The sequence below is a fragment of the Microtus oregoni genome, unplaced genomic scaffold, assembly GCF_018167655.1.
Source record: "Microtus oregoni isolate MIOR12 unplaced genomic scaffold, Mior012 000035F_ref0000213, whole genome shotgun sequence".
Lineage (NCBI taxonomy): Eukaryota > Metazoa > Chordata > Mammalia > Rodentia > Cricetidae > Microtus > Microtus oregoni.
Window position 1 is genome coordinate 13,930,880 of NW_024543094.1, and position 288,358 is coordinate 14,219,237.

The 288,358-nt window shown below is 42.4% G+C and overlaps 1 protein-coding gene and 1 non-coding gene across 5 annotated transcripts; one reads left to right on the plus strand and one right to left on the minus strand.

Moving 5' to 3' along the window:
- Nucleotides 1-45,121: 45,121 nt before the first annotated feature.
- Nucleotides 45,122-176,292, minus strand: Prkcq (protein kinase C theta). Of its 4 annotated transcripts, none has more exons than XM_041630709.1 (18): nucleotides 176,037-176,292; nucleotides 124,745-124,871; nucleotides 120,294-120,493; nucleotides 114,996-115,056; nucleotides 107,444-107,606; nucleotides 105,641-105,672; nucleotides 105,465-105,550; nucleotides 104,108-104,237; nucleotides 99,754-99,863; nucleotides 98,911-99,028; nucleotides 97,860-98,032; nucleotides 93,396-93,569; nucleotides 72,235-72,326; nucleotides 70,150-70,212; nucleotides 63,273-63,411; nucleotides 57,039-57,227; nucleotides 46,838-46,966; nucleotides 45,122-46,348 (listed from the first exon to the last, which is right to left on the minus strand). In XM_041630709.1, the coding sequence occupies exons 2-18, from the start codon at nucleotides 124,860-124,862 to the stop codon at nucleotides 46,190-46,192; spliced, it is 2,136 nt and encodes a 711-aa protein (XP_041486643.1). In that variant the 5' UTR covers nucleotides 124,863-124,871; nucleotides 176,037-176,292; the 3' UTR covers nucleotides 45,122-46,189. The 4 variants fall into 4 exon arrangements, with proteins under 4 accessions (XP_041486643.1, XP_041486644.1, XP_041486642.1 ...); XM_041630710.1 differs by lacking the exon at nucleotides 176,037-176,292 and adding an exon at nucleotides 167,061-167,115; XM_041630708.1 differs by lacking the exon at nucleotides 176,037-176,292 and adding an exon at nucleotides 127,800-127,851.
- Nucleotides 176,293-284,688: 108,396 nt separating this feature from the next.
- LOC121432776 lies at nucleotides 284,689-284,818 on the plus strand. Its single transcript, XR_005972228.1, has one exon. It is a non-coding gene; the product is annotated as a small nucleolar RNA SNORA68 (small nucleolar RNA).
- Nucleotides 284,819-288,358: the final 3,540 nt, after the last annotated feature.

The window sequence follows — 288,358 nt, forward strand, 5'->3', positions numbered from 1 at the left end:
TCATGATGCTGTCAGTTTATAACAGGAATTTTGTGATTTTAGTCTGTTATAAAGACATCTGATGAGTGTTCTTTTGTTTTAAATACCTATAGAGAATAGAGAGAAATTCATTCATAGCTTCCTGTTAGGAAATAGTAAGTGCCATTTAAGGTAGGTGTCTCTTTTATTCAAGTTTGGGTGAGTCATTCATAGCTAATACTATATTTAGCATTTGCCCCAGTATTACACGGAAGCAAATAACACTGTAGTCAGCCCGCCTCCCACACTGGATGTCCCAGATGGGTTTCAGGAGGCCTTGATGGGTTTGCACATCTCAGGTTTAGCCTTCTAACCCTCCCCAGCAGCTCCTGCCCCAAGGAGATAGGGTAGTCTTCTTACCCATGTACACGTCACATCCTCCCACACGGCTCTGGAGTCTGCTGGCCCTTTTTGAGATCCAATTTAAAAATGCCCTACAGGCTTGTCTACAGCAGTCTTATGGAAGCATTTTCTCACTTGAGGTTCCCTCCTCTTAGATGACTCTAGCTTGCATCAAATTGGCATAAAGACTAGCCAGCCTAATAATACTCTAAATATCCACCGTGTTGTGACAAATGACAAAATTCATGCATAAAAATAAACCAACCAGAAATAGAACGCCGACATCAGGGAATAAAATCAGCATGTCAAAAGGACGCCTGCCCCTAGTTTATTACAATATGTCCCAGTGTGCTTTTCTGTCACTGCGATAGACACCATGACCAAAAGCAACTTGGAGAAAGAAAGGGTATATCTCATCTTACAGCTTATAGACTACGATGAAGGGAAGCCAAGGCAGGAACTCAAGCAGAAACCTGGAAGTCAGAACTGAAGCAGAGGCCCCAGAGGAGGCATGGCTTGTCAGTCATGCCTTGCTCAGCCTAATTTTTCATGCAATCCAGGACCACTTGTAATGGACTGGACCCTCCCAGAAATATGCACTAATATTATAGGCTAATCTGATGAACGCATTTTCTCAGTTGGAGCTCCCTCTTTCTAGATGACTCTAGCTTGTGTCAAAGAAACAAAAATTAACCAGCACACAGTACTATTCCCAAGAACCAATATCATCCTATGGAGAAATACATAAAGAAAACACTCTCCATAGGTACAGTGTATGTGCCGTTTGGGGGCTAAGTGGTGAAGTCCCCCTGAAGGGTTCCAAGAGGTACCACCCAGCTTGTTTATTGACAGCCTGATTTCTGGAGGGAGGCCACTGGGGCATCACCCAGGTGGTCAGATTTCCAACTACTTATCCCATGGCCTCATGAGTCAATGAATTACAAGAAACTGGGAAGCTTGTTATGGTTGTGATGAGTAAGCCATCTGTGGTCTACTCTCCATCAGCTTATGATGTGGGATTCCCCTCTGTATGCTGTGAATATCATTGGTTAATAAAGGAACTGCTAGGCGGGGAAAACTAAACAGAATGCCGGGAGAAAGGAGGAGGAGTCAGAGAGAAGTCATGGAGCCCTACTGGAAGCCAGACAGAACTTTAGCTGGTAAGCCACAGCCACGTGGCGATACACGGATTAATAGAAATGGGTTAAATTAATATATAAGAGTCAGCCAATAAGAAGCTAGAGCTAATGGACCAAGCAGTGATTTAATTAATATGGTTTCTGTGTGATTATTTTGGTTCTGGGGAGTGGGGACAAACAAGCAACTCCCTCCTCCAACAAACAAAAAGATATGGCAACATCTCTCTCTCTCTCTCTCTCTCTCTCTCTCTCACACACACACACACACACACACGCCCTTAGTGTGTCTACACTTCCTCGAGATATTAACATTTTCTTATGAGATCTCAAGTCTTGCCATGGCTCCTCTGCACTCCTATGTATACGTAGGGTTCTCAGTTTTGAATCCCAAGAACTCAAAATTTCTGAAAGATGGATTAACAATCTTTGAAAGTTGAGAGCTTTCTTCTGCCTACTCATGGTGAAATAGAATTGCAGTCTGCAGGCATTACAGGGATCCAGCCCTCATTTTATGGGAGTTACTAAGACCTCTTAGAGGTCGGCTACTGCCCTTGATATAACGGATAGCTATTGCCCAAGCAGGCTCTGGAAGCCAGTTTTACCAGATTATCCATCATACACCACTTCACTTAATCCAAATCCTCATGTGTCCTCATATCAGAAAGCACAATGAACTCACGTCCTGATCTATGAACACTGAAATACTGCAAGAAGAAGCATAATGAAGTTTTGTCAACATGCCCATGTTACTCGGCCTTCTGTTGATGTAACGAGTCAGGAGACTGCCAGCTGACAAAGAGAAACACTTTGCTTTGCTTTACAGTTCTGAAGGTTTCAGTCCATGGTGGGTTGGCCCTGTTGCTCTCAGTGTGATGGAGAAAGTACCACATCATGGTGTAAGTGTCTGTGGTGGAGGAAAACTTCACCTGCCTCACAGCCAAAGTGAAAGGGGGGTGAGGGAGAGAGAGAAGGAGAGAAGAAGAAGAAGAAGAAGAAGAAGAAGAAGAAGAAGAAGAAGAAGAGAGAATGTTCTGCAATCCCTTCAAGAGTGTTCTGTCAGACCCACATTGAAGCACCAGACTGAAATCTCAAGGTCCAAATCAGGAGCAGAAGGAGAGAGAGCACGAGCAAGGAACTCAGGACCACGAGGGGTGCACCCACACACTGAGACAATGGGGATGTTCTATCGGGAACTCACCAAGGCCAGCTGGCCTGGGTCTGAAAAAGCATGGGATAAAACCGGACTTGCTGAACATAGCAGACAATGAGGACTACTGAGAACTCAAGAACAATGGCAATGGGTTTTTGATCCTACTGCACATACTGGCTTTGTGGGAGCCTTGGCTGTTTGGATGCTCACCTTACTAGACCTGGATGGAGGTGGGTGGTCCTTGGACTTCCCACAGGGCAGGGAACCCTGATTGCTCTTTGGGCTGACGAGGGAGGGGGATTTGATTGGGGGAGGGGGAGGGAAATGGGAGGCAGTGGCGGGGAGGAGGCAGAAATCTTTAATAAATAAATAAATAATTTAAAAAAAGAGTGCTCTGTCAATGACTTAAAACCTCTCAGCAGGCTCCATATGGTAGAGCAGACTCTACCTCCTATGGTGTCTACTGTAGGAGGAGTCATGTGCCAGAGAGTAAGTCCCTTCCAGATTCCATCTCTAGCATTTCCCTAGCGGAATGTAAGACTTTGGGACAAGCCTAGGGATCACCTGCCTCAGACATGCACTGGGCCTATGAAGATAGCGAGCACAATTTAATGTTATTGGGCACACGACCCGAGAGCCCACTGCCTCTGAATGGAATACACAGCATCTGGATATGGAAATGTGGGCTGAGTGATGCACACATGGCTGATGGAGGATGTTGTAGTGAGACAACAGGAGGGATGTAGCTGCCATGGGAACTGACTCTGGGAGTGACTTTATCTGGCATTGAAAGTCGAGGTGAGACGGGAGTGAGGAGAACTCAGCATGAATCACGAATTGGCTTTATTTTCCTTTGAGACTGGGAAAAGATATATTTATTATTACAAGTGCAAGTTTAGTCCTCGCATTGAAACTATGTCTATTTCATTAAGCTTAAAAATCACCTTTACACATACACTTAACTAGAGAGTGGCATATTGACTGTGTGTGATGCCATTCATCTGCAATCCCAGCACTCTAGGGGCTGAGACAGGAGTATCATGAGTTCCAACAGAGACTTCCTAGCGAGACCCTGTCTAAATAACAACCAACCAACCAACAACAACAACAAAACAGGGTGTATTGGCCACATCAGACCTGTGCTCCCCACCGTTACTTGGTTCCATGTACTTGGCATCCACTTTGTGGCTGGGACCCATAGCGACTCTGTTGCCTAATTCCTTTCTCTGCTCAATCACACCTTGAGAGCTTTGGCTGCTCTGGCCACTGCGATGCTTCCAGGAAAGGCTAATCTCCCCACAATCCCGCTTTAAGCAGTTCCTGGAGCTCCCACCCAACAGTGCAAGGATGGAGAGTCCCAGGAAGCTCGCTGGAGGAGGGCTTTGTACGATTGTGCTGAATTCAAAGGGAGAGGAAGCTTCATATACTGCTAGTAAGTGTGGTTCCCCGTGCTGCAGAGACTTCAGACCCCAGAGCTGTTCCCATAACCAGTTTGTTTCTATTGTTCAGATGGAGCTTTTTTTTCCAAAGCCTCCCCTTGAAGAAAAGGCTACAAGTTAAGAAAACAGATTCAGAGGGGGGAAGATAGGACCACGAGTCCCAGACGATAGACTTGATAGGAATCTAGGTTCTAGGTGGTTTAAGCAGCCGCACTGCCTACCTTCTCTTGTTTTGCCTCAGCTCCCCTCCTACCAAGTCTTCAAACATGGGACACTCTGTCTACAGGGATAAGAATGCCAAGGTCAATATAGAGCATGTTTTTAATAAACAGTTTACTGTTGGTGCTGAAGCCTGTGACCTTTCTGATAGGTGTCCAACAGCACAATGGCACAATTGCCGGTTCCTTGGATAGGCCGCCGTGAATGAGTCTCAGAGACCAGTCTCGCAAACGTTATCAGAGTTTAAAAGGTTAACTATGTATTTGGACATCCATTCATTTATCTCTCCACCCACCCATTCATCTGTTACTCATCCATCAATCCATTTATTCACCCATCCAGCCATCTAGCCATCATCCATACATCCACCCATACATCAAAGTAACCATCCATTCGTCCATCCAACTACCTATCTTTCCACCCACCATGTACCACTTTCTATCATCTCATCATCTGGCACACACCTGCTGGGCTTCTTCTGTGTAGTCTGTAGAAAAGGTGATACCCTGAGGTGACAACAGTGAACAGGACAGGGTACTTGAAGTTTGAATGTAATTGGCCCCCGCAATCTCATCGAGAATGGTCCTATTAGGAGGTGTGGCTTTGTTGGAGGGAGTGTGGCCTTCTTGGAGGAAGTGTGTCACTGTGAAGGTGGGCTTTGAGGTTTCCTATGCTGAGGATACCACCCAGTGTCTCAGGGGACTTCCTGTCTGTCACCTGCAAGATGTGGACCTTTCAGTTACCTCTCCTGCACCATGTCTACCAACATACCACCATGCTCTTCACCATGATGATAATTGGACTGTCAGAGAGCCCCCTCAATTAAAGGTTTTCATTTAGAAGAGTTACCATGGTCATGGTGTCTTTTCATAGCAATAAAACCCCTAACTAGAAGGCTCTTAGATTTGTACCGGCAGAGCCACCAGTGTATGGAACACTTGATTCGTGGGAGGTCCTTCCTGTGGGAAACTTAAAGTATAAAAGAGACACTAGGTTTCACAGGCTTGCTATACATACACAATCACGTACAATATTTCATTGATTATTTGTAATATCAACTATGTTTTGAACTCATAATATTTTGAATGTATTGGGGTAACATGTTATTAAATTAACTTCATTATTTACTTTTTAAGGTGCATTTTGCATTATGTAGTTTAATGTGCTATATTTCCAGAATGATGCAGATCTGGAAAGAAAGCTGTATTCTGCATAGATTAGTTCTGAGTGATTCTAGAGGCAGATAAAAGATGCCACTGGGTCAAGAGGTTAGGACATACCTAAGTCTTCCTTACAGAACTGGGAAGAATGTGTGGAAAGAAGTGCATTTTCCAGTAAGTGTCTGATTTTGTCTTTGTGTGTGTGTGTGTGCAATTTTAATGAGCAATGATTTAAATTGTGGTACTATTTTAGGGTACACACATTCATTCATTTTCATTGGTCCTGGTTAATTATTACATTAGTTTTGATGGTGAGGATGCCAGTCCTGCTGTTAATTAATGAGGCTTGGATTGCATTTTGTGGAGAAGTTATAAATGGTGTGTGTGTATGTAGTGCATGTGTGTGAGACCACGTGCACATGCAGACCTGAGGACGAGGCCGTGTATCTTCCTCTAGTGCTCCCTACCTTGTTCCTTGAGACAGAGTCTTACCTGAGAGAAGCTTTTACCTGGCTCGCTGGCCACCAAGTTCCCAGGAACTCTCTGACTTGGCCTCCAAATGCTGGGATTACAGTAGCCATGCCTGGTTTGTTTGTTTTTTTGTTTTTTTTTGTTTTTGTTTTTTTTTTTGGATTTTCGAGACAGGGTTTCTCCGTAGCTTTTGGTTCCTGTCCTGGAACTAGCTCTTTTAGACCAGGCTGGCCTCGAACTCACAGAGATCCACCTGTCTCTGCCTCTCGAGTGCTGGGATTAAAGGCATGCACCACCACCGCCCGGCTGTTTTTTTTTTTTTTGATGCTATATAATAATAATCATTAAGAACTTGAGTTTGAAACTCCCAGAACCCACAAAAAATCCAGGTACAATGTGTTTGGAATTCTAGCAATGAAGTAGAGCAGAGGCAGGCAAATCATAGGGGCTTACTGGTAAGCTAGTTTACATGAAAGAGCAAACTCCAGGTTCAGTGAGAGACCTCACCTCAAAACAAGGTGGAGAGTGATAGAGGCACAGATCATAAACACCATGTGGCTACCTCTGGCTTCTCCATGTACACATACGGGTGATCAAACCTGTACACAGATGCACACACATGTTGCCCACACCCTTACACACTCTTACACACTCTTACACACTCTTACACACTCTTACACACACACACACACACACACACACACACACACACACACACCTCTCAAAGGATGTAGCTAGGATCCATCCTTCTTTCATATCACTTGAAAGCCTTTGGCTACACAGAGAACTTCTAAGGTCCCTTGTGACTCTCTGAACTTAAATATTTCTTTTTTTGTCTGATGTTTGTAACTGTCAAAGAGACTCATCAGTTCCTGGCACCCAAGGGCCCAGAGCAGCAGGAATTTGCTGGTCAGGCTATGGCGAGTGTCCCTGTCTGCCTGGCTTTGGTCCACAATGCCGCCGCCTGAAGCAGAAGTCACTCTGGGATCCTGGCCTCCCACCTTCTCCTCACGGCCCTCCTCCCCTCTCCGCCCTCGTCCCCTCACCGCCCTTGTCCCCTCACACTGGTTTTGTGGTTACTGCGTGCCACTTTCTGCCCATTGAGCGTCCACTAAGCTTGCCTGTGCTGAACTGGATTTCTCTTGGCTCCGGTCCTGGCCTCTTCTCTGAACTTTCTGGCTATCAGCCTGGAGTTGACCAGTGCTAGTCTCAGAGGGTTTGATGCAGCCCCCCCCCCAGAATAGCTGAAATGAGCTTCTTGACTAGGCCCACTCCTCCCTGCCTTCTCTTTCACCCTCACCTCCTGTGGCACAGTCAGGGCCTCTGCAATGGAAGGTCTGCCCAGCCTTAGGGTCCACTCATTTACTCGGTATCAAACAAGTGGCATCTGTGTGCCTGACATTAACTAGAGGTTGAGACCGCAGTCACAACCACAGAACACCCTACTTTATTAGGGAGAAAAGTGGCAAGGACAGTCCACACCAGACAGCCTCCCCGTATCTGTTGAGACAATCGAAAGGGAGGAAAGACTGATTTTAGCTCATGGTTTTAGAAGTTTCAGTCCTTAGCTGCTTGGCCTGTTGCCTCTGTGGTGGGGTCCAGACATCGTGATATGCTAGATCCACCATCCTTACCTAAACTTTGCTAATAATATTAAGTAATCCATACTTTTCTTCCAACATAAAACACAACCTTTCTCATCCACTAAATTCTTACATACACTGGGCGGTAGTTTGCAATTCTTTGTCTAGTAGTCTAACTCAATCAAGGTCATGTTTGTTGTATTATAACACCTTTTTCAAAGCCATTTTTATTTATCTTAAAACATCCTTTTTGAGACTTGTAGAATACCTCACCCTTCTCACTTTAAATATTTCTATGTAAATTATTCTTAAAAGTATATTTTTCATAAAACTGTCAAGTGATACTAGAAACTAAAAATCAAACAGCAGCCAATCTAATTAAACAACAACAACAACAATAAAAGTCCCAAGGTTCTTTGACTCCCTTGAGATGCTCACTGGAGACAGGGACTTTGTATTAGTAAATGGAGAATTGGTGTGTATTTGTGCCAATATCTTTTTATCATTCACTGTGCTTCCAAATACTTAAGACACATTAGTTGATTCAATCAGGTTTTATAGTTTTATTTTTCTGAAACCTTTGCTGTTACATCTTTTGAAAGTTTTTTTGTGACTGGGTGGAGTTTTTGGTGTTGTTTGTATTTTGAGACAGGATCCTTGGATGGAAAGATGGTTCAGCTGTTAAAGGCTAGGCTCACAACCACGAGTGTAAGAGACAGGATCTTATTATGTAGCCCTGGCTAGCCTGGAACCAGCTAAGCAGACCAGACTGTCTAACTCAGAGACATGCCTCCCAAAGGCCACCACACCTTGCCTAATTTCTATTCTTTGTATAGATTTTGACACTGTTTTTCTGTAATGGGCTTTATTGTCAAGATTTTCACCTTTGTGGGCATACACTTTACTGAACTCTGGTGCTGTAGTGCAAATTCAGCCACGGACAAAACCTGCATGAATGAAAGTGGCCGTGTTTCAACCAAACTTTATTTATAAAAACAACTAGAGGACTGGGTTGGTGTACCTGGGCAGCAATTTGTTGATTCATAGAAAAAGCAATCTATGGGAGAGTGATATGGCTCAGGGGGGAAAGGCACCTGCAGAGAAGCCTGTCGACTTGGGTCCAGTTCCTGGGATCCATGTGGTGGAGGAGGATGCTGATTCCTGAAGTTGTCTCTGACCTGCGCAGTTGCACTATGTCAGGTCTGTACACACAGAACACACATGCATACACACACACACACACACACACAGAATACCTGTACACATGCACAGTTAAACACACATACACATACAGGGACACACATGTTGACACACACACAGACATACACACAGAAACACATATGCACACACAAAGACACACGGATACACACTAAAAAATGTAATAATTCTTAAAAAGTAAAACAATCCATTAATATAAAAATGAAGGAGGGAGTGCAGGTCTTCAGTCGGTTGCCATAGGGAAGCATCCCAGAGAGAGCCTAGGAGCTGTCTTCCCTCAGGACTTTATGCAGCACATTCAACTTGCGTCAGGCATCCGATCCCACCCTATCCACTTGTGTTCAAATCTCTCCCTTACATTGTAGAACTTGTGAAGAGCCTATGCTTTGCCTGTCCCTGAAACCTTCTCAGCATACTCGTGTAATGCAGACAATCAGTATACGTCATGTAATGAGCCCATGAAGTTGTGGGGAGAGACTTCTTTAAAGACACACACGAGGAGAAACCTGTTCTGGTTCCTTAGCCGTAGCTGCTGAGTTCTGATTAGTGTGTTGACGGCCTAGCTCTTATCTTTGCTGATAAGTGAGGTTTAGCCCGAGTCTCCACTTTTACTCTGGGGTGCTCTGAGCTTTCCTTGTCTGCAGCATGGTCTGTGTTTGTGAGGTTGGACTGTGTTTCTGTGGTTTGCATGCTGACTTGCTGATTCACGGCTCATGCATTGCACCATGAATGAGTCTTTGACTTGGGTCAGTCATTTTTCTACTCTTCCATTTCTCTCCTAAAATAAAGGAGAAGGTTTAAAATATTTTTAAAAAAATGTGGGTCAGTCTCCTTACCTTTTAATTATCAGATTTTTCATTGTCAGCATCAGCCAGCAGCACCTTGCTTCCTTCTGAGTGTGAACACAACATGGGGACTAGCAGTGCTATGGCCATGGGAATCTGTTTGCCCATATACATACTGTGAATACGGGTACCCACCTGCTGGGTCAGGAATACCCACAGAGCCATCTGCAGAACTGGATAAACACAGGAACATGTGAAAGAAAAGTTACAGTTGCAAAACTAGGGAGTGTAATTGAAACTGTCTGAGCCACCAGAAAGCAGGGCGGTTTTAAAATCTATTTGCTCAAAACCAAGTGCTGACTGTGTTGGAATAAGTGTGGTCGAGAGGCACAGAGTTGTGCTCTTTGTTCCAAATGCTCGTCTGCTCTTTCTCCTTCCTTTTTCCAGTGGAATGTTCTTCCCCCAGAAGCCACCAACTGTCAATAGCTCCTCAGATAGAGGTGGGAGCCCATGAGCGCCTCCTCACTCTATATCAGAATGTTGATTGGCTGGATCTTGTGGAGACCATCACAGGGGCCGTGAATTCCTGGATGCCACAGCTCTGTCATGTCCAGAAGACACTGTCTAGCTCTGGTCCTCCCCAGTCTGTGGCTCTTGTAATCTTTCCACCTCTTCTTCCACGATGGCCCCTGGACTCGGGGGTGATGGTTTATGTGATATGAATGTTTCACTTGTAGCTGAACACTCCCACACTGGGCTTATCCTCTATACTTTGACCAGTTGTGATTTTTTTGCCCACTGGCCACTGATTCTAATTCTTTCCAGGAATACTTCCTGAAGATCTCCCACGTGTTAAGATAGTGCAGCTCTTGCTAATATTCACCTCATGGAGACCCTTTCTCAATGCATTAGGCTCTCCCTGCTTTCAGAACTATTCCTGTGGTATCCCCTGCTCCCATGCTTTAAGCTGCCACAATTGGTCTAGCAAAACTCCTTAGTGGTTTTCCAATTTTCTTTATCAACAAGATACAGGTCGACACAATGTAACCTTAAATGCTAAGAACGCCTAGCCCAAGGGAAACAATTATCAGATATTAGAACACCTCAGGGATCTTAAATCCAGCCAGAAAGCAATAGATTACACCCATGACGGCCATGCCGCTACTGCGCGAGTGTGTACCACATGGTGCTCACAGCCAAGTAAGAGTGTTAGTGACAGCTCTCTCTCAGATGGCTGCACAGCGCCTTTAGATACATAAAAACCAGTCAATAGGGAGCAAAGCTATCTGCCAGTCTCAGCCTATTTCTCTGAGTCCTAAATGAAATCAAAGAGCATGGCTCAGCAATGGCGCATTGCTACCCATTCAGCAGCAGCAGCAGCAGCAGCAGCAGCAGCAGCAGCATGCTGCATTGTTCGGAGACCTCAGGAACCTCCTTGGCCAGCAAGGAACTGATAGGCTTTTATAAACAAGTTTTATTGAGCTATAATCCTCATAAAAACAATCATTTTAAAGTACATAATTTGCTGTTCTCCATGTTTTCAGAGTTGTGTAGCTATCATGATAATCTGATTTCAGAATGTTCTCATCAGCCACCCCCCCCCAAGTGTCTCTGCTCATTTTCTCATGCCCAGAGCTAGCAAATGCTAACACATGTCTTGTCTCATGTGGTACTGGGGATTCCATGGAAATGGAATTCTAGACTGTGTACTCTTCCGTGCTTTTCTTCTCCTACATAGGTTAGTGTATCTAAGGATTTTTAATATTACATCATGGATTAGCCCTTCATCCCTTTTAGTGATGAACAGTATTCTGTTGTACAGGCATACCATATCTGCCTTTCAGTTGATGACCATTGATGTTTCCTTTTTGGCTCTAATGAATAAAGTTGCAATGAAACTTTGTGTATACCTTTTTGTGCAGACATGTTTTCATATAGTTATTTGAGTAAATTACTATAAGAATACTGGTAGCTCACATGCTAAGTGTATTTTTAATATTTAACCGCTAGGCTATTTTTTTTTTAAAAAAACACATTGAGTAATTTTACAAAATTATCTGCTGTGTAATGACTTATGATATTGAACATCTTTTTTCATTTTGTTACCAGACATCTGCACATATTTTTAGGAAAATATCTATTCAATTACTCTATCTTTAGTTTGGGCTTTTGTTATTTTCTTGCTGAGTCATAAGAGTCATTATGTATTCTACAGTGTCCACACAAGTGAAGGGCTGTGAATACAGTGTCCTGCACATAGTAGTTCCCCAACAAATATCTATTTATTAGATGGTATGACCGTGAGTAGCTGGAACTTTTGGCTATGTATGTACAGAATCATAATATTAACAATAAGCTCAATCTTTTTTTCTCAAGATATTCTTTGAATTTAAGTGTTAGTTTGTGCTGACTGCCTCCAGCAGTCTTGGGCTGCATCATCTTGGCTTAGCCCAGCAGCCAGGAGCCTGCCCAGAGGCCTTTCATTCTCTTTCTTTTACTTTGGCACAGAGTGCGTCTTGCGACAGGTTGAATAGGCAGCCTTAAGTTTTGCCAGAGTCATGAGATGAGGAAGCACAAGCAAGAGAAAGAGCAGCTGGGGAGGCTGGGCAGTAGAGGAGGGCCAGAGGAAGCTCACCATCATGTGGTTTAGATGCTTCAAACAGGCTTAAATGCCAGAATTAGTTCAAGCCCTTTAGACTTTCGGGAAGCCTGGCCCTTCCCCCAGTCATTAGTTTAGTACAGTCTGGCAGGCTTGTTTAGTCACTTCCCCAAAACTCAGGAGCAAAGAGTTGTCTAGGTAGAACAGGAATGTGGTCATTAAGGAGACAAGCGATGCTATGGGACCGGCACCTGACGTGAACTTAAACTCTAGCTCCAATCAAATTGTCACTGTGAAGAATGCCTGGCACAGAGGGGACCATACTGAGTAGAGCTCATGGGAAAAGTGCCAGATTTTTTTTGTGCCGCTAGTAGGGAGGAAATAAATTTGAATGCATACCTATTTAGGTTCACATGGGGACTGAATGAGAAAGAAAGCAGTGTTGAAGTTACCAGGTCAACAGTAGGAACTAAGGCTAGATTGCTGGGTTAGAGTTGAGGCTGTATTAGGGAACACATGGAGATGCTGACAGTGTCTACCTAAGTTTTCTCATTTGACACTCGAATCCTGTATGCCTTGGCTTTCCTTTATTTACAACACTATTGCCTTTTAGTGTACGATGCAATTACCTTATTTATTATGTTTACTGTCTATGTTTCTCAGCCCCTGGTCTTAGGGGGAAGACACCTTCATTGTGTGTTGGTTGGTTCTAGATGCCCTGAGATACTCAGCAGGTGGCTGCTAAGGAATTGGGGGTGGTGATAAATATTACAGGGTCACCCTCAGGGAATTGTCAGGAACTGGAAATGGTGTGGTGTTGTAGACAGCTTGTGTTACAACACAGGAAGGTGAGGCTGACCTCAGGTGAATGACAATGTCTTAGGTGGCCGTGAACAATGCCACTCCTCACCTGCTCCTGGAAAATGGTGAGAGCGGAGCTCATTTCAGTTGGTGAGTTTATGGGTCTCCCTCATGAGAGTGTTTCTCTTCTTCATTTAAGAAACTCAGCAAGCGTTATTTCCTGGTTGCCAAACATCTTTGACACCAAAGGCAATGACCTACCATTTGCGGGCTCTTATTGGAGAACTGTAAGAAGAGAACGAGGCAGACAAGCTTGTGACCCAAATGCACAGTCGCCACAGTACTTGTATTGTCATCTGCAGGGCCATCTGCTTGCCTGGGGGAGGTTTGCACTGGTCAGTTTATGTGACCTGAGTGTTTACCCAATGAACAGAATCAACACAATCCTTTCACTGATGAAGAGACGGGGCTCAGGAGGACAGATACCTCTGCAAAAATGCCTGTCTACTAAGAGTCCTCAATCACGTGACCTAAGATGCTTCCTGACTTGAGCTCAAAGTCCTGCATTACTTTATGACAAGCAGGCTTTTTCATTAGTTCCTACACTCAATGCATTAATATACACTAATTGTACAAAATAACAATGGACTTCATTGTGACATTCTTTTTACTTGCATCATACCATACTTTGATCATATTCCTCTTCCTCATTATTCTTGCTGATCCCCTTCTCTTTCTTTCTTTGAAGGATACCCACTGTGAAGGAAGGAAGGAAGGAAGGCTGAAGAATTGCATCCCGTTCTAATTTTGTCTGGTGCAGTATCATTTCTTGTCATGTTCCTTTGCTTCCCTCTAGTGGTGATCTAGCCTCAGATCACCTGTGGTGTGTGTGTGTGTGTGTGTGTGTGTGTGTGGTGTATACAGTATGTATAGTGTGTGGTGTGTGTGTTGAGTATGGTGTTTGCATAAGTGTGGTATGTAGAGCGGGGGTATGGGGTGTGTGTGTGTGAGCATGTGCGTGTGATTGCTAGTCTTATTGTCAACCTGAGATTATTTAGAATCAGAATGGAAACACATCCCTGGGCTTATCTATGAAGGATTACCTAGACTATATTAACTGAGGTAGGACACACACTAAATGTAGATGGTACCATAGCCTGGGCTGGCATCCTAGATTGAACAGAGGAGAAAAGGAGCTGAGGAGCAGCATCCATTACATCCTGAATGCGGATGCCGTGGGACCAGCTGCCTCACTTCCTTGTTGCTGTGTTTTTTCCACCGTAGTGGAATGTGTCCCTTGGAATTGTGTGCCCAAAACAACCCTTCCTTTTCTAAGATGCTTTGCTCAGGTATCTTCTCGGCTGTGCCACAAGTAACTAATCCAATCTGTATACACATGCATGGAAGTAAATGTTCATAACGTGTCTGTACGATATAAAGCACGTGTGCTGTACTGCTGCTGTTAATTGCAAAAAGAACCCAGAAGCTACAAAGAAGCTGAGCTTTATTGACTCTCTCCCTCCCTCCTTCCCTCCCTCCCTCCTTCCTTCCTTCCTTCTTTTCCTCCCTTCCTTCCCTCCCTGACACCTAATGTGTGGGCAACATTGTATTCAATATCAAGGACGTGTAGATAAGAATTTGAGCTTGTGTTTCCTCATCCAGAATGTTTTGACTTTTTTTCTGAATCAAAAGAAGCAGCAAGGAGGGCTGATGAGAGGCAGTAGCTATTCTTGGGATAGTTGTCTCTTTAGTGCCAGGTTAAATAAACTCTGTGATCCCGAGCCACCAATCCAGGAAATCCACCGCTTTTAACACAACCTTAGTCCCCGCCCCCTCTCTCCTTCTGTTCCTCTATCAATCCTCTTTCACTTTATATTTTATTCCTCTGTTCCCCACTATGCAGGGTAAGGATGCCAAGCACAGACTGAACAGCTCCCCATCTGTCCTGTGGCTTGTCCTTGTCTCCCAGTCTCTCCCATGCCTGGAGAGAGTGTTCCCCTCTGAGCCACAGTATTTAACTTCTAGCACATAGTAAACACTCAGAGGTGGGGTGGAGGGGGAGTCACACTTTTCATGACCCTAAGGGATTTATGAAGAGCATCCTAGTCCAGACAAGGCCAGGCTCAGTGTAGGTGGACCACTGTTTGGAATCTGGGCAGAGGGAAGGGAGGTCTCTGCCTGTTCTCATGCCAAGGCCCTCGTGGCTCCTTTTGAACTTCAGATAACTCTGGAGCATAGCTCAGGGTCCAGGGCCTTATCACTGCCATTCTGATCCGGAATCTCCTGCTCCCTCCCAGGTTACTGCTGGCCTTGTTGGCTATCACAGGAGATTACTGATAACCATAGAAATGACTCTGAGTACTGTGATAGCAGCCTGGAGGTCCTGGGGTGTCTGACACTCTGTCTCAGATGGCGCTGATCTAGGCAAACCTTAGTCTTTTACCTGAGTGAAAGTCTCTGCTTCTCCTGCTAGAGTGGAGATAGCTAAGGGCTGCTACTTGATTTTTCTTTTCCCAATATCTGGAACATGGTTGGGGACCAATAATTTCTCATTTCATAAACAAAGAAAAGAAGGAATGAGTTTGGCATGGTAGTATAGACCTATAATCCCAGCCCTCTGGAGGCTGAGGCAGGAAGACTGAAGGTTTCAAAGTGAGCTCAAGTCAGGGCTATATAGCCAGCCCCTCCACCCCCTGACCAAAGTAAGCACAAATAATGACCTCAGCAATACTTTCTTCTCTCACACAATTATTTTCTCCTAAGTAGAGTTGCTAGGTCAACAGGTGTGTGCAGCGTGAGTATTTGACGCCAGGCCTCTGTAACCTGATAAATCTCCATGACAAGGTTTATAAGAGAACATTTGAAGAAGAGGCAAAAGATACCAGACTGCGAAAATCAAAAAGGGCAGGAGATTGATTGATTAAAAAAAAAAAGTGCCCATAGATTCTGATGACCGAGAAACAGTTTTCAGATCTAATTTTACCAATAGGAATAAAAAAAATTCTAAATTTCACATCAAGTTAGAAGGGAAACACATTGTGGGTGTGGGGTGTTGGAAGGAGAGAATTGTGGTAGAAATAAGACACATCATACATATTTATGCAATTTTCAAAGAATATATATATATATATATTTTTTTAAATACTGACCTCAACCCTTTTGAGATACACACACACACACACACACACACACACACACACACTAACCAAACCCTTTTGATTGCCACACTCAATTAAAAGCAGAAGTCTAATGGAATTAAAGAGAGAAATATTCAGGAAAGAAGAGCGTATGCACACAGTTCTTGTCAAAAGCAGCATAAGGGGTTATTTATTTCGATCCCATTTTAAGAAGGGAAGAAGCCCATCACAGTGGGAAAGGCGTGGAAGGCCCTGCATGAGGTGACTTGCTACATCATGTATCATGTCACACTAGGAAGCAGGGCAAGGCTGTGGAACCGCAAGGCCCACCTGAGGTGCCCTGCTTTCTTTAGAGAGGCTACGTTCTGAAGGGTCCACAACCTTATCAGACAGTGCCGCCAGCTGCCGCACTGCCATCTTAGATGGCAGCTCGGTCATCCATACTTAACCTTGCCAGCAACCAACTATGCTTTTATTTCTAGAAGTGGAGAAAAGGAGCAACGTTTTTGAGAGAGAACTTCCTCTGAAACTTCCCGAGGTTTGCTCGTGAACGGCATCTAAACCATCACGTAGGTTTAACATGTACAGTGGGGCTTCGGAGAGATGGCTTAGTGGTTCAGAGCACTGGTGGCTCTGGCAGAGGCCCTGGGTTTGACTCCCAGCACCCACATGGAGGTTCACAACTGTCTGTCCCTCCAGGCTCAGTGACTCTGAGTCCTCTTGTTGACCCCAAGGGCACCAGGCATACATACACATGGAGTATAGACATACATACTGGCAAAACACTCATACACATTAACATTTTTAAAGTAATAAAACCAACATAAAATGTATAGTATTTTAGAAAAATCTTTGGCTTGGAATTAATTTGTCCAAATTAGAAGTAGCTTCCCATGTCTATATCAAACTACCCTAACTAAAATTGATTTTTTAAATTCATAAATATGTTCTAAAGTAGTTTGTTAGCAATAAACCAAACCACTAAAACCAACTTTTTTTTCTATCTCTGAAAGGATGAATTTACACACTGTGTGCATGTGTGTTTTACTCTGAGACAATCTCACTCTGCAGCCCTCAGTGGCCCTGACTTCCGACTTCTCTCCTACCTCAGACTCCTGAGTATGGGGACCCATATTTTGACTTGTAGTTACAGAATTTGGCAGTCAAATAATGCTAAGTTGACCCCTGGGAGGGGGGAACCACACTAAAATTAAACTTGCATATTTATTCCCTGGAAGCAGTTGCCCTGGTTGTAATGAAAACCTGGCAATGACATTTTTAAATGAAATAAGGCAAAGAACAGCAATTGCCACACTAGAGCCCAGGAAGTGGGAAGGTGGTTCGTTAGGCTTCCTGCTCTTTCTGTTTTCTCAGAGTAGAAAGAAACTGGTGGTTACTTTTTATTGCAGACTTGTCGCACTCCGCAATCACCTAGAAGGGATCCGCTGGTGCTTAGCTTCCTCTCTCCTAATCACTCACATCAGGTCCTGGCTCTTGAAATGGTTCTGCCTTATTCGGGTATTCAGGGCAGAACTTAACACCTCAGTTAACCCAAGTAAGAAAATCCCTCACAGGAAAGTCCCCAGCCCAGCCTCATCTAGGACACTCCTCATTGCGATTCCCTTCCGGGTGTTTCAGTTAGGGCTTCTCTTGCTGTGAAGAGACACTGTGACCACAGCAACTCTTATAAAGGAGAACATTTAATTGGGGTGCCTTGCTTACAGTTTCAGAGGTTTAGTCCATTATCATCTTGGAGGGACCATGGCGGCATGCAGTAAGATGTGGTACTGGAGCTGAGAGTCCTACATCTTACAGGCAACAGGAAGTCCACTGAGACATTGGGTGTATCCTGAGCATAGGAAACCTCAAAGCCCCGCCCCCCCATGACACACTTCCTCCAACAAGGCCATACCCATTCCAACAAAGTCAGACCTCCTAATAGTGGCACTGTCTATGAAATTATGGGGGACAATTACATCCAAACTACCATACCAAGGGGTTCAATATTGTATCAAATTGTCAGTCCAAATTAACCAGCTTAGTTAGGGCCTGGACATGGATCAACACTTAAGATTGGGTTCTGGGGGCTGGAGAGATGGCTCAGCGGTTAAGAGCATTGCCTGCTCTTCCAAAGGTCCTGAGTTCAATTCCCAGCAACCACATGGTGACTCACAACCATCTATAATTAGGTCTGGTGTCCTCTTCTCGCCTTCAGGCATACACGCAGATAGAATATTGTATACATAATAAAAAAAAAAGATTGGGTTCTGATCTTGCAGAGAATCCCACTTTCCATCACCCAGGCACAGCTCACGATCACATATAACTCCAGTTTCAGGGGTCTGACACCCGCTTCTGGCCTCTGAGGGCAACTCGCATACACACTCTTGCCCCCCAGCATATATTTAGAAATAAATTTAAAATATAACCATCACACTATGCATAATAAGTTTTCAGTGGTCAGACATTATATTCTGGCTGGTCTGTCCTCCCTTTAGAGCTTATTTATTTATTTATATTCTTTAACACGTTCACATACATATAAATTGTATGTTGGCCACACCTCCATTACCCTCTCACCTCCCTACTCCTTCCATCTGTTGAATCCCCTTCTTATCCTAATGAACCCTCTTCCTGGTTTATTATGTTTCTTCAACCCACTGATTTTAATTAATATAGCTTGCATGAACAGGGGTTGTTTATAGCACGATGGCAAATTTCTTAAAAACGACACCTTTTGTCCTATAGAAAATTTGCATTTTGATAGCTCAGTCCGTGAAACATGAGAACCCGAGTTTGATTTCTGGATCTAAGGTAAGAAGAAGCTGGCAATGGTAGTGCTTGTAATCCTAGTGCTTCAGAGGGAGAGAGGGCCAGGTCTCTCTGGTGCTGGCCAGTCAGCCAAATATTGAGCTCTGGGCCAATGAATAATTCTGTCTCAATAAACAAGGTGAACGCTTCTGCAGAATGACACCTGGGATGGACTTCTGGTCTCATAGTTCAGGCACACACTGGCATCCGCATGACCATGCACCCTCAACACACACCAAAAAGGAAATTTGCATTTTATTGCAGAGTTGTGTTTTTCAGATTAAGTGTGTGTGCACATATATGTGTGTGTGTGTGTGTGTGTGTGTGTGTGTGTGATATTGCATGAGATATTGTGTGTGTTAGGATGAAAGGGAGGGGGAGAGTATGAGTAGGGTGGGCTGTGGAGCGGCAGAGTGTGTTTGAATGTGGACGTGAACAGAACAGGTGAGTGTGTAAAAGTATGAGTGTCCTAACCCCACATACCTACACATGCCAGAATTTAGGCTACCTGAGGTCCACATGACAAGAAAATACTGAATGGAAAATTCCAGAAATAAAATAATCTAGGTTTTATATTGTATCCCATTCAAAGAGGCAAGATGAAACCTTTCTTTTCCTTCCTGGGACTTGGGTTATTTTTTACCAGTGTATATGTAGTGTATACGCTACCTCCCTGTTAGTCACTCAGCAGACATCAGCTATCATTTGAGTTACACTCCGCAAGTGCTGATGTTACAGTAACTCTATCTTAACTAATAAAGATCCTCAAGCTCAAACACAATGATGATGGCAATTTAAGCTAACCCTACACCCTAACCTTAACCCTAACCCTGCACACTAACCCTATGCCTTTACCCTAACCCTAGCCCCTATTGTTAACCCTAAACCCCAACCCTAACTCCTAAACCCCTAATTCTAACCGAAGGATATGCCAAAGAATCTGCAAGGTATTCCCTTTAAGCAGAAAGATTGAAGTTCTCAATGAGGAAAGGAAAGATAGTATGTTGAAGTCGCTAAGATCTATAGCTTTTTAATCTCTTACCGTGCCTGATTGTGTGTGCACACTTGTGTGCATGTGCACGCCTGCATGTGTGCAAGGGGGTGGAGGCCAGATCAGGATGTTTTTCTATATCTTCTCTGCCTCACTGCCTCGAGACAGGTCCGTCACTGAATTAGGAGCTCACCGTTTAGACTAGTCTGGCTGTCCAGGAAGTTCTTGGGATCCACCTGTCTCCATCTCTGCTATAGGGGTTACAGGTATGCATCACTGAACTTGCCTTCTGGGGGGGATGTTGTTTGCTTGGTTTTTATCTTTTTAAAACATGTTTTCTGGGGACTCAAACTTGTGTCCTTACGCTTGCAGAGCAAGCACTTTTACCCATTGAGCCATCTCTTCAGTCCCTATATTGATAATTTTTAAATAAGAAATATATAACGAGCCCGGCGGTGGTGGCGCGCGCCTTTATTCCCAGCCTTTAATCGGGAGGCAGAGGCAGGCGGATCTCTGTGAGTTCGAGGCCAGCCTGGACTACAAGAGCTAGTTCCAGGACAGGAACCAAAAGCTACGGAGAAACCCTGTCTCGAAAATCTAAAAAAAAAAAAAAAAAAAAAAAAAAGAAATATATAACGTATTTGTGTGTACAAGAAAAGCAGTCTGCAGAGATCAGAACAACTGGCTAGGCAGTCACTGGGGGATGGAAATGAACTCCTTGCAGATGAAGTTGATGATTGTAAGGGTTACTGAAGACGGACACTTAAATCCCACACTAGCTCAGAACTGAGTATAATAAAGGGTTATTTGTTTAGGGGTAGACTCACAGGTCACAGTCCTCTGCTTGAACAGGGAATAGCAACTGAATCTCGCAGCTGGAGAGAGAGAACACGTACTTTACATGAGCATTTATAGTATAAGAGGCCACGCCCGAGTGGGTGGGTAACTTAAAGGCTACTGGCTGTAGGATTTCCTATAGCAGGTTACAATCCATAAAATAGTATAAGAATCCAAAAGGCCCATACAGGGATACATTTATTAGCTGATAAATATTCATATAACTATAACCAAGAAATATTTGTAGTAGAGAAACCTGGCATATTTCCAATTTGACAAGGGGTCAAAGATCATGGTCAAAATATATCATATGCTGACAGTTGTCTTCTACTCAAGTTTGGTAGAACCTGCTTGGAAAGTAAAGGGACTGCCTAAACAAATCACTGGATGGTGGTGGGGGATTGCAATTGTGTTTAGTCTCTTTTGCGAACACACACACACACACACACACACACACACACACACAAACACACACTGTTTCTTAGTTTAGAGCTGTAAAAATGTCCTTGGCTGTCATTTCTAGTTTCAATTTGTTGCCGTGACAAAACCCTCTGACAGAGTGTCTTAAGCAAGGAAAGGTTTTATTTTGGCTTACACTCCCAGGTCATGGTCCATCATTAAGGGATGTCAAGGTAGGGACTCAAGGCTGGAACTTGAAGGTAGGCCTGCTTGCTACTCTCCACATTATTGACTTGAATTAAGGAACCCATGTCATAGCCAGAGAAAGACAGCAGGAGCCCTGGAGAATGCTGCTTGCTTGCTGGCTCACGGGTTGGCTTGTACTTAATTTTCTTATATAGTTGTCAGCTGCCTAGAGATTGTGCTACCCACAGTGGGATGGGCCCTTCAACATCAATTAACAATCAAGACAATCCCTCACAGACGTGACCCAGGCCAGCTTGATCTAGGCAATTCCTCAGTAAAGGCCATCCTCTCAGATGACTTTAGGTTCCAAGTTGACAGTTAAGTCTAATCAGACAGTATCAACAAAGTCAAGTCAAACAGAACCCTTCTCAGAGTTGGAATTCCCAGTCCTTGGACAAACAGTTGAAGATATATCATCTTATATATTTTTCCCATACACATACAATTCTAAAAAGGTATGCAAACAAATTATGATTTTTCTAAATTCAAATGGATACCTATTGTTTCTGAGGCAGAAAAACATAGGGAATAACTTAGTACCTGGGACTCCACCTGTCTTAGGCTATGTACACATTACTTTCTAACAATACACCTGACAGCCTGAGATTCTTACCTAAATATACTATCCACACCCCTCTTTCTAAACAACGCCCTGGGCAACTTAGCAGCGTAGAACCACCCAGGCTGTAAGCACAGCCCTCTCTGAATGGTGAAATATGTTTCTGCTTCCCTTAATGGCAATAAAAAAAAAACAGGTTCTGTTTAATTATACTTTCCTTATGTCTGGTTGTAAGGGTAGGCGGGACAATCTTGTCTCAGCTGGTTTAGGTTACATGTAAAGTAAGGCAAACCGTGTCTGCAACATGTATTTTTAAGGAGAAACCCCTATTTGCCTTCTCATGCATGTGGGCATACATATGATTAATCCAATGCATTATGGGACAAGACATCCACAGAGAAATGGTTATATAGCTGGAAAACTATCAACCAAAGTGGAGATGCATCCAAATTATACCCCCAGTAGCAAACTCCTCCTTTTCTTAAACCCCATAAGAGACTCTCCAAATAATAATCTGAACTTTTGAGTACCCTCACCCACGGGCTGCTGTCAAACTTCTATTTTTAAATTGCATTTATTTATTCATTTGTTTGTTTATTTCCATTGCGTGTCTCTGTGCGTGGAGGTCATGCCTTGACCCCCAGCAGCTGCTTTTCTCCTTCCACCATGTGGGTGGAACATGGATCCAGTGAAGACCACCGATCTCAGAGGCAAGCACCCTTATCCACCGAGCCCCTGCCTGGGCCCTGCTGTGAACCTTGACAGCACATCTCTTTATTCTTTTCTTTATTCATTTTGAGACAGTCTCACTATACAGCCCTGGCTGTCCTGACACTCGCTATGTAGAGCAGCCTGGCTTTGAACTCACAGAGTTTGTCCTACCTCTGCCTGCTGAGTGCTGGAATTGGGTGGGAGCCCCCAGGCCTGCTAACAGCGCATTTCAGATATGCATTATCACTCTGCTTTGAAGAAAGTAGTCATACTACTTTTCAAGCTGAGTTTCACTTCTGTTTAGTTCTTGAACAAGATGCCAAGAACCTAGATACATCCGACCCAGACTCCCAACACCGACAACAATTACAAACAATAATTAATAATAATGACATTTTAGTATAAAATTGAACTTTATTTGCAAAAGATTACATAAACTACAAACTTCTGAAACAAATAAAATAAAACAGAACACATAATATAAGCCAACAGAAAATGGAATAAATGACATTAATGGGAAAATATCATAGAAGACCAAATCCAAAAGGGTAAGAAAAGCAAGAAAATGTCGTAGCTTACAAGCAATTAGGGAAATGCAAACTGTACCAGCAACACTGAACTAACATGTTTGGTGTGGGAAGTCCTTTGTCTGTGTGTTGCTTTTATTGGATAATGAATAATGAAGCTGCCTTGGCCTGTGATAGGGCAGAATAGAGCTAGGCAGGGAAAACTAAACCGGATGCTGTTTATTATGGGACCGGGTGGGACAGAACCTGCCAACCCAGGTTCTCCCCATCAGACTGGGAAAGATGAAAGGCAACAGACAGCTTGCGGGAACACTCTCTTCATCTCCGTTGTTTGTGTCACAGAGTGCTTCCTGGCAAGCAGCTGGCCGTGCAGCCAGCCCAGACCTTCATCTCCAGAGTGCCCGACTTGTGCAAATCAAAGCAAATATATGAGGCTTTTTATTAGTGCATTGTTAGCAGCGGGCAGGAGTGGGAGAAGAGCTGAATGCCCATTAGTGAGGGAATAGCTGCACAACCGTAATTATTTACTGTAGGCTAGCCAGCCATGAAAATAAACAAATTAAGACATTTACCAGAGGACTTGGAGAGATTTCCATGAGAAACTGAGAAATGCATCATGCATGAGCAGAACAATTTCATGACTGTCAAACAAAGGGAGCCCTAAGCATCGTGTGTGTGTGTGTGTGTGTGTGTGTGTGTATGTGCGCGCATGCACGCGTATAGGCAGAGGTCAGTGCTGAATGGGTGTCTTCCTCAGTTACTCTACACTTTTCATTTTGAGACAGAGTAGCTCAGTGAACCTGGAGCTCACAGATTCAACTAGACTGTCTGACCTTGAGTCCCAGGAATTATCCTGGCTTTACCTCCTGCCCTCCTCCCCGCTCAGTTCCAGGACTACAGATGTGTGTCTCTCTTTCTCTGTGTTTTTTTTTTTTTAATGTAGATCCTAGTGGTTGAACTGAGGTCATTTTGCTCACGTGCCAATCACTTTACCACTTGAGCAATCTCCGCCTCCTAGAATCCTATTGTCAAATAGTTTCTTTCTATGGAACCTAAGCTGGCCTGATATTTCAAGCATCTTTGAAGCTTTGGTCCATTCACATTTTATTCTCCCATATCCTTGTTCACTCTTTGACAGAGTCCAGTTTGGCTTCCATCTCCATCCTCAGAAAAACTTCTGTGGTCAGTCACCGATAATCTCAGAGTCGCCAGAGAGACTCGCCACTTTTCAGTGTTTAGCCCAAAAGCTCTCTAAGCAGTGAAGAAGTCTCTGTCTCTCACTCTGCTGATACCCCATGCACCTCCTGGATTTCCTTGACTCTTCAGTTGTTCACTCTTTGTGTGAGTGTGTGCAAACAGGTGTGCGTGAGCACATGAGTGTGTGTGTGCGCGCGTGGGCGTGCTCACGTGTGCATGTGTGTGGAGGCCCAAGGTATTGTTCCTTTGGTTCCATCTATCTTTAATTCTTTGAGACTGGGTTTCTCAGTAGTCTAGAACTCACCAAATGCTGATTGGCCAGTGAGCCCCAGAGATTGATCTGTCTCTGCCCCTCAGGGCTTGGATTTCATATACACACTATCACACCCAGATGAAAATTTTTTTAAACTTGTGTGGATGTTTTGCCTGCATGTGTCGTGTGTGTTGTGTGCTCTGAGGGGACAAAAGAGGGAATAGGATGCTCTGACGCCGATGCTGTAGACAGCTGCGAGATGCCATGTGGTCCTTTGGAGGAGGAGCGAGGGTTCTGAGATGAACCATTTCTGGGGTTCTGAGATGAACCATTTCTCTTTACCTTGCCCCATCCTTCTAAGCATGCTTTCTCTGGAAGCACACACAAGAGCCTGGGGATCAAACACCCATCCTTGGGTATGCACAGGAAAAGGTTTACCAGCTGAGTTATCCACCTAGCCTTTTGTTAATGTCTTGACTTCTAAACTAAATAATCTTGTGCTTAGTCTTGAGTCTCCTTAGGTCTTATTTTTTTCTGTTAAGAAACGTACTTCCTTAATACTTTGAACAGTATGCAATTCTTTCTTGGAGGAAATACAACTTGCGGACACTAGAGGTCGCCACGGTATCATAAAACACATGGCCTGCCATCATCTTCCCTGACAACAATGGAAGGTGTCTTATTCTGAGGAGTAGGAAGGGAGTGGGCTATGGAGAAAAACTACAGTTTGAGGAGAAAGGTGAGCCGTTTCTGGTTTCTGAGGGTGGCTGTCACCTGCGGGTTTTTTGAAATATCGACTTGAAATCTAAGTAAATACCCGGGGACTTAGAGTTTCCACTTGGTTTTCAGATTTTTATCTTTGGTTGAGCATCCAAACCTTCTCACAGCCTGAAGCCCTGGAAACACAACAAAACAAAATTCAACAAAGACAGAATATGTGGCGGCTGTTACACAAACTGCTGAGAAACCATTGTCCCTCTGGATTTCATTTTGGTAATCCAGTATTAAACTTGAGGTAACGGAGTAACTGATCTCTTATTTAGAATGTATAGAACTTAAGATGATTCTGGGACTGGGGAGCTGGCTCCATTGATGAAGCATTAGGACCCGAGTGTGATCTCCAGAACCCATGTTCAAAGCCAGACATGGTGACAGGTACTTGTCATCCCAGTGATGGTGAGGCAGGAGGTGGGCAGATTAGATCTGGGAACTCCTTGCCTAGCTAGCCTAGGCTGTTTAGTGATGTTCCAGGCCAGCGAGAGACTCCGTGTCAAACAAAAGCTGGCAAATGCCTGGGAAACAGCACCCCACATGCGCACCCCCTCCCCCACGCCATGATTCTAAGGGCATGAATAGATGCTCAGTCTCTTGATCCACCCATGCTGGTCTGGACCTTCTTCTCTGGTGTTGGTTAAGACCTTGAATTTCCCGGTCACCTCAGCTGGACAATCAAGCGATCAGATGAGTGGTCAGGTGGGCAATCAGCAGTCTTGGTGGGGGAAGAGTGTGACGATTTCTGTTACCTGAAGTCCTTCCTGTTTTCACCCTATCCCACTCTCCAGCCCCTACCCTTGCTCACATCATGGAACTTGAAGGCCCTTTATATTATCACTTATGTGCCTGACTTCTTGACGTGGACTGCTTCCTCGCAAGGGTTTCAGGCCCTTCACTGTCTCCCGATAGCTGTTTCTGTGTCTATGAGCCACCATGATTCTCGCAAACGGGTTTGTTCTGAAAGTCTGTGAGGCAGCCGCTTTAGACTGTCATTTTCCAAAGAACAAGGTTCTTTCTTTTTAAATTAATTATGTGCTATTTGCATTTAAAACACGAGAGAAGCTCTGGTTTCAACTAACTATCAAGACGTGCCCACAAGCCAGTCTGAACTGGACAATCCTTCAGTTGATACTGCCTTCTCAGATGACCCAAGGCTGTGTGAAGCTTACAGTTCAAGCTGAATAGGACTCTTAAGACACTGTGGAACCCATTCTCCTCAGTGCCCCAGGACAGCCTGTGGTGTCTCTTGCTCTTCACAGGAGGCGGGAGGCAGAGCCTAGTCTGATTTCTTCTTTGTTTCCATCCTCTCCTTTCTTCTTTCCATCCCTGTCAGCAACTCCCACTGCCAGCCACAGTTTATACAACTCTATCTGCCCTACCCAGCTCCTGGCGTGCAGTTCAGGAAGCCCAGGACTTTCCAGATGTACTCTCACAGAGGTGAAAGGGACAACTGAGAATGAAATAAGTTAATGAATGTATTTGAAAAACTCTCTAACTGCCTCTGATAAAGGAGTTATATTTTTGTGTTTGTTTAGATCCAAGAAATTTTTAGCTTTCCAAGGAGTTGCTTATGTGTAACTTATCTGTCATCTGTTATATATGTATGAAAAATGCATACATATTTTTATATCTATCTGTCTATCTATCATCTATCAATAAATCTATCTATCTATCTGTCTGTCTAGCTATCATCTATCTATCTATCTATCTATCTATCTATCTACTATCTATCTATCAATCATCTATCTCATCTATCATTACCCATATATCTTTATCAGCTATTCACCATTCTACTCATTGATCTATAAAAGAATCTTTCTATATTCTGTTTTATTTATCACCATTTCTTTTTCTACCCGCATGTCTTGTCTTTACATAAGTATGTGTATGAATCTATACGTTATATATGTTTGAAGTCATGAATGCACACAATTTAAAAGCTCCCCAACCCGCAAGATGGGGAAGGCAAAGTCAAGAAAGAAGAAATGATGGGAGACGTCTTCCTGGATTTGCACTCTTGTGAACGGATCCTGGCATTTCTGGGTCTGGTAGGTGATTCAAACTGGTGCTTACTCACCATGGGGTCCTGGATGGGTCCATCTGAGAATGAGAGATATTTTAGCGTTCTTCTTGCTGTGCACAGAGCATCTCTCCAGCGGTGGCTGACAGTTCGGAGTTCTTCCTCTTGCTAGCTGAAAGATGAGTACACCATGGGCAGTGCTCTCTCAATAGTCCACAAATTGTCCACAGGGAGTATCCGTGCCCCTTTGTTTGGATGTGCAGAAGTAGCACAGGCTCAGTGAGGACAGCCACATGCTTGTTCCTTTTTGGCTGTGTCAAGATGAAACTGAGCATCTCCTTACCAGCCACGGCTGTCAGAAACGCAGTGAAGTGAAGGGTGAACCCAAACTTTGCACTTTATCAGAAGCGCACGACCACAGAAGTAGCCGCTGATGCTCTGGATGAAGAACGGAAGAGTTATGTGGTCCGAATCAGTGACGGGAACAACAAACAAATTTCTATGTGAAGCAAACTGTCTTGGCCCACTGCAGAGTGGGCCTGCTGTTGCATGAGGGCTATTCTTTTATAGACCAAGGGGGACCAGAGAGAGGAAGTGCAAGTTTGTTCAGGATCTATTGTGGGTGTCAATCTGAGTGTTCTAATTTGATTATTTAAAGAAAAAAAAAGGGGCTGGGCAGTGGAGGCAGAAGCAGGTGGATCTCTGTGAGTTCGAGGCCTGCCTGGCCTACAAGCACTAGTTACAGGACAGGCTCCAAAGCTACTCAAAGAAATCATGTCTTGAAAAAGAAACAACAAAAAAAAAAAAAAATAAATCAAATAATCAAAAAAAATAAAAAGGAAAAAAGAAAAAAGGATGTTTCTAGACTGACAGGTACTACTCTGTATTCCTTGGGGCCCCAAAGAGCTAGAAAAATCTGGAAGCTTTTCAAGTCTCTCTAAAGAAGATGCTGTCTGTCAACATGTTATCAGAAAGTCCTTAAACAAAGAAGATAGAGAGATTTTCAAGACTAAAGCACCCACCTTGTTTCTCTGCCTGCATTGCTACACAAATGCCCACACATTGCTCTGAAGAAACAACACACCAAGAAAAATGAGGAGGCTGCAGAATGTGCTAGGCTTTTGGCCAAGGGAATGAAGGAAGCCAAAGAAAAAAATCTTTATCCCTTCAAAAGAAGTAAGCACATTTCTATTCCAAAGACCCTTGGCTGGGGTCCAAGGAACAGTCCTCATCTCTGTTGTCAAGATGGAGTCTAGGTGTAAGCATAAGATGGACAGGGACTTGGAGGTGTGCTAAAAGCTCTACCAAGTGTGCGTCAGACTACGTTCCTGACTCGGTTTCCCTAGATGTGGAACCACCTATGACCTAAAGCTGAAAGAGCCCATGTAAAACTCTGTCAACCATAGTCAGTGGTCACTGATGGAAAGATGCATCCGGAAGCCTGTGTATCATAGTGGACTAGAACCTCATGTCCAGAGGTTTGGGTTCAAGTTTCCAGTGTCAACTTTCTGGTATGATCTGAGATTAGTGGCTGTCATCCGCCAACACAGTTCTTCTGCTTTTCAAGTAGATATATTAATAAAATGATTCCAGAGGTTTCTGTGAGAATAAGAGGACATATGTAAGAACACTTTACAGGCTAAAATATGAAACAAGTATTAACATTGTTAATTGTCCAACAAACCATACAGGAAATATCTGTTACAAAACACGAGGAAATGAGGCACTGTTTTCAGTAAAGTAGAGAGGGAATAAAAGGGGGTAGTTATTATTCCCAAGGGCCAACAGTCTTCATACACTTGTCTTTCTCTTGGAGGGACTGGGGGTTTTCTGTGTGGCAGCAGGAGGCTGGGCAGGGGTTGTGAGGGAGAAGAGAGCTGAAAGGAACTGAGAGTGCTGGGGTTAGCCCCACATCTGGAGAGTGGTCTCAGTGGGCACCCATGTGTGGAAAGAATTGCTCACTGACATTTTAGCTCCGTAGGATTTTGATTCACATGAGAACCAGAAAACCTTCCAGTCAGAAGAAACCTCAGATGTGTCTGCGCTGACCCTCTTAGCTATGGTGACAAAATGACTCGCTCGAGATTGCACAGCAAACTCAAGAACAAAGGCCATTCCTCCCCACAGGCTACCCACTCCAGGATATGGATTCTCTTTCTCTCCCGTGTGGGTGGATTTGGTCAACATCCGTGAACATTTTCATCTGGAGCAAGGGAAGCACAAGCGCTTGTTTTTGAACATAGCCAGAGATTCAGTGTTCTAGTTAACCTTGACTGTCAACTTGACACAGCCGGAAGTCCTTCGAAAGAAGTCTCAACTGAGGCACTGGAGAGATCAAATGGGCCTATGGGCTTGTTTGTAGGGAACTGTCTTGCATGGCAGGGAATAGAGAATAGAGATTTGATTGGCAAAAGTGAATAGAAATACAGTGAGAAGTAGGGAGGGATGTGTGCACCTGGAGACAAGCACAGAGTCAGAGTGAAAGCAAAAAATAGGTTCCTTCTCTGTACTCAGCGTGCGTGTGTGTGTGTGTCTGTCTGTGTATATACGTGTATGTGTGTGTGTGTGCACGTGAGTGCATGTGCATGTATGTGTGTGTATGTGGGTCAGTGTGCCAGTGCATGTGCATGTATATGTGTGTATGCAGTGTGAGTGTGTGTGTGTGTGTGTATACGTGTATGTGTGTGTGTATCGTGCATGTGCACGTATGTGTGTGTATGTGGGTCAGTGTGCATGTGCATGTATATGTGTGTATGCAGTGTGAGTGCGTGCGTGCGTGTGTGTGTGTGTGGTGTGTGTGTGGTGTGTGTGTGTGTGTTTGTGGAGGTCAGAGGTAGATGTCAGCTGTCCTATTGCTTTCCACCATATTGTTTGAACCATGGTCCCTCATTGAATCTGGAGCTCACTGACTGGAGAGTCCCAGGGAATTTATGTCTCCTCTCCCCACCACAGTGTCCATTTTTACATGGATCCTGAGGATTCAAACTCAGGTCTTGGCTTACACAGGAAACTCTTTACTCCCTGAGCTATTTCTCTATTCTTCAACTCTATTCTTTTAATCAGTCATTTAGCAGTATGAATTAAAAAAATAGTTACATCCAAAACTAGCATTCAAAAATATGTGATGGAGTAACGTGAACGACTCTACTGCCGCCTAAGGAAGGACATACCCTTCCTCTCACATTGTTGAATGCTCTAGCAGGTTCTTGGTCCAGTGTTGTCTTAGGCACTGTTCTATTGCTGTGAAGAGACACTGTGATCATGGCAACTCTTATAAAAGAAAGCATTTAACTGGGACTGGCTTACGGTTTCAAGGTTTAGTCCGTTATCACCATGGCGGAAGCATGGCAGCACACAGACAGACACTGTGCTGGGGAAGCAGCAGAGAGGTCTACATCTGGATCTGCAGAAAGAGAGAGACACTGGGCCTGGATTGGACTTTTGAAACCTCAAACCCCACTTCCAGTGACAAACTTCTTCCAACAAGACCATAGCTGCTCTAACAAGGCCACACCTATGCCAACAAGGTCAAACTTACTTCAACAAGGCCACACCTCCTAATCCTTCTCAAGTAGTGCCACTTCCTGATGACTAAGCTTTTAAATACATGAGCCTATGGAGGACACTCTTGTTCCAAGCGCTGCAAGTGAACCATCTTTCCGATGTGGGTGTCTTATGTGAGGAGGGTGTCTGGATTGGGGTGGGGGACTCTTTGAGTTGCATAGGGCACTGGTGTTGGAAGAGATCGACAGAGCAGATGTGAGACACACAGAGTTTCTTCCTTGAAGATCTACTGTTCTATTTTGTTTTTGAACAATGTTCCAGAATGAGTATTGCTGGGAACTCAAGGGCAAGTTGCTCCCTGAGGAGTGTCGCAACTGATCATTCTAGATGGAGAAAGGCAGGTAACCTGTCCTTATCTGAATCATCCAAAAGAGGACCAAAGCTCTTACTATGTACCAAGAAACTGTCCTTATACAGTTTGCTGGATTATGGATATTAATGTTAGAAGAAAGGAAACTAAGAACTCTTTTGTTTAGTGGGTATAATTACTCTACATTATTTACCTGCATTCAGGATTGATATTTATATTTCCAACATACCCTCGTAGTCACTAGCTAACAGAATTGTCACCAGTTCATAAACAATGTAGACAGACATACTGTGTGTACCCACTGAATCACATGGTGATCTTCCCACTGTCACAGACATGCTTGACCCAAAAACACCCAAGAAAAAAGGAGAATGGAGATGGGCTGGGTAGACCCAGGGGTTGTCCAAAGCCATCTGTGGGAATACAAATACCATAGCTGTAAATAAACACAGCTAACCTAGCCTTAGAGGACATGGTAGGAGGAATTTTGATGAGTCCTGCCCCTGGAGGGTTTTACTCCTATAGCTCATTACCTCATTGATATTCTTGGTGCCTTAACACAAGACAGAGCCACCCACAGCTTGTTAAATATTTGCAGCAAAATGGTACAGAATATAACAAGGGCATTAGCCAGGTTTCCTGTGAATGTCACAGGAGAACAGTTGGAGTGTGTGTGTGTGTGTGTGTGTGTGTGTGAGCTGTGGACAACATGGCTTCCTTGCACTTCCCTTCCTGACATCTGAGAGGGAAGTCAGAAGATGAACCCCACCTCTGGACACAGACGAAGGCATCCATAGGGCCAGGACCACGCCTGCCAATGTAAGAAACACATTGTCGTTTCCTGTAAGACTCCAGGCCCCCACAGTCCCCTGATATGTCTGGTCACCTGGGACCACTTGTTTAGATTCCAAGTAGCACAGGGGAAAAAGTCCCCTGGCGACTCTCTTGTCAAACCTGTGGAGTAAATGTCAATAAGTCGGTCCCCCCCCTCCCCGTTAAGTCCCTTTTAACTGAGAACTTTGAAAGGGATTAGCTGACACAGTGAAAGGAGTTGAAACTCGGCAAAAAGTATTAGAGCTATGAAATAAATCAGCCTCTGGACTCAGGTTGGACTTGGGATGAAAGGAAATTGAGTGGTTCAGAAATGGATGCCTTTTTCCTTGCAACCCCAGAGAATAGCTAAGCTCATTTCTCACTGCATGGTTAATGGGACGGTGGTGTGTCTGGATTAATCGCAGTGGTTGGAGGTGTTAGTCACCATCTGCACCCAGGCAGAGACCATGCAAATGAGCATGGACTTGCAGGCAAACTCTTTGTTTTAATAGAAAATGTAATCATAATAAATATTTTTTAAAATGTTGACAAAGGAATGTTTCTTTGAAATTTATCTTAAAAACACACATTATAGCCAGGCCTGGTTATCACTGCATTGCCAGATTACTGTAAATGGAATAAATTTCTTAATTTTTCAAATTGTTCATTTTTAGTATATAGAAATGCTGCTAAGGCTTTGAATGCATTTTGGGGGTGAGAACGGGGTGGATAGATGCCTGTAGTGAGCAGAGGCCAGCCTTGGGTATCATTTCTCCAGGACTACCCAGCCCATGCTTTAGAAAGAGGGTCTCTCCCTAACTGGGGTTTGCTGGACAGGCAGTCTAACTAAATCTCTGAGCTTCAGGCTCAGCACGAGACCCTATCTAAAATAAAATAAAGATGGAGACCAACTCATATCAGCTGCTGGACTCCATATGCATGCTCACATGTGTGTGCACACCCTTGTACACCTGTGTACACACACATGGATATGCACACACAAACACAAAACCCATGTGATGAATCAAATCTTAGAAATTCATATTTTCTTTTTTCCTAGGAAACTGTTCATTTTACCTCAGTTTTAGAATATATTGACATGAAATCATAGGTATTTATTCTTCATAATGTATCACTTCCATTTTGTTCCTGTGATTAAGACAATAGTTTCTTGATTATTTTTATGACAAGTAGGTAAGGAGTAGTTTTTCACTGAGAACGTCAAAGCTTGGGTTTATTGGTGCACACTGCTCCATGTTTTCTCAGTATTTGGCCTTAAAATTTTCTGTTTCCCAATTTATATGGTTTCTATATAAGACCTTTTGTGATTTCTTACAAGGTTTGTTCATTTAAAAATATTTTTAATGTAGAAATTTTCCTATTTGCAGAAGATGTGAGCCAAGGCATAAACTACCCATCTCAAACATCTCGGATAATGCTTCTGCTAGATGTCTTATTTTTTATTCTCCAAATTTTCCATCCTTTTTTTCCTCTTTAAGACAAGACTTTCTGTTTTCCAGACAAGTTACTTTCTATGCCTTCCTTCCTTCCTTCCTTCCTTCCTTCCTTCCTTCCTGCCTTCCTTCCTTCCTTCCTTCCTTCCTTCCTTCCTTCCTCCTTTCCTCTCTTCTTCTCACCCTCCTTTGTAGTATTATGAGTGGCAGAGCTGCGTCCCCAGCACCGCAGCCGCCTGGCTAGCTTATGCCCTGAAATAACAACACACAAATTATATTCTTTTAAACACTGCTTGGCCCATTATATCTAGCCTCTTTTCGGCTAACTCTTGCACCTGGACTAGCCCATTTCTAATAATCTGTGTAGCCCACGAGGTAGCTTACCAGGGAGATTCTAGCCTATGTCCATCCTGGGTCGGAGCTTCATCGCGTGTGCCCAGGAGAGGGGAGCATGGCATCTGCTCCAGAGAGCAGAGCTGTCGAGTCTGAGCTCACTTCCTCTTCCTCCCAGCATTCTGTTCTGTTTACTCCACCCACCTATGTTTTAACCTATGAGAGCCAAGCAGTTTCTTTATTATAATTAACCAATGACCTTCCTCCATCATTTCCCCTTTTTCTGTTTAAACAAAAAAAAGGAAGGCTTTAACTTAACATAGCAAAATTACATATAACAAAACAGTTATCAAGTAAAAATTACAATAATCTTTATCATAACTAAGGAAAACTATAACTAACTATTCTTTAACTCCATCAAAGACTCCAGAAAGATACAATATTACCTAAGCAAACAAGAAATAAGCAACTTTCAAACTCTAGAAATGACAGAGACATCTCGCTGCCTGGACAGTCACCCAAAGTTCCTCTGTACTGTTGGGGCATCCATCTTCGGCCTACAGGCCCATAGTTTCCAGGAGACATTTCCATGAAGCAGGAAATTTCAAAGGCAGTCACTATCTGCTTGTCCTGATGAATGTCTTGCAGACGCTTTCATGAATCAGGAACCCCGAACGATCATCTCACCTTTAGGGGAGTTCAGTAGTCCTCTCTCTGCGGGTTCTCTGTGTCCAGTTTATGCAATAGTCCAGGCAAGAGCAGTTTCTTGCCCAAATGACTATCAAATTCCATAAGGTGCCTCTTCGATGCCCATCTTCTTCTTGAAGTACATTGGTGCTGCCAGGAGCAGACATGTCTCATTGTCATGAAAAACCCTAAGTTATTAACACATTAAATGTCCTATTCTATAGTCTTTAAAAGATATGAAGAATATCTATCTAAAATATATCTATGTACATCTAGAATATCTAACATGACTACAAACTTAACTATTATAGATGACTATCCATTAACAACCTATATACATTACATTTTTAAATGAACTATACAATCACAATACCTTAATCAAGATCAGAAACACATATACATATAACAATATTGACCTTAAATTTATATCACTAAAGCAAAATCTATGTCAATGCAAATTATTCATACCTATATCATATCCCCCTTTAAATGTAAAAGAACATTTATAAACCATATTTGGGAACATGGGCACAGTTTTTTCTCTCCAAACTGCTTCCTGCTGAATGGGGGCGCTGTTAATCATATCTTTCATGGGGTAACCTGTGTGCCAGGGTCATCTCAGTTGGCAGTTGGGCGAAGCAATTTTTTGAGGGTGTTCACAGCAACCTTTCAGGAGGGCGTGGTCTATCATACCACATTGGGCAAGAAGCGATCCACAGACTCTCACCCTCTGTGAAAACAAAATAAGAAACTCCTTTCCAAAGCATCATGTCCTTAGATCCAAATTTCAAAGTCAAGGCATTTTCAAAATATCTATGTTGGATTAGTTCAGCAGCATTTATAAACAAATATCTTTTAGCAGCTGTTGCTCCTTCCTCAGCATTCAAACAATTCAAACAGAGCATAATAGCATACAGTATCAAGATTCTCTGTGTATTTTCCATCTTTGTGCGTTTTATTTTAACCTCTATTTTGTTTATTTTTATTTTTTGCTTTTTTGAGACAGGTTCTCTGTATCTTTGACCTGGAATAACTCTGTAGACTAGGCTGTCCTTGAACTCTCAGAGATCTCCCTGTCTCTGCCTCCCAGGCATTGGGATTAAAGGTGTACGCTACTACACCTTGAACTCACAGAGATCTGTTTGTCCCTGCCTTCTAGGCACAGGGATTAAAGGCGTGTACTACCACACCTTGAAGTCACAGAGGTCAATCTCCCTCTGCCTCCCAAGTGTTGGGATTAAAGGTGTGTACTACCACACACAACAACTCTCTTCCTTTTTTTTTTTACTTTTAAGAACTTTAACTTTTAGTTTGCATATATTTTTAATACACTGTAAAACATTTAGAAATTTTCTTTGTCTTTGAATCTCTCTTTACTGTATATCTTTCTTTTTCTGACCACATGAGCCTTTAATTTACCAAGCAATATCAGTAGGACTAAAGCCATGGCTTTGATGGCTGGATTCAGCCCATTCCTTAGCTTTCCAGCCTCATGTTTACTGCCACAACTCTATGGCATTTCAAGGTCCCTGCTAGCAAGCGAGCTTCAGCAGCCTGTGCTTGCAAACTGCACGAACCGCCTGCGTAAAAGAGTCAGAGTTTGCCCTGGCAGGACAGCCCAGAAAGCCGGCATTTTTAAAAGGTGCAGCTTTTTTCCTGCTATGGCTGAAAACCAAAAAGCATGCGTTCAGCTTTTCGTCAACACCGTTTAAGTGTTTCGTGGCAGAACCTCTTAATGAGCTGCAGAGTTTTGCAGCTAAAGCTGAGTCAGGAAGCCTCTCTTAGATGAGAGTGCTTGCTTGCCTCTAGCAAGCAGAGTAGACCCGAGAAATTGTCACTACCAAGAAAACATGCTTTACTCTTTCTCAAGCTTTCTCAGGCTTTCAGTTGATTCAGTTGTCCACACGTCTGAGCGCCATTCTGTAGTATTAAGAGCGGCGGAGCTGCGTCCCCAGCACCCCAGCTGCCTGGCTAGCTTATGCCCTGAAATAACAACACACAAATTGTATTCTTTTAAACACTGCTTGGCCCATTATATCTAGCCTCTTTTCGGCTAACTCTTGCACCTGGACTAGCCCATTTCTAATAATCTGTGTAGCCCACGAGGTAGCTTACCAGGGAGATTCTAGCCTATGTCCATCCTGGGTCGGAGCTTCATCGCGTGTGCCCAGGAGAGGGGAGCATGGCATCTGCTCCAGAGAGCAGAGCTGTCGAGTCTGAGCTCACTTCCTCTTCCTCCCAGCATTCTGTTCTGTTTACTCCACCCACCTATGTTTTAACCTATGAGAGCCAAGCAGTTTCTTTATTATAATTAACCAATGACCTTCCTCCATCACTCCTTCTTTCTTTCTGTAAGTGTATGTACACTTCCAGGGTGAGAAGAAGGCATTGGGTCCTCTGAAACTGGAGTTACGAGTGGTTGTTAACTGCCCAGTGTGGGTGCTGGGAGCCCAACTCCAGTCCTTTGAAAGAGCAGCAAACATTCTTAATCACTGAGTCATCTCTCCAGCCTCTACTTCCTCATTTTGACCTTGAAGATTTAGAATCCCTTAGAACACCTTGGGATGTGTCTGTGATTGTTTCCCGAGAGGATTACCTGGAGCCCAGCCCTTCTTGCTTGTACTAGCATTAGGATTCTGGTTTTCCAATTCCCATTGTAACAGCCACGAAACTGCTTTCTCCAGTCAGAAGGGCCACTCTCTTCACATTCCTCTTCAAAACCAGTTCCAAAGTCACAAGCCACATAGTCAGGTCATCCCAGCAGCCCCCCTTCTCAACACCAGCATTTTTTTTGTATTCATTAGTTTTGTTGTTGTTGTTGTGACACGAGCTTTAAAATAGCAATACAAGGAAAGAAAGGTTTATTTGTCTCACTTCTGAAGAGTGCCGTAATTGCTATCCTATTTCTGTGAAGAGACGCCATGACCAAGGCAAACTATAAAAGAAAACATTTAATTGGGGACTTGCTTACAGTTTCAGAGGTTAAGTTCCTAGTTGCTGCACACCCGCACCCCTGTGTCTGCACTCTGTGCGCTGGCACCCAGTTCGCGAGCTTCGGGCAAGGGGGCTGGAGGTTAAAATACACAGACACACACAGACAGAGAGACAGCGACACGGGTCATCCTTGAATTCCCCAAGAATGCCCCCTTTATTGTGTTCAGGGACAGATTATATAGAGATAGCCACGCCTCAGCCAAACCCACCAGAAACCACTCTCCTGCCATCAGGAACTCCTGAAGGTCTTGTGCTCAGAGCAGCTGTAGGCACTCAGATCAGGGGAAAACAAGTTGTTTACAAAAAATTCAGGATCATGGGTCTCACTGCTCCCAACACCTAGCCATTATGATGGGGAACGTGGTAACAGGAAGCAGGCATGGCCTTGGAGCAATAGCTGAGACTTTACCTATGATTCATCAGCAGGAGGAAGAGAGAGACAGAGAGAGATTGAGAGAGAGAGAGAGGATCAGGAATGGGTTTTTGAAACCCCAAAGCTCCCAGTGACACGGCTCCTCTCATGAGGTTACACCTTCTAATTCTTCTACCCACTTGTGAACCAAGTGTTCACATATATGAGCCTATGGGTAATGTGAAAGTTCCCTCTCTATGCTGTAATTACCATTAATTAATAAAGAAACTGCCTTGACCTGTTGATAGGTCAGAACTTAGGTAGGTGGGGAAGACAGAACTGAATGCTGGGAGAAAGAAGGGCAGAGCCAGAGAGACACCATGGATTTGTCTGAGACAGACACTGGGAATTTTACCCGGTAAGCCACTGCCACATGGCAATACACAGATTAATAGATATCGGTTAAATTAATATAAGAGTTAGCCAATAAGAAGCTAGATCTAACAGGCCAAGCAGTGATTTAATTAATACAATTTCTGTGTGATTATTTCAGTTCTGGGTGGCCAGGATGAACAAGCCAGCCTACTCCTACATATGGGGGCCAGTCTCATCCAAGTCACCCCTGAGCTGATGTGGCTCTAACATGGTAGAGAAGGAACGGAGGTAGGAGTGGCCTTAGTCAGGACTTCCACTGCTGTGATAATGCACCAGGACCAAAAGTGATGTGGGGAGAAAAGGGTGTATCTCAGTTTACAGTTCCATATCACAGTCCACCATCAAAGGAAGGTAGGGCAGAAACTGAAGCCAGTGGCTTGCTGAGCCTGCTGTTTCATACGACCAGGGACCACCTGACCAGGGCTAGCAGCACCCCCAGTAAGTCGGCTGGTCCTCATCAACCATGAAGCAAGGAAACAGCCTGCAGACTTGCCCACAGGCAATCTGATGGATCCATTTTCTCAATTGCGGTTCATCTTCCCAGACAACCCTATCTTGTATCAACAGGCCAGGCAGCTGGTCACATGGCACCGGCAGTCAGGAAGCAGACAGAAATGAATGCTGGTGCTTAGCTTGCTTACCCTACCCCTTTTCTTTCATTCAGTTAGGATTGCGACACCTCTGTTCAGCCACATTCAGGGTATGTCTTCCTTGCTCAATGAAACTCCCTAAAACAGCCTCATAGATACGACAATGCCTCCTAGGTGAAGACCAACCATTTCAGCCATCTATGCCATTCTATTGTTAATCATTTATAAAGAGTGTGTGAATTATGTTTTATTTGCTCTCTAATGCAGCGAGCGCTATTTACGAGTGAGCTTTCACCTTGCCAGTCCCCCTGTTGTTACTTTTTTCTTGTCAGTAGCTGAAGTCTTTTAACTTATGGCTTGTTGAAGGTGTGTTGGTGGTTTTGTTTAGATTTTGAAAATAACAGTGTTCCCCACACTTTCCTCTCTTTACCATGTACCAGACTTATTTTCCATATTTTAACTCAGTAAGCTTTATTAAATCATGTGAGATCAGATACTTTCTTACTCAGGGTATATATATATATATATATATATATATATATATATATATATTTAGCATTTTCTGACTTGAATTTTCTATTAGTTTATGCTTATTAAACTTTTTTAGTTTGCCAGTATTCTTTTCTGACTAATGTTTTGATTTTTGAGGAGGTATTATTATTATTATTTTATTACTTTAAAAAATACCAATCCAAATTCCCACTTCCTCCCCTCCTCCCACTTCCCTCCCACTCTCTCCACACCCTCTTCCCCCACCCCCTCCAATCTTAAGAGAGGGCAAGGCCTATGGGAAGTCCAAGGCCCTCCCTACTACATCCAGGTCAAGCAAGATATACATACAAAGAGAATATGTTCCCAAAAAGTCAGTACAGGCAGTAGAGACAAATCCCAGTGCCACTGTCATTGGCCCCTCAGTCTGCCCCAACTGTCAACTACATTCAGAGGGACTACTCTGATCCCATGCTCGTTCATTCCCAGTCCAGTTGGAGTTGGTGAGCTCCCATTAGCTCAGGCACACTGTCTCAGTGGGTGAACCCTTGCAGAGGTATTTTAATGCCTCTCTCTATGATGATAAATTTACCTGTCTTTAAATCAGTTTAATTTATTATACTTTCAAAAGACTCTACATTTTTATGTATTCTGGATATTTCTACTCAAATTGCAATGTTTGTTTTTTATTTTAACTACATTCTGCCTGGCATTAATATTACTGAGACTGTTATTTTTCTTTTTATTTCTTCCCTGTGTCTTGATGCAGACTCTCCCCTTGGCCAAACTCTTGTCAGGGGAGTTTGGTCTCAAAATTCTCTTCCCAGCTAGTTTAAAAGATTTGGATTTCCATGTTCATTTTTGCACTGTAACTAATACATCGGGGCGAGTTTAGCCAGAATCTGCCACTGTTGGTATCTGATCAGATCTCTCATTTCTTGCCGTCCCTCAGTGAGTGACTCAAGGTTTGGGTTTGGCTCTCCACTAGCCCGTCATCATCACTCAGTGATTCTCCACTCACTGCTCTCACTTTGCTCGTTGGCCACAGATTCCAGCTCAGCCATGTGTGCAGCTGATCCAGACTCACTCTGTGATCTCTGTTTTTGCTGCTTTCCTGGCAGGCTCTGTTTTTTTTTGTTTGTTTGTTTGTTTTTTGTTTTTGTTTTGCTTTTTGACAGGCACACTAATTCTTTACCCCTCTCCCCCATTTCCTTGTTTCCTTTATCTTTCTTTTCTTTTACTTTCAGCTACAAAATCTTTCTTAGCCATTTCTTATCAGAAGTTCTTGTCACCTGATTTGTGTCTGCTGCGGAACAGCACAAAATTAAAAACATCAACGGGAAACTGTTTTTTTTTTTTATCAGAAATTTAACTCACTGACATCCTGATTCATGACATGATTAAAAGTGTGCCTGCTTGTGATTGCTTTTTATATTTTTTTTCCTTTGTTCTATTTGTTCCTCTAATTGTTTGGAAGCAAACTGACCTTTTCCTAATATCTTCATGCTTATGTTTACATTAAAGGAGAATTAGTCTATTGAATTTTCTGGATCTGACTTTCTATAAATGTAGCCAAATGATTGCTGCTTTATAGTTTTCTTATTGCTATCTACTCTCAGGCCACTTCATCTTTATTCCTGTTACAATCAATTTCCCCTGAAGTGATGACTAATGAGCCAATTGCAAAGGCTGCTCTATTGCTTTCATGAAGGCTAATTGCTCCCACGAGTGAACGAGTCTTCGGATTCATGGAGTCTATTGGCATTTCCAGTACGTTACAAATCTCAGAACGGAGGTTTTTGACTTGGTTAATATTTTACCATGTTGACTGACATCTTTAATCAAGTCAGTGGGCCTTTGTTCATTCAGAAAAAAATATAGTAGAATGAAAGACAGCTTTCCTGACTCCCGAATCCACGGCTTGCCTTTTCTTCTTCTAGGGGTCCTCTCTATCACAGTCTGCAGGCTGGCTCCAGAGACTCAGTCTAGACAGCACTAGCCATACGCTCCTGGAAAAATGGTTGACAGGAAAAAAGATCAAAGCAAATGGTTGAAAGGGAATTTTATTTTTATTATAATTGTTAATTCACACCATTTATCCATAGCAGTAGGCTCACTGTCGCAGTTCTATACATGCAAGTAGTGTTTTAATTGCATCCATTTCCCAGCTACCCTCTGTCATTGTTTCCCCTTGACTCTGGTTTCCTTTTTGGTTGCTAGTTAAACCTGCTCCTACTTTCAAGTCGAAGATACTTGAGCACGTGTGTTGTGCATACTTTGTGTGATATATACCTAGAAGTAGTCTACCTGGTTCATTTTAATTTTAGTTTTTGAGGAATCACTATGACTAATTTTCATCCTTATTAACAATATATAAAGTTCCTTTACCCTCCATCCTTTCAGCATTTTTCTTCTTCCTTGTCTTCTCCTCCCCTTCCTTCCTTCCTCCCTTCCTCCCTCTCTTCCTCCGTCCTTCCTTCCTTCTTTCCTCCCTTCCTTTCTTCCTTCCTCCCTTTCTCTCTTTCTCTCTCCCTCCCGCTCTCTTTCCTTCCCTCCCTCCTTCTTTTTTCCTTCCTCTTTCTCTTCCTTTCTTTTAAAAATTCTTTTAACTTTTATTGATTGAATTTTGCATCATATATTCCAATCCCACTCATCTCCCAGTCCCCTCAAATTCTCCCTCCTCCCTTGCAAACTCCCCTAAAACAAAACAAGATTTAAAAGAAAAACCAAAGATCAAACAAACAAACAAACAAACAAACCAAAAAGGAAGAAGAATTTTTGTCATGAAAGCTGTCGCATGGCCTGCTGAGTCCCACAGTTTACCCTTTCGTCCACTCATCTTTACTTGCAAGTGTTCATTGCTGTGAGACATTGGGGTCATTGGTCTGGGTCAAGGCTTATAGCACTGCTAATGGGCTCTGATTGGGTCTCCTCTTCGATATCCTCCTGTCCTATGTCATGGCAAGCCTGCTGGTTTGGATTTACAGATCTGGCCCCTTCTCGTGCTCCAGTAGTTCTAAATGAGGTGGCTGTTGCGTGGGCTAACTCCTAGCCCTGGTTCTGGGCCTGCCAGCTTTCCCTCATTGCCACTCCCTGGGCAAGCTCAGCAGTGCCTTGGCTAGCTCACCCAATACCGCCCGCAGCAAGGAGTCCTAATATCCTGCCCAGCCACACTTACACCACCAGGGCCAGCTCCACTGCCTTGCACAGGCAAGGTGCAGGACTCTCTTTTTTGATTGCTGTAGGGTACATATGAGGGGGAGGTGGGGTCAGCTCTCCTGCTCTTGTGCCCTTAGGGCTGGCTCCCCTGTGCCCCCAACAACAGGATCAGCTCCACTCTGTTACCCAGGCAGGGTGTGCTGCAGTTGATAAGGAGCAGGGCTAGTTCTCTCTTATGACCCCAGGGCCGGCTCTCTCACCTGCCACAGGTAGCAAGGGGCAGAACGGGGAAGGGCATTTTCCCCCACCCATGCTGCATGGCAGACAGACTTGGGGGGGGGGGTTAGCTCTGCTTCTCTCATGACTTCAGAGCCAGTTCACCTGTGTTCCTGACAACAGGGTCAGTCCTCGTGTGTTGCCCAGGTGAGGTGTATGACTGTGGTGAGAGATGGGCTATTTTTCCCTAGTGCAGGTGCCAGCTCTTCCCTGAGGGGTGGCTCCAATTCTCTTATCATCCGCAAGAGGCAGGGCCAGAGAAGCATGGGGCTGGCTCAACGCAGCATGGTTCTAATGACCCCTGTGTTAACACAGACCATGGCCATCATCACAGATCCCAGCTGCAGCGGGACCATAGACCCAGACATGGCCCTCGGTGGCAGCTAGGGCCCGACATCATCATGGTGTAGGGCATTTTCTTAATTAGGGATTGATGTGGGAGGACCCAGCCCCTTGTGAGAATTACAGTGTTTGAAAATTAGGAAGCGAGTGGACAAAGGGTGGAAAATGAAGCCAGAAAGGGAAGGCAGGTCGTGGATGTGGAGGGCACTGCTTCCTTTGCAATTGGAGCTTTAGTCCTGTAGGAAGTGAGAGGCTACAATATAGCCAAATGAGTTGATAGACAGTAGAGATATTTGAACACCCATGGTTATTGCGGCAGCCACAGTAGGCGAGTATGGAGTAAGCCTGGATGCCTATCATCTAGGAATGAAGGGTAAGGGGAAATGTGGTACACATATACACCAGAGCCATAAAACCTATTTGCTTATTCATCCCTTCACCTGGCAGCTCTTTAAGCACTAATGGAAAAGGAGCTATGGAACATGCACAGATAAATTGGACAGAGATCTTTTCCACTGGGGTTTTACAGCTCACCAGAAAAATGATGAATGTACCAAAGGAAGCAGGGGATGATGGGAGAGCTTAGAGAGCTAAGGCGGAGGATACGACGTGGTGGGCCAGCCATTTGATCTCCATCCGAGAGACAAGGGGGATTTGGATAAGCAGGAATGGGGCATGGGAGGCAAATAAAATAGTACCAGGGAGACAGAGTGATGAGAACTCATTCACATGTCTGCACCGTGCCGAGAAACTCGGATGCTGCAATGGGGCTCAAGGTAAAGAGGAAGTCCAGGAACTTTGTCCATGGGGGCTCAGTCAGGGAGCGTTATATAGATTTTCAACATGTGTGCTTGCCATGTCATGTTAATTTTCATTTGGGAAAAGAAACCAGATGTTTGTTTCTGATTTTTCTCCTTTTCAGAGAGTCCAAGAGCCCAACCTAGTGAATGCTGTGCGTTCCCACATCATTTCGCCAAATCAAGAAAACCTGAATTGTAGAAACTCTCAGAGGTACGTGGAGGTTTGTTTCCATGGCGATGCTAAACCCATCAAGTTGACAACGCTAACCATCACACTATACAAAGGATTGTGAAGATAGGATTTGGTCTGAAAGTAAAAATCAAGGAAGTTAGAAGGCGAGAAGGGATTGCTAATGATAATTCCAATTCTGGGTCCAGCTAATAGAGGCTATGGTGTGGGGAGCATCCGTAGAAATAGGAAATACAAGGCAGAACTATTTCCTAATCATGGAACGAATGCGCTCTGGGCATGTTGGGTTAATGCAGTCTGCTAGCAGAGGGGCTTTAGCTGGAGATTATATTTTTTTTTTTTTTTGATTTTTGAGACAGGGTTTCTCCGTAGCTTTTTTTGGTTCCTGTCATGGAACTAGCTCTTGTAGACCAGGCTGGCCTCTGTCTGCATGGAGTGGTGGCAGGAGGGAAAGGAGATTACAAGGGGGCAATCAAGGCAAGGGTGGGGAGGGGTGTTCCGAGGGATTTAGCGTGGGAGGAAGGACAAGAAGCCAACAGAGGGGCAAGCAAGAGAGAATGCAGGAAAATGTCCTCAGAAAATTCCAGAAGGCAGGCTGGATCGGAGCATTGTTCTTATACAAAATGCCACACAAAGGTGAACGAGGAAGGAGAGCACTCCACCAGGGATAGAAGAAGGTGCCGCAGGGGGAAGTGAGGCCCGGCAGGGTTCTGAAGGCAACCTGTGTGGCTCCCTCCATCAGGAAATCTTTCAGGGAGAGGACAGAGGAGCGTATTGCAATGATGGTTTACTTTCCTGAATGTCTCACCCCTCTGAGCACCTCATTTTCTCAGTTCCTCAGTTTTAAAGCAAACCCGACCCTGGCTGCATTCTGATGGTCACCATGGTGGAAGAATGTCTTTGAGGGACATCGTAGAGAATCAAACCATTAAGAGGCATCTTTTTCTTTCTTCTTCTTTTATTCCATTTTACACAACCACTTCTTTGTTATTGTCACAACATCTCATCAAAATATACAAACAGCACAAATACTTTCAGTGTATAGTTAGTACTCTAATCCAGCAGGACGGACTGCTGCTAATAGCATGCACTGGTTGTTTATCTTGCGGGACACCTAGAGAGGGACTTCTTTGTCATCAGGTCCCCGGGAACAGCACGATAAGGGATTGGTTTTCTTTATCTCAGAGGAATCATGCACTTATTTCTTGTCTGATGGGGAGATGGGAATGAATGACTGTGCTGACAAAGAGATCAGCTGAGAACAGAGGGAAGGCAGTTTTGGATGGGCGGCAGCCAACGATCCCTTCTTTGTCACTTGCATTTACGTCTGTGCGGACAAGATGCTCCACACAGGCGACATACCCTTCCCCGAAGCTGGTGACATGAGCTCTGCTCAATGCCACGGACTCTCCTCTGTTTTGTGAATGTCAGGGTTAGCCAGAATGAACAGATTTGTAAATCTCAAGTTCCAAGCTATGTTTATTGGAGAGAATCCCATCACAACCCGCTCAGGGCTTCCCCTTTCCTTCCCTTCTGCCATTTACATTTCTGCAGACGTGCACAGAGCAACGTGGGTAAGTGGCTCCTTCTCTGTGGTCAAGTGGGATCCACTTCTATAAGGGGCGATCTGCTGTTCCAGTCTTGAGAAACGGGTTCCATTTGCACCTTGGTTCATCACCAACCAGCAATTGCTGTCTAGGGCAAGGCAGAATTAGGTTTTGATTCTTTCACATTATCAGGAACCATCTTTCCAGTAAACGACAAGAGTTAACAGCGATCTAACTTCAAGGGCTGCTGGGAAAGATGCCAGGAGCTATAACGGGTGATGTCACTAGTGAAGTAGACTTGGTTTCTGCTACAGGTAACGAGTCATGTGAGGAGATCGATGGTCTCCCCGCCTTTGTTGTCGAGTGTTTCTTTTCTTTTCCAACTTGAAAAAGAGACCCCCAGAAGTGTTATTCAAACCAGTTCCCAGAGAGAAGGCAAATCCCTTCTGGTCTGGGGAGGGGTGAGGTTCAGGAGCAAACGAAAGTCTCCATCCCTGGGTTAATGAAGGAAAAGTTTCTGAACATGTTCTGGTCCATGCTGTTGATGAGAGCTCTGTCGGCAAATGACAGCCGGGGTTTCTCACTTAGGAATTCCTTGTCGAAATTGCTACAGTCGTACGGTGATTTCTTGGTCGCAGTTTAAAGAGGAGAGAACAAAAAAGGGGGGAAGAAAATTAGTCAAGTTCATTATCTTAACTTTGCTTATGTAGGCTGTAGTGTGTGCACCACCCAGTGGGTCTCGAGTCATCCGTTCTTTTATTAGAATAATTAATTTCACATGAAAGAATTACATTGTACAGGTTTCAGTCACCAGGACTGTGATCATTAAGAATATAAGGGCTTCATGTAAAGCCCCATCTCCTGACCGTCCCTGTCAGCAACAGATGTTCAACTTGGGAATGTTCTGCAGTTTATTCCTCCCCTAGGTGAATTCCGATGACACGGTTTAAAAATGATAGGCAACGGGGCCCCCGCCTCCAACCTCTGATCTAGTCAAATGGTGTGGATTGAAGAAGCATGTCCCATGTCCATCCCGAGGGTAGGGTTGGGGCAGGTGACAGCCTGTGACAAAAGGAGATGGGCGGAAGCCACACCGTCCAGTGGGAGAGTCCTTACCACTTTTGGCCTGAAGGGAGGGTCAATCTCCTTCCTTTCAAGTTCTTCCCAGTTGATCTCTCGGAACAAAGGATGCCGGCGGATGTCTCCTCGCACGCCCAGCCTCTTTTCAGGTTCCCTCACGAAAAGCTGCAAGGGAGCAGAGAGGGAGTAGGTTCACTTCTCGAGGAGGCACTGGGTCAGGGGCGTGTTCACTCACTGGGGTATGAGCAGCTGGCTTTTTTTTCACTGACCTCCGTGGAGACAGAGTAGGTTCACACTAACTTGACACCCTCTCTGAACCCTCCACGGTCTGGTTTCTGAGCTTCTTACTCTTCGCCCAGGCAGGCTGTACTGTGACTTCTATAGGCCTGGCATGGAATCAACTTTGCTTTGTTACTTACGTGGTCTCTGACTCTATGTCAGTTTAATAACCTGGGACGTTTGCTGTACTGGTCACCTGGGAAGGGAACCCTTAAGTGGAGAACTGCCTCACTCACCCTGGCCTATGCCAGTGTCTGTGAGGGACTGATGACTGATGTGGGTGGTACCATCCTTGGGCAAATGGTCCTGGGCTATGTAAGAAAGGCAGTTAAGCATGAGTCAGGGAGCAAGCCAGTAAGCAGCATCCCTCCACGGCTTCTGCTTCAGTTCTGTGTGGGTCCCTGCCCCAATTTCCCTCAATAATGGACTGTAACCTTTAAGCTGAAATAAATTTTTTCCTTCCCAAGTTGCTTCTGGTCATACTGTTTATCAGAACAACAGAAAATAAACTAGAACAAATATCAAGTGTCTGTCTCACAGGGATGTCCTTAGGGTTAAATTAAACAGAATCTACACATACACACATACACAAGCTTACACATGTATATATACATATACACCTTTACATAGAGAGGCATGTAAACATGCATACAATCACATACACACATGCATGTCTATGGACATGGGTAAGCATATACGTATGTGTGCATAAGCAAATATACACATACTGCAAAACCCCTCCACACGTATTTGTCCTTTGTAAAGTCTGCTCTGTATTCCCAGCAGCTTAAGCCAGACACAATGGTGTCTGGAAACCCATCACTCAAGAGGCCAGGGAAGGAGGATAATGAGTTTGAGGCCAGTCTGGTCCAGTCTGGATGATGTCAGCCTAGGCTTTACAGTGAGGTGCTGTTTGAAAAAGTCCCAAAGGGGGAAAAAAAAGAACCCTCAGCAAGACAGAATGAGTGACTAACTTATTTGTCTGACTTAGCTGCCCCTCCAAGTGTGACATTTCTTATGAAGATGCCCTATCTTAGGAGTCCAGTGCTGTGGGGCTTGCGTGTAATGTCAGCTAGTCCTTGGCAGTCGGCTGAGGTCTCTGCAAGGCCTCTGGGTACAGAAAGTCACCATCTCCTCCGCAGACCTCTGGCGAATGATATTATTCAAACCATGCTCGTCCCTCCAGCCTTTCAGCCTGTGTTGTGACTTTTCCCTTTCCACCGTCCTCTCTCTTGTCACTTCACCTAACAGTCACAGTGGATACTGGAAAGACAGCAGAGCAACCGGAAGCTTTTTAAACTTTAACCTGTCTGGGACCATGGAGCAGGAGAGTCTAGACATTAACTCAGGAAGTAATAGGCTCCCCAGGTGTCTCAAGCAGTTACTTCTTATTTCTGCACCAGCACAACGTTTGCCTATAACGTCACAGCTCGGGTGTTTTAAGGAGATTATGGCCCTTTAAGATGGAAAATGTGGCAAAATGTAGGGATTTTTCCAAGTGTCTCCCACAAGGGTTTCAGCCCCATTTCTTGCTTTCACTGTTTCTAAGAACAGCCAGGATATGGCTTCTAAAAATGTTTTTAAATGATGTTATCTTGTAACTTGAAAACCTACAGAGCCTCAGCTCTCAGCTCTTCCCTAAATTATAAAGGTGTGCTGAAGAAAACTGCAAAAAAATCTTGAGATTTTTTTTATTAATCAATTAATTAGCTAACTAAATAAGAGAGTCTTAAAGTTCCAGGTGCAGTCAGGTATGGTGGCACACACCTGCAATCCCAATACCTGTGAGGTGGAGGCAGGAGGATCTGAAGGAAAGGGCTAGCCTTGGCTATAGAGTAAGTTGGAGGCCAGATTGAGATACTTGAGGTCCTGTCTTAAAAACAAGTGCCACATATGAGGCTTATGAACCATTGCACACCCACCGATGAGTCCTCAGCATGGTCCCGAGGCTGCTCTCATCAGCCATGGAGGACTCTTACTGAGATCCTGAGAGTCCAAAGTGCTTTATAGAAGTACTACCCAGGGGAAGTAACCCAAGGTTATCATGTATGAAATTGACCACATTTGCATCATGGAATGGGTGACTAATCTGTTTGTCTGACTTAGAGCTCTTGTAGCCTCGGGTTAACTTTCTGAATCTTTACTTCCTATTTCACCATTTTTCCATTACTGTAACAAAATACCCAAGATAATCGATGTTAAAAATAGGAAAGTTTTATCTTGGCACATGGTTTCAGAAGTTTTGCCCTATGGTCAGTTGGCTTCATCCTACATTCAGGTAGGATGTGGGCAACAAAGAGAGAAGGGGTGGGGGCCAGCATCTAACAGTCTCCCCAAACTAACTTCCTTGCCCTATGATCCACCGCCTCACAGTTCCATTACCTCTTGAGCCTCTATCACGTGGGCCTTTGTGGGGTATTTCAGACCCAAACTATAGCAGTTCTGTCTGTAGAATGGAAGGTAAGTTCAGGTGACCTCCAGGACCCAGAGAGTCCTGATGTCCCTGTACTCCTACTAACATTCAAGACTTTATTCTGGTGCCAGCACTCCTGTCCCTTCTTCCGGGACAAATTTGCTCATTGAACAGACCACTTGTCCCTCTCAGCTTCATAATGATAATTCATCTTCTCGGAGGTGGCTCAACCACTCTCCCAGTCCTGAGTCTTTAAATTCTTCTCCAGTCCTCTCTTCCTTGACTAACCCCCCTATAACAGAGCTCACCCTCCTTTTCGAGGCCACCTGATTGGCTACCCCGTTCATCCTGACTCTCTGAGAGTCACGCTCAGTGCTGGCTGTCTCAGACAGGTCCACATGATTTGTTTTGATTATTCCAATGGTATATATTTATGGGGTACAGCAGGATATGTTGATTTATGTGGAATAATAATGAAGGTAATGAGCATCCATCACCTCACTTTTTTAGGAGGAGAATGAGAACATTTAAAATCTGCTCTTCACTTTTCAATCTGCAGCCAGCACGCTGGACAGCAGCATGTTGATTGCAGGCCACACGCTGTACAGTATGTTGACTTTGGCCCACATGCTGGATGCCAGCATCTTGATTGCAGACCCCATGCTGGGCGGCATGTTGACTGTAGCCCACACGCTGGATGGCATGTTTACTGCAGCCTACACGCTGGACGGCATGCTGATTGCAGGCCACACGCTGTACAGTGTGTTGACTTCGGCCCACACGCTGGACAGCATGTTGACTGTGGCCCATACGCTAGACTGCATCTTGATTGCAGGCCACATAGTGAACAGCATGTTGACTGCGGCCAACATGCTGGACAGCACATTAACTACAGCCTACATGCTGGACAACAGATCTGCAGAACTCAAACCTTGCATTTAAGTTGTGTGATGTAACTTCATCCTAATTTTCAAAATACTTTTAAAAACAAGTACTTGGACTAGTGAGTTGGCTCAGCAGGTAAAAACTTCCCATGAGAGCCTGAAGACTTGAGTTTATCCTGGAAACAACAATAGAAGGAGAGAACTGGTTCCCAAAGTTGTCCGCAGAACTACATGCCTGTGTATTAGCACACACACATGCACTCAGGTATATGCATTGTGGACACACACAATAGCCATAAACAAAGTAAAATTTTAAAGAAAAATAGAAACTATCTGTCTTACTTGTTGGTTGAGGAAACTGAGGCTCAGAGTAGCTTTGTCACTTTCTCAAGGTCATGAACCAGCCAGCAGCAGGGTGCCACGGTCAGTGCCTCCCTCCCATTCTCTGCTGGGCCTCACAGAACATTTCCCAGCTGTTTTTGTCTGCTGTCTGTCTTTCAAGTCTGTCTGTCCTGTTCTGTGGACTGTAAGCTCTGGGGACAGGCACCACTTGTATTTCCACTACCCACAGAGTCTAGCACCATTCCCAGTTCTAAGAAGCTGCTAAGCCAATGCCGGATGACTGAAGATGCTGTCTTCCCAGGTTATCTGCAGACCACACACCCTCTGTCCTAGAGAAAAGGCACCAAGTTTGCAGTAAGATGATTTTCTCTGTGGACTCAACAACCAGAGAGTAGACAGATGGAAAAACACATTTATATTTATTTATTTTATTTTTATGTATGTGTGTGTCTGCCTGCCTGCCTGTCTGCCTGTCTGTGTGTGCGTCTCTGTGTGGGTATACATGTGAGTGTAGGTACTTGTGGAGGCCAGTAGAAGGCATCAGACCTTCTCAAGCTGGAGTTACTGAAGCTTGTGAGCTGCCCAACATGGGTACTGGGAGCTGAACTCTGGTTTTCTAGAAGCAAGTGCTCTTAAATCCTGGGCCAACTCTCCAGCCCTGATTAAATTATTATTATTATTATTATTATTATTATTATCATCATCATCATTATCAATATTATTTCTTCATCATCATCATCATCATCATCATCATCATCATCATTATCAATATTATTTTGAAACAGAGGAAATAAGCAGCCTGCCCACTTTTTCTTCCCTCCCCAGATGATCATAATAAACAATTGACCTCTACCTCTCAAGAATATTTTTATGAGACAAGATGAGATGGAAATCGTAAGTGTCTTGAGAATGGACCCAAATCTAGCTGATGCTGGTATAATGAAATGTTTTAGAGAATTAAATTAGAAGTCACTGCCTTGGGCCAACTGTGAACCACACTTGGTTTTCCATTAGATTTTCTTAGCAAACCTGTTACATTTGAACCAAGAAAATCCTAACAAAGAGCCCTCTGAGCTTGGCTTAGGCACCTGTGAAATAAAATAATGCTTTTTTAAAAAGCAAAATGGAAAATAAGAAGATAATCTGGTCTCCAGCCCCCAAGTTCAATATTCTTTCCGTCCTTATCTTTTCTCCCAGGAGCAAACAGGCTCACTAATGTCCCCAGGTGAGACAGGTCCTAAGGACACCAAGGTCAAGCGGCAGGAACGACACCCCAAGGGTGCAAGGACGCTACTGCTTTTGCCAGGAGAAGCTTCCTATATTTACAGGAAACAGACACTCTTACGTAAAAGGCTGGGATATAGCTGGAGTTTGTTTACATTTATTTGACAGCCTGGGTAGGAAGCAGTTCATAGCCACCAGCAGCTGTGCTGGGTTGTACCTGGATCCCATCCTCATTCCTGAGTCCCTCCTCAGGAAAATGATACGGGGGGAAAAGGGAGATGGATTTCTGTTTAAGATCATTACTTTCCCATCATTTTCAAACACAGCGACCGGACATCCTGGATAAATGAACGGGGGAGAAAGGGTGCTTGCTTTTGACTTTGTCACTGGGCAGCTGCACAGCAACAACACCCCAGCTGTAACTCTTGGTGGAGCACAGCTGTGGCCTCTCCCGAAATCGAATTGTTTGGTGGGCTACATGTGCCCGGGTCCGATGAGAGCTCAAGGGGACAGTCTGGTCCCACCACTCTCAGGGGTGCCACACAGCACTGCCTTATTCAGCCTTCATGAAGAACCCCAGACTTCTTGGTTTTATTTCATGGGAAAGTCCCCGCAGGGAATTTCTGAGAAATAGTGTTTTCTTTGGATTTTTGCAGCAGAGGGAGCCCAAGGCTGTGAAGGCGACTGGATTAGGCTTTAAAGTGATCCAGAAGGGAAGATAAACTTCAAATCAGCCACATTAGCAGCAAATTGTGTAGTGGAGATTAATTTTTATCAGCCGAATTGCTGCAGCATGAGCAAGAGGAAGGACAGACATTTTTTTGTTTGTTTGTTAAAATCCATGTCAGGAATTACAAAGACTTCCAAGTGGCTTTAAAGTCTCTTTTGCTTGTAGCCTTTCTCTGTTTTTATCCTTAGTTGTCTTAAATTTTGATCTGTTCAACACGTTTTTGCCTATTTTCATGACACACGTTTCTTCTGCTGCTGATAATCTGCAGAAATGTATATCATATGTTTTGGTATTTACATGGCATTTGGTCTTACTTTTTTTTAAAAAAAATTTATTACCCTCTATCTATTTGTGTGTGTGAGTCGATTCTCTCCTCCCACCATGTGACTCCCTGATGATCAGCCTGCTGAGTCACTTCACCCCTGCTTCTGCTTTTAATTTTTCTGAGTGTGGGTGAGCAGGTAGGTGTGTGCACCTCTGTGGAGACCAGTGGCTAGCCTTGGGTGTTCTTCAGGTGTCTCCTCCTGGCTTTATTTCTCTTAGAAAATATTTTTATCATTAATTTTTATTTAGTATATTTGGGGTTTGGTCTGCAAGTCTGTCTGTGTGCCACGTGTGTGCTTGGTGCCTGTGGAGGTCAGAAGAGGGGGTCAGGTCCCTAGAACTGGAGCTAAGGACAGTTGTGGGTTGCCATGTGGGTGCTAGAAACTGAACCCCAGGTCCTGTGCAAGAGCAGCAGGTCCTCTTAACCCCTGAGCATCTCTCCAGCCTGTTTACCTTGGTTTTTGAGACTTGACCTGGTTTTCATGGGTCCAGCCAGGCTGGCTGGCCAGGAAACCCCAGGTTACCTGGCTGTTTTTAAGTATTTTATTGTTTGAAATGATGGTGAGTTCTGTCCCTCCTGCTATCTTATATAGCCACAGCCATATGCCCGCCCCATACCTGCTCCTTCCCCTGACTGAACAACATGATTCCATCACTTTCAGGACATTGCATTGATTAACTTTCTGCCTTTGGGATCCACGCAGCTTGCATGAGGTATCAATAGTGCTCTTTTCGATGAGATGTGAGTATGGGTTATACAGGCTCTACTTCCTTTCCCAACTAAGTAATGGTTTCCTCTTATCTTGGCAACTAGCTCTCCCCACTTTCCTCTCAAGGTTACTTCTGGTTTTGCTGGCCTGTCCCTACTTCACCTATCCTAGTGGCCTGAAGATGTCCTGATGCTGAGTGGGAACTCTGCATTTGGAAGGTATGATGGGAAGGCTGGCTATGGAGCACACACATGTGTTGGGGGATCGCAACTAATTCTGGGGACTCATCTGACTGGCAGGCTCGCTTTGAAGGTGACTGAATCTCTGATGATGGGAAAAACAAGGCTCTTCCTCATTTTTCTTTTTTCCAGAAAGTTCTGTTGGTCCTGATGCTTCCGTATAGCTGTTATGTTAAAGATTAAGTGACAGACGCCTCCAAACTCATCCAGTGAAGTCCTGACTCCAGTGTGACCGTGGAGAGGAACTTTATGGAAGTGATGAAGGTTAAATGAGGTCACAGGGATGGAGCCCAAATCTCATAGGATTATTGTCCTTAAAAATAAGAGATACAGAGTATTTTTCTGACCTACCTCTTCTCTCAGATACAGCAAGGTGCCTATATACCTCCTATGAAAAAAGGCAGCACCAAGACTGACCCCGATGACCTTTGATCTTGGATGTCTAACTTGGTAAGAAATAAATGTCTGCTATGTGAGACGCATCAATATTTCAGTGTGCAATAAGTAGGGCTTGCTGGGGCAGGGGAGGGGTAAGGACTGATCTGTGTGTATTTACATACTGCCTCTGACACTATGTCAAGCAGTTAAGAGACAATGTGAGGGAAATGTCACCCGATCAGTCTGGGTACATTGTGTTACGGCAGCCGGGGCCGACGTGTTCAATTCACATTGAGCGCTTCATACAGCCACGTGTAAAATACATGTCTTGGTTGTCATGAAAGCTGAACTTGCCTTCCGTAAGTGGGACTTTGCATTGGAATCCCACTAGCTTCTTTTTACTGTCGTCCTTTTTTTTTTTTTAAAAACCTAGCTAATTTTTAAATTAGCTTTCATTATTCATGTGTTTTGTTTGCTCATTAAAAGTGAATTTAATTGGCCATTCAGGGAGTTTTCTAAGCTTGGCGCTTGTTTGGCTCCAAGTCAGAAGGTGTGAGCTGCATGGAACAGGCTCTGGTTTTAAATACCTATTCCATTAACCCCAGGCCGAGTTTCCTATGGGGCTTTGTCAACACCTCTCAGATTCACGATCCCGATTTCCCGAGAGAGCTCTGGAGTCGTCTCAAAATTTCTAATACCTCAGACAAGCTGTCACTTGCCTTAGGGACATGGAAGTATAAAGCCCTTTAGATTTAATCCTAAATAGTTTGTAAGATAAAAATGCTGACTAGAGAAAGATGAGCCTGGAAATCCCTTATTCTCTGTTTCTCTCTCCCTCCCTGCCTTCTCTATTTTTTCCTTCCTTCCTCCCTGTTCTCCTTCCTCCCTCTCTTCCTTCCATTCTTCTCTCCTTCTTCTCTCTCTCTCTCTCTCTCTCTCTCTCTCTCTTTTTGGTATTGGGAAGGAAACCTAGAACTTCTATAAGTGTAGAAGCTGTACCCTGTCCATGGAAATGCTTCCAAACTTTTGGTTGAAAACTCATTAATAGGGGTTGGAGAAATAACTTTTGGTTAATAATGCATAATGGACTCATCAGGCTGCTCTCTCTCTCTCTCTCTCTCTCTCTCTCTCTCTCTCTCTCTCTCTCTCCAGAGGTGTATGTATAACCATAATAATTAAAGAGAGGAAGAGTCTTGAATTCAGGCTCAGTTGGAAACCTTGCCACAAAAAATTAAGATAAATCTCTTATTATTTAATTATTATAAATCTACCATATCTAAATGATTATAATAGAGAATTAATAATATTTAAATATCCTATCATAGCATATTATCTCTACCTACCTATATCTATATCATCTGTATCTATATCTATCCCTATAGGCCTAAGAAGACTCAAGGGTTGGAAAGGAAGAGAACAAGGATGCAGGCAACCTCAGCATGGCTGCGGTCCCATCTCCACGGGCCAGAAGCTAGCTCACCATGACCTCTGAGCAGAGGTGGGCGGTAGTCTTGCATTAACGTTAAGACTGATGCTGACTGGGGCCTAGGGTTGCCTGCTTTCGTTTCTCAATGGAGATGGTAGAGATGGTGTCTGGGACTTTAGAGGTTTGCCTTTCAGCAGCGTGAGTGGGGAAGTCTGCATCCTGCTAGGGATGAGTGGAGAAGTCTGCATCCTGCTAGGGATGGGTGGATTGCTGACTCATAGGGCATTACATACAAGAGACAAAGATTGCTGTAAGTCACATACTGTGACTGCTTAAAGAACCAACTATACCTCCACCCAGATCCTCCAAGGCTTCCTCCACCCAGATCCTCCAAGGCTTCCTCCACCCAGATGCTCCAAGGCTTCCTCCACCCAGATCCACCAAAGTTTTTTTGGGGGAATTTCTTTTATAAATGGTGAAAAGAGGGTTTATTTTACTTCCTCCTTCTTTCTCTTCTTTCCCCTCATCCACCCTCCACCTCTTTTTTGAATCAGGGTCTCATGTAGTCATATAGCCTGGTTGGCCCCCATGAACTCCTGATCCGCCTACCTTGTAAGCCACCATGTTTGCCTATAAATATTAGTTTTTTGTTGGTTTGTTTTGTTTTTTTGATCATGGCTGTTTTAATTTTCAAAGATAAATTTTCTTATTATTTTAATTAGTATAGAAAATAATGGAATCATTGTGACATTTTCAGACATATGTAACATCATGCTTAGTTCATATGTGTGCCCCTAATATCTTTCTTTTCTCACTCTTCCGTCTCTGGTTGGTTTCTTTTCTCCCTTCCAATAGTTTTCCTTTTATTTTTAAACACACACACACACACACACACACACACACGAACACGCACACACACAATCTAGAATCTGCCTATGAGAAACAACATGAGTCTTCCCCCCCCCCCCCTCCGTACCCCTGACTCGATCCCCTGACTTTGATACCAGAGCTCATAGCATCAGTGCTTTAGCTGAAACACAGACAGCAACATCCCATTAAACCCTTCACTGCATGCTATGGTGTTTGGTCATGTCTGAGTCAGGACCTGGAGCAAAGGGACTACTGAGCAGAATCTAGTACCAATTTTATGAATCCTCTCTTAGTGCCGTTTTCTTGTTTCTTTTCCTCTTTTGCTTTTTCAAACTGAGGAGTCAAACTCAGGGTCTTGCCCACTTGAGGCAAGCATTCTCTCAGGGCACTACCCCAGGCTTTGGCTTTAATTTCTTACCTTCACTAAAAGATCCTTGGCCTCCTTTTCCAGCCATCGAGGGTAAAAGGGATTGTCCATACGAATGGAGTGGAAAAGCTCCTCTTCGTCCTGGCCGTGGAAAGGCGACTGGCCAATCAGCATCTCGTAAAGGAGGACCCCGAAGGACCACCAGTCAACGGAATGGTTGTATTTCTGACCCAGCAAGATCTGCATGACCAACAGGCAGAAGCATCATTAATATTTGAGTCTGATGACTGATAACACTTCCGAGTCTAGCGGTGAATGACTGGCTGTGAGAGCCTGTAGTCTAGACTGAGAGCGGTATCTTCTGGCCTGCTGGCGACTGGTAAGTGTTGGCTACATCGTGCCCAAGCTTCTGGTGGAAGTAGAGACTCACTTACACTCATTTTTATTATGTATTTTTCTCCTCTGGCTTTGAGTGTAATGACTGAACCAAGTCTGTAGCTTTCATTTTTCCATCTGTGTTGTGAGGTTCTTGGGGGCCAGGGACTGTATCTTACAGAGCTGGCTTGAGCCTAAATTCTCCATTACCTTTGATGCGGTCAGCTAAATGAAACCTATGTGTTTTACTGGCTTCTGTTCTTCCAACTCTGCATAAAACCACCAGGGTAATGGAGTACACAAAATCCATTCCATCTGGCGACATCTTTAAAACAGCCAGTCATAACAGTGCATGTCAAGAGTCACGTGACTGGCCGCTGGGATGCAGAATCAAGTCATGTGACTATCATGAGAGAGGTCAGCAACACTCTCAAGACTCTTCCAACCCAGAAGTCAGATCAGAGACTCCTCAAACCTACAGCTAAGGATAGATTCTGAGAACAGATTTGGTCTGTCTTCCAGGGCGGAGGATGTAAAAGGAGAAATTCTACCTAACTTAAAACACTAAATCTATCCTTTTATCAGTTTATATTTTGTGGCAATAAATGATGTTGTCCCTTGACTTCCAGCAGCTCCTTCTGCTGCTGGAATGCCAAGGATGTGCAAGTCACCGTGTCACCACACAGCATCCTAACGCCGGCAAGCACTGCAAAGACAGTGCACAGTGGGATCCATGACAGCATGAATGACTGAAGAGGATGCAGCGGTGGATGTATTAACAAAATCAATGAAGCCAGTGAGAGTAAGAGACACGGGCACTCTGTTTAATATAGCACGGTTTATGGTGACTAAGAGAGAGAGCACCAGCCAAAGATCCCATCCATGAGATGAATGCGCAAAGAAACTGTGATACTTAGACACAGCAGGATGCTATCCAACCATGCAAAGCCCCACATGCTCCATGGGCTGGATCCCTCACTGCACAGCTCGAGGAAGCCGCCTTACTCCTCCAGAACCTCCCTTGTTAGAAAGGGTGTTCATGCTTGGCTACCTACTAAGGGTATAGCAGGGTGATTACAGGGTCCTATGAACAGTAGGACCTGGAAATTGCTGTAAGTGCCTTGCTGAACAGCTGCTTGGATAAACTTTATCCCTGTGCATGAAAGCAAAGATCATTTAGCAAACAGAATTTTGCAATCTGCCACCATTTATAAATTGCCACTTGATAGCTGTAATTCAATATGGAAATATAAAAGCTCACATTAAACTTGACAAACAAAAAAGTCAACTACATTTGTCTTAATGACCCAGAGAGAGTGACGAGGAAGAAAAGATGCACCATTTATTTGTACAATCAGTTGGTTCAGCCCTACATAGACACAAAGGGTATTAGGCACCAGGCTTACACGCAATTCCCAAGATGAGCCACAAGGTGGTGACAAAGCAACTAGAACTGTTCCCCGAACGACAAACATCTCCGTAAACAACTTCATTTTGGAGGAACAAATGAAAAGGAATTTGGAGGCCAGGAGACAGCTGTCACAGAAATTAGAGCATTGAGGCTAGGTGATGTTAGTTAAAGTAAACACAGTCTTACGTTAGGAGGGAGGAGCAAACTGCAAATCCACAAAGGGAACAGGCACTTCGAGAAGGAACGCTAACAGCCACCAGGTGTTTTTTTCTTTTCTTTTCTTTTTTTTTCTACATTATGTCTTCATTTCTAAGAATTCCCTGGACCTCTGCTGTTATCCCTCGAGGGTGACGACTGGACTTAGGGGGCTATGGTCCTTATTTAAGGTCTCATAGTGAGTTGAGAGCTGGTTCTGAAGTCCAGTCTCTGAGTATTTCAATCACAGTTAATACTGTCTTCTGGTATTTATCACTTCCCGCATGCTTCTTTGCACACTGTTCTGTGATGGACAGGGCAGTGGAGCTGTGCCAGGTCGAGGGTCTGTCCCCTTTCCTAGCTCTGCCTTACTCCAAGAACTGAGACTCAACAATTTCAAAGTGGAGAAACTAGCCAAGTAATAACGATAATAATAACGGCTTTGTCACTGTCTGACACAGTCCCTCTTTGTCCCTTGTAATGAGTGACAGTAACAGCTCCTTGGAGCAAGCGTGTTAAGGAGTGTACACTTCTGAGATGATGATGAATAGCTTCTGATAACATGTAGCCCAATAGTGAACACAAGGATCTATAGCACACAGGCCATTTGGGCTTAAGTAAATGACAAGACTATACGTGGGCGGTAGGAGATGGTGGTGGCACCGTCCCTTTCAGACAGCTTGTGAACCAATGGCTTCATTAACTGTGCTTTGGGCCAAAAAGAAGCTTGCTTTTAAAAAAAATCTTAAAAACAGTGCTTTGGACAATGGACTTGCATCTGCTATCATCAGCAATAGTCCTTGCTAACTCTTGATTATATATTGTTTCGTTTTGTATTTGCTAGGAGTCTTTACCAGTCGCCACAATACTATGAGAACCAAGAATTTGAAGGAAATTGAAGACCTTTCAATGCCCAGAGACCTAGAGTATTAAACCAAGATTTAAAAAAAAAATTAAAAAAATTACAGTTATTTAGTGAGTGTGTGTGTTGGGGGACATGTGTTTGCCATGGTACACGTGTGCACATCAGAGAGCAACTTTCTAGGAGTCTGTTCCTTCCATCACGTGGGGCCTAGGGGATGACTCTCAGGTTGTGAGCCTTGGTAACAAATGCCTTGACCTGCTGAGTCATCTCATGGATCCTTAAACCAAGACTGTTTTTTTTAAAATTTATCTCCTAAGTATAGTCTTCACCATAAACAAGGAAATTTCTCTTTGTGGCAGATGGAGAGACAATTACAGAAAAACAATCAAACCCGGAGTGTGGAGCCCAGACCCAGCTGAGGCTTCTGTAACTTGACTCCCACACCTAAGGCTCAGGGATCAGGGCCAAGGAGAAGAAGGACCGGAGGAGCCAGAAGAGCGGGGAGTTTGCTGCGACACTGTTTCTCCTTGGAGTGTCAGAAGCTACACCCGTGAAGTTTCGCTAACGTGACTGTCTAAACACAAGCTGGACAACGGCCAAACCAATCGCCATGCTAAAGTGGACAGGGGGAAGCTCATGAGGCCTCAACCTAGGCAACTGAGGAATGCAGAGGGCAGGAGAAATCGTCTGACCCAGGGAAGAGCCACCAACTGGTTATCTGATACCAAATGGTTAGCCCTGAAAACATAAACACAAGTGGTAGTATAAAGACTGAACAGGTTGTACTTATGTATTTAGGAACACACACACACACACACACATGCACACACACACACAAACACACACGTATGCACACCACCACCACCAGCAGCATCAATTACAACAATTAATGGAAAAAGAAAGCAAGGAGGAATATAGGGAAGGTTGGAGGAAAAAGGGAAGGGGATTATGTACATTATATTAAATCTCAAAAAGAAAAGAAATAATTTTAGTAAGGTATTTGGTCTCCTAATTTTCATGACATATACTTACTTTTTACTATTAAGACAGAGGAATTAAGCTACTCAGCACCCGTTTTTGTCTCATTCTTAGTTCACTTTGCTCTTACACATTTTAGACCTATTTTTAACACTTAGACCATATTAGTTGGTAGCAATGCATGACATTCACATGTAATGTAGGCACACACATATCTTCAGGGTGCTTGTTTAACTGCTCAAGAAAGAACAAAACCTTTTTTTTTTTTTGTCAGACAGGGATGGACAAGAACAGACACAAAGATATTTAGACATCCTAAGATGGAGGTAAAAGAATTGGAGGCGTCTCATGTGGTGAGGGTGGGGGTTGATGGAGTCAGGGATGGGCATGGGCGTGGAGGAGGTTGGTGGGGGGCAAGAGGAAGACACAGGAGACCTTTGCTGAGACTAACACGGCATAGCTGAGCGGAGTCCACACAGTTTGGGATAATCACCCGAGGGGCTCAGTGCTGAACGGGCTCCGCTTTGAGGTCTCCTACGCTCGTGCCATGATTAGCTTTGGCTTCCCCTCAAGCTAAAGCTGCTTTATTGCACCCCCACACAGACAGTATCTGTGCTCACACGCAGGTTCTATATCAGAAAGGAATCGCAGCCGTGAACTGGACAGCTAAAATACCCAAATTTCTCGAAGAACAGCCACCATCCGAACCTTTCAATGAGGTTAAATTAAAATGAAAACCATGGTAGAGCAGCGAAAGCAGTTTGGTTCTTAGCCCCAGCTGCCATGGTTAATTGTGGGACTATGGGATCTGCTGCTGACATTGCTTTACCAGGGAAATCAGAGATCTGTCCGTACTAGACAATCGTCCTCCATTCATAAGTTCGTTCATTCATTCATTCATTCCTTCCTTCCTTCATTAATTTATTCCTTCATTAATTTATTTATTCATTCACTTTAAAAGGCTAATTTGGCTCATCTTATTGTGTCAGTCTCCTCACTGAGTAAAAGGGAAGATCACCCAAAATCTATCCATGAGGGGAACTGGCAAGATATCTCTCAGAGTCTCAAGCATTTGAATGCTTTGGGGGCACTGTTTGGTGAGGCTTAGGTGTGGCTTTGCTGAGGAAGTGTGTCCGGAGGGCGGACTTTGAGGTTTCAAAGGTTTTCACCACTCCCTGGGCTTCCTGCTTGTTGTTTAAAATGTGAGCTCTCAGTTGCTGCTCCGCTGCTGTACTTCTTCTCTGGGACGGTGAGGGACTCTTCTCCCTCTGGAACTGCAAGCCCAAATAAACCCTTCCTTCTACTAGTTGCCTTGGGCATGGTGTTTTATCAGAGCAGTAGAAAAGGAACTAATATAATATATATATAGTAGGGGGGGCTTATGTGCAACTTTCCAAAGCTCTGAGGTTATAGGTGTACATGGCCATGCCTAGCTTTTTCGGTGGGTTAGGTGATTTGAACTCAGGTCTAGATGCTCACACAGGAAGATTCTTGGCCATTGTGCCTTCTCTCCAGATCTTGAACAATTTGAGTTATAACAATGGAGGAAGCTGGGTGGCGGGTGCAGGTGTTTCTGTGCTACTTTTGGAACTTCTTACAAACATATCATTATTTCAGAATTTAAAAAATGTCTTAAAAGCGAGCAACAGTACCAGACTGCAGAGCAAACAAGCAGCTGCGCAGGGGTCTGAAAGATAAAAATAAAATACATGCAACGGCGCCAGATATTCCATGCTATGACAAGGACCACACAGTACGGCGGTCTCTAATCTCTCTGGGGTGGCAGCAGGAGGAGAATCCCCCAAAGTGGGAAAGTGAGTTTAACTGAAAGAGCAGACGCCTCCTGAGAAAACGCTGCTCATAAGATCACCAGGAACTCGTACTATTTTATGGGATTAGAACGAGGCATAGTTTTTAGAAGCTCCACTATCCTTTAAAGCTTTTTAAAGCAATGAATAATCATATAGAGTAATAGATTTCATTATGAAATTGTCAGACATGTAGACGCTCCCTCCTTTAACAGCTTCGATAACACCGTGAGTCAGAGTTCTCCTCGCAGTAGAGAAGCACCCACACTCAGTTAGAAACGGGGGTGAGAGGCGCCGACAGCCCTTCCGCCTTCCCCTTCTATCCAGGTGTTCTGACCCCACCTTTAAACATGATTTAGGTGGAGCGCTGCTTCTTCCTGGCTCTTTGCTAGGTGTCCCTTCAGGTGGGTCTGAAGAGATGATTTTTAAGGCTGGGGTGGTTCAGACCCCTAACGCAAAGGGAGTCTAGATCTCTGGCCCATGGAGGGATGTCATTAGTAGGGGTAGCGTTTTCTATAAAACTCAAAAGACCCATATACACATCTACATCTGGAAAACACTCCGCAGACCAAACCACACTGAACCTTAGGGGAGGAATCCTGTGGCCTCAGCACAGAGGCTGGAAGAGGACCGCCCAGGCAGTGTGTCCCTACCTCCGGCGCAATGTAGTCAGGAGTCCCACAGAAAGTATTTGTCTTCGCATCTCCTAGCATGTTCTCCTTGCACATCCCAAAATCTGCTATTTTGATATGTCCATCTCTGTCTAGTAGGATATTATCTAGCTTCAGGTCCCTGGAAAACAAAAGCAAAGTGCAATCTCACTTGAATAAACACAGTTTTGTTAAAATGAAATTCTAGTGGGGGTATGGTAGCTTGTGCCATCATAGCTCATGGGAGAGCTTGGGGAAAGGCTTTGCTGCCACCAAATCCTCTGGACCAGACATGGGTCTTCTAAGTGTCTCATTGCCTGCTGTCAAATGTCCCACCTCCCCATATCCAGTGGCTCATGTTCAGGGCTTCTCTTGAGGCCCTTGCTGCCCTGGCCATCTGGTTTGGGACAGATACCGCAACAGATCATGCTATCTTCCACGACTTCTGAATACTTGTTGCACCTTAGGGGCTCGATCCATATTTCCTGTGTGGATATGTCAGCAGGAGAGTGAGAACATCAATGTCCCATGTGGCTGTCCCAGCTGGAGAGTGGTTATATTAGCGTCCTGAGCCATTGTTCCAGTGGCAGTTCTGACAACACATGAGGCACTCACTGGTATTTATGGAATCACTTCACCATCAACCAATGGTTAATAGCTGTGAAGCACACCTGAGTAACTGTTTTAACTGCTAGCTCCACTTCCTGTGAGAGCAAGCGGACGAGAGAAGCAGAGTGGAACCCAGCTATGCTGCTGCAGCTGAGCCTTAGCCGATGTCCCCCGAGTTGTCGCCCATTTGGTCCAGTTTCGTCATCTCTTCTACCCACATGGCGGCAGTAGTTTCTGTGTGACTGGGAATCCCTAGACACGTCTCAGATTCAGGACAGCACCTGCTTCTCTCTGTCCCCGCCACACCTTCACGGTCAGGGCAGAAGATGCCTGCTGTGTCTGAGCCTTCTCATGGGACAGTGCTGGTCTTCTGTCTTGTGATGTGTCACTGGAGCTAAATACATGACTTACCAGCTTTGTCCGTTCAGTCCAACTACAGGCTGATCTAAATTCACACACAAACAATTCAGGCTTATTAGCTAGTCCATATGCCAAGCCATGTTGGTGTCATTTTAAGTTTGTCATTTATAGATATGTTTATATAGTTCTAAAATTTGGCTGAAGTTGATGCCGTCATCTCCAGAGAGCTAGATCCAGCTGTGATGCTTTAGAAAAGACCGGAACAATGGCCACAGTATCTAATACTTTGCTGGGCTCTTTTGCTTGTACACACACTTATTTCATCATTTGAGTCTGACAGTAGTCCTTTGATATCAAGTTACTATTACTAGTGTTACAGTATGAGTATATGTGAAGTGTGTAGTGTGGTACCTGTGTGGGTGGATGCTCACACGTGGATGTGTATGTGGAGGAGAGGGGAAGACGGTGGTATCCTGTTCTGTCATTCTCTATCCTTCCCCCCCGAGACAGTGTTTCTTACTGGACCTGGAGCTAGGCTGGTACCCAGCAATCTCCATAGAGCCTCCTGCCTCCTCTCCCTCCATCACCGGCATGACAAATGCATGCGGTCATACTTGGATTTTTTTGTGGGGTTGTGTTGGGATTTGAACTCAGGTCTCTAAGCTTGAACAGTAATCGCCCCTTCCTACCCACTGAGACATCTTATCAACCTCATCAAGTTACTACTGATGTAGTTTCTTTCTTTTTTTTTCTTTCTTTTTTTTTTTCCCTAGGTAAAAGTTTCTCATGCATGATGTTATTTATCCAGACCACATAGCTAGTCAGTGGCCTGGGATGCAAACCTAGTCTATCTCTCTTACATTCTTACATTACACCTGGCCTTTCTCATCAAACTGGTCTTATGAAACTATACACGGATGTATTTTAACTGATTCTAAAAATAAATGTTCTCTGTGCCTCTGGCTAGGAAAAATAAGCTTCATGTCCAATTCCCAGTCCATTTTTTAAAGCAGTACAGATGTCTCTGGGATGGTGGGAAAGAAGGTCTGAGAGACCTAAGGGATGGAAAGGCCCTAAAAGACTTCTTCTTTTTCTCAAAGCTAGACCTCCATGGAAGTAAGGATTGGAAGCAGAAGAGTAGCCAGGTTCTTTGGAGTCAACTAGAAATACTGTAGAACCCAAAGATCCAGAACATTCCAGGGCAGTCATTTAACTTAGTCTTCACTCTAGGACATGCAAGGGAAGCATTTGAGAGTCCAAAGCCACTCTTTGTCACCGTGGCACTTGTGTGTCAATCATAATGAAAAATTCAGTGGAATGCTTTGGCGTGTGGTCAGTTCTAGAGAAGATCTTCTATTCAGAAGCCAAGTTACAGTTGTTTCACGGTGGACCTTGCTGAGCCTCTTGTTACTAAGCAATAAACAAGGCCCATGATGCCTCTTGCTTATCTCCTGTGGCATTTACTGATACAGGCTACGTAAAAGCGTTTGGAAATGGCCTCAGATATGGAAGTGAGGTCTAGTTCCTCATTCAGAAGTACAGCCACTCTTTGTCTCTGACATTCTCAGAATTGAGGTTCTGAATTTTCCTGCCACGTCTGTATATTTTCTGAGTCCTTGGTTTTAAATTACATCCAAATTAGCATCTCTTAAGATGCCGCTGTTTCCATGAGAAGGCTCTACTGGATGGTGTTGAAAGATGAACAATATCCCCATCTCATCTCTTCAGTTCTGTGCTGCCCAACCACAGGCTCTGAACCTGTGAATTTAGTTTTGTTCTACAGGAGGCAGTGAGCAGCTCTAAGAGCTAACTAGCCTGTCCCTTTCTGCCTGACTTCCTCCATGTGTGTGGGGTGTGGGTGAGGAAGGGTGGCTTCTCTTTAGTCATTTTCTCTATCTGAAAATTCTCTTCCTCTTAAATACAAAACAAAACAAAACATTACCAAGATAAGAAGTTTTTGCTTTTGGACTGCTAGCAGTCTCACAAGGTCTTCTCTTCTCTCTCTCTTTAAAACTGGAATCCTATTTATTTGAACTTTTTAGTATGCACTGTCTCTATTTTTTTCATGTAATTCTACCCTCCAAGAAAATCTAGAGAGTGCCTTTATTTTGTTATCTTACAGTTTGGAATTCTACATATTTTCTGCCCATCACGGTCTTTAACCATGGACAATGTGTTAGTGGACATTTATCAATTCATGACACAGAGCAGTGAATGGTGCCTACCTCATGCATATATATTCATACACACACGTAAGTGCACACACACACACACACACACACACTCACACACACACCCATGCAGCACATGCATGCATGCATGCAGGAACTCTCTTGTAGCTTAAACTGTCCTTGAGTTTTCATCCTCTTGCCTCCAGCCTGTTGACTGCCAGAATCACAGGCATGTACCACCATGCCTGACTTGGCATGTGCATTTTTAAAATAATAAAACAGAATATAATCCACATCGTACTTTCTATAATGCTGTGAATGTAACCCATTTAAGAAAAGGAGTATTTACTGATATAGTTAAGTTAAAAGTGTCAAGATGAACTCATCCTGAATTGCACGTGTGGTGAAGGCAGGCTAAATTTATCATGCCTTACTCTCATCTCACACGGAAGAGAGACACAGGGAGAGACACAGGGAGAGACACAGGGAGAGAGACACAGGGAGAGACACACAGGGAGAGAGACACACAGGGAGAGACACACAGGGAGAGAGACACACGGGGAGAGAGACACAGGGAGAGACACACAGGGAGAGACACACAGGGAGAGACACACAGGGAGAGACACACAGGGAGAGACACACGGGGAGAGAGACACACAGGGAGAGACACACAGGGAGAGAGACACACAGGGAGAGACACACAGGGAGAGAGACACACAGGGAGAGAGACACACAGGGAGAGAGACACACAGGGAGAGAGACACACAGGGAGAGAGACACACAGGGAGAGACACACAGGGAGAGAGACACACAGGGAGAGAGACACACAGGGAGAGAGACACACAGGGAGAGAGACACACAGGGAGAGAGACACACGGGGAGAGAGACACACAGGGAGAGAGACACACAGGGAGAGAGACACACAGGGAGAGAGACACAGGGAGAGAGACACACAGGGAGAGAGACACACAGGGAGAGAGACACAGGGAGAGAGACACACATGGAGAGACACACAGGGAGAGAGACACACAGGGAGAGACACACAGGGAGAGACACACAGGGAGAGACACACAGGGAGAGAAGGTCCCGGCGGAGACAGAGATTGGAGTGATGTAGCTACAGATGCCTGCAGGCTCTCCGGCTAGGTATGCTGGAGAAGGGTCTTCTCCTAGAACCTTTGATGAAAGGTTCTGCTATACTTTGATTTAAGCCTTCTAGTCTCTAGGACTATGACAGAATGATGTTTTGTTTTTAATGTGCGGCTAGGGTTATGTTAATTTTTTGGGTGGCCTTTCGGAGTTACGAACTGGAGTTTGTAAACAGACCAGTGCAACCCTGTCCCACAGGAGGGAATGAATAGGCTGACTCTGCCATTTCAGCCACCTACCGGTCAAGTTACACCTGAGCACTTGAAATGTTGTTTAAAACAGGCCAACTTCAGTGTCATCAGCAGCTGAAGTTTGGGGTCCAGCAACAACAACTTGCTGTCTTCACCAAGCAGCGTGGGGACAGGACTGATGGCCTCATCTTGATTTTAATTATCTTAGGATGCCTCTCAAAGATCTATAATGACCTCACTCAATGAGTCAAATATTCTTCCCTGATTGGTGCATAAAACTTAAAACCGTGACTCACACGTGTGGATAAAGCCCTAAGATGAGCGTATGCTGTTTGTCATAGGAATACATTTATTGGTCATTTTGTCCTGCACGTCCATCAGCATGCCAAGATGGAAGCCTCATGCTGAGTTGGAAGAGAAGCACTGGGGAATATGGATTTCAGTTTATAGGTCCTTAGCAACTCTGCAATATCCAATTCTTTCTCTTTCCAAAATTCCTGACTTCCCCCCCTTTCACATCCATCAATCCATTCATTTGTTGATCCGTTCACTCATCCACTTATCAAGATATTCATTCACCCCATTCATCCTCTTATCAATCTGTCCACATATCCACATACAAACTGTGCAATATTAAGTGAAAGTGGGCTTTACACATTACAGGCATTATATTAAAACTAAAAAAAATGAAAGTTATTATCCTTAACCTACCACCTTTTAGATAGCTAGAAAAAAAATTCTGAAGAGATAATTCAGTGGCTAATAGTGTTTGCTGCTTATCCAGAGGACCTGCATTCAATTCCTGGCATCCATGCTGAGCATAACTCAACCACTTGTAACTCCAGCTCCAAAGAATCTGACACTTTCTTCTGGCCTCCGTAGTTACTGCATATATATAGCACACACACATACACACCATACATACATACACATCATACAAACACACACCATACACATACATACACACTGCACACATACCCCACACTACATACCCACACACCACACAAGAACAAACACACCTCCCATATACACACACTGCACACATACACATCACACATACACTACAGAGGCACACACCACACTCACACCACACACATACACATACCAATCCCATGCATACACCACACACATACACACACACACACACACCATATAAACACACCATGCACACAATACACACCCCATGCACACAGATACACATACCACACACACTACACCCCCACACCACACACATACACACCACATATATACCACACACATATATATACAACACACCCATGCACACACCACACACTACACACACCACATATGCAAAAATATACCTTGTACACACATTGCACACCCCACACAATACACACACAACACATGCACACACATACGCCTTATACACACATGCACACACCACACAATACACACACCACAATGCATACACACACCTTATACACATACCACACACACACTACACACATCACATATATACACACACATACATACACACACAATAGACTTAAAAGAAGTTTAAGCTTATACTCTAGAGTGTGCATCTCAATAACTTGAGTTTTGCGATGCTGTAGAGAGTACCCTCACCAGGACATATCTGGAAATGGAGTGTTCTTATTATATGATTTTTTTTCTGATAGCAGAACCATATTCTGCAAATACCAAAGCCTCAGTGTTGACCAAGGCTCTATTCAGCCTGCTGTCTGCAAAAAGCCAAGTGTGGGACAATGGAACTTTTAATGGTGACTCCAGGTCATGGCTATTCCAGACCAGGCTCCTGTGTTGGTTACTGGCAGTTTAGCCAACTCCTTCCAGCTCCTTTTCCTCACACCCTCCCCCCCTTCCTCTACAGTGAGTCTGGAAACCGGACATCTGAAAACTAACGTTGAAGATTTTATGTTAAATATGCGTCAACTGTGTTTTGAGTGTAGTATAGTATTACTCTAAGAGCTCTGGCAGCAGAGAATGAATTAACACCATGCAAAAGAGAAATTTTGAATTTTATCGTAGAGGGCAGTGGAGGTGGTCTGTGTGCTTCTGTAGGGTGTAGTCATGAGTTTTCATAGATGTTGAAAGAGCTTCCTTCTCCCACACAAAAGGAAACATTGCATAAACATTTCCAGGTGACCTAAAACAGAAGGAAGAGGTACAAAAGACACAAAGGATAGAGAAAGCAGAAATAAAGCATCAGAGTTGAAGCAATGGCAGGAAGAGAAGAGGTAAAGCCCACGCAAGGGCCAGAAGAAAGAAGGATGAAATAAAACAGAACCTCTGGCTTCTAGGATTAGAATCCCAGAGGGAAGGATTCTGGGTGGGGGCTGTCCTCCCAGGACACTTTTACATCAATCAACTGCATGCTGAAATGAACGGGGCTGTGGAATCAACCCAGAGAATGGCTTACCTGTAGACAATTCCTTTGGAATGAAGAAACTGTAGACCAAGGATGATTTCAGCAGCATAAAACCTGTCAGAAAGACAGTCAGGACACAGCATGAGTATAGGAGGAGCAGGGCAAGAGCTCCAAGCCTTGGGATAGTTTATGTATATTCAACTAAATGGCACACATGCGCTTTTGCTCAACTCCAGACAGGAAGATGTCACCCACTCTGCAGGCAACACAAAGGTTCCAGCTCACCTGGGGTCTGCCCAGAAAGCATCATTTAGGAGCTGGTGAATGTGCTGTTTGCTCTTATCTCCTAAACTGCGATGCCCACACTATCTTAAAACCTATGCAAACGTGAACTATAATAAATAGTACAGTGCAGCAGGAAAAATAGTTTCCTCCTTTACTTTACATTCTGCCTAGAGCCCACAGAGCCCGGTGCCAGGCCGTCTCCAACATATCCAAAATATGCTAGAATATTTTCATATTGATGCTGTTAAGCCTGGGCCAGAGCTATAGACTGAGAGGGGGTAAGAGGATATGAGAAGACAGACGGTGATAAGCTGCTCCTCCTCATCGGTGGTGACAGGCTTAAAGGAAATGAGGTTATGTCTCTCTAGTGGGATTAAGTCAGGCATAAGGGAGAGCTTCTTGGAAGGGAAATTTGCTGGGTCCTAGGAAGAACGCATTTAGGGGACAATAGGGGCAGCAGGTGTTCTAGTTAGCTTCATTCAAGCTCTATAGAACCCTGGGGGACAGAATGACTCGCCCCTCTTTTCGTGCAAGTGTGCAATGCCCAGGGACTTTTGCTCAACGCTGCAGAAACCTGATAAAATAATCACAGGTTTATGGCTGAAGGTGCCTGAAGTCTCTGGGAGTGGCCAGTGCTCCCTTCTAGAGTTGATAAAACAGCCACGGTGTTGTGTTTTGTTTTTTTTTTTTTTTTTTTTTTTTGCAGAAGTTGGTGGACCCAGTCCATCTTTCAACCCAATTCTGCCTAAACCACTTTAAGTGGTCATGAAGAGGTATATGATAGATTGCCAAGCATCAAGGGAAAAAAGCTAGTATGTAGTTATTTATTGTGCATGCATGTATGTATATATTTATTTATTGTGTATCATGGTGCGTGTGTGCAGTTCAGAGGGCAACCTACGTAAGTATGGGATGGGACCAGGTCATGAGGCACCCTTACCTACTGAGCCATCTTGCCAGCCCTAGTTATCATTTGTAAATGATGCTAATTCCACTGCTTATGTTTGCTTGTATGTCGCTGTGGGTTTATCAGGAGGGAAGCAGGACCAAGGCTAAGGGAAAAACAACACCTGGAGGTGAGCTGCAGGACCCAGCTGGTAGGATCCGCCCTCCTACCAGGGAAACAGCTGGCTCCACTAGAATCTCCAGCTGTTTGATGCCAGAGAAGGGGAGGGTTATTTTCAAACACAGGAAAGGCTGAATGCTTTGTAACTTCCCACCGAGTTTCCCGATGACAGGCTGCAGCTCAGTGCCACCCCCAGGGTCACCTGAGACATCTGGGTTCAATTTCACTGCTCTTTCCAAAGCATACATATTTGCATCTATGCTCAATGAGTTAGGAACTTGATGGACTGGAGAGGGTTCCTATGAAATGAATGAACTGTTTGATTTATGTTGATCTATTTCATGAAATAAGACAGGAGTGAATCTCAGTTTTATAAAAATGGGAAATCTTTGGCTTGTTTGACATGATTCCCAAGTATTTACCTTGTTCTGGGATTTATGCATGCCAACCAATAAAGTAAGAAAAATAATCTATGAGGGGGTTGGAGAGATGGCTCAGTGGTTAACAGTATTTGCTACTCTTTCAGAGGACCCGTGTTCGAATCCCAGCACCCACAGCAGGTGGCTCACAACTGCCTGGAACTCCAGTTCCAGGGCATCTGACACCTTCCTTTGGACTCCAAGGGCACTGCATGCACATGTGCACAGACACAAATCCAAGCACACACACAATCACAAAAACTAAATGTAAATGACCACATGAGAAAAGCAATCCGTGGGTGGGTGCTGGGTGCACAGAAACACCACAAATACAAGAACGTCCCAAATACCAAGTGAGGCTCTTACGTGGCTCTGGAAAGATCAAATTTGTGGCAACTTTGGATGTGGTACATTAAATCTCCCCCATTGAGGTATTCCATCACGAAAAAGAGGTTTTCCTAGGGGAAAAAACAACCAAACACCAAGTTTTAGCATTGAAAGAAAGAAAAGAAAGTTGACTTTCCAAAGAAATAGGCAATTTTAGAGAAATCAATTCTAGCATGAAATTTCTCTCAGCTGAACTATATTGTTGAACCCCAGGACATGTGTGGAATACTGCTGGGAGGATGGTAACACACTAAGTGACAGTGTGCTGTGACCCATCTGACAGGGTAGGATCTGTCTGCTGAACTACGGGCAGCGTGGAGCACTTAGTGGATGTGGATCACACACTTGCTACAAGAGACAATGTGGAGGATGGTGTCTGGGTCTCCGACGCCAGGAACAGGGTGGGGACCTCCATGTTATATGGTGCTCAGCCAACACTCAGTAAGCATGCCCTGTGGGTGATATTCCAGGTCTTCCATCAAAGAGTCCTCAGTCTTGCCATCAAGTTAGTGTATTATGCTCACGTCCACGTCACTCGTGGCAGAGGTAGTCACAGTTTTTGAGCATGTAGCTCCTAGCATAGGATGAGGGCCCTGCCTGGCATTAGAAATCCAGTGCTCATAGGCTGTGATCAACAGAAAGCTTGGGAAATCCTCAGGTGACAGCTATCGGAGGTCCCCGATACCAACCAGATCATGTTTCACCAATACCGTGAGACACCATTTCTTCCAGAAAAACAATCACAGCTCTTTGAACACCTGGATGCATAAGAGTTTTTAAGAGCCACAGCGTCACCAACCCATGAAGTGTGGAGGCAGTGTGTTTGTGCACGAATTTGCACTTAACCTCAACTGAGTGACTTTTTAAAGAAGCCAGAGTTAACATTATGTCTGGAACTGAAACTAATTGGGTGTTAAGGTAGACAAGGTAACGGTTCAAAGTATTCTCGCCTCATGCTAACATTCATTGCCTGTCATCTGTATGGAAGCCACATTTCCCCAGAATGATAATATCATGGCAATTATCTTGATAATTCAAGTAATGTATCCATCCTCTTCTTTCAAAGTTGATTAAGATAAAATTTTTAGATTCCACTACTCGAACTGCAACACACAAATATATACTCACATTCTCTCTCTCTCTCTCTCTCTCTCTCTCACACACACACACACACACACACATACACACACACACACACACTTTTTTTTGTTCTGCTGCGCACAAGCCAGAATTGCCAATTCAATCACTGTAATTTAGCCCTGACATTTCAAACAAGTGTAGCCATCTCCCTCATCTGGAGGAACCTGCATTTCCTTGGCACACCTTTTCCCCACTGTGATTAATATTTAAACCACCTCCAGCCTTTACCATTTTCACTCAGAACTTTACTGGCCTTGAACAAGCCATGGCACTGGCATCTTTCTCTCATATGTATGATTAAACTCACATGCCAGGAGCTTGGGGAGACAGCTCAGTGGCTAAAGTCCTTCCATTGCAAGCAAGCACACAAACCTCAGTTCAAATGCCAGCACCTACGTAAAACAGCCAGACTTGGGGGTATGGATTTGTGATACCAGTGCCACAGAAGTGGAGACGTGTGGATTGCTGGGCTTCCCTGGCGAGCCAGTCTAACTTGTCTGGTAAGCCCCAGGCTGAGAGAGAGAGAGACCCTGTCTCAAAAACCAAGGTGGGCAGATCCCAAGGAGTGACACATCTGGTTTACTTCTAGCCTCCACAGGTTGTGCACACTTATGTCCCTATTCACACCTGCGTACACATTCACCCTTATACACCCACCCACACGTAAAACCAGTTGGTAAGATCATCTGAAAAGGCAAAGGTGGTCGGTCATTACTTTTTAGTGGCAGGATATGAACGGGGCCCTGCAATGTTTGTTTGTTTCTATATTTTCCCGTTTTCTTGGGGGAAAAGATGAAACTAACAGGCAGTGCCCTTTCAGCACATTGTACTAAGATCTACGCAACACTTCTGGTGAGTAACTATTAGAGGATGCCAAGCTTATAAACTCCCAGGAGAGATGGATGCCCAGACATAGTGCATATTTGATGTATAATTAAGAAAAAGTGAATATTTTTCTTTTTTGGACGTCCCTCAAGTGAGATGGGACACACAGCTGACTTCCTTAAAGACTACCACGTTCTCCCAAGGAAGAAGGAGCAAAGGGCGGGGCTTCCTCTGCTTAGGTCACATTCTTGGGTCTACTTACAGAGCTTGGCTCTTAGAGGAATGCAGGTGACTGTATCTATTACAGATATGTAGGATATCCAGGGTCCTGGATGAATTATTAAGTTATTGAAGTTAGTTCTTCCATGGGCAAAGGATGGAAAGGCAAAATTAGGTCCAAAAGAAATGTGTCTTGTGATGTTTAGAATAAATAATGGAAGTGGTAGGACAAGGCCATTTTGACTGGTCATTTTACATGGTTTTTAAAATGTGCATCTCTTTGAGAAAAACCATATGAGGTGCTCACTCAGAGGACAGGCCTGAAGCAAGGGAGCCAATTGTGATCCATGGAACTCTGGCCTCAATTAAGCATTCAGGATCTCTTTAAGTAACAAAACATAACACTTAGAGTGACCTCTATATTAGAAAGCTATCTTTGAGTTGATGGATTCAGCCAGTCCAGGTACTTGCTGCCAAGAGTGAAGACCCGAACTGGATCCCAGATCCCGTACTGATGTTGAGCTGTCCAGGGGCCTCCACACACACCCTAATGGCACCTGATACACACACACACACACACACACACAAACACACACACACACAAACACACACACACACACAAACACACATATAGAAAAATCTCTTTGCTCAATTTGCTCCCTACAAGAGGAAAGACACTACAGTTCTCAGCATCACTGTTAGTATTAAACACTGGCTTGCAAAGTGAGCACTCCTCCAGGGCTTTCTCCTAACACCACACTCTTCAGATTGCAACCTCTAAATGTCCTTCCACTGTCCGCTGACTTTATTAACAGAACAGGACAATACCGTGTTGTTCCCAGTTTGTGGTTAGCAAGAGTCAGCCCATTTGAGAGTGAAGGTGTCTCAGAAGCAGGAATTTATTGACTAATGCTGAGGGGTCCTGGCTAACATGAGACGAAGAAGTCCAAGTATCATCATTATTCACAGGTGATATGATAATATACATAACTGACTCAAAATATACTATCAGGGAACTCATGCAGCTGATAAACATGTTCAACAATGTGGCTGGATACAAGATTAACTCCAAAATATCAGTAGCCCTCCTATATACAGAGAATCAACACCTTTTCCAACAGCCACAAATAATATAAAGTATCTTGATATAACTCTAACCAAGCAAGTGAAAGACCTATATGACAGAAAATTCAAATCTTTGAAGAAAGAAATTGAAGAAGATATCATAAGATGGAAAGATCTCTCATGTTTATGGATCGATAGAATTAACATAGTAAAAATGGCCATCTTACCAAAAGCAATACAAAACCCATTAAAATTCCAACACAATAATATTCAACTTTATATGGAAAAACAAAAACCCAGGATAGCTAAAACAATCCTTTACAAAATACAAAATGTGGAGGTATCACTATCCCTGATTTCAAGCACTACTACAAAGCTTTAGTAATAAAAACTGCCTGGTATTGGCATAAAAAAGATAGGTGGATCAATGGAATCTAATTGAAGATTCAGACGTAAATCCATACACCTATGAATACCTGATTTTTGACAAAGAACTCAAAAGTATACAATGCTAAAAAGAAAGCAATCTTCAACAAATGGTGCTGGCCTAACTGGATGTTAGCATGTAGAAGAATGCAAATAGATTTATATCTATCACCCTGCACAAAATTCAAGTGCAAGTGGATCAAAGATCTCAACATAAATCCAGATACACTGAACCTGATGGAAGAGCAAGTGGGGAATAATCTTGAACACATTGCCACAGGAGACAATTTCCTGAACAGAATAACAATAGCATAGGCACTAAGAATGACAATTAATAAATGGGACCTCCTGAAATTGAAAAGTTTCTATAAGGCAAAGGACACCATCAATAGGACAAACCAACAGCCTAAAGAATGGGGAGAGATCTTTGTCAACCCCACATTTGACAGAGGCTTGGCTGATCTCCTAAATATATAAAGAACTCAAGAAACTAGATATCAAAAAACCAAAAAAATCCAATTTAAAAATGGGGTATAGAGCTAAACAGGGAATTCTGAACAGAAGAATCTCAAATGGCCCAGAAACACTTAAGGAGATCCTCACCATCTTTAGCCATCAAGCTAATGAAAATGACTCTGAGATTCCATCTTACATCGTAAGAATGGCTAAGATCAAAATCCCAAGTGACAGCTCATGCTGGAGAGGATGTGGAGCAAGGACAACACTCCATTGTTGGTGGGAGTTCAAACTCGTACAGCTGCTTTAGATGTTAGTGTGGAAGTTTCTCAGATAACTGGGAGCCAATACCACAAGACCCAGCTATACCACTCTTGGATATATACCCAAAGACACTCCATCCTACCACAAGCACACTTGCTCAACTATGTTTATAGCAACTTCATTAGTAATAGCTACAGACAACTTAGAAGTCCCCCAACCGAGGAATGGATAAAGAAATTGTGGTACATCTACACAATGGAGTATTACTCAGATGTTGCAAACAAGGACACTAGGAAATATGAAGACAAATGGATGGAACTAGAAAGAATCATCCTGAGTGAGGTAACCCAGTCTGAGAAAGACAAACATGGTATGTGCTCAATCATAAGAATATATTAACTATAAGATAAATGATAACTATGCTACAACCCACCCACCCAGAGAGACTAGGAGGGTTCATGGAAGGATGCCCAGGTCTCCCTGGAAAGGGGACATAGAAGAGATTTTATGAGTGGACTGAGGGAAGGTGGGGGTGGGAACATGAGCTATCAGGTTGGGGAGAGGGCAGAGGGGGGAAAGTACTGAAAGAGACTACTGGAAAGTGGCAGGGGGGCATTTCTAGGTCAGGTAAAAGAACTTGGTACAAGAGAATCTCCTAGGAATCTACAAAGATGACCCCAGCTAAGATGCCTAGCAATATTGGATACATGGCCTGAACTGGTCATCTCCTGTGACCAGATTGTCATGAGAGAGGCTTTATCCAGCAAATGAAGGAGACAGAGGCAGATCCACAACCAAACATTGGATGGAGTTCAGGGAATCCTACAGAATCCTACAGAATAAGGATTGTAGAAGGCAGAGGACACAAGAAAACTCACAGAATCAACTCACTTTGACTCATAGGGGCGCACAGAGACTGACCTGACAACCAGGGAGCCTGCTTGGGGCTGACCTAGACCCTCTGTATATATGTGACAGTTGTGTAGCTTGGTCTTCTTGTGTGATTCTTAACCGTGGGAACAGGGGCTACCTCTGATTATTTTACTACTCCTCATACTGGGTCACTTTGCCCAGCCTTAATACATGGGGAGGTACCCAGTCTTACTGAACTTGATATGCCATGTTTTATTGATAATCACGGGAGACCTGCCCTTTCCTAAATGGAAATGGAGGGAAAATGGATTAGGGTGGGGTAGGGGGGAGAAGCTGGAAGGAGAGAAGGGAGGGAAAACTACTTCTGGGATATAAAATAAATAACTAAGTTTATTCTGAAAAAGGTAATATTATAAAGATTTGATGCGTTATGAAAATTCTTCTTTTTGCTAAATACTGTGCTGATGGACTTGGGAGACAGATTCAAAAGCATAAGAGCCTGAGTGTGGATCCCCAGGATGTATATAAAATGAGAAGCAGCAATTTTCAATCTCAGTGGAGATGGAGAATTCCTCGAGGCTCACAGGGCAGCTAGCCTGGAGTATGCAGCCACGACAAAGGGGGCCAACATTGGAGATTATCTCCTGACCTCCATCCTGCACACAGCCACACATATGTTCACTATACTCTTACAAAATTACTTCAGTATACAGTTTGAGTATTCTGAAAAAAACTGAAAAACAGCCTAGTGGCTTTGCCAAGACCTGCAGGGGTTTGTGTGTGAAGGATCACGTTACCCACAGCTTCTACAGTTGTCTTCATACTTCGTTGGAGAAAACATATGTTATCATGGGATAATCTAAATTTCTTTGTGTTCATTTTCTTTGTTACATACAGCTAAAATTTTACCTGTGAAAACTCTTTTTTAGGTAATGATGAAAAGGGGCTAAAATATATACAAAAATACAGATTTATAAATCAAAGAACTGAAAAAGTAATTTTTATAAAAAAGTTTTAATAATTTCAGTAGCTTTCCTTTTTGTTCTCTGTCTCCTCAGAGTGGGGATTACAAATGTACGCTACAATGCTGGGTTTTTAAAAAAGTGGGTTCTCGGGGTTGAACTCAGGTCTTCAAGGAAGGTAAACCTCTATTCTGAGCTAATTCTAATTCATTATCTTCAGTATCTTCTTTTGTGACTTCCACTCTTTTTTATTATTTTTCTTATATCTCTTTTATTTTGTTTTTAAAATTACATTGTCAGTACAGTAAGGCTCCATTGGTGTTAGAAGAGCTAAAGATTCTATTCAGCTGTGGACCAACATAGCCAAGGCTCAATTAAGCCTACTTACTAAATGGGACTCTATCACCTTGCAGAGAAAGGTGTGGGGTGAGGAACTGCCTTTCCCACATCCGTACCTCCATGGAGGGAAAAGAGAGGAGCTTCCTGTGTATCTCACTATAGAGCAAGGGCTGCTCAAACACACGCTGGAGGGGACCTGATGTTGAGTGGGAAGAGGTGGAAGGGTGAGACTTTGGTCTCTCTTTAACATACTCCATGCTGTCTTTGGAGGTTCACTCCAAAATTTCTGCTGTGCTTCTCAACCCAGTATTGGTGTCGATAAATCGGAATTTAGATGTTGTGGTATTGTAGGAAATTGGAGCAATTTTGAATGTATTAATATTCTCTTTGAAATAGGTCTTGCTATGTTGTCCAGACTGGCTCCTCACCGGCAATCTTCTTGTCACAGCATCCCTCCCAAGTGCTGGAATTACAGGGCTGTGTCACCTCACCAGGCTCTTTCTTTCATTTTAATTGACTCAAGTACAAATTGAGATGTTCTAAGAAACAAAGCTTATTTCCTTTTCATAAATATATAACACAAAGGATCCAACAAAAAATCCTTTGTACAACTAGATATATAAAGGTGCAGTTTGTGTGTGTGTGGGGGGTGTGTGCATACGCATGCACGAAAGTACGTATTCAAGGGAGGCAGAGATAGGAAAGAGATAAATGGCTCTCTACAAACTAGCAAGCTCATTTATTCTGGCCTGTTTATATTTCTACTGTAAATTTTAATTAGTAAAATTCACTACCTTTGTAGATTCATTAGTGTGAGTCAGAAATATCTGGCCTGAATTTCAAGACATCGGTACCTTGCAGCAGGGACTTGGGCTCAGTTGTATTTACTGGCTTAATTGTTCCATGGGGTCTTCTTGCATTAACTAACCAATTAATTTCCTTTGCAATCAAAGTGCAGCTAAAACTCCCTTTCATGAATTTTAAAGCGCTCTCCCTGGTGTGTTTAGTCTCTGAGGAGAGACGGTGAAGCAACATCCTGGCTCCCTCGCTTCACAGCGATCTGACTTTCAATGGGCTCCTTGTCCCTCCGGGCTCCTCCATTCCCTTGTCTATAAAACATGGGCGTTAATAATGTCTACTTCATAGACTGTTATGAAGAGTAAAGGAGCTCAAATATGTAATGTGTCCATAACACAGAGTGACACATAGTAACGTTCTATAACTGTCAGGTGTTTTCATATTTATAACTGTAGTTGTTAACTATAATCCTCACACATTGAGAACGAATGTCCCAGGAATAGTCTGGGTTTTAACATTAGAGGTGAGTTGTCTGAAACGGGTTTGATGTGAAAATGTCCCTTTTTTGTTGACCATTTAAAGTTATAAAGTTACCACTGGTAGGAAATTACAAAAGCATTGGGTGTGGCACACACCTTACCCTCGGCACTCAGGAGGCTAAGGAAGGAGAACTACGTGACTTCAAGGCCTTACACACCAATCAGTGTCAAGGTCAATAAAGAGGGTTTAGCTGAAGTTGATTCATTGATCAATTCTTGTAACTACTGCCGGTTCTAGAGCTGACAAAGAAACAGACCTGGTGTTTGAAGCCATTGAGATCCTAGTCCCAAAACTCATCTGCGTCAATGATCTTATTACCTTGAAGATGCACAAAAGAAAATGTGGACAGGTGCAAAGTAGTAGAGTGATCTGCTGGATGTCAAAAAACATATCTGTAGGACGTCTGGAGGGCTGGGGATGAGGTTGAGTGTTTGCCTCTTGTTCACGAAGCCCTGGGTTCAAGGCAAGCAAGGAATAACCCAGATGTGTGCTGATAAATGTATAATCACAGCACTTTGGAGATGGAGGCAGGAGAACCAGAAGTGTAAAGTCACCCTAAGTTACCCAGAGTGTTTGAGACTATAGGTGACTGCCACACACATAGAACTTGGGGTTTAAAAAGGCTTAAAAATTGTTTAAATCAAAGTAAGACAAATATAATAGTTTTTCCCAAAAAGAATACAACCCAAAAGTTCTAAAAGGATAAATACCATTAAAATGCAAATCTAAATTTACGGTATAAAGGAGAGATGATTAAAGAGCAACTGAGGTGATCAATCTAACAAAATCAATTGCATAAATATCATAGGACCATGCTGCTTTGATACACATTACTAGAGAAGGTACAGGATCTAGAACTATGGGGATGGATCAGTATTTAAAACACATACTCATTCTTAGAGGAGGCAGAAGGCAGTCTGTGAGCTTTCTATCATTAGCCAATGGGAGACTGTCAAAGTACACACTAAAGCTATTTGATGCTCTCTGGCTTGTATACCGTATTCTCGCTGCAATGATCACATTTTTCCAAGTAAAAAGAGAATGGAAAATGTAGCCAGAGGAACAGTTGTCAAACGTTTGGGATAAATGAGAATTTCACAGCATCAAAGAAATTAGCTAGTGATTTTTTCAAAGCAGGAACAATTAACTTTGAAAATGCATGGGAATTTGACAAATGTCACACAAATGACATCAGAGCACTAACCTTTTTACCAGATAAGCAAGGTGGGAACAAAAGCAAAGAATAAGTATAGTTATTTTTTCCTAGGTATCATTTTTTTTTCAAACACTAGGGAACTCAAATAACAGGGTTTTTTTATTTTGGGAGGGTGTCTTTTTATAAAACTTTATTTACTCTTTGATAATTAAAATTCATAGGAAGAGGACATAAACTGGTGGAGAAGTGATGGGGAGTCCTGCTGAGAGCTGGAGGTGAGTTCAACTGAGATGCATGAGATTTTCAAAGAACAATGTAACACATTTATGTATAAGGTTTTCAGTATCTGAAGAAGAAAAGAAATCAGGACCAGTACTTCCTAAAATAAGATATAAGTAGACATAATTCTTTTCAGGGTATCATGAGTTAAACATGGGTGACGATGTTCTAATTTCAAGATTATAGAAGAAGAAGATGGGTATTGGCGAACAGAAGGCATGTATACTTTGGGAGATAGCCTATGACAGCCGGTGGATAGAGTTGGGAATTCCACTCAGAAAACAGGGAAGTTACAGTTCCCACTCAAACCCTAAACGAAACAGGCTTGGATGTCATTCAGTTAACAGGATGCTTGCAGAGTACCCAGTAAGTCCTGGATTCCATCTCCAGCATCATATAAACCAGGCACAGGAATCTAAGCTTTAGGAAGGTGGAGGCAGGAGGACCAGAGGTTCCTTGGCCAATGTCAAGATCAAGACTGAGACCAGAGCCTGGGCTACTAAGACCCTATCTAAAAAACAAACCAAAATAAAACCAAACCAAACTATACAAATAACAAAGAAAGAATCCACAGACAATTCTTTGACTTGGCTCGTAGAACATGCATATTCATTTTTTTAAAGATTTATTTATTTTTTATTTATTATGTGCACAGTGATCAGCCTCCATGTATGCCCACAGGCCAGAAGAGGGCACCAGATCTCATTACAGATGGTTGTGAGCCACCATGTGGTTGCTGGGAATTGAACTCAGGACCTCTGGAAGATTGCTGTATTATGCACTGAGCTCTGAAGAAATACGACAGTCACATGGAAGTGAGGAAACACCTGCGGGTTTAGAGGTGCAGGGAGCTTATGACATTTCTACTACACTGTTTTTTTTTATGTGCCAAAGAATTCCTGTATATCTCTTCATTATTTCCCCCTATTATCCTGTGACATTGGACAAAACACTTTAAGCAAACTTTCCAAGTATATTAGATTACCATAAATTAACTTTAAAGCTACCAAATTTGATCGCCAGGTGATAGTAGAGCACACCTTTAATGCTAGCACTCAGGAGGCAGAGGCAGGTGGATCTCTGTGAGTTTGAGGCCAGCCTGGCCTAGAAGAGCTAGTTCCAGAACAGGCTCCAAAGCTACCGAGAAACCCTGTCTCGAAAAATAAAAAAAATAGGTACCAAATTTGATAAACTATGAATCTACATCCAAAATCACTGTTTTGTGACATTGGGCATAAGGGTGGTGGAGGGTTGTTTGATGAATATCCAAGTGAGTCACCATTTCTGAAATAATCTACCCAAACACTTAAGGAAAAGAGGCTCATTGGTCAGGTTCAACCAGGCAGTGGCCTGTTGACAGAGACAACTGGCTGCCTGACCAATCACCCAAAGTCTCATTTGCAATGTAGAATCAATCAATGTTGGCTAAGGCCTAGAGTATCTGACAGACCACTTTCAGAGGCAGGAAATTTTTCAAAACTGTTTTACCCTGTCTTGACAAGATTTGGCAGCCTTTTTTCTTGTATCTTGCTTGTCCAGTCCGGACATCATGCACTTTGACAGTGGTCGAGGTATGGGCAGTTTCTTGCTCAAAGGCCAGTTTTACCAAGAAGAAGACAAACTCCAAGTGGAGTGTCTTTGGTGCTCAACATTCTCTCTGGAATAGATCAGGGCTGCCAGGCGCAATCGTGTCTTACGACAACAGAATGGTTGGGGTGCCATTCTGTTGCTGGGGGTTTCTGTCCTGCCCAGTCCTGCAGCTGTTTAGTCCCAAAGAAACACACGGAGGTCTACATTAGTTATAAACTGATTGGCCTAGTATCTCAGGCTTCTTATTAACTCTTATAACTTATATTAGCCCATAATTCTTGTCTGTGTTAGACACATGGCTTGGTACCTTTTCAGCAAGGCAGTCACATCTTGTTTGCTCTGTGTCTGGCTTCCTCTGTGTCTAGATGGAACTTCTAGACAGACTGCAGACTGGAACTTCCCTCTTCCCAGAATTCTCACTGCCCTGCCTCTACTTCCTGCCTGGTTGCCCCACCTATACTTCCAGTCTGGCTACTGACCAATCAGTGTTTATTTAAAATACAAGTGACAGGATACAGGAACATTGTCCCACAGCAGTGGCCAGCATTCATTCAGGCCCAGGGTAGGGACAAATCTCTTTCATGATGTGGTTTATATACAATCATCTATTATTCTAGTCTTTACAATAAAATTGTGACAGCCACCAGGGCTCCAAACTCAACCAGTGGGTATCTAGATTGAAGTGTTCTCAACATATTCAGATGAGGCAGCTCCTGAATAAGAATCTGGGGATTTAACATCCGACAATGTTCCAGCTTGCTTTGAAATCATTGACATGCCAGGACGACACATTTGAAAAAAAAATAAATAAAAAGTTTTCCTCTTACTTCACATAATAATCTTGCAGATCATATGGCATTTTTCTCACAAAAGATTCAAACATCTGCACAAAGTTCTCTCTTTTAGCTTTGTGCCTTTGGAGGCAAGGAGGAAAGCCAAGGCTACCAAACCATGCTAGAAGCTTTCTCAAAAGATGGTGTCTTCTGCCTAGAAGCTGTAACCAGAAGCACAGCTGTGTGTTCTAAAGAAGAAATCAAAATGCAACCTTTCTTTTCCATTTTACTCTAATTTTATTATTATGATTTCTTATGGAAGAGAAATTTCAAAGGAATTGTGCTGATAGTGTTAAAGTTGCTCAGATAAGGGATGAGTGTATAGTTTTGGACACCAGCATTCATCAGGTGGTAGTGGTGATGATGTATCTTCATGGAGACCTCTAACACTCACAGAGGCTGTCCTTCAAATACACTAGCAAGGACCCAGAGCTGTGCTTATAGGATTGAAAGCCTCTTCAAGGTCTGTGGCTGTTAACCTCTCTTTCTTTCTTTAATTTGTATGGATGAATTGCCTTCAGCCACACGGACCCCATGAGTGCAGTACCTGTGGAGGTCAGAAGAGGGCGCTAGATTGATTGAAACTGGCATTACAAACAGCCTCCATGTAGGCACTGGGATTTGAACCTGTGTCCACTGGAAAAAAAGTAACTGATGCTCTTAACCATAAAGCCATCTCTCCAATCCTGTTAATACATCTTAAAGTACAATTGCAGATTTGAATATTGACAGACCTTTCATTAATTAATGTTCCTTTAATTCATAGGAGACTCAAATGAAGCCAGATCATGATTCACTTTAATGTTTAATGAAAAACAATAAAAAGGCAAACAAAGACCTCATTGTATTAGGTGCATCTTTTCAAACTAGTTTTAGCTACATCAGCCTGTTTGACATGGTTTTATGGGAGATAGAGTAGGGAAACTTGGGCTTTCTCAGCTCATTGTTGTTACCATTATTATTATCTGTTGCAATAGGTATGGAACCTTGGGCTTCTTGTGTGCCAGGCAAGCACTCTACCACTAAGCCACACTGTCAGCCCTTTTCTTATTTTTATTTTGAGGCAGGATCTCACAAAGTTGTCGAGACTGGCTTTGAACTCATGCTGTAACCCAGGTTGGTGTTCAACTTGGTGAGGCTCCTGCTTCAGCTTCCTGAGTGCTGAGATTAAAGGGGGTGTGGTACCATACCTGCATGAATGATATCTTAAATTCAAGGAACTTAGGTCTGGAGGGTGGCTCAGCAGAGAAAGCATTCCAGGCCTAAGCCTTATGGCTGAGTTAAAGTCTAGAACCTACAAAAAGCTGGAGGCAGAGACAGGAGAGGTGCTGGGAGGTCGCGGCAGAAATGGAGGAGAGACCCTACCTCAGCAAGGAAAAGGCAGGGGCTCACTCTGAACATTGTCCTCTCTCCCTGCCATGCTCACCCTGGCATGAATGCACCCCCAGAAAAGAAAATGAAATAAAATTTAAACAAGACTTCAATCTAAAAATGAAAGTCAAGAAAGCAGAATATTTTTCTTCCAAATTAGGTAGATCTTTTTATTTTCCTTTCTTACTAATTAAAAAAAAAGTAAAAATAGGCAAAACTTTATAGTTTATAAAGCGTTGAGTTTTGTTTCTTTTGCAGAGAAACACAGAACTCACAGATAGTGGTTCCCTGAGAAGCATTTGTGATTTAATTTAATAGGGACATTTGAGAGAAATTTGTGAGATGGAGTCTTAAAGTTCATATTTAATTTATTCCAGTTGTTTTTAATTCACTTGTGGGTCTCAAAGTGTTCTGTGTTTTCCAGTTATTTTTAATTCATTCATGGGTGAATTCAGCTGAAAGATTCATGGCCATTGTTCTTGTAGATGGTTTTTCTTATATATTTCTAATGTATTTTTTTTAAAAAAGATTAATTTATGAAAATAAATTGTGTTGAGGGGTCCAGAACCTCACCCCCCTCCCCGGCAGCCATGACAGGCTACAGAAAAGACCCAGCAAGATGTAGCCCCTGACTTAGCAGGATGTGCTGAGCCTCCTAGCTTGTCTGACCTTGCCCTAATGACAGGGAAGAGACTGCCAGGTATCCTCCATGTGGTAAGGAACCAATCAGAAGTTAGCTGGTGGGCTCTGAATGTGCTTTACCGAGAATGGTGGAATGCAGAACTGCCCCCAAGATTCCCTCCAGTTTCTACAGCAGCAGCTGATCAACCAGCTCAGGACAGATTCCCCCAACTCAGAGGTGTTCCCCCAACCCAGCGGTGGACCTCTCCTGAGACTGTTACTATGCAACTAGCAGAACCCCAGATGCCCCCCTTGCTCTGCCCCCAATATATGCCCTGCCCCACTGCAACTCAGGGTCTCTCCTCTTCCACCTGTTGTGTTAGACGGATGGAGGACCCAAGTTAACTTGTAATTGAAAAGACTCTGCTTTTGCATTGGATCTGGTCTCTTGGTGGTTTCTTTTTTTTTTTCTTGGTGGGGACACACTCAGGGTACAACAGTGTGTGCATTGGTGTTTTGCTTGCATGCATGTCTGTGTACCATGTGTGTGCTATTACCAACAGAGGCCAGAGGAGGGTGATGGACCCCCTGGAACTGGAGAGCAGGTGGTAATGAATATCATGTGGGTGCTGGGACTCGAACGCCAATCCTGAAAGAGCATTTAGTGCTCTTACCTGCTGAGCCAGCTCTCCAGCCCCCATCTTGTACACTGTAAAAATTAATAATGAAAAGTAGGTATTGATCCTCCTTCTTCTCCTAGTTTCCTCCTTCCTCATTCTTTCCCTCTTTTCTCCTCTCCTTCCCTTCCTTCTTCCTTTATCTTTCCCTCCATTCTTCCCTCCTTCTAGTTCTCCTTTGCATCTTCCTTTATTTTTATTTTTCCCTTTCTGCTAAAGAGAAACCCAGGGCCTTGTGTATGTCAGGCAAGCGCTCTAACATTAACCCACTCAGCTCCACACAGGGTTAAGATCAGAGTCACACGCTTGCACAGATTAAAGAACATACTGAGGAGGGAGTGTGCCTTGTGGACTTCCATATTAGGCACAGGAAATTCCAATATTAAGGAATAATACAGAAATGTAAACAAAAGGTAAATCAGATAATTTAAAAGCCATTTTTTTCTTTACCTCTGTCAGTCACAACCCTCAGCGCTACTGTACTGTGGGGCTTATGTCAGAGGTTGACGGGAATATGATGTCATCCTGATCAAGGGTCAAGAAAATTAGTCTGGAAGATTCTTTTGTGCTTCTTCCAGGTTCAGGTTTGGATTCAATGGAATGCTTTGTGCCTCTTTGGCCTCAGCAGGGCACTTTCCTGTAGGGTACCTGTTTCTACCCAGCAGCCACTGATGTTTCCTTTTTATTCAGAACATGGAAGCAAGAAAATATCAGGACTGAGGCTAAACTTCAGCATCCAAGCCCACAGCTCTTATCCTTTTCTCAGAGGCCTCTCTTTCTTTCTTCTCAAAATTTCAACCACCTAGTCTCATAAAATTGTGTGTGTGCACGTGTACACAAACATGGAAGAGAGAGAGAGAGAGAAAAGGAGAGAGAGAGAGAGAGAAAAGGAGAGAGAGAGAGAGAGAAAAGGAGAGAGAGAGAGAGGAGAGAGGAGAGAGAGAGAGGAGAGAGGAGAGAGAGAGAGAGAGAGAGAGAGGAGAGAGGAGAGAGAGAGACAGAGAGAGAGAAGAGAGAGAGAAGAGAGAGGAGAGAGGAGACAGGAGACAGGAGAGAGGAGAGAGGAGAGAGAGAGAGCAACAAGAGCCCAAGCACAGGCGCATGGTGGAGGTCAGAGGTCAACCTTGGGTGTGGCTCCTCAGGGCACTGCTCTTCTTGTTCTATTGAGATAGCTCTTACTGGTCTGTTTCATTTGGCTAGAATGACTGGCTGGGATGCACCAGGGACCTCCTTGTCTCCACCTCCCCTGTACTGAGATGAGAAGCACACATTCCACACCTGCCTTCTGTCATGCCTGTGTGGTGAGCACTCAATGTACTGAGCCATCTCCCTTGCCTGACATTAAAAATCTTTAAAGATCTGATCCACATGTGCCTGGAAACCACTAGCTGGAACTCAACACCTGTCAACCGCTTTGATGTCCAACAGGAGCACTCCTTGGAAGTAGTGTGAGAGCCAAAGTCACATGTTAAGTTTTGGTTACTGTGCCTTAGAGATCCATGAAACAAAAATGCATCTGATCTGCAAGCCGCTTGCCCAAGGACAGACAGTTCTCAAAATGTGGGAGGCTGTTGTTTATGGAAGACAACAAGCCATGTGTTTTCACTCCCCTAAGCAAGTTTGTATAACCCATCTGCACTGATGGGCTTGACTACATGTGGGCAGGAGGTTCACAGGCAAATACCTTTCTGGGGAGAAAAAAATCCCAATTCCTTAGGAAAGCAGCAGTGGATTCATATTATGTTCTGTTTTGATGGAGTTCATCTGGATCCAGATTTTTTTCTCCCCAGAAAGGTATTTGGCTGCCTCCTACTATTTATCCCACCAATAGAGAATAAGAACCCTATCCCCAATTTCAAGTCAAATTTGAAGCAAGTTTTAATTAAATACTAGCCAGGTGGGTGGGCTCTGGCCAGGTTCCTGGGAAATGGCCCAGAAGCAAGACTTAAGAAGAAAAACCTGTAATTCCCTGCATTTCCTATCAGGTCAATCAGGGGCAAGCATACATCCTGATGACCTCCAGCCTTTTCTTCTTTTCTTTCTTTTATCTTTTTCTTAAAGGACTCAAGTCCTTAAAATCCAAGTGAACCAGGCACATTTACATTTGATGTGCAAATTCTTGGCCACCATTTCCATCTTTTTTTTTTTCTTTGCGGCCAGGGAGATGCTGGTACAATCACTTTTCTCTGGTCTTGTTAATGTGTAGTGATATTTCATTTTGTATTTTAATAAATAAAGTTTGTCTGAAGATCAGAGAGTAAAACAGCTGCACTGATCAGCTGTACAGACCAGGCAGTGGTGACGCACACCTTTATCCCAGTAACCACACTAGTTTGCCATAGAAACCAGGCAGTAGTGGTGAACGCCTTTGATTCCAGCACCGTGACAGGTTTCAGGCTCAGTCTCATTCTGAGGGCTCCTGGAGGCAGGATCACCATTTTTGGACAAGGTAGTGTTAAGAGCCAGTGGCTGGATGCTTTGCTTTTCTGGTCTTCAGGTTGAACCCCAATATCTGTCTCTGGGTTTTTATTAATCATGCTACATTAAAGTATCAAAACTGCATGGAATCTGAAAAATATTGACTTGCGGCTCTGATAGACAAACTGAGTAGTGTCCTTGTGAAAAGGCCAACATTCACACAGGGAATATACATGCATTCCCACAGGAGACTTGATGCATGTGATATATATGCATATAAAAGATGCTAAATTAATCTTGAAGCTCAAGCATCCCTGGAAGGCTGTTTGGAGGGTAACTGGCAGTTTGCCACAGGAAGTATGTGGCACAAATTATATACCCCCATCCTTTATAAAAGGGAGGCCTCAATTTTTATTTCACTCATTTACTACAAATATACTCTTAGAGATAAAAATAAAATCAAGGGGCTGAGGAAAGAGCTCAGCGGATAAGAAGGCTTGTTGCAAAGTCTGAGGACCTGAGTTCAAATCCCCGGCACCTATGTAAAAAGTCAATCCTGTTCTGAGGACTGGTGGGGCAGAGACCAGAGGAGTGCAGAGACAAACTAGCTCCGGATTCAGTGAGAGACCCTGTTCTGAGGAAATAGGGCAGAGGGTGAAAGAACAGTACACCAAACAGCCTCCTCTATCCTCTACACGTACCCAGGAGCACTGGCATCTGCACACACCTACACATACATGTACATAAGCCACACACATGTGCATATGATACACACACGTGCGCGCGCGCACACACACACGCACATTTCAGAAAAAAAACGCAAGAGGAAAATGCAATGACAACACTCCCAGGGTAGACAGCAGTTTGGGGCTTCCCCTGGGAGAGAGGGACAGAGTCTGTGGCTCTGATTTCGGGTAACATACCTACATCACCCAGACAAACAGGAAGATGCTGTTAGGAAATTTCTACCACTCACTGTCAAAAATCTCACCCTCCTTCTTGCTGCATCAAGCAAAGTTACTTTCCCTTAGAGCATAAGTCCTTATCCTCTTTGGGGGCCAAATGACCTTGCACAGGGGCCGCATATTAGAAATCCCGCATAGCAGGTATTTACATTATGTTTCATAAAGGGAGCAAAATTACAGTTGTGAAGTAGCCGCGAAAATAATTTTAAGGTTCGAGGTCGCCACAACACGAGGGACTGTGTTAGAGGTCACCGGCATTAGGAAGGTTGAGAACCATTGCTTTAGAGCCTTATCATTTCCCCTTCAAACTTTCCGCACCCCCATAGCTGCCAGGCCCAACTTCCTGTCCTTTCTGTCTTTCAAGTTCTAATATCCGGTTTCTTCCGGATCTGCCACTTCAGATCTGTATTCTGATTTAGTATTACAAACTTGGAACTGTGGTCAGGTAGCTAGGCTGCATTATCAGCTTTGAGGCATTGAGGATGCCAGTGCTCCTGGGTACGTGTAGAGGATGACTTTGGACTCCACCTCCTGCCTCCCCGGTGCTAGAAAGTAAGGCACCTCCTCAGGATTTAGATCATCATATGAAAAGGTGGAGGCCTGCAGGCTTTATTGGGGTTCACTAAGGGAAAGCTCTTTTCTTCCTGGTCAGAGGATTGGAATCTAGGTCCTATCTCTGGGCCTGGGTGGAGAATTGACCTTCTGACTACCCAAAGCATCATATAATATTGTTTTATTTTTGAGAGTTAATCTGACTGTCTCTGTTATTGATCACCTGATCAGGAGAGAGACCTACACCCCCAGAAGTCTGATTCACCAAGAAGCTAATCTGGGGAGTGGGCAGGGCTGATGACCGCCTTTTCCTTTCAGAGGGGCCCTTCTGGAACAGCCTGCAGGCCTTCTGGCTCCTGTCACTGCTGAGCCTGATCCCTTTCCTTAGTCTTAACTCAGAAAAACATTGTTTCCCTTCTTCCTTCTCTTATTCTTTCAGACCCTGTCATAATGATTTCCCTGGGCATTTCTCACTCATTTCCTGAGGCCTGGCCCCTCCTACCATGTGTCTGCTTGCTGACCTTCACAGCTAAATTACTAACAAACAAAACAACAACAAAAACTTCAGTGGCTATGAAGAGTTTGGCATGTTGCTGATCTGACAGCTTAATTAAAACATCTTTGGGACTGTCTCTAGCTTCCTAAGAACCCTTGCTTCCCCACCTGTGTATCAGACCTAACATTCTACAAATAGATATAAGCCTTTGCAAATGTATTAACTTCACAAAACCCTGTTCTCTACCAATGGGAGGGCAGAGGATGCTGTCTGATAGCATTTGAGGCCTATAGGAGACATTCCACACCCCCTTCCGTTTTGCTGTAATTACCTCTCTATTGTTTCAAGCAATGTATTTTAAAAGAAATGTCTTGATGATTTTCTTTGTTCTGCTACTATAAAGCTCCATGAATTTGCTTCTTTGTTGGGAACATTAACCTGGCTCTTTGTTTCCTGGGCCACAGTCACTCAAATTTGGTTCTAGAATAAACTATCTCTTATTCCTGCATGATTTCCTCTCTTCTTCTCCATCTCCCTTCTACAGGCAACTGCTAAAATTTACAGCTTGCCTGCCTTGTTGTTCTTCTTCCAAAGACGATTAAACTGGTCCTTGGGCTGTTTTCTGAGTCCTTTTAAAATTCTTTTATTAATGAGACTAAGAACTCCAAAAGGAAGGCCCAATTTCCCTGGTAACAGTATCAGCACTGTCTTATAAAGTAGGGGATGCTTTGGGGCCAGTAGGCCCCACAGTGCTTCAGACGTAGGTCTGTTCAGTAAATCTTCATTTTAGTCTGGATATGTTGAACAATATTCACATATGCGAGGGAATGAATACAACAAGATGTTAAAAATGGAGGTTATAGACTGGTGGGTATTTACAGTGGATTGTTACTTCTCTGAAGGAGCTCATGAAGGTGAGGAAAAGTCTAGAATGATAGGCTTTAGAGTGTTAATGGTAAGTCTATCTAGGGTAGGATTATAAATCTTTGAGAGCCTTCCAAATTCTCTAGAGTGCTATGAGTCCAAAAAACACAATTGAGGTTTTGTCCATAAGAGAAAAGGTGATGGGGGCAGAGTTTCCTAGGAATGGGAGCAACTTCTGAGAAAGCCAGCATAAGGGAGGGGCCAGTGTCCACCTTGTTCCACCTCTCTCACCCACAAACTCATACTAACACCCCACCTTTTCTGATAGTCTTTGTGAGATCTGGTGCCCTCTTGAGGAAGAGACCTGGTCGGTTGCCCTCATCAACTTAGATCATGAAACCCAATATGGACAAGTTCAACAGACCCGCCATATAAGGGCTGCTCATGCATGCTTCAGCATTGCCAGGGTGTAAATCTCCTTACTTCATTCAATAGTGATTATTAGTTTTTATCTGTTTTCCCTTCTTTTTGCACCTTTAAATACATGTACAGTAGATTAAAGAGTGGAACATCATGTAGGAGCCTTGTTCTTATAACAGATTAAATCAAAACAAATGATGTGCATAGAGACAGACCTGGCAGCAGGTGTCTCTCCCCACACACAACCTTTATAATTCAAGTCATGCTTCCATGGTGCTTAGAAGCGATGAAACTTTCTGAGACGGACATAAGGAGGCCAGACTGAAAGGTGAGAACAACATGAAGACACTGCCCCATTTTTCTGCATGTGGGAGCCACTCGAGGGGCAGCACTTGTCAAACAAAGGGAGAGAAAGTGAATCTGAGCAGAAAGTGGAGTTATACAGATGCCCTGGTAGGCAGACAGACAGGGAGAGGAGCCATGGCTAGGTACTAAAGGTTGTGACCTTCCAAGATGGCTGGCCTCTTCCTCAACTTCCTGACCTGAGACAAAAGCCCAGAAGTATAAAGCAAAGGTCTTGTGGGCTTTTTCTCCCGCTTGCCGGTACCCTGCTGATGGACTGACTCACCAAGTTCAAGGCTCCATCAAGACGTGTTTGCATAACAGTTTATACAATAAACAAACTAACCCTAAATCTGGGGAGGAAAACCCTTTGGAGACTTAAAAATCTCCAGGCCCTGTGAAGAGTCTGGATTTTCAAGTTCCCAGTCCGCTTCTGCTTTGCGGAGGGTCTTTTTCTCTGTGTGTCTGTGGCATGTCTCTGTTTGATCAACCTCAGGGAAAGCCGTTGTTCAACTGATGATTCTGCGTACAGGGTTTGAGATTCCTCTGCTGCTCCCTGTTTATCTCTGGACTTTCCACACATTTTAATTCTTTAATTGGCAGAGAAAAGGAACCCGATTAGAACCCTTAGAGCATAAGAAAAGCATACCTTGGTCTGGAATGTGCAGAACATGTGTGTGAGAAACGGATGCTCCCAAGCCAAGGACAGAACTCTCTTCTCCACCATGGTACACTCGACGTCATCATCCATTAACACCACATCCTTCTTTAGGGCTTTAATTGCGAAAAATTGATTGGTTCTCTTGAACTCTGCTAGGAAGACCTAGAAGGAAGCGAGACAGCAACTTGGTTTCAGAATATGGATTTCCACATATTAAAAAAGACAAAACAGGGTTTAGGAGAGATCTGTGCCAGGTGGGGAAAAGAAAGGCCTCTGGTCTCTGTCCTGGATAGTGTCTAACTGTTTAGGATAGCACTGCAGAGTTTCAGATCATCTTACCTTTGCAAGGATTTTACAAACTGTAGATGTATTTGGAAGGTTCTTATTAATGCATACTCAGTTCCTGTCCTGGATAGTGTCTAACTGTTTAGGGCATCACTTAAAAGTTTCAGATCATCCTACCTTTCCAAAGGTTTCACAAAACTGCTATGCATTTGGCGGTGATTATTTTTATTATTGTTTTATTTTTTTGAGACAGGGTTTCTCTTTACATAGCCTTGACTGTCCTGGAACTAGCTCTGTAAACTAGCCTGGCCTCGAACACAGAGATCCACCTGTCTCTGCCTTCTAAGTGCTGGGATTAAAAGCATGTACCACCACAGTTCAGCTTGGAAGGTTATTCTAACGCATGAGAATCGTGAAGCTGGGTTGTAGCTCGACCGGTAGAGTGCTTACCTAGCATGCAAGAAGCACTTCAGAGACTAAATATGGTGTGTGTCTTTAATCTTAGCATTTGGGGGGTGAAGGAAGGGTGGAGAAATCGCAAGTTAAAGGTCATCTTTGGCTACGTGGTGAGTTTGAGACTATCCTGAGCTACACAATAGGACTCAGAACAACTCCTAGTTCTGAACACTGCAGGATAGGTATTAATGATATTGATACTAAAGATAATGTAATTGATAAGTATAACTTGATCAAATTCATGGAATTACTTTGGGGACGATCTAACCCCAGAGTTTATTTTCCCATTTGATTTGCTGTCTCAGATGGTACCAGACACCAGATGCCATATAACGGAGAGTGTAAACAATTTTAGACTTGTGAAGCAGACAGGAGAGGACTCTTGGCAGTTGAAAGGACACGCCATTTATATAGCTCTGAGCATATAAGAAAGCCATTGACCTCTTTGGGCTTTTGTTTCCCAGCTTTAAAGGTGTGTAGGGTTGGGTGTGGGGCGTCCTTATTCACTGAATCACAGGATTATGGTAACCCCCAAGTGAGCCATGATGGAGTAGAGTGATTCAGCAGCTGTAAAATGATTTCCAAATAAAAGTCATAAAAGCTTTTGTATTATTTTAAAACTGTGATGTCACATGAACTTGAACTCCTAATCTTTCTGCTTTCACCTCTGCAATGCTGAGATTACAAGGTTGCAGGCCATGCCTGTTTTTTTTTTTTTTTTTTTTTTGCAGTGCTGAGGATCGAACCCGGGACTTTCTGCATGCTAAGTAAGCAATCTTGTTACCAACTGGTCTACATTCCCAGCACTGCACGCATAGTATCATTTTATTAAACCTAGACCCTTGCATTTTCAGTGGCACCATTGCATGTTTGTTTGTTAATGTGTGGTGTGGATGAGTATGGAAAACTGTGATGTTCCTTTTGTTTGTTAATGTGTGGTGTGGATGAGTGTGTGTGTGTGTGTGTGTGTGTTGCAAGTGCCCAAGGAGCCCAGAAGAGGCCTCCAGAGGCTCTGGGGCTGGAGTTACAGGCAGTAGTGAGTGCCACACGTAGGTGCCAGGAACTGAATGCCAATCCTTTGTATGAGCAATACCTGTTCTTAAACACTGCGCCATCTCCCAAGCCCTGGGAGCTACAAAAACTCTTAACATTTTATTTCTTTTAGAAAATGTCAAAATCAATGGTGCCAAACTGAAAATGCAATGGTGCTGAACTGAAAATGCAATGGTGCCACTGAAAATGCAATGGAGCTGAACTGAAAATGCAATGGAGCTGAACTGGATGCAATGGTGCTGAACTGAAAATGCAATGGTGCTGAACTGGATGCAATGGTGCTGAACTGAAAATGCAATGGTGCCACTGAAAATGCAATGGAGCCGAACTGAAAATACAAGAGTCTAGGTTTAATAAAATGATACTATGCGTGCGGTGCTGGGAATGTAGACCAGTTGGTAACATGATTGCTTACTTAGCATGCAGAAAGCCCTGGGTTCAACCCTTAGCACTGCAAAAAACCAGGCATGGCCTGCAATCTTGTAATCTCAGCATTGTAGAGGTGGAAGCAGAAAGATTAGGAGTTCAAGGTCATTCTTCTGCTGTGCGGTGAATTTGAGATCAGCCTGGACAGCATGAAACCTTGGGATTTTTTTGTTTGTTTTGTTTTAAAAAAGAGATGCACAGTTGTCTCTGACCGATCACTTGGTAGAGTGATTGGAGCTTGGATGAGAACTCAGACTCATACATGGTGTTGATATTGCCAGAAAATATGCAATTGGTTAGCACTGGCTTAAAAGCAGATTGGAAACCATAGCAGACTACCGTTTTGGTTAGAAGCCATGTTTTCCACAGAGAGTCAGAAAAATGATGAAATGCGAGCTCTTGAGAACTCTTAGTATTCTAAGAGAGATGGGTCAGCTGGAGTTCTGCCTTCTCAGTGTGCAGGGTCTGGCATCTCAGGGCAAAGTGGCACCATGCATTCCGCAGAGTAGGGAGGTACCTAGAGAGAGCCCAGGATGTCCCCAGGGATACTTGCCAAGACATGTATGTTTAGCTTATTAACTTTGTTCAAATGTAGAGATCCACAAGGGAACAAAAAGAGATAAACATTTCATTAACAGAATTCCTCTGTTGGTAATTGTTTCTTTTAGCACCCTGTCCTAAAACCAGCCATAAACTAAGAGCCAAGAAGGCAATTGTCTTCTACATAAAGCCCTTTCAATTTTTATCAGGTTATAATTGTGCATTAATTGCTGCTAAATGATAATAAAGATAGGCTGTAAAATTGCCTATTGCACTCATATTAACACTGAAAGAACTCTTGTGGTCTGCGTTATTGTGGAACTGAAAAGAGTTCATGGATCCGAGCTACTGCTTGCAGGGCAGAGTAGGTTTTGTGAGAAGAAAACGCATTAGCGTTCAAATGCAAACATGCCGGAACACAGTATGACTCAGCCATGGTGGAGACTCCGGTACACTTGAACCTGTTTACTGTAAAATACACTGGGGAGACGCTGCTGCCAAAATCTGGTCAGCAGGTGCTTAGCTGGCTTTGGATTCCCGCAGTCATGGGAGAGTGGCCCATGGTTAAAATTTTCCTAGGAGTTCTGTCTAATGCTTTAAAAATAGCTAGGAACCATAGTAATAAATTACATATCCGTAATGTCGAAGATACCCCAAAGCCTATATTTTATCATGTCCCCCTTTATAGTCATTAACTTGGAAATTTTCTGTTGTCACCAATGACTGAATTTTCTTTAAGTGTCCACGAGTTTGCATGCACTGCGGAGCATGACAGGGGAGTCTAGAGGTCAGCCTCACACGCTGTTCCTCAGGAGCTGTCTGTCTCCTTTTGTTGAGACAGGGTCTCTTGTTTCCCTGGGGCAGACTAAACTGGCTAGGCTGGCTGGCCAGCAAGCCCAAGGGATCTTCTGGTCTCTCTGCTTCCAGTGCTTGGTTGACAAGCACCTGATGCCAAACCTGATGTTTGCATGTGGGTTCTGGAAACTGAACGCGGGCCCCTCAGCTTGCAACTCAAGTGCTTCACCAAATATCTCTCAGGCCTGAGGATGGCTGCTTTTTCTTCATCTCCTTTCTCTCATTTTTCCTTTCCTCAGTCTGTACTTGCTCTCTATGACTGACAGAGGCAAGTTATTTCCCCTATCCCTGCCCTGTGAGTCGCAAGAAGGGTGGGGAACAGGGACTTTCCCCAAGGTACATTTTCTAAGACTTCCCCTAACTACAGTGTTAGTGCCCGAGCTGTGTCTTCTCCCTTCTCCTCTTTATGAGCCAAGGTGAAATCTTGGCCCTAGCACTTCTGAGTGTGAAAACGTTTGGAGATGGGTCTTTAAATGGGTATTAAGGTCATCTGAAGCTACTGGGCAATACTCTAGGCACAGGGAATAAGCAATAAAAACAACAACAACAGAACCAGCATGAACATGGCCACTTCCTAGATTCTTTGGTGCTCAAAGATGTCAAACTCAAGAGCATGTGATGTATGTGGACTTAAAGCAAATGGCGTTGGGGCCAAATAGCCAGAAAACAGAGGCTGCTATTAACACAGAATCACTCAGCTTCCCAGTTAATGCTGGGTGCTCTCCGTTTGTTCCCAACACATTGGGGGTGCGCTCTTGGCATGCACCCACACCGTCTGGTCCTAGGAATTTAGCATCACCTACTAGGGGATTTAGTCTGGAGTCCTTGAGAGCATACCTTGCCAAAACTCCCTTTCCCCAACATTTTGTGCAGGACAAAGTCATCAATCTTCAGTTTCAGCTGCAGAGAGGCTCTTGGCATGTTCACTTCAGGTTCAGGAGGACGGTCCGGAGGGTGGTCCGTTTTATCCATTCCATCCAAAGGGGACTCCCAGGAAATTCCCTGGGGTTCTGCAAATGGCAAATAGTTGTTAAACAGGAATGGCTACTTTTACTGTAGTCACTTAGGATACCCATACATTTTTTTTTGTTTATTCTCATGTCTCATTCTGAGATTCAGTCTAATTCAGTTGAACTCTTCTCCAGCTGTCTGTAAATCTGCCATTTTGGGTATAGATTATGTCTCTGTTTCTAGTCAATGGCCTGAGAAAGGCTAGACTCAATTAAAGGCTATGTATGAAAAGGGAGAGAGAGAGAGAGAGAGAGAGAGAGAGAGAGAGAGAGAGAGAGATAGAGATAACTTATTTAATATTTTCTAAGTCCAAAGAACATATTTTATAATGTTTGCTGATAGTACTCAGTTCCCAGAATCACACAGGTGCATTTTTCCCTTGCAGTTCTTTTAAGTAGTAGGCACAAGGCAAAGGTTAAGGCTGAGAACCTGACTCTTTTCCTTCCTGTCTTGAAACCTCATAGAAGAGTCTCGAAGGTGTAGAACAACACTGATGCGCCCCCCCCTCTTCATCTTGCTTTACAGAAGATTAATGTCTGTAAAACCATTTAACATGGGTAGGAAGTGACATTCTAGACACACCCTCTCCCACCAGCAACCCCCTCACAATGAACTCTGAGTTCTGAGCATTTTGGTTTTACTCTTAAAGAGAGGAGTAGAAGGAGGAGAAACTGCAATCAGGATGTATTGTATGAGAAATGAATGTATTTTCAGCTGAGAAAAAAAATAGGGACTTCAAAGTTTGTATTGGATCTGTAATCTTAAAATAGAGGAAAAGGACGCTTATCATGAAAAACTCAAATCCAGAGAACACAGGGTCAGGTTGATCAGAACAAGTGACTGGCACTGACTGACAGTCAACCACGGTGATAGCTACCTCTTTTCCCAGGTGTGGGTACGCACGGTGGCCTGGTTTCATTTTTGATGGAGCATGGGAGACCGATTTCAACTGGGCCTTCTCGGAAGATGTGTTCTGAATCTCTTAAGGAGCGAGCCTGAACCATAAAAACAGGGTCAGCGAGCCCAACCACCTGTAGTTGCCACCATCTCCCCCTCACAGAAAGTGTGCTGTGCTTGTCCACAGGACAAAGGACATTGAAGACTTTTAAATGAGCTGGACAGCCAAAGCTTTTCTTCCCTTAGGATTCTTTGTCTTGCAAGCATCTATAGCATTTAATGCATCAGCAGTAGGAACTTAGTTCCTTTTCACCCTTCAAGGGGACTAGCTGGACTCTTCCATACAAGTGAACTCATTCCATAACAAGTAAGGGCAGGAAAGAAGGTCAATGATGAAAAAGCTTCTATAGAAGGTAATTCTAAGCCTCAACGAGAACTGGTTCTAAGAGATGGGAATTTAACCTCTGACAAGGTGTAAATGGCCAGGCAGAAGTCACCTAGACTCAGTGTCCTGGGAGAATTCTGAAGATAATTCCAGGAAGCAGATCCTTTTCCTCCAGCTTTGTAGGTAGTTCTAATATTTAGATATATGGCTGGCAGTAAATCCTCGATAATTTTAATGAATTCTAGGAAGAGTTTAAGATATTGTAAATAGACCCACAGATGCATGAAGGCAGTAAGCATCTCAAAGGTGGCAATATGGGCAGGAAGATGAAAAGAGAGAGGCAAGTGTTCAGAAGGACACCCTGGGACATCCTGTACTTGAGTGGGCCCTTGTTGAGTGGACACAGGGAGGATCTCAACAGCCCCTTGTCTGCTTCACCTGTTGGGTGCTTTCAATCATTGCTAGTGCTTCAGCCATTAGCTTCTGGTTTATACCACAGAGGTTGGCGACCTTTGTCTGGCATCGGTGGTGGACGTTCATGCCACATGCTGAAAGGAAGAACACAGCCGGTGAGGAGGAAGAAAAGAAGGCCCCGGGGGCTACACAGTGACATCTTGAGGGAGCATTACAGTCTCATTTCTAGGCAAGAAAGTCTGTGGTTGGCATTGCATCTGAGATGGACTGTGGATAGAAGCCCTAAGCTGACATTGGTTCTGTTGAACCATCTATGGATGGGTCTATTGACTAGAAAACATTAGGAGAGAAGAGGGTGCCCTTCCATTCCAGTCTGGAGACTAAGTATCCCCTTTCCCAGCTGTACTGGTGGAGTTTCTCTGCTCTTTGGGGTGATGTTTAAGTTTCGGCCTCAGCCTGAAGAAGGGGAATGGATAGGGATGAGGTGGTACTTGTGTAAGTGAGGGGATAGGAGTGGGCATGATCTTCTGGCCTCTTTGTTAATAAACTTCCTGACTAGTGATGATGGGGCCGAGCAATGAGGGCGCAGGTCTGAGCCCTGGCTACTGGGGGGCCATCCAGGATGGCTGAGCCTCCTGTAAACAGAACTCAGAGTCTGAATGGCATTTTAGAAGGGCAACTGTGGACCCAGGAATGAAGGAAGCAATTTGGTGGATTGTGATGCCAGGAGAAGTTATAGTAGTGACTCTAGAGAGACTGGACCTAAGCACTGACCTCAGATTTGATGAAATCAGACCATATTCCACAGAAGCCATCGGAAGGAAGTCACAGACTTCATCACTGGGGTTTTAGATGGTGATGCCAATGTCAACCTGGCAGTTGGATGGAGGTTGTGCCTCAGTTTTCAGGCCCCCAAGAAATGCACCCCCAGATATTGTGCAATTACAGGAAGGGCAGAGGACCTCTACGGTTATTGGAATTGTGCTTCAGTTAAATATTGAGGTCATGAAGAAAAGTGTATTTCTTACATACGAGTTGAAGTCTTAACTTTACATCTGCAGCATAGTTAACAGAAAGAGGCTCAGAGAACAGAGCACACCTTCAACTTTGTACATCTTATAAGATGTAGTTTTTAATTTTTCCACAGAAAAAGAATGACAAGTGGTTAATACATGAGTGGGGAGGACAGTGTTTCCTGGTCACAGCTGACCTTGCATGAGCTTGAACAAAAATCCCCAAGGGTTTCTGAGTAGAATCTCTGGTACTATATATAATCTCCCCCCTCCCTCCCTCTCTGTGTGTGTCCCTCTCTTTCTGATGGCTCTCTCTACAGGGCTAATGCTGTCTACATAGACTATTAGCTCTTACACCCTACAAGCACCCTGCTTCACAAGTCCTGATAACAACACCATCCCGGGACCTTGCAGCCCTTCTTTTGTCCTGTGTGTCCTCGCGAGCCCACGTAAAGACCACTTTTGGAAAAATTTCCTTTTGAAAGATCACCATTATACTTTACACTAGAAAGACTGGCATACGGATTCTAAGCTCCAGCAGACGAAAGGAACTCTAACCTCAGGTGTTACTTGCTTCTACCAAAGTACTTAAAGCACTGCACCAGTAGAATTAGGCAGTTAAGACCCCAAACTTAGTCTCCACTGCTTATTAACAAGTCACGAGCATAGAGTTTCACACAGTGACTGCAGTTCAGCAAGCACAACTTCTCTTTCATCATTATAATGTATTACATCATCATATACTAAAACATCTAGGTGGGACTGGAAGGTGGCTCACTGACTAAGAGCACTTACTGCTCTTGTAAAGGGTCTAGTTTAGTTCCCAGCTCCTATGTCATACAGTTCACAACCTCCTATAACTCCAGCTCCAGGGAATCCAATACCCTCTTCTGACCTCCACGGACACTTGGACTCACATGCACTGACATACACACACACAGACACATATACACAATTTCAGATAAAACTAAATTTTAAAAGAACAAGATGAAATTGTGGCAGCCTTCACCTTTTAGATAGTCCATATTCTTCTAGATAGTTCATCATAAAAATAAATAAAACATTATCTATGCAAATAAATTCCATTTGCTACAAAAATTCATTTAAAGTAAAATCTTTTAGGCATATTTAAAAACTTTAATATTGGCAGTAAAAACTCTGCCTTGTTGATATAACTACATTGGATTTGTTCGTGGGGTTTTAAAGCTTCTATTTTGTTGCTGTTGAGACAGTGTCTTGCAATGCAGGCCAGGCTGGCTTTGAACTAGACATTCTCCTGTCTCAGCTTCCCATGTGATGGGAGTATAGAGATGTAAGTAAGACACCAGTTGAGAATTAGGTACATTGGGATTTTTATTTTACTCTGCTCCTTAAAACTGTAGCCAGATCTAAGCTTGACTCTGATGCTCAGGAAGAGACCTTCCTTCCCTTTATAACACCATGGGTCTTTGTTACTAACCTATCAGGTGGAAACTTGACCTCTGTGATCGCAAATAGTCCCTTCGGATGACTATTTTCATGGGAATTATGGTGGAGAAGGAAAGAAGACAGCGTAGAGGCTGGGGAGGCAGGGCACTCAAGGAGATGACTATGAGGCAAGGAGAGGGTAAGGCAAAGAGAGAGGACTAAAGATAACTCAGGGAAGGATAACTTAGAACAGTCAAGAAGAAAGGGTGAGTCCTGGTGGAGAAAACGGGAATATGACAAACAAAAATGGACCTTGAAATGAGAAAGGGGAGGGAGGGAGGGAAAATGGGGGAAGGAGAGGGAATAAAAGAGAAGAGGGAAGGGGGGTATATGAAATACAGATCTCAGGAGAGGGGGAGGGGATGGAATGGGAAGGAAAGAATGTTAGAGCAAAGCAAAGCATGTCAGTGTGAAACAATGCCAAGGAACCTTCATGGAGGTTCTAAGCTTTGCGATCATGCTGTCAGATCAGTTCTGTCTTAACGAGTAGGCACCGGGGTTCCCGGGAAGTGAGACCTGACTGCGAGATGGTCATTTGCCTTTCTGTTTCTACAGCTAGGATATTTGGACATTATTGTTACCTAAGAATTAATAATATATTCCATAAGCCTGCATGTCAAAGTTTTCTTTATAAGCAGTCATATGAAGGAAATGACACAAACAGGACTTTGGGGCTTATCAAGGGATTCTTAAGGTGAGTTCTGACTGGCCAGTCACTACTGTGGTAATAATCGGTAAACCTAACTCCTCTCCTTGTCTCCGCTAAGATGCCATACTCCCCCAGGTACATGGACAGTACTGAGGCAAGGAAAGGGAGACAGAAGAGGATGATCTACTTTTAAAAGGCCATCTCCAGCTCTTCAAAGAGAAGAGAAATAAGAAATGCTGCAAAGTAAAATAAAAGGCTAATATATTTAATAGTTCGCCATCAGAAAGGTCTTTTTATGTGCTAAGAAACTGTCCCACCTCCTCCTTCTCTTTCACTGGTAAGGCAGGTGCTTTGCTGATCTTTATTAGACACTTTTGCCCTCGTGACCCCCTAGTTGTAGTATTTCGGTTTTTTAAATGTGAGAGTTTTAGATCAAGAATGCCTTGTTTCTCTTTTCAGTGTAGGTCTGAGTACCTCCACATTCAGAGAATGGTAGCAGCATGTATATAGATACAATAAAAAGATAATCTATACTCATTATATCTTAGTTCTGCTCTAATTCAAACCCCAGAGGAAGGCCTAGGGTGGTGACCCTGTCTCATCTGGGCCCTTGGTGTTCACAGACATAGTTGATGATGTACTCTGTAGCTAAAGTCCCAGAGCTCCTCTCACCGGAGCCATTCACTGCTCAAAGGGACACACGTGCTTACTCCTTAATGAGGCAGCAGAAATAATTCACTAACCAATGCTAAAGAGGAGAGCAGGGGCTTCGAACGAGTCAATCTACTAGAATTAAGATGGAGGTAGCACAGAATCTAAGATTGGGGCAGAGTGGAGAGTCCTTGGCAGAGTCAAAAGAGGAAGGCTGTCATTTCACTCCAGGACTACTGAACATAACATTGAAATATGGGGTCATGATCTTTGACCTTGACTCTGAGCTATTGCGCTTTGGCCTTGACCTGTTGAACCCTGATTTTGACCCTAAGCTACTGAGCCTAAACTTTAAATTTGAGCAGTTATGAACTCTCCTTGGATGTGAAGATGGAGTCATGGCAGGATGAAGATGGAGACATGGCAGGGCAGGAGGATGGTAAAGGAAATCTACGGTCTCACGGAGGTGGCATCCATCTTGGTGGGCACACAAAGATGGGGACAGAGGTCATCACTCTCGAGCCTCTCGTCTTCCCTCCATGATGCACGGGCGGCATCAGGCTATGCGCAGGACCCACACCCACCCCTCGGCACTCACCGTCACACTTGAGACCTTGCCTCGCCAGCCCCCACAGCAGGGTCCCGCAATGCTCGCAGAAGGTCGGGCTCTTGTAGTTGTAGACTTTGAATCTGTGCGGCATGTCGATCTTGAATCGCTCCTTGTGGAACTGAAAGAATGATGGAGACCTGACTGCACGTGTGTCCCTAGGTCTCAACTTCCCACAATCTCCTAGATGTACGGCTCACAGCGATGGTAGTGAAAACATGTGTAGCAAGGGGCATTTAGCCATCAGACTGCCTACCACCTTCCTGAGGTACCTGAAGGAGCCTGCAGCTCTTCCAGGTGAGGGCACATGTGGTATCATGTGTCAAAGCATGTACCAAGCACCAGGAGGCTCATAGCTGGTGTCTGAGGCAGCTATCTTGACAGATGGGGCGACCATGTCAGGAAGAGGGGATACGGACCCTTTTTTCAAATAGGAGCTAAGGAAACATGCATTTGCTACTGCACAATGCTGTTAAAGAACATTAGGTCAAAATGGAGGAACACCTGAATGTTGAGAGGTGACCCAATGGCCTCAGATATGACAACTGGAGTCTCCTGATCTGATTTTTGGGCAGGAGAACCAAGTAACCACACAGGGTTAATGAACACCTGTAGGGTGAAGAGCTAGAATTGAGAACCATGAGCAAATTGCACAGTAGGATTTGAGGACTTGGTCAGGACAAGTAGTGAAAAATATTTTATATTGATTACATATTGATTATATATTGAAATAGTAATAGACTTGGCTCAATTAAATATATGATTAAAATGATTTTACTTGTCTATCCTTTAGATGACTTTGTTGATTCTTGTGGCACTGAAGTAAGGGCTTCCTCTCACATGCTAGGCAAGTATGCTACCACTAAGCCATAATGCCAGCCTGTTTTGGACTTTTTATTTCTACACAGAGTCCCATTGAATCACACAGGCTGGCCTTGACCTCAATTTGTTCCTTAGACAGGCCTTGAACTTGTAATCTTCCTGCCTCAGTGTCCTGAACTGGTCCTATGGCACCATACCGTACTGTCTGTTTCTTCTTTACCGTCGCCACTTGGAAGGTTAAAATTTCACACATGGCTCTCATTTGACTTCTATGGGACAGTACTATTCCAGGGTTAGGGGAATAACAGAACACCAATGATAACATCCTCTTGAAGGTGCAAGAAGTAAAGATAACCCGGAGAACAAACTATTAAGGTCTAAAACACATATCCATTTAACTCAGTTTCTTGACAGCTTATTTTCCCCAGAGACTCTGGTAACTATTGAGGTTGAGAGTGAGGTGGGCCATCTGACTTGCTGGAAAAGGTGGAGAGAGTAAGGAAATGGAATCTAATTACGCCAGTACCATGGTTTCTCGGCTGTTGATAGCTGAGCCTGTGCACTTGGCGATCACTTTGTCGATGCACTTCTTGTGAATTGCTGCATTACATTCTGAAAAGAGACAATTGCCACTTGTGATTTCTGGAGGAACAATTCAATGCAAAGAGTACTGAGGATACAGCAGGAATGCCTTGTACTTACGTCGGCACTGGTAGCCCTGCTTGTTCAGCCCCCTGTAACAAAGCAATGTGGGATTTAAATGCATGTTCACATAGACAGTCGCAGCAGAAATGGTCTATAGGTAAATGAGATCTTGACATTCCTAAGACCACAGAGGATTTCCTCTGTGTCCACATGCATCACTTGCTAAGAAGGTAGTTTAAGTTTATGTTGTTTTACTTAAATTTTTAAAATCAATTGAATGAGATTAATTTTCTTATCATCTTTGCATTGTCAAGCAAACGGTTTACAACTCCAGACCAAATGTATTCCAAGATCCTAGCAATAAATTTCTTGCTCTTCGAGCAGATGAGGGGGGGGGGACTTGATCGGGGGAGGGGGAGGGAAATGGGAAGCGGTTGTGGGGACGAGGCAGAAATCCTTAATAAATAAATAAATTTAAAAAAAAATCTTTGACCCTGATATCTCCAAGAACATCTATCTTGCCACACATGCAGACAGCAGATAAGAATATTAAATCTTGCCTATTTTCTAAGTCCAAAGACTATTTTCTTGTTATTAATATTGCAAAGGAGATGTAACTCATTTGTTTTGCCTCTGTGTTTACATGTATTTCTCTAAATATTGAAATACATTTTAGGTTGACCTAAAAAAAAATTTCTATGCTCCTCACTAAAAAGTCAATACCTCGTTTAATTATGAGTGAGTCACTCCCTCACTCATTCTTGGCTTATACACAGATGAACGCACTTATCTGTAAAATATCTATTTCCTCATTCTGAGAGTCTAAGAATATCTGCTATCTAGAAAGCAGCACTGTTGATTAGAAACAAAGGAGGACCGAGTGATTAGAGGAAAAACAATTAATGAAAGTTCATCCTAATCTGCTGGCTTGAGGAGACCCCACGAAGTCTCTCGTGCACTAATGATTCTGCAGGAGCCCGAGGGGACCAGCATCTCTTAGCGGGCACAGATGTTGAGAGCAGAAACAGGCATCATTTCGCTCCCCTCTACCGTAGCTTTTGCTGTGTGGTTACACTGATCTCCGAGATGAAGACAGCCAAGAGCTTCATTGCAGCCATTTGTTACTGCGGGAGAGTGCTGTGCGATGCAGAGAGCAGCAAGGCAGCGGTCAAGGCAGCGGTGGAGCTATTGCAATGATGAAGGTGTTGACTGCAAAATCTCACAGCTCTGCTCGCAATAACAATACACCCTCATCTGCTCCTTCCCTCATAGACCAGCAGCCTCTCATTTAGTCAGAAACAAAACTCCACTGCATGGGAAATGTCCCAAAGCCATGTGCTGTTTTGGAACCAGGAACTGAACCATAAAGAGATGGGATCTGGCAGAAGGAAGTGAGGTCACTGGAGTGTGCCCTTGGAAGGAATGCTGGGACCCTGGTACTTTCTCTCTCCTTTCTTGCTTCTTGGATGCTTTAAGGAGTCATGGGTAGCCCTGTCCTGCCTCAATGTCTTGCCTTGTCTCAGACCTAAAATAAAAGGGGCAGGCAAATTTTATTGAAACTGTCAGCCCAAATGAGCCTTCGCTTCCTAAAAGTGATAGATAGTCTTGGGTGTTTTGTCATAGTCAAGGAAAGCTAACTCATGGAATACTCTCTCTGGAGTGGGTTCCCCTCTTCAAGAGTCACGTTATAAAAACCTTGTGTTGAATCAGGCTCTTTAGACATTTTCAGTGCTGGTGAGCCCATTGACCACCATTCGCCAGTACTCGGCCCTTCACCCTCTCTCACGGTAGAGCTCTTAGTGCTAGGCAGTGACAAAATGCATATCTTGAAGTTCGAGAGGAAAACATCAAGTATTGTACCAGACAAACTCATGGCAGACAGAGCAAAACGTGGGCTGAGGGAAAAACGTGGCTGTGAACTCATGGCACTTCACGTGGTGGACTTTGGCCTGCTTGATGGCTCCTCGGCGATGATGCAAGGCGAAGAATCCTTCGTTCTCAAAGTCGCTCATGTCCTTTGTGTCTGTGGAGAGAGAGAAGGGATGCAGTGATGCAACATGATGGTCACAGCGGGGCAGAGAGGGTGGGCACTTGAGGAGAAGCAGAACAGTAAGTGCTGAGCGCACAGTGGCCTTTCAAGGGCTTGTAGGGATGGGAATGGCCCTAGGCTTCTGTTATTAATTTGGCAGTATGGAATCGCTGCAGGAAGCATTACTAAAGGTTTGGATTGGTCCATTGTTTGCTTCTCTAACTCAGTTAGCCCTCTTGAGTTTTTAAACCAGAATCCTGACATTTCAAGTCTGTACTTCCACAGAGTATTGTGACTGACAGTGACGTGAGGAGAACAGAGAACTCTGGTGCCAGGACGCCTTGCATAGCGTTGGGTTTAGGCAGGGTACCAAAGATGGAAAGGCATTACCTAGCCCTTTGCAAGGGCAAAGAACTTTGGGGAGAAGTTTAATATTCTGGTTCTTGTTGGGTATAGCGATCAGATATACGAGCTACAGCCTCTGTTACTGTAGAAAGTGCCAGAAAATTAATAGTTTAAGTTTTACATGCCTAGCTCATCTTGTGTCATTTACTTCACACTGTCAAGTCAGAATGTTTTTTTTCAGTTAGCCCTGGGCTTGTGGGTCTCATTATCCATAGCATCCTATGTTCAGATGAAATTTTCCCAAAGGGTTGAAGGAATCTAAGATGATAGAACCCTGAGAATACCTATAATGCCTAGGCTAATGCTCAAGATGCACAAGGAACACAAAATGGTAGGTCACTAGGTCGAGTAAGAAACACTTCTGCAAAGGGAGAAGAATCAACATGGTAAATAATAAAGAAACAGTGAGAACTGTAATCTATCACTACAGCAAGGATAATAATGATTATAGTGCTTAGAATCATAATTTGTAATAGTTTGGAGATTGTTGGATCACTTGCTGTTTCTTTTTATCTGCAAAAATGGAAATTTAGAATTAGCACTCATTATATTTCAAATACATAAAGAATCAACAATATGGAACTAAATTGCTTCTATCATGGCTCAGCGGTGAGAGGTCTAATCACACGCTTGAGGTGGGTGTCTCTACCAAGGTTCCTTACTTTCCATTGTCAATAGTGGCTGGTTGGGAATGCAAGAGCTAGACACATGAGATTTTGGGCAGGCAGAGGCCTTTTCCTAGGAACCCATCTGAATCTAGTGATCCACTTTAGGGCTCACGTTTCCTTGGCAGCCATTCCTGGGTCTGTTTTACAGAAATCACAAGCGCCTATGTGCAGGGAATTCCCCATACTTTCCTCATAGTTCCTCAGCTGGGCCACAATACTCTGCCCACTACTTTCAGGATAGACTTCAGGTGACTTTATTTGGAGTTAAAAGGGAAATAAACTGGGCTTGGTAAGTGTGAGTGAGAGACTGTCACTAAGTTAATAATTTTCTCCCTCAATTTATGAAATAACTATACAGATAAAGCTATAAATTATGACATGTATATGTCGATTTTTAATAAAATCAGACATCTCTGTTTTAGTTCAGATGTAATGAAATGGAATGAAGAAAGGTATAAGACATGTGTAATTTGTAGAATAAATGAATATTCTAGAGTCCTATATTATATTATTATAAATATGTATATACACCTCTATTATCTAAATCTATACCTATATCATTTATATCTATGTATATAAATAACCTTATATACATTAGACTACAGTAAACTTAAAAGCATTAGAATACTCCAGAAACTAATTTTTCCTTACTCCTTCTACAGGCTCCCTTTAATCCCTAATCTTTACAGTCACTATAAGGGAATGCCTGAGTATAACACAGACTTTCTTTAAATCTCTTGGTATTGGCTGTGTTTATCTCTGAAATGATTTGCTTGGCCTTTTCTTCTGCACAAACAACTCCAGATCTTTTACTTAATTGACTCGTTTGCAGCCAATCAAGCACTGATAGATCCTGAGCATCTAAATTTCTGAGCTGAGCATTCTGCAGAGTTCAGAGGTTTTATTCCTAACCATTGAGCATCTACAGCTAAGCCAGAGAGACACGAAGAACACACAGACAACAGCGCTAATTATAAGAGGCAGCGTGTGATGGTGTAAAATAGATCCAGATGGTTTGTGGGTCTAGGAAAATAAATTACTAAAGAAACCAAGTAGAAGGCCGGGCAATGGTGGCGCACGCCTTTAATCCCAGCACTTGGGAGGCAGAGGCAGGCGGATCTCTGTGAGTTCGAGACCAGCCTGGTCTACAGAGCTCCAGGACAGGCTCCAAAGCCACAGAGAAACCCTGTCTTGAAAAACAAAAACAAAAACAAAAACAAAAAAAAGAAAAGAAAAAGAAACCAAGTAGAGAAAGCTAAGAATTTAAGGGAAAATATTGAAAACTTACAGATCAGGAAAAAAAAAAAAGAATCTTTGGGCATTGACAACTGTCTAAGAAGTTGAAAAAATAGGAACTTGTTCAGAAGGTTCAGTGTCTCAGAGAAAGCTATGTTAGCAGATTGGTCAAGATACATGCCAGATTTTTAGGGTTTAAGAATCAAAAGAACTGGATATGGATATATGCTCCCATCCCTAGCCCAGAAGCAATCTTGGCTTGCTAATCACTTCCAAATGAACATTTAGTTTCTTCCACAGACGTCTTATCAAGAAACAAGCTGCTCCTGGGGTCCACTGCGTGCCTAGCACTAGAGGGTCAGCAGAAAGCTCAGCGGCATCTTTGCAGGTTCCTTGTCTCATAATGTCATATCAGGGCCCTTCCTTTTTTATTATCTCGTTATTTTTTTTACTTTTATTTTTAATATATATTTTTCTTCTCTGTTTTTACTCTGTAAGTCCTTTGCATACATTTTGGCTTCCACTTTAGCATAATTGTGGGATTCTGAGTGTGTAAATGAGTGGATCTCTGTTTCCTGTGCCTTCTCCTGTGCTCTTTTCCTTCTGTTTTTCCAACTCTGATGTGTTGATTTCTGTTTCAGATTGTATTATATTTTATTTTGCTTTGCTTTATTGCCATCCCATAGAAGCCTGTTTGCTTTCTAGTGAGATATAAAAGGGGTGGAGCTGGATAGGAGGATAGGTGGGGAAGACCAAGGAGGAGTAGAGAGAGGGGAAGCCATAATCAGTATATATTATGTGAGAAAAATAATCTATTTTCAATAAAAGAAAAAAATGGGGAAACACCCAAAGGAGCAATGAAGAAAGAATGACTAACATATATGAACTGTATCTTCAAGAGCTGCCAGTGAGGGCTGGGATATATCTCAGTGGGTAGAGTGCTTGTCTCTCAAGCCTAAAGATCTAGCTTATATTCTCACTGTACATAATACCAGTAGAGTGATGCATGCCTCTGGTCCTGTCCTAGCACTCGGGAGGTGGAGGCAGGAAGATGAGGAGTTGAAGGTCATCTTCAAGTATATATCAAGTCAGTCACGCCATCTGACATTGTGTCTTAAGAAAAGAAAAAAAAAATGAATAGAACAGAAATGTCACAGCAGGGAAAGAGAAAAGAAATACCCAGAAAGGCAAAAGGTTAATATATGTATTTTTCAAGCTAGGAAAAGAACGCTTAATATAGGACCTCTCAGCAATGAGGAGGAAACCACAGAGAATAGGGAAAGTTGACATTAGAGAGGAAGTGTATTGATGGCGCAGAGCTGCCAGGGATGAAGCGTGAGGTCAACAAAGAGAGGGACTGTCTCTGAGACAGAGGAACAGGAAGAGAAAACAGCTGCATCCTAAAGCACACAGACAGAGGTGAAGTTGCCATCAGTTACCCTGGGCCAAGGCCAACCTTCAGGGTGAAAACAAGGGTTAGATACCCCAAGAAAACAAGAGTTACGAGCTTGTTAGAAGGTAAATAGGCCTTTGAAAGAACTAGTATCTAGGAACCAAAAGAAATTGAAAGCTACTGAATGGGGAACCCAACCAAACCATCTAATTATCATGTATTTCTGCTTATATTGCCTAAATTATAATCCAGTCATAAAGTTAAATGCGTAAGAGGTGGTTCAACAAATGCTGCCCCGGGGCTCGTACTGGAATAATGGAAAGATACACACCTCTGCCCCTGCCCAGCTAAACCCCATTAGCTTGTGAAAAATCTAAACTCACTTGAAAGGAGAGAACATGCACAGAGAATGTTGATGAAGGGGTTCTCCATTGGAAAACAACTGCCTCTGCAAGTGTCTTATCAGTTTGGGTTGCAAAAGGTGTGCAGAGACCATAAAAGCTGGAGTAGAAGGAGCCAGATCACATTTCAAATGATAATATTTGTCAGTATCATTGACGTGATGCTGCGTTTGTAGGCACGCAAGAACTATGGGATCATGGAAGATTACTCCAAGGTTCCAGAAAGACCCCAAGGCCTGACAATCAGTGACCAGGTTGGATTCCCTACAAGGAAGCCCCGAGAGCTCATTTGATGAAGCATTGATGATGAATCCTAAGTTGAAACAGAGAGTCCAGGATGTTGGAAATACCAGGATTATGGGATGTCCGCTAAGGAATGCAACAGGCACAGAATAGAATCAGACCAAGACAGATCACATGTGCAGGCAACAGAATGGGAAGGGCTATTTGAGCCCAGATGCTGCTACTTAAAGCCTTAGATGCCAAATATGGAGCTACATGGAAAAATAATTTGTTATTTCTCTTGCTGAGTTTAAGTTTTGTTATTTCTTTGCTATGCCGCTAAATCTCTTTTAGGAAGAGAATGTTTTCTCTATGTAATTGTAAATATTGTAAGTATATAAGTTGCCTTTTGATTTTACAGGGGTTCATAATTAAGAGATTGCTTTGATTCTCAGGAGAGATTTTGGACTTTGGGATTTTTGAACTGCCTTAGAACTATTAAGACTGAGGGGCTCTTGGAGATGAACTAAGTGCATTAAGAGATGGCTATGGGCATTTGGGAAGTCAGGAGCAATGTTCTGGATTAAAGGGATGTTTAGGGTCTTAAGTGGATGGGGGTGAACTTGTTCTAGTTAGTCTTCCCTGGCAATGTGGCTAGATTTGGAGTCATCTAAGAGGCACACCTCTGAGAATGCCCGTGAAGGTGTTTCTGGAGAGCTTTTGCAGAGAAGGGAAGATGGACCACACCATCTCATAGCCTGGGCTCCCAGATGAATGAAAAGAGAAAAAAAATAAGTAGCAAGATGAGCACCAGCATCAAATGGAACACTCGCATTCATCTCTCTGCTTCCTGGCCCAAGGCACGGAGTGATCACCTGTCTGTGTGACAATGCCACACTCTGAAAATACCTCTTACTTTGTAAGAGAATGGAACTTCTGCTGGCCCTCACAGCCAGAGTTAACACACCATGAGGTCACTGAAGACTGCTGTCCTACTGTGCACACAGCCTCTTTGTTTAAACTGCCTTTCAAAGAATAAGCAACAATCAAACTTACCTGCCTCGGATTTCCCACACTATCAACTTTTAGAACCTAATCTAAAGCATAGTTACAATTAAAAGTTACATACTCTTCTTGCCCCAGAACAATATATGTGTATCAGCGCATTGGCTGAAAGCAGCAAATAAAGAAGTGGAAAGCAAATTCCTAAAATCCACCATAAAAGTTGAAAACAACCATTAATGGGTATTGGTTGATAAATAATGATGTTTGCTGTCTGCGCTAGCTGGGATCAGTTGCAGTCAGTGATTTAATCTTCTCTAAAACTGTTGAAGATTTCTGTAAAGTATCCCATTCCTTCCCCATGTGATGATTTCTATGCTGCTCATTAAAGACATAAAGAGGCCTGTTGTTAGAGACAGACAGCACACCACCCAGGCAGGTACCATTCATACATACAGACACGTAAGGCACGTACAGACACAAACAAACACAATGCATACCACACACATGGTCACAGACAGACACACATGGACAGACACAGGGACATATGCACAAGACAGCCTTCAGGTAGGCACAGATTAAGATGGAAGGCGCAGGAAGCATGAAGTATAGAATTCAAATCTGGACCTGCTCTTAATGAAACAACTCCAAGGGGAAGTGCTTTATCTCTTTCCTTAATGGGACACTGATAAGTTATTGGTGACTTGGACTTAGTTACCAATGAGCTAGAATCTGCACAGTGTTGTGGTTTTGCTGCCACGATCCCCCTCCCCCATGGTTGACTGTATCTTTTCAATTTTGAGCCCAAACAAATTCTTCCTTAATTTTTTTTCATAACAATGATAAAAATAAAGCACACGGCTATAATCTCATTAGTAGACCTAAAAAGTCTAATAATCATGCCTCAAGATTTCCAAACACCTGGTAAGTGTGTAAGTTTTCCCTGTTTGTCTCATAATGCTATTTGAGTCTGGGCATATTAGGACTTTTATATGTTAAATAAAGCAGTGTAAATATCTGAACTAAAACTCATTTTGTGTTGCTATAATTTGAGCATCCTGAATCCTAAAGTCCAAAATCCAAAATGCTAAATATATTTTGAGCACAGATAAGATCCACAACTAGAAATTTCTTTGCCATAAAGCATTGCCTCAGGCACAAAATGATTTGAAATAGTGTATAACATTATCTTCAGGTTGGTGTGTAACACTTACATGAAATATAAAAGAATATTCTGTTCAGACTTGGATTTAAATCCCCAAATAACAAATACCCCCAATTCCCTAAATAATTCAAAATCTGAAATCTTTCTGGTCTTAAGCATTTTTGGATAAGTGATACTGAACCTGAAGTAAGAATAATTTACTAAACATAGTTTATTGTTATTCAGCTCACATGCTTATTGTGTGGCCTAGGATTTTATCAAGAGTAGCACTTAATTCAGAGACAGCACTGCCTGACTGTCCCGGGGCCCAGTGTATCCACAGTGCTTCTAAGCTTACCTTCTGCCATTTGGGTTTATGTGAGACACAGAACTGAAACTCTTTGGCCGTGCATTTTTTTTTTCCTTCCTTATTCCTAAGAGGATGTGAGGTGACTAACTTTAGGCCTTTGCATTTGATACTAGCTTTACAGAAGATATTTTCAGTTTCTTATTTCATATTCTAGGCCAGTGGAATGCTGGGTATAGAACACCATTTATAAATAGGCAATGTGTTTACACAAAGCAATGCAGGAGCAGCCTTTTGTATTCAGAGTAAATTCACAAACTAAAATAGAGAGACTGTGAAAGCACCAGGCTCGTGAATTTACACCATTTATAGACCAGCGCTGCGAATGTTTTATGTTTACATTTATACTACGCCCATGTGTTTATGTTTGCTCTACGTTTGTCTGGTCTGGGCAGTTGTTTTCAATTCCTGCCCGAGCACCATTGAGAATTTTAATAGAATGTTTTGCATTTCTCTTTTCTAGGATATTGCAGAAGCAAAACGAGCCTTCGCTGAACAGGCTATCCCCTCCTCACCCCCAAACAGGAAGAAGAAATGTCACTTGCCGCTCATTTCCAGAAAGTATCTTGCATTCATTAGCATTCGGCCTTGAGGTTTCAGCTCTAACTGGGAGAGAGAAGGAGAAAAAACATCGTCAGAATGGGAAGCCAGCCCTGGCTCGAGGACCTCTTAACTAGCTGCATGACTGATGGCAGATTTCCACTAGAGAGGAGATCTTGGCTCTTCTCCATGCAAGTTCATCATCACCGTGCCCGTTATTATCAGAACTGTGCAGCACCTGGGACAGTGGCTGGCCTTTTATGGAATGTCTTGGCAATTTATTTATTTTACTTGAGGTTCAAAATTGACAGAAGAAAGGAGATTCAAAAACGGAATCTGTTTTCCTGCAGGGTGTTTACCTGAAGAGCATAAGAGCTTATCCCCAGATATTAATCACGACAGAAGTATCCTGGATGCCAAGCCTTGCTCACTTGGGAAGAAGTAGGTCCTAGGGAGTAAAGATAAGTCCTGCTCTGAGGGGCTTTCTTTTGCTTACTTTGTGGGCTACAAATCTAGGTGGATCAGGGTATACTCCATGGAGAATCCTTTTTCTATTACAAGCATTTGTAAAATGACTAAAGGAAAATTTAATTAGGTGAGTCTTGAAAGGTTTATATATGTTATATACATTATATATGCATATGTGAATAGTTTTTAAATTACTAAATTATCGACATATATTTTAGAAAAAGTACATGCATGGTACTTATATATTCTATATATATTATTATAATTATTCGAGTACTATATGTACATATACAACTTACGGACAGTATCATACAGAAGAAAGAAGAGCAAAGTGGCATTTTAAGACTTATTCAGAATACCGTGCAATGTAGCATACACAGGAGGGAAATAGATATATCTTTATCTACGTAAATATTTATATACACCTGTGTTTGAATATATGTATGCATGTATATAAACACCTATACATATATGATTCACGTAAAACCATCATACTATGCCATTAGTGGAATAAATAGATTAAGACATGACTTTAAAGTGACTCATTATTGATCATCATAGCAGCGGTTGCCTGTACTAAAGGAGAGACAGCAGGAACTGTTCTGTTGAACCCAGAGTTAAATTTCAAAGCATTGAGGGACCATTTCTCACCAAGTCTTCAATGAACTCTGAAAGACCGACAACTGGCGGTACTCCTGCCATCAGAGTTCTGTGGTGCAATAAAGCTATGTTTTTGGAATAGCTATAAACACTCATGCAAACTTAAACTGATTAATGTAAAGACAAGTGCTTTAGGCCATAAGAATTAACACCATCATTTTCTAATCTCTGGTATAGTAAAAAATGGAGGCAAAAACAGAACAAGGAGGGGGAATTTGAGATCCATTTTCAAAGGAAACTGTGAAACTTGGTTACCACGGAATTATCAACATTCAGAAAGCACTGGTCATGGAGGAAATTAAGTCAGCAAGCCATTGGAAAGTCATGTTTTATAAAGCCCTGGGGAGTGACTGGGAAAAACCTTGCAGATACTCACAACCATGGGAAACACAAAGGAAGCACCAATGTGTCATTTATAGCCAAGATGGGTATGAATGACAATTTTGAGAAAATCTTTTATGCTGTTGTTGTTAAATAAAAAAAATCAGTTTTAAAACAGCTGATAACCTCAGAAGAAAGATAAAACATAAATTCAAAATAGTCTAGGAGCTCTTGAAATGAAAGTAAACCAAGAAATAACCCAAAAAAATAATGCTTAAAAATACAGAAAGCACGCAACTTGGCTATATGAGGATGTGAATGCTGCTATGTACTGACGTCCAACGGTCCTAGGCTGCAGATGAAGTCTCACAAGTGCACACTTGTGTCTAGTGCATGCCTGCAATCCTGACACTTGGGAGATTGAGGCAGGAGGACTGCTGGTAGTTCAAGGCTGGCCTGGACTACATAACATGATTCTGTTTGAACAAAACAAAATGGAAGAGGAGGAAGAGGAGAGAAATTGCCAAAACTCAGGGAGTGAAATTAAAGGCAACTTCAAAAAGATAGAAATAGAAAGGGAAACTGCTAGTGAATGAAGTCTGTACTTTATTACAGAAGGACAAAAAAATCTGATTATCTGTTCCTTCATTGAGAAGAAATCATAGTAAGTTATCATAAAAATTAGAGAGGGGTCTAATTTCAACAAAATAAATTAGGTGGAAAGTAGAAAATCATGGAAACAGGCAGGCACGGGAAAGTGGGGAGGGGGTTCTATAACTTATCTCTTCTGTCTCCTGTGTTTCAGACCCAGCCAGAAGCCCACATCTCCATTAGCTTGAACTGTATAAACTCCTTCACACCAAACCCAACATCTGCAACACCTGCCAGCTCTTTAACCTTTCCTGTTTGTCTAAGCAGCCAGTCTATAGGAGTTGGAATTGCCACAATCTTCTCCCCAAGTGGAGTGAAAGGGTGTACTGTTGAATGACATTGCCTAAACATATGTCATCTTGGGCACCTTAAAAAATCTTGGCGTGTCGTTGTCCTTAAATATTAACTTAGTGACAGAAGGATGAGTTATGTATCTTTCTTAAGAAGACAAAATCAATGTGCGGTCATAAGAACATAAGAATGCCATTTCTAGGTTTCCATCATTTCCGTGTGAAAGTTGTAACTTGAAAGCTTTTAGAAGTCTTGCTAAAATCTGAATTATTAGAGCAGGTAGAGAGGTAAGGAGTTTTACTACTTTGGCATACATGACATAAACATATGGAAATATTTTTCTGGCTTTCAATCTATATAGAAGATTTTTCCGTACAAGGGAGCAACTGCCGGGGAGAAGGCCCAAGTCAGAGACCTCTGTGGGAGTGGGTCCAAGCCAGGGACATCTGCCAGAACAGGCCTGAGCCAGTGACCTCCACTGGAGTAGGCCCAAAGCAGAGACCTCAGCCACAGCAGGTACAAGGGAGTGACTGCCCAGGGAGCCAATGACCTCTACCTGAGCAGGCCTGAGTCAGCGACCTCTACCTGAGCAGGCCCAAGCAAGCAACCTCCATAGGAGTAGGCCCAAACAACCTCCGGGATTGCAGAGTGACACTCATGAGTGCCAAGCAACCTCTGGGAACATTGAGTGACCTCCGGGTGACTGCAACCATGGCCCTGACTGCACTGTGAGGAGCAACCATCTGAGCCTTGGACCCACTGGCAACTGGAAGATTGATCGCCAGAGACACAGCCCTAACTACACCAATCAGAGGAAAAGATGGGTAGACAAGATAAGAACACACTCAACACCACAAAGAGCAACACGACATCAACAAAAACTAGTGGCCCTACAACAGCAAGACTTGAACATCCAAATATAGATGATGCAGAGGAAAATGACCTAAAAAATAACTTTAGGAGAATGTTTGAGGCCCTTAAAGAGAAAATGAAAAATTCCCTCAAAGAAATGGAGGAAAAGACAAATGAAATATTGGAAGAAATCAAAAAATCTCTTAAAGAAAATCAAGAAAAAGCAATCAAACAGATGAAAGAAATGATTCAAGACTTGAAAACAAAATAGAGACAATAAAGAAAACAAAATCCAAGGAAGTTCTAGAAACGGAAAATATGAGAAAATGATCAGGAACCACAAATGCAAGCATAAACAGCAGAATAAAAGAGATGGAAGAGAGAATCTCAAGCACTGAGGGTACAATAGAGGAAATAGACTCATTGGTCAAAGAAAACATTAAATCTAACAAAAGCTTAACATAAAATATCCAGGAAATATAGGATAACATGAAAAGACCAAACTTAAGAATATTGGGGATAGAAGTCCAACTCAAAACACAGAAAATATATTCAACAAAATCATATAAAACTTTCCCAACCTAAAGAAAGATATGCATATGAAGATACAAGAAGCTTACAGAATATCAGACTTGATAAAAAAAAAAGTCCTCTCATCACATAATAATCAAAACACTAAACATACAGAATAAAGAAAGAATATTAAGAGCTGCAAAAAAAAAAGGTCAAATAACATATTAAAGCAGATTTGTCAGAATTACACCTAACTTCTCAGTGGAAACAATGAAAGCCAGAGGTCCTGGTCATGAGTCATGCAGACACTAAGAAAGACCATGGATGCCAGCCCAAACTACTATAACCAGCAAAACTTTCAGTCACCATAGATGGACAAAACAAGATATTCCATGACAGAACCAGATTTAACCAATACCTAGCCACAAACCCAGTCCTACACAAAGTATTAGAAGGAAAACTCCAACCCAAGGACATTAGCTACATCCACAAAAACACAGACAATAAATGATCTCACAGCAGCAAATCCCAAGGAAGGGAAAGAATCACACAGTAACATCACTATCAATGAAAACTAAAAAAACTAGAACTAGTAATTACTGGTCATTAATATCCCTTAATATAAATGGACTCAACTCACCTATAAAAAGATATAGGCTAACAGATTGGGTATAAAAACAGAATCCATCTTTCTTCTGCATCCAAGAAACACACCTCAACCTCAAAGACAGACATTGCCTCAGAATAAAGGGTTGGGAAAAAATTTTCCAATCAAATTGATCTGAGAAACAAGCTGGTGTAGCTATCCTAATATCTAACAAAATAGACTTCAAACTAAATTCAATCAAAAGAGACAAAGAAGGATATTTCACGTTAGTCACAGGAAAAATCCATCAAGAGGAAATCTTAATACTGAATGTCTATGTCCCAAATACAAGGGCAAAAGAAACACTACTAAAGCTTAAATTATGCCCCGGAGCAGTGGTGGTGCTCGCCTTTAATTCCAGCACTCGGGAGGCAGAGGCAGGCGGATCTCTGTGAGTTCAATGCCATCCTTGTCTACAAGAGCTAGGACAGGCTCCAAAACTACAGAGAAACCCTATCTCAACTCCCACCCAAAAAAGCTTAAGTTATACATTAAACCCCACACACTAATAGTGGGAGACTTCAACACTCCCCTCTCACCCCTGGATAAGTCTGTTGGTTCCAGGAGTACCTTAAGAGTAACAGACAAAAACTGTTATTTATAACCTGAGATCCCCCTCTCCATACAAAGAGATCTGAGGTTTTCAATACACCCTTCAGTTTATGAGTACTCATTGTAATTATCAAATTACAAGGAGTATATGATAGGCTGTCTGCTTCTCCATGACTCGTGTCCTCTTGCCTTAAGGACGACAGGGTCATTTCAAGCTACTCAACAGCCAGCATCATGGTGCATACTATCTGTGTGTGGTGGCACACCCCGCTAAACCCAGCACTTGAGAGGTGGATGGAGAAGGGTCAAAAGTTCAAGGTTTGGGTGGGTTCACAGCTCTGATATTTACCCATATTTCCGTCCTTCCGTTGTTCTTCCGGCATCTCTCCGCCAAGGAGTAGAGCTCCACGGTTGTCTCTGATATGAGGTCCACATTTTTGCCCTTCACGATGATCTGCATCACCCTTCCCTTGTTAATGTGGGCATCAAAGGTGCTGTCCCAGGGTGGGTACATGGTCGGTTTTTTCTGGATGTACATCTGCCCATTTTCTATGGAGAGAAAAATACTGTCTCTTTAATTACTCTGCTACAAACTCCAGAGAATAATTCAATTCCATTTAATAGGGGCCGCCATTTCTATTGCTGTCATGAACATAATTCTGAGACAGTCTAGGGCAGAATAAGACAGGTACATGGTTAGATGCAAGGTATCACATTGCATTTTATAAGTCCAATATGGACAGTTTAAGTAGCAACCCTCTTAGAATTACTTAAACTGGAAATTTTCCTTCCCAGTCAATGGTTTTTTCTCTTTTCACGTTGAGAGTGAACATCTGAGAAAATAACCTTTAAAACAGTCCCTTGCCACTAGGCATAGTGGTGAACACCTATAACGCCAACACATGGGAGGCTGAGATAGGAGGATGGAGGGTTCACAGCCAATTTGTGCTTTGTTGCAAGACCACGTCTCAGAAAACCACACACACACAAAGCCAAGAAATATAACCACACTCACATAGCTCCTCTCAACACACCAACCAAGAAAAGAAATCCCCAACCTACGCCTTTTAAAACCTTCCTTTCTTATAATAGCTTGGTTCTATTAATTCCCCATAAAGCTGCTGTATTTATATGAAAGGCTCAATGACATAAGTTGAACTTATAAGGAATGATCTCTTAATATTTTTTTTAAAAAGAATTTTTATTTGCCACAAACACAAGGAAACAACAGCCTTTGAAACAAATGAGTCCTTACTTCCTTCTTCTCACCCCCATATCTTTTAGATAGTGTGTCACTAGACAGCCCAGGTTGGTCTCAAATTCACTGTGTAGCCCATGTTGGCCTTGAGTTCTCTATCTTCCCACATTAGCCTCTCAAGTGCTGTGATCACAAGCCCATGCCTCTTCTCTAATTTTGAAGATATAGCTTACAGTACCGATGCTCCCTAAGCAAAGGCTGGCAAGGGCTGAAAAGGGACCAGCAAAGCCAACAGCAGACTCGCATGTGCAGATGGGCAGGAAAGTGAAGGACCTGGTCACAGGAACAAGAGCTATGACCGGGTTGAGTTCTTTACAAGAATCTTCCCAGAAGCTCCTTGGCAGGGGCAAGAGTTTACAAATGGAATTAAGTCATTTTGTTGCATCTACCCACAAGAGATCTTCTCTAGTTTATAGTCTTTGATCATTTCAATAGCAGAGGACTGCAGAAGTATTTGACTGCTTCTTCTGAGAATAAGCCTAGTAAATGTCATATTTAGCAATTCAGAGACATTGGTGGTGCAAAAGAAAAATCTGCTTGGAGTAGGAATGTGAAGTCATTTTGACATTCTTTTACAACACAGGAGGCTAAATAGAGTGGGCGTTTAGCAGTAATTTCAAGCTTTAGGGAAACATGGCCAGTAGAGGTATAGACTGTGACACTGTGAAGGATTGAATAGGAAGGAGGTGATTAAAATGTTAATGTACATTTTCATTAAGTCTTTGAGACACTCATACAAAAATACAATGTATTACGATATGATAGTTTCCACCTTTGTAATTCCTCCCAGATTCACCTCTGATCCACCCTCCACACCCCATTTCCTCCCAACACAGTTTCCTCAATACTGACTCTCTTTCTTTTCCTCCTCCTTCTCCTCTTTTTTTCCTTCTTCTTCCTCCTTCTTCTCTTTCTCCTCCTCCTCCTCCTCCTTTATCCTCCAGCAAGTTCAATTTTCTGTATTCTCCATATACATTGGTGTAGAGACAACTAATGGGGCCTGGCCAACATACCAGGAGTTACACCTTTAAAGAAACCTGACTCACTCTACCTCAGAAACCACCAACTGGCAATAGCTCTCCTGTTTGGGGTTGGGAACTCATGAGTTTCCGTAAAAGGAGGGGGAGATTTTTATGGTTAGGTTAAAAAAGAATGATAGATTGGGTTCTTTGAAAATCAACAATGATATTATTTATCATATCCTCTAAGCTTCCCTATTAAATTATTCCTTTTCACTATATACATTCTTCATGTTCAGAGAAGGGCAGGCATCCAGGAGTCAGGCACTAGGTTAAGAATGACCCAAAACATAGACCAGAACTCAGAATCTTGTTGTTGTAGTTTCATCTCTGTTGCTGTGATAAAACACCCTGACAGAAAGCAACTTAGGGAAGAAAGATCTTATTTGGGTTAAATCCCAGGCTACAGTCTATCACTAAGAGGGAACTCAAGCAGCTAGTCGTAGCACAATGATCAAGAGCAAGAGAAATACATTCTTGCAAGCCTACTTGTTTGATCGCCTGTTTCTGACTAGCTTTCTCCTGTTTGTGGACCTCTTCCTAGGGAATGGTGCCCCTCAAATGGACTGGGTGTTCCTATATCAATTAACAGTCAAGATAATTCCTCAAAGACTGCACACAGGTCAACATAATCTAGGTAATTCCTCACTAAGGTGCTCTTCCCAGGTGATTCTAGACTGTCAAATTGACAGGTAAAATTAACCAGCATGCCTGTCTATGTGTGTCCAGCAAGGGCTGATGTTTCCAAAGGGTCCCAGGCTGACAGCACTGTTTCCTGTGTGCTCCCGTTCCCCTGACTCATCGTGAAAAATGCAACCTTACACCCTAAATATGGCAAGCTGTTTAAATTCTGGGAAAGGAATCTTAGTTAGGTAATATCTAGAGCGATTTCTTTTCAGAACGTAACCTGAACAAAACTAAAAAATAAATATCCAAATCCCACTGACTAAGCTGTTGGAAAAACAGTTTTGTTTCATTTTTTTTTTTTTCTGACAGGGTCTCTTGGTCCATATGGCTGAGATCAAGTTCAAAAGCAGGCCCAAAGAATAGGAAAGGGAAAAAAAGAAAAGACAAGAAAAAAAAAGAAAGATTGGCAGGAGGCAAATGTCAGTGAGACCTGAGGCTGGAAAGAGGGCCAGATCCACAAGAGCCATTAAGTCAAAAGCAGCTTTGAAAAGACTCAGCCATTTTACACTTCAAAGATGTCTGTGACATTTGCAAGAGTTTAGGTGGAAGCAAGCGGCATTTTCAGTTTTAAGACAGTGGAGGAGTCTGGGTGGAAGAGAAATGAAGAGTACCCAGACAGTCTCCTAGGCTTTGATGCACTAGTGGGAGGAAGGGAGCATGAAGGGAGGTGGGGGTGGAGGACACAGCATGATAAAATTTGGAATCCCAGAACTCGGCATTTTCAGCCTCTAGTGAGAGGCTCTCAATGCATGCCTCAGTTTCTTCTCGTATCCACAGATGTTCCCAGCCTCTGGAAGAGACAATTTTAGGGCCACTCCATTGAGAATAATGTTTGCTTCTCTGCCCCTTTCCCCTCTTGCCTTGCTTTATCTTCTCAGCCCCCATTGCTAGTCATCACACCTCAACTGCTGATCACCTGCCTTCCTCTGTGAGATTGCAAAGTCTGAAGGAAGAGTCCTCTTTGTAGACACTGTGTGTTTTTCTGTCTGCTCTATCCCCGGTGTTCTCACAGTGACTCTCCATCAGTGTGTGTGTGTGTGTGTGTGTGTGTGTGTGTGTGTAACTGAATTGAAATACATCCTAAACAACTATCCTTCTGCATGCAGGAATACAAAACAAGGCAGGAAGGCTGGGAAGGTCTGGGGATAAATAGCTTCCTTCCTTTCCTTTGGAAGAGACTTAAGAATACTGAAATGAAGAGGTTTGGATCAAGTGGGAACCAGAGGGCATAATCACCAAGGGATTCTTTACCCAATGGGATTGTTTTGACAGAGCTGTCTAAACTCACAAAATCAATCTTAGGGACATGACTCCAATTTCCTCCTCCTCATGTATTGCCTGTATATAGTCACAGTTAATAAAACAGAAATATTCTTTTATTTATGTAGAATTCTAGCTGACTCCTTCCTAACTTTCTCAGAGAAGGCACTGACACAACAGTCTTTAGAGTTAATCCCAAGATCTAGGATTAGACAGGCTTTATCTGTCGTCATTGAAAACAAGGAGTTGTTAGCACAGGCAATATATAATCTACTCCACTTTACTAGATTTTTTTCTCTACTAGCCCCTTGTCTAATTTCCCCAACTTGATACTTTCCTTATCTCTATTTATGTGGGAAAAATGATACAGCAAAATAGATCTGGTCAGAATCCATCACTAAACCTGGGTCCTTAAGAAAGTCTTTAGTCTTTGCTGGGTACCAGCATCCTAAACTGTGAAAGTCAGTTCCATCAGATGTCCTGGAAGGACAAGGAAGGTCTTGTCTCCCACAGGCTTGTCTAGCCTAGCCACCACATCCTCTTCTCCCTCCCCCACCCTGACCCCAATTAACTTACCTGATTCCACATACTCTTTGACAAGCACAGCGCAGTAGGGGTTCACGGCCTCACCCTGACAAGACTGGCAGGTACCACAATCAAAGTTGGATAAACCAATTCGAAGAAATGGTGACATGGTTGTTCCCTAGAAAAGTGACAGAAGACAAAGGCTGTATTTACAGGTCCCTGAGACGAATTATTTTTAGTATTCCATCCCCACTTAGTGTCTTATCGCGGATAGCCAGCACTCCCAATGGGCCTGGTATCCATCTGAACGAATGCGTTTATTTCCTCCTCTGAGAAGCACATTGCTGGATCTTTAACTGCAAAGGCTTTGGAGGTCTTTGGAAAGCCTGTGGCTAACCTCAATAGTGAGAAATAAGGGTTCATTCTGCTCAGTCACGGTTGATAGCTGCACAGCAAGGCAAACATTTTCCAACTTTTTCTTTCTTCAAGTAGGTGCCCAAAGCACAGAAAGCAGAAAATGAGTTTGTGAAGACCGAGCCTATTTTAGTCACGCCAGTAAATATGACACCACAACATTCTTACGTAGTCTATTTCTGTGTGTCATGGAATTGGCTCTCAGCAGTTAGCAGCTGATCCGTATTTACTCTGGATATTTTCAATATGGTTTGCTCTTGTCAGAGACAAACACATGCTCATACAGACACAAGCAATTAAACTACTAAATGTTATGAACCACTTTAAAAACCTCCAAGCCATTGATCATTTTCTAGTTGTGCCTCACCCTAAAGGCAAAGGACCTCATAAAGGCCAGAGTTCCTAATATGTTTCCTCAGAGCTTTACATGGAAATCACTACAGTGTTGGCTATAGGTTTTAAGAGTTGGTGTAATTCTTTTTTCAAATTTTATTTTAAAAGATGTATGGTTTTATTTACTTGTGCATCTGTGTGTATGTATGAACGCATGCACATAGCCAAGGAAGCCAGAAGTCATTCCCGACCACCGGAGTTGGAGATACAGGCAGCTATGAGCCATCCCTGTGTGATGCTGGGAGCCATCCTGTGTGATGCTGGGAACCCACCTCTGGTCCTCCGCAAGAGCAGCGTATGCTCTTTACGGCTGCGCCATTTCATTGACACCCTAAGCCTGCATCTTCACCTGCAGCTAGCTCCATTTTGGCTTGCTCTGCCACTTTCCTCAACTAAATACCTTTTCCTTTATGTTTCCCTACATGTATATATGTGTGTGAGCGATGAGCATATATATGTGTGTGTGTGGGGGGTACATGTTCTTGTGTGAGCGTGTGCATGTGGCGGCCTAGAGTTGACATGGGGTGTCTTTCTTGATCACTGGCCACTTTATTTGTTGATGGAGGGTCTCTGGCTCAACCCCGAGCTCGTGAATTCCTACAGTTCTAGCTAACTGGCTTGTCCCAGGATCCCTGCCCCTGCATCTTGAGTGTTAGGATTGCAGGCTATTTCCATGCTTGCCTAGCATCCATGCAGGTGCTGGCGATTTGAGCTCCTGTCTTTGCACTTGTCAGGCAAGTGCTTGATCTATTGAGCCTGTCTCCCCAGCTCTCCCTTTTCTTTTCCCACCTGCTTCTTAAATTCCCGTAGGTCTGAAGCGAACATATAGTGTCAGTAACAAAGCAGCATCCTTGCTTCCACACTTCATGCTCTTGCTCATAGTAAAGGTAAGAAAGTGATTTTGACTTGAGTCTGGAGGGATCCTTGACTCCTCGAGCCCAAGTTACTACCACGCCGACATTTGGTGATTCGTCATAGGCTATTTCTAGGTTAGGCTCCTAACTGGGCAGCAGCAGCTTAACCTGAATCTGTCTTAGGAATAGATGGGAATCTCTAGGTTTGCCAGGGCTCATGTTACCCAGTGGAGGGAAACTCAGTGAAACTTTCTTCTCCTGGAGGTCTAATATAAGTGATGCAGATTTGGGTGTGTTTCCCCAGAATTCTACATCCTTACCCAGAGTATTTTGACAGTTTACTCAATGCTAGTGTCTGTTTTCCAAACTAGTGAAGGGTTCCCTTTCCAAAGGTCTGGCCACAGTGACATGACAAGACACACATGTTGACATCTAGAAAATAGAACAGGCATCGCATGGACATTTATGTCAAGAATAAAGATCTATGATCAACACTGAAGGGATGACATTAACATAGAGAAGTTCTGTGAGCTTATTTTAGGGGCTCAGAACTCATGGAGAGAAGAGGAGAAATTTCCTTGGGTATTAAGCTAGAAAGGGGAGTGTCTTGTGTACAAACAAATGTCCATGTGGCACATGGTGTCCGAGAACTGGGGTTGCCACATTTTGTCTGGTGAATTGTAAACAATCAATTTCGCCTTTCCTCACCACCTACAACAGTCCTACACGTCACAATACGTGTGTGTGGAAGATGACAGATGCTTACTATATAGCCCCAACTGACCTGGAACTCCCTCTGCAAACCTGGTTGGCCTAGAACCTAGAGAACGTCCTGCCTCTGCCCCCAAATACTGGGGTTAAAAGCCTGTCCACTGCCCCCCATCTCATCTATAGTGGATATTCAATACATTTTTGCCAAAGAAGTTACTTCTTAAAAGTAACAGTGCACATTGTTTCTTCTTGTGCATTTCTGGTACCTGCAAAGACATCTGACGTTCAAACTGAGCTGAGCCCAGACAGCTGTGGAGGAAGTGCACCCCTAAGAAAACTTCCCAGCACCTGTCCCAGGCAGAAGACGGATGCTCTCTGGAGCTCGGCTGCTGGCGTTACATCACCCCTCTAAGCCTGTTTTCTCCTTTGAAAGCACTGCTGTTACCATTAGCACTCTCAAAGGGCTGTGAGAATTAAATGGGCAGACACATGAAAGGTGCTTAGAATGGGATTGGCACCCAGTAAACTCTCAGTTGATGTTAGTTATTAGTATTAAAACCCTGATACATTTTCTAATGGTCTGTTTCCTCTTTATTGATTTGTACCAAGTAGGGCAGGAGGAGCAGATAAACAGTCTTCTAGGGGCACATATTGGTTGAATTATGTGACCAGTGTCTGCGTTTTGCTAGCATGTCCTCATAAAACCCCACATATATCTCTCTTACACTACTTACTACCATCTGATGCAATAATCTTGCTTTAACACTCATCATGATGGGTAGCAGTCCACCCAGGCAATCTTCCACGCTTTTGCTATCGACGGTGAAAAATACTATCATTACATATACTCGAAATTTCTGAAGGATCTTCGCTCTTCTAAGCTCAACGTTTTCATGCTGGGTGGGATCAAAGTTATCTTTGGCTAATAGATTTGATGCTGTACAGATCAGATATAATTGGCAGTAGATGTGAGTCTAGGCCACAGGAAATGAAAATCCTGGTGCTTAGTTCATGAAGTTCTCTTACCTGTAAAGACATACAGTGTATCAAATGGGGTGGCAGAGTTGTAGAGAAAGTGGACAGTAAAGGAAGCTTCCCAGCAGTTGTCGTAGGCAGAAGATCGATGTTCTCATGAGCTCAATGACTGGAATGACATCATCCCCATCACCACCCCCCAGTGTGTGTGTGAGTGTGTGTGTGTGTGTGTGTGTGTGAGCGTGCGCGCTCGCAAGAAGTTGATGTTGATTGTCTTTTTCAATTACTCGTTCCCCTATTTTTTGAGATAGGATCTCTCATTGAACTGTGAGCTCAGAGAGCTCACCAATTTTGCTAATTTGGCTTGTTGAACAAGCCTCTGGAATCTTCTTCCTTAGCGTGTCTCCCCAGCACTGGAATTGCAAACACAGACACGATGCTTGGACTTGCTACCTAGGTGCTTGGGGTCTGAACTCAGGTCCTCATATTTGTATAACAAACACTTTACTGAATGAGCCAACTCCCTAGCTCTTAGCTTATTTTTTTAACTAAAAAAATGGACAATATTTCTTTGCTACACTTTGCTAAAAAAGAGTGAGAAAAATTAAAAAAAGAAACAACAACAATAACAACAAAAACTGTAGCCTAGTTAGACATGGTTGCACTTGTTGTTATTCCCAGGACTCAAAAGGCTGAGGCAGGATCTTATGTTTGAGACCAACCTGGGCTATTTAATAATGAGACCTGTTTCAAAACAACCAGACCAACCAAATCGCCAACCAACCAACCAAACAAACAAACAAACAAACAAACCAAACACGACAGCTTTCATTTGGCTCAAAATGTTCAACGTGCAGAAGAGAAGAGGCACTGTAATTAGAATTAAACTTGAGAATGAAGAAACCAAAGAATTTGACTTCCAAGTATAATTGCTTAGCAAAATATAATTGTTATAATTGACTTTGCAATGTCTCCCACAGGCTTTTATGTTGTGCTTAGACTGTGGCATTATCCTGAAGGTCACAGAGTGTTCTGAAGGTAGGGCCTGGGTGACAGAAGTTGGCCACTAGGATGGCCCTTAAGGTTATATGCATCCCAGGTTCTGACCTGTGTTCTGTTTCCTGACACACCAAGATGTGTGTCAGTAAGTCCTACTTTCATGGATGGAGCCACAAAAGCAACATTCTGATTAAATTACTCCAATGACTAAGAAAGAACTGTGAATCTTTATTGAGTAAATCATAATTCTTAGGCTAACATTTCAAAGCCTTTATGTTTTGGGCTTAACGCTTTTCTCCCACAGAGAAGCTACCTGGAACTATCTGTTTGCTGAGCACAGTCCAAGTCCATCTTTAGGGCTCTGTTTCCACTGTTCCTGTTTCCACATGGCCATCCTTCCATGTTCATGCACAATGGCCATCTTTCTAGTCTTCCATCCTTTAAGGGCCCCATTTATGTCTCAGTTCATTAAGACTTCTTTCCCTGTCTCAACTTCATTTCCTCACTCCTACAATCTTACTCATAATAAAAACTTCATGGTATGCTTGGTTCTTTTTTCTTTGCTAGCACTAGAGATTGAACTTAAAGATTCCTTAATGACTTAATCTTGTGATCTCCTCTGAGTATTTGACATTACAGGTCTACACCATTCTTTCCTGAGAGACTTAATGTATTTAATAAAATAAGGATTTGTGAATTTATATTCTGCCTTTAGATCTCATGAAGATACAGCTGTGCCTTGCCCATTTTTCTTGCTGCTTGAGTTTTTTTTTTTTTAAATCGTACAACAAATGACCTTGGGACTTAAATACCAGCCGTTTATTTATTGCTCACAATTAATTGCCATCAATTAGAGATGTGCTCAGTTGGACAGCTCACATCTTATGGCATGTGGGATGGCTCAGTGGGGACAGCTAGGCCAGCTTGGCTTCTCTCTCTATGAGGTCCCTCATCCTGCTGGAAGCATCCTGGGCTTGTCTGTATGGCAGTGGCCCTAGAAGAGGGTCAGAAGGAAGCACACTGCTGAGCCTTTCAAGGCTGGATACAGAACGCAGTCAACATAGTTCTGCATTTGACCACATATAACTGGTCAAAGAAAATTCCAGGGCAGCTTTGACTCAGGGCTGGGAATAAGTTTTTCCAATTGGAAGATTCTTAAAGAACCTTTGGATCAGTTAAACACCTCTCTATGCCTATCTTCCAATGTACTGAGCACTAAGTACTACAAACATTAGTATTGTATAGGCAAAAACTAACACTGTCAATTAGACTAGTACCCAATGTTTTCTTAGTACCCTGAATTTTTATTTTATGTTTATTCGAAGTTTTAATGTGTATGCCTTGTGAATGTTTGTACATAGGTGGTGTATGTCTGTGTGGTTTATAAGCATGTGAATATATGGGAACATGTGACTGTACACTTATTCAGAGGCCAATAGAGGACGTCCAGTGTCCTGCTTTATCTCTCTCTTGCCTTTTCCCTTGAGACAGGGTCTCTCCTTGAAGCCTGGGCCATGCTGGCAGCCAGCAATTCTGAGTGTGAAAAGGCAAGCGTGAAGATGTCCTGTACAGGAGCAGATGTAATTTAAGGTTCTGCTCCATGTGTCAAATTGACCCTGAAAGGATGATCTCTATGATGCTATTGTGTCAGCAGCCCCAAAGCTGTCTCTGTGGCTGTGGCTTTGCTGTCTTCCTGATGCACGGAGTGACTTCTCCTAGTTTTTCCTGCTAAGCTGTTGCTCAGCGAGGAAAATTGCAGCACGTAGAATAGGGAAGCAAAAGCTGGGCCTGGACCCGAGACAAAGGGCACCTTAGTGAGAAGTTGAGGCTGAAGTTCCAGGGCACAGGGTTTCACTGTCACCTAACATTTGCTAAGATACACAGGGGCACAGGGACCCTGGGATGAGTGAAACATAAAGGTTTGCAAATGTCATGTCACCGCCAACATATAAAGTCAATTCTATCGTATTCCAACTCTATATCCCAAGCAAATGTCTGAAGCTCCATGACTTTGTTCTCATATGTGCAATACTATGCATAGAGTAGACTTGTTTCCTTCCTAGGAAGGATTCTCTGAGGGATTGGGTCTGTCCATGTTCTGAAGAGTCAAAGATTTAATCCATAGAAAGTGCTTATGAGGGGCCAGTGGCAAAGTCAGCTATGATCCCGTAAGATTTTCCCAGATGTCCTTTGAAATGCTTCCTACTAAAAATATAACTCATACCATGGATCACTTCATAAGCTTAGAAAAAGCCTAAACTACTGACCAAGCAGATGAGGTGGCCCAAACATTTATTCAAAAAACATTGGCTAAATGACCCATGGGGTTGTAAAGTGCTGTGCCAGATACAAGGGTACGATAGGGACTTAACTCTAAATAAGCCTTGAGACATGAGTGTTGGCTTCTCCTCTTAGAGCGGATCAGGAAACGAAGCACTGAGAGCCTGGCCTTCACTTTCTTGCCTTCTTACCCCCTGATCAGCAGAGATCTGTGACGTGGTCTCACAGACAGGAGAAAGAGCAGACTGAGCTGTCACCACAGGGTACACCAATGGCAAAACACTTCTGTGTTTACTGCCGCCTTAACACCACACCCCACTTCCTCCTGAGGGTGGGTGACACTTTTCAGAGTAAATACAATGTTCGCTGCTATCACCACAGAGAGCGGAAATAGCTGTCCTTAGATGAACTGACGGGGTTCCACAGAATAGTACTGGGTGAAGTCTCCTCTTTGCACTAGCGTGGACAGATAATGCTGATGTGGGCCGTCTCTGTCACATAAGGATGCTGCAGGTACAGAGACATGATGGCCCAGGGAAGGGGATCAGAAGGGAAAGAAATGTGGACAGATGTGTGTGCTTGGGTCCAAGTGAATTGCCCATGTCTTATTATACTGAAATGTTCCCAATTACAAATGCACAGATTGTAAAAACTTGGTGTTAATGTTTGAAGCTTCAACTCCATGTACACTATAAAATTAGGCAGCATCCACATTTCTGGGTTAGTCTGTTCACTACTACTGACTTGGCAATTTAGGAGGAGGCCAAGATTAATATACTATACGAACCCATTACTTAACTGTGACTGTTCCAACTTAGAGGATTCTCTACTTGTTTTTCCTCTGACATCTTACGAATTGTGGGTTGGCTAATCAGTTCATCGAGGTCTAATTTCTTCTTAAACACTTTTTAGAATGACATTTAAGTTTTCTATTTGTGAATATGAGCACTACAGTATGCGTATAGAGGTCAGAAGATCGCTTGCAGGAGATGGTTTTCTTCTTATACCGTGTAGCTCATTGGACCAAATTCAAGTAGTCAGGCTTGGCAGCTCCTTTACTCACTGAGCCATCTCAGTGGCCCCCGAGGCCTAATTTAAAACATACGGAATGTGAATGGGTGTGACTGAAAGAATTAGTTTACAGTATTTTGAGCCACAAGTATAGCAGGTACCACATCCATAAAGGATGTAGCCAGAAACTAGGTAACACCTAAGATAGGTCCCTGGGGGATCCTCCAATATCAACATCACCTGACAAATATCCAGCAAGCAAACCTTCTAGCCCTCTGGACCTCCCATGTTAAAACTGTGGGCTGAAGCAAGCTGAGCTTCAGCAAAGACTCCAGATGCCTGATGCCTACTCTAGATACAGAATCTGCACTAGAGGAAACCACACCGGAGAGGCCTGCATCTTCCCATTGCTTCATTTTGCATAGCATCTAGCACAGTGCTTGTGTCTTAGGAGGTTCTAAGTCTGTGCTCCTCAATCAGCTTGTTGCTACTCCCAGTGGACATTCGCTCCAGTTTAGAGGCAGTAGACTTGGCTGTCGTAAACAGAGGGAACAGATGCTACTGGCTATAGGCAGAGGCCGTGCCTATTACTACACAACCAACAATGCTCGGGGTGGTGCTACACGTTAAATATGCCAGCATAGCTGAGGACGAGAAGCCTCCTAAATCAGTATATTCAAGCAGCAGTGGTGAGGCCATCTCCCTGGTCCATGCTCCTCATCACCGTGTCAAGTTCAGTGACTTCTGGACTCACCATGGAGGAAGGAAACACAGGGGATTAGGATAATCTGTCTTTCTCTGTTTCCCTCATTCCCATCTCATTTGTGTGCATGGAGAACATCGGGATGGACTTATAATATGTTCATAATGAACAAGTCAAAGGGTGAATCAAGTATAAGGCCAGCAACTACCCTCATTATTTTTGTTTCTCTGAGGTCATGATACTTGACAAAAGCAAGAGCTGAGTGATTCATGTTGGCTTACAGTTCCACAGTTTTAACCCATCATGGCAGGGAAGGGAGGGCAGAGCAGCTCAGTGCTTGTCAGGGAAGGCATGTGACAGAGGCCACTTACATCCTGGCAGGCCAGTACAACAGGAACCAGGGATGGGGTTTACCTTCCAACAGCTGCTCTTAAGGACCTTCTGTCAGCAACTTGCCCACGGCCTACAGGCTCCACAGCCTCCAAAGTTGCATTACCAGCTGCTCCAGTTTCATTCTGTTGCTGTGACAAATACCACAAGCTAAAGCAACTTGGGGAGGAGGAGGGTTTATTTGGCTTTCACTTCCAGGTCATAGTCCCTCATTGGGGGAAGTCAAGGGGGAAAGAAACTCAAGCAGGAGTTTGAAGTAGCCATTATGGAGGGATGCTGCTTCCTGACTTGCTCACAGACTCATGCTTTCTTAGAGAGCCAAAGATCACCAGCTCAGGGATTGTGCCATCTACAGGGTGCTGGGGCCTCCTGGTAGGCATCCATCAAAACTGTTCTCCCCATACCCACAGGCAAACTGATCTGGACTGTCCTTCGGATGAAATTCTCTTCTCAGTTGATTCTAGGCTGTGTCAAGTTGGGACACCAACTGAGGGCCCTGAAACTGGGGGACATTTCAGATTCAAACTATATGAACAGTGAATAAATCAGAATAGAGATTCCCTAATTTCTCTCCTATTTTGAAAATTAAAAGGTCCTTGGTAGCCATTTGGTCTAGATTCTCATATAACAGATAATAGAATTGGAACTCAGAGAAACCAGCACAGGATATCCATGCTATCTGTCTGCTCTGTGACAGAAGTGGGTCAGGAGCCCAGAGTCCATCATCTTCCCACTGCCTGAATCCTATTGCTCTGACATCACTTGCCCATGAAGACGATTTAATGATAGGTTTTGCTCCTGCACAGAAGTTTAGAGCTGCTTGCCCTGAAAGCCAGCCCAGTGAAAGCCTAGTTCCTTCTGTGTCTTTTCTCTGCCTTTGGGCTGTCCTGATGGAAACTGTTCAACTTTGTCCCTCTCAGCTTTGATGGGCTGAAATCTCCAGAGCCATGGGTTAAAGTAAGACCTTCCTCCTTTAAGTTGCTTACACCAGGCATTCTGCCACAGTAGAAAATGTAACTAACCCAAGTGTCACAAATAGATTTCCTAAGAAAAACAAAGACACCTAAGCTCTCATAGAAAATGGGATTTTTAAACTTTGGTCCTTCACCTCTGAATTTGATAAATACCATTCTATAATAACAAAGTATTTGAATCATAATTCTTGCTAAAACACAATCTAGCCTATGATCAATTTGCCTTTTTATATTCCTCACAGGAATAAAGCCACAATTCAGGAACATTGCTTAGATTTGTTTCATTTATTCCATCTTTATTTTATGGAGCAAGTTTACACCCGAATCGAGCAGAGAAGTGCAGAGTGTTCCCACAAGCCCCGTTCCGGTCACACACTGTTTCCCCACCACCCATATCCCTACTAGAGTGATACATTGTCTCAATTATCATCACCACATAGAAGATACAGTTTTCAATAAAGTTCATTCTTGGTGTTGCACGTCTTATGGGTTTGGAAAGACAATTAAGGCCATGTTCCCACAACAAGAGTATCCATATGGAACATTGCTACTGTCCTAAAAATCCTTTGTGATTTACTTAATCATTTCCTCCTTTCCACCAGTCCTTATAGACAGAAAAAATTCTATGGAATTAGTGTTAAAAGAGGTCAGATAAACAGAATAAAATAGAAGATCTGAAGTAGATTAAGATGTATTTATATGTGTAGGCAGGTTTTGTATATAATTAAAATGACACTTTAAGCCAATAGGAAAGGAAAGGTTTGTTGGTAAATGGGACTGTGTTCTCTGATTGAAGGCTGTATCAAGGTCAACATCAAATTAAAAGTTGGGTGGATAGAAGATATGAAGAAATGAAACCAGTCAACCAGGAAAAGTACTAGATAATGTAGATTAGTGATTAGAATCTTTTGGAACTAGGGAGAACTTTCCAGATATGACACGACAGAGAAACTCCATATAGAAGAACCTGTCAGCAGTATTTTATGTAAAATGAACACTAATGAAGCATTTTCAATGACAGACAGATCTTTGTAAACCATGTGGCTATACTCTTGACTCATCTGTGTGACCATCAGGAAACATAAAAAAAAGTATAGAACAAGCCCCAACAAGGCAACATATGAAAAATGGTATGAATAGCTAGCTAATAGAACACAGAGTTCAACTTTGCTGGAAATCAAAAATATGTAAATTAGCCAAGTGCAGAATCCCATCTCTATAATTCCAAAACTTATAAAGCTCTGAAAATAGACAAAGATTTATCTTGTGAAGCAAATTAAATTTGTAACAAGATTATACATGAGACAAATGATTAATATGACTCCGTGTGTAGTTTATTGGCAATATATAATATATAACTTTATCATCCTCATAACATATGGGTCCTGAAGCAGATCTGGCCATAAGGGATGTGTACAGTCTCTGTAAGAGAAGATATGGGGACTGGTGTGCGACTCATCTATTAGCCTATATACTGCTCTTACAGAAGGCCTGAGCTCAGTTCGTAGCACCTACAAGGGGTGATTCACAACTGCCTGTTCCTCCAGCTCCAGAGAATCTGATATCCTCTTCCGGCCTCGGTGGCACCCACATAACACATACAAACAAATACACAAACACTCAGTATAATCTTCTAAAAAGGAGAGAAAATATGTATTAAATAATTTAAATACTATAGTTAAATAATAAACAATAAGGTATATTTGTGGGGATATACTTGTTGCTGAATTATTTCATAATAATAACACTGGCATGAGCTTAATGTAAAAAACACAGCATCGCTTAATGAAATAGCCTGTACTACAATGGTTTATTTTACAATGGACTAATTATAACTCATTGAAGTAAAAATATTTACACAATATGGTTATATCAAAGACATAATAACCATAGTGTTTATAACAAGAGCTTATTTTTAAATATACATGCATTAATTTTAGTGAGAGAACGTTTGGACCAAAATGTTATCTTAGATGGATTTGATTTTCGGTGATTTTAAATGATTATTTTTAGAGTCCAGAGTTCTAATTCTTAAAAATTATTAGAAAAAATATGTAGTGAATGAAAGTGGAAATGGATATGACACATGAGGAAGAAATCTAAAGGGGGGAGGAGGGGAAACAAAGGGTAATGGCATTCATGTGGTATGAAAGCAAAGGGCCCTGCAGACTCTGGGAGGAAAGAGGCAGGGAGGATGGGGGATGGGAGGGACAAATGAAAGAAAAAAACAATTTAGTTTATATGTGAAAACGCATTCACGAAACCTATCACTCTGTATGCTATCTTAAAAATCATTAGAAAAATCTGTTATTGCTGGGTACAGGCAGGTGGATCTCTGTGAGTTCGGGGCCAGCCTGGTCTACAAGAGCTAGTTCGAGGACAGGCACCAAAGCTACAGAGAAACCCTGTCTCAAAACAAACAAACAAACAAAACCAAAAAGAAATGAAAAAGTGATTATTGTTACAACCAAACCATATTTATAACAAAGAGGAAAATTCTTTCCATAAGAATTTTTTATTACGTCATCGTACCACTTTTGTCAAGTAGAACGGACCATTCCCATTAGAAAGCAGAAAGAAATGAAGTGCTCAGGAGACTTCTCAAGGGACAGCTTCTGCTCCTGTGGAAGTGGCAGGGCCCAAGTCCTCCAATTCCAGTTCTAGCCTGTTTTCCCTGTGAGACCAGCTTATCCAGTGCCAGCTCACATGCTGCACTCATTAAGATCTCCAGCTTTGATAAGAGGTGGCTTGACAAGTCACGGCTGCAGTGAAGGCCGGTCCATCATGAACTTTCTGTGGAAAGTGATTCAGGCAGCACCCGGATGTCAGAACCATAGAAGAGTCCTCCAGGCCTCCCAGTAGGAAATCCTCAGTCCAGAGAACTGAAGTCATCCTCAGCTTCAAACTACCCAGATCAGCAAATATGTTTCCCCATAGTAATGTCATCCTCTGTGCTGGGTTCACATATGGTCAGTTTTTAAAGCATTACATGGAGAAAGGGTTTATTTGGCTCCGAGTTCAAGATTGCAGTCTGTCATTGTGGGAAAGACACAGCAAGGGACGTGTGAGAACCGGTCACATTGCATCCACAGGCGAGAGTAAGGAGCTATGGATTGATGCATACCAGTGCCTGGTCAACTTTTTCCTTAATCCAGGGCTGGGAGTTCAGAAACTGATGCTGATGCAGCCCAGCCCAGGCAGGTCCTCCAACATAAATCAGCATAATAAAGACAATCTCTCACAGACGTCATGGACCTTTGCTAACCCTTCTTTCTAAAGTTCATCTTTTTCTAACGAAGAAGGAATTTTTATTAATCTCTACCCCAGCCTGCCTTTTAGAAAAAAAAAAATGTGGCGATAGGTGCTAAAACTTCTGCTATGTAGTCAAAGTAATTTTCCTAGTCTCCCGTTTTAGCGCCTCCGTGCATCGGAGGGGCTGCTCTTGCCTCTGTCTTACAGATGGAGACCTTGACTCAGAGAGAGGAAGCTGTCTGCCCGCTTCTGCACAGTGTCCCAGCCAAGTGAGGAGTGAGACCCAAGTGCCACAGAAACTCCCCCAGGCACGATGGAGCAAATGTTCTTCCCTCCCTCGGGGTCTATTCTGGAAGCTTACAGTTATTTGATCTTCAGTAAGCTAAGTGCTATTCTATAACTAATTATTTTTAATTACATCCCACTGAGGGAGCTGGGTTGAGATCTTTGCCTGGGCTCTTTGGGCTCCCACTGTGTGCTCCGCAGCTGTTCCTTCTAGCGGAGGCCTGGTGATTAAAAGATGATTGTTGTCTTCCGCGGTGATTATTCACCTCACAGGCTTCCCTAGCCTTCTCCAAAGAAACTGTCACCTCAGCTGCTCCCAATGACGGTGCCACACCCTGTCTCCAGGTATTCGCACCATATATCCAGGAAGTACCGGGCAGATCACACTGTTTTCTCTGGTTCAGCTTCTGCCCTTCCCCATACTTCTTCCCCCAAAGGCTTTTGCAGCTGTTAGCTTCCTCACAGGGGATGTGGCAATAAAAGGCAAGCGATATAAATGGGAAGTCTAGCTTTTAGGCAAAATGGTAGGGGGGAGGGGCGGGGGAGGTTGGAAAGCAAATTCTCTGTAGGAGTAATTTGCTCGAGGCTTCCAGGAGCCACTTTCCCAGGCGTCCAGTCTTCAGCACCTGGCTGAAGGACCTCTTTCCCGATTCCTGCTGTTGCTCCAGGGTGGAGGAACACTTCAGATGGGCTCTGTGCTTGAGTCTGGAGGCAGCAGAGTTAGAAGGAACGGGACTGCTAGACTAACCTGCTCATTCCAGCATTCAGTTATTTCCTTGCTGGGAGTCTGGTGGTGAGCCCGGGAAGCCAGGCTGCGTGCAGACTGGGGCCGAACAATCTACTTTGGAGCAACCTTTTAGGAGAGAGGAACATTTAGCCTTTTAGGAGAAACACTTCTGCTGTGAAGTGTGAAGCCCAAACCCTTCATTCCTATTTGGTAGCACTGCTCAGTTGGAAGGACAATGGGAACGGCTTACGAGCAGGACTTATTTGCACTAGTTTGTGCCCTCAGAATATCCAATCATCATTTAAAAATGGAGAATTTGCTTTGTGGTTCCATACCCTTAATGCTATCAAGGTCCTCTGGCTCTCTAATCATGGCTCTATGGAAGGTCAGAGGGTTTTGAAATGCTTATCGTTTTCCCCGTCTATCACCTTTTCTACTAATCTTGGCGTTGTCACCATGCTATGTTGAAAAGGTGTCTAAGGGCAGTGGCTTTGCCACTGTGGATCCCTCAATTCAACAAGGGCTCTCATGCTGTTCCACCAATGTCTCTTCATAATAAACACGCCCAGCCCCTCTAGTCAGCTTTTCTTTCTCCACCTTCGCACAGGTACAAGAGCTGCACAAAGTTCTCTGTGCAGTCGCTACTGTCAGGGTAGTGAATTTAGGCTTCATAGGTTTTATGTTGGTGACATACACTGAACATAAACTTTATCATGCTACTCTTTGAAGTTCACAATTCAATGACCCTAGCGTGTTCATATCCCGGCCCAATTACTGCTGCCATCAGTTTCCAGAACATCCTTATTATTCGAAGCCCTAACTCTGTCCTATTGAACACTAACACCCACACCCCGCATAAGCCCTCCACACTGCCATTCTGCTTCCTGACCTGATGGAACTGGCCTCTCTAGGTTCATCATGTATGTTGGAATTTTTTTACCTTCACATATGTTTTTGGGGTTCATCTGTTTTGCAATGTGTGTGTGTGTGTGTGTGTGTGTGTGTGTGTGTGTCTTCCACGTGTGTGGAAGCCGAAGGTAAACCTTGAGCTGTTCCTCAGGGTATTTCCCACCTTGTCTTTTGAGATCAGATCTCTCATTGGTCTGGAACTCACCAATTCAGGTAGACAGGCCAGTCAGCAAGCCTAAGGGATTCACCTGTCATTTCCATCTCCCAGCTATGGCACTGAATGCGGACCACTAAGCTTGGCCTTTTCACACAGAGATCCTCCTTGCATAGCCATCATCTTACTGACTGAGCTGCCCCCCAAGCCCCTGTCCCTCTCAAAGGGTGAGTAATATCACACTGTGGATAGGCCAATTGACTTGTCTGTTCTCCTCTTGATGAGCAGCTCCTACTATCTGGATGCACTGTGTGTGTGATGGTGACATGAAGACTGGGGAGCAAGCACCCGAGTCCCCGGCTCAGTTCTTTGGGGTGCACTGAAGAACGAAATGGCTGGATCAGGAGGTATTCTGTTTAGCTGTGCAAGGAACTGCTGTGCTGTTTTCAGCAGTGAATGTGCCCTTTATGTTTCCATCAGCAAGGCATGCGTTTCTGTTTTGTACAGCATCCACCCTTATCTACTTCCTTCTTGGTAACACAGTTGCTGCGATAGTCAGGATGCATAACTCGTTCTGATTTATATGTCCCTAAAGGCTCAGTGAAGGCAGACATTTTTCTTTGTGTCCACGTGCTTAAAAAACATAACCAGAATAATCAATGTTCTTCAGATATTGTTTGAACAGAAGGAGTAGAATCCACTGGAGGTTCATCAATGCAGGCAAAGAACAAATGGATTTTTGGGAAGATTGCATCCAACAGTTAACTCCTCTGGATATAGGAGCTGACTAAATTCCTGTGTTCTGTCCACCATAATATTCTAAAGTCTTAGTTCCCCGGCATGCTCATTTTTTGGTAAAGATCTATTTTATTTTTATTTATGTATGTGGTATATGTTGGTGCGTGGATATGTGCATGCTTGTACAGTGTCAACAGAGTCCAGAAGGGGGGATCTGCTTCCCTGGAGCTAGAGTGGCAGGTAGCTCCAGACATGGGTCCTGCTTTGCTCCTGACATTTTGGAGAGCTGAATCTGGATAAACTCTTGCACTAAAGGGAGACCTCACTTTGGCCTTCCCCTAGTTTACCAGTGGCCTGTGTCACCATCTGGCTCTAGCGTCCTGCTGACCCATTTTGTTTCGTGTAGTCGGCTGTAAATTTGGCCTGATTTCTCGTCCTCACTCCAGATGCAGACGCCTACAAACGCTAGTGGCTGAAGCAGAAACAAGGACTGCGGGGTGGATGTTGATTTCCAGCTCCACGAGATTTAGAGTCAGGATGGGAACAACCCTTTGGTCAGGTCGGTGAGGGATTTTCTAGATTAAGATAATCGAGGTGGAAGGAGCCACCCTAAATGTGGCAGGTAGCGTTTCATTGGCTGAGGTCCAGGCGGAATCTAAAGGAGAGAGTCAGGTCACCCGCAGCATTCATCCCGGCTGCTTCTGACTGTGGACCAATGTCAAGGAGCCTCAAGCTCGCGCTGCCGTGGCTTCCTTGCCATGATGGGCTGTACCCTCACGTCATGCCTGCTGAGGAAACCTTTCTGCCTTGAGCTGCTTTCCGCAGGTATTTTTCACAGCAACAGGAAAAGTGATTATAGCAAGTCTTGAATGGACTTGCCTCGGAAGACCTCCAATTTCCTAGATTTGGAATTGGAGCTTTGCTTCCTAAGTACTAGCTACAGAGTCTCACGGTCCTGCCGGGAGCTAGTAAATATTGCTGTGAGATGGAAGCAGACTTTCATTACTTAAGAGCTCGCTCATCCAGTGATTCTACAAAAATGGAAATCTGGTGAGGCTGAGGTGAATGCTAGCGTATCTAGGTTGAGTCTTTTTCATTATTACCGTTTATGCATTTCTTAAAAAATAAATAAACGAAAATTCTCCTGTATGCTCCAAGCTGTTACTCTTTTGGGTGAAGTTCTAGACATTGTTATTCAGTATTCCCTTCTTATTTATTCTCAGGTTTGTGTTGCATATTAAAATAACCTCCAAGCCTTCCTTCTTCAAATGAGGTAATATCTACTCTTTGCACATTCTTCAAAATATATTCATATTTAACTTGCAAATGATTTTTCCTATTCTCTAGGTCATATCTCATTGCTGTATGAATTTATTAAAATGCTGAGCTCAAAGCAATTCTGCTCCATTAGGTTTAAAATCACTGGCTGGGAAGATGGCTCAGTCAGTAGTGTTTTCTGGGCAAGCATAAGGACTCCGGTTCTGTTGCACGGTTCTAATTCCAGCACTGAAGATATAGAGAAAGGTGGACTTCTGGCAAGTTCCAGGTTCAGTGAGACACTGTGTCTCAAAAAACGATGTGGATAGCCACTAAGAAAGACATCTAAAATTGACCTCTAGCCTTCACATATATACACACGCATGCACGTACACACACATGTAGATACACATACATGTACACACATACATGCATGCATGCACGCACACACACACACACAATAAATAAATGTAAAGAAATTAAGACAAACAGATAAACACAACAGCTCCAAGACAAACCATGAGGATTTGAAGCCTAGCATCCACAAAATCAGATTGCCGACCTTTCCTGAAATAAGAGTGAGCATGATTTAAATTTAATTTAGGATTATTAGTTACACTTTTACACTACAGCTTGGAGAGGCAACAGGGATGTGACAAGGTCATTTTCTTGCTTCTTTTCCTTTGAAATCTAAGCTCAAAAGGCTCTCTATGCTGTGTCTTCCATAGGTATTTGCAGGAATACAAGAGGGATGCAGAGACTCTATGAACATGGACAATACAAATTCCAATGTAACAGAAGGTTTATGTCAAACAGACAAGCAATCCCTAGCAGGTCAGAAGGCACAGGGCTATAACCTCGGCTACTGTAGGGGCAGAGGGTGCTGAGGCAGGAGGATCACAAGTTTGGGGCTGTCTTGGTTTGTTTTCTTTTGCTATATTGCTATAACAGAACACTGACCGAAAGGCATTTGGGGAGCACAGGCTTTCTTTGGCTTACACGTCCCCATCGTGGTCCCTGAGAGAAGTTAACACAGGAACTCAAGCAGAGCAGGAACCTGGAGGCAGAAGCTGAAGTAGTGACCATGGAGGAGGGATGCTGCTTACTGCTTTATCCATCATGCTTTGCTTTTTGAGCAATCCAGGACCAGAGGAAGGAGAAGGCACCACTTATAGTGGGCTGGACCCCCACATCAGTCATTAATCAAAAATATGTCCCCCTGATAGACAGGTCAGTTTCTCAATTGAGGTTCCCTCTTCCCAGGAAACTTTCATTTGTGTTAAGTTGACAAAAAAAAAAAAAAAAAAAAAAAAAATAGAGCAAGACCTTATCTTAAACTAAAAAGGAAAAAAATGTAAAATCAAAGCTGTGGCTGCAGCTCAGTGGTAGAGTTCTTGCCTACTATGCCAGAGCCCCTTGGTTCAATTCCTCAGCAACACACACACACACACACACACACACACACACACACACAGGTTCCCAAAGCTAGAAGGAAACTTTGTCACCTAAGTGTCCTTTACCAGCATGCAATTCCTTCTTAAGCCTCTGAGAAAATTCACAGGTTGGGAGGTGAGCATCTCTGGAGCCCCACTTATGGGTCCTCTGAAGAGAGTGTAGCTCTCAGAGTAGGCAGGAAGCAGGGCACCTCTCCACCACCTTTGAAGTACGGTTCTCAGTTAGCCCCACAGTTCCTGTGTTTCTGTGTGCTGTGTAACTGGTGAGCTCACATCCTGCTTTGTGTACTTTTGAAAAGAAAGAAAGAAAAAATGTCCCGCTGGTGGAACCGAGGGGTGTTGAAAATACCCAGCTGCGGCAAAGTCATACACACTCAATTATCTGTCCTTGTCTGTGAGTTCCAGCCAGGCTTCTGTATCCAGGTGGAAGAAAAAATAAACAACAAAATCTGTGGAAAGGTGGAGAGGCAAACACGAGAAACCTGTCATGGCTATAAGGACCTCTCTCTGCTCTCCCCAGACTCTCCAGTCCCTCTTATTTCCATCAAATGAGTTCAGAGGACACACAGAACCCAGCACAGAAGATAAATAGAACTCTTAGAACAATATGGAGAACTCTTGAGGGTGAGAGTGGACAATGTCCAAGAGACCACAGTAAAGAAAAGCACTGTCACCCAGAGCCCACAGTGGTCAGAGACCATTGCTCTTGCCTCCATTTTTAGGTGAGCTTTATATATTATTTCTAAAGCCCCTAGAATGGTGGATTTCCCAAGGGCTAGTTTCCTGCCCAAGTGAGAGGCCCACTTGCGTGAATTCCTAAGGAAAGGGACAATGGATCTTTGTTCTTTAGCCGAAAGCCCTCTCGCTTGATAACCATCATGTGATCTTTTGCACAGTCTAGGACATTTCCACTTAGGGCCAGAGACTGCACCCAGACCACAGTCTTCGGATCTGTGACCAGAGCCATGCAATTTCAGTTCCTGGGTTGATAAACTGCTGATTGTACGGGAAGGGGTACAACCTTTAAGGCAGCTCACACCTGTCTAGCTACCACCATCATCATGACTAAATCACCAGGTATCTTCTCAAAAGAAGAGTTCACGAGCATTTTAAAGTCGGCATCAGCTCCTGTCACTCTTATCTCTAAGAGAGAAACTAACCGCTACTCTGTGGTTACGTGAGTAAAGCGAACACACGCCTCCAGACTCCCAACACACCGTCATCCAATGAACTTCCTCCTAACAAAGCAGGCTTGCTGACAAGGCTTCCCATGGAGTTGTTCTTCAGAGCTACAAACTCAACAGGGCTGAGGTGCTGTGTGGGAAGAAACAGCATGATGGAACAGAAACACAAGTCATGCTGTTCAATTAGGTCACACCACTGTACTGAGTACTGAGTTTGTTTTTTGTTTTTCCCTGTAGACAGGTCTTACAACAAGCTTAGGCTGGCCTCAAACATGTGGCCTCCTACTTCAGTCGCTCCCATCCCCAACCAGGAATGGACCATCACACAAAACCCAGTTTGATTGTTTGATTTTTCTGAGACAACGTCCTGCCATGTAGCCCAGGCTGGTTTTGAAGTCAATGTTGTGTCCTAGCTTGGACTCAGACTTGAAGCACTATTGTTTGTCTCTTCAGTGCTTGGATGACAAGCATTCGTCACCAAATCAGGCTTTGTCACCCATTACCAACTACATTCCTCTTAGTTGAAGTGACAGTGGCTTTGCTTTGCTTGTGTTCTGTGAAGGCTCTCATCAAGACTGAAAAGAACAGCAAAGCCAGGCAGTGGTGGCCTTTAATCCCAGCACTTGAGAGGCAAGGCAGGCAGTTGTCTGGGTTCAAGGACAGTCAGGGAAACTCTGTCTCAAAACAACAACAACAACAACAAAACAAAGCAAAACCAAAAACAAACTCAAAAACAAATAGAAGAGCAGCTATATACTCCCAGCTGTAGGACGTATTTAGGTTGTCTCATAGCGCTAAATGGTATACTTTATTTAGTTTGCACACAGCTTCAAAGCCAGTAACAATGTCTTCCCCTTCCCCCAGGTAAGACAAACTGATAACATCATTGAGTTTATGACGGCAGATTACCATCTTTGGGGAATTCTGGAGATAGGGAGAAACTATGCCTTAAAAAATTATTAAAAAAAAAAATCAAGACAGGGAGGTGGCTCCGTCAGTGAGTGAAGTGCTTATAGTACAACCATGGGGAGCAGAGTGGGATTCCCAGCAACCCCATAAAAAGTGCTTGGTTTGTCTATCATCCCAGAGCTGGGGAGGCTGAGACAAGAGGCTCTTCTGGGCTCCAATGACAGTTTAGCCACACTTGCAAGACCAGGTTCAATGATAGACTCTGTGTCAAAAAATAAGGTAAGAACAACTGAAATAAAGACACCCAAATTTGAGCTCTGGCCTCCACATGAATGTGTACAAATGTGTTTCTCTACACGCACACACACACACACACACAAATCAAAATACATTTTTCACGGAGTTGAATCAGTGGAAACATTCAGTCAGAAACAAGGTGAACTGTTTGTCTCAGAGTCACCACTTTGAGTTTAATTCCTGTCATTTGGTTGGCATTAGCTGTGGAAAGTGGCTTTGTTTTTCCATCCAGATTAGCATCACTCAGGGTTCCTCACCAGGCAGGCTTGCTTGCCTTTGTGAAAGATCAGTCACCCTGTCCGTTGAGATACTGATTTGTCCATTCAGCAGGGATGGCAAAATACGCTGTTAGCCTCATGTTCTGTTGTACTATAATCAACTCCACAGTGATTAACTCTAATTAACTTAGGCCGAGGACAACAGATTAAGATAATGAAAGACTGGGTCCTCACATGTTGATCTGATTCATTTAGCCTGATATCAGTATCTTAATGTAGCCCAAGACGGGTCAGCCTTCTCTCTTCCCTAAGCCACCAGGTAAGAGCACAACCCACAATGCATCTGTACACTCTGATGTTTTGAGTGGTGGGCTTGCTCTAATTTTCCTTGTTACTAATCTAAATGGGTAGGGATAGAGGGAAAGTATGGGAAGGCTGAACAATTTTATAATGCTAGTGCCCTGGGAGCTGGGTTCCAATTTACTAAACAACGAAGATCTCCCAGTCTTTTTTTTTTTTTTTAGTTTATCTTTCCCTTTAATTTTCTTTTTTTAAATTTTTTTAATTAATTTATTTATTAAAGATTTCTGTCTCTTCCCCGCCACTGCCTCCCATTTCCCTCCCCCTCCCACAATTAAGTCCCCCCCCCAGCCCGAAAAGCAATCAGGGTTCCCTGTCCTGTGGGAAGTCCAAGGAACCCCCACCTCCATCCAGGTCTAGTAAGTTGAGCTTCCAAACTGCCTAGGCTCCCACAAAGCCAGTGCGTGCAGTAGGATCAGAAACCCATTGCCATGGAAAAAAGAGAGCATCTTCAACAAATTGTGCTGGCAAAACTGGATGTCAACCTGTAGAAGAATGAAAATAGATCCATATCTATCACCATGCACAAAACTCAAGTCCAAATGGATTAAAGACCTCAATATCAGTCCGAACACACTGAACCTGATAGAAGAGAAAGTGGGAAGTACTCTACAACACATGGGCACAGGAGACCACTTCTTATGTACAACCCCAGCAGCACAGACATTAAGGGCCTCATTGAATAAATGGGACCTCCTGAGACTGAGAAGCTTCTGTAAAGCAAAGGACACTGTCGCTAAGACACAAAGGCAACCCACTAACTGGGAGAAGATCTTCACCAACACCGCAACTGACAAAGGTCTGATCTCCAAAATATATAAAGATCTCAAGAAACTAGACCGTAAAAGGCTAACCAACCCAATTATAAAATGGGGCATTGAGCTGAACAGAGAATTCTCCCACTCTTTCAGCTAAGTGCAACAGAAATTCTAGAGTCTTCACTGAAGGGTGGCATCAAGAACTAGGGAAGTGAGAAGGGTGTACACTTGCCCTTGCTGCTCATGAAACCCATGGTTTTTCTAAAAAAGAAAGGAAAGGCAGCTGGAATGATAGTTTAGTCAGTAAAATAACTGCCTTGCAAGCATGTGGACCGTATTTCACTTTCCATAAAAATGTGAAAACAGCAAAAAGCTGGGCATGACAGTGTGCTTGTAGTCCTAGCCCTGGGGAAGTGGAGATGGACACATCCCTGGGGCTTTCTGCAAAGTCAGCCTCGCCTATCTGCTGAGCTACAGGCCAAGGAGAGACCTTGCCTCTAAAGCCAAGATTGATGTGGTCTAGAAATGACAGTCAAGGTGTCATCTGGTCTTCATATGCATATGTGAACATACATGACGGGGGTTATGGGAAGAGAAGGGAAGAGAATAGAATTCACATCCAATATGTGAGCCCTGTGCCTTACTTTGTGTATATGTATCTTTCTCTGTATGTTGTTATTAACTCTAAACAGTGGCTTTTGAAAAAAAAAAAATGACCTATATCTAGTTCTACAGGAGATGTAATTGAGGCTGAAAAGGGCAGAATTATGTCAGTATGATGTAGGTGGGTCATCTGTCTATGTGTTACTTTCATTGGTTAATAAAGAAACTGCCTTGGTCTTTTAATAGGGAAGAATTTAGATAGGCAAAGTAGACAGAACAGAATGCTGGGAGGAAGAAGGCAGTGAGTCAGATGCCATGGAACTAGCCACCAGGTCAGACATGCTGAATCTTTCCCTGATAAGCCACCACCTCGTGGTGCTACACAGATTATTAGAAATGGGTTAATCAATATGTGAGAGTTAGCCAAGAAGAGGCTAGATATAATGGGCCAGGCAGTGTAATACAGTTTCTGTGTTATTATTTCAGGGCATAAGCTAGCCAGGCAGCCAGGAGCCGGGCCTCAGGAACGCAACCCGCTGTTCCTTCTAAAAGCAGGCCTGCTCGCCTCATCACTATATCAGTAATAACATGTGTGTATATATGTGTGTATATACTGTCACAAATGTGTGTCTGTGCATGCACAGGCATGTGGAAAACAGGGGTTGACCTAGGATTCCCTTATTTATTGAGGTAGGATCTCTCAATCAACCTTGAATTGTTTTGATTCAACTGGTTTAGCTAGCCAGCTTGCCCAGGGGAATCTGCCCTCACCTCCTAAGAGTTCTATAATTATAAGGAGGTCTCAGCTACTGCCTGGGTGCTGGGGAACCAAACCTCAGCACCAGTAATATTCAGATCTAAAGAAGGAGGCTTTGACACACACTACAACACAGACGGGCCTTAACACTGTGCTAAGTGAACTAAGTCACAGTGACAAAGGGTACGTACATTTTCATAAGAGAACTAGGCTGGTCAGATGCTGAGGACAGAGAGAATGCCAAGGCCAAGGGGAGGAAATGGGATTACTTCCTAACAGGTACAGAGCTGTTGTTTGTGAAGATAAAACACTTGTGGCAATGGATAGTGGTCAGAGATGCAGAGCAAGGTCAGTGTCTTTAGGGAACCAATTCACACACTTACACATGTTAAACTTTGTTTATCATGGTGTGGCTCAGCTAGTAAAGCCCTCGTCTCAGAAGCCTAAGTTCGATGCACACAAAAAGCTGAGCAAACGTTCAGTCCCAGAGATGTGAAGAATCACTAGTGGGGCTATCCAAGTAATGCAATCCAGTTCTATACAGTGTCCAAGGTTCACAAGGTAAGAGCAACCCAACATGCCTAAGTGGGCTCCTGACTACCAAAAAGAAAGCAGTATGTTAGTGAGACTCTTAGAATGGCATTTATGAATAGCTTTCATTGCATGTGTACATGTCTGCAGTATACATTCCCATGTGTACCTAGGGTCAGGAGTGTGCTCTTGTGCACGCATGTGTGCACACGTGCATGTGGATCCGAAGGTTGACCTTGAGTGCCTTGCTCAGTCACTTTCACTTCCCACTTTATTATTGAAGCAGGGTCTCTCCCTCAATCTGGAGTTCTCCCTTTTGATTTGATTCAGTTCGTTAAGCTAGCCAGCTGGCTCACAGAAGAAATCTGTCTCCACCACCTAAAAGTTCTGGGGTTACAAGGAGGCCTCAGCTTTTATGTGGGTGGCGGGGATCCAAACCTTAGCACTCATGCTTCCATGGCAAGCCCTTTATCCTCCAAGGCATCTCCATAGCCCCGCAGCAGTGTTTGCTGCAGCGGGATTTATGCGGGTGAAGAAAAAGTGTGGAATATTCTATAAGAATAGAATGCTTAGTATAAAATCACGTCAAGGACTGGACTAATGGGTAGAATCTGGGCAAGATATTTAATTAGATAACTAACTTATTTTTATGGTAGTTATGTAACTGAAGGGAATCTGGAAATCTCTAGGTCACACAAAATCTTGTTATAGTTAATACAAATTCCCTTTTAATTGTGGGGAAACTCCACATAACACAATTCACTATCAAGATCATTTGCATTTTGCAGTGAAGTAGTAGTATATGCATCCTTATTATCATAGACCCATTTCCAAACTTTTTCATCTGGAAAATTTGAAAACTGCACCTAGGAAACCTCAACTGCTTTACCAGGCCCTGGCAACTAATATTCTACTTTGTGTTCCAATGACATTTACAATTTCATGTGTGACGTTCACAACTCCCCTTCCTCGGGGTCCAACCGTTGGGCTTTCTGGCAGGACCCACCACACCTGGGAGTTTAACTAACAAAACATAAGGGTCTCAAGGTTTTCTGCTGGAGCATGAGAAGTATTCCTCCCTTTTCCAGAGTCAGTAATAGCCCCTTGTGTGTGCGTACTTAGTTTTACTGAGCCACTCATCTGCTAAGGACTTTGCGGCTGTCTCCACCTCTTGGCTGCTGCAAATAAAGACGATGATGAGCATGGATACACAAGTATCTCTCTGGGCTTTGGATTCCTCTGCGTATGTTCTGATTAGAAGGGCTGGGGTTTTATTCGATTTTTCCTTTTTGTGTGTGTGGTGCTGATTGCATGGGATTGAACCACATGCATGCTGGGAAAGTACCCTGCCTCTGAGCTAGATTCCAGGATTCTATTTTGAATGTTTTGAGGAACCACCTAACAGCTTTGCATACCGGTTATAGTATTTTACATTCCTGAAAACGAGGAACACAATCACCAGGTCTCCATTTCTTACTTTCTACTGTTTTTCTAATAGTCATGGTAATGGGTGTGATTGTGGTGGTTGCAATTCGCATGTTTCTAATGATCAGTGAAGCTGAGAATCTTTTCATGTGTTTGTTGGCTATTTACACATCTTCTCTGAAGAAATATTTATTCAAGACTTTTGCCCACTTTTTAAAATCAGCTTGCATTTCCGCTTTTGAGTTATATACAGGTATTAGTTTTACATTATACGACAGATATATCCAATCAGTTTATAAAAACCATTAAAAAAATCTTCGTGAACAATTATGCCTTTAATTACAACTCAAAAAGAAAACATAATTGAAACATTTGATGCTTCTAATGTCTTTGAGCTTGTATCCTCAACTATTCTCTATGAACATTAATTACTAGGCTAAATTTGGAGTTCATTACCTTCCAAGCTTTAGACATGATATATATTGTGTGATCCTTAAAATATGTATTCCACATATAGCACATTTTCCGAGCTTTGAAATCAAAGCAAGGGGCTGTCCGCACTCCTCTGCATCTCTACCCATTGTGCGCCAGGGATGCTCTAGCACCCGCGTCTCCTCTTGCTCATCTCTGCTCTGCAGAAGGTTATCCTCACGTTTTGTCTTAACATTTCTTCCCCCCATCCTTCCTCCCTCCCTTTCTTTGGAGGCAGGGTTTCATGTAGCCCAGGCTGGCCTTGAACTGTCTATGCAGTCAGAGATGATTTTGGGCGCTCTTACTTCCCAGGTAGTGGAATTATAGCTGTGCACCCCCCAGTCTATGAGACACTGGGGATTGAACTCAGCCCTGCTTGTATACTGGGCACACATTCTACCAGCTGAGCTACATTCCAGCTCACTCTATAAGGAGAGCTCAATTACGTGCATTGGGATATTTTTCATACTAGAAAATATAACAAAAAATTACACTATTTCTCAATGAAATATAATATAAATCAACTATGTGATGACAATATAAATAATGTGTTTCATGATACAACATCGTATTTCTAAAGCAAAAATATTGCTGAAAAAAGTGTTCTTATTTTAACAATTTGTTTGATGTTCTCTCTCTCTCTCTCTTTCTCTTTCCCTCCCTCTCTCTCCCTCTGCCTCCCCCCTCTCTGGCAGTACTAAGGACTGAACCAAGGGCTCTGGCCATGTTAAGCAAGTAACCTATATCACTAGACCCTTTGCAAATCTTCTAAATTTCTGGTTTTATATGGGTTTCTGTGCTCTGTCTAGAACTTAAGGGAGAAGAGTTCAAGGCAGCAGGAACTCGGGCAGCTGGTGACATGGTATTCAAAGTCAACGAGCAGACAACAGAGGCCAAAGAGATGGCTCAGAAGGTAAAGACCCCAACTACCAAACCTGACTACTTGAATATGGTCTCTGGAACAACACATGATGAGAACCAACTCTTACAAGTTCTACTCTGATCTCTACAGAGGACCATGATACTTAGACACATGTACACACACATACACACGTAAGCAAAGAAGGAGCAGGGAGGAGGAAGGGGAAATGGGCAATGAATGCATATTTCTGCACATTTCTTCTCCACTTACGCAGTTCAGGATCCCATCCAGGATATAATGCCACCCACAGACGGCAGGCATTCTCCATTTCCATGAATGAAATCAAGATAATCTCATAACCGTTTTTTACTAGCATTGGATTAGGGCAGCTAAGTTTGGGGAAGTGAGAAGTTAGAAAAGTAGTTCCTCTTTTTGGTAGGTTGGATCAGCAATATTTAGAGGATAGTGGTGAGTTCTGGTGTCTAGCTGACACTGTGGTTGCCAGCAGTTGTATCTGCAGCTATCAATGTAAAGGCCTGTCTATAGTGCAGGCCCACAAGAAGAGGCCTTGTCATTCGTTCCTTATTCAGGAATTTCCCTATCTCTTGTTCAGGCTCTACACTCACACAAATGAAAACGTGATTCTACACAGATGACCAAAACACCAGACATTTCCTCCACTGAAGTTTCTTATTATAACCTGCTTTCACAGAGCAGGGAAACATTTCCATTAAATACAGCTGATACCCCTGTTAGAGTTCTGTTCCCATCACCCACATATGACAAAGAGCAGAGGGTGCTTGTTTGCATAATGGCTCATTTTTCTAGATGATGCATAAACAGCTGTTTTTTTAAAAAAGGAACTTCTGTGTTAGTAACACATACTCAAATGAATCAAATGGTTTTCTGAAATCGACTGCTGAATAGGAAAGATTCACCAGTGTATAAATCTGTGTTATTGTTGGGATGGGGGAAATGTATTCACTGTTGTGGGCACATAGATGAAAAATGAAAGACTCAGTGCCTGCAAAGTAATCAGAGGGGCCAAAGGATGCTGCTATTTTGGATACACTGCATGTTCAAATTCCTTGATGCACAATTATAGAAGTAAGTTCTAATCTACACTGCATGGCAGAGGAAGTGAAGAGAGTGTCATTACTTTGTGCAGGTAACCACAACCGCTGTGGGTTCGTGATTGCAACAGCCTTGTCACTGCCAGAAAGCATGAAGAGGGAGGAGCTTACAAGGCTCCACCTCTAACTGAGGGGCTGCAGGGGGAGGAGAATCATTCTTCTTTGGGCTGTGGCCACTGGTATGTGCATGGCCCCAACACCCATGTATATATGGGCAGCCCTAGTTAAATGTAGTAGACTGTTATTTAAAAGGAAGAAAAGAAAGAAGGAAGGGGGCAAGAAAATGAGAGGGGGATTTGGGAAAGTTCCAAGGAATGGGTGGATATGATCATATTCCATTATATACGTGTGTGAAATTCTCAAAGAATTAATTAAAATTACAAATGGAGTCTTCAGTCAAAGGACAGTTCTGTAAAAATGATAACCCTTCTATCACTTCTATTTTCTTCTTTTATGAATCATAGTTCAAAAGCAAAGCAATATCAGCGATCTGTAACATGCATATTCCCAGGAAGACAATGCAGAGTGGAACCGTCAGAGGCAGAACTCATGGAGAAGGGGAGCTAATAGCTAAGGGTGCAAAGCTTCCATTTGGGCGATGAGACAATTATGAAAACCGTTGGCAGTGAAGCAGGGTGAAAATCTTGAATATAGCAAATGCTATTGAACTGTACACTTAAAAATAGTTAAGTGAGCTTGGGGTGGTGGCACATGCCTGTAATTCCAGCACTCAGGAGGTAGAGGCAGAAGGATCAAGAGTTCAAGAACAGCCTTGACTACTTAGAAAGTTCAGGACCAGCCTGCCTGAAACAAACAAAAACCAACAGAAAGTTAAGTAACAAATGTTTTATCTATTTCTACCAAAATTACAAAAGGAAATATATAATCTATGAATCTGATTTTTTTTTAAATGGGATTTGCCTGCAAGCTTTTCTTCTTTTACATCCTATCTTGGTCTGTTTCCTTTCAAATTGTTTCACAGTTGTTTCCAAAACCATCACTCTTCCTTCTCCACCCTAGGTAGATCAGCGTGTCTATTTTGAAGAGAAAACGAAAGCCACAAGACACACATTTGCTCAGTTTCCTACTCTCTTCTTCATTTCTCTCTACCTACCTTGTCACTGAGGAGCATTCCACACACGGACTCCCTGCCCTGGGGTACCCAATGTCATTTTTTCACTGGGTCCCTTGTCATTCTTGTGACTTCAGTCTCCTCTACTCCCAATGACAAGCACAATGCCAAGTTTTCCACTTTCAAACCCCTAACTTCTGACATCTCTTCTGACACAGGGTGGCCTACCCCTTTCCTTTCCCGGTAAGCTTCCCAGGCCATCTCTTTATCTCTCAGTCACTCCTCCACCCTCTGCCAGTTGGGTCACCCTGCCCACACTTGCCCATCTTGCTCTCTGAAAGGACCAACTGCTAACGGCAAATGTGATGTCTTTTCCTTGTTTCTTCCCTCCGGTGTCAATCACACTTGCCAGTGCTGGCTGACTCATCTGCTGGCTTTGCAACCAACTCTTGCTTCTGTTTGTAGTTAGTCCGTCTCCTCAAGGAAGTATTATGGGACACATCTGGCCTTTTAATTTACTCCACTCTAATTTCTTTCATTCTCAAAATTTCAATGATGGGTCATCAGACTTGTTCAAGTGGCTCAACAATCTCACAAGCATAGCCAAACCAAATAGGATTTCTAGTTTTTCCTTGGATACCCATGTCTCTCTTCTATCTCTTGTCTTGAACAATAGAATTGTTGTCTACTAAGTCTTTCAAGCTAGAACTATTAGAACCATTTATGAATCCCACTTTGTCCCCATCTCTCACATGTAGTTATGTTACAAATTTCATACATTTGTATCTTGCTACTTCTGTTGCATTCAACAATTACTGGTTTCAATCTGTGAGCTTGAATATATTTTCCCTACACCATAGGGATAGCCCTTAAGCAAACTGCCTTTTCATGTGACCTGCTTCGTTTCTACATTGGCTATGTGACCTGTAGTCCTTAAATTTTTCTTTTTTTGGGCTAGAGAGATGGCTCAGTGGGTAAAAGCACCTGCCACACAAGCCTGATGCGTTTGGATCCCTGACACCCATGTGAAAAACCCTATGCAGTTGCACAGCTGCAATCCCCGAGCTCTTTAAGGTGAGATGAGACAGGAGATGGAGATGGGAGATGGAGTCAGGAGGTGGAGACAGGAGGTGGGGACAGGAGAAGGAGACAGGTGGTGGAGACAGGAGGTGGTACAGGAGATGGAGACAGGACGTGGGGACAGGAGGTGGAGACAGGAGGTAGGACAGGACATAGAGACAGGAGAATAAGCCATCTGGCCTTGACTGTGCAGTACAACATTAAGAAAGGCCTTGTCAGACTTTGTCTCAGAACAAAGGGCAAAGGCATGAAGTTGACCTTTGACTTTTACAGGAGCACTGTGGCACGCATGTACCTACACTCTCACACAGATCGTTTACACACACACACACACATCCACACAAAGTTTAAGAAGGTAAAAGTCTAAAATTTGAAAATAAAGTTAACAATTAGTTCCTTGTTTAGAAAAAGAAACAGATCTTCTTTGACCAAAATATGAAGTCTAGACTCACAGACTACATGATCTCTTCCACACATACTTAAACTTTAAAGAGGACTCGATTGTTACTAAAGGTACACTTTCACCAGAGCGTTTATTTCTGATTCTTAAGAGCATGTCCTTCTAAGCAGCCTCAAATTGGTTTAAAAGAACCCACTGTCAAGATGAAAACAGACATACCATGTTTTTAAGATAAAAAAGCTTAGTAAACACAGGGAGGAGGAGGACATATGCAGAAACCCACAACGGATTTAATTTGCAAAACCACACAGCCTTAGCTCAACTAGAGTGAAGATGACTTAGATAAAATACAACCTGACTGCTGAGATAGAAGATACAGGGTAAAGAAGGACAGCTATGGTGTAGCAGTAAACTTTGCTACGGGGCAGTGCGAAGATCTGAGAAACTGATTTGCTTCAAGCCGCTGGAGGTAATCATTGCTGATCGGAAGAATGCCCCAACTTGTATCTATGGGAGAATTCTCACCTTGATACAGGAAGAAAAACAATACTTCTTAAGGTGACGTGGTAGAGCCTAATCCAATTCCTGCGGCCTTTATCTTTGCATGTGAAGACTTGAGGAATTTCTCAGAGATGGATTCTCTCTTTAGGGTTTAAGAGAAGAGGTCAGAAGTGAATGAGGGTGGTTCCCTTCCCAGGAAGTGTTTGGAGACAGGAGTATGCTTGGATGATCATAGCCACAAAACGGGGTGAAACACCCCCAGAGGTGACACAGGCAGAAAGTCGGATGAGAGCAGGAAGTGAAAGCTTTTTGGTCTGAGCTTCATGAGTGGGAATTAATTAAACCATTTTGGGGTTTCTTCTGTTCATTTTTTTTTTTAGTTGCAAAAAAAAAAATCAGCCATAGGCAATGAAAGATTAGGGATTGAAAATGAAAGGGAGAGATAAACCTTACGCATGAGGACTACAGCTGTCATGTTAGATATGACAATATTCACCTAGGAGCCAGCATTTGCTGCCCACTACTAACAGTCGGACCCTGCGCAGTAGCAAAAGAATGGAGGTAGAAAAAGAGAGCCACCTGAGGCTCTAACCCCCCTGGAGGACAGAAGACTCGCGTCCGTCCGAAGATGTGTGGGTCCGGCAGACGGAAGGCATGTTGTTTCTATATCACCTAATGATTCATGGGCACCTTCTTGTTTTTTCTTTTGTTTTGTTTTGTTTTGTTTTGTTTTTTTCTTAACCATGATTTGTGGCAATGAACATGTATGAGAGGTTTTTTTTTTTTTTTTCCTGAGTCATACATTAGATTTTAGCAATCTAAAAGCAGACCAGGTTGCAAAAATTCCCCTGAGCTCTCCACCCTCTGTCTGCATTTTCTGGCACTGGCCATTACTCAGCTTTCTCTCACTGAGCTGGTGATCACTTCATTAGTCTTCCTTTCCTGAAAGAAAGTGGGTTCCCTGAGGGCTAGCATTTTCTCTTTTTATCCCTGTATCTTTGGTATCCAAATGATGCCCAATGTGCTTAGGTGCCTGATCAACACGTATTTAACTCGTTAGACAGATATAAAATTTAAATGAAAAAAAAATCCCACTTTTCCCTGATTGGCTAAACCAGTCTAAGGTGCAGAGGAAATGTCAGCAGCATTGAATTTTTAAGAAGACCCATGGCCTTCAAAATCCTAAGTTGGCAAAATTTCAGGCATTGGAAAAGTATGGTGAAAATTATCCAAAATATTTTATTGGGAGCAATGTTCTAAAGGTTTTCTCCCCAATCGGTTAGTTCATTTATACTTACTTTATACTTTTGTAAAAAATAGTTTCCTTTTATCATCTATGATTGAATATAAACATCATCTAAAAGCACTGGTTGGGACCTGGGGAGATAGCTCGTTAGGGGAAGGGAAGTGCAAGCACAAAGACTTAAGTTCCCTGATTCCCAGCACCCACTGGCTTGAACCACGCACTTGGTCCATAACTCCAGCACTGTGGGGGGTCAGAGCCTGGAGGATCAGTAGGCCAGGTGGCTCCAGGTTCAGTGAGAGACGCTGTCTAGGGCAATAAGGCAGAGATAATAGAGCAGGGTACCTAGTGTGCTCCTCTGGCTTCTTCATGGGCTTGCACCCTCACAGGTGTGCAGATACATAGAACCACATACGTGATATATGCCTCCTCACACACACCAAAACAGAACATGCTAGCAGTGGTGAGCCTGAATATGACATAATGATAAAGCTAAAAGGGGGGCGGGGAGCCTTAGTGACTGCCAGATACCTGGTCTCTGCTCTCTGGAAAGAGGGCCATAAAGGTTCTCCACTTAGGCAGTTGTTTATTCTAATTCATTTCCAGGACTAATATTTTTGCATGTCTATCTATCTATATATCTATATATCTATATATATATATTTACTTTTGAGACAAAGTCTTATATAGCCCAGGCTTGCCTGAACTCCTGGCATAACCAAAAATGACCTTGAACTTCTGAGCCTCTTTGTTCTGTCTACCAATTACAGGTGTGTGTTACCATGCTCAGAGCATTGCTGGTGACTGATACTAGGCCTTTGTACATGCTCCTAAAACACTCTACCAAACAGGTACTTCTCTGGCCCATGGCTAACAGTTACATTCAACTAATTGTTTGGCTTCTGAAACTTGCTCATTTTCTCAAATGTAAATACTCCATTGCAATTCTGATTATGTTTTATAACCAATCAAAAACAAAACATAACATCATTTAGATTTTGTTTTTGGCAATACATTTGTTTTTAATTAATTAATCACTTTCATTATGGTTTAACTAAAATTTTTTCATACAATATCTTTTATTCATGTTCTCTCCCTCTCTCAACTCCCCCCAGATCTTCCCCACCTCCTTAACTATCCAGCTTTATATTCTCTCCCCGTTCCCCTAACAAAACAAGAAACAAAAATCAGCAAGAAACAGCCCCCCATAAAACGACAAAAATGAGAATCAAAAGAAACAGACAAAAGACAAATAAGATTAAAAAATGCTAAAACAAAGTAAATAAAACAAAAAATTCACAAAAATGTTATCGAGTTTATTTTGTCAATGATTACTGGGCATTGAGGCCTGCCCTGGAGTGTTGTTCATAAACTCTGTGACCCTCCATTAGAGAAAAGATTTTTTTAAATGATGTTTTAAAATATCTGTCTGTCTACCTGCCTGCCTGTCCATCTATCATGTTTATGGTATGTCGCCCGAGTGTTTGTCTGAGCACCGCTTGCACAGGTGCTGCCTGTAGAGGCAAGAAGAGGGGGTCAGATCCCATGGCATGGGATCCACGGAATACGGCCATGGTTGTGAGCCATCATATGGGTTGCTGAGGACTGAACCTGAGGCTTTATGAATGCTAGGCCAGCACGCCACCAACTACGCCGCATCTCTAATCTCTAAAAGATACTTTTGAAGTTAAAGACAAAAGAAATACTTCTTCGAACAAGGGTATCTTTTTTAGTGTTTTGAATCCATGTGCTTCAGGAATCTGTTAAATCAGAAGCAACAATCACAGGAAGCATCAAAAGCTGACACAAATTCACTGATTTATGTACATATGAAAATCTCCTGACTCAAAGGCAAATTAAAAAGCGCTCTTAGCATGAGCTAAAATAATTCTAAGATGTCCCATAGTACATTATTTTTTCAAATTCCCAAAATATTTTCATAAAGTTCAAACTTCATGGCTATTGCTCAAGAATGTTAATCAGGCTGCATTTTCAATCATTTTAACTAAAACATTAATAGTTCTCTGCAAGGCACAGTAATCAGTATCACACTCCTTCTGTGTGTGTCAGTGCGTGTGCATAAAAGAGGGGGAGAGAGAATGAGAATTGTCTTTGCACGCTTGCGTGTGGCACTAGATATTAAACACACGATCAACACCTGCCCAGTCACATACCCCTAGACAGAATGCAGCATTTAAAATCTGTTCAGGGCATTTTTAAAGTATTGTACTCAAAATACGTAAGAGTGAATGAAAGGGGAAGGAGGAAGGGAAAGTTCAGTGAGAGCCTGGCGAGAGTTTGAGAATGGGATGAGTAAGTCCAGAAGAATGGAAAAAGATTCTAGAATATAGTTCATTTTATTTAGAGATTGACTCAGAGAATCTTTATGTGCAAAATCAGAAGTTTGGAATACAGTTGGAAGGAATGAAGTATACAGAGAACTGAATCAGGTTTCTGGCTGTACTGGAAAGGAAGCTATGTAGGGCACGAAGGTCGGGACTGAAGCAGATCTTGGCCATTAAGGAAGCGGAGAAGAGGAGCACCCTTAGCTGCTCAAAGTCACTGCTTCGAAAATAGTTTACTGTTTCATTTATGATGATTTATGTGTATTTATGAGTGTGTGAGTGCGTGCGTGCATGTGTGTGTGTGTAAGGGTGCTTATGGAGGCCAGAGGAGATAGTCAGATCTTTGAGAGGTAGAGCTCCAGGTGGCTGTCAGCCACTTGATATGGGTGCTGGAAATGAAGCCTGGTCTACTGCTTTTTCAGGATATAATAAATGCCTCTGGGGGTTTCCATGGGAACACATACAGCTGTGGCATTCACTCACAGTCTCTCTCTTCTTTTTCTCTCTGCATCTCTCTCTCTCTCCCTTTTTCACTCTCTCTCTCTCTCTCTCTCTCTCTCTCTTTCTTACTCTCTCTGCATCTCTCTCTGTCTCTGTCTCTCTCTCTATCTCTCTCTCTCTTTCTCTCTCTCTCTCACACACACACGAGTGAGCAGAAATAAATTCTAGTACCTGGGAGGATGAGGCAGGAGGATTTCAAGTTTTAAATCTGTTTCAATGACAATAATAATAACAAGAAAAACTCATGGATTTTAAAGAAAAAGTATGGAGCTAGAAATTATAGTAAGCAAAATAAACCAGACTTAGAAAGACAAGCATTTCATATTTTCTCTCTTGATTTTTTTTCTCTAGTGTAAACTTTAGAGAAGGAGAGAAAAAAAAGGAGAGGTAAAAGCAAAACAGAAACTATTGTGAAGAGGGAGGGATCAGTGAAGTGGAGGAGAAAAGGGAGAGAATAAAATGTGCGTGTATGACGTCACAATGAAACTAGTATTCTGTATAATTACTATATACCAGTAATAACTGCAAGAACAAAAAAACATAGATTACAACATCAGACCACCTGGGTCCAACTTCCAGCTCATGACTTCGAGTAAGCTATTTAACCCCTTTCCCTGCCTGTAAACTCAGGATAACAATAGGACCCACCTCAAAAGTGGTTACCAGGGCTAGATGAGTCAACAGCTGTGAAGAGATAACAGCAGAACCTGGTGGGCAGGAAAAGCTGGTTACCTGCGAGTTATACCAGTTCCCATTCAGAGTCAAATGGGCAACCCTCTGTTTTTGAGGTATTTAGAAGAAACTCTTTTTCTCGTGTCAAATTAGATTGCTTTCTTTATAGTCTGTTCCCCCATTCCCCAAATAAGACTAAGAGTTCTCTTCAGGTAGATCTTTCATGGTTGACTCTTTACTGCCACATCGCCTCTCCTCAGTTCCCCAATAATACGACATGTCAACTAGAGTGTAGGATCCAAGTGTGTAGCCGCTGGTGTGCAAGTGCACAGTTCACTTTAAAGTTATTCAGGCAGTTTGGCCCAGTGACGATATTTGGTCAAGTGGAATACATTGACAGCTTGGTTTGTGGAGTGTTCTACCTTTTGGTTCCAGGTTAGGGTGCTCTCCTGGGTGCTTCTTGCTTTATTCCCATGGGTGTTGATGCTAAGCCACCTCTTTCCATGGCTAGCTTTCCATTAGTTCTTTACCATGATTGGCATCTCTCCTGTTGAATCACACGTTCTGTTCTACTGTCCTTGTTCTGTGTCCTTCATTGCTCTGTATCATCCTCTACATCGCTCTCGCCACTCCCATCTCAGTTCTTTGGTTCTATCTACTACTGTGAGCCCTCTCCAACCCCAGCTCTCATTAGCACAACCACCTTCTTCCTGTTTAGGCTTTTCTGGTCTCTCTCCCAGTTACTCCGCTGCTTGGTCACGTGCCTGCAATAACTTGACTGTACAAGTTTCCTGACCTCTTGTTGTATCTATGTAGGGCTCTTTGTTAAAGGAGGTCTATACTGGGGATACCTAGAGATCCTGCTCTCCCACCCAGTGGGGACGGAGCTAAGGACTGCTATGTTCACTCAGATACCTATGTGTACAAGATGCCATGGCACACAGAGAAGGAACATGACCTGTGTGAAGTGTCAGAGGCGGCAAAAATCTCAAGGGTTAGTAAATGGCCCAATGGAGGAAGGTAAATTCTAGGTTTAAAATTCATTATGGAGCTATATCAACACAGGGAGTATCCTGGGAATACAATACATGGAAGGCCATGGAACATGCCTGTGTCTAGCCCAGGAAAGACCTTGATTCACCACAGCCAGTTTTTCACGTGGGTTCTGGAAAACAAACTCAGGTCCTTGTACTTGCACAGCAAGCCCATCTTGAATGGCTTTGTTTTAGCAGAAGCCTGTTGTGAACGATGTAATCGGTGAAACCAAAGGTTCAAACCAGAAGATACAAGAGGTCCTCTCTAGAAGATGGTGTGCTAACCGCCTCATGTTTGTGTCTGATGGTATTACAAAAAAAGCTGTCTCAGCCTGCCCCATCTCAGGGCTGATCTGTGATGCCACTCCACACTTCCTACTCCCACATCCTGCCTGCTTTGTGACCTGTTTTGGCCAATGGACATCTGTAGAAATGATACTGTGTAACTTCCTAGCTTGGACCTTACAAATCTAAGCCTTTGATTTTGGGTGTGCATAACCCTCATTTTTAGTATCCAATTGCTGTAGAAAGAAGCCTAAGGTAGGCACTTGGTAAGAATGGAGATGGGGAGCTGTGTGGTCTTACCCTCCTAGTTGTGCCTACTATGGGACCATGTGGTCAGATCAGGCTACCTCCAGGACTAAGACGAGTTATTACGTCACTATGCCAGAACCACCCCCGAATTCTTGACCTGTAAAACCACAAGCAAGTAAATTAGAGATGCTTTTAGCCACTAAGCTTGGGAAATTTGTCCCACAGAGATTGATATCCAAAGCAAGACTCAGGGTCAAGTAAATATTTGTCAAAGAAACAATAAACTGCATCCGGGACAATTTCAGAGTGATAATATGAGTTCACTGCCAACTTATATCACTCTGAACTTCATTCTTAATTACTCGACACCAAATCCCATTTCAAGCCTATGTCATACTTAACTGATTAAGACTTAAGCTTCTTAGAAATGGGTTCTTAGAAAATGCAATCCTTTGATTCTATCTAACAAAAGACTAAGAAAATGTGCATGGCACATGGATTAAAATTCCCTGGAATTTGGATTGACTTTTTCCTTCTGGCTGCTTTAAAACAAATGTTCCAACAAATTCATGTTTCACTTTTTGAACTAACAGAATGCTTGGTGATTTTTTTTTTTTGTATTTTCTCTTCTTAGCTTATGATTAAGAGTGCTGAGACGAACACATACTTGAATTAAAAGTGTGCAGTCTCTCCCTGGATCTCAGACAGTTAAATATAGGGGATCCAATTATTCTTCCACAAGAAGATATTCACAGCATTTTTCCAGAAGAAAATCAGTTCTATGCTTCCATGGACAGACATTCTTTTTGTTCTAAACTCTCCAGCTTTTGCTCTAGGAAGAGAAGGGCTTTGCGTCTCCCCTTTTCTTTCTATTGAAATAATGAAGTTAAGAATAATGGACTGTGTTGACATTTCTCTTTGGCAGCTCTCACTGTAAGAGACTGTTAACGAGTGCGTTTTACTTCATTGATTTCTAAATGATGTGCTGATTTAAACTTGGTCAAACAAGTTGCATTTTCTTCGTCTTAGTAAGCAGGAAAGATGTCTTTTTTCTCCTTCAGATATTTTACATTCTTGGAGTGCTTTTCATCACAGACCTCAGGTGCACGACAAATATTAACAGATCCCCATGCCCTGGAGCTAGGAGCCAGTCTCAGAGCTGTGATCCTGCTCTTAATGGAATGATGGGGGAAGGTCAGAGGACTCTGGACTGTGCCTTTGGCAAATACTTCATCTGTCCCTGCTTAAGAACTTGGAACTCCACGAGTGAGTTCTCATTGACTTATTTTCATCCTCATTAAAATAATTCTTACACAATTGTGTATCAGTGTGTAGTTCTATTTAAGTGGAATAGTCATTCAGTTTCTTCTTATGAAGGGTTATTAATGGCTGTTCTGAATATTGCTGTGAGCCGTGAGTCTTGAATGATATGGATGCTTTTGTAGAAGGAAGGAATTCCCAGTCTTAATTATTCAATATTAATATTCTGCCTCTCTGTTCATCATCATCATTTATACACTCACTGAGGTAATCAAGTAATTAACTTGTCTTTTTTTGAAAAACTTGGTTATTGTAACATCTCTTGTATTACCATCACTACCAACATAGTAGAAGGCACTTCTTATCATGGTATTAAATATTTTAAATTTTGTGTGTCCGTGTGTGATGCGTGTATGTATGTGTGTGTTTATGTATGTGTTAAAATCTTACAACCTGGAGGAATTCCAAAGACCTACTTTGACGGCTCATATTCATTGTCTAGGTGACTGGGTTTGGAAACACTTCCGGGTGTGCCTATGATGGTTTTCAGATTTAGCTAAGGAGGGAAGACTCACTCTGAATGTGGCAGCACTGTCCCTTTGGCTGGGACAAGTGGAAAGTGAGCCCTGCACCAACACTCGTCCCTCTCTGCTTCCTCAGCTTGAATTCATTGTGACCCGCTGCCTCATGCTCCTGCCATCATTAAATGCCGATGAGCGGCACCTTCAAACTGTGAGCTCTGAGGAACCTGCCTTCTGGATGTTGTTTTTGTCAGGTATTTATTTATCATGGCAATGATGCACCACCTAACTGGGCTCATTAATGCTGTGATCAGTATACCATCATGGCTGAGGAGGATCAAGGCATATGAATACACAAGAGATGGTGGCCTCCCTTCGGTCTCTCTGAAGGGGATGCTCTAACTTCGGGTGACAGTGTTTGAATGTTCCCAGTCAGTGGGAGGAAACTAAAGAGAAGTGAGTTGGAGAGAGTTTGGGAGGGGAGCAGTAGCTATCCCAACGCATGGTGAACACCTCGTAGTCAGGGCCCTAAAGGCTTTCTTGGACTTGGCCTCCACTAGTTTCAGGCATATTCCTTAAAACTTAGCTTGAAAACATAGACAACATTTGGAGTGCTTACAGGTCTTAATATAGCTATGAAAATGTGCTATGTATTCACAGAAACCGTCATGTTTGTGACTGGAGGAAAATCAAATATATTTCTTAATTGCAGAGGCTTTGTGTTAGGTACTTTCTTGAGAGTAGAGTCCCTCGTGGATGGGAAGGAAGGGTAGCAGGAGCTTGAGATAGATGGTCACCCTACCCACAGTCAGGTGGTAGAGGCTTTCGGTCAGCATCCTCTCTCCTTTTTATCAGTCCAAGGCTCCAGCCCACTGAATGGTGTTACCCACATTTAGGTTGGTCTTCCTACCTCGGTTGACCTAATCTAGAAAGTCCCTTATATACATGGCCAGTGATTGGTCTGCCAGGTGATCCTAGGTCCTATCAAGTTGGCAGCCAGTGTTAGCCATCACAGACTTCATCAGCTTCCTCCCCTGAAATCACAGCCTCAGCTCCATAAGACCAGAGTTAAAGCGAGAAAGGAATAGACTTGCTACATGCCCTCAGGCAGCTTATGGAGGAAGCAGTAATGGAATGAAAACATACATCATCATGGAATTCTAGCAGTGAGCTGGAGAGAAGCAGTCAAGTCCCCAGGGATACATGAAGCAGAAGAGGGAAGATGATGAATTGTAGGTAACTCATGAAAGGCAACGCACAGGGGTGGTTAAAGGCTTTTGAGTTAAGCACAGCAGAAAGGGATGAACTATCGTGAACAAAGTAGGGGATCCAACTGGCACTTAAGGGGACACCATATTTTCCGATGTCCCCAAAAGAAGCCCTTTAGATTGAGATGGTTGAAATGAAAAAGAAGGCTATGTTTTACACAGCCAGAAATGTCACCTTCCTTCTGTAGGCCAAAAGGAGGAGTCCTTTGTCTTGCCCTCACATGACCTTGTACAGACACTTCTCAGGAGAGAGCTGTCACCATGAGTGCACATCACCTCTGTGTACCACTGTGACCCAGCCTTTCATACCAGGAATAAAGACTGGCCCTGACATTGCTCCAGCTCTGCTTTGTGGGCACCAGGGATCTGGAATAGTGTATTCTTTCACTTCTCTCTCTCTGTCCCTCCCTCTCCCCACCTCCTAGAGAACTGCCTCCTTCCTTCCTGCCCTTCCCTTCCCCCTTCTTTCCCCTTCCTTCCTATCCCTTCCCACTCATTATTGCTAGGATTTATTTTTAATCTTCTTTGAAATACTTTTTCCTTTTTTCATTTCATGTTTGTGGTTATTCTACCTTTGCATTTAAAAAAATCCTTTGTGTGTGTGTGTGTGTGTGTGTGTGTGTGTGTGTGTGTGAGAGAGAGAGAGAGAGAGAGAGAGAGAGAGAGAGAGAGAGAGAGGAAAGAGAAAGTGGGGACTGAACCTATATGTGGAGGAGGTCAGGGGAATTCCACTGTGTTTTGGGGAGGGTCTTGCTTCTGCTGCTACTTCTTCACTTACTTCAAGCTAGCTGGGGATTTTTTGGAGGGTATGCGTGCGTGTGTGTGTGTTATTTCACTTATTTTTTTTCTTTGGTATATACCCCAAACCCAAACTCTTAAATTTATCCCTTTACTTTTCCTTTTCTTATTCTAAACTGCCAGGTAACTATGATTTCATTATGAAGATCCTTAAGATCTTTTACATTTTAGGTTAGAAAGTATTTCTTCCATTTAGTCCTTTTTTAGAAATTAACACAGCTTCCGCTTGTCAGGACGTCTGATTTTATGTTTTCCTTATTTCTTTGTCATTTGGCTTGTAGTGTATTTTCACATTTTAATGTTTCTTTTCCTTTCTCTACCCTTCCTACTGTCCTTGATTTTTTTCTTTCTTTTTTCAATGTCAGGGTTGAAGCCTTGACTAGATAAGTGCTCTGCCGCTAACCTACACCCCAGTCCCCAGGTTTCTGAGACAGGGTGTCCATGTGTAGCCCAAGGCCGGCCTTTAACTCATAGTTTTCTGTCTCCTCCTCCTTCCTAAGACTGGGGTTCTAGGCAGAGACCACTGGGCCCAGTTAGGGCCTTTAATTTCCTGATCATTTTTAATATTTTCCTTTTCTTTTTTATTAGCATTTTAATTGTCAGCAAAGTGAGATGCCAGAAGTTGACAGAGAAAGACAGTACAACACATATAAGAGGAGACAAACCTTTTTCTTGTAGCTTGTCTTTTCCTAGAATTTTTATCGTAAGAGTCCCTAATAACAGAGTTGTGAAGGGTCCATACCATAAATGTTTCCTACACCTTGAGCTAGGAGTTTTAGTAGAATTTATCCAGAAGATTCCAGAAACTCACACATAAAAGTTTCCAGGAAAATAGTGCTTCTGCTTGTGCAAACATTTAGATCACATTTGACCCATTTCTTCTAACACAATGGATAGGCCCCAGGACATTGCAGATTGTAGACTTTATGGTCATTTATTTAACTCACGAGTCTTTCTTGATACTCTCATTTATCAGATACATGGGTATATATTAGAGATGGGATGAGTGACAAGAGATGATGCTGACTCAGTGTTTGTTCAGGCTGTAATACCAGGAGCAACTCAAGGCAAACAAATATATCTATCCCCAGTACTGTTACCGCTAACAAGTATAAACTGGTTGCTACAGGCTATCTACTCTGCTAAGTACCTTAGAGAGATGATCTGACAGATGCTTTGAATCCTCATAGAAGGAAAGCAAATTCTGGTCTACAGGATCACAAAAGGCCTGCAGGAAGAGATGATTATGTGAAGTATGAGATGCATAGGAATTCGAGAAAAGAGAGGTCAGAGGCTAGCAGAGTGAGTGGACTACATGGCAAGCTTGGGTCCACATAGGGTGGCTGAGGTATTCAATGAGGCTCCGACTTGGGAGGAATGTGATGTATATGGCCAGAGAAGAAAGGCTTAGAACCTCTGGGGTCTGTTAAGGAGGTTAGGTTTCACCCCAAAAGCACTGGGAAAGCACTGGGTATCCATGGAAGAACTTAAAGCAGAAGGGTGGGATACCCAGACTTGGGTGTAGAAGGCTGCTTCCTGCTGCAGCATGGAGAACCACCAAGAGGAATGAAGACCAGTGAGGTATTTCAGGGTGGAGGCAGCAGAAGTGAGAAAGGGTGGAGCAAGGAAGCAGATGTCCCAGTGGGTGAACTAACAAACCCTGACTCTAGCTGAGCCCTGGACATGGAGGAAGGAGAGAGAGGTGAACACTCAGATTCCAGGACCACCACGGTGGTCCAAGCCAGCTTCTGAAGCCAAGTCTAAAGTATTATGGTCTCAATCTTTTACCACATGCTCTCTGTAGTCAGTGTGAAAAACAGGGATGGCTTCCTATTCTGCAGGATCAAGATAATACTCTGAGCTCACGTCCTAATACAAAGCTAAAATTTGACCCTTGCACTCACATTGCACGTCGTTGAGTCTATGTTCTCATGAAAAATGGAGAACCTGGCCCAAAACCCATTTACCATTATAAACAAAATCTTAGAGTTTAAGGAAGCTTTGTTGGTAAGCAGTCAGGCATTTCTGACAGTTCAGCTTATGTGACAACGCAGATTGCCCTCACAATACTTTCTTGGCTTCCCTTTCTCCTTAAAGCAGGGATTCTCAACCTTCCTAATTGTGTGACTCTTTAATTCAGTTCCTCATGCTGCGGCGACCTCTCTAGTCATACAATTATTTTCATTGCTACTTTATAACTGTAGTTTTGCTATTGTTATGGACCATAATGCCAATATCTGATATGTAGAATATCTAATATGCAACCCCTGTAAAAGGGTCATTTGAACCCCCAAACGGCTCACGATCCATAGATTGAGAATCACTGGTCTAAAGCAAGTTACTTATTCTAGAGTCAGTGTACCTTGGTGACACGGGGTGAATCGTGGTCGGTGGAAAGCGGGCACTAGATGCACACATGCATTAAAAAGAAGACTCGTTTGTGTATATTTCGGGTTCTCCAGGCTGAGTTTCTAGAGTCAGAACCATTGCCCTCGCCATGACATGTGAAAAGATAGCTTGCTTTCCTTTCACTGACTAAAGCAAGTGCACAGAACACTAAGTCTCCCTGCAAATGCACACAATGCTAAGACTCCCCACAAGTGCGCACAACACAAAGTCTCTCCACAAGTGCACAGATTGCTAAGCCTCTCCACAAGTGCTCACAACACTAAGGCTCTCCGCAAGGCCAGGGATACCTGACTAGAACTGACAGCCACAGGTAGAAAAACTGAGCTCTTCTTGTGCTTAGAATGCAACCAAGAGCTCTGTGTGTCTTAAAAGGAGGGTTGCTCTAGGGACTAAGGATTTGGGAAAGGGTTTGCACTGCGAGCATGAGGATCTGAGTTTGGTTTCTTAGAATCCATGTAAGAAATCTTGATGTTGGCAGCATGTGTCTATAATCCCAGCACTGGAGAGGTGGGGCCAACGGGAGCCTTGGAGCTGGCTGGCTAGCTAGGCTAATGGACTCAATGAGCTTGGGGGTTCAGTGAGACATTTTGTCCAAATAAACAGGGAAGAAGACACCCAGTGTTGACTTCTGACTTCCAGAAACACAAATGTTGGGCACATGCACACATCCACACAAACAATGTTCTCTCTTTCTCTCCACATGTAACCATACTCATGTGCCACATACACACACATGGATATAAACACAAATGCATTCATGCACACCAACCCTTTCTCCAAAGTAAGTTACTCTACTGATCAGGGTTCCCAGGAAAGCTGGATTTATAGCTGTCATACTAGTTTAGTTATTAATAATGTCCCCTTGCATTCTCAGAAGTGCTCCAGGTTGGACACTTAAGACAGTTAACCTTTCCAGCTCTACCCATGAGTAATACACTCACCTGACCTGGGAAGCATTTGCCAGTTTTTACAATGTCACCGCCACTGACTCATTCAAGTAGGGAGAACAAGACTCCTAAAAGTTAATTAATTAACTTAATTAATTAATTAAGGTTCATTGACAAACTGGTAAGGGATGCAGGTTCGCCCTGCTAACACCCCCTCATGTGCTAGACTCCCATCCTGCTGTGCTAGGACACCTGTGGGCTTCAGGGTCACTCAACAAATGCTGTTGCTATCTTCTGTAAGACTCACCTGGGTCACTAACCCTTTAGGTGTCAGCGGAGCTAACACTGATAGCTCTGGGATACGCAGACACCCCAAGTGTTGGCGCCTTTATAGGACTGTCCTCTATATAACATAGACATTGGCATTCTATGCCCATCTATTAGGAACCTGTGTCATCTGCTGTAGTGACCGGGACTAAACTGTAGTCTTTGTAGAGAGGTCAGAAGGGAAATAGGTGGATAAGATAGTTGCATCCTCACAAAGATGCTCAGCCCCATAAGTACTTTTCTATACTCTCTCCACTCAGAATTACTGAGAACTGGTACCAGGGGCTTTCATTCTTCATGGCATTCACTTCTGCATTAGGAGGTCCTGCATGAAGATTGCGACAAAAGCCTTCAGTTTGCCTTTTAGGGTCTTCTCCTGGTCATGGTTTCCTGGTCTGTCAGGGCTTCATGAATAGGAGTCATAGTGAATTTGAACTAGCACAAGGCATGTAAATACAAGATGAGACAGGAGAAGTAACAGAGTGAGGGATAGCCCTGCCTCACAGATCCCTGGAACTGGGCAGCTAATGATCTGATTTAAAGTTAATTAGTTAGCACACCAGGCCTGTTTGGATGACTATAATCAAAAGCAGAAAATCGCAATGGTTGGCTAGGACGAGGAGTGATTAGAACAGCATATTATTGTTGGAGGGGATGCAAAGTGGTCCGACAATAACGAACACATCGCAGTGTTTCCTTATAATTCTTAAATGTGTACAGAATTGCTGGCAGATTCAGGAATTCCCAAAAGGAAGCAACAGCAACATCTCCAACATGTTTACACATCTACTCGGAGAGTTAACACTTGATTGTCAATCTGGTGGAATAAGAATCACCTAGAAGACAAATATCTGGCATTTCTAGAGATGTTTAACTGAGGAGGGAAGACGCACTCCTCTGAGCATGTGCAGCATCAGCCTATGGGCGGAGTCTCAGAATGAGCAGAAATATGAAAGGGAGTAAGGAGTCAGGCCCCATCACTCTCTGCTTCTTGACTGTGGATACAACCCGACCAGTCACCCCTTGTTCTGCTGCAGACCCGTTCCTGACATAATGAACTATACCTTCAAGCCATGAGCCAGAATAAATGCTTCCTTCTTTAAATTGCGTTTGAGAGTTACTTGGTCATAGCAACAAGAAAGGGTTAATACACCTGTCTTTTTGCAGCCCCATCTGCAACAATCAAAGGTGGAAGCAACTGCTCCAACCCTCAGCCGATTCATAGTTATCAAGTATGGCACAGACACACACTGAAACATTCAATCTTTAAAAACAGGAAATGTTGAACATTTGCTGTAACATGGATAGAGAAGACTGAGTGAAAGAAGCTAAATGAAAACGGTCAGTCAATAAAAGACTCATTCTTTTACGAACATACTTATATAAGGTGCCTTGGCAAAGCTAGAAAGTGGAATTGTGCTTCCCAGGAGATGCAAAGTGGGGAATGGGAAGTTAAGTGCTTTGTGTATGGTTTTGTAAGACGGCCAGCGCTCCATGGGGCTTGTTTCGAGAGATAAGTCAGTGGGTAACAAGCTTCCTCTGCAAGTGTGAGGACCTGGGTTCCTATCCCCAGGACCCACATAAAAAGCCAGAACAACTCCATGCTCCTATAACCCCAGCACTGGGAGCCAAGGGTGGAGATAGGGAGACTCCCAGAACTCACTAGGTCAGCCAGACTCATCCAAAGACTGAGCTTTTTTCTCAGTGAAAGACCGTGCCTCAAGGCAGTAACATGGAGAATAATTGAGGAGAGCAGCCAGTATCTCACTCTGGCTTCTACGTGTATGAGAAAGGGTGCATGGGCACACAGTCGTGTGTGTACGCCACATGAGACACATCCCAAACCCACAAAAGAAAAGGGCTTAATGGATGGAAGTGATGATCACACAATGTCATTGGCTCTGACACTTAAAAGTGGTTAAAAGGGGGGCTGGCAAGATGACTCAGTGGTTAAGAGCACTTTCTACTCTTCCAGAGGATTCTACTTCAGTCCCAGATGATCCAATACCCACTCTGGCCTGCATGTGGTTTATAGACAAGTATGCAAACAAATCACTCATACACATAAAATAAAACAAATCCTTTTTAAGAGATTAAAATGGTCAGTTTTGTATGCACTTTTCAATTGGTAGATGACCTGACATGCAGTTTACAACAGGGCTTAGTTGCCAGTCAAACTTGGCTCAACCTCTTGTAAGTTATCAAACCTGGGCACGTGACTCAGCTCTCTTCATCCTCAGTTTCCTCTTCTGAGTGCTGGGGTTACAGGCACACAGTGCCACAGCTGCTTTATGTAGTGCTTAGGATGGAACCCAGGACTTCCTGTACGCCAGGTAGGAACAATACCAATTAAGCCACATCCCCAGCTTAAACCTTGCTGCTTTTGTTTGTTCTGGTTAGGATTCAAAAGCTATCACTTTCTAGCAACTTATAAGGGTTCATTAATTTAATGACAACTTAACCCCAGAGCAGAAATCTATGATTCTGGACTCAGTTGAGATAGCTGCAACTTCTGAGACCTTGAACTTTCAATCCCCACCCCTAAGGATACGTTGAGATGACATAGTAGTCAGAATCTGACTGTGTACAAATGTCTGGAAGGTTAAGATGAAAGAAGGCTCTAACCTTGCCAAGAAACAGCTTTTAATTCACTTTTCTGGCTTTACATCATGTGTTTCTGTAAATCTCTCACGACTTCTGTATTAACTACCGGAATAGATTTGAACAGGCTAGGCTGGCTGCAAGGATGCTTAGAAATGAGATGTTTGAAGTCTTAAAATAATGACTGGGGTGAAGAAGAGTGGGCTTCCGTCATAAATGGAATATCTGTATCACATATCCTCCCCACCAGGCTAGGAGTCATCATGGGACAGGGGACAGAAAGACTTCAGGATCCACAGGATATGACAAATATGGCAAAAAAGCCAGTCTTTGAAACATAACAGAATGGCTACTCTAAAAATGTCACAGCAACGCTGGCTGCCAGGACAATTTCTGCACAAGGTGAAGTCAGTGCAGGACATCCCAGCAAGGACGAAGAGGAAGTCACCAGCACCCTCCCCGACTAAGGAGTTATTGGCAGTTAATGGTACCAAGGAGAATGAGGATCAGTTTTCTTTAAAATTGTGGCCCTTAGTAGGCTATAAAAAAATACAGATTGAACACGTTATATTTAGGAATATATATATATATATATATATATATATATATATATATGTGTGTGTGTGTGTGTGTGTGTGTGTGTGTGTGCAATAACAATTAATGAAAAAAAGAGACCATGAATTTGAAGGAGAATGGGGAGGGACATATGAGAGGGTGGGGGGGAAGAAAGGGAGAGATATTTTAATCATATTATAATCTCAAAAACAAAACAAGAAGAAGCACATGAAATTGAGGGAGTTCTGGAATTAGTCTGGGAGTTGCTGGGGAGGAGCGGAGGTGAATATGACCAGAATACATTGTAAGGATGTGAAATTCTCTAATAAAAATACTGTATTAGAAGGCCTGGATGAACTTAATATGATCTTATGCTATCATAAGACTAACCTTATTACTTTTAATTACAAATTTAATTTGGTGTGTGTGTGTGTGAACTTCCCACAGCTGTGTCATAGACATTTTTCACTGTATCATAAAGATACCACCTGAGGTCCGGAGTTGTGGTGTTCACTTGAAATCCCAACACTTTGGAGGTAGAGGCAAGAGGATCAAGTGTTCCAGGTGAGTTTGAAGCCAACCTGAGCTACATGAGACCCTGTCTCAAATCAAAACCAAAACAATGTGCCATATTTAAACTGATTTAGAGGAAATTATTTTTGAAACGTAAATATTTAGTCCTATGATAAGGAAATCACCTAAAGCCAAATACACATTTATAGCAAGCTGTCATATTTGGTTAATACTTGAGCAAATTCATGGGGCAAACAGCATAATCAAAACTCTAAATCATTAAATACTTTAAAAAATAGGGCTTCTAATTAATCCTGCTTCCTACTTTAAAGAAAGGTAAACACACCATAATTAATGCTGCATCAGAAGGAGGTTTACTCCCAGTCCCTGAAATGATAGACTTAGACTAGAAGCCTACATTCCTAAAAGAAAATCCTGGGTCCTGACCCCGGGGACATCATTATACAGAACTCTGGTCTTTTCCACAGATGAGAGAAGGGATTATGTCATACTAGAATGAGAAATCTTTACAGAAATGAGCAAAGGCCAAAGCTCTCTATTTCAGAGAAGAGTAGAAAAGGAGTGTCAAGAAAGATCTTTGAGGTTCTGTAGAAGCTAGGTTTGAAACGGTGACTGGCATCCCCAAAGCCCTTGGGAGAAAGGATAGAACAGTCATAGAGGCTACACTGTGGGCTGCACACACACAGTGTCCTCAGAGGCTGCACACACAGTGTCCACAGAGGCTGCACACACAGTGTACACAGAGGCTGCACACACATAGTGTACACAGAGGCTGAACCTTGTGGCTGCACACACACGGTGTACACAGAGGCTGCGCACACACTGTGTACACAGAGCCTGCACCATGTGGTTGCACATACACAGTGTACACAGAGGCCCCGCTGTAGGAGGCAGTGCTGGTGGAAGAACAGGTGTTGGGAGTCTGCCCAGGGTGCAGTGCCATCCTTAGCCTCCACAGCATAAGGCCATGAAGAGTCAACCAAGCATAACATCAGGCTGCAGGGATCTTCCCAAGAAGTTTGAGTTTTTACAGTGTAGATGACAATCTTGGGACTCGGAATTAAAAAGTACTGCTGCCAGTAAGGTTACGGCTGGGACAGGCAGTAAGAGTTGCTGAGGGGCAGGGTGGGGAGAGACAAAGCAGCAGAACCTAAAACAAAACCTCTTCATTAAGATCTAGTTGTTGAACTTGCAGGAACCTGTGCAGGTTTCAGATCTTCCTAGGCTACATCATTGACGATATGTTCATTCAATCAGCAGAAGAAACAGCCTAACGAGATCTTTCTGTGGTAGACACCTGCATCAAACAATGGCACTGATCTCTGAGGGATTTTAAACAGCTGTGCATAGACTTCAAAAGTAATTTGCAACCAAATTAGTAAATGTCACCCTTCTTCCCACAAGACACAGCATTTTTTTTTAAGAGAGGAAGCATCCGCAGCAGGCCTACCATTTTACACATTATCAAAGATAAGTTGGGTGTGTGTGTGTGTGTGTGTGTGTGTGTGTGTGTGTGTGAAGATGGTGATTCACAAGGCTGGGGTGTGGAGTGGGGTGAGGCCCTCAAGGTCCTAGGAATAGGTCTTCTCTGGAAACCAGAGGGAAGAGGCAGTGGTGAGTCTGGCTTTTTAGGGAAACAGGAAAGGAAAGGGAAGGGAAGGGAAGGGAAGGGAAGGGAAGGGAAGGAAAGGAAAGGAAAGAAAAGGAAAGGGTGTGGAGCCAAGCTCTTGCTTTCTTGACGTCCGCCCGAGTCCTGAGACTAAATTCTCTTTACTAAATGCAAGGGACAAATGGGTAGAAGCTGAGAAGGCAAAAACCAGACTCCCTCAATCGTGTCTGAGGTTCATCACACAATTCCAGTCTCGTTCGCCTTCTCCAAAGGCACCTGCAGCTTGAAGGACTGGGCTTGGGTACAAATGGTCCATTTTTCCACTGACAGCCGGAGAATTCAGTCTTGCTCTCTCCACCCTCCCATCTCCACACACACACACACAGTTGTGCCAGCACTGAATAATCTTTTATTAGCACCACATCCAGCCCACAGAGTGGCAGGACAGCCCAGAGAACAGGACAGCCCAGTGACGCTCCCCTTACACAACACCCCAGAATCACCAAGGTTCAGCCAGACATTAGACCTCTCTTCACCACTACAGGGAGCCATTGAAGCCACCCGTTGCACGTTGATAATTCTGGCTCTTCAAACTCCAGGGGAACAAAGAGATTACATGCAGCAAACTATGTTTTGTTAACAACAAAGCCCTCAAGGCTGGAAAACAATCTCTTTCTCAAAGTTATAGGAATGGCTATCCCAACTTTAAAAACACAAACAAAAACTTAAAACCCACCTCTGACCCCTGGGGGGGGGGGGGACACCAAAAAACTAAAACAAAACTAATCTAGTGTGTCAACAAATTCCCAGAAAACGAGGTGCTCTCTTTGGATAGGTTACTAGCTCCAGAAAACACTTCTTACAAGAATAAAGATTTTTTTTTCTTTAGAGAACACATAAAGTTACCACTGTTTTCCTTTTCCTTTCCTGCCTTTCCTCGGGTGCTAAGGAAAAGCAGAATGAAGAAGGAAGTGCCCCTCCATCACTGACCCCAGCCTCCACCTGGTCAAGGTCGCCAGTAAGCAAGAAACCGTGTACGGGGGAGCCCCAAAGTTTGCTTTTTCGATTTCGTTCTCACCCTTGCTTATCCCGACAACCCTCTGCTCTTTCCTGGATCGGTTGCAAGGGACACCCTAGTGAACCTTCGGGCCCCAGTCCTTGGCACCTCCAGTCCGCTTTCCCCTCGGGGGCGACTTGGTCCTACCTGGTGTCGTGTCGCGGTCGCGGTCCCAGCGCAGCGCCGCCGCCGCTGTTGCTCCGATGGCGGGGGATTGGCGCCGGCCTGGTGACCCGAGGGTGCTCCCGGCGGGCGATACCGGCCAGAGGGCGCTCGCCACGCCGGCTCAGGGACGCGCGCCTGCTTGCGTTCTGCCAGCGCTCTCTGCCTTTCTCCTGCTGGTCCTGTCTCCACCCTCCATCCTCATGCCTCACTGGCCACTTGTCGCTCCGCTGCGACTGGGACCTGGAGGCTGCGGGAGGCCTGGATGGTACAGTCCCGGGCGGGGAGCGACGCCACAGCTGCAGGCAACACTGAGCAGCTTGGGCGCTACAGCCTCAGCCACGGGAGTACCAGGAAGGGGGGCGCGAGAGCAGTGCCTTCTCACTGAACTCAAAAACCGTAAATGAGCCGCCAGTGGGAAGGGCCAAGGTCGCTGATAGAAAGAAGTGTTTTATTTAATCCTTTTTACATCACAAAGGATTGGCAAGCGTTGCTTTTTGTTTTGGTTTGCTTTTTAATTACTCACGGAGCGTGTTTGGGCACAGTTTTGTCCTGCGATAGAGGCTTCTTGATTGTGGTTACGACTCATCTGCGATTTTGATTTTCTGGACTGCTGTGAACTCTCCAGTAGCAACTGTGTCATTACGTTGTACTTTTCTTTTCAGGAGTTTTTACACCATGCTGCTAATTTTCATGATGATCCTAAAGAGTATCGATAATAAAGGGTGGTGGATTTTCCCCATACTCAATAGAATATTTTTATTGCTGTGGTAGAGGAAGACCAGATTAGTGTAAGAAATTAAATAATAATCTGTCCTTCTTCCCACCTTCTCTCTGTTCTCAATTAACAGACTTCTGATTACTGACATACAGAACACCATCTTTAAATGACCCTAAGGTACGACAGTTTCAACTTCTAATCTACAAATGAAACAGAGACCTGGAAGAGCTTAGTGACTTTATTAAGTGATGCTGGGGCTGTGTTAAGAAGCCACATACGGCGACGCTTTCCTCTAATAAATATGAACCTGTCATAGCCAATAAACCCTTTTAAAAGGGTACAAAACACTTGGTCAAAATTAGCCTGGTTTGCTATTTGTTGATACTCAAGCACTGAATTGTCCCATAAGCCAGGATCTTAAAATACAGAGGCTGCGCTTCCAGCCCTGAGGTATAAAGGCACAGTCTCATCAGGACATCATCAGAGCCTGGCACACAGTAGGCCTTCGTTATAGTTTGGTGGTTACATTTAGCAGAAAAGTGTGTCATGCTTGGGAACAAGGTCACAGAGCTAGAAGAATGGTCCCCACTTCAGCCTGAATCTGTGTCTGTGACTATTGAGGATTCCCTCGTTCAAAGACAGTTTGCCTGGCTTTTTCAGTAGGCCTTCAGTGGTACCTGTTGGGTTGGGGAGAAATGGCCAAGTGGTCACATAGCTGCGCCTAGAAGACAGAAAACATTTGATTCTCCATGACTATGTTTCTCACTGCGCATTTTAGGAGACTAAATACATGCAGGACCTCAGGGAAGTTCTTAGGCCCTCTTACTAATTTTAAAAACACTTAACACTGCTAAGGGTTAGACTTGGAGCCTTGTTGATGCCAGGCAAGCACCTACCACTCTGCTACATCCTCAACCTCACACTATAATCGGAGATTAGCTACTTTTAAAAGGCTACAAAGGGTGAGGATGATGTTGGCAACATAGTAAATATTTATATATGGTAGATACTGTGGAGGGAAGATTTAGGTACATTGTTAATTTTTTCTTCATAATCTAAAGAAATTTCAAACTTTACCACCACCATCATCTCCACTTAACACATGAAAATAGTATTGTTTTGAGAAATTACATGGTATACTCGGTAGTACACAATTTAGAAGATTCTGTATTGGGAATCGAACCTTGAGAGATCTTTAGCGTCCATCTTAAACACGGCGAAATACTACCTCCATCCCGACAGCACTGAGTTTAGGATTTGCCTTCCATCTCTGCAGACATCTGGGTTTGGCAGGCCTGTGATATTCTAATGTCCTATAACCGTAGAGTCCACCAACAGAAATTCATTACCCTGACCGCTGGATCTTCTGAGATAGTATTCTCTCATTTATTTCAGGGAAAAAAAACTGATTTTGTTTTGGTCTCGAAAGTATTTTAAAAACAAAATCATGGAACTGCCTTTTTGGCCTATGTGGAGTGGGAACCTGCAGACTGACCTCTGTGTGCTGCAGGAAGGACCACCTCTCTGTTTCCCCAGGCTGCAGAGCTTTTCTTGTCTCCCTCGATTGAGAACACACGACTGATGCTCAGAATTCTCCACACCTTTGTTTCCTGGAAGAGGAAATGGCATTTCCGGGAGAGGACGGTGTGTGGGTGGCTAGAATCTACCCGTTGTGTTAAAAACACCCCAGACTTTCAGTTGTGTTCTTCTTTTCTCCTTCAGTGTCTGCCCTAGAGTTCCCCAGGATTGCTGAGTACAGGATGAAGCCAGTTACTTCTTTCCAGCAGGGAAAGATGCATTGTGACTCTGGACCCTGAGAGCCAAGGAATGAGGGATTCCGGACTTCTTCCTGGACCTGTTGAAACTTGGCAAAGAAGCCAGGCATCACTTTGCTTTTCTCTCGGACTCAGTTGATGACTGAGGCTTCATCTCTTATGGCAACCACCTCTTGCACGTTCAGTGGGATTGGCCTTTCATAAGGGATTCAGGATAGAGAGCACAAAGAACATGTCCTAGTTTGAGCCTCAGTTTGGAGAACAATGGTATTTCGGAGAAGTAGGATGTGGCAAACACAGACAACTTGAGGACGGTGTCACGAGACAAGAACATTTCTCTCTACAGAAAACCACTGTGTGGAGAACATCAATCCGGATGATTTTGTGAAGACTTTGGCACCCAGACATCCTCTTTTCAGAGTCTGGCAGAGACCGTTTGCACAGCGGTCTACCTTGGTCTCCTGAAGGATTTAGAGGACGATGAACTACTTTACCCAAAGGCTCAAGGAACATGGAAATTTATGCAGAACATGTGAAAGTTATGGATAGGTAAAAGTGTCAGAGGCATGAGCAAAATGGGGCATTTTTGTTGGGAGTAACTGAACTCCAGTTCCTGGGGGTTTATTTGTTTGCTTAATTTTGTTTGGCTCTTTGGACAGGGTGTTATGAGGCCCTGGCTGGCCTCGACTCATTACACAGCTGAGGAGGACCTTGAGCCTCTGATCCTCCTGAGTGCAAATTCCCAAGTGCTGAGTCTACAGGCGTGGAACTCCAGGGGCTGGTGATGATGAGGTTGCTGTCAGCTTTGCAGACTGATTTGGAACAGTGAAAGATGAAGGCAATTCAATCTCTGATAATCAAAAAAAATGGTTCTATTTTTTAAAGTTTCATTATTTGGATATTTATTCATTCTACGTGCTTAGTGAGGTTGAAGGACTTTATAATCATGGGCAAGGAAGGCATGTAGGTATTATTTCTTCATTTAAGAAGAAGACGGTGATGGTGATGAGGAACTGTTAGCTGATGCTGACTCTTGCCTTTCCGGTGTGTGTCAGGGTATGGGGTCTTGTAAAAAGCCCCTGCCATGTGTAAAGTCCTCTTTATTTTCTGGATAATACAGTACATCCATGAAGTCTAAACAAATAATTTCCTAAATTCGTATAACCAACAGTTTATAAGATAGATCTGGTCAGCTTGACCCTCAAATTCATGATAAACTTCCCATCACATCACAGAAATAAGACAAGTGTTGAGATTACATCCTGGCTCAAATCAGTAAAAAGAACCATGCTCCAATGAATTCATGTTCCAATGAATAGGATACTGTGAAAGCAAAAGAATTCATGGATACATAGATGGAATTATTGTGTATAATTCTCTCAGTTAATGTCGCCCTAAAGAAAGAAACAGTACCATTGTCAATAGGGCAGAATGTCTAGAGGGGGTTGCTTTCTCCCTCAACATCAGTTAGCATATACAAAAGAGGTTGAAACTGGACATGAAAAACGGTTTTGTTTTGTTTTGTTTTTTAAAATGGAGGAATTATAAAGCCATGATACTGGCATTTCGTGTTAGTTATAACATGACTGAGTTAGAGAGCCAGGGTACTGATGTAGCCAACCACATTGGCCTTATTCTATGCTGTGGATCAGTGGGAGATCCTCTGTTCCTGGCCACAGCTTGGTCCCCACTCTCAAAATGTTCTGGTTTGTGCCCCAAATGGCAAATCTCATAACTGGTTATTGTTCCAACTTGAATTCACATGTAAAATTATTTTATTTCCTAGCTTTTGTTCCCTGCCTGTCACTGTACGGAGACTGCAGACAGAAGAGGGAATGCCCTAGGTCAACCTATGTTAATGTCATCCAAAGTGGAAAGGTTTTATCTCCATTCTACTCGTTACAAAAAAGAGTAAGCCAGCCAAGGATGGCGGCACATGCTCTTCGTCCCAGCACTTGGGCGGCAGAGGCAGGTGGATCTCTGTGAAACTGAGGTCTGTTCAGTGCATTCCAGGACAGCCGGGGAATCTCAAAAGCATGGTGATGATAATTCAAAAACCAGTTCTAAATTTCCCAGCGCACAAAACATTCTGTGACAATAGAGGGGAAATGGGAAATGTGTAAGCAATCATACCAGCAGCTCACATTTGTACACTTATGCAGCCTTCAGGACAATGAGAAGCAGATGAGCCGTCCTTTTATATGTCATGATAGCTCATGCAGATCTGATGCTTGAAGATCAAAGATATCTAAACCAGAAGAGAAGCTGATTTTCCTAAATAGAACTCAAATGCCACATATTAATGCACAAATTCCCTTTTTCACAAGATTGCTTTAAAATCCTAGAAGGAGGGGTGTAAATATTGCACCAGAATTTCAGAAGGATGATGGAGCAGCCAGAAATCTTGAAAGCTGAAGATCACAACTTTCCTAATGTTGCGACCCTTTAATACAGTTCCTCATGGTGTAGTGACCACAACCACAAAATGATTTCCTTGCTACTTCATAACTGTAAACGCACTACTGTTAGGAATCATAATATACATAACTGTGTTTTCCGATGGTCTTAGTTGAAACCCCCGTGAAAGGTTTGTTCAGTTACCCAAAGGGATCTCGACCCACAGGTTGAGAGTTGAGAATTGATGATTTAACTGCTTCATCACCATAGCTGTAACTTGTTTGAAGCAGTTGCCACTGCAGGGAAAAGAAAACCAGGCTCAAGTGCCACCACCTGGAAGAAAGGATATGGTTCTGGACCAAAGCAGTCAAGACTGACCCACCAGGTGAAGTAAGTTTGGGGATGGCAAATTTGGAAGGGCTGTGAAGATGGGGATCAAGCCTTATGCTAATAAAGTTTCTCTCAAACAGAAGTCAAGGTTTCTTGAGAATCTTTGCACTGTGTGACATGACCTGACCAGGGGCTTAAACATTCTTAAAATTCTTCCTCTCAAAGGGGCTTCTGGGTAAACCGAGTAAGGTGCACCTAGCCAGGATCTCTGCAGCTGTGTTGCCAAGCTTACACTATCTCTTGCCCCCATGAACAGTCAGAATTTGAGCCAAAAACAAAGACACACACACAATGAACTGAGGCAAAACCTGAGCTAAAAGTCAACCAACCAACCAACCAAAACACACACGCAATGAACTGAAGCTAGTCTTGAGTTTCTGGCCTTTAGTATGCTCCGTAGAATAGCAATGTACTAACGGAATTTTAAGAAAATTATTATCCGTGTATTTGTTTCCACCAACCTCTCTGCCATCATTCCCTTTCACGGAAACACATTTCCTCTCTTCCCTGTCACTGCCTTTGGACAGAATGCCCGGCTCTTCCATGGTTCTACCCTTCAATTATCCCACGTATTTCTGTGGTATGAGAGAAAATTCCAGAAATTTCATGCTCTACTTTGCAGACCCCTTAGGCACAGTTGGGTGTATTCTGCCTACTATGTGGACATGTGGAGGAAGTGGAATTCTCATGCAAATTAGTGAAACTTGCAAAGATGTTTTCACAATATTCACTAATGCAGAACGTGAGATTAGCTAGTGACCCGGGCATGTTGTGGGTACACAAAGCACGGGAAGGGTGTCCACATGCATTGTCGGGCTTGTGTGCTGTGTTCACTACAGCACTGTTCAGAATCACCCCCAACTGGGAGCAGTGCAAGTCTCTCATAAAACTGCAGGATGCTGGTGAGTTGAAGCTGTAGCCGCTGACCTTAATGAAGAACTTCTGTAGGCCTCAGCCTGAAAAAAAGCCTGCAAACATTAATGAAAGGCAAGGCCAACAAGGATGCATTCTGTGTGTGTTCATTTATTCAAAGTTCAAAAACAAGTTGGATAAAAACACACTGTGAGGTCAGAACAGTAGTTATCACATTTGAGGAGATGGGAGGTGGAGGACATAGGACATAAATTGCTTACTTATGGTGACTTTTTTCGTACTTGTCACAGAGGATGGTCACTTCGTAAAAGTTCATCTAGGTGTCTGTGATTTATGGACTTTTCTGTGTGTGCCTATTAATAAACAGACTTGCTGCTGCAATGGCTTAGTGGGTGAATTGCTTGCCGCATAAGCATGAAGCCTTTTGCACCTGGGTAGAGAATTGTATGTAGTCCCTTGCATCTGTAATCCCAGCCCTGAGAGCAGAGGGAGGTGTGCTGGAAACAGGAATACCCCAGGAGTTCACTGGCCAGGCAATCTAGCCCAAAGGTGACCTCTAGTTTCAGTGAAAACACCCTAACTCAAAAACAGTGATGGAGGACAACAGAAGGTACCACCTACCATTGTACCTTCGGCCTCCACATACACATATACATATGTGTACATTCTCCCATGTATATGAAGACGTACATATGTGTGCACCACACACAGACAGACAGACAGACACACACATACACAGAGATAGAGAGAGAAACATGTTAATTCTTCCTTTTCTCTTTTATTCACAATGCTAACAAGTCAAGCTTAACCACAGTAGGATCTCAGGGAATCACTGAAAGGGGTCTGCATAGTTTTAATTTAGAGTTCTATGCGATGCTACCCCCTCACTGCTAAGGTATGAGACATTTAAACCTCTGCCAGCTCTATAAGGCTTTCCTAATCCATCTCCCTTTCTGTCTCCCTGTTTATTCTGGTGTTTTCCTTCTATCTTTTCCTTGGTCCTAGCACTGAGCTTTGCACAGAGCATATCATAAAGATGCAAAATTGTCCAATACCCAAGAAAGTTCAGGATATTTTGAATTCCACATTAGAGTCAGTGGACAAATGCTGCAAAGAATTAAAAAGCTAAACAAAACAAAACAGGGCGAGAACTTATTCCAGCTTGAGCAAAAGGCTTCTAATGTCAGCTTCTAATGGGAGCAAATTACATAAAATGCACAAAGAGCAGATGGGCTCAGTGGTCGCTCAGTGTCATCATTTGGTCCTTTCTGTGGCTATGCACAAAGAGCAAAGAAGAAAAGGCCTTTCAGGAAATTTTAATAATGAGCTGCGTAGAGAGGCTTTAGGAAAACGAGACCTGGAGACCAATAAATTTATTTTAAAGAAGAATAAGATGACTAGGATTTGCCAGTTTGTGTCTAAAATCCTTCAGTTGCTCTTACTTGTATTTCTTTTTGTAAAATACAATACCTTTATTAACTTTGTCATTTTATACGTGCATACAATGAATTTTGACTGTATTTATCCTAAATCCTCCCCGTAGCTTTTCTGGGATCTGCCTCACCCCCAACTTGCCCCCAACTTCATGTCTTTTTTGTTTTGTTTTATTATAACCCAATGAGTCCAAGTAGTACTGCCCATACAGCCATGGAATGGGGTATGGAGCTGCCAGAAGCCACACCCCTAAAGAAGACCATCACCCCATCGGCTATCATTTGTTCACAGCTTTGCAGCTAGGGTGAGGTACTGTGCCCTGATGCTCCATGTGGGATGGCCACGGGTTCCATCACATTTCTTTTCGGAAGGAGTTGAAAGTGTTACAAAGCTGCATAGGGTTTTATTCCCTTAGCACAGTATAAATAACTTTTGCTTTTTGTCTTCTTATTTTTGTTTTATATTTTCTTTTCACCAAGAACCGTTTCATCAGCAGTTACTTTTGTGACTAATGAGTGCCACCTATCTGGTGAGACAGGCCTTTTGGGGTAGATGATAGTCTACCCAGACAAAACTTAATTTCTCAAACTTCAGGATCTGTTGTTACAATAAAAATCTTCCAAGAAGTAGGTCTTAAGAGAAGGTTCCATCAATATAGTGAGTACCTGAGTTTGATCCATAGGATTCTCTTGAAAAAGCCAAGCATGATGTCATTCCCTTGTAATCCCAGTAGAAGCATCCCTGGGACTCACATAGACTAGTTTGACCAGAAGAATGGTGAGCCCTAGATCCCAGGGAGGGACTGAGTCTCAAAACACAAGGTAGTTATCTTCTGAGAAATGATGCTGCTGATCATACTTTGGCCCCAACATACATGTACACTTGTGAATATGCACATCCACACGTACACAAATATATGATACATGCTTAAATAGACACATGTATCCTCCATCTCACACACAAAAAGAATCTTTGTGTAGCAGCCCCCCAAGATGCTCCACTGTATGGTCAGATCTCATTCCATCACGTGGCTGCACCTTCAGCCACTCTTGCTTCACGTGTGAATTCTGAGATGACCATGCTTTATCATAGTGAGTTGGCCCTCACTGTACACCAGGGTGCTGAGAAAACACGTGGGGTTGCTAAGGACAACAGAGACACGGAGGGAGTTTCCAGGTAGTGCTTTTAGAGAAAGACAAACAGAACTTGTTTCTCATCTCCGAGGAGCCACCATTACTTTCCTCATCTTCACCAAGGACCCTGCATCTGTACAAAGAAATGTCTCCAGCCACAAGCGCCTGTTGCGCTGAGAGGTACTCAGAGTGGTACAACTTTTGGCTGTTTCCATTGCCAACCCCCTGGATGAGACTTGATTTAAGCAAAACAGACAGACATTCCTAAGTAAATCTCACCTCCTCTCCTAGCTCCGTTGTTGCTCTGTGCTCTACAAGAACAGAGCTAGTGGCTGAAGACCTGGCTCAGCTGGTAGAGTGCTTTCCGTGCATGCAGGAGGATCTAAGTTTGAGTCTCGGTGGAGCAGACTTTTTTGGTAATAAAGCAAAATTAGGAGAATCCTTGGGTATTTTGACTAGCCGACCTAGTTAAATATGGGATCTCCAGGATCAGTAAGAAAATCTGTCTTAAAAAATAAAATTAAAAAAAAAATAAAAAAAATAAAAAAAAATAAATAAAATAAATAAAGTGGAGAATGACTGGGTAAGATGTTCAGTGTATGATCTACAGTCTCCATATGTACACAAATGCATGTGTGCCTGCAAGCATATGTGTACCAGCAAGCACAGGTACACACACACACACACACACACACACACACACACAGAGAGAGAGAGAGAGAGAGAGAGAGAGAGAGAGAGAGAGAGAGATCCTTCAAATCCCAAACAATGAAACAACAACATGTATTTGTGCTTTTCTTTTTTTTCACACTGGATAATGAAATGTGATTTGCTTTCTGCTGAGACTGACTGGCTAAAAGCGCCATCTTCCCTCCGTCACCCTCGCAGCAGCAGAAAGGAAGGTGTTTCCACTTGCTGTGACAGTCTTCCATTTCATTCTTTGCTTTCATCTTTTCACTGAAATGCATGTGGTTTTCAGACACAGGAAAGAAAACATGCCCGCCTGTGGTTGAACTTTCCACTAGAGAACAGGCAAACTGCAGTTCAGAAGCAGTGCTGGTGGGGAGAGCCTTTCTGCTTAAACGCAAGAACCCGCATGATAAAAATTCCTCTAGAGAAGAATGCTGTGTACAACTTCAGTTCTCAGAAGATTTTGGGAACGAGGCCATTTGGCATCTGGTCCTATGATGGAAGATACTTGTGATTGGAGAACGGGTGTGGCTTCAAGGTCCTTTCTGCTTTTTGTTTCTCTTCTAGTTTGAATTTTGGGGAATCAGAGAATGGCATCTTTCTTGCCGATATTCCCCACTTCCCATCTCCTCTAAATGTCTTACCAGCTCCCACTGGAAGCAAACTGGCCCATGAAAATGTCTCTTCCTCTGGTAGCGCCTGACCTTCACAGCTGCTTTCAATTCCCGTTCGGGTTTGTTCCTCCGGGTCTGACCTGTGGAGTTCATTTTACAGGTGAAATGAATTGTTCAATAACTATTTACAGTCTGTCAGCTGAATTGAAAGTATGACAAGTTGGAATTTTATAGTCAACCAGAATTCTAGCATGGATGAACGAAAAACATCATTTAAGCTTTCTGCTTGAAATGTAATTATCAAATAACTCATGACACGGAGAGAGTTTTGTAGAAATTCTCTTTGTAAGTTAACTTTGGAAATATTTTTCACAGATAGCTGGTGTGTCTAACAGTACAGGGGTAAACAGCCTTGGCTAAGTCTCATGTGCTTTTCCAAGAGGTCATTCGCCTGGCCTGCAAGAGAAGAATGGGCCAATAGCATCGTAAACACACAGTGACTTGATTCTTTTTCTTCCACTGCCTTGTCGGCCACAGTAAGGTAAGATCATAGCCAGGGAAGCTCTGTAGGGTACGGAGAGGCATTGCTGCCAGTGATGTTCATATGCCTCCAGGGTATAGAGGAAGCTGGTGTGAGCCTGTCTGTCTCGGTTACTCTCTAATCTAGAGAGGCGTGTGATATACACATGTGCACAGTTGGGGTCTGTAAAATTCATTCCTACCAGCATTGGATGGTAGGGGAGCATTCTCCTGACTCTTTCCCATTGAAGTCGGCCCTCAGTATAACAGCCAGAGCAACCCCTGCAAATGTCTATTCGGGTCACTACAGCTCCCCTTTCCCTAGGGTGCCCTAGCACCCACTCCCCAGATCTGTTCAAAAGACTCATCTTCCTCACTCTGCTTGAGTTTCATGAGCCACCTCACTCCTTAGGGTGCCTAACAAACCGTAGCCTAAGGCGTTGGTTAAAAGCATCCTTCTGGCCCTGACCTCCTCAATTTCTCAGTGACGGCTTTACTGCTATTTCAGGACACAAGCTGCTACCTCAAAAGCCTGATTGATTATATCTCTAGGGATTGAATCCAGGGCTCTGGGCATGGTGGGCAAACACTCAACCACTGATCTATATAGCAAGAAACATAGTATAATCCCAATACTATTTTAGAAATATATGATGACTTACTAGTTACCTAAAAATTGCAAGATTCTTTTAACATTAGCAATCAATTCATGCCAGGCAGTATCATAACTGGAAGAAAAAAAATTTACTAATTTCAAGAGACACAAAGTATCAGGACATTCATCTTGACAAAAAATATAGAAAGGTACTTCCTTAAACTTGATAATTAATATCTAGAAAAACCAAGAGACATCCTTCTTAGTGAAGAAGTTTTGAAAAGATCACTAGTGGCATCAGGAACATGGTGAAAACACTTTTAATATAAGCTGTCAACTTTCTACTGGAAGTCTTTAGCCAGTAAGCAGGGCAGGGGAAGAAGGTCCGGTTAAGCCGGTACAATCTGGCCTGAGTTGTAGATGAGACATATGCATTTAAAGACTAAAAACAACCTGCAAATATAAGACCAGAAGTTTCGGAAGGTTTTTTTTTTTTAAATCAAAATCAACATAAAAATCAACAGTGTTAATACAATGCCAATACTACTATTGTAGCTAAAAGGCTATCATTACAATAATGCTGTAGTTGGAAAAGAAACTGGCAAATTCTTTTAAAAACATTTTTTAACTTTCTTTTTATTTATTCTTTGTGTCTTTCACATCATGCATCTCGAGCACATTCTTTTCCAGTCCCTGCATATCTGCCCTCTGCTCTTGTAACCTCCCTGCCCCTCAAAAGAAAAGAAAATTTAATGGAAAAAAAAAGAGAAAAAAAAGGAAAAATCTCACCATGGAAGTTTTAGTGTGATACAGTGATTCATGCAGTAAACCCTTTTATCCAAATATTTTTACTTGCAAGTGTTCATTGCAAAGAGTCTTTGATCTGGTCCGAGGCCTCTGGTTTCTGCTTTACTACCAATGCTGGGCCCTCACTAGGACTCTCTTGGATATCCTGTTGTGGCCCTGAGTCATGGAGATCCTCCAGCTTTGGATCTGCAGGACCCGCCCCTTCACATGCTCCAGCAGATCATAGACGAGGTGGTTGTTGGGCTGGGCCAACTCTTAACTCTGGTTCTAGGCCTGGGTAGTGGCAGGATTGGTCAGTCCGCCAGCTCTCCCATCTTCACAATCATTACAATAATGCTGTTGTTGGAAAAGAGACTGGCAAATTCTTTTAACACTAACAGGGTAAGCTCTGCAGCAAGGATGAGTGAGGGGTGGGTCTAGTTTCCCTGCTTTCACACCCCCAGGGGGCAGCTCTCCCACACCTCCACCTTCAGGGCCAGCTCTTCCCTGTTGCCCAGGTGAGGTGAAGGGACCCCTCTCCCAGGCGCTGCAGCTGGTGATGGGCAGGAACAACTCTCCAGCTTTTATGACCTCAGGTGTGGCGGGCTAGGGGGCATCTCTCCCCAGCCCGTGCCACGATGCCGTAGATGAGGAATGGGGCCGAGACTGGCAAATTCTAACCACACAAACCACAAAGTCATTTAGGTTAGGTTTAGCCGTATGTTTAAGCAAACAGAAGGAATCGGTACCAGGAGTTCAATTCAAAGCACAAGTTTGAACAAAACATGTAGGGCCTGGACTTAGGGAGACAATTCAGTTGCTAGAGTACTCATCTTGTGAGCATAGGGCCCTGAGTTTGATCCCCAGAACCCTCATGAAAGTGTTGAAAAGCCTAGTGTTTGGGACGTGAAGACAGGAGACCCTTGGGGCTCCCAGGCCAGCCTGCCTAGTATAATTGACAAACTTCAGACCAGTGAGAGACGCTGTCTCTAAATAAATGAATAAATTCTTCAGCATGTGATTGGTGCGGGAGGGCCCAGCTCATTGTAGGTGGTGCCATCCCTGGACTGGTGGTTCTGGGTTCTATAAGAAAGCAGACTGAGCAAGCCGTTGGGAACAAGCAAGTGACACAAATGAAAGTCATCTGGGAGGAGGGAGCCCCAATTAATAATATGCCTCCATAGATTGGATTATAAAGTATTTTCTTAGTGGCTGGTGGTGGAAGTCCCAGTTCACTGTAGATGGTACCATCCCTGAACTGGTGGTCCTGGATACTTTAGGAAAGCAGGCTGAGCAGCTCTCCATGGCCTTTGATGTGCTAGATAATAATGGAAATAATGGGTCATTAGAGTCTGACTCTCTGGAATGTCTTGTCACCTGGATCTCACGGTGCTAAGCATGCTGGGTTTCCTCTGCTTTCCTCTGGCCACTGTTCGTTTTTTCAGTTTTGACCCTAGAATGGTGTGGTCCTCAAGCTGACTCATTGTCCTCCTCGATTCACCGCTCTTTGCCGTTCATCCTTGGTCTCCGAGGCTCACTGTTCTTCCCTGTGCATTTGCTGCACTGTGTGCAGCCCTCAGTCCTCCAGTAGGATCAAATGTCCTTTGTTTTGTCTTTATTCTACCTGTGCGCTCTTGACTGAAATAACCAATACTTCAAAATCTATCATCTGTACTTCCATGCCTTTGTTTGGCTGATGCCCTTCATCTCTCAGGAAGGCTCTTTCCCTCTGTATTCTTCAAAAGCGTTCTCCATTCTTTAGTATCCAGGTAAAGGGAAGGAAAGCACATGAGCAAAATTGCTGATTTCTTATATTTGTTTTATTTACTTATTCATCTTTTAGCAAAAATATTTGTAAATGTATTCTTTGATTCTTTTGTGGATATGTTCATTACCCTCCCCCAACTTTTTCTAGATCTCCCTTCCTCCCAACTTCATGTCCTTCTTATTTTCTGCAGTTTTCTTTTTATAACCCATTGAATCTCATTAGTGTTGCCAATATATGTATATGATTTTAGGACTATCCACTGGAGCGTGGTTGACCTACCTAAGGCCACACCCCAACAGAAAGTTCCCTCTCCTCCTCAACAGCCACCAACTGTTGCTTGCTCCTCAGTGAGGGGTGGAACTTATGAACCTTTCCCCTTCCCTATTCGCCCCTTCCATGCTAGGGTACTGACTGGCTTTATCTTGACAAGAATGCAGTAGTCCTACCATGTTTAGGAGACACTGTTTCCTTCTAGACCTCCCTAGCAATTGGCTCTTATAACATTTCTACCACCTCATCTGTGGTGTTTCCTGAATTTGGGAGGTATGTAAGTGGGACATCTATAAAATGCATTTTGAATATGGTTCAAATTTCATCTTCTCTATAAAATGTATCCAAATATGCCTTCTCTCCAATAAAAACTAAAGCAATTTCTTCTTTGTATTTGTATGTCATTGTTTATTATCAATATTACTGCAATGTGACACCTTTTGTTATTTACATAACTGTCTTTCCAGTTACAAAGAAACCTTTATTTGGTATTGATGCTAAATGACAATATAGCGCTGTGATCCAGGTCTAGCAGCTTTGGCTTTTAGTATCAACAAAATCATTTTTCAACAAAGCCAGATTTCAGAGCTCGCCTTATTACTGGCTATGGTTTGAGTCTGAAATGTTTTCCCCATGGGCTCCTGTACTGAATGCTGTTCTCTACTGGATGGGGCTGTTCGAAGAGGCAATGGAAAAGGTAGGGGCTATCAAGTAGACACAGACGATTAGGGAGGGCCTTTGAAGATGATAACCAATTCTTGTTTAGTCTGTCTCTGCCTCTTTATCTGCCGCTACGTGAACAGTCACAGCCTCATCCCCCTGCCATCACTGACAAAAGCAATTCCACCTTGGCTTTTCCCACCATGATGGACCAAACATGTCTGAAACTGTGAGCCAAAATACAACCTGTCAGCATTCAGTGGTTTCATCACATATTCTGTCACAAAGGTACGGAAGCAAGTAATAAATTACTTAAGCAAAGAAGTTGGTTTGAGGCAGAAAGATGAATCATTAACTTGGATACAGTCCTATTTGTTTTTCTCATTAGGCCCTGAGCACTATTCATATGGTGACTAAGGACTCAGAAAACAAAATATCAGTTTTATATACAAAATATATTACTTTTGGACAAGAAGAAATCATCCATGCACATAACACATACACACCACACACACACACACACACACATCACACCACAGACCACACACCACACATACATATATACATACACATATGTCAGCTATATTCTAATCAAGATACTCATTTGTGGCTTTTCCCACCATATTTTTATGATTCTTATAGGAAGCCATAACACCTAGCTCTATGACATGGGTATAATTAGTTCTCAGTAATTGGTGATATATTTTACATATAAGTCAAGATTTTGTCAATCCAGAATAATGATTACAAAAAAGAGCATATATTCTAAAATAGAGGACTTAGCAATTTATCTTAGGGTTTTCCTAATCCATCTAGAGAACTGGTATATCTTTTCCTCCGCCTTCCTCTTCCTCTTCTTCTGCTCCTGTTTCTTCTCCTTCATTACCTCCTCTTAATTTTTCAATTGAAAACTCAAACTTATAATTAGTTAAAAAGTATTAGACTCTTTCTATTTTGTAACTGCAGTAGTACTTTTAACACTTGCATGGCTGTCTTAACTTTATTTTTCTGTTCTCACTCCAGCTTCAGCTTTATTCACTCAATAAATAATTATTTGGCCCATATTGTGAGACTCTTGCATGCACATATGCCCTTGATCTTAACTTAGTCTTAAGAGGAAGAGAAAATCCACCAGCTTGGGTTGCTGCAACAAAGTACCAGAGGCTTAGTACTTTAAACAACAGAGACAGCTTTTCTCCATCAGGAAGGCCAAACTGTTTCACAGTCTGTGCATCTGCAGTGGTGGTTCCTTCTGAAGCATTCTTCTTGGTTTGTAGATGGCTGTCTTCTTTCTATGTCTACATGCTGACTTCTCTCAAGGTACTGTTCCTAATCTTTTAATAAGAGTGTTTGCTGTGCAAGCATGAGGACATGAATTCGAATCCTCAGCACTCATAAAATACAGGCTTGCCTACATATGCCTGCAACCAATGCAGTGGATGTCCAGAGACAGGAGGATTGCTGAGACACGCAGGCTGACTACATCTGGATTCAGTGAGTGACCCCAACTCAAGGAGAACATGATAGAGCAGGATACCTGAAAACCTTCTCTGGCTTCCAGGCAGGCACAGGTGGATGTATATGTATATACCACACACATACACAAACACACTAAATTATAAAAGACTCCAACATATGAAGGTTTGGGATTTGGGGCAGGAGAGACACAATTTAACTCGTAACAAAAGGTCAGTGACTACCAGTATACTGTTAAGTTCCTTGAGAGAGGCACAGTGTATGCCTAGAAAAACATTCCAAGGGAAGGAAGGAGCAAACAGGACCTGGAAGACTGAGTAGACTTTCTCCCAGGGGAGAGATAAGGAGCAAGCCATTTGAAGGAGAAATAACAGCAGGCACAAAGGCAAAGAGCTGAGACAGTTCCTAATGTGTGTGGAAAGTGTGGGGGCCATCTCTTCGAGTGGAGTAGCAGATGGTATGTGGGAGATATGGGGGTACAGTAGCAGTCACAGTAGTCAGCTGTGTATGCATTGCAAGAAAGCATGAACCCCGGGGAGATTTTCTGAATAACACTAGTGCGCTGCCCGCGTAGCCTGTTCCACCCTAAAGGGCTCTCTCTGGAGTCGTTTCCTTTGTTTATTTGTTTGTTAAATTGCCACCTATTCCTGCTGATGGGTTTGCAGAGGGATTCACACATGCTGCTGGTATTTCCAACCCGGCCATCTTGGTTTTGAACAGTGACTGGTTTTTGCTTTTTTATGAGGAAAATACTTGCTTACAGCAACCTTTGAAGGAGACATTGTAAGGTCAAAATACTTTTGTTGGCTGCCTTCTGCTATGGTTAGAAATCATACCTCACTACTTGGCCTTCTAACTGATGGAGACATGTTGACTATGGGGAAATATGGTAGATTTTTCTCTTTACACAACAATAACAGTTGAAACTAGAGTGGTTACATTTCTGTGTGTTTGCTTCCTTTGTTGTTATTCTTATCAGTATAAAAAGTGACATCTGGTAATGTCACTTAACTCTTAAATATTTTCTTAACTTGTCTCAAAGGTTTTATTCAATAGAAGCATCACCATGGCACTATGAAGGTCAACTTGTTATTGGATATTACCAATTTGCTAACTTATGAAATTTGTATCTGTTATATTTTCTGCCTACAGAATCTAATTCGGTTTTAAAATATTTTTAAAGGTTTATTTTAATTTTAATTGTGTGTGTGTGTGTGTGTGTGAGTGAGTGTGTGTGTGAATATGAGGGTACAAGAACCCACAGAGGCCAAAGGAGAGCAATAGATACATCAGAGCAATAGAGTAGCGATAGCTGTCAGCATCTTGATATAGGTGCTCGAAATCAAACTCACGTGCAGTGCACCTTCTTTTTGAGTCAGGGTCTCTCAATGGTCTGGAACCCTTGAAGTAGGTTAGCATGCCCCAGGCATCTACTTGTCTCTGCCTCCTCAGTGCTTTTTTTTAAAATGTGGATTCTGGGTTTACTAATTTTCAAGCACTTTGCCAAATGAACTACCTCCTCCTCAGGTCCTGACATCTGCAAACTCCCACTCTAAGTCCACAGAGGTGAGACAATACAAGTATTTCTTACTGTGAGCTAAGGAAAAATCAAACAAAACAAAAACACCCATGTAGAGAGAGGGAGCAAATAGTTCCCGAGAGCAAGGGGATGAGGGGAAGACATCAAACAGTTCATGTTTGCCACTGCTGTTACTAAGGAACGGCTTTCTTTTCTCTTTTTAAAATTCAGAGACAGCGCCCAGTTTTAAAATGCTCCAGAAAGTGGGATGAGGTAGCGAGGAGACAAGAGCAGGCTCAGTCAGGGGAGAGCGTGCCAACACAACTGCTTGGGTTTCTCAGTGATCACTGCCCTTCTGTCAATCAAAGGCTCCAGATGCTTGCCAGGAACACTCTCGTCCCCTAACTCCATTACATATGTGCAGCCCAATTTAAATGTTTTATGATTTGATTTAAAATTAAATGATTTACCTTTCACAAGTTCTCTCAGGGATTACTTGTACAGTTCTAGAAGCTAAAGGTAGACATGAATGAAAGCACCATCTTCTAATTTGCAAATGCTAAATTAATTTTGCATAACTAAGCATTACCCTGTGAAGACTGATGGAAATTTTATAAACTCCCCATTTTTCATGCAGCTGTGATCAGTGAGTTTCCAGTAGTTGAGACAAACATAATTTGCATATGCAAACCCGGACAGCTCAAACAATGTCTTAATTGTTGTTATTTAAATGAGGAGTAAATAATTAGCATTTGCATAGCCAGCTAAGTTTTACTTTGTTAATTATATGTATACAAATTGCACAAGGAAAACAATACATACATGGCTTCCACTTGCCAACTTCAACATCAACCAGAGGCTTCTACAAATGAGAAGCCTGTAGAGAGAATTCTGTGGATGAAACAGTTCTTCCTTTCTAGTGCTTGCAAACCTTGGGTACAGAGTGGTCATCTTGTCCTTCTCATTCTCTGAGAAAATCTGAGAAGATGTAGAAATAAGGAAAGGTAAAGAGAAAGAATTTGAAGATTAAGTAAGTCTTTGAAAATACTTTGATGCTGGGTGTGAAACCTGGGGGCTGTGTGCATGCACACTGAACACACACCTTTCCGCTGAGCTCCACATGCCCAGTCTTTAACTTGTTGATTCAAGTGATGTCTCTGCTGAGGCTGAATTGCCTCACTCACTGGCAAGATGGAGATCTGGCCCCAGGTCTTCTGTCACAGCAGGCAAGAATCCCAGTGTGCCCTGAGCTCACCAGTGCAAGTGTTTGCTCTGAGTACTCTCAGTGCCAATTTTCCAGATGGTTCTCAGATGGTATTTCATACAGGAATCCTTGACAGATCTGAGCCAAGCATGTGGGTTGACTTTCTGATGCAGAGGCTGGAATGTCAAAATTTCTGTCTCTGTGCTCTTGCAGTTAGGATCTTGGCTATGAGTTTAGACTCTGCTGAGAAGAGCCACTGACATGTCTGAGTCTGGGGAGAAAATGAGCTCCTACATGTGATGATGAGTCTTGGTGGAGGCGCTCAAACCAGCAGGTGTTACAGATAGCTTTTGTTTCCCACCAGAAGGGCACTGATGTCTGGTTATAGCAGAAGATCACTGTTTTGACTGACAGTACAACTTGAAAGTTGTTCTTAGAAGTGCACACTGGAATTGGTTCCTTCGGTCTTCTTGCCGAGTCTAGAATTCACTTCGTCATCACCTGTAATAAAAGCTAAAGGACCTGAACTCCTGTGAAAGGATTCTCATCTCTCTGTGAACTGTTCCCTTAAAAGTAACTGTTTCACAAATTCTAAAAAAAAGTAGGGGTTCAGGAACATACTTTTATGTGGTTGCATTTGGAAGCAACATAAATATTTTACCTTCAAAATAAAACTTGCAGTTTTTAATTGTGCCAGAAAGCTTCATGCTAACAACAACAACAATAACTAAACATCGAATCCAATGAACTCAGAATTCAATTTTTCTTATTAAGAATCAATCAGAAGGGTTGAGGGCATGGTCCAATGGGTGAAGTGCTTGCTGTAATCACTTGGAACACTGAGTTTGGATTCTCTGTGCCTATGTAAAATCAAGTGTGATAGCTCACACTTTAAACCCCAGTGAAGGGGTTCAGGGACAAGGGAATCTCCAGGGCTCACTGGTTGCCCTTTCTAGTCAAAATAGTGCACTCTAGTTTCAGTGAGAGACCTTATCTCAGAACATAAATTGGGAAATGATGTGGTTAGAGGAAGACCTCCAAACTCAAACTTTGCCTCCATCTGCACACACATGCATCTGCACACCCATGCATCTACACACATAGATACAGCACATGTATGCAAAAACACATAGAAGAATATCCCTACATATACATATATACAAAAGAAACAATAAGAGGACCAGACATATCTGTGGATGCTCTTAAAAATAAAAAGGAAAACTAGGTCCTAGCCATATGGATGACACAAATGAATTAGATACAGTTGGGCTGGTTGTTACTGAGATGAAGGGTGGAGTGTCATTAGAAATGGGACCGTTCTTGAGAAGAGATGATTGGATGAAGAAAGACAATGTGGGGCAGATTCCTGGCCAATGGAGCTTCCCTGCTAGTGGAAGCCAACTCCTCCCCCCTGTGGCTACATGTAACAGTCTCTCATGAATGGTCACTTACAGCTCTTCTCAGACAACAGTTCTCTCACTGCCTTCAGACACCTGCTTGCTCTATTCCAGGAAGCGGTAGAGGCATATCCCAACAGGTTTCAGTGGGGATGCAGAAAGTCTGACCCAAGAGTAAAAGGCTTTCAAGCAAATGGGTGGCAAATCTTGCCAGGGCACAAGCAGAGGTAAGAGAAGTATGGGGGTGAGTGGGCTCTGTAGATCTGAGACCAGAAAAAAAGGAGCACCGAAAGTCGTGAGCCCTCACCAGAGATCTCAGGATCTGGTGTGTTAGCTGGTCGTACAGAGAGTGGTTTTGAACCCTTGATCAGAGTATCATCTGGAACTTGGACTCTGGAAGCATCAGTTCACACAAAAGAGCTGGGAGAAGCCGGGAGTCTTAGTTTGAAGTAGAATAAGGGTGAAGAGAACGCAGGAGATTATAACAACTCAGTAACCGTGGGGAGAAGTATAGAGAAACTGGCCTTGGCCCAGCTATGTCTAGATAAACTGGAAATGTGCCCTGACATTTCCCCCTCTATTGTGAAAGGCAGGACAAAGTGATGTCTCTGGGGCACGCAGATGTCTCTGTCCTCTGACTGGTGCCAACAAAAGTGATCTTTGCAATTGAGTGATGCTCCTTCCCCCGAATTGAGACCAAGGAGTCTGTTAGTCTTATACCTGTAGCCCCGGCCAGATTCCTGTGATGGAAACACAGGAATCCCTTTTCTTTGGAGAAATATTGTCATTCCACTTTCAGAACCCAGAGGGAGTGCTAGTTTACTGCTGGGAGTTTTCAGACAGACTGGCTTGCAATTCAGCTCTGCTACCAAAGAATATATAGAAAAGCAACTTACTCAATACCCCCCCCCGTCTTTTCCCCTACTTCTTCTTTCTCTTTGAGATCACTGTCTAGCATGGGATAGCCCGGAACTCTCAATAATAGATGTAGTTGGTCCCAAACTCACTGAGATTGCATGCTTTGCCTCCTGAAGGCTGAGATTAAAGGCATTTGCTACCTCCTGGCACAGTTTTCTTTTGTTCAGTCACATATTCATTCCTTTAAGAAGTAAATATTTATTGAGCAGGTAATTGGGGACTGCAAAAGCAGAGATTAATGCCACATAGCCTACTCTAAGGGTAAGAGCAGGGAAAAGAGGAGAGGTACTAGGTTATAGCACAGCACTGGACCAATAATAAGAGAGAGATGGTACTCAAGGAAGGGTCATTTGACATAGAATGGGAGAAGGGCCTTTGGAGAACATTTTAGAAAGCATCACAAAAGTGAAGTCTCTTTATAATGCTTTTATTAGCATTAATTATGCACAACAATGGGTTTGTTGTGATGTGCACACAATGTGCTTTCCTCATATTCACCCGCATTGCTCTTGTTTTGTCTCCTTCCTACTCCTCTGATCCCCTCTACAGAGAGTTAATCTAAAGGATAAGTAGAAGTCCACCAGATAAAAATAGGACTAGATAAGTATTGATGGGCGAAAGACCAAAGGATGCTGAGAGAATATAATCCGTTGTGGGAACTGCTGAAGACAGGTATGTCTTGCAAGGACAGTAGTGGGTTGGCAGGACTCTAATGAGGCTCATGCTTGTCTTGCTCCCCTGGGATAGCACACCAGTGACAGCGACAGAATCTCCCTGTTGTGGAGTATTTATTACATGCTAGAGAGTGTATATGGAGTTTTGCAATCTGGTGTTCGTTTCTGTAAAGCTTCATTTTACAGCGAAGGAAGCAGTCTAGACAAGGTCTGACCTTGGTTTGTCTGTCTCCTGTGGTCTTCCCTAGGTGCTGTCGCTGCATGGGATTTTGAAGCTGCCCTATTTCCCTCAGTCCTGTGGTGCTGATAAAATAGTGCTAGTTGTGTGTAAATACTTGAAGAATAAGCAAATTCTTCTAATAGAAAACCTTGGGGATTTCATTGTGAAGTTTTATGGAGAAAGCTAGAATCAATAATGATGACCCTTACTGTATCACTCTATTTACATGGAGATTCTGTAGTACTTAAACCCATAAAAAACAAAATAGGATATTATTGGTTGTCTAAAAATGGAAGGAGGACTGGGGGGACTATAGAAGGGAAAGGAGATATGGCTTACTTGGGAGTGATAAAAGTATCTAAAATTAATAGTCATGATGATTGCACAAAGCAGAACACACAGAAAATTGTTAAGTTGTACATATCAAGCGAATTATTCTCATGATAAGTACATTACATTTCAATAAGGTGGTTACTATTCAAAGTAAATATTCTTGCAACAAAATAATGAAAAACAGGGATGATGGAATTTATGTGATGTCATCAAGGGGTGACATTAGTTAGGATAGGTCACATATTTGATCATATGAAAGAGAGCAGTCATTTGAGAAGAGCCAGATCAAATGAGGCAAAGGGATGGGAGTCCTCTGTGCATGAAGGAGTGGAGGGTGCATTGGAGAGGGACATTATTTCAAGTGGTTATGATGAGTGAGGGTCAAAAGTATGGGTTGAACTGGATTGAGGTTCAGGTAGATGGGAATGTGAAGCTGCCTCATGGCATAGACTTGAGGTTCCTATCCTTCCTTGGAGCCAGATAGCTGGCTGACTTCTCTTATGCCTTTCTGACCGCCTTGTCTTTGTGTCATCTCAGAGTTCCATGGAACCAGACAAAGCAATGGGTCAATTAAGCAAAACTAAGAGTTCTATATGTCAGCTAACAAGATGACCTAGATCTCATTCTGACATTTTCATATAGTTTATCAATTGCTGTTCTCTTGTTCATTTCACATTCTATACTTTAATTTATTAGAATTTACATTTGCAAGCATATATGAGGGTCCAACTGGTGACTTTTGAAAATAAGAAGTGAGAAGAGGAAGACCCGATGTCTAGACCTGTAGACATTTCAGGTAAATTGGTGACATGATGAGCGATTACAACCACGTGAGTCATTCCATTGTATCAGCACAACAAAGGGCTCACAAGAGAGAAATCTGGGTGCTCACAGTTACAGTGGAAACTGCTCATCAGTGGACTGCATGGGTCATCGAGGGTGGCTTACTCCATTTTGCATCCTCCCTTGAAAACAACTTATAGGTGCAGCGATGGCTCCTGAAAGATGGAAAAGACACTTGTGCCTCAAAATTAGACAAATCAATGTGCTGATTGGTTGATATCATCATTATTGGGCTCTAACTATAGCACAAAGCATTTGTAAGAAAGAATATTTTTTTAAGAGAGATGTTTCTTGAAACAAGTTAGCATCTAGTAGTAAAACTTACAAGTCCCGAAGAAAGAAGTCACACAGAAAATTATTAAATATTCCATTCTCAAAGAGTATCTGTTGACATACTGAGGCTGTAATAAACTGATATAGGTTGCTTTCTCATCTAGCTTGACATATACTACGTCATTTGTAAGGGTGATTGATGATTAATATTGATTCCCAACTTGACAGGATCTAGAATCATCTAGGAGATAAGTCTCTGGGTGTGTCTGTGAGGGAGTTTCTGGGCTGAGTTAACCTAGGGGAGAAGATCAATCCTAAATGTGAGTGACACCATCCTATGGGGTGACGTTCCTGTTGAACCAGGAGGTCCCCTGCTGAGCAGTAGCTTGTTTCTCTCTATATATCCTGACCTACCACACTATGACAAACTGTATCTTTAACCCATCCAAAAATCTACATCTATTTTCGTAAGTATTTTTTTTTTTGGTGTTCTGTCCCAGTAATAAGAGTGACAAATGCGTTCAGATAATTGTGATTAAAAGAGAGAGGGAGAGAGAGAGAGAGAGAGAGAGAGAGAGAGAGAGGGCGCTGGGTAGTCGTGGTGTACGCCTTTAATCCCAGCATTTGAGAGCAAGAGAGAGGGAGAAGGATCTCTGAAAGTTCAAAGTCAGTCTGGTTTACAAAGTGAGCTCCAGGACAGGCAACGTAGAAGAACCCTGTCTCAAAAAACAAAAACAAAACAAGACAAAAAAAAAAAACCCCTCAAGAAATACCTGTTCCTTCTTAGACTGTCAACTCAGAATGTGATGATAAGACTTACTGCTGAAGACAGCATGCTTAGCCACAGGACCAGAGAAGTCAAGTTGGTACTTATCTGGAAGCTCCTCTTGCTGGAGAGCTGTTGTAGTACTGGAAGGTGCTAGGTACACTGCTAGGGAAGAAAAGTCAGCAGCAGCTTTGTTCCGATATAAACGTCGTGAGATACAAGAATAACTGGCCTGGAGAGACATGCCCTGGATGCTATAGTGGCATGAAGGTTTTGGTGGTAACCAACTTCTTTCTGACTATACTTAAGGCCTGTTCCACAAGAAGAAACTCACTCTTGTTATTGAATATCTTGGCTAAAGGCCCAAGGCTCACAGACCCCAGGAGTGAATCTACTATAATTTGTTTGCTAAATGAACATAGTGCAAACTGCCCCCTAAATCTCTGTTCCTATATGTCTTAATTAGGATTTCTATTGCTGCAATCAAACATCATGACGGAAAAGTAAATGGGGAGGAAAGGGTTTCTTTGGCTTATACTTTAGCATTGCTGTTTATCACTGAAGGAAGTCAGGACAAGAACTCAAACAGGACAGGATCCCAGAGGCAGGAGCTGATGCAGAGGCTATGAAGGGGTGCTGCTTACTGGCTTGCTTCTCATAGCTCAGCCCACTTTCGTATGGAACCTAGGACCAGCAATCCAGGGATGGCACTACCCATCATGGTCTGGGCCCTCCCCCTCTGATTACGAAATGCCAAAGTGCCGCACAGCTGGGTCTCACTGAGGCATTTCTTCAACTAAGCCTCCTTCCTCTGATGACTTTAGCTTGTATCAAGTTGACACAAAACCAGCAAGTACACCATAGAATATAGAGATTCACAAATGGTCAAATACAGAGAAAAAGTGACTCTGGAGTACTCCTCCCTAATAGAGACATCTGTATCACATCCTCTTTCTCCCTCTTTTCTCTACCACCCAGCCTCAGGGGACACCGTAGGATAGGAGATCGGGCTGTCCTAAGAAAAAGAAGATGGAGGGGATTGTGTGAGATAGAGTCTCTAGACACTTTGTTTCAGCTAACAGGATCTCTCCGTGGTCAGGAGCTCATCAAGTAGGCTAGGCTGGCTGTCCAAGCACGTACCATCATGCCTGTGGTTTTTGTGTTTTGTTTACTGAGCTTTGGGTATCAAGCTCAGGTCATCACACATGCAAGATTAATACTTTATTGACAGAGCCAACTCAACCCCAAAGTCTTGTTCTTCTTATGGAAAAAGTTGCATAACAAAATCAAATTGTACTTTCTCCCTTTTTAGACACCTGAGCAACAGCTGGAGTGTTTCTCTTAACTGGGTCTTCTTGGGAACCATCTGGAAGGATGGGGAAGAACTTTAACTGTAGCTGGATGGTTCTATCTGGATTGGATCTGAGGTTTCTCCAAGGACTAGCACCAAGTGCTAAGATTGTAGATGAGCACCACTGCACCCATCTTATATATCTTGGGGATCCAGCTCAAGGCTTTGTGCACGGTCGGTAGGTGCTGTGCTACTGAACCACATCCTCAGCTTATTAAGCCATTAAAAAAATGTAAGTTCATTGTTTGTTTTATGCTTAAGTCTTTTTTAAAAATGAAAGCATGAGCTTATTTGAGAAATTAAACTCACTTGTCATTTTAACATTTTTCTCATGGATTGATCATTTAAAGACACGTTACCTGTGTTAAATTAAGATAAAGTCCCACTTAGGTGTACCATGTGATACATGCATTTACAGCATCATTGTAATTTACTTTTGAATTAGTTTTATACAGCACACATTGTTCTTGAACTCACTGTGAGACCAAGGCATTGCATCCTGATACTTTTTCTAAATCCTGGGATTACAGGCGTGTACCACCCACCAGGCTTGTTTATCCACAATCCCAAGAATCATTCAAAAGGTTCCTCTAGAATGGAAGGACTGAAAAAGTCCAGACTTAGGAACAATCATTTACCATGTTAGATGGTCAGCCTTCAGTAAGAGTCAGGTCAGCTGTCCTTCACAGTACCTCTCAAAAGAAATTTGACTCCCGTTAACGTGATCAATGCCAGACTTTTCCCCAATCTGCGTAGATAAATGTTAAGGATGCATTTTCATTTATAAAATTAGAGGCTCATAAATTGACATGAGTGTTGGATTTGGGCTTTAGTAGTGAAATCTGAAATATTCAACATACTTGGGTGACCTGAAAATATTTTGTAGACTTTACTTTCATTTAGGAGCGCAAAGTATGTCCCTATATGGCCTGTGTCTAGTCATAAGTCTGAGGCTTTCTGGTGGCCCAGTGGCAAGTGTTCTGGTAAGCCAATCTTGGTTTTGAAAGGCTGTATGTCCCTCCAGTGTCTCGGTCCAGATGTCACTAAAAGGTCAGTGAGTTGAATCTCCACCAATCTTTCAGTTCACTACTGACCTACAAAGGTCTACAAGAATGGCGACATTTGGTCTGTGACTTGGTTTTACTATGACACACTTATGGATGTCTTCTGAGAAGAAAGGGAACTCTCGTCTACTTCATACTTTCCATACCATGGTTCTCTATCCAAAATAACTACGAATTTTGCATGGTCAAGTTCAAGGTAACGAGACTTCCCGCGCACCACAGATAGGCCCATCAGTGGATGACATCTGGCAATGTAAGGAGCATATAAGAAGAAAGGGACATGTGATTTGAAGTACTGGTGACGGGGGCGGTTGCACATCTAGAGAATATGATCTCAGTGGGGAGGGTTGTAAATCTCTGTAGGTAGAAATGCCGAGAAAGCACAGTGGAATTCAGCGGCTGATACAGAGAAAGGCTTACCACCACGGTCTCTTTAATGTTTTTCCTAGTTTCCTCTAGCAGTGTGCCCCAAATTAAATCAGAAAGTCAACCCAAATAAACGACAACTTCATGGCATCGTCCTTTATTACTCACGGTAGTGACTTGCTTCTCGATTTTGCAAGCATGAATTCTCTGAAGAGAAATTTTAATGTAAGCCTCCATTTTGTTCTTCATGGTTCATTTTCTTGCATGATTAGATGGTAAATACTCAATGAACACAAAGCCTCACAGAACTTCCTACAACATAGCATTTGCAATAGAGGTTTGCTGCTGAAATCAGGCCCAGCGAGGTCTCTGTGGGGAGGGGTGCCTTTTGGGTGAACCTCTACACTGAGACTAGAAATGTACTTGCCACTGTCTCTTCACAGTTTCACATCCTCATGGATGCAATTTTGCTGTTCTGGGAACCTCTTGCACGGGAAACACAACCTTTGGGTTTTCAAATAACTTTATCGCTCATTTCAGGAAACAGCAAGTGGCTATTCACACCCTATTTGGACTCCTTGTCTGGAAATGTTTGTGATGGCGAATCCACCAATCCTAGATCATTTCATCTTTACTCATTCTTTACTCACTAAACACTCACATTTATGGACCTGTCTTAGGGCTAGGCAGACAGCTCAGCTGGTAAGGTGTTTGTCATACAAGCATGAGGACTCGAGTTAAAGGCTCAGAGCCCACATAAAGAAACTGGGCATGGTGACACATAGTTGGAATCCCAGTGTTTGGGAGGTGGAGACAGGAGGACCCCTGAAGTCCACTGGCCAGCCAGCCTAGCCTAAATTGGTGAGTTCCAGGTCAATGAGAGACACTGTCTTAAGAAACAAGATAGATGGCTACTTAAGAAAGATGCCCAAATTTGATCCCTGGCCACCACAAGCTTGCATAGCTGCACAACCACATGCACACCTGTATACACACACACACACACACACACACACACACACACACACAGAGAGAGAGAGAGAGAGAGAGAGAGAGAGAGAGAGAGAAAGACCTAATTTACCAGAAACCAGAATTAAAACCCCAGAAATATCCTGAACCCTTACTTTGAGATAGTGCAGTTAAAGAAAAGGCAGGGGTAGGTGTAACTGTGTTCTGACTTAACTCCTTCACCATGGCCCAGGTGACCATACAAACAAAATGGAGCCACTCATGCCAATGTCACATGACTTTACAGAAGTGGGTAGATCCTCAAAAACAGATTTCTGTTTGTAACAGTTATTAACAAAAGAGTCTCCTCACCTTCAACCCATACCACAAACCATAACTGATGCTCACCCATTAGCTTTTCCTATCTCATAGTTCCCATGTTACACAACTGTTGCCGGCAGAGCTTTCATTCTGTTTGATAGAATGGAGTCTGTTCTAATTCAGGAATCCCAAACAAAAGCCAGTGAGATCTTTAACTAAATTTGTTATAATTTTTCCTTCACAACAGTACTAAGGCTGCAGTAAGGATAATTGAAAGAATAAGCTTATTTACATTAGTGTTCATTTTTCTAACAGATTGCCATAATCCTTTTCACAAAACCATATGCTAACAGTTGTTGAGCATTTGTGTGCAATGGGCTGAGTGCTTCTGTTGGCAGTGAGTATTCATGAATTATGTTCCCGTTTCCAATTCATAGGGTGGGAAAATGAGTTTTGAAAAGGCCACAGAGGGCTAGGGAGGTGGCTCCGTGGGTGAAGTGCTTGCTGCACAGATATGGGGACCTGAGTTTGAACCCTCAGAACCCTTACAGAATTGGACCTGGTGTCCTGCACCTATACCTGTAGCCCCATATGCCTGCTGTGACATGGGAGACAGAGGCAGAAAAATCACTGAAAGCTGTTGCACCAGGTGTCTGGGAGTATGTGGTGGCAACATTAAAGAGAGACGCTTTCTCAAGCAAGGTTTAGAAGGCAAGCACTGTTAACCCAAGGTTGTCCTCTGACTTTTGTGTGTATGCCCTTTCTGCACTCAGATCATTCTGTTCTCTTTTCTTTGGGCATACATGGTTCCCCCACATACTCATTTATGCTTCACAAACTTTTCTTCCCCAGATTCCTCCGCTGCTTCTTACCTGTACCATGTGTGTCCTTGCCAGCCTGAGGGACTCTAATGCTGCAAATGGGTCTTATGCCACCTTGGAAACTCAATTCCCAGGAGTCGTGAGTCATCTCTTCTCCTTGTAGAGCCCAGGACCAGGAGAAATGAGAACTACTCTCTTGTAAATCTCACATAAAGTAACTGGATCTATCACTAAGGGCTGAACTGGCTTTAACTTTAAGCAATTTACAAAGGAATCCGTGGACCAGTTCCCACTCATTGTTGAAGGCTGTATAATTAGTCACATTAATCTAGTGAATACTGGCAAAATGCTTGGTAATGATGTCTAACTGGGGCATTTCCAAAGACCCTTTGTTGTCTAATTAGGATAAAATGGAAGTGTGTGGAGAGGGCAGAGGGTTATAAAAGGCACTGTCTTGTCAGGGTGCTTACACCTAGCTTGGTACAATGACTTTCTAAGCCAACTATTCAAATAAATTGACATCATTATGGCATACGAATTTAAAAGGGGTCATTATTCACTAACTATTTTATCTTAACACACACTTAGGTGCAAACAATTATTGCCAGGAACTATAAAAGGTACCCAGATGAAGAAATTTGCTGAATACAAAGATGATGTTTTATAATCCTGCCTAGGTCTTTGTTGGGAGCAGTGATACCCCAGATCCTGAATTTCTTGTAATCCCCTGATCTGAGTGCCTACAGTTGCTCTGAGCACAAGACCTCAGGAGTTCCTGATGGCAGGAGAGTGGTTTCTGGTGGGTTTGGCTGGGGTGTGGCTATCTCTATATAATCTGCCACTGAATACAATAAAGGGGGCATTCTTGGCGAGTTCAGGGATGACTTGTATTGCTGTTTCTCTGTGTATTTTAACCTCTAGCCCCCTCGCCCGAAGCTCGCGATCTGGGTAATAGCGCACAGAGCGCAGACACGGTGCGGTGCGCGGCAATTGGAGGTCTCCATCGAAATATCAGCAGGTCTTCACTACCTACCATCTTTCCGTTGGGTCTTATATAGGAAAGACATTTCTTCTTTTAAGTAAATACAACAGCATTAAGGAAAACGACCCCATTTGATTATTTCTAATTGCAGTTCTTCTGATTGGGTTTGCCGGAGTTTCTTCTCCCCAAGGAGATCATATTAAAACTTGCATTTCTGAGCCAGCAAAATGACTTAGCAGATAAAATTGCTTGCCGAAGCCTCATGACCTAAGTTCCATACCCAAAACCCATGTGCAAAAGCTAGACACAATCTGTAATCATAGCAATCCTAAGGTAAGATAGCAGCTGGAGCTAAGAAAACTGCCTGGACTCTCGTGGACCAGCCAGTTTGCAGTACACAGTACACAGAGACAAGAGACACTGTCTCAACAAAATGGAAGGTGAGAGCCAACTCTCAAAAGTTGTTCCCTGGTAGTCACATGCTTTCCATGTCTTGCATACTCCACAAATAAATAAGTAAGTAAGTAAGTAAGTAAACAGATGCCACCGTTTAAGTTTGGATGCTTTTCATTGCCAGTAACAAGAAAGTCAATTCATTTTTTATTTAATTTTTTAAATTGAAAAATTTTGTTTCATTTTTATCCTGACTGCAGTTTTCCCCCTGTCTACTTCTTCCAACCCCCACTCCCCACATTCTCTCTACCCTAGATCCACTCCTTCTTTATTTTCCTTCAGAGAAGAGCAGGCCTTCCACAAATATCAACCAAACACAGCATAACAAGTTACAATAAAACTAGGCACAAACTCTCATCTCAAGGTTGGACAAGGCAACCCAGTGGAAGAAAAGGGTTCCAGGAATAGTCAAAATAGTCAGTCCATTTTCAGTAATAGTAGTCCCACAAAACACCAAGCTAATAGCCATAACATATATGCAGAGGACTTAGTACATCCATGCGGGCTCCATGATTGCCTCTTCAGTCTCTGTGAGCTCCTATGATCCCCGTTTAGTTGATTATGTTTTTGGGCCATATTCTCCTGGTGTCTCTCATCCCTTTGGCTCCTACAATTCTTTTCCCACGCCTCTCTTCTGTGAGATTCCCCGAGTCCTAAGGGGAGGAACCCAGTGGAGAGCTCCAATTGGGTTCTCTTTCCACCTAATGTTTGGCTGTAGGTCTCTGCATCTGTTCCCATCTGCTGTCAGAGGAAACCTCTCTGATGACGATTTGGGCTCAGCACTGATCTATGAGTATAGTAGAATATCATTCGGAATCAGTTTATTGCATTTTTTTTTCTATCTAGGTCCTGGGGCTATTCAGCCCCCTGGTGCCTGATCATCCAGGGAGTATCGGGCTTGAGCTCCCTCTTGTGGTAAGGGTCTCACATTAGACCAGTCATCAGTTGGCTACTCCCACAAACTCTGTGCCTACAATTTGCAGGCAGGATAGATTATAGGTCAAAGGTTTTGAGGCTGGGTTGAAGTCCCAGTTCCACCACTGGAAGCTTTGCCTAGTTACAGAGGATGGCCCAGTTCAGGCTCCAGAGCCTCCATTACTAGTCCTTGCTAGGGTCTCCCTGGTAGATTCCACAGAGTTTCCACTGCACTAGGCTTCCGTATCAACTCCCAATGTCTCCAGTTCCAGTCATCTCTCCCCATACTCTCTTCCGGAACAGCCACCCCCACTGTTCCTTCCTGTTCCCACCCACACCTACCCCTAATCCACTCACAAAATCTATTCTATTTTCACTTCCCAGGGAGATCCATGTGCCCCTCCCCCCAGATCCCTCTTTGTAACTTAGCCTCTCTGGGTCTGTGGATTGTAGCATGATTATCATTTACTTAACAGCTAATATTCACTTATAAGTGAGTATATAACATACTTATCTTTCTGAGTCAGGGTCTTTTTCTAGTTCCATCCATCTGCCTGCAAATTTCATGATGCCATCATCATCATCGTCGTCATCATCGTCGTCGTCATCATCATCATCACTGCTATTTTTATTATTTGGGATAGGGTTTCTCTGTAACTTTGGAGCCTGTCCTGGAACTAGCTCTTATAGACCAGGCTGTCCTCAAACTCACAGAGATCCACTTGCTTCTGCTTCCTGAGTGCTGGGATTAAAGGCGTGCACCACCATGCTCAACTAATGATGCCATTTTTTAAATAGTTGAGTAGTAGTCCATTGTGTAAAGATACCACATTTCCTTTATCTAGTCTTTATTTGAGGGACATCTAGTTCTATCTATGTATCTGTCTGTCTTTCTGTCTATCTATCATGCATCCCTCAATCTATTTATCTATCACTTATCTATCTCTCTATTATCATTATCTATCAGATGTAGCTGGTTATGGATCAGAAGTGTAACAAATTTGTTTTGTATAAGCTTGACTTATCATGAATAGATGATATATATATATACATATGCATAACATAGCTGGTTTGATAACATAAGTTACTCATAAAATCTTCACCTGTCTTGTCCTTGATGCATGGGTTTATTTTAGATGACTAAGTCTCATAAATCAGTCTCCTGAGAATTTCCTGGAGGTAGGAGGATCTGTCTCTTTTGAAGGACAAGCAATGAGATGATGATTCTCCCTTCTAACGAGTTTGGGAGTTAAACATCCAAAACACTCTAGGGATCCTTAGGCAGTTAATTCATGAAATACTCATATTAATTAAATTATGTATTCTGTCAGTGGTTTTCAGCCAGAGGCCACTAAATACTCCCACGGTTGGAAGGGACAAGCTAATTATTTATTGTAGTGTGGGAAAAGGCCCACTGTGAAGAAAGCATGATGACGTGGTCAGAGAGTCTAAAAAGCCCCAATAAAAAGACATGGAAAAATGTGTAAGGATGTAAATTTGTTCTAGATAAACGGAGGCTGTGAAACCAGGAGAGCATCTGAGGGAAGGGAGGCCAGCAGACGTCACTGTGCCTGGTAAGGAGCAGCTGCCACTCATGTAGGCTGAGGAAAGGTGTTTAATATTTGTGGGTAACTCAGTGGCTTCATTTTTTGCCTGTGCTTAGATGAAATTAGGAAGTGGGCCCGCTTTGTGTCACTTCACAATGGTCTCAGAGTCGTCATCTCTGAGGCTGGTCTCCTCTGAGGCAGGCGATGACCAACAGAAGAACTAGCATGTTCTAGCTGAGATTCCAGGCCAACTTCTGAAGGCCAGGGACCGTGCTCTTTTCCTCATTCTCAACTCATTCTACCTGATGAAATATTCATTGTGGGCTGGGATATCAATACTTATCAAAAGTGGTTCTTGTGTTCGAAGAATCTACAATTGAGTAGGATAAACAAATAAGAAAGAGACAAATGACAACGAGTCAGTCAACACACATAGATTAGGTCCTTATGAAGGCCAGGCTTAACTATGGACAGATTACTAAGAATATATCTAATATATCTTTATTTCATCCAAGGGACAGACAATAAATAGTAAACAAAATAAAAAAATAGAGGACTAGAGAGATGGTTTAACTAGCACAGTGCTTGCTGTGTAAGCATGAGGACCTGAGTGTGAAGCCCCTAACATTCATAAAAAGCCAAACACTGTTGTGGTATGTTTTTATAATCCTAGTGCTAGTGATACATAGACAAGAGGCTCACAGGACCTTGCTAGTGTCTAGTCTAATCAGTGAGCCCGAGGCCCTCATGAGAGACTCAAAAAATCAGGTGACTAGCACCCGAGGAATAACTCTGAGGTTGACCTCTGTGCACACACGTGTGTGCACCCAAACATACACGTCCTTTCTCTCATATACATCCACATATAGAAGTATACTATCATTTGTGTTTGAAGGCAATAGTGGGAAAAAGAAAAGGCAGACAGAGTTAAAGGGAGCGACCTGTGTGAGAGGCAGACTGTAGTATCATGCTCAGTGATGGAGCGTGCTACGAGCATGTGGAAGATACTGACCTTCACCGTCAGGTGAGGGAGCTAGTTGGCCATTTGGGTGAGAGTCTGTTCTCTTTTTCCTCTATGGAGCCAGGGAAAGGTCAGCGGGAAAGGTAAGTTGTAAATGTCACATTGCCTTTTCAGCCACAGATACTGGATTCCGTCACCGTCAGACCATCTCAGTCTCTGTAGCGTTCACGACCTGGGCTTACGCAGCGCTCCGCGACTCCCGCTCCTGCAACTACTCCTAGATCTTGTCAGGCAGCGATGTGCTCTTTCTTTTGTGCTCCTTGGTTTTCTTTGGCCAACAGAGAGTCTTTATTTCTGTTAAGACTTTTCTGAGGCAAGGAATGAGCCGATGTTTTTTTTTTTTTTAAATTTTAATTTTCAGATTTTGACAGGAGTGTTATGGGCCATGGAAAGTCTGGGGCAGGGCTAGATCTCAAAGTTGAAACCATGCCAGACAAACTTGGGAGATCTTCTGCAAGCTGGGAGGGAGATGGGGCTACTTGTCCTTTGACATCCCATCAGTATGATTCACATCCTTTGTTGAGTTTTCTTGAGGACAGCAACGCAAGCTTTCTTTTTGCTGGTTGGTGACTCTTTATCCCCAAACTACCATCTGTTTTTCAGATTTCAACATAAAACATATAGTTTTGGTAGAAGAAACAGTATTTATTTGAAAGCAGTCTTCTGTTTCTCCAGATGCTAGACCCATCTCTTCTGAGTCAGAGACTGTTATCAAGGAGTTGGTTGTAACTGGAGGTTTCTCTCCTGCCCGCCAGTTCCCGAATAAACATTCAGAGACTTAATGCTAATTATAAACTGTTTGGTTGATAGCTCAAGCTTCTTGTTAGCTAGCTCTTTGAACTTAAATTAACTCATTTCTAATAATTTGTGTATTGCCATGTGCCCCGTGGCTTACTGGCAGTGCTCTGGTCTCACACTCTTCCAGTGACTGTTGGTGTACCCAGACTCTGCCTTCTTTTCCCCCTGTATCTTTGCTTGGGTTTCCTACCTGTCTCTATTCTGCCTGGCTATTGGCCAAATCAGCTTCTTTATTAACCAATGGTAATAAAACATATCCACAGCAGACAGAGTGATTATCCCACATCAGAGTGTTTTAACGAGCCTTTGGTCTACTGCTCTTAAGGGTACCCAAGACCCAAAATTAGTTATGAGATCTGTATGGAATGCCCACAATAGAGAAAAAAATTAATGTTCACCCAGGGAGCCAATTTGCAGTTTGTTACATGCAGATCATGCGTATGTGTGTTTATATGTATGCACAAGTGTATGTGCATATGCATAATTATGTAATGCATCTTTTTCCTTACTAATCGTGATTCTAGCACTTGAGGGCAATGAAGAAAAATGCTTCAAATTGGCACTAACATTCTGAACAGAGGAAAACTCTTATTTATGTTTCATTATTCCTTTACCTACAATTTTGGTTTTCTCTCCTCTAGGCTGAGCACCACCTGGCTTTCATCTTCTTGTAGCTACCAAAATTGTCTTAGCCCATATGATGTTGCTTTCCCAAAGACTACATAATTTACAATGAAGAGAAATTTACCAAGATATCTCTTTTGGGAAGGTGGAAAATAGAAAATCAAGATGCCAGCATCTGGTGAGGGCTTTGCTTCTGTATTATAACATGGCAAAGAGAGAGAGGAAGAAAGGACACAAGAAGAGTTGATCTCACCTCCTACCTTGTGTGTGCAGCTGTATTGTTTATGTATGCTCACGCATGTGCATGTTGGAATGCCCATGTGTTCAGTCTAGTGTGTCTTCATCTACTGATCTCCACATTATTATTATTATTATTATTATTATTATTATTTGAGACAGAGTCTCTAACAGAACCTGTACTGGCCAGAAACTAACAAAAACTGGACAGGACTATACTGGCTTACCAGCAAGTCTTGAAGAACTTCATGTCTCTATTTTCCCAGTGCTGGGATTACAGGTACTCAGGGCTGCCATGGCCAGGGTTTTAGGGGGATGCTGGGGACTGAATGCGGGTCTTTGTGCTCGTATCCAATGATTGTATGTGTGTGCAATGTGAGCTCATATTCTATCTACTAATTGTACTTAATAGCACTTGATCCACGGAGTCCTCTTCCCATCCCCTTAAGGCATTTTACAAAGACATGAACCCTTATAGCCTAAACAGCTCTTTAAAGTCCCATGACTCTGTCTTTTTTGCAGTGCTGGGAATAAAACCCAGGGTCCCATGACTGACTGATAAATACTACTGCATTGAGCTACCATCTGAGCCAAAGTCAATTCAATGACAGCATAAGTATTTTGGTGAAGAGAAACATTCAAATCATAGCAAATGCATTCTTTGATGCTTCGTAAATTGAGCAATATGAAGATCCCTTAAAAGAAAACACATCACGCCATACAGGCCTTATTACTGACCTAAATTCATTTCTCAAATTATTTAGTCATATTAAAATTTACATAAGATAAAAAGTCCTAATGTTTATAATTTCTAAACATAAAATTTAATCTTTGTAAATAAAGTGCTGAGAAGATGGACCAGCCAATAAAGCACTTGCTAAGTATGAGGACCAAGTTCGAATTCCAGAACCCATACAAAGACTGGTCCAGTCATATGTGTCTGCAATCACAATACTTGGGAGACAGAGACAGGAGGATCCCTAGGGCTTGGTAATCAGCTGGTCTAGCAAAATTGTTGAGCTCCAGGTTCGGTAAGAGTCACTGTCTCAGAATTCTAAGGTGGAGAGCGAATGAGAAATACACGGGATGTTCTCTGCCCTCCACACACGTTTGCACTCATCCCTGCACATGCATACCTTCTGAACATAGGTAAAATTTTAAATAAAGACTAAAATTAATGACATTAGGAATGTTAATATGACCCCCAACATTAAAATGTGCTTTATTGAAAATGGAATTGTTTTCAGTGTGAAGCTAACAGGACCAAGAGCCATGCATATGAGGGGCGTGCAGGTGGAAAGATGGATCAGCAGCTAAGAGCGCGTATTGCTCTTATTTCAGAGGACCCGGGTTTGTTTGCCAGCATCCATATCAGCTGACTCACAACTGTCTGTAACTCCAGTTCCATGGGATCAGATAATGGGCACCTGTATGAAGCTGGTGCACAATACACTCACACAGGTACTCACACATAAATTAAAAATAAACTTTTTTTTTTATAAAGAAACATGTTATATGCTTTGGTAATTTTGTTATAACCCAATCCTCCTTCTTGTCTTTTTGTATACAAAATGAGGCTCCAGAACTGATCGCTGTCTCATAGTGTTAAAGTAAGAATGACATGGAACTACTCACATTAAACCCTGTTCTCATTGCATAGCAAACAGCTCACTGGGGACAATGCTATTGTTGCTGTATTTGTTATTGTTGGTGCTAAGTATACAGCTGGTGCCTGATAGCTGCTTATGCATGTAAATGGACTCTAAGAAAACCCTGTTGATAAACATCTTCCAAATCCAGGGCTGGTTCCCAGTCCTCACTATGACTTGTGAAATTTGCTCTGAGAATTCTTGGTCATGACTCTCTAAATTACACAGACCCATCAATTACTGATCAGAACTGCACTGCCTCGGTGCAAAGTGGGATGAAGGGAAGACGTATAATAAGATATAAAGATTGCTCTGTGATGCATTTTTTTACTCTATCTCTTTTGAAGAACAGAAATTTTATGTGTGGAATCTAGAAGATATTTCTTGACCTATCTTCATTACTCTGGCTGCCCACAAAATGGATTAAGTAAATGGCGGCTACGTGAAGGATAATGAACTGCCCACTCTGTTTGGATGCAATAGCACTCTACCGTACCTCTTTCCATCTACATCTTAGCGAGGAGGAGACTGATGACGTCACACTGGGCCCTCGAAATGTGACTCCCCCTGCCATTCACTAACAGGTTGTTTTCATTGTGCTACAGGTGTGAGAGAACAATGAGACTGGCAAAGGCGTTATTACTTAAAAGAAGATCCTACCAAAATAGAAGTCAACTCCTTGGATTTGTTTGCTCTTTTGAACGATTGTGTTTTGGTTAATAGGCAATGTGAAGTCTCACGCTGATACTGTCACTACGGGACAATGGGGCATTTTGAGTAAATACCATCCTGAAGTTTTTATCTATTGGACACAACTTAATAGTGTAAAAGTCTTGAAAAGTGTGCTATTGGCTCAGCCACATGGCAGTTTCCTTTCGCATTCAGAAGAATTTTACAAAGAAACATTGAACACACACACACACAGACAGACAGACACACACACACACACACACACACACACACACACACACAATCAGTAGGTGTACTGCTCCTACCCCTGGCTTTTTCATGGGTTGTGACAATCTGAACTGAGGTCTACACACACACACACACACACACACACACACACACACACGCAGATGTACTGCTCCCATCTCTGGCTTTTGCATGGATTAGGAGAATCTGAACTTGTGTCTCCATCTGTACAGCATGTACTTCACCCACTGAGCCAGCAAACAAGAAGAAAATGAAGCTTTATAAATTAGAGGTGTTGTCTATTTGATTTTATTGTAACACTAATGAGAAGTGTAATATTGATATTGATGAGAGACAAGTTTATTATACTTAGGAAAAGTTTGCTTTCAATGAGGGAGGTTCTTATATAAAAATAAATGTTTTTTGATATTTGCTATATCTTTGCCTTGTGCTTTGTATTTCTTTTGTACATTTTTACATTTCTATGTTTCATTTAAAGCAATAGAAGAAAGCCTGAACTCTCCCTGTTGTTCCATTTGGACTCTCTTAAACTCTGGCAATGCTCCTTACTGTTGACCGCCGTCCGTTTTTCTTTACATTCCTATCACCAATGTCCTTATCTGGGAAGCATTTAGATCTATGGTGGCTTCACAGCAAGCAAAAGGAACTTACTTCCATCCCTGAGAACACACACACACACACACACACACACACACACACACACACACCCTGGTTAAATAGGAGCAGATACAAGCCCTTACAAACTTCATTATTCTCTGATTGTCTATAATAGCACATCCATTACCTATAATCATGAGTCTCAATGTTGAACCAATGACTAATAGAATCATGTAAGGCTTTCTTTTTATTCTTACATAAAATAAAATGTAACAGCATAGATTCATTTTTATGCCTAATAAGGCCAATGTGTTAGTAATTTAATAAGGGGAATTTAAAGGATTTCTGACATAATATAGATAAGAAAATGTTTTAATAGTGTTGGTGGAAAATATTTTTAAATACTATATTCATTCATATTAGTCTGCCTACACATGGTGATTTATCAACATAATTATTTCAACATGGGCTAATATCTGTCTCATGGGCTTCAGACCTTTCTTGTATTAAAGTCATATTTGAAGGACTTACCTTATCATGGATAACATAGCCAGGCCTCGAGTTTGATCCCAAGCACCACATAAACTGGACATTTTGGTGCAACTCTGTAAACCCAGATTTTTAGAAGGTATAAGCAGGAGGTCAGAAGTTCAAGGTCATCCTCCTCATCAGGAGGTCAGAAGTTCAAGGTCATCCTCCTCATCAGGAGGTCAGAAGTTCAAGGTCACCTTCGGTCACAAAATTTTCTGAACAAAAAATTAAAATGACTGAGCCCTTTGTAGTGGTGTACACCTTTAATCTCAGCACTCAGAAAGCAGAGGCAGGCAGATCTTTGAGTTCGAGGCCAACCTGGTGATGAATAAGAAGCTAGCTTGAGCTAGATGTGCTCTATAAACAAAATGGCAATGAAGAGTCATTTTGAAAAACACAGATTCCAACACAAACTCACACTATATCATTCTGGAGAAAGGAGGCCCGAAGTCAGTGCTTCAAACTATCTGTGTGGGTGACTCAGGCAGCTTTTCAGTCTGACCAGGACATGTTTGGAAAAAACAACAGGAAAACTTGAGGGACAAGTATCAGCACTGTTTTCCTGGGTCCAGTCTGCTAGCTTCTGATTACTGATTGCTGAAAACTTTCCAGAGACAGAAAAGAACATTGGTCAGATCTTTGAAGGGTCCAAGTCTACACCAGGCATTGACAATGTTTTAAGAAGGGCGGGGGTCACTCATATTTCCTTGAAACTCTCATCTGAGGTTTGCTACAAAAATGTTTAGTCTTTTTTCAGTGATGGTATTTCTGTCTGAGGGATAGAATAGGGGAAATTTTTACTCTTGTCAATTAATAAAGAACTTCTGGAAAGGTCTTATATTTTCAGGAAATAAGCCCACTTCATAGAGCCAGCAGTTTTCTTTATGCTTGTTTTGAATTACTTGTACTCCAGATATAGTCTGGGTGAGAGACCAGGGTGGTAAAGAATGCTTTCTGTTGTGAATCAGTTTTTCAAGGTTTAGAAGGTTCTTCATGAGCTCCCTCAAGGTTTTCTGTCCATGCTTACTATGGGAGAGACATGATTACTATGGCAGAGACATGCTCACCATGGGGGAGACATGCTCACCATGTCAGAGACATACTCACCATGGCAGAGACATGCTCACTACATCAGAGACATGCTCACCAGGGAAGAGACATGCTCACCAGGGCAGAGACATGCTCACCAGGGCAGAGACATGCTCACCATGTCAGAGACATGCTCACCACGGCAGAGGCTCTCTCACCAAGGCTCCACCCTCCCACAGTGCTAATATTCAATGCCACCAAAGTGGGAATTCACAAAGGGATCCAAAGCTGACCCACACAGCAGTCTGACCCGTGTAAGCTGATGTTGCTTGGTCCTTCTCACACACTGCCACCCTGTGTTCTAATCTGTGAGTTGGTATCTTAGTCATCTCTCATATCTGCTCCAGCAGGTTGTAGACTGCAGGGGCTTCTGTCATCCTTGGGGCAGTTTGACTGGCACTGGATGCCCGATGGGCTTACTCATTGTTCTGAAAGTAATTCCGTTAGAAGCCAGCGCCATCAGGGTCTCCAATTCACCACAAAGCTCTCTGGAGTTTTTTCTTTAATGGGCACGTAAAGTTTTCTGGATCACCGCTCATACCTTGAGACTACCAATATTGTTCATATTGATAACCTGCTACCGCAGAAACCAGAATGGCTGCATTGTGCTTCTGGAGCCAACATGGTAAACTTATGGTCAGTCAGTCAATGAGCAAGGAACTACTGTGTAGCCACTGAATTGTAAGTCTTAGCAGATTCGAGGGAAAGGGAGGGAGGAAGGAAGAAAAGGCAGGACTGTGTACTTGAAAACTTACTTGGGAGACAACATTTGGGAGTATGGAGTAGAATAATACAGGATGTAGTACACGTACCACACACATTCACACACACACACACACACACACACACACACACACACACACACACACCATTGCTGTAGGAATTCCTACCGCCAGTAGCCACTTGGACATGGGCTTATACTGTAAATTCTGGTATAAAGCATGCATCCGGTCTCTTTTCTGGCTGCAGGATTCGGTTACTGTTCCCCATTCTAGCAGAGGACTGTGATCTGTGAGTCTACCCCTAAATAAATAACCCTCTATTATACTCAATCCTGAGCTAGTGTGGGATTTCTTTTCAGCGTCTGTCTTCACACCACCACCATAGTGAAAACATTAAACAGCCCCATAACAATAAAGCATGACTAAAAACATAGTGGGAATGAAAACAGAAGAGGAACGTTAAAGGGATTAACATTATAATCAAACAAACAAACAGAAAATCAAGTTTGGTCTTTCCTTCTCCCCCTCTTCCCCACCTGCCCTTCTCCTCCAATCTCCCTTAAGCCTTTCTTTCTTCTTTCTCTTTTTCCCCCATGCCTCTCTGTATTTCTTTTCCATTCAGCTAGAACCTATTCTGAGAGAGGGTGGTTTGGGAGAAGAGACCAGTCACCTCAGAACAAAGGCTAGCCACCAATGGCAGAGAGTTTTCAGAGACTCCCCAGAGGAGGCTGCTGGCCGGGCACCATTTCCCTACGAGCTGGTCTCACAGCAGTGCCAGCCGGACTGGACCATAACTTCCGGCATAGGATTTGGGGGAGATTCTGTCAGCTCGTACCTCCTCGATCTGAAGAAGAAAACATGGTTCATTTACATTCTTGTTAGAAACCCAATCGAAGCATTTTATTTTCTTTGAAGCCTCACCCTCCCAGTGGCTGTGCGTCAAAGACAGGGAAGCAAGGCTATAGATAAAAAAGGGACACTCCGTTCTGTGGTTTGGAACAGTGCTGCCTGGTGGTAAAATATGGAACTACATACAAAACTCCTGGAACCAGCAGAAGAACAAAATACACTGTCTTAGTTCGGGCTGTTATTGCTGTAATGAAACACCACAACCCAAGGCAACTTGGGGAGGAAGGGTTTATTTCACTCACAGCTCCACAGAGCAGTTCATCGTCAAAAGCAGTGAGGGCAGGAACTCAGGCAGGGCTGATGCAGGAGCTGATGCAGAGGCCAGAGAGAGCTTCTGCTTACTGGCTTGCTCATCATCATGGCTTGTTTTGTTGTAGAACCCAAGACCATTTAGTACAGGGAGTGCACCAACCACAGTGGGCCGGGTCTTCCCCTATCAATTACTAATTAAGAAAATGCCCAAGTTAGGTCTTATGGAGGCATTTTCTCAACGGAGGGTCCCTCCTCTCAGATGAGGTGCATTCGAGTTCTTAGTGTCTTCATTGTGACAGAACTCTTTCAGGTCTGGTTCCATTCAGCAAGGCTGGCGTCTGCATGACGCTGCTCGCTGCTTATGCAGAGGGACAAAACGTGGCTTGTGTGGAAGGCTTGTGTGGACTGACGTGTCTTTTCTGTGTTCTAACTCTTCCCAAATCATCAACCACGAGGGGGTTAATTTGAATTATAGAAACATGCATTTACGGAGTCGACTCTCATTCGGTCAAATGTTTCTTTAGAGAGATCTCTGCTCTGCTGTTCCTGGGGGTCAAGTAATGGTAGTACCAAGAAGGAATGTGGAAACTAGTCCATCTGACACCGTGATTTTACAGGTGAAGTGAAGTCTTGTGTCTTCTGGCTCCTAAAGGCACACCTGGATTACCCAATTTCCCAGTTACTCTCCCACTCTGCCTATGGATCATGACTTTTTCCTGGAACAGAATAGATTTTGTTAGAGGTAATTTCCAAATATTTTTTTTCTTTTATGATTATCCCTATTTTGTCCAAACTACAGATTCCATTTCTGCAGAGGAGGCATGTTATGGATGCAGCAAGTATGATACCATCTATTAATTAGGCTCAAATTAGGCTTGTGTGTCATGTATGTGTGTATCTTTGTTGTGTGTTTCTGTATGTGTGTAGGTAGCATGAGCAAGGGTACATGTGAAGGCTAGAGGACAACCTTAGCTGTCATTTTTCAAGGGCAGACCCTGTTACTTATCTGGGTCTGTAAACTGTAGCTTGCTTATCCTTTACTTAACAGCTAATATCCACACGTAAGTGAGGATACACTGTGTTTGTCTTTCTGGGCCTGGGTTATCTTACTCAGGATGACCTTTTCTAGTTCCATTCATTTGCCTGAAAATTTCATGATGTGGTTTTTTTTAACAGCTGAGTAATATTTCATTGTGTAAATGTACCACATTTTCTTTATCTATTCTTTGGTTGAGGGACAGCTAGGTTGTTTCCAGGTTCTGGCTATTATGAATAAAGCTGCTATGAACATAGCTGAGCAAGTGTCCTTGTGGTAGGATGAAGCGTCCTTTGGGTATATACCCAAGGTATAGCTGGGTCTTGAGGAAGATAGAGTCCCAGTTTTCTGAGGAACTGCCATAACGATTTCCATAGCGGCTGTACATGTTTGCACTCCCACCACCAATGGAGGGAGTGTTCCCCTTGCTCCAACATCCTCGCCAACATTAGCTGTCTCTTGTATTGTTGATCTTAGCCATTCTGACAGGTGTATGGAATCTCAAAGCAGTTTTGATTTGTATTTACGTGATGGCTAAGGATGTTGAACTTTGCTTTAAGAGTTTCCCAGCCATTTGATATTCCTCTGTTGAGAATTCTCTGTTTAGATCTGTACCCCATTTTTTTAAATTGGATCATTTGGTTTGTTGATGTCTAGTTTCCTGAGTTCTTTATATTTTGGGTATCAGTCCTCTGGTGGATGTGGAACTGGGGAAAACCTTTTCACATTCTGTAGGCTGCCATTTTATCCTATTGTTGGTGTCCTTTGCCTTACAGAAAACTTTCTGTTTCGTAAAGTTCCATTTATTAACTGTTCATCTTAGTCCCTGCTCTATTGTTCTGCTCAGGAAGTTGTCTCCTGTGCTAATGTGTTCAAGGCTCTTCCCCACTTTCTCATCTATTAGGTTCAGTGCATCTGGAGTTATATTGAGGTCTTTGATCTGATTGGACTTGGGTTTTGCACAGGGCGATAGGTATGGGTCTACTCGCATTCTTGGGCATCCAGTTGGACAAGCACCATTTGTTGAAAATGCTTTTTTTCCCCACTGTGTATTTCTGATTTCTTTATAAAAACATTAGACATCTATAGGTATGTGAATTTACATCTGGGTCTTTGATTCAATTCCAGTGATCAATCTGTCTGTTTTTAGAATACACATTTGATTTTTTTTATTACTATAGCTCTGTAGTAGAGCTTGAAATCAGGAATTGTGATTCCTCTGCAAGTTTTTTTTTTATTGTATAGGATAGTTTGAGCTCTTATGTTTTTTTCTTTTTTTTTCATATGAGGTTGAGAATTGTCTTTAAAGGTCTGTAAAGCATTGTGTTGGAATTTTGATGGGGACTGCATTGAATCTGTAGATTGCTTTTGGTAAGATAGACATTTTTGCTTTGTTAATCCTACCGATCCATGAGCATGGGAGATCTTTTCATCTTCTGACATCTTCTTTAATTTATTTCTGCAAAGACTTGAAGTTTTTGGCATAAGTATTTTACTTGCTTTGTTAAAGTTATCCCAAGATATTTTATACTATTTGTGGCTATTGTGAAGCATATTGTTTTCATAGTTTCTTTTGCAGCCAATTTGTTATTTGTATATAGGAGGATTACTGATTTTTTGAGTTAATCTTGTATCCAATCACTTTACTAAAGGTGTTTTTCAGCTATAATAATTTCCTGGTAGAATTTTGGGAGTCACTTATTTATACTATCATATCATCTGCAAATAGTGATATTTGTTGTCTTCCTTTCCAATTTGTATTCTCTTGATCTTCTTCAGTTTTCTTATTGCTCTAGTTAGAACTTCAAGTTCTGTTCAAGTATATTGAATAGAGATGGAAAGAGTGAACAGCCTTGTCATTTTCCTTATTTAGTGGAATTTCTTTGAGCTTGTCTTAATTTAATTTGATGCTGGGCTATAGGCTTGCTATAAATTTTCTTTATTATATTTAAGTATGTCCCTTTAATTCCTGATCTCTCCAAGACTTTTATCATGAAGGAGTGCTGGATTTTGTCAAAGGCTTTTTGGGCATCTAACGAAATGATCATGTGACTTTTTTCATTCAGTTTGTTTATATAGTAAATTACATTGATTTTTGTATGTTGTACAATCCCTGAATCTCTGGGATGAAACCTACATGTTCATGGTGGATGATCTTTTTATGTGTTTTTGGATTTGATTTGCCAGTATTTTATTGAACATTTTTGCAAGCATATTAATGAGAGAAATTGGTCTGTAATTCTCTTTCCTTGCTGAATCTTTGTGTAATTTGGGTATCAGGGTGACTATAGTCTCATAAAATGAATTTGGCAATGTTCTTTCTGTTTCTATTTTATAGAATAATTTGAGGAGTATCAGCATTAGTTCTTTGAAAGTCTGGTAGAATTCTATGCTGAAACTTTTTTGGGGGGGCAGTCTTTTAATCACTGCTTATATTCCCTTAGGAGTTATATGTCTGTCTTAGTTAGGTTTCTAGTGCTGTAAAGAGATGCCATGACTGTGGCATAAAGGAAAAATATTTAATTGGGATGGCCAACATTGTCAGAAATTCAGCCCATGACAATCAAGGCAGGGAGCACAATGGCTTGCAGGTACACATTGTGCTGGCTCCATCAATATATGAAGGCATCAGGAACGAACTTTGACATGGGCATGGGGAGAGTAGCTTGAGCATAGGAGACCTCAAAGCCCAACCCACAGTAACACACTTTCTTCAACAAGGCCACAACCATTCCAACAAGGTCACATCTCCTAATAGTGCTACTCCATTTGAGGGCCATTTCAAATAACTATAAGGTCTATTAAAACTATTTGTCTGATCTTGATTTAACTTTGCTAAGTAGTATCTATTGAGAAAATTGTCCATTATTTTTAGACTTATCCATTTTGTGCATGCAGGTGGATTTTTGTTGTTGTTGGTTTTTATTACACTATACATTCTTCCCACTATCCTTCCTTCCTCCCCTTTCTCCTTCCACCCTCCTCTCCACACTCCCAGTTTACTCAGGAGATCTTTTCTTTTTCTTTTTCCTAGGTGAATCTATGCATGTCTCTCTTAGGGTCCTCTTTGTTGTCTACATTCTTTGGGGTTGTGGACCGTAGGCTGGTATTTTTTTACTTTATGTCTAATATCCTTTTATGAGAGAGTACATATTATATTTGTCTTTCTGGGTCTGGGTTATCTCACTCAGTATGATTTTTCTAGTTCTGTCCATTTGCCTACAAATTTAAAGATGCCATTATTTTTTAATGCCGAGTAGTATTAAATGCAGGTTTTTAAAGTATGTTGTTATGGATTTCCTTAGTTTCTGTTGTTCCGTTCCCCCTTCATTTCTGATTTTGCTAATTTGGATATTCTCTCTGACTTTTAGTTAATTTGAATAAGGATTTGTCTATCTCACTGATTTTCTCAAAGAACCAATTCTTTGTTTTACTGATTCTTTGTATTTTCCCCTTTGTTTCTATTTTATTGGTTTCAGCTGTCAGTGTAATTATTTCCTACCCTCTGCTCCTCTTGGGTGTGCTTGCTTCCTTTTCTTCTAGAGTTCTCAGCTGTGCTGCTAAGTTGCTGGTATGAGAGCTCTCCAGTTTCTTTATGTGGGGACTTGGTGCTATGAACTTTCCTCTTAGCACCACTGTGCCCCATAAATTTGGGTATGCTGTACATTCATTCTCTTTTAATTTTAGGAAGACTCTAATGTCTTTCTTTATTTCTGCCTTGGCCCAGTAGTCACTCAATAGAAAGTTGTTCATTTCCCATGAGTCTGTAGGTTTTCTGTTGTTGAAATTCAGCTTTAATCTGTTGTGGTCTGAGAGGACCCAGGAATAATTTCAATTTTCTTCTATCTAATTGAAATTTGCTTTGTGACTTAGCCTGTGGTCAATTTTGAGGAAAACTCCATGAGGTGCCAAGAAAAAGGCATTTTGTTCTGTGGTTAGGTAAACTGTTTAATAGATATCTGTTAGGTCCATTTGTTTCATAATATCTGTTAGTTCCAGTATTTCTCTGTTTAGTTTTTGTCAGGATGTCCTACTCATTGGTGAGAGTGAGGTATTGAAGTCCCCCACTATCAGTGTGTGATGGCTGATGATCTTTTTAATGGACATTTTGTGTCAGGAAATTTTTAGCTTTAATGTTTTCTTTGACTGATGAATCTATTTCTTTTCTTTTCTTTCTTTCTTTCTTTCTTTTTTTTTTTTGGTTTTTCGAGACAGGGTTTCTCTGTGGCTTTGGAGCCTGTCCTGGAACTAGCTCTTGTAGACCAGGCTGGTCTCGAACTCAGAGATCCGCCTGCCTCTGCCTCCCGAGTGCTGGGATTAAAGGCGTGCGCAACCACCGCCCGGCTCGAATCTATTTCTTCTATGGCATCTTCAATACTGAGATTCTCTTTTCAATCTCTTTTATTCTGTTGGTGATGCCTGCATCTGTAGTTCCTGTTCACTTGCCTAGATTTTCCATTTCCAGAATTACCTCAGTTTGTGTTTTCTTTATTGCTTTTACTTCAATTTTCAGGCCTTAAATAATTTTCATAATTTTTTTTAACTGCTGGTTTCTTCCTGGGTTTTATTGACTTTCTTTAAGAGATTTATTCACTTTCTTTTTAAGGACCGTTATGATCTTTATAAAGTTGGTGTTAAGGTTGTTTTCTTGTGCTTTGGCTATGTCTGAATATTCATGGCTTACTGGGCCATAAATAGCCCAGTAGTAGCATAGCTGGGCTCTGGTGGTGACATACAGCCCTGGCTCTTATCGATTGTGTTCTTACACTGTGTATAGGTATCAATGATTATAGGTCTAGGTGTTGATTTCTGAGTTCATCTTTGTTGGATGGGTGTTTTGTTTCTTGTTTTTTGTTTCCTCTTTGGTCTTCTGGTGTGTCTGGACTGGAGTTCTTGCAGCCTGCATAGCCTCTGATCCAGCAGGGATTCTTGGATTTTCTGCTCAAGTTAGGGGCTGGGACACGGTGATAGGTAGGTGTGTGGGGGGATTGGGGATAACATGGGGAACACCAAGAGAGCAGAGGAGATCTGAGGGTCATCAGCCTATCTGGAGTTCTGGTAGCTGATGTAGCCTCTGGTTCAGCAATAAGTCTCTTTCTGAGTTTGTCTACCTGGTCTTCTGACTGGCACCTGAGCAGAGTATGTCATCTGGGTGGGGGGAGGCACAGCAACAGGAGTGGGTAGTGGGGAAGAGGAGGTAGAAGCATTAGATCTTTGGTAACTGAACAGAATGGGAGAGTTCTGTGGGCACGGAGGAGGCTTAGCTGGTCTTCTGGCTGGTGTCTCCGGTGTATATCTTTAGGATGCTTCTTGCCACATGGTAATCTGAGCCATAGTCCTGCCTTTACTTCTCAGGCCCTCAGTAGCAAAAGGATTCCCATTGGGAAGACTTTAAGACATTTGGGAAGGTGCTGAGCAGAGATCCAGACAGAAGTCTCTTCTTGGATCACGGCTCATTAATCAAGGCCCCTCAGAGTCTTCTTGATATCCCCACACCAAGAGAACCCTGTCTACCTTGCAGTAATAGTCTGTATTCAAAGCAAAGCAGAGTGAAGGAAGGAGCTGGTCATTTGGGCAGACTAGCTACTGCATGTGGCTTCTGATTGATTTTTTTAGCTAACCAAATGAACCAAGCCTTTCTCTTCATGTGTCTGAGCTTTCAATTTGCTTTTTCATGCCTCCTTCCCCAGAGCGTTGAACACATTGTTTCTTTATGTGTTAAGACTCTGATTCTTTCATTCTTTCCTTTGTTATTGGCTGTTTCTCACAGTTTTCTCTTTCATAATAGATCATGAGTCATATTATATAAGCAAACCTTTAATGATCAACTCTAATTCTTGGTTCATTATGTGCATATATGTATGTATGTGCATGAAAATTAATTATTTGTTTCTTAAGTATGTGTGCATGTGTTAGTGTGTGGATATATGTGTACTTGTGTGTGGTGGCTAGAGGACAGAATTGGGTATCATTTCGTTCATGCTGTTAACCTTTTACTCTCTCTCTCTCTCTCTCTCTCTCTCTCTTTCTCTCTCTCTCTCTCTCTCACCAAATAAGCTATGCTTGCTGGCCATAGAGTCCCTCAGACATGCCGATTTTCATCTCCTCAGTGCTGGTATTACACACATATATGATGCCTGAAAGTTTTATGTGGATACTGTGCATGGAACTCAGATGCTTGCACCACAAACAATTTACTAACAGAGCTATCTCCCCAACCTTACAGATTTATTTGTATAGAGATTCATTTGCAAATGTTGTTGCTTGAAAGGAAATATAAGGCACAATGGGCAAATAATGAAACACTCGTGGAGCTCTTCACTGTCAATCCCACTGAGCCCTTTGATTCTAATCAATTGCTGTCACAGCTACTCATGGAACTCGAATCTGCGGGCAACCTTTCAGAGGAAGACTGGATGCAGTTCTGATACAACCGTTGATTGATGTTTTTATTCATAATAACAAAACCAAACCAAAACAGCAAAGAAAGATACAGTTGGAGCCTCACTTCCCCATCAAAAACATGAATGATCCCTTCATTGCATTCAGTGACAGTTCCCACCTCTCAAAGGATGCTACCTTAAATAGATGATATTTACAAATTGTGGCTACATAAACTCACTAAAGTACAACCTGTATCATTAAAATTTCTCAGTTGTTCTACCAAAATAACTACTTAAGCCCACACTTAAAGTAGCTGATGACTTCCATGACGGGAACCCTCTCCTAAAGCCCCACTCAGCTTGTCAATATGAGGCCACTGAAGAGTTGGAAAGAAATTTATGAGCCTCCACTGTGCCCTGCTTCTGCCGGATAGGAGATGTGTAAGTACCCTGTGAAGACAGCAGCCTTGAAATGTAATAAAATGAGCAGAATATGCCCCAAATTGTTCAGCTACAAACCATATCTATCAATATTTTAACAGAAAATTGTTACGATTTGAAAACACCATAGCCAGATCTGGGTTGGGATGGATTAAAATCCTCATTATCATGTCCAAAAATGTAATTGTGGACATATCATTAAGGTCATCTAATTCAAACCTACATTTTATACAGGTCAACTTTGAGAATTCTACTTAGCACAGTTGGTAGGGTTTCTTGGTTAAAGTCTTCAACACTGGTAAGTTCTACGGAGCGCCCTGTGGACTTGTGTGTGGGCTTCTGGATGGGGAGGGAAAACACTTGGAAATAGACTTGGAAATGATACTAGTGTGACTTTGCTCAACTTCAGGAACAATTCTGTGCTTAGTTAGCTCTGTTTTTGGAAAGTGTGCCTTCCAGAAACATTTATGGGTGGAATCTAAGTGTAAGATACTAGCTCCTTACTATGCTTCAACTATCAGTTGAAGAATCATTCTTCTGTATAATTTATTTGAGGATCCTTGTCAATACAGTTTATGTTCATGTTTGAAGAATTAAGGCTTAAAAACAGGAGTTCCTTAGCTTCAATTGTATTTTCTAATGGGTGACCTTAGAGTTGGGGACTAGTATCCTCAAATGTGATCATCAGAGTTCAAGGCATATCACCTATGCATTTAAAATTTTTCATTGGGGCCTTCCCATTTAATTTATCATTTATTAAGAAAAATGTTCATTATTGTGTGTGCAAGTGTATGATGTATGTGTGCACACGCACATGCCACTCTGCACGTATAGAGATCAGAGAACAACTTAGCGACTTGGTTCTCTCCTTCTACTTTTACTGAGATTCTGGGGATTGAACCCAAGCCACCCTGTTTTCATGACAAGCATGTTTATTCACCAAGCCTTCTTTCTTACCCTTAGCTAATATTTTAATTCTCCCAATAAAATCTTCTGCTCAAATGTGAAGCTTCTGTTTGGAGACCCTTTTTACTCCACTTTTTTCTGTTGCTATATCCTGTGTCATGTTGAAGTCTTTTGGAAGGCAGGATTTCTATTTTTTCAGACATTTCTCTGGTCTCATTGGCTGTCTTCTTCCTGGGAATTCCTTTTGCAGAATTAGAGTCCTCCCACATTAGACCTTCTAAGAGAAAAAAGAGACTAAGGTGAATTCATCCAATCCCTTCTTTGCAGATAAGGAACCCAGTCCCCAAGAATCAAAGGTTTTAGGTCCTTACTAAAATGAGAGAGAGAGAAAAAAAAAAACTGGTCAAGAAAATAGCTCTTCCCATTCCACTTGCTTTTTTCCATGAACTTTTACAGACCAATGTAAGGCAGCAATCTTCTTTTCATAATCTTTGGCCTTTCCTTATTAAAACCAAACTTTACTTCCTTTTGAAAACCTAGGGCCTTCTATCAAGTGAAATTGATATTGTATCTTGGATAAACAAGTTATTTCTTATAGTGCTGTGTTTGTAAGGAAAAAATACCCTTATACATCATAATATTAATTCAATTAAGTGCTATTTGCAAATCAAGTAAAATTCTTGAGTAAAGCAATATATTGTTTTATTTTATTGTAAATCCAAAAGCTGTACTAGATTGACTGCTAGTAGAAATACAAAAGAATAGAGGACATACCTTTTAAAGCAAAATTTCATTAAGTCAAATCTGTTGGATCTGCTTTAGCAACAGAATCTGACCATAGATTTGTGGATATGATATCAAATCACTCATCTGAACACAGATATCTAAGGATTCAAAATACCCATTGTTTAGCTAATCTCCCAAGATTGTAAAAGAAGATTTTTTTTTTCCTTTAGTAGGTGGTGATTAATACCGAGACTCACAGCTGGTCAACATGCAAATGATCAGAGCTGTTGAATGCTTAGCTCTAAAGGGGCATCCATATCACACACCCTCTTCCAAGGCCCAAGGTTCACCACAGCAGAGGAGGCAGAAAGATTGTAAGAGCCGGAGGGGTTAGATGGGTGTAGTAAAATGTTATATACTGGGCATGACAGTGTAGGAGCACACATGAACTTACATTCCTACATAGCAATATGGAATTAAATCTATCTATGTCTTATTTTGCTTGGGTATGTGCAAAACACTACATCGTATTGTACATGACCATAACCCATGCTCACACATCAGTAGCAGAAGTTCTGATTATCTCATTCTTGTCGTTTGTTGGTGGAGGGAGTAGTTGAGAACGGTGAAGGGCAGGACTTTTGAAGATATAGTAGGAAAGCCAAAAAAGACAAACACAGGGATTATCAGGTCCCCAAAGGACAATTCATTCACTCAGATGTGGGTCAGAGAGAAGGGGGAGTTTCCAAATGTTGATGTTATAGATGAAGGGGTTAAGCTCCATTGATGTAGTGGTATTAAGAAGAATAAATATCAGGGTGATATGGTTTCCACAAGGGAATGATATCAGCTAAGTAGTATTCAATGTAAGTATGTAGAAGATGCCCCTAAAGAAAGAGATCATAAGCACTGAAGGAGAGAAACAACATCTTGGTGAAACAATAGGGTGGTGGCCGGGTTGAGATCATATAGAACCTTTTATGATATATAGGAATTGGTATTTATCAATTATCAGTGATTCACCCATTGCACACTAAAGCTTCAGTACATGTGTTAGATAGCAGGAAAGTCTAAGACTTGTCCCACTATGTAAGGGGTCCTAGCTTCATTTTTCTTGGTGTGATAGAATAATATCCCAAAGAAAAGCAGCTTAGGGAAGAATGGCTTTATTTTAGCTCACTCCAGATCACAGTCCATCATAGCAGGGATGTCAAGGTGGCCGGGACTTAACACAGCTAGTGATATCACACCCACATTTAGAAGCAGGGGAAAGGATTACGTGAGTGCTTAGTGCTCAGCTCGCTCACTCTACCCAGGGCCCCAAAGCAGGGCATGGCACTGCCCACTTCCAGTATTGGTCTTTTCACCTCAGTTAAGGCAATCAAGACAGTGTACTACAGACACACTCACAGGCCACATTGCCCTAGACAGCCCCTCACTGGGACCCTGTTCCCTGTGGATTCTAGGTTGTGTAAAGGTGACATTTAGAGCTAATCATCTCAGAAGATGGTGAACCAGACAACTAGTATCTCTTGGGTTGTTTTTGATGAAATAGGTTGTCTCAGGGGAGGAACCCTGGTTTTAGGGGATTGGGATATTCTAAAATAGACCGCCATTGTCTCAGAAAAAGGGCATAGTTTTTATTGCCAAAGACTATTGGGTCCAAAATGACACTTGAAAAATTAGCTGAAACAAAGAACTCCGAAAGAGATGCAGAAACACTTTTCACAAGAAAGAGATACAGAAACAAACACTGTTCACTGAAAGAGATGCAGAAACACTGTTCACAGGAATGATCTCTCAAAAACTCTCTGTAATTTGCTTCACCCCAACGATCCACGGACATCCATGATCAATATATCATGCAAATTAGAATGTTCTTTAACAGGCTGCAAGAAATGACTAAGAAATATAGAAATTTGTGTTGGATCACCGTGTGTGGCAATGTCTCATGATAATCTTTCTTTACACACACACACACACACACACACACATATTCACACACTCACATATACATGTACTTGCAGACACGGAGTTACTATAAAATATTTCTGTATTTTAAGTGACAAGACTAATCCCTTAGCTGGAGAAAGTTGATGAAGCATAAATAACCTTTCTTGTATTTTATTTGTTCTAGACTTTTATATATTAGATTTTATGTAAAGAACATTGCTTATCTTTCTTACAGCTTGCAAGTAATAACAATTCTATCTCAAACAGTGTATTGGAATAGATAGTTGCACACTTCTATTTAACTCAGTAGGATTACATTGATCTCTGGGTGTAAAGGCAAACATTTAGCAACTAGTTAGGGATTATGCTGGTTTAGTACCATGGTTGAGGTTCTCCTCCAAGATGCATGACTTCAGTAGTTTGGGGCAGCTGACTAGGTTCCCAGTACTAGGAAGGTTTTCCCTTTTATTGAATGGGTCTTTAGCCCAATTAGAGAGCCGCTGGCTACTGCCAAGGTATACACGGCACTATTGCATCCCTGGGTTATTATGCCATGTTGGTCACTGTTGTGGTTCATATATCTATCATAGCTGGGTAGGACTGATGGATGTTTGGATGTTTTCCTCCTTCAGAAGCTTGCATGGCACCTTCTGATCCCATGAACTCTAGTCCTCCAGGAGAAGGCATTCAGGTCAGTTCCATCTCAGGGGCATCTGAAGTGCATGTCATCTTTAGGAGTAAGGATTTGCCTTCTATCTGGGGGCCTACCAAGAGCAATAGCAGCAGGCTGTAATGTTTTAGGAGTTGAAAACCTTGACCAGCAACACAAAAAAGTACTTCTAATTCCTGGTGTTGTGGTTTTTGTTACAGGGTCTTTGGCTCCTGGGGTGGGGCAGCATTCTCAGCCTAGATGAGAGAAGTTCGTTAATACTATGTATGTATATTCTTGCACAGGCTTGTGTGTGTTGTAGTTTTTTTTTTTAGGAAGATAGTTAATAGAATAATTCCATTTGACTTTTACAGACATCTTGTTTTTCATCCTTTCTCTCCTTCTGAATTTACCTCTCGTTCTGTCTCCTAACAGAGCCCCCTTTTCATTTTCCCATCAGGTCACTTGTACCCTGCTATTCCTGTCTCTGTTCTTTTCCACTTCCCTACACTGGCGTTGGTCCTTTTTTATTTTTGATTTCTGTGGTTATTCCATGATATGTACTCATATTTGGAGATTTTGAGTTAGGAGTCTCTGTTGAGAGAGAACATGTAATGTTAATTTTTTGGAGTCTGGGAAATGTCAGTCAATGTGATCTTTTCGAGTATCACCTATTTACCTACAAATTTCATGATTTAATTTTTTTTTGTCAATAGCTGAATGGTAGGTATTGCGTTTTTGTCAGTTGAAGGACATTTATTTTTTTATTTTTTTATTTCTGAGAAAATAATAACATATAGCAATGAACATAGCTGATCAAATATCTGTGCAGTAGAATATTGAGTCCTTTATGTATATGCTAAGGGGTTACAGTATAGCAGGGTAATATGGTAGATTTATTTTTAGGGTACTTTAAGAATGCTTTACACTGACTTCCATAGTGGCTGAACCAGTTAGTGATCAATCCTCCAACAGGGATTCCCTTTTCTTATTTCTCTCTAGAATTTGCTGTTTGTTGGTCTTCACCATTCTGCCTGGATAAGATGAAATCTCAAAGTTGTTTTGATCTACATTTCCATAATTTCTAGGGTGTATGAACATTTTTTTGAGGTATTTCTTAGGCATTGATTTTTTTTCTTCTTTTGAGAACTCTCTGGCCTGTTGTTTTGAATGCCTTTTTTTTCAGTTCTTTATCTATTCTTGATATTAGCCCTCTGTTAAATGTACAACTTTCATTCTATGGGCTTCTTCTTCACCTGATTGATTGTTTCTTAAGTTGTTTAGAAATATTTTAGTTTCATAAAATCTTACTTGTCAGTTATTGGCCTTATTTCTTGAGTAAATCGAGCTCTGTTTAGAAGGACCCTTTGTATATCTACATCATGTAGGCACCGTCTACATTTTCCTCTAGCAATTTCAGTGTTTCAGGTCTCAGGGTTAGGTCATTGATCCGTTCAGAGTTACTTTCTGCGAAAGTGACAGACACAATTTAATGTCATTATTAGCACCATTTGTTGAAGGTACTTTCTTTTTTTTTCAGCTGCTCTTTTGGGCATCTTGGTCAAATATTGAACAGCTGAAGTTATGTGTGCTTGTGTTTGGCTCTTTGATTTTGTCCGATGGGTCTATATGTCTGTTTTTGTGCCAGTACCATATTGTTTTCATTACTACAATTGTAAACAAGTCAAACATACTCCACAGTCCAGGCTTGGACCACTAGTCACAGCCAATGCACCATCTCAGTATTCTCTGCCATCTTGATTTCACGCCTAGGCCCAATCCACACCCTTCCTTCTACCTCAGCATGCTCTACCTACCACATCAGACAAAAGAAGTCCACATGCCCAGATCTCATCACAAAATGCAAATAAGATGAAAGATAAACCAATATCTTCTTGCCCAAACCTACCAGTCTTGCAGAAATGTTTGCCAGTGAGAATGACATTGATGGATCCCAGGATACAGAACGTAAAAGAATAATCATAAACTTCATCAAAGAATTCAAGATTTAAACAAAGTACAGAAAAATCAAAGAGAAAGAACATACAGAGAATAAATGCCCACGTGACGCCCAAACATAAACATAAGAAGAGAAGAGAATCCGGGCGGTGGTGGCGCACACCTTTAATCCCAACACTCGGGAGGCAGAGGCAGGTGGATCTCTGTGAGTTCGAGACCAGCGTGGTCTACAGAGCTAGTTCCAGGTCAGGCTCCAAAGCCAGAGAAACCCTGTCTCGAAAAACCAAAAAAAAAAAAAAAAAAAAAAAAAAAAAAAAAAAAAGAAGAGAAGAGAAGCCAGGATTTGAGAATGAAGTTCAGAAAGGAGATAGAAACACTGGAGAGGAACCAAGCTGAATGAAATGGAGCTGAAAAATCTAACAGCCCAACTAGAAAACTCCATGGAAAGCCTTAAATGCAAAATGAATCAAGGAGAAGATAATACCAGAACTCAAAGATAACGTGGAGGCAAAAACCAAATAAGCAAAGAATATGATCCAAACAAACAAACAAACAAACAAAACAAATACAATAGAAAAACAGGAGAAGAACATATAGGAAATGTGGGATGCCATGAAAAAGCCCAAATTCTCAAATTATATGCATAGATGAAGGAGAAGAATAATCCCAAGTCATGGCATCGACCAGATCTTCTACACTGAATTTTCAACACTGACAGTATTTTAATATAGATAATCAGCCTCCTGCAACTATATAAACATTGTGCAGAGTAAATGTATTAACCGTTGTGCCTAAGATCTTCCCAAGTTAATGGCCAGTTTTTAAAGGATTAGATATAGGTTTTAGATTTTACCTATATTTTCAATCATTTTTTCTGCATTTAATTAAAAAGGGAAGGAAGAAGAAAGAAGGGAAGCAATTACAACTCCACCACGTGATTATTTAAAGGTGTGCTAGAAGGTGAGTGTTCTGCAGCATTAGCAAAGGTGGAAGGCACACGTGACTGATGCTCCACCCGTCCAGGTTCCCTGAGGCACTGCATCTTCTGGTCTGGGGACCTAGAAAAAGGCCAGCTGTCAAGCTTTCTTAAAGGAGACAAGAGGCTCAAGGCCAGAAAAGAGAGGGAAATGAGACCGACTTCATCTCTATTGGCAGATCCAATCACTTTGATTGTATGTGTGTGTTTGTGTGCATGGTGTGCTTGTGTGTGCGCTTTGTTCATAGGTGTGTGTGCTTTGTTCATGGGTATGTGTGAGTGTGTGTACATGTGTGGTGGTGTTTGAGTTTGTACTTTCCTGGAATTGCAGGGGAAATGACTTTTTCAGCCTAACCATGCTACTCTGAAATTTCCACTGTTTCTAGCTTCCTTCCTTTCTGGCATTTTTCTGTGTGTTGTTCTTCATTTGGTTGGTTTTGTTTTTAGAAGAATACACAGAATGACTTTTTATTTTATAGGGCTCCACAGGTCACTGTATCATGTACTTTCAGATTATCCTTTTCAAACATGCCACTCTCTGTCTCCCCTCCCCCTCCAATCAGTTCCCTGACAATTTTGCTTCTATTTTGATGTCATCAGTACACACATTTTATGTGTCTATAATGTCTAGATGAGAGAAAACATCTTTGCTTGTCTGGTAGTGGCAAACCTGACTTGCTCTGGTTATCTCTAGTTGCATCCAGTTTCCTTCATAACTTTATTCTCATTCATGGCTGAAAGAATTCCACATACAATGTAAAACACATTCCCTTTATCCCTTTGTCAATAGACACCTAAATTGGCCTCAAGACTCAGCTGCCGTGAACAATGATTTAATAACCATTTCACTTTTCTTTTACTTGAGAAACATGCCTGCCAGTTCAGCAGAGAGCTTTGCTCCGGTCTCTGTGCTTCACTTTGCTGGTTTAAGATGTAGTGCCCTTCTTCATGTCCATGAGGAATTAGCAGCTGATGTTTCAGTTGTACAGATCTGTGAGTGTTGGCTGCATTCCCATTTAAATGTGACCTTTTTTTCTGTTGACTATATTAACAAAAATTATGGGGAAAGTGATGATTAGGTTATGGGATCATCTCGGACACAATATTAACTACTACTTAGCAGATAAAAATTTTGCGTGACCAGTTTTCATGGGACTGACTTCAGTTTGATGTACACAGGCTTTTATGGTACAGGATACAGCTCCTCTGGTACAAAGAAACCGGAACCGAAGGGTTAAGCAACATTGTAAGGCAGAGAATGACTCGTCTATAGTAATAACATGTCTACAGGCAAACGCCTTGTTCCTCCGCCATTATGGGAGAAGCTTCTATATGTGTAAAGGTGGAAGAGGTTTGAAAATGACCCAAGAGGCAATTTCTGTAAAGGTATTTCCAGGTTTCATTACATGTCCTTGGACTCTAACACGATATCTGGATTTACCACCCCATTTATAAGATGGGTGCGGATACCCCTGTTTGTATCATTTTCTCTAGCCAGACAGAAACAGAAGAGCACCTGTTTGGTTTATTAGTTGAGCTCTTAGCACAAGGAGGACTTACAAGGACTCCACAGGACACAGACACCAATGTTCGGGTTCTGGAGCAGGAGGAGCTGCATTTAAATCCCCATTTTACCACATACTAATTGTGTGACAGAGTAATTGCTTAATCTTCAGTGTCTTCATTTTATCATCTGTAAGACAGAGATAGTAATAATTGTTAACTTCATATGTAATCTCAATATGCAGTTTGATGGTTACAAGTGTGATCTGTCACCATTGCACAATTCCACAACTGGCTTGTCAATCTTTAAGAAAATTCCAAATACATTAGCAATCCCTCCTTCCTTCTTTCCTTTTTCTTCTTCCCTCCCTTCCTCCATTCCTTTCTTTCTCCCTTTCTCCATTCTCCTTCATCCCTTCCATTTTTTTCTCTTCTTATTTCCTTTCTTCCTTCTTTTCTTCTCCTCCCTCTTGCTTTCCCTCCTTCCCTTCCTAGACAGGTCCTCACTCTGTAGCCCAGGTTGGTTTTTTTTTGACCTTAGTATGGGTGGTAATTTGAATGAGGAAGGCCCCTAGAGCCTCAGTTATTTGAGTATTGGATCCCTCAGTGGGTAGAGCTGGTTGGGAAGGTAATGGGACCTTCAGAAGGCAGAGTGTTACTGGAGGAAGTGTGTTACTGGGCAGGCTTTGAGAGCATATAGCTGATGTGAGAGTCCCCTCTGAATGCTATGAATACCATTGGTTAATAAAGAAACTGGCTTCGCCAGATAGGGCAGAACAGAGCTAGGTGGGGAAAACTAAACTGAATGCTGGGGGAAGGAAGGGATGAGTCCAGAGAAGCCATGGAGCCTGGCCAGAGACAGACACTGGGAACTTTACCTGGTAAGCCACAGCCACATGGCGATGCACAAATTACTAGAGATGAGTTAAATTAAGAAATAAGTGTTAGCCAATAAGAAGCTAGAGCTAGTGGGCCAAGCAGTGTTTTAAATAATATAGTGTCGGTGTGATTATTTTGGGTCTGAGCTGCTGGGTGGCCAGGAAATGAACAAGCAGCCTCCTCCAATAGCATATAACCTCATCACACCATGTGGTTCACCCACTGTGCTTCTGTGTGTGTATTAGAAAGATGACCACTCAGCTTCCTGTTTACTCTGACAGGACTGATGCTTGCTGCCATGACTGTTGTGATGGGCTTTTATCTCTCTGAAACAATAAGCCAAAATAAATCCTTTCTTTCATAAATTGTTTTTGGCCATGTATTTTATCATAGCTATGAAAAGTAGCTAAAACACCATGTAACCCAACTGGCCCAAATAAAATTTGAAGTGATTCTCCGGCCTTAGCCTCCCAAGTGCTAGGATGACAGTGTCAGCCACCATGCTAGGCTAGTAATCATTGTTTGTTTCTCCTATTGACTCTGGCTTCTGGCAACTAGGAATCTGCTCCCTAACTCTGTGGACTTGCCTGTGTTGGAATTTCATAGATGGAACCCTATAGCATGCTGCCATGGCTGTCTGTTCTCACTCAACACAGAACTTTTCAGTTTCACTCCTTCTCTTGCTTGTTCTAGGACTTCATTTTTTTTGGTGTGATGGAATCACATCCCATGAAATGAATATCTATGTCCATGCTTGGATTAGGCATTTGTCTATTGAAGAATTTCTGAATTTGGTTTCCATTTCTTTATAAAGAATGCTTCTGTAACACTGTACAAATTATTATGTGGGTTTTTTTTAAAAAAATATTCTCTTGAGTATATGACTAGGAGTGGAAGAGTGAGCCCAAGTTTTGAGGACCAGCCAGGCAGTTTTCCAAAGCAGACACCGTATTTTGTACTCCTGCTGGAAATTCAGTGAGCTCCATGTTAGTCAACTGTCACAGCTGTCCCTCTACAGGCATGGGGTGGTTAGAGTGTTAGTGTGTTTTGATTTGCGTTTCCAATGTCCAATGACAGGATTGTCTGCTCATGGATCTACTGTACATTTGTGCTTCTCTCTGTAGAAACAGAAAAAAATGTGTTTAAACTCTGGCTGTTGAAATAAATGATCTGTTTGTCTTTCCATTGTTGGGATTTAGGAATGCTTCACATATTCTAGAGACAAGTTCCTTGTCAATCTATGAATTGCCAATATGTATTCTTCTTCTGTGGTTTCCTTTTATTACTTCTTGACCAGTCTCTTGAAGCACAACCTATCTCAATTTTGATAAAGTATAATTTGTTTACATTTTCTATCATTGCCTGTGTTTTCAGTAATATCTAAAAACTTCTCGTCCAATTCAAGATCATGTAAATTTTCTTCAACACTTTTGAATCTTTAACACATTTGGGTTTTTGTTAGGTCCATGTCTTAGCTAATTTTATAAGCCACAAGTACATATACAACTTACTTCTTGTGCATTTGGATATCTAATCTTTCAGCAATAATTGTTTGAAAGGCTATCCTTGGGGCTGAAGAGATGGATCAGAGGAAAGAGTACACACTGCTCTTGCAGATGATTTGAGTTCATTTTCCAGCACCCATGCTGAGATGCTCACATGTGTCTATAACTCAACTCTGTGGGATCCATCGTCCTCCTCTGGTCTCCTCAGGCACCAACGCACCTGCACTCACATGCATAGCTTACAACCTCTTACAGACACACATGCATACACATAATTTAAAAAGGTAAAATAAATCTTTAAATGTAGACTATTCTTTCAGCCTTTAGTGTCCTGGCACTCTTTCAACCATTCAGTTATTTAATTATTAGATTTAATGACTATTTCCAGACAATTCTATTCCATTTGATGTACATCTGTTCTTCACCAGTACCACACCCTCTTGACTATTATAATGATGTGGTTAAGTTCTGATTTAAGAAAGGATGAGCCTTCCAACTTTGTTAGTCTTTCAAAAACAAACTACTTAGCTAGTCCAGGTCCTTTCCATTTTCATGCTTGTTCAAAAATATCACCTGTGAGCTTGATAGAATTTCTATAATTGTATATAAATCAAACAGGAATATTTACCTTTTAATAATATTAAATCAATTATTTCATGAGTACAAAACGTCTGCATATTTATATTTTAACCTATTTCAATAGTTTTGTAGTTTTCAAAATAAACTCAGTTTTAAACTCATCTTTATTAATTTATCCTCTTTTTTGTCTTCAAACGTGAAATGCATTTGTTGTAGATAACACATTGCTCTAAGCCACCTGGGCTAAACCAAACCTTTTCTCAAAACCAAAACAAAAGAAGACAGGAAAAATCACAATCCAACAACATGTTATTATTATTATTATTATTATTATTATCATTATCATTATTATTATTTTGGTTTTTCAAGACAGGGTTTCTTTATGTAGCCCTGGAACTCACTATGTAAACCAGGCTGGCCTCAAACTCACAGAGATCTGCCTGCCTCTGCCCCTGAGTGCTGGGAATAGAGAGCTACACCAGCACCGCCCAGAATCCAATCTCTATTATTTATTTGGTTGAGTTACTCAATTTGTTGCAATTATTGCAACTGCTAATTAAGTGAGACTTCCATCAGTGATTTGTATTTGTTATTAGAGTTCTTCTATTCTTTCATTGTGGCTTATTTGGTTAACTGTGTCCCCTTTATGTCACTATACTGAAAATTTATTGTCCAAAGAACTATGTTAAGAAGTGGTACATTTAAGAGATTTGGTCACAGGGCTCTGTCTTGGGTTGTTTGCTCTTTTGGGAGTGAGAATATGTTTTCTTAAAAACAGCAAAATTGTCCCATTTTTCTCTTTCATGTGGTCTTTCCAAGTGAACTACTGTTGCCTCATTGTGATGCCATCAGAAGATCCTACCTGATTGATCTTTCTGGTGTTGGGACACCCAGAATGTAGAACCAGGAATCAAATGAACTTATAAACTTCCCAGACTGCAATGTTCTCTTCCAGTAGCAATAATGAACCCAGACAGTACCCTTTATAGTTTCTGACGAAAATCAGATCACGTTTTCCTTGGTCCTTCTGGGGTTTTCTCTGCCTTGTCTTTATCCAGTCTGTTTAGAATGTCTTTAGGTGTGAATCTCTGTGAGATTTTTTCACATCTTTTTGTTGAACTTCTTATGACTATACATTGTAGTTATTTAATACAATTTTAGATGTTTTTCAATTGTTATTTTCTCCAATATTATTTTAACTACCCTTTCTCATTTTGAGTACGAGTATATTGACACACTTTATGCTGTTCTACAGTTCTTTCGGATTTGGATGGCTTGTTTTTTTGTTATTTATTTTTAATATGCTTTTCAGACTAGATAACACAGTTGGCCTGTTTTCAAGTTTGCTGTCCCATTTCTGATTTGAACATCAAATCTGATTTTGAACATCCTTAGTGATGTTTTAAAATTAGGCTTCAATTCTAAAATTCTCAATTAGTTCATTTTAAGTAATTTATTGTTTATGTATTGATAGTGTTAGTGAGACATCCTTCTCAGTCTTGCTTTTTGCTTTGAAGGAATGGTTTCATTTGTTCCTCTAACCATATTTAAACTAGCTTTCCTAGTGCATCTATGTTGTAATAGGAGCGGCAGGCCACTTCCCGCCGCCTGGCTCCCAGCTAGCTTTACCCAAAATAATTACACGGAAACTGCATTCTTTTAAACACTGCCTGATCCATCAGTTCCAGCCTCTTACTGGCTAACTCTCACATCTCGATTAACCCATTTCTAATAATCTGTGTAGCACCACGAGATGGTGGCTTACCAGGAAAGATCTTAACCTGTGTCTGTGTTGGGTGGGAGAATCATGGCGACTGTCTCACTGCCTTATTTCTCCCAGAATTCTGTCTACTCTGCCTATCTAAGAGCTGGCCTATCAAAGGCCAAGCAATTTCTTTATTAATTAACCAATGAAAGCAACAGATAGATGACACTCCCACATCACATCTAGACTTCTCAGGGATAGTTGCTGTGGGATTCTTGTTTCTTTTGATATATGGCCGAATTTTATTTTTGTGTGTGCCTCACATTTTGTTGTTGAAAATTGGACATTTAAAGTAATCCATGATTCCTCTAGGAATCAGAGTCTCTCTCTCCTCTCTGGTTTGCTTGTTCTGTTTAGTTACTTTTTTTTTTTCTCCTGAGACTGGGTATGTCTACGCAGCCTTGGTTATTCTAGAACTCACTGTGTAGACCAGGCTGGCCTTAAACTCACAGAAGTCTGCCTGCCTCTGAGTGCTTGGATTAACTACTCCCAACCCCTGAGCTTACTCTTGAAAGTCTTCTCCAGGTGCCATGAATAGTCCTTTGATTGCTGCTTGCTTATTTCAGTCGTCAGCTAATAGTAACAGAGAGGTTTTCCTTTAATTCCCAGGTCACCAACTTCCTCAGTTGGTGTTGAGGCCCTCTGTATACGTTGAGGGGTATTGAATTTTTGGGCAGTGTTATGGTTTGCTTTAGTTGTGAACCTGACACAATCTAGAATCACCTTAAAGGCAAAGCTCTAGGCATGCTTGCAAGGGATTTTCAAGTTTTCATTGACTGAGGTGGAGACACCCAACTATGGGAGTACTATTGCATGGAGTGGGTCCCAGACTGGAAAAAGAGAGAGAATATGAACTGAGCATCAGTGATGTTCTCTGTTGCCCGAGTAGACACAGTGTAACTAGCTATCCCCTGTTTCTGTGCCTTCCCTATCTTAGGGTTTCTATTGCTGTAAAAGGACACTGTGACCACAGCAATTCTTACGAAGGAAAAACATTTAATTGGGCTGTCTTACAGTCCAGAGGTTTAGTCCATTATCACCATGGTGGGATATGGCTGTGTACAGACAGACATGGCACTGGAGAAGTGCCTGAGAGTCCTGTATTTTGCAGACATAGGAAGTGAACTGAGATATTGGGTGTGGCGTGAGCCCACCCTTACAGTGACGTAGTTTTGAGATCTTGAAAACGAACGCATTAAACTCTGCATAGGTGACTGGAAACAGGAAAGCAGCAGGCTCTGGAGGCAGATTTGAGTCAGACCGGAAATCCTGTGTAAACTGGGAAAGTCTTCGTGGGAAATGAAAGGGAAAGTAAAGAGTTCATGATTCTATAAAGATCCCCACACTCACTGAGATAAAAGTCCAGAGCTATTGCTGAGTTTTACAAAATCTGGGCTAGTTAAAGTTGGCACAGTTATAAAGAATTTTCTTAATGAGATTAATTAAAATGAGAAGATCCACCTTGAGTGTGGGCAGTGCCATTTTATGGTCTGTGCTCTGAAAAAGAGTGAAGGAAGTGAGCTGAGCAGGTGCACATGTGAGCTAAGTAGGTGCACTTGTGAGCTGAACAGATGTTCACGTGAACTGAACAGGTGCACATGTGAGCTCAACAGGTGTCCACGTGAGCTGAGCAGGTGCACATGTGAGTTGAGCAGGTGTACATATGAGCTGAGCAAGTGCATATGTGAGCTGAGCAGATGTACATGTGAGCTTAGCAGGTGTTCATGTGAACTAAGCAGTTTCACATGTGAGTTGAGTAGGTGTTCACATGAGCTGAGCAGGTGTCCATGTGAGCTTATCAGGTGTTCACATGACCTGAGCAGGTGTCCACATGAGCTGAGCAGGTGTCCACATGAGCTGAGCAGGTGTTCACACAAGCTGAGCAGGTGTTCATGATAGTTGAGCAGGTATTCACATGAGCTGAGCAGGTGTCCACACGAGCTGAACAGGTGTTCACATGAGCTGAGCAGGTGTCCACATGAGCTGAGCAGGTGTTCACATGAGCTGAGCAGGTGTTCACACGAGCTGAGCAGGTGTCCACATGAGCTGAGCAGGTGTCCACGTGAGCTGAGCAGGTGTTCACGTGAGCTGAGCAGTTGCACATGCGAGCTGAGCAGGTGTACATGCACCTACTTTTTTTCTCTGCCCAGTAATATGGGTGAGTAGCTGCTTTGGTTCCCACCTTGCCTTCCTCATGATTGATGGACTGCAGCCTGGAACTGTGAGCTAAAATGGACTTTCTCCTTTAGTCTCCTTTTGGTCAGGATTCTTTGCTACAGCAACATAAATTAATCCAGGACAGAAGGGGACCTGGGTCAACTTCCAAATGAACACAAGAAAGCCTGTAATTTTGATTTACTGGGAAACTAGAAAGTGGAGATTGGCCACTTACTAGCTGATAAGCTTCCCTCTTTTTGTTTCTTGAATGGATCTTTCACAAGTACCACAGTATCATTTAAATCCTGAGTGTACAGTCAATAACAGCCACAGAAATTCATTCCAGTGTCTGGAAAGTCTGCTTAAAGAACAGATTTTAAAGCACATGTTTAGTATTTTAGTGAGAAGGCTTTTCCTTTCAGGTGTTAAATAAGAAGCTATAATAACATTCCAAGTTCATGAAATAATCAAACTGATCAAGTTAATGGCAAAACCCTCCAAAATAGTACAAGCAACAAAAGATCTCCCTATAGCCCCAATACTGGAATCAAAATGGGAATTATGGTTTTGTTAGTTGTGCTTGATGCTTGATAGCATTATATGGAAAACTGATATTCAGTGAATTTTCCCTGAATATTTTGGTTTCTTCTCCATTTACCAAAGTGATCTGTATATAACACAGGAGTGGCTTGTCTGTTGTTTTTTGCACTTCCCTATCTTTGGATTTGAAAGGTTGGACTTAGATTTCTCTGACTTGATATACAATAAAATTATGACAGGTAAGCAAATATATAAATTTTGCAATTCTAAAAAGAAATCTACAGGGGAAAATCTCCTAAAATTGGATTCAGGGGACACTAGAGCAAATAAATGCAAAGCATGTGCTTCATAAACGTGGAACAGTATGATGGATTTCTTTTTTCTTTATGGTATGTGTGCACATGCGTGCTCGGTGGGATGTGAGTTGGGCCCAGGAAAACAAAGGGAAAAGAAACACAGAGCATTCGTTACTTTCCTTGCTGCTGAGATAACAAGCAGGGGCTATTGAACGGATGAGCAGTTGATTTGGGCTTAGAGACAGCAGGTCCATCATGGCAGGGAAAGTCTGGTGACTGGAGTGACTTGGGTTGTGACGACAGATACTTTCAAGTTCGCTTTCATCTTGATGGGCAGACCATAGAGATCTGGGGTTAGAGCTGGAAATGTGCACACCTTCAAAGTCGACCCCCACACCCTACTTCCGTTATCTAGGGCATGTTTTCAGAGGTTCCGCAACCTCCCAAAACACTGCCACTAGCTAGGATCCATATGTTCAAACCCATGAGCCTGTGGGAGATATTTCTGAGTCAAACCTGAACAGAAAGGGTTTAAGTACAATGATTTGGATGATTATTGTTTTATGAGCTACGGAAACATTCTGTGGTTAGCACCAACAGCTCCTATGACCATTTACAGAATGCCTCTGTGAAATGCAGGGTGAGCATGAGTTTAACAATTTCAGTGTATATAGCATACAGTAGTTTATACTATAGATGCCAATTAAATATTAGAAACAAGTGACATGAAAAGTACCATCACATACTGATGAACACTGGGAACGCATATTTACAGAGCACCCTAGACTGTTGCGGAGTTAGACATACTGGGATCCACCCCACTGCCTTGAGGAGTCTGGGCTGTTTGTACAGAAGAATCATAAATGAGCTCATCTGTTGTATTCTTAAAGCTATAACATTAGACTCATTGCCCCAAACTGTAGAAAAGGAGATTTCTTTTTTCCCTACCCAGCAAACACTGGAGGAGAGATTTGCTCCGGGGATTAGATGGCAGCTAAAGTCCTTGGAGGGACTCTCAGGCATGTGTGATAGTTTCCCAAGCTATTATGGTCCTTAGGTCAGCATTTGTACCCTAACTTGGTAGTAAGTGGAACTCCCTTGATGAATAAAGATGCTTGGGGGCAAAAAGTCTAAGGACCGTGTGGACATTCATTACATTCTGAAAACAGACATTTTATGGTTCCTTGGTTTGGAGTGATAGCTCCCATTAGTGAGATAAAGGTGCCGAAAGCCACGGCAGAGAAAAACATTTAGCATTGCCTGGGTGGCCCCAAGTGTTAGACCCTTTTACCTGGCCGGCCAGACTGGCTGCTTCCTCTCACCTTTTACCTCCTAAACTAGTTAATTCATCATTCCAAATTTCATAGCCCGCTTGTGAGGAATTGCTGGATGAAGGAGCAAAATAGATATCACTAAAATAAACATGTAAGTCATCAAGTGCTTAGATTCTTGGATCTTTTTTTTTTCTCATGACTCCATAATGAAGTCCAGATCTATACCTGATACATAGCTGAGGATGTAAAAGATCTTTAAATTCTCCCACATCATGAGAGAATATTCTGGGCTGCTGGAAATGGTTTATGTTTTGCTTTGGGCATTGGATCCACTGGTATATATGGGTGCTAAACTTTATCCAATGAGACATTTGAGAGTTTTACGTTTCACTGTGTGTGTTTTTTTTGCTGCTGTTAATAACATACAGCACCGACCGTATCTCTTGAAAATGTCTGCTGCATGTTAAAGGTGACGCTCAGAGGATGGGGCGCAAAGCTCAGTGATAGAGCCCACTGCCTGGATAAGAGGATGGGGCGCAAAGCTCAGTGATAGAGCCCACTGCCTGGATAAGCCCTGGCTTAGACTCCAGCATTGCAAACACACACACTGGGGACTGAGACTGCTGAATGACTTCCTTAGGGTTATAGTCTATCTAGTGTTTAGGACTGTGATGAAAATGGAAGCTCTGGAATTTGAGTTCAACACCCAGTGTCCCCAAACACATTGCTGAGTTTTTTTCCCCTATAACACTGGAAATCATTTTGTCAAGTAGCTCTAAATAAGCCATCTCCCATTCTTTAAACAAAATTTCACCCTATTTATTTGCTGTTTGTTTGCTTTGTGCATGTTATGTACGTGTGTGTACACGCCGCAGCAGGTGCATGATATGTGCATGTGTGCACACACCACAGCAGGTGCATGTGGAGGTCAGAGGATCACTCGCATGAGTCAGTTCTCTCCTTTTACCACGGGGGTCCCAGAGACCATACCCAAGCTTTATCAGTCTTGGCGGTAAGTGCTCCTCTCTGGGGAGCCATCTCACTCACCCATCATCTCTGGTGGTCCTCTGATGTGACAGAATGTGAGCACTTTGAAAGGGACATACATGGTCCGTATCTATGGATTCATCTAAGGTTAAAAATTGTTTTGTGCTAAACCCCAACCAGTTTATTAGAGTCCTGTACGCCATATGTCCGTGACAAATATTTGTTGAGAAACAGCTTCTCATTTTCACATTTTTGTTTGTTTTAATGATGCTGTACACTTCCGTGTTTACCTTTCAGCACTGCCTTCCTTCACACAGTCTAATTCAAAATATTTGTTATTGCGCTTTTTGTCAAACTAATCGATCCTCATTAAGAGAGAAAGCGATCGTGGTTTGAAATAAAAGCATACACATGGGCACAGTGGCTGTGGTGCAAGTAGATAGGAAAAGCTTTTGAGAGATGAGCATGTAAGATTCTGTCTAATACTTTCATTTTTAATTATAGCTGGAAACATACGGCATATATTGAGCCTTGAGACTCATGCCTGCAAGATCCTGGGAGGCTGAGGCAGGAGGACTGCCATATGTTTGAGGCTAGCCTGAGCTATATAAAAAAACTTCTCAAAAAGTGAACAAACAAAACAAAACAAAACAAAAACCCAAAAGTAGAAAAAATATGGTTAGTCATTTTAAAATCAGTGGTGTGGACACTATGGATCTGAAATATATGTTGTTTAGCATTCTAAAGTATGGTTTTGTAACTAAGCAATTATTTGAGAAAGGAGATGGGATTAAATTTAACTAATTATTTTAGAAGATTCAAAATCTCGTGTATCTTGATAATAATTACATATTGTCCACATGTCTGATCTAGCCAGCAAGGAAAGTGACTAGCACAATAGATACACGGGAAACTCCATCCATGACAGTGTGAGCTCTCAGCTTTAGGAGAGAGGATCAGTTGAGAAAGCAGATAGTAATAATTCCTTCTGTGCGTGTGCATGTACACTGTAACAACACACACACTTGACAAAATCCTTCACAATTGCCCATTCACTTGAAAGACAGCTCGTTCACGTCCAGGCTTGGCTTGTACAAAGAGGAAACCTGGTCCAGGCTGGCTCATGAGTCTCTTCCTTGGCATATTTGATTGGAAATTCAGATAGTCAGTTGGAATCTTCCTTGTGCCTGAAGCTGGAAGATAAAGTGACTGAGGCTGTGCGAGCTGTGTGTTTTCTGTCACATGGTTCTGTAGAACAAGAGAGAAACACAACCCAGATATGCAGATATGTCTGAGAGGAGGCAGAGGAAGCATGCCTCCTCATTCCCATCCCTAGTTCCAGTTTATTTCATTTTGTCAGATGAGATAAGTTGCCCAGGCTGGCTTCAAACCTCTCAAAGATCCAAGAACCCTCCTGCTTCAGCTTCACAAAGATATGGGTATAATCTTACGTCACAGCTCCTAGCTTGATGTGCGATGTCCTTCAGTTGCCTTTAAGCTGCAAAAGCAATTGCATTCCTAGGATTCTGAAATGCATCGATAATCTCATATGTGTTTTGTTTCCAACAGCCAGCTTGAGGGCCTATTGTTAATGTACCACCTTTAAAACTGCAGCGTAGTGTGTATTTGAGTCTGTCTGAGCACATCTGAAACACATGCTCCAGAAGGAAGAAGTAAAGACCCACCTGGCTTGTTAGTAGGTTCTGAGCATCACAGTTAATGCAAAGTTGCCCTACCTCTGAAGGCCCAGTAAACAGCCAGCTCGTTAGCACTTCTGAGTGCTTGGTTCTGGGACAGGGGCAGAGGACATGTGGTTTAGGGATTTCCTTACTGGTGTTATTTTTAAAATAATAGCTAATGAAATACATGCCCAGCCCTGGGGGTGGGGGTGGGGTCACAAGGTAAGTTTGAGAAATTACTTAACATTTTGTTCCTAAGCCCCCACCATCCCATGCATCCTTTTCAGCATCCTCCTCTATGCAGGGGAGTTCACGGGAACTCCTCACTGACTTATTTTGTCTTCTGCTGCTTTGAAAAAAACAACACACAAAACCAACCCCCAAACAGATATAACTCTTGCAAGTGCCTTAAATGAATGTTTCTGTTTACTAGGCTTATTTAAGGTAGGATGTTTTTTGTATTTGTGTATTCAAAATGATACCACGCAGAACACAAAAGTACCTCACTGAGCAGGCCTCCAGAGGTCTGAAGAACTGGCTCCCATGTCAGCCAACCTCCCCCGAAGGAGAGCTGCAATTTCCCTCATGCATGGGTCTCACATGGCTGACGGAAACTCTCGGAATCTCTCCTGTGGCAATAGAATCTACAAAAGCCCTGAGGTCTCTAAATGTGTGAGCTGCTTTATGGAGGGTAATTCCTCTCTCTGAGTGGACGGACCACTTCCCATGCATGGAGCCTCTACTCCCGGAGTGGATGAGCCCGGTGCACCTTCTTTTCTCTAGGAGAGATGCATGAATCACTGGAAGGTGCCAGAGAACCATTTAGGGAGCTGCAGTACAGGTTACTAATTGGGACTATCCTGGTGGTGTGAGCGGGGAGGCAGCCTCATTACGGGCTTTCTCTTAGACTCGTTCTTCTCTTTTTGTTTGTCAACTGGCCCTTCACTGTGGTGGTTCAGAGATCTGAGGTGGAGAAACTACCCATGGTCCTTGTCCTCAGGCACGGCCTTCAGGTCACTTCTGTATGCTGAATTAATATGCCAAACTGTCCTCTAACCGCTTTGCTCTATATGTCACCTTGTGAAGTGTATGGCGTTTTTTGCCTACTTTGAGATGACTCGGTGTTGGTTTTCCATCAATAATTCATCTGTTTTTTTTTCTCTTTTCTTCTAGTACTTCTAAGATTGGGGGTGCTACAGAAGTTTAGGCTGGGAAACACTCCGTTATTCTGGCAACACCAGGTTTCTAGTTTGGTGTCTTAGTTTGGTTAGAGCTGAGAGGTATCCATTTCTTAAGAGGGGAAACAAATCAGTCTTAGAGTCAGAGGGTCATAGTGTCCCCTCTTGGTCCTATGCAATTTAAAAATTTCCTGCTCTAAAAGAAAATGCTACTTAGCCTAACTAATATTTATAGTTACCGGTCTCTTTCTTTGGACTGTTGATTATGATCTAGTCAGAACCAATAATCTTTATGTAAAATCAGGCTGCCCAGTCCAGCACTATGGTGACAGAAAGGCTCTCTGTCTTTGTCTGTCTGTCTGTCTGCCCCATCCCATATATATGTTTTATAAACAGTGTCTGATACACCCAGGCTGGCCTCAAACCTGGTTTCCTTTTGAGGGTAATCTTGAACTTCTGATTCTGCCTCCCAGCTGCTGGGATTATGGGTGTGCACCACTGTGCCCAGTTTATGTGGTGTTAAGGATTGAGCCAGCTGAGGGCTTCATGCATATTAGGCAAACTCTACCAACTGAGCGGTATCACCGGCCTTCTGTGGCTATGTTGTTATCCAAGACGGCAGTCAGAAATTATAGGGGGCTGTTGATCACTTGAAGTGCGGTGGAAGCACCCAAGGGCTTGCTTATTGCTATAAGGCATCACTTTGTAGCTCAGGCTAGCCTGGAACTCCCTGTGTTTTTCAGATTGGCCCCAAAACTAGTCCCATCTTGCTGAGTGCTGGGATTATGGGCATAGACCATCATATCTGACTCCAGATTTTTAGTTGTTTGAATTTTGATCAATTTAAATTTAGGTAGCCATATGTGATTAAGGGCTACCATATTAGATGATACAGTTTAAACACCAAGGACTTATCTCCATAAATGACTCTATTTCCTGAAAGTGTTGCCATTTGAAGTAAGTTACCAGTCTTTCTGACCAAGAGGGAGGAAGGACAGTTGGGCCAGCCTAGGGCAAACGTGTCCATTCACTGTCCTGCTGGAAGCACTTCATAGCATCTACTTCTTTAGAGAGACGATGGAGGCTCAGGGACACTCACAGCTTGTAGTTATTGTCTGCCTCCTAGTGTGCTTCTGCTTTGCACACTTCAATAAGTAAACCGAGAGCTAAGCCTCTCAGTTCAGCAACCCGCAGAACAGAGCTGGTGCTATTGTGGCTGAGGCATTTAGTTACAATGTGAGAAATGGAAAACAGAAGTAATTTGGCTGGGCACTTGACTCATGACAGCCCCCCCCCCATGTGTGTTCCTTTTATCAGAAGAAAACCACCAGTCAACAGCAGTAACAGTAACAGCAGCAGCAGCAACAACAAAATAGTCATTCAATGCATCAATATGTTTTTAAAATATGCAAATTCTAGTTTCTTAAAGTAAATACGATGTGTGGAGCATGGGTTTGTCAGGTAGCTAAGGGTGGGAATTTTTCAGAATTAATTTGCTTCATCTTGAATTATGTGGGTGCGCAGCTGTGTGCATGTGAGCACAGCTGTGTGCATGTGAGCCCAGCTGTGTGCATGTGAGCCCAGCTGTGTGCATGTGAGCCCAGCTGTGTGCATGTGAGCCCAGCTGTATGCATGTGAGCCCAGCTGTCTGCAGAACTGGTTGCAGCTGAAGTTGTAGGTGGTTGTGAACCACAGGAGTTCTGGAAACCAAGAGCCATATGTGTCCTTAATCACTGAGCCATCTTCCCTGTACCTAAAATTTGGGACTTTAATATCTTTTAAAAGAAAAATCACTCATCCAAGTTTGCCTTCAAGTAGAAGACCCTTCTAAAGTACTGAATGACCAATACGATAAGTAATATTATAAAAAGTAATATAACAAATGTTGATGGCTTATCAAAGACAGAACAAGGAGATCTGCCTCAAAGATCAATCTGCATTTTCTGAACCTGAGACTGTAGCTCTCAAAGAAAACATAGCTCTTGAGGGTCCAGAATTCCCCATTAGTGCCCAGTATCCCCTCGGGTTTCTCTAGGGAGGCGCCAGTAACTCAGTAACAGCCATTACTTAAGGCTGGAAACTGATTTGAGGCCGTTTGTACGAAGATAGGAGACAAAGAAGGCTTATTGCATTGTGTGTGCTGATTTAATTTTGTTCCATCGAACACTGGAACTGCTGGTTTTCAGGAAACAGACACATTCTTTTCTCTTTTCCTGAGAGTTTAAGGTGAGCTAAGATATTCTCTGGGACAGATCGAATTTTAGAATTCGGACTTCTTCTGTCAGAGTGGCATGATTCCCTGGACAAATAAAGGGAAAGACATTGAAGACCAAAGCCAAGGTACCTGTCTCCTCATAGAATGTCATTACTAGTCTCGGACACAAGAGGGCAGCAGAAATTAACTCAAGATTCCTGTCTGTCATTCAGACAGGAAAACTAGACAAAATAGTTAAAACACTCGCATTATGAAACCACTCACTCTTATTATATCATTGGAAAGAAACCGCAATATAAATGTTTTTGAAGCCATGGGGAGTGTATGGAAATCAAGGTGCATACATAATTTGAGACATTAGAACTGAAGTAAAGTGAATTTGGGGTCAAATCAGGTGCAAGTTTATGCACATTGAGTAACGTGGCTGAATCGAATCTGCTGAGCCGGAATTGTCCTGTCTGTCTGCATCCCAGAATTCCTAAAAGACTCACACGAGTTAACAAGTGTGGGGTCATTAACCTCCAGCTTTGACTTCTAATGCAACCTTATCTACTAAATGGAGACGTTCCAAAGGATGGGGCAAATGTTCGGCTCTCTCCTTAAACATAAAGCAAAGAAAACCAGCCCACAAATCACAATCCAAGAGAACCTAGACGCCAATGAGGACCCTAAGAGAGACACACATAGATCTAATCTACATGGGAAGTAGAAAAAGACAAGCTCTCTTGAGTAAATTGGGAGTATAGGGACCTTGGGGGAGAGTTGAAAGGGAGGGGAGAGGCAGGGAGGGGACCAGAGAAAAAATGTAGAGCCCAATAAAAATAATAATAAAAAAGAAAAAACAACCAACCAACTGCATTATCGGGGAGGATGAATCGGCACAAAAGAGACTGAAGGTGGTCAAGACATCCTCCTGGTCGGGGTACAACTGTCTTGGAAGACTGTCACCCAAGTGGCTATTATTTGTGGAAAATCCTGCCGCAGGGGCTGTGTTGCTCTATGTGTGCCCACCACAGTTCGCACCCGGGAAAAGCTTTGTCCCAGGCTGTTTTCTGCTTTTCTTGTCATTCATTCTCCCCAGAAATCGTGTTCCTCTCCCCAGAAACTGCTTCACTCTCCCCTGGGAAGTGGAAAATCTAGCCTAAGCCATCTGTCACTTGGAGTTTTGTGTCTTGCAGGGCTCCTGAGTTACATGCAACGTGAGGAGGGGCTCCCGTGTTCACATGAAGTATGAGGCGGGGCTCCCGTGTTCACATGAAGCATGAGGAGGGGCTCCTGTTCACATGAAGCATGAGGAGGGGCTCCCGTGTTCACATGAAGCATGAGGAGGGGCTCCCGTGTTCACGTGAAGCATGAGTAGGGGCTCCCGTGTTCACATGAAGCATGAGGAGGGGCTCCCGTGTTCACGTGAAGCATGAGTAGGGGCTCCCGTGTTCACGTGAAGCATGAGGAGGGGCTCCCGTGTTCACGTGTAGCATGATGAGTCTCTTTCCCCCTCCTAGTCTGTGTAGGGAAAGTTAGCCTCAAGAGCTCCGGTTATTAAAGCTCCAGGTGACAGAATGCTTCCTTTGCCTAGCTGCAGGGGTTTATTTCTGTACTTTGTTATACTCGCCCGCTGCTGTGTGTCTTTTTTTTTTTAATGCCAGTGTCATACTGTTTTGATAACGAAGCTTTGTCATGTATGTTGAAATTAGGAAGAATGATACTACTGCCATTCTAGTAAAAAAAAACAAAGAGAGAGAGAGAGAGAGAGAGAGAGAGAGAGAGAGTCTCATGTATCCCAGACTACTTTCAAACTAGCTTTGCGGTGACAAGGAACTTGAACTTCCCATGCCTCCACTTCCTGGGTGCTGGGATGACAGACTTGTGCCACTTGCCACTATACATGGTTTCTGCAGTGCTAGGAATAGAACCCAGGGCCTTGTTCATGCTTCATGCTAGGCAAACACTACACTAGATGACCTACACACACAGCCCCGGGTTAGTTCTTGAAGAAGGTTTTTTCTGTAGTTCCATATTTTAGAATTTTAGAATTGGTCTCTTCTTTTTTCTGTAAATACATCATTGGGGATTTTGTTAGAAACTGTATTGAATCTATAGGACTTTGAGGATACTATGAACATTTAAATAATATTAATTATATTAATCTTTAAAAACACGATATCTTTGTTTAGTAATGTCTTCTGTAATTTCCTTTATCCACCTTTTAAAATATTCAGTCTGTGTGTCTTTTACCTCGTTGATTAAGTTTTCTTCTACTATTGAGTTCTTTTTATTGATATTGTAACCGGCATTACATTTTCAATATTCTTTTTGGATATTTTATTTTTTTTTACTATAACTTTAGTTTCTTGGCTGAATCTCTAGAGTTTTCTCTGTGTGCATGATTTTGTCCTTGGAAACAGCTCTTCTTTTTCCCTAATTTGGATGTTTCAAATATGTTTTTCTTGTCTAATTGCTCTTGCTAGGATTTCTAGTATTAGGTTGAACAGAGTGGTAAGGATGGGAATCTTTGCATTGTGGTGGGTTTTATGTTGATTATAATGTTATCTCTGAGTTGTTGCATACAAAGCCTATATGGAATTATGATCCTACTCTGCCTATGTTGTCAAGAGTTTTAATCATAAAAAACTTTATCAATGTTTTCTCAGGATTCATTGAAATGATGTTCCTAATTTTTTCTTTCATTTTTTTTTAAAAAAATGTGCTGTGTCACATTGATTGATAGGGGTTTGGCACATTTTTATATCCCAGGAGCCAATCCCACTTGGTCATGGTATAGAGATCTTTCAGTATTCTACCGAGTTTGACTTGCTACTCTTTCACTGAGGAGTTTTGCATTAGGGGTGTTAGTTTGTGCTTTCCTTTTCTTGTGATATCTTTAGCTTTGGTATAATGGTACTGCAGTTTCATAGAGTTTTGGAAGGTTTGTCTTATTTCATGGAAGTGTTTAAAAGAAATTAGTTCTGATTATTTTAATGCTAAGTAGACTACATATGTGAAATGATCTGGACCTGGGCTTCTCTTTGCTTACTCGTTACTGGCCGACTGGTTCTGATAAATCTTGTGTTCCTGGGAATCTACTCATTTTTCCAGATTACTGTGTCTGTGGCATCACAATGGCCTTTGTAATTGTTTTATTTCCGAATCACCAGCTGTCGCATCTTCTTTTCGTTTCTGATTTTCTTTGCTTGAGCAGTTCCTCTCTCTTTTTATTTTTAATCTAGCTTAGGGTTTGTTAAGTTATGCTTCTTCAAAGGGAACCAACTGCTCTTTGCTATTTTATTCTATGTTTAAATTCAAGATTTGATTTAATAACTCTAATCTTTATTACTTCCTTTTTCTCTGCTAAGTCAGAGATTACCTTTTTTTCTACTCCCTTAAGCTGTGAAGTTAGATTATTTAGGACTTCCCCTCCAGTTTTTTTCACAGTATCTATATCTCTGATTACATCTATTATTATAGTCTTCTTTCTCATTGTCTCTCATCTCCTTCCCATCTCACTGAACCCTGACTTGACTGAACCAGAGGCACTTCCTCCTTACTGACTGGATTTCACAGTGTGGGACAGCAATGTGCAAAGTGCCTACTGGGAGGAGACAGTCATCAACAGTCTTACTCAGTGGCGGGTCCTGACAGCTACAATGTCAACCCCCTAGGTAGATGTATCTGTGGTAATAGTGGCATATCTATTATGGGAGTAACTAACTGCCTGTTTTCATTGGATTTTAGACCAGCTGTACAGGGGAATTCATTACTGATACTGTAAACCTGGTCAAAGTCTGTGGTTTGGAAGGTCACAGTCTGGAGAGGGGAACAAATTGCTATTGTTCTGTTATATAATATGATGTCAAACTGCCTTCTAAATATTTATGCCTATAACCATAGAGTAGTTCCTTCTTCAGAGAAATGTCTGCTTAAAGTAACCAATGGTTAATGCAGAGACTCTAGCCCGTGAAGTCCTCAGGGCAAGGGACTGTTGAGTGCTCAGACCTCAGCAGGACAGCTAGACACCTACTTCAAGGCTTAGGGAGCCTGGCAGAAGCTTCTCTAGGGAAGGAAAGAAGGAATGCAAGAGCTGTATGATCGGAGGGGGCACACTGAAAAGCAGCCTTCTGGACATGAGATGGCTATTGCAGACATGAAGCTACAGCAGCTGTGGTTACCTGCAGGAATATGGACCATCATGGATCTCAGAAAGGCTCAAAAGCCCTACCTCTCCTCAGGGAGCTATAGATCATAATGGCTTCTGGGGGAAGGGGAATCCTATTCTTCAGTGGCGTGGATTGCCCTTGCTTAAGTAAATGACTCCACCCATGCTTATGCAGGCAGCCTTAGTGAAGTGCAGTGGAACCCAAATGAATGAATGCAAAAGATGAGGAAATGGGAGGGGACAGAATTCATCTGTATTCTTTTTATATTGTAGGTAGTTATTACTTTCAACTTTCATCTTCAAAAGTTTGCCCTGTACTTTATGATTTGGGAATGTGTATTTTCATTTTTGTTTGTCTAAAGGTACTTTCTAAAATGTTTGAGTTCATCTTTAGCACAATGATTGAAAGTCTGCGGTTCAATTTCTATATACTTGTGACCTTGGGACATTATCTATTCCTGTTCCTGTCTTCCTTTCTTCCTTCTCCCCCCTCCTAAAGCCTGTTATGTCTGGTGAAAGTAAAGAGACCCTTGCTCCATTCTGATTACTACTTGATAGTTTCTAATTGTATGGAACATTCTTTTTAATTCCTTCACGTTTAGTCTTTTTGTATTCTTAAAAGTATAGTTAGTCTCCTATAGACTGTGTATAAGTTGTGTGTGTCTACATCTTTACATCGATGATTTTAGTCTAGTTGCACTTAAATTAATCATTTTTACCCCTAGGAATTTTAAAAGATAGTTCCTTGTAGCCCAGACTGGCTTTGTACTTGCTATGTGCCTGAGAATGACTTTGAACTCGGACCCCTCTGCCTTAGCCTCCAAGGACTAGGATTACCGGCATATGTCACCATGGCAAGATTCTTTGTTGTTAAATTAATATTTTCTTTATAACTCAACTTTTGGTAAACAAAAAATAAATTAGGTTTTCATTTCATCAATAGGTGATTACATGCTGTTTGGGTAGAGGAGTATATGTTATTTAAAAATATAAGCTATGATTTGTATCCAGAGGAGGGAATTGAGAACATGTGGGCTAGTGAATTAGCATTGCTTTATGTAAGAGGAAGAGAATTAAAGTACTTGTGGCCTAACATAGCTGTAAACACATTTCATGATTAAACAAAATGAACAATCCATAACATTTTAACGTGAATTTTAAGCAAGAAATGCTTTATGTTCCAAATGAAACTTACTCAGGCTTTTTAAAATTACTTACACTATTTCCTCCTTTGTAGAAAATTTTTAGTTTACTACACAGTAAAAATTATATGAGCGCAGAAAAGCCTCCAGAGGACATGTTTAAAATATTAGAAATAGAAATTATTTAAAAAACCCATTATACCATTATTCAAATAAAAAGCTTTGAATATTGCTTTTCTAAACATCAAAAGAAATCCTAGGCAGAGTTTCCTATATATAGTTATATAAACACATTAGTCACTGTATGTAATTGAAGTAAACTATACTGATTTCTTTACAATATAGCAAGTTCCCTCCTATTTATTCACCTTATTTTACATATATAAGTTGTTAAAAAAATCTCCCACCTTCAAGATGTCATCATATTTTTCAGCTTTTCTGGGTCTATCCACAGCTAACCATCTTCCAACTATTAACCTGAAAGAGCTATCTAACTCGTGTGTCTAATTTTAGAGTTTTTAATCTCCGAAATTTCCTCATGTTTCCTCAAAGTAGTTCATAAACACATTTAAATCACATTATTCCAGTTTTTGAAAAAGTCTTTCTAGCTGTCTCTGTTTTAGTACTACCATTTCTTTTAAGAAGTTGTGCAGTTTAGGGGGTGAGCTCCGAGGGGAAGTGGGTCACTTGGGGTGTGCTTTTGAGGCACCTTCTTCTCTGCTGTGAGGGGAGGGACCTACTCTACCACACACTCCTGGTATAACAATGTCCTGCCCACATCGGACACACCACCCTGATGCAGCTAAGGCAGTCTCCTGCTTGTTAGGAGAGGACAGGGAAGTCGTATTTCACTTCAACTGCTGGTACCATGTTAGGGGGTGACAGACAAAACAGAAGACATAATAGCAAACAGGGTCATGTGATAGAATACTCCAAATGTCCTCAGTATAAGAGAAAAATCCCTTCATAGAGCAGAATCAGGCAAATCTCAATCCAACAGGAAACAGACAACCACTCGACAGCAACCAACATCAGGGTTACATAGGTGACCAGGTTTTGCTGCTTGCTTAGCATTTACAAAGCCTGGGTTCAACCCCAGCACTGTATAAACGAGGTATGGTGCTATATGCCTGTCTACAGTCCTGGCTCTGGGGAATATAGAAGCAGAAGGATTCAGAGTTCAAGGCCAGCCTGGGTTACATGAAACTCCAATCTCAACACCAACAATCAAAGACACAAATGCTAAAAATATCTAATGAGACTCTTACAGCTGATATCGTAAGCAATTTGAAAACAGTTATGAATACAGATGTAACAACCACAAAATAAAGTCTGAAAAGAAATAGAAGGAGAAGCACGTGGAGACTTTCTTCAAATGATAAAAAACAACTGATAAATGAGTTCAGTAGGTTTTCTGGACACACAAGCAAGTCAAATGTAGAATCGATCTTATTTATCTACCCAAGGGTGGACAGCCAAGGTGAAGAGTCTCCATGACTTTAGATCTATCTGTCATCTGATAAACAGCTCTAAGTGTATTGTTTGGGATAAAACGGGTTCATGGGGTGGCACTGTCTCTGTTCTGCCGTAGTTTGGAAAAGGTCATGGCAAGCAGGTTCAGGATAGGCACAATGATCTTCCTCAGAGAACAGTTAGATCATTTGCCAATGACCATTGAACACCACTGAGCCCACATTTGCTTGTTAGATGGAGACTCAGACAGAATCCCAATCTTGTGGACCGAGAAAAATTAATGACAAGGAATATATGATATGGGCTCTCTTTCTCCCTCCTAGCACCACTAATCTAAGTGTGTTAGCAACAAGAACAGGGATTCTGGCTACTCCTGCCCTTGTTGGGAACAGTCCAGATTCCGCAGGCAGACCCAGCAACGAATGCTCAGAGAAACAAAGCCAGGGGGATACGAATGAGCCTGACCAATATGCTGCAGCAGTTGCTACCGTCCTGAAGATTGGTTTGCCTAATTAGTGTTTCCTGCAGGATCATCAAAGGGGCGCTTCATTTTTATTTGTAAAAAATACAAAGAATCTAATTTCTTTCATTAGTGGTCAAAGGGGAAAAGGAGAAGAAAATGTCTTCAGAATCACCCTAGAAAACACGAAACGATCTCCCAGCTGCAAGAGTAGAGAATTTGCTTGGTAAATGCTTCTTGCTCAACAACAAGCCAAAGCTGCTGCTTCAGGTGTGGCAGGGGCTCCTGTAAGACAGAAGTCAGGGTTAAGGTATTGGGATGTAGCTCAGTGGCAGAGTACTAACCAAGCATGCTCGTGATCCTGGATTTGAACCCAGTACTCAAAAAGAAGTCAAAGAGGTCATTACTCACTATGTGGACAGGATCCTGTAAGTATGCTTATTTATAAATAACCCTGAGGGTGGGAGTTGGGAGGGAGGAATGGTGGGAGGGAGGGGTTGGAGAGTGCCTTGGGGTGGAGGTAGAGGTCTACAAGGGTCCTCAATTGCTCTTCACCTCATTATTTTGAGACAGGGTCTCTCAAGTGAGGGCAGACATGGCTGAACGTGGGAAAAACACATTTCTCCTTCACTCAGCGAGCTCAGCTTTGTCGCCCAGTGTGGAGAATGTGCTGCCCAGGCAGTTCTTGCTAATTGCTGCTGCTGCTGCTGCCTTCCGCTCTGAGGAGGAAAAGTTACTGTAATTGGACAGTGGGTGATTTCCAGTGGGTCAGAGGTCATCATTAGTTTTAGCTATAGTGGCTTTATAATAGCTGTCAAAGACAATGCACTTGGAAGCCATTTCATTTAGGGAAACATATTTTTTTAAATTTGTTCTCTTGTTGTCTTGTTGAATATCACACCAATTGTAATAAAATGTGTTTTTAAAGCAAAAGGTGACTTCATTATGAGTTTTGTCTTGAGATATAACTGTTGCCTTACTTGGCTGGTTTAAAAAGCATGCTGAGGCAAACTGAGATTGGGTGTGGAGATGGAGTCAAACAAGAACATGGCTGAGCCAAGCACCATCTATGGGTTTGTTTATAAAACATTAAAGAATAAATGCATTTCAGAATCTCCTCTCTATGCGTGCTGTCAAAGTCCAGGATGACTTCAGCTTAGATTTCTGGAGAAACCTGGAATTGTTCTGTGTTTGAGAAGAAATACGCAGCGGGATTAATAAGAAGTGTGGGAGGATTAGTTTTTTCTAACTCCCCCAAGCTGTCCTAACACACAAGACAACATGCAAAACCTGTACAGATTTAGCGGGACACCTCATTAGTGTTTGGAAGAGCAAGGAGACAAAGCCTTCAAGGGAGTCATGGTTGGAGATAGGCACAGCACTCAACATGCAACTCCACACAAAGCAGCCACCACTTGGTTGGTCCTTAAGCAGAGCCCACATCTGTGCACAGCAACTCAAGACCACCTGAGCCATTGCTCTGGTTTTAGCCCTCAGACAGATTTCCATATAGGCACTTCTTCAGAAATATATTAGGCTTAGTAATTTTGCTATTAAAAAAAATCTTCACATGCGATTTGAAACTAAAACAAAGGACCGCTTCCCTCCCTCTATGCTCTCCTGTCCCTGAGCAACACCCACCTCCGCATCTACTCCCACCTACCTTTGCAGCTTCTGGCACATATGTGCTGTGCTGAGCGCCAGGTTCAGGTCAACAGATGTTGTTACAGAAAACAGGAAGGGGAAAATGAGAAAAACTCTCTGTTTTGCGATGCTTATTAGCACGAAACCGCAGCAATATGCTCTATTCCGCTGTCGACCTGCTCCTCCTTAGAGGCAGGTCATTCTGTAAAGATCTGTTTAGCTCATTAAGATAGAGATATGTGAGGTTATTAAGAAAAAGTTGGTCTTGGGCATATAATTCTCGGTATGCTATAAAAAACTCAACAACTGGTGGATAGTCAAATCCCTGTTGGCACAGCATCCAGTCTTCCACCCATGCAAAGACTCTGACACACATCACATATCCTTGGGTTTCAGATTTGGAAGGGACCTTAGAGGGAGAAGAGACTGACTGAAGCTCATATCCCCGCCCTCTTTAGAATACCCCAGCTTCATTGTAATTATATTAATTACTTTTCTCCCTACTGTGACAAAATACCTTACAGAAACAGCAACTTAAAGGGAAAGGAAGCATGTTGGCTCACAGTCTCACAGACTCCAGTCTGCTCCATCAAGGAAAGGAAAAAGGCTTCAGAAGCCCAGTCCATCAAGCCTGCTTGCTTACTCGCAGTGGGGCTCATTTCCATTTCAGCAGAAAGGAAGCAGAGAGCCTGTGATGGAAACTATAACTGTCAGGACCCACCCCCCTGGAGACCTGTCAATTCCCAAGGCTCTAATTCCTAAAGGGCTTAGGAATTAGATTGTTTGCAAACAGCCCCACCAACTAGAGGTTCAATGTATAATAGATAAATGAGCCTGTGAGAAACATCTCACTTTTGAAGCATAACAGTCAGTGAGCAATAATTTAATTAAATTCTCCAGAATAGATATCCATGTGACAAAACATTATAGTTAGACATATATATGTATTCATAGGTTAATTTAGAGAGATGGTTTCTAGGTCTTGATAAATTCATGTTTGGTTTTGCCTATGGATATTCAGTGTTCTGGTCTCTTACCTGGGTATCATCTACTGGGGCAGTTTCCACATATCTTCTCCAGTTCTTACTTCCTACATCTAACACTCAGGATGCAAGGCTTCTCCATCTCCCTCGGCTGCCACCATGCTGTCCGGCCTCCTGTATATCAGTCTGATAGTCCTCCTCGTGCAACAATGTCTGAATTTTTCATGGGTATGAAATGCATACTTTGTGTTGGTCTACTTTTGTTCTGTTGAATTCTAAACATATTGCTTAGATGACAGTTAACACTCTAAGAATACTTCTAGAGTGTTAATGAACCTGTATTTTTTAATGAACCTATATCTCTTGGATAAATTATTGAATGTCATTCTGCTTTCTATTTTTTCCCCATTCAACTCTAGTTCTTGCTAGTTAATTGACTGCTTTGGGGGAGAAGACGACTTTCTTAAGGGAAACTTTGGAAGTTCGATAATTCCAGTGAACCAGACTTAATATAAATAAGAAAACAAGAGTCAAGTTGAAAGGTGATGTGCCGATGTTAGGATCTGGAAATGTTTGGACAACAGGACACTTGTGGCTGTTGTCGTTTGACCACCTCAGTCTGGCTAGAAGGGAGTAAGTATTCAATGAGGTCCTAGCATTCCTAGTTTCATTTCTCATGTCTCACGACCAGCTGCAATATTCAACTACTTTTGAAAGTGTAGAAAACCATCAAATGGATACCTTTTTCGCCATAGCTCCCTATCAACATGCTTGTCAATGTGTGTCTTTTCTCTGCTTACAGACTATTTTTAAAAGGAGCTGCTTTTTAGTAGGCATCTCCTCTCTTGAATTAAGCATCATCTCTTCACTCTTACTCCCTGCAACTCCTTCACTCTCCAATTAAAGCTAGGATTCTGGATTCTTGGAATTTACAGCTTCCTCACTGTACAGAGAAAGGTGGATTGGGCATGATGCCTCTGGGGATTCTAATACCTGGAATCTTGAATTGAGACAGTTGCCTGGGAAACAAAGCCTTACAACAAACCTCATTTTTGCATACATCTTAAAATCATCTAACAGCAGGTCATGCTCCCATGTTTGAGAGAAACATGAGAAGCCAAAGTCTAGGCACCTAATGTGCCCATGCACTGCTTAGGGAGTCTATGGGTATTGTCTGTCCTGTTCATATAATATAGGAAAAAATATATGCTAAAAGCAATCAGCTGAAAGATTGAATTACTTTTCTTGGGTTATTGAAATTGAGAGAGAGGTAGAAAGTACACTGAAATTTGGCCAGAAGTCTCATATGAAAATACCTCTAATAGGTAACTCAAATTTTAACTTGCAGTAAGTACTTGGATTATATGTCCTAGGTTAATATGCTCAGGGCAGACTTCTTGACTATAAAAGAGATGTTTGACATTTCCAACAAGACAGTAGCTCTTCCTTTGCTCCATTCTTCTTCTAACAACTGCCCGACTCTGAGAGGTCTTCTTAGGGGAGCTGTCAGTGCCTCGCCACAGATGTTTACTTTACACTGATGATGTCACCTTGGAGGGGAGAAAGAATTTTCCCTTATGCTTTAGTGCTGGGTGTCTGTGGCTTGTAAATTAGACAGAAGATAAGACACAGAAGAAGCTTATCCTCAATATCTATGAGAACCGTCCTGGAAAGAAGCAAAGACTCAAGCAAGCGCTTGGGTGTGAGAGCTCAGTGTTTTTCCTTTGTAAACAAGCAATAGATTGCAGAGCAGTGATGAGATGAAAGTCATAGAGTTTGGGCTTCTAAGGGTAGAAACTTTTGGGAATACATATATATGTACATATGTTCACATACATGAAGTTAATGCATGACTAAAGTTCGTTAGTTCCTTATTTTTGGCAGACACAGATCTCCAGCCTTAAGCATTGCTACTCCCATCACCTCCACCTTCATGATTCAAAGTCTTTCCTCTCTTCTTGTTAAGGGAGAGGGAGACATCTTTACCCTTCCAAACCTGTGCTTTACTTTTTGGCAGAAAATGAGAGGGAGTCTGCTCTTTCTCAATTGCCTTGAGCTCAAAATAACTAAACACAAGACCCAAGTGGCATATTTAGAAGTGGCGTATTTACAGGTGGCATATTTAAGGGTGGCGTATTCAGGAGTGGCATATTCTGCCTCCCTTCATTAACATTGCACTAATGTTTTGGACATCACAACCTTTTGCATTCTGGCCCCCTTGTGTTTAGGCTAACTTAGTGGGCCATTACTCATTAATCAAAGGTATTAGCTATAAAAGCAGACATTTTTTTTTTTGCTCTTAAAGAATCAAGGGTACCAATTTTTTATATTCTCAGTCTGTTAGCAGAAGGAGAGTTACTTAGTCAGTCCTATTGTTACTATGCAGCAATTTGATCTGAGTTATGTAAACATAAAGCACTTTCTCCGCAAGGGTAGCCTCAGTAGCCAGTTCATTATTAATCACTAAACAGTTTGTATTTCTGTGTCTTTCTTCCCCTTCATGATCCCAGAGTCATGGGCATGTAATAGAATGGGTCCAAATGAGCAACACCAGCATTAGGCATGAAGAGCGGAAGACTTCATTCAGATGAATCCAGCTTCCTCTGCCTGGCATTCCTGTGCCTCCCAAAATGTGGGAGTCCACCTTCTGCTTAAGATCTGTGTGGTAGTTTAAATAAGAATGGCCCCAGAGGCTCATCTGTTTGAATGTTTAGTCACCAGGGAGGACACTATTTGAAAGGATTAAAAGGGTTAAGAGTTTTCTGCCCTGTGGTAAGACCTAGGACCTCCCACCTCCGTCCATATCTAGGAAGGTGAACATCAAAACTGGCTAGGCTCCCACAAAGCCATCACATTACGTAGGATCAAACTCCCGTGCCATTGTCCTTGGCGTCTCATCAGCCCTCATTGTTCGCCATGTTCAGAAAATCCAGTTTTATCCCATGCTTTTTCAGTCACAGTCCAGCTGGTCTTGGTGAGCTCTCAATAGATCAGCTCCACTGTCTCAGTGGGTGGGTGCATCCCTCGTGGTCCCGACTTTTTTGCTCATGTTCTCCCTCCTTCTGCTCCACATTGGGACCTTGGGAGCTTAATCCAGTGCTCCAGTGTGGGTCTCTGTCTCTATCTCCATCCATCACCAGATGAAGGTTCTATGATGATATGCAAGGTATTCGTCAGAATTGCTCTAGGATAGGGTCATTTCAGGTTCCCTATCCTCAACTGCCCAAGGAACTAACTGGGGACCTCAGCTTGGGCACCTGGGAGCCCCTCTAGGGTCAGGTCTCTTGCCAACCCTAAAGTGGCTCCCTTAACTAAGAATTGTGGTTCCGTGCTCCCCTGTCCAACCTTCCTTTATCCCAATCCTCCTGTTTTCCCAAGGCCCGACCTCCTTCCCTTCTAACTTTTCTCTCCCCATCTCCCCTTACCCCCATCCCACCCCACCCCCAAGATCCCAAAAAACCCTGACTGCTCTTTGGACTGGAGAGGGAGGGGGAAAGGAGTGGGGGGAGGGGGAGAAAGGTGGGAGGAGGGGGCGTAGGGTGGGAGGAGGGGGAGGGAAATGGGAGGCTGGGAGGAGGTGGAAACTTGTTTTTTTTTTCTCCTTTTCTCAATAAAAAAAAAAAGTGCAAAGATGCATGCCAAGCCAGAGAGCATAAGCAGAAGGCAACTGTAATTTTCATTTCTTCTGGGACTAGGTGGAGAGTTTGTGTTCCAAAGTAAAGAAACTATTGAAAAGAGACAATTGCTCATATGTTACATAGTAATAAAATAAATACCATGGGGGGGAAAAAGGGTTAAGAGATGTGACCTTGTTGGAGGAAGTACCTCACTGGGGTTGGGTTTTGAGGTTTCAAAAACCCATGCCAAGCCCAGACTCTCAGTCTTTGCCTGTGGACCAGGACAGAACTCTCAGCTCCTTCTCCAGCACCACATTTGCCTGTGTGCTCTCCGCCATGATGACAACGGCTAATTTCTGAAATTGTAAGCCAGGCAGCGATTAAATGTTTTCCTTTATCAGAGTTGCATTGGTCACAGTGTCTCTTCACAGCAATTGAACACTGACTAAGACAACCTCTTCCACTTTTCCTGGCTCATCACTGCCCTTGATGCTTCCTTTTCTCCTTTGAATTCCTTCTGTGGTTTTCATGGTGAAGGTAATCGCTTCTGGCTTACATCCACCTGGTTTGGAGGTTATAGGTGTGTACCACTACACCTGGCTTTTGTTCAGTACTAGGGGTAGAACCTAGGGCTCAATACATGCTAAGCAAAGGCTCCCAACTGAAAGGCTCCTGGGCTCCTAAGTGAGAATTTCTGAAGATTCAGTCAAAGAGGATAGTATGAGGTCTAGCTTGACCACAGTTGCTTCTGGGAATATTTCAAGAATCAGTGAAAAGGTAGGAAATTACATATCTGTATTTCTTGACAATCCTGCAGCTCATGTTTGAGAACCTTTTCTTCACTTATTCTCCTTCACAAGATTTTTAAGGGCATGATTTAATATTAACAATGACTGATGTTTAAGAAAATAGCAGAGTGTGTTTTAAGCAGTATGTTGAACGGCCAAGCTAAACACACAATTTCATCCAACGTAAGATATAATTTAGAGATTGTTATCCTCTTTGGGATCATTTCTTTGATTTTTCTGTTTGTATGGAGATTTCGAAGGGTAACAATTTGCCTGTGAGATCGATGTTGGTTCGCTTGAGTTGAGGAATTGCTGCGACTGAGTTGCATCTCACCCACGAAAATTCACTCTGCATATCTGGTACACTGACTTCCTGGGGGGACGTGGTCTTTAGAAGATGGCTAAGATTCAGTGAGGTCAGAGGGCACTCATTTAGTAGAACTCTAGCATTGGAAAGAGAGCTCTTCCATGTGAAGACAGAGCTAGAAAATGGCATCTGCGGGCCAGAGACTGAGTCAGCCAGCAACTTGAACTTGAACTTCCAGCCTACAGAAGTGCGAGAAAATAATTAAGGTGCTGTTTATGCCACACAGCCTGTGGTATTTTGCTATGGCAACCTGAGCAAAGTGAGGGATAACCATCATAGAAGTGAAGGAGATGAACTCATTCCCTAGGATGGCTTGCATCCAATAGAGAAGATGCTTCTGATTTGCTGACGCCCCAGGGGAATAGCCAAAGATTACTTTGAGTTAAACCTTTCCAGACAGAGTTGCAGAAGGAAGGCCAAGGAGACCCCTGGCTTTCTGGGCATCATTTCCAGCAAACTTCCAGAATAGCTGAACACAGGAAAATAAAGCCTTCATGTGTATGTAAACAGGTAAATTACATGACTCTGTCAGAGTCACCAGGAAAGATAAGCCTGCTTGAAATTTCTGATAAACAGAAATTTCAGAAGAATCAGTCATCATGGTGACCTGAAGTGAAAGCTATCAAAAAATAATAGGAACCTATGAGCGTGGTGTTATAGAAAGCATGTTATGTGGAGCATGGCATATCTTTTACAGATAGAAGGATTCAGACTCTGGCTTTTCAGCAGCAATACAGGAGCAACAAACAAGAACAATGATTTCTTGTTTCTGTCTGTCAAAGAGAGCAACCAAAATACTGGCCTTTATGAGGTCCCTGGAGATTAGGGGAGCTTTTTCTTCTAATGAGGATTCTGGTTCCGAGAGAATTTTCAGTGAACTTGAGAACAGACTGCTTCTAATAAACAGCTTGGCACGGGCAGAGGTGTTACATTGAGATCGCCTCTAAATGGAACATTCTCTTTAGGAAGGAGTGGGAGGCTCCTGGAACAAACCCTACATGTTTAGGAAAGTTGAAACTTACAAGGTAAGGTGTGGGTCTAAGGAGAGGACATTCTTGGACCCATGCAGCTGTGCCAATCTGGCAGAGGCGTCCAGAGCTCTATTTTTTGTGAGCTGTCACCCATCCAGGAGTGGACTTCTTATTGAGGCAGCCACTTCTGAGTTGCCCCTGGCTCTGTAAGTAACCCTCAACTGTATTTAAGTAAGGTATTCCAATAAACCCATTAGTTCACCAAGTTGGGCATTGGTGTGCTGTGGGACAATGGTCTTCTACTCTGTAGAGGTTTGTCACTTGCATTGCTTTAATAAAATGCTAATTGGCCAGTAGCCAGGCAAGAAGTATAGGCGGGGCGACCAGAACAGGAGAATTCTGGGAAGAGAAAAGACTTGGTCTGCAGTTGTCACCCAGCTGCAGAGGAGCAAGATTAGAATGCGTCACTGATAAAAAGGTGCCTAGCCACGTGGCTAACACAGACAAGAATTATGGGTTAATGTAAGATATAAGAGTTAATAAGAAGCCTGAGCTGATAGGCCAACCAGTTTATGATTAATGTAGACCTCTGTATGTTTCTTTGGGACTGAATGGCTGTGGGGCCTGGCGTAACAGAAATCTCTATCAACATTTGTGTAATTGTTACTTTGGTTTGTTGTGGCCATTTTTGTCTGTGCCCCAGGCAGAGGTGTGGAGTTTGCTCTCTCCAGTCAGTCCTCCTTAGAAATTCCCTCATAGATCTGCACAGAGGTGTCTCTCTTAGCTGAGTTCAGGGCCAATGGCATTGTTTATCAAGATGAGCCCTCACTCAGCATAGAAAATAAAACTGTAAACATTTTGACATGTGGTCATAATTTTACTTTGCATTTACCAAATTAAATGAAATGTATTGTTAAGAGTTAATTACAACTATCTTTTTCATAAAAAATTTACTAATGTGTATTACTTGAACAAAGAAGTTGCACCATGACATCTTCATATTTGTATATAATGTATTTTGACCATTTTTACTATTTGTATTGCTCCATTTTACTTAACATTTTTAATTTAGATTTTTTTGTGTATATTGCATATATGAGCACTCTATATCATTTCTACCCTTCACAGCTTGTCCCTTGTGACCCTCACTATCTCTCAAATTCCTGACCTCTTCTTCTGTAGTTATTATTGTTTTACACACACACACACACACACACACACACACACACAGAGAGAGAGAGAGAGAGAGAGAGACAGAGAGACATAGAGAGAGACAGAGAGACAAAGAGAGAGTTCAAGCCGGGTGATGGTGGTGCACGCCTTTAATCCCAGCACTCGGGAGGCAGAGGCAGGTGGATCTCTGTGAGTTCGAGACCAGCCTGGTCTACAGAGCTAGTTCCAGGACAGGCTCCAAAGCCACAGAGAAACCCTGTCTTGAAAAACCAAAAGAAAAAAAAAAAAGAGAGAGAGAGAGAGTTCAATCAGTGTTGCTCTTACATACATGTGTTCTGTGTTGACCTTTCAGGATTGAATACCTTATTAGGAAGTTTACCTGGAGAAAACTCTCTCAGCAACTATTGAATACTCAAAGACTTTTCATCTAGGGAGTGGACCTTTTGAAGTTCCCTCCAGCCGTGTTGACATGCTGATTGGTGTTGTCCTTATGCAGTTCTTGGTTAGGAAATCCCAGTGTAGAGAGTTCATGGATAGAAGCCATCATCTCACAGACACCCTGAGCTTCTTATTCTTATAGTCTTTCTGCTTCCTCTTCTGTGATGCTTCCTTAATCTTAATGTAGGGATTGCTTTGTAGCGGTATCAATTGGGATAGCAAACCCATGGTGTGTTCTCTCATTTGACCATTTGTGGATTTCTGGTACCATCTCTATATGCTGCAAAAACAAAACAAAAACTTCTTTGGTAATGAGTGAGAGCTGCACTTATCTGTGGGTGTAAGGATGAGTATTTAGAATGCAGATAAAAACATATCGGCTTAGGAAAGGGGCAGTAGAACGTTTTCCTAATGGTCCACAACCTTAGCAACCATAGGTAGTTGTCTAGGTTACAGTACCAGGCATGGGTTCCCACCCATTGAGTAGGCCTTAAGTCCAACGGGATACCTCCAAGATGAAAGGGACACTATTGCACCACTGGGATGCTTTGCTGGGCCTGTCATTGTGGTTTGTAGGTTTTACATCCAGGTCAGACTGCTGATTGCTTTTCTTCCCTGGCAGCTTGCATAGCACCTTTCAGCATGAGTCCGTAGGGAGGGGAGCTAGTCCTCAGGGGGAGACTTCCAGGTCAGTTTCATCTCGAATCCTTCAAACCCTATCTGAGGTACGTGGTGTGACAGGGTCGTACCTTCGAGTGCTGAGAGGCAACCAAGGGCAATGGCGGCTCCATGTTGTCTGAGGAGTCTCTTGAGCCCCTCTGGCCACAACTTGAAGGAAGGCTTTCTTTGACTGGCACTAGGGGTTAGTTAGTCTGTGGGTTTTCAGGGAAATGCTATCATTCCTGTAATGGAATTCCATTTCAACTCTAGGCTTGCATGCACACACAGACACACACAACACATTTTATAAATGCATATATACACACATACATATGTGATATTATATATGTTAAGTAAATTTGTAAACTCTATTTGTGGCTTTAGCTAATATAACTACTAGAATACTTGAAATTCATTCATGACTGCATGAATGCCTTGCATTAATTTTTACTGAATAATATATAAATGTGCAAATACCTTATCTTCAGATAAAGGCCTGAAGCCATGACTAGGTTACATGCCATAATATTAAAATTGCCCAAGAGGCTGTGGGAAAGCCTGTCATAACTGGGAAATATGAACGAGACACACAAAACTAGAGATAAGATATTCACAACTGGATTTGTGATATATTCTTTTTTTTTTCTCCTCAAAAGCTTAAAAAGCCAAACTTCTGGCTGGGCATGGTGACACATGACTTTAATTCTGAAACTTGAAAAGGAGGCAAAGATAGAAGGGTCTCTGTAAGTTCAAAGCCAGTCTGATCTCTCTCCATATCAAGTTCCAGTCCCACCAGAGCTGTGCAGTGAGACACTACCTTAAATAAAAAGCTGGTCTGCTTTCATGAAAACACTGCAAGAAGACATTATGCAAACAACTGCGTTTGTTGAAAATTTTCATTTTGCCTGGAGTCTCCTGGGCTTGAGATGTAGCATTTTACTCAAGCAATATATTTAATGCCCTGAGGAATGTAGCTCAGGATGCTGTGTTCTATTAAAATAAGCTGAATCCATGATGTTAAACATTATGCAACTGTTACTGAATCAGTGGCCAAGTAACAAGTGACTAAGTGTTAGAGATTTTGGTTACTGTTGTTCTTTCATTTTATCCTTGTGCTCTTAATGAAACACGATGAGAACCCAGATACATTTAGCTGATGCTATTATGTAGGTGTCGGTTTTTCAAATAATTCACGGTCTGTAAAACATTATAGTGGAATGTATTTAGTTTCCTTTTGACAAAAGTCTTTGGAAATAGGTGCCAGATATATTTAGTGTGGTTGATTACTCGAGTGTTGGTCAGTTTATCCTACACGACTCTTAAATGCTGAAGCCTGGATTTCAGGTTAATGCTCTGACTTTATGCTTCCTTATTGTTTTTGTTTTCTTTCTGCAAAATGTAGCAAGTCACCTTAGTACTGTATAAGGAAGTGGCCATGTACACCAACTGCCTAGTTGTGGACTCCAGTGTAACTGTCTACTAGCTATGGTCTAAGATGCTGCCCTATTGAGTTATTCCATGCCTAGACCAGCTTATCTGTTGAAGTCTTAGTAGTAATTGCATCGGTTTTCAAGTAGATCCACTGGGCAGCAGCTACTCCATCATGTCAGCTCCCCAAATCTGGGTTGTTATTTCTAGCACAGGCAAACGTGTAAGAAGACAGCACATTCTCACAAGAATTTAAGCAAAGCAACTTTTATACACACAGGGATGCAATAAGGAATAGTTGAAATCTTGGGATCAAGGTTCAGGAAAGCTGCCACGGTATCACACTGGCAGAACCCAAAAGGCACCGTGCTCTTTACCCTGGGGAAACTTGAATTCCCTCGGCTGAAATATTTAGGACATCCTGTTCTAGAAGGGGTGGGAAGAGAGGATCACTATTACTCTGGTCAATCTCTCTAAATTATGTTACCTAATAAAGGGTTTTTCTTGGTTCTTGTCTTCTTTGAGAAAAGATTTCAACCAAGAACACAAACACTTGAACAGAAGTTTATTTAGCAAAGCAAAGTCACAGAACAATCTGGAGAAAACTTGGAGCAGGCTGACCTGGAGGGAGGGGAATAGCCCTGGGTTCTGCATTGTGAAATTTCAATGAATATTTATGAGGTGTGTGCTATTTTTGTTACCAAATTATTGTAGGCAATATATGCCTGGTAATTTTTCTTCCCATGATCCTCTAGAAAAGCCCATGATTGGAAGGTGGGGTCAAAACCACATTGCAAATGAGATTATAGCAAAGTTAGAATCTTCTGTGCCTTGCAGACCTCCAGTTAGTGCACGTGTGTAGCAATGGGAAAAGTGTGCTGCTGGTTCCTTAGTTCCTGATGTAATGAGAAACCTCGCTGCAGCTTCCAGACTGCTTCATCACAAAGGAACATAGAGAACACAAGAGATACAGCTACAAAGACACAGTTGGAGCTTTCCTGGTCCTCCATGTCTGTGCCCTTACCTCCTCTGTCTCAGTCGAAGGATGCTGTATGCCTGATGCTTTCTCTCTTTTCAACTAGATGTGAGATTTATTACTGAACATAACTCGGTGAGGTACAGGAGAGCCCAGTGGAAGCTCTCAGGAGTTCATGGTCCAGCACTTTTCTAGGGGACCATGACTGGGGATATAGTTGAACCCATTGCCATCATGAATGAACCACTTCACAGCTACCATGTCCTCAAATCCATCTGCATTAAACTTGGTTAAGACCCACGTCTTTGAGTTGTAGATCTTCTGGCTGCCAATCCTTCCCATCTTTATCATTAGTCTTGAAAGTGGGTGTGTGGGAGGGGTGCTAACTTCAGGTGTTGTACCCCAGCTATTGACCAACCTATTTATTTATTTATTTATTTATTTATTTATTTATTTATTTTTGAGTCAGGGTCTCTGACTGGCCTGGAGTTTTCCAGGTAAAGTAGGCTGGATGGTGGCAAGCCACAGAGATGTCCCTGTTGCTGCCTCCTCAGCACTGGGATTGCAAGTATATATCACCAAGCCCAGATAGTTTTTCCTAATCCATTCTGGGGGTTAAGGTCTTCACACTTGCAAATCAATTGCTTTGCTGACTGAGCCATATCCTCGGTCCATCGCTATTCTGAGCACTACAAAGGAAACTGTGGAGGCAGGTGGTCTGGGTCATCCAGGCCACCAATGATTTGTCCTTCAGATTTCTCATAAAAAACAATGAGGATGGGGGAAAACCATTTAACACAGCACAGCACAGAATCAATGCTGTGATATCTAAAGGGATCTTGGGAAGAACTTACCCTAGACTGGACACCCAGAGGATGAAACCTCCCAGGTGACTGGAAACGAGAAGCAGAGACCTCAGGGCAAGCTGTTGGTAGCTACAAGAAGGAGTTCTCCTAAAGAAGTTGCGGTAATCCCAAGCAGTGTGAAGGGCAAAGGCTGCAGGTGAGGACTGTGTGGTATCGTCACAACCTGCCGCAGGTGGGTGGCTTCTTACACCTGAGGAAAGGCATCCAGCACCCACATCCATACCTCAGGTTTCCTCTGCCTACGCATGTGGTCGAAAAGCTGTCTCTTCATTTTGTATGTTTCATGATGATCAAATTCTGTTTGCTAAACATTCCGCTCCACAGATGAAAATGTAACATGAGAACCTTGAATTGCCATCCATGTATGCAGCCATCACAGGCAGGCAGGCTTCCATCTCTGCACTGTGACTCATTCCCAGGGAAGAAGTAATAGTGTTTCCTTGGCAGCATTTGTACTTCTTAGGTGAGTGGGGCTGAAAACTGCACACTAGAATATTCATCCTGAAGTAAAATGTATGAAGATAATTCTGAGCAAATACTGTTTGCTGGGGTGGGAGAAGCTTTTAATGTAGCATCAATTTGCATCTGATTTCTGTTTCCTTTTACCAGGTTTGTTTAATTTGACAGATCATCCAACCCTCGGGATAACATCATGGCTATCCAATAAAGATGTACAATGCTGTGTGAATTGCTTGTCTGGCATATAGGTATCTTGGTTGGGATGGCCAATAGAGCTTGTGTTAGCCTGTTTTGGGCTGTTAAGAAACATGCAGACTGGGTGGCTTTTGATAACAGAATTTTATATCTCCCAGACCTGGAGGTAGAAAGTCAAGGTCAAGTACCAACAAGGTGAGTTTTTGGGAAGGCCTTTCCTTCTTGACTTGTAATTATATACCTTCTTACTACAATGGAGTCTCATAAGCAAAGCGTGCCCATTGGCTGATGTTCTCCAAAAGGCTTAAGTAAAAACCAAAGCTGTAATATATATATATATATATATATATATATATATATATATATATGTAAACACAGACACTCTTTTTTAAAAGATTTTATTTATTTATTATGTATACAACATTCTGCCTCCATGTATGCCCGCATGCCAGAAGAGGGCACCAGATCTCATTACAGATGGTTGTGAGCCACCATGTGGTTGCTGGGAATTGAACTCAGGACCTCTGGAAGAGCAGTCAGTGCTCTTAGCCACTGAGCCATCTCTCCAGCCCCCACAGATACTCTTTAAAACATGTTTCACTATAAGATTTGGTGAATGCTTATCACTTGCATGATTTATACAATGGATGTTTTAGTTATTTCCTGTTGTTACCATGACCAAAGGCAACTCAACGGAGGGAGAGGCTTATTTCAGCTTACAGGTTACAGTCCATGACTGAAGTCAGTCAGGGCAGGAACTCAAGCAAGATATCTAAGCAGAAACCACAGAGAAATACTGTTTGCTGCCTCACCCACAGGCCTAGGTCCATGCTCAGCCAGCCCAGGAATACCTGCTTAGGATGGTACTGCTCTCAATGGGCTTGGTCCTCTTGCATCAGTAACCAAGTAAGAGGATCTCCCTTAGACACCTCCACACGCCAGTAAAATCTGGGCCACCACTCAACTAAGACTCCCTTCTCAGATAACTCTAGGATGTGTCAAATTGAAAGCTAAGTGGGGCCACAGACAAGGATAATTTGACATGACATTGGGATTGATAAAACCAAACATGCCTCTCTATACTCTTCCTAGAGGATATCAAAAAAGGGAGTACTGCAATACTTATTGTTCCATTTAATTTCTTGTCACTTTTTGATTATGGTCTTTTGACATCTGTACTATATACTATCTTAATTGAAGATTCTCTAATATCAGATTATTTGAAAATTTATTCCATGCTGTAGGCCAGCATTTGAAATGGTTGATTGATATCTTCCTGTGGATTTTCCATCAACACCATTACCTTCTTCATTGCCAAACTTCATATATATTAATATATACACAGGGTCTCACATAGCCCAGGCTGGCCGCAAACTCACTATGTAGTTGAGGATGACCCTCTACTCCAGATCTTCCTGCCTCCACTTCTCCTTGCCCTTCCTCCTGCCTTCATCCCAAACCACTCCCCTCAGCTCTCCAATTATGAGACTGACCCATTTGGAGTATTTTGTGGATTATTTTGTGGGGGTTGGTAGGGCAGTATTCACTCTATAGTCCAGGCTAGCCCGGAATTGACTGTGTGGTCTGGGCTGCCTTATCCTCTGGAGTGTTGAGATTGTAGGTGTGAGCCACTATGTCCTTTTCCTTGCATTGTGTGCTTCTCTTTAAAGGCTTTGCTGTTGGGGTTCGAGTTCTAGTCACCAGCATTCTTTGCCTCTCTGTAGGGGAAGCTGCCTGTTGACTGTTTCCTCCATACCTGTACCAAACGTGCAAATGCATGTGGATCTGTAGATTGTACTGAACAGGAGAATAAATAACACAAATCATATTTACTAAAATTAGATACTTATTTAGAGGTTTATATATCTAACTGTACAAATAATCACACACACACATATGTTTTATGGATGGCACTAAAAATGCCCATATTTTTCTGGATCATTCAAAGGCATCTACTCTGCCTCGCTTCCGTTCCCATTTAATAAATTCTGTCCTCTTTTCATCTGCAACTTCTTTTTACACTAAGTTTCCACATTTACTTCCGTTGCCAAAGATTTTAACGTTCCATGACAGATATGGGGAGTCCCATGTATTATCCAGCATGGGATATACTGCTTCATAGAGTTACGTGTAGTTCGAGTGAATATGTGTTCTGACTAACCCACCAGGCTATCGCCTGGAGGAGAGGAGGTTTGAAAATCCACTTTCAGGAAAACTCACTCACATTGGCTGGGAACAACTGGGAGGAAGTGTTTCCCTCTCTTCACCTACCCCGAAGAGCTAGAAGAAAAAAAAATCAGGTCAATAATTTGGATGCTTGTTGCTATGACAACCAGTCCAGGACATGGACAATTATGCCCAAGCAGGGAGTCTCAGCTTCGCATTCTTGAATCACGTCATCAAATGAAACTCACCCCCAGCACGCACGAGCAAGCGCGCGCGCACACAGACACACACACACACACACACACACACACACACACACACACACAATATAATACAAAACCCCAAATCAGGCAGGTCAGGATTCCCATCTAGTCTGAGAGAAACACCTGTAAAAGATTCCATGAAGGAAGCCGGGCGGTGGTGGCGCACGCCTTTAATCCCAGCACTTGGGAGGCAGAGGCAGGCGGATCTCTGTGAGTTCGAGACCAGCCTGGTCTACAAGAGCTAGTTCCAGGACAGGCTCCAAAACCACAGAGAAACCCTGTCTCGAAAAACAAAAACAAAAACAAAAACAAAACAAACAAACAAACAAAAAAAAAGATTCCATGAAGGAGAGAGACAGTTGATGAATAGTAGCGACCAGAATCCAGTGCCCAAGTGCACTAATAAAGCATGTCAAATCACGAACCCATTGCAGGGCTCAGGGAGACTCAAGCCATGCCCAGTATTTTATTTGGGGGGAACTGCCTATATTTTCAGGGGAAATGACTGTATTCTTACCTCCTTGTGAGCCCTGGAGCTTGAAGGGACATTTCACATTTGACAGTAGTTTCTTAGAGAAAATTTAATCACAGATATTGAATAAGTGCAGCTCCCTGTTTGTTTCTGAATACTGGGGTAAGAGGCAAGGCTGGGCTACTTTCTCAGCGTCACTACCAAAGGACCTAACGTGATTGGAAGTTTTCTTGAGAACCTAGTTGGGACTAAAATTTAATATTTTTTCTCAATATTAACTCTTTGGGGATAAAGATCATCATTATTTCTTTCTGTCTCTATCTCCATGGCGTGTGTGTGCCTGGTGTGCCTAACTACTAGCACAGGTGTGTGCACGTACACCTGCTGGCAAGCACGAGGACACCCAGTATCGACCTTGAGTGTCTTTCTTCCATTCATCTTCACCTTTTATTTTGACGGAACCTCTCACTGAACCTGGAGCTCACAGTTTCAGATAGACTATCCAGCAAGCTCCTGGGATTCTCCTGCCTCCACACCCCTGGGTTACAGCAGTGTATCTTGTCCCCTGGCTATGTTCTGGAGATCCACGCATAGGTTCCCCTAATTGCACAGGAAACACTGTATTGAAGGAGCACCTCCCTGGTCCTATTTTTTTTCAAAGTGTGGAAAATGTTACCTTTAGAATGAACAAAACTCATTTCTGATGTGCAAACAAATGACTTTCTTTTATTTGGAAAATAGCAACAAGTTTGAATGTCTATCTATCTATCTGTCTGTCTGTCTGTCTGTCTATCTTCCATCTTTTCCCCCACCCCGTGTGTGTGTGTGTGTGTGTGTGTGTGTGTGTGTGTGTGTGTGTAGTCCTGGGAGGTCAGAGCCATAAATTATTGGATAGGTAGATAGATACAGAGTACAAAACGTTATAATTATTTCTTTCCTTGTTTTTTTTTCCTGAGGTGTTAAATTTCAGCACAGCTCTACTTGTTTCTTAATTAATGATTAAACAAATTCAATTCTTGATTTAACTTAATTAAACAAGTAATGAATTTGTGTATGCAGGAATTATTAATGTGGTGTCTGAGGCAGACCCCCAGGGCACGGTTGGCTCTGTTCTTCACAGCTTGCTAGCTAGTATCCAGAGCTAAGCCCACATCTCTTATGGTTTATGCACTTGGTTTTGAGCTAGCTTTATTCAGAGACCATCTTTGTGTGTGTGTGTGTGTGTGTGTGTGTGTGTGTGTGTGTGTGAACATGTGAAAATGACAGTGGTATACTTTTCCTAAAGTTGTGTATTCTGAAATATATTTCTAATAAAAATTGGGCAATTTTTTTCCTTTCTAAAAGCTATTTAAGGCCAAATTAAAAATATGTTTATGGGAAACTCACATTAGAAGAATGAAATATAGCTTTCATCCTTTGTATGTGTTTATGCATGTGCGTATATGTGTGTGTGTGGGTGTGGTGTATAAAACCTAGAGGTTGTCTTCTTCAATTGATCTTCCACATTGTTATTATTATAATTATTATATTTAGTTTTTGATGCAAGGGCTCTCACTGAACCTGGAGCTGGACTGGTGGCCGGGAAACCCCTGAGGTGTGACTGTCCTATGCCTGGTTTGTATTGGGCGCTCGGGATCAGAACTCGTGTCCTCAGGCTTTGTAGCCAGCACTTTACTCACTGATCTGTCTCTTAACCCAAACATAATGTCATATTTTTAGATATTATCACTTCCCTTTGAAATACAGCCTTACTTCAGCAGTTGAACTTCACAGCCACTCTGCAAAAGAGGGAATTTGGACAAGGGAGTCTTCATTAATTTCAGGCAGAGGTCCTTATTTCATGCTAAGCCAATGCCTCTCCGCTGGGTGGAGAAGTTTTTTAGATCTTTCGGAATAAGTGAATTTTGAAGAAGAAGAAAAAAAAGAAAGACAATGAGCTCTCATGGAAATTTAAGATCCACCCAGGTTTGGTACAGTAGCTCTTTGGGCACATTTTCATCTTGGCTTTTGAGAAAACAAGGGCTTAGCAAAATGAAGTGCAGGTCCCAACGTCACTTGGCTACCAAGCAGAGGCGCTGGAATTGTTCGTTCCCACATCTACCCAAGACTGTTGCAGGGTCCACTTAAACAGTATCCAATGTGCACCTAATTGAGGCTGGGGGTTCTCATGCACATGTCAGCAGCTGGTCCTTACAACTTCATTGTCACTGTTAGCTTAATTGGTAAGCCATTTTATCCTTGAGAGGCACCTGAGAAATTCTTAGGAAGTTCCTATCTTAGCTGTCACTGACTTCAAACTGGTGAAGTCCTATTTAATGAGGGGGAGAATATAGATCTAACCTAAGGACATAGATTTTTGGTTACTATATTATTCTCTTCTTTTTTGAGATAGGATCTCACTCTCTAATCCAGTCTAGACTAGAACTCAATTTGTAGCCAAGGCTGTCCTCAAGGCCATAGTAATCCTCTAGCTCCAGTTTACCAAATGCCGGGGTCCCATGCATAAATCACCATGCTTGGTTCTGTTTGATACATGGTCTTGCTATGTAGTCCAGGCTTGAGCTCAACTTATGAGCTTCTTCTGTTAGCTTCTCAGACTCTGGGATTATAAGAGGGTGCCATGACACCCTGGATGACTAGGTATTTCTTGAATTTCAGGACCAGATCCAGAATAAAAGTTTGACATGGTAAAAATTTGACTGGCAATTTCTCTATGAAACAAACAAAGATGCAAGTTATAGCCTTGCCTTTATGATGTAGGAAATTAGCAAATTGTATACATGGGTAAATGTCCACATATGGATTGTATATATGATGTGATGTGTGTGTGTGTGTGTGTGTGTGTGTGTGTGTGTGTGTGTGTGTGTATACAGGTGCATTTATACATACATCTGAAGGCCAGAGTTTGACATTGGGTGTCTTTCTCATTAGTTCTCTACTTTTTTATTTGTTTTTTTTTGTTGTTGTTGTTGTTTATCTTTGCGAAACAAGGTCTCTTATTGAAACTGGAGGTCACAAAGTGGGCTAAAAGGGCTGGCCACCAAGACCCATGGGTTCTTCTGCCTCTGCCTTGCTAAGGTTAGAAATACAGTCATGTGCCTGTTTACCAAGATTTTTATGTCTGTCATTGATACAGGGTAAAAGAATAGGAAAAGATATTCCAAGAAAATGGATTTAGACACAAGCCAGTGTAGGCATTTTAATATCTGACAAAATTGACTTCAAACCAAAACTAATCAGAAGAGATAGAGAAGGATACTACATATTCATGAAAGTGAAACTCTACCAAGAGGGTACTGGATTTCTTAACATCTATGCACCAAACACAAGAATACCCAAGTTTAGGAAGAAAGAGTGCTGCAGCTTAAATCACATATTGACCCTCACACAGTGATAGTGGGTGATTTCAATACCTTAATCTTGCCAATAGACAGGTTTTTTTTTTTCAGACAAAAACTAAACAAAGAAATGCTGGAGCTAACTGACATAAAACAAATGGACCTAACTATTATTTCACTCACATTTCACTCACACACCAAAGAATACACCTTCTTCTCACTGCCTCACGGAACTCTCTTCCAGACTGACCACATACTCAGACACAAAGCAAGTTTCAACAGATACAAGAAAATTTATATAGCATCCTGCATCCTACTAGACTGCCACATGTTAAAGTTGTCTATCAACAAGATAAATAGAAAAAAGTTTACAAACAGAAGCAGAACAACTCTCCACTGAGTAAAAAGGGTTCAAAACAGATACCAAGATAGAAATTAATTGATTTCTAGAATTGAGTGAAAATGAATACACAGAATACCCAAACTGATGGGACACGATGAAGGTTGTTTTAAGAAGAAAATTCATATTACTAACTGCCTATATTAAAAATTGGAGATTTTTTTATCCATTCTTCAGTCAAGGAGCTGTTAGTTCCTTTATTTCTCTGTTAATTTTCTGTCTGACTGACCTGTCCAGTGAATTCTATCAGACTTTCAATAAACTCTACTTCTCCTCAAATTATTCCATAATATATAAACATAAGGGACATTACCCAATTCTTTGTATGAAGCCACAGTTATCCTGATACCCAAACCACATCAAGACCCAGCAAAGAAAGAGAATTACAGACCAATTCCCCTGACAAGCGTAGATGCAAAAAAATTTTTGAAAAAATACTGGCAAGTCAAATCCAAGAACATGTTTTAAAAATTCTTCCATCATGATCAAGTAGGTTTCCTTCCAGAGATGCAGGGATGGTTCAACACACATAAATTGATAAATGTAACCTACAATATCAGCACACTAAAAAACAAAAAAACACATGATAATCTCATTAGATGAGTAAAGGCCTTTGACAAAATCCAATACCCCTTCATGTTAAAAGTCTTAGAGAGATTAAGGATACAAGGGACCTGCTTAAACATAATAAAGACAGTTTACAGCAAGCCCATAGCACACATCAGCTTAAATGGAGAGAGACTCAAAGCATCTCTGCTAAAATCAGGAATAAAATAAGGTTACCCACTCTCTCCATACTTAAGTTTTAGCTTAGAGCAATAAGATACCTGAAGGGCATCAAGGAGACACAAATTGGAAAGGAAGAAGTAAAAGAATATTTATTTGCAGATGATATAATAGTACACATAAGTGGCCATAAAAGTTCTACCAGGGAATTTCTTTTTTAAATATTTTTTTATTTCTTTTTTATATGTTTCTTTCTTTTTTTATTGAAAAAAATTTCCGCCTCCTCCACGCCTCCCATTTCCCTCTCCCTCCCCCTCCCCCTACTCCTCTCCCCCTCCCCCCACTCCTCTCCCCCTCCCTCTCCAGTCAGAAGAGCAGTCAGGGTTTCCTGCCCCTACCAGGGAATTTCTACAGCTAATGATCACTTTTAGCCAATTAGCAGGATACAAAATTAACTAACAAAAATCAGTAACCATTTTATACATGAATGAGAAATCGACTGTGAAAGAAATTAAGAAAACAATATTTTTCACAGTAGTCTCAAATAATATAAAATATCTTGGGATAACTTTAACTTAGCAAGTGAAAGATTTGTGTGACTTTGGAAAAAACTGAAGACAATATCAAAAAATGAAAAGATCTCCCATGCTCATAGATGAGTATGATTAAACATAGTAAAAATGGCCATCCTGAAAAAAGCAATCTGCAGTTTTAATAAACATTCCAATACATTTCTTCACAGATCTTGAAATGATAATTTTAATTTTATATGGAAACAAATAAACAAAGAAAAAAACCAGGATAACTGAAACAATCCCAAATATTAAAATAACCACTGAAAGTATCACCATGCCTGACCTAAGGTTGTACTACAGAGCTATAGTAATAAAAACAGTATAGTGTTGGCAAAACAACAATGTCCATAAATGGAATAAAAGTAAAGACCCAGACATAAATTCACTCACGTATGGATACTTGATTTGATAAAGAAGCCAGAAATACAAAGAGGCAAAAAGGCAGCATCTTCAACAAATGGTCCCGATCAAACTGGATGGCTGCAAGCAGAAGAATGCAAATAGATCCATATTTAGCACCTTGCACAGAATTCAACTCCAAATGGATCAAAGATCTCAATGTAAAACCAGATAGACTAACTAGAAGAGAAGCTGGGGAACAGCCTTTAATGCATTGACACAGAAAAAAAAAATCCCTCTCTTAACAGAACATCAGAATCACAGGCACTAAGATCAGCAATTAATAAATAGGATCTCTATTAATTAAATAAACAATTAGCTTCTCATGAAACTGAGAAGCCTCTGAATGGCAAAGGACGTTGTTCAGACAAAATGACAGTTTATAAAATGAGAAAATATTTTTGCTAACTACACATCCAATAGAGGAGAATTATGCAAAATATATAAAGAATTAAGAAAGACCTGGAAATCAAGGAAACAACTCACTTAAAAAGTAGTGTACAAAGCCGGGCGGTGGTGGCGCACGCCTTTAATCCCAGCACTCGGGAGGCAGAGGCAGGCGGATCTCTGTGAGTTCGAGACCAGCCTGGTCTACAAGAGCTAGTGCCAGGACAGGCTCCAAAGCCACAGAGAAACCCAGTCTTGAAAAACCAAAAAAAAAAAAAAAAAAGTAGTGTACAAGTATAATTAGAGAATTCTCAAAAATTGATAATCAAATGGCTGAGAAACACTTAAAGAAATGTTCAACATCCTTAGCCATTAGGGAACTGCAAATCAAAACTACTTTGAGATTTTATCTTATACCGGTCAGAATAACTAAGATCAATAAAACAGGCGGGGCGTTGGTGGCGCATGCCTTTAATCCCAGCACTCGGGAGGCAGAGGCAGGCAGATCTCTGTGAGTTCGAGGCCAGCCTGGTCTACAAGAGCTAGTTCTAGGACAGGATCCAAAAAGCTATGGAGAAACGCTGTCTTAAAAATCCAAAAAAAAAAAAATAATAAAACAAATGACAGCTCCAGCTGGTGAGGATATGGAGTAAGGAGAACACACATCTATAAATGGTGGGAGTGCAAGTTTGTATAGTCACTATGAAAATCAGGGTGCCAATCCCTCAGGAAAATGGGAATCTCTCTACCTCAAGATCCAATTATACCACTTTTGGGCATATACTCAAATAATGCTTCATCCTACTGCAGAGAGTTTTGTCCAACCATGTTCATTGCTGGTCTATTCATAATAACCAGAAATTGAAAACAACCTAGATGCCCTTCAACAGTTTAACTAATAAAGTGTGGTACATTTGCACAATGGAATATTACTTAGTTATGATATGATATGAAGAAATTCACAGATAAATGGATGAAACTAGAAAAAAAATTATCCTGAGTGAGGCAACCCAGATGCATAAAGACAAGTGTGGTATGCGTTTGCTTATATGTGAGTGTTAGCTGCTACGTCAGTGGTAACCAAGCTACAGTCCATAGAACCACAGAGGTTAGGTATAGAGTAAGGGCCTAGTGGGGAGGGTTAGAGCTCCTTAGGAAGGGAAAATAGAATAGTTATGGAAGGATGAGGGGGAAAGACTGGAATAGGAGGGCCAAAGGAGGAGAGGGAGAGAAGAGGGGGATGATGAGGAAATACAAGTGAGTTTTCTCTAGTAAAGGATGGTGTATAGTGGAAACTTTTCCCACACACTTTATATTCATACAGCTTGTCACTTGTGTGAGTAGCTTGGTGACTGATGAGCTGTGTCTTCCAGGAAAAGCAATTTCCACTATTATTCCATTCATAGAGTTTCCCCCAAGTATCATTGTTTGGTGAGTAGCAATTCTGCCTTAGAGCATAAGGCCATCTCATACTGCATACATGCATAGGGTTTTTGCCCGGTGTGCATTCTACGATTGTAAGATCTAATCTGCTAGTGAGGGTTGTCTGGCCTTCAAGAAATTCAGAACATTTCTCTCTGAAGGCATGATTCTTGATATTAGTAACATAAGACATTTGGTACAGTTTTTTTTTTCTTCAGTATGATGTTATGAGCTAGTTTGTCACATGACTCCCACATTTGTTATGTGTACTGGTCTGAGTCCTTTTGTGGATAGTAAAGTGTTCTAGTGAGTCTGTCTTTTTATTGGAAGGGTTCCCTTTCTCCAATGTTCACAATCCTGCTGACCAGTTTTAATTTTGTGAGGCTAAAGGAAAATACAGGACATTTTCGGTATACTTACCAAGCTCCAGGGCATACAGATGAACTGTAGTTCATTAATTTTATAGGCTTTACCTGACCTATAGAGTCTCATGTAATGAGAAAAGAACAAGACACATACTTTGTTTGAATTTCATAATTAGGAGCCATTGGAGAGGTCTCGCATTCTTCTGCAGCTCTCAAAGTTTTTCTTATTTTAATGAAGAATGTTTTTGTTTTATTATTGTTAAATCAGGAGGAAAACCGAAAACAAGCTTCTCGGTCTCTTTTGCTTGTTTTTACACATTTATGGCTAAATGGCTCAGAAGCTGGGCAGCCTACTTTCATAGTTATGATCATTACCAATCATCTTTATTTTTAATTTTGGATTTATATTTAGGAGTTATGAGATGGGGACTGTGGAGGTTTGAATGAGAGATGTACCTGTATGAGCTCACGTATTTGAATGCTTGATTTCCAGTTGGTGGTATGGTTTGGGTCTGTTGTGAAAACTTTAGGAAGAGGAGCCTTGCTGAAGAAAGAGTATCACTGAGTATTGGCTTTAAGAGCCTAAGTCTCACTCCATTTCCTGTGTCTTCCCCACTTCCTGTGTCCCAGACTTCCTGTACCCCCCCCCAGCTTCCTGTGTCCCCTAACACCTGATGTGGATGAAAATGAGATCTGCCTTCTTCCTGCTGCTGGACCTCTCCTGCTAGTATTGATTTTATCCCTCTGGGACCATAGCCAGAATAATCCCTCTTCCTGAAGTTGCCTTTGGCCATGGTGTGTTATCACAGCAGCAGAAAAGGAACTAATCCAGTAATAAAATACAGGGACCTGATATCAGATTGCCTGACGTCAGAACTTGGCTATGTGTTTTCCTAGCTCTGAAACCTTGCATAAGTAAGAATAATATTTACACTCGTTCCACAGAATTGTTCTAGAATGGAAAATTTGACATATTAATTAGTCAATAGTGATAATTGTGAGGAATAATAACAGTTTAGTCTGTTCCTCTGTAGAATTTAGCCTTCCTGTTCTTTCTTAGCCAATTGTTGGGCGAGATTGGTGAAACAACGCCCAATTTACCAGCAAGCTGATAATTTGCATTTTTTTTTTTTTTTTTACAAAGTCAATTTAATTTAGCACAAAATAACATTTTAAGATTAAAATTTGAATAGCAGCCCAGGCTTTGAATCTTGACTGCTTATGGGGAGTCTAAAGTAAAAGAATCAATAGTGCAAGTCCTACCTGGGGAAAATTAATGGAATCTGTCTTACCAAAGACAAAATGGTTATAGCTCAGTGGTAAGGTGCTAGCAAAACATGCAAAAATAAAATAAATAAATTATAATGGGGAAATGTATTACTAATGTTTTACTGACTTTTTTACTTTATTTCATGTGTTTGGGCATTTTGCTTGTGTGCAAGTCTGTGCACAATGTGTGTGTCTGGTGCCTATGAATGCATTGGCTCCCGTGGGGGGTGGGGGGAGCAGAGTTACAGGAAGTTGTAAGCCACCATGTAGGTTCTGGGAACTGAACCTGGATCATCTGGAAGAGAAGTCAGTATTCTTAAGTGCGTAGTCATCTTTCTAGCCCTGGTACTTTTAAATACCATGGGAAGGTTTCCTTTTATTCTGAGCTTTGCCGAATGTGGTGGTTAATTTTGATTGTCAACGTGATGGGGTTTAGAATCACCATGGGAACACAACTCTGAATATTTCCAGGGTGGGTCACATAAGGGGAGAAGATACGCCCTGAAAGTGGACAGCACCATCCGAAAGGTTGGGGTCTTGGATGGAACACAAAGCAGAAAGGGAACTGAGCCCCAGCATTCATGTCTCTCTGCTTCCTGACTGCACATGACATGACCAGAGGCTTCAAGTCCCCAGGGTCCTGCCTTCCCCACCATTGTGCACTGTGCGGTCAAACAGTGAGCCCAAAGAGACCTGCCATTCCTTACGCTGCTTTTGTCAGGGTTTTGTGTGGTCAGGGAGGACAGTGACTAGAGCTCTGAACATTTTCATCAGGAATAGATCTGAATTTTATCTTCAAATGCTTTCCCAGTATCCAGAGAAAGGACTGCAGCAAGCTTCTCTTTTAATATACGGCACTGTGTTGTGTTTGCCTGCCTACCGTAATGCCTTTTTAATATCCCAATAGACTTAATCAGATGATAGGTTGTTTAGGATCTTTTATGTTCAAATGAGAAATTAATTAATCATGCCCAGGATAGGCCATCAGTAGTAGCAAGGGCAATGATTCATCATCACCATAGACAGAGGCTAATGGCTATGAAAGAGACATACTAAAAGTTGAGAGTAGTTTCCATTGTTTGAATGTGTGAGCTCCCCACTCCCAACCCAAGAACCTCTGCTGCCTGTATTGGCTAGTTAAACATTGGTGTGCACAGCAAAGGGGCCTTGTCACCTTTGGAGGATATGCTGTGCCCCCCAGAGTGAATCAGGAGGTTCTACAGTACTGAGAGCACCCTGGGTGCTTTGAGTTCTTTGGTCTTTGGGGAATCAACTCCCTGCTTCCTTTTATGCTCTTGCTTCCTGGTAAAAGACATCAGCTAAACTTCACTATCGGTGCAATTCCAAGAAAAAGACAAAAGTAAATCCAAGGCCAAGATGGTTATAGTCAGTGGTACATACGTGTGTCTCCTCATTCACAAGCTATTATGCTAGGTATGGCATGAGGTCATTCAGAATTCTGGTGATGATTCTTGTGGATCATCTGAAAACAAAGCTCATATGAACCTGGTGTGTGTGTGTGTGTGTGTGTGTGTGTGTTTGTGTGTATTCATATTAGAAGTCAGAAGTCAATACTTGTTTTTTTTCTTCAGATACTTTCCACCTTATATTCTGAGACAGAGTCTCTCACCGAATCTAGAATTCATTGATTTGCCTACATTGAACTTAGAATTCACTAATTTGTCTAGGCTGGTTTCCCAGCAGGTTCAAGATCACTTATATCAACATGTCTTTGTCTCCTCAGTATTGGCACCAAACCTAAGTTTTTACCGGGATCAGAACTCAGGACCTCAGGCTCTATAGCAATTGCTTCACTGACTGAGCCATCTCCCCTGCCCATGGTCCTATTTTGAGATGATTTGTATCACTGTCTAATCTACACATATCTAAAACAGGACAGTGTTAATTTTTGCTTAGTACAAGTGTAGATGAATTGCTTCGTATTATCTTTATGCTAATTTATGTGTTTTTATTTTCCAAAAATTTTAGTAATCGCATGTAATAAAACTGAAAGTTTGAAAAGAAATAGGAAGTGTGAACTGTGAGTCAGAGATTTTGGTGTGTTCTGAGGCTACAAGGATATTCAAGACAGAGGAAGAGAAATTTTAGCCATTGCCTCTTATTGGTCTTTTTCACCTCTGTGGACTACACTTGGCTTGACAGGATAAGACCCTTATAAGCATCTGTTTAATAAATGAAGGGAGGCTTGTCAACAATTAATGATGTGTCTTTCATGGGTAGTGTGACTGAATCCTACAGACTACATTTCCCTGTGAAAGGAAGATGAGGAGTTCCCTTATGTTGGGTGGAGGTGAGGAGGGTGCATTCAGTGGGAAGTGCTTTATAGTCTGGTATCTCAGTAAATCTGGATCTTCACAAGGAGGAGTGGGGCTGGAAGGCATGATGCCTAGAAGGGAAGGAAGGAAGGAGGAGGAGAAGAACATACCAGAAAAGGGGAATGTGTGCTAAACGAGCCTGCACTAGTGGAAGCAAAAAGAGGGCGGGGAAAAGGAAACCTCTAGAAAACTAGGAAAAGTAATTTTTCTGCTTTTCTCTATGCAAAGACTACAGAAAGAGAGTTGGGACTCTGACATAGAAAGTGTTGTGCTTACGGAGTGAGAGAGAATCAACAGCTATAAGAAAGGAGCTGCAGGCCTGGAACAAAGGTTCTTCCTATAGTAACGAGCAGCATGTCCTAGCCTTTTGCACCCCACCCCTTCAAAAAAGGGAAAATTCATTGTTTGTAGGAGGAGGATTTCGAGAGATTTTAATGGAATTTTAGTTTATCTATCTTCTTTCTAAATTAACTATATATGTTATCACTGCATTTTCTTTTTTTTTGTGTATATTCACACACACACACACACACACACACACACACACACACACACGTACATACACACACACCAGGACTTTGAAAGGAGCAGGGGAGGGGTTGGAAGGAAGAGTTGGGGGTCAGTGAAAGGATATAGGTACAGAACACATATGTGAAATTAAAATAAAAACAGGTGAATTTCTAGATGCATATGACCAACCCATGTTAAATCAAGATGAAGCATTTTTTTTTACTTTTTAATTGAAAGTAAATTTTTTTAAACAATATAGTCTGATTATGTCTTTCCCTCCACTTACTTCTCCCAGATCCTCCCCACTTCTCCACCCACCCAAATCTACACCCTTTGTCTCTCTTATTAGAAAACAAACAGGCATTCAAAATAGTAATAAAAAATAAAAATAAATAAGATAAAATAAACAGGACAGAACAAACAGGAAAAATAGTAAAAAGCACAAGAAACCCATAAAAACAAAAGGGAACCCTGATTGCTCTTCGAGCAGATGGGGGGGGGGACTTGATCGGGGGAGAGGGAGGGAAATGGGAAGCGGTTGTGGGGACGAGGCAGAAATCCTTAATAAATAAATAAATTAAAAAAAAAAGCAAGCTCAGTAGCGTTTCTGGAGGGATCTTTGTCTCATAGGCTCTATTTGAGCTTTACTTTTCCCCTCGCTTTATGGATCTCTTGTTTATATCACTGCATTTTCAATACGAATATAAAGAAGAGTAAGCAGAAAATGCATTAAATTGGTTATATAGCTATAGAAATACTTAAGTGACTTTAAAAAGCTAGTCTTTGGATTCCATTTATTCCCAGCAGACTCTTCCAATGTCTATTTAAGTTACTAATTATTGACAAAAGATAAAGGAAAGGGGAAAAAGAAGGAAAATTCATTTCCTCTAACTCATACCTGTCATTCACGAAAAAAATCAAATATCTATATCCTGCAAAGAGCATTGCCTCCAAGAACTAGTTATGGTGAGCATTATTTCACTTCATTGAAAAATAGATAAAATTTATATGTACTTCAACAAATGAAAACAATGAATAAAATATCGAGTTGTCCTAAGATAAAGGCAATCATTGAAATTTTTGGATGGATATACTAACAGGTCAGCTTAGCAGGCTACTCCACAGTATCAAATACACCAAATCATCAATTTGTCATTCTGACTAAACATATACAATTTTTAATTGTCATACCTCTGTAAAGTTGGGGACAACGAATATTTTTTGAAAGTTGTATGTGAGAAAGGAGTCATAGAAGATCTCAAAGGATAGTCTCATGAAGTAATTAAAAAGAACACAAATAAAAAGCTCAGAGTCACAGGGAATTGGTGGCCTATTATGCCCTCCAAACAATTTTTCAATCAACAGTAATGAAGCAACAAACCCCAGTGCTCATGTGGGGAGAAATCCTGGTCCTGAGTGGAACAAGAATTTCTGTAGCAAGTATCTTTTGTCCCGGGTGCTTTATTAAGATGCACAGGTTCTCTGATAATTGGAGCTAACCCTCTCCAATTTTTGCTAAAAGGAGGCAGAGGACCAAATGCTTGCAGTTGCGTCGTGAATCAGCGTCATAGCCCCTTCATCTGACTTTATCAGATCTACAATAGTGTGTCTCCGCAGCTGCAGATTCTCTTCCCTCAAGTTCACAGGCACCCTCCACAGACACCTCTTCTTCGGCAAACACAGTCTGCCATTTTCTAGATGAAGAACAGGCACAAACCACATTGCAATAAATGATTTCATGACTCTGGTCCCTGTTTAATCTAATCAGAGTAGATATGGTTGATTACATGGACAAAAAGCTGCTGAATAAACACGCTTATTCAGGAGTAACTAACCATTAGACAGTATTATGTAATGTCGAAGTAGCTGCTTGGCTTAATGTTATGGTTTCCATGGAAACTACATCAGTGAAGAGTAAA

Bases quoted from the DNA above. Each gene is read 5' to 3' on its own strand.
- Prkcq (XM_041630708.1), bottom strand. From the start codon at position 127,838: ATGATGAGTGTTAAAGCAAGATTATTGCATCAGATGGTA. The intron at 105,673-107,443 runs GTACAATACTTG...GCTTTGTTACAG, and splicing joins GTCTGCCATGAGTTTGTCTG to GGGGCTGAACAAGCAGGGCT. The intron at 93,570-97,859 runs GTATGCTCTCAA...GCTTCCTTCTAG, and splicing joins GGAAAGGGAGTTTTGGCAAG to GTCTTCCTAGCAGAGTTCAA.